The 227,731-nt window shown below is 34.0% G+C and overlaps 4 protein-coding genes across 10 annotated transcripts; 2 read left to right on the top strand and 2 right to left on the bottom strand.

The window, feature by feature from the left end:
- The first annotated feature begins 818 nt into the window (after positions 1 to 818).
- On the top strand, positions 819 to 60,469 carry ena (enabled). The gene is made up of 15 exons (XM_068768265.1): positions 819 to 1,028; positions 37,626 to 38,694; positions 47,318 to 47,483; positions 48,501 to 48,656; positions 49,165 to 49,280; positions 50,402 to 50,606; positions 51,010 to 51,134; positions 51,847 to 51,934; positions 52,009 to 52,071; positions 52,505 to 52,708; positions 53,053 to 53,232; positions 54,034 to 54,136; positions 55,570 to 55,658; positions 56,298 to 56,418; positions 56,994 to 60,469. Exons 2-15 carry the CDS (start codon positions 38,174 to 38,176, stop codon positions 57,020 to 57,022), a joined length of 2,166 nt encoding a protein of 721 aa, XP_068624366.1. The 5' UTR covers positions 819 to 1,028; positions 37,626 to 38,173; the 3' UTR covers positions 57,023 to 60,469.
- A 2,744-nt stretch (positions 60,470 to 63,213) lies between these two features.
- LOC137924833 (uncharacterized) lies at positions 63,214 to 153,157 on the bottom strand. Of its 7 annotated transcripts, none has more exons than XR_011107613.1 (21): positions 152,932 to 153,157; positions 118,917 to 119,822; positions 87,951 to 88,043; positions 86,197 to 86,300; positions 84,238 to 84,387; positions 83,304 to 83,433; positions 81,950 to 82,064; positions 80,688 to 80,805; positions 79,977 to 80,066; positions 78,727 to 78,850; positions 78,247 to 78,376; positions 77,699 to 77,802; positions 77,005 to 77,025; positions 76,289 to 76,489; positions 74,826 to 74,917; positions 74,255 to 74,352; positions 73,440 to 73,527; positions 70,813 to 71,025; positions 69,138 to 69,290; positions 64,660 to 64,771; positions 63,214 to 63,663 (listed from the first exon to the last, which is right to left on the bottom strand). XR_011107613.1 is itself a non-coding variant. In XM_068768205.1 (20 exons), exons 2-20 carry the CDS (start codon positions 119,532 to 119,534, stop codon positions 63,615 to 63,617), a joined length of 2,691 nt encoding a protein of 896 aa, XP_068624306.1. In that variant the 5' UTR covers positions 119,535 to 119,822; positions 152,932 to 153,157; the 3' UTR covers positions 63,214 to 63,614. The 7 variants fall into 7 exon arrangements, 5 of the variants coding, with proteins under 5 accessions (XP_068624306.1, XP_068624307.1, XP_068624310.1 ...); XR_011107614.1 differs by having other exon boundaries at positions 64,679 to 64,771; XM_068768205.1 differs by lacking the exon at positions 64,660 to 64,771.
- Positions 153,158 to 156,604: 3,447 nt separating this feature from the next.
- On the top strand, positions 156,605 to 157,126 carry Chrac-14 (DNA polymerase epsilon subunit 3 Chrac-14). The gene has a single exon (XM_068768424.1). It carries the CDS (start codon positions 156,695 to 156,697, stop codon positions 157,052 to 157,054), a length of 360 nt encoding a protein of 119 aa, XP_068624525.1. The 5' UTR covers positions 156,605 to 156,694; the 3' UTR covers positions 157,055 to 157,126.
- A 7,419-nt stretch (positions 157,127 to 164,545) lies between these two features.
- Positions 164,546 to 227,328, bottom strand: hppy (MAP4K3-like protein hppy). Its single transcript, XM_068768200.1, has 21 exons — positions 227,095 to 227,328; positions 185,093 to 185,296; positions 184,514 to 184,620; positions 182,958 to 183,096; positions 182,301 to 182,373; positions 181,212 to 181,402; positions 180,407 to 180,514; positions 179,349 to 179,709; positions 178,665 to 178,788; positions 176,554 to 176,592; positions 173,482 to 174,350; positions 172,843 to 172,973; positions 172,192 to 172,273; positions 171,176 to 171,298; positions 169,799 to 169,936; positions 169,069 to 169,193; positions 168,657 to 168,789; positions 168,114 to 168,232; positions 167,388 to 167,523; positions 166,666 to 166,792; positions 164,546 to 165,290 (listed from the first exon to the last, which is right to left on the bottom strand). Exons 1-21 carry the CDS (start codon positions 227,203 to 227,205, stop codon positions 165,194 to 165,196), a joined length of 3,537 nt encoding a protein of 1,178 aa, XP_068624301.1. The 5' UTR covers positions 227,206 to 227,328; the 3' UTR covers positions 164,546 to 165,193.
- Between the last annotated feature and the right edge of the window lie 403 nt (positions 227,329 to 227,731).

Genomic DNA, 227,731 nt, shown 5'->3' with positions numbered 1-227,731 from the left:
GCTCTTTTGTAACATACAAGTGTAACCTAATGGGTTTTCTATGTATTTATTTTCCTTTTGTAACAATAAAAAGACTAGGGAGCCCCCAAGAAAAAAGCATTCTTGTAGGAGTCCCTTATGTGCCTCTTTAAAGTAATCGTACAAATAGTTTACCATATTCAATGAAACTAATATATAATTATGGTAGAATATGAATTTTGTTACTAAACACTTATGTATGACATTTTTTTTGAATTACGTTTCGGACAAAGACCGGCTGATAGCTTTGTATAGCGTTGTCCTTATCGCACAGCTGGCTATGTATACAGAGTAGATACAACCGTTGGTGTTTATCATGAGCCTAGTGATCATTTTAGCCTTAGTACGTCCACTGATGGATATAGGTATCTCCTCATAGATTTCATATAGTACAGGATGCCAGGGTCTTCTGACAACCTTAACGAGGTGATCTATCCACCTGCGGCAGCGCTGCGTTTGTTTTCATAAATTATTAATATTTCTAACGCGTCAAATCAATTGCCGGATACTTTACTTTTCTAACATTACTTTGGTGGAATTATATCACGTTTGATTTATTACAGTATCAGCGATATTGTAATATATAAGGTATTGTTATTCATCTTAAATGATTTTATTGATTCTCCGAGAAAATAATATATAAGCAGAAAATGGATGAGACCTTCTGCGTACTTTAATCTTCTAGATCCCGAATGCAGTGTAGTATAAACAAACATAAAACTATCTCTGTCATCGCAATACCTCGCTCTCTTTCGTTGTGATTACGGTTTCCCGTACGAAACACTAGTAGTTCGGATGATTTGCGCGAGCGCAGACGTGCGCTGACAGCCCGTAGATCGTCGATCGATGTGTAGTGATATATACTGTGTGTGTGTCACAAGCCCTTTGTGGTTTTAGTGGAGTGTGTAACGTGTGTTTAATATTAATTCACTGTTAATTGTTTCGTTATCAGGCTGATGGGTTCTTTGCCAAACTGTTTTTAGGACATGTTTATTATTTGTTTATAGTTTGTATGTAAACTTTAGTGTTTGTATTTGGATATCGTTTAGTTATCAGCGGCTTTTACTGTCTTTTATTTATTTAGACTATTTGTATCACTACTGAATACATATTTAGGCTGTTGGGCCTTTTAGATATTACCAGGATTTATACACAATTTTACCAAAGGAAATTTCGTAAATATCGGGAAACAGTCATGAAAAAAAAGAAATTGCATAAATAAAAATTTGGTAACCTTTGCCAATTTTAAGATATTTTTTTTAAGATGTAAGAATTATTTATCTTAATTTACCTCTGTATTTTCCGCTTAATACAGTGGCAAGAGGTGGAGAGGAGGTAGGAAAATATATATCTAGAACTATCCAGAATGACTAAAAAAGGCTTGGTTATTACTATTATAAATCTTCGCGAGTTTAATTCCCAAGATATAATATATAATTCACTCTCTGTGCATTGTTTATATAAAATTGACACTGATCACAAATAAGTTTCCAGTAGATGGGCGGCAGCGTCCTCTGTACACCATAATACCACACCGCGATCGCCAAAGAGCTTGACAAACGTGGAGTTTATGGTATATTTCTCAACAGATATCTTAGGAGTCCATGCCGTGCATTGGGCGTTTATGGGCTGAAACGACAATTACGAATAGATCTTGGAAATTAATTGCTTAGCTACTGTATTATGAATACTGCAAAATGACCACAGAAAAACACCCTTTATTTAAAGAATGTCTTATAGGGGAGTTTAATCTGATTCTTATTTCTATAAAATGGCAACTTCTGGCTTTCTCATGATGTATAGAAGTGGTGACTTTAAACCTTTCTCTTGGTTACTCTGAATGAGGCTTAAGCCGTGCAAACGGGCGTCATCTATGGGCTTTAAAAGTAATCTAATACCTCTGTTAAAATATGCAACAAGGCGAAAGTAGAAATAAACATATGTCAGGAGTTACGATGTTTTCATAACAATGAAATTCTTTTCAAGGTTTTTACATTGAATATTTTACTCTATAAGCTGGTATTCCACAATATGACAGTGTTTATATTCCAATATTAATGCACAAACAGACGCTGTACCAACTTTATAGGGGATCTAAATGAGGTTCCCACTATAGGGAGACAGTACGATCATTGTAGGATACGCGAAACCTGTAGTAAGCAGTGAGACGGATAAGGCAGCGATTAAAAAGTGTTACTGAAAAATCTAAGCCATTGATGCACAGACCGTGGCCCGCCGACAGCAAAAATAATATTCTCGTACATTCGAAAAATATTGAATTCTATTCCAGAATAAAACCAAAAAAAAAATTAATTACCTATACTTCTGGCGGCTGGCCCGCCATCAGTTCATGATTTTCCCAAGTGGCCCCTAGTCTTAATAAGTCTGTGCAACCATGATCTAAACTAATATTACAGTGTAAATGTTAACCCGTCTGCCAAGCGTAGCAATTGTAGTATATCCCTCCATAGATACCTTGAGGGGCCTAATCCTAATATCGGAACTAGAACACTTCGACAGATTTAATAACATCTGCTGATTATACTGTAAAGTAATCATACTGGAATATGTTACTTTTATTTTGTCTCCATTAGAATGCGACGGGACAACAATAACTTCTGGCAACCAAGTGTGTCGATACTGCATGCATCTTATAGAAAATAGTTTTAAAGTGTTTGTTGATACTAATTCTTTTGTTAATTAGTAAATTTCGTATATACTTAAAACATGGTTGCACAGACTTATTAAAACTAGGGGCCACTCGGGCAAATCATGAACTGATGACGGGCCGGCCATCAAAAGTATAGGTAATTAATTTTTTTGGTTTTATTCTGGAATAGAATTCAATATATTTCGAATGTACGAGAGTATTATTTTTGCTGTCGACGGGCCACTAGTATTTGTCCGGCGGGCCGCGGTCTGTGCATTCATGACTTAAAACACATCCAGTAGTGGTAGCCCAACGGTAAGGACTAAGACTTGCGATCGTAGGTCGCGGATTTGATTCCCGAGATACAGTCTTATATGATTTACACTTTGTGCGTTAATTATATACAAATTGCCACTGCGCCTGCCAAGCGTGGCGATTATGGTATATCCCCTCATAGATATCTTTGAGGAAAACCTATTCCTTACAGTGGACGTCTAAAGCAAGCTGTTGCTTCACCGCTAATGAACAGTTTTGCCGCGTATTAGCGTTGTTTAGAAATGTAACTTTAATCTTAGTTTGGTTGTGGTTTGGAAAGCGACCAAAACAGGGCTAGTTAGTGCATTTTAATCTATATATAACTTAAATGCCAACTAGACCATACATGGACGCCATAACAGGTGGAAACGACAAACGCATTCCTATGCGTGCTCTACAGCTGTTGATTGCAATAAGCGATGGTTGGCAGCTACGAGTTTAGTTTGATAAACAAGTTTGTCGGTATGTTGTGTGTTGATGAATTGATATTTAATGTGTTTGTGACTACAGTAATTCCCCATACTCTAACGTCATGTTATCTCTTATAACATTTATTTCAACAAAGGTCACCGACGTAACTAAAGGAATTGCTCGTACAACTGATAGCTGGCAACCATGAGCCGGTTGATGCGGCATGGATCCTCAGGAGGTGGGCCAATAGCATAGTCAAGATCGTGTAAAATCCCTGGAGGTAACCGTAAGGGTGTTTCCAGAAGCGATCTTTGAGTGAGGCCTAGGCCTTGCAGTTGAGAGTCTATTAACTGATATGAATGATTTGATGAATCCACGCGTTATGTTATAGCAGCGTATGCATTAAAGACTTACAAATGCACTTGCAAGATAACATCTGCCGGACTCCGTGACCTGCATCTGAATGTGACGCGCATATGTCGCATCTTTTTTTCACAAAAGCAACCCGTACAGATGGACATCTGGTGTAGAACGATGCAATAGATACTTTACAATGCATTTATGATGAATGCCTTTTTATTATTATTTCCAATGTGCAAAAACACCTACACCTAAAGCCATTACTCAAACATATTCGCATGTTACATTAATTTATTTTTTTTTCTATTGCAAAGTGCCACGCCAAAAAAATTTATGGCAGTATCATGTCTGCAGGAACAGATAACAAACAACTTTTTATTATATTATAATTACGTTTTCTATTACTTGTGTAACCATTGAGGTTTAAATAGGGTGTACCATACATTAATTGACAGGAAATCAGCTATATATTCACTACTTCCTAATTATTACACCTATATCCAATTATTCTGTATAATGAGTATAGTAAGGTAACCTGTTAATAACTTATAGAATTTTGATTTTCAACAATAAACTAATAAAAAATGGTATTATTTACTTTTTAAAATAAAATCGGTTTCAGTTAAAAATTAACAGTAGTTTTAGATAAAAATGAAGTAACACTGTAAATTCAATATAATGAAGCATAATTTATATTTAAATATACATACGTATTAAAATTAATTATATTTTTATATCTATCCCTGCAGAGGTTATTGGTCCTTCGCATATTCCACTACACATTCCAATAAACAAAAATTAATGTCACATACTTCAAAGGGATGTATATCACTTTATACAGAATTATAAGTCATAGATGTAAAGGCTTTTGCTGACAAATTAGTTATCCATTCACATGTCTTGAGCTTATATACAATCATCCTGTATATTGCCGTTTGTGCTACAAGACATTGGTAATGTCTTCAAGTAGTGTTTACAGTGTTACTACGTCGAATTAAAAATATATATTTGCCATCTGGAAAACAATATAACAAGAGTCACGTAACGTTACCAACAAACACTACTTTTGTGACTCAGAAAATACATTTTATCGTGGCAGTTAATTTAAAAACATTGCTATCGATTTTTCCTTTAATTATATCATAATAACCTTGGTAGTCGAGGCGTGAATACATTACCAGTAACATATATTAATTTAAACACTATGGCATGTTGTTTATAAAGTTATTATTTCAAGTATTTTAAAATGTTATTATCATTCCCATAATAGTAATTTTAATGTATTAGGTTAAGACAAAACGCGAATAGTGTGTATAAACTTGTAAAACTTCTTGTTTTAAATAAGTGAGGTAAAAAAACGCTGTATTCCTCATGAGGATCGGTTGAAAGCGGGACTGCATCTAGTCCTCTAATAAACCTTATAAGGCCTGTCGTGTTTACCAAGTCATGGTCGCCACTCGGCCCCAACGGTCGCTGGTTGCACGAGCGATGTCCCTTATCCATTGCCACTTCAGATTTGCAATTCTTCAAGCAACATCGGTGACAGTTCCACGAATCTTCTCATTTCATTTTGTCTTTAGTTGCGGATCTTCTCATTTTATTTCACAGCGAAGCTTCGTGCATAGCCCTCTTCATTGCTCTGTATTATTGTAACTATTAACTATTCCTACCGAATCGGACATGGTGTTTTAATCTTAAAACTTTGTTTTAATGTGAAGTCCAAGGGATATCGATAGGTTTTTCCGAAGCGCAGGTATAAGTTTATCAAGCAATTCTGGTACATGAATGTAAATCTGAAATCAGTCGAATAGGTCCTCAGAGAACTCTAATGGGGCGGTCGCTTTATACGCGCTTAGTTTATTATGATTTTATGATGATCCAAAAGCCTACAAGATTTGATTGATATGAGATGAGATTACTCATCTCATATCAGCCACAGGACTGCAATTGCTGATCATAGTCCTCCGTCATAGATTTATAAAGAGACCTGTAGTTGAAGTGGTCTGCATCCAGCTTCTTCCGACGACCTAACTAGGATGTCTGTTCGTCTTGAGGGTGGAGGTTCTGCCCTGCACTTGCCCAGGTCCGTGGTCTCCACTCCAGAACCTTATAGCCTGATCGGCCTTCTGTTATGCACGCTATGTGGCCTGCCCATTGCAGTTTTAACTTGTTATTCCGCCGGGATAGGTTAGCTTCTTTCATTCGTCTAAGGATCAATTCCTTCCAAATTCGATCTCTTTGGGAGACAGATGAAAAGAGAGAAAGAAAATGTAATGCATGAAAGGGGAATTAAACAAAAGTTATAACTAAAAAAAGTTCCTGTCTCTCCCAAGATAGGTTTGAACGAGAGGTCCCCAATAACGGCAGCCATTAAAAATCTTATCCTGTGGATAAATCCCGATCATGTCTCCTTGAGAGACTGTAAGCTTGTCAATGGGGTCAGAAGTGAAATACCGATGTTTCTGTACCGTAGGTGAACATTGTGAATAAAATATAGACAAGAGAGGTCATTCCTTGAGCATTTCAATGTAGGGCAGAGGCCGGTGCAGTACCAAGGTAATAAATCATCCACGCTAGGTGGACCGGGAAGTTTCTGGATGCGAACAGCGCCAGACCGGTCATCATGGCGATCATTGAGGGTGGCTTTTGCCTTACAGTGGGTGTCTATCTCTAACGACTAATTTGATGATAATGAATAAAATGTCTTCATTGATATAATACATTGCTAAAGGTATAATTCATTTTTCTATATTGTGTCTTCCATCTATATTTTTCATATGTTAATATATCATATTATATACACAGTATTGATGTTATGCGGAGTATCTTATAGCGTTTAATATGCAGGTGATGACAGTAACTCGATGCGTCTTACCTCGCGTAATTGAATGATCGTTAGGTTGGCCCTATCTTCAGCGGTTTCAGGATAGTCTTAATTTTTTTTTAATGTTTATATTCTTAGCATGATGCCAACATGAACTAACTGGATGTTTGCAAGTTGTTGTTAAAGCCTTAAAGAGCTCATTGTTCATTATTTGCTATTAATTAATTTATGATGCACCCTGACCAAAAATATTTTTTTAAGGTAATAAATTACGTAATGATAATATAGTAAGAAAAAGCGTGTTCAAAGTTCGGATTACTATTCTTAAAATTTAGACTTTGTACAGCTATAAGTTTTTTGTCTGTTGCATTGCATTGAAAAAATGAATTTATGTAGCATATTGCAAAGTGATCATTTTTCACAGTGTGATTGGAAATAGGTGTAAAAGCTGGAAAACTGTCAAATGAGCTATACATTCACATCTCCTAAGCTATTACCACGTATATTGACATATGTGCCACTACGCATTTGTAACATCTTCTATGAGGTTTTACAATGTTTTTATTCTGTTCTCGTTTATGGCTTATCGCTAAGCCTTCCTGGGATTTTTTTAATTCGTGTACAACCTGTATATCTTTTATTTCATATATATTAGGTCACCCGATCATCACTTAGCGTTTCAAAGGCTCACGTTTCCACTCGATCGGAACAGATTTATTTTTATGTATATATATTTATGAGTGCCCATGATTAATAGTTGATATACAATTATAATTGTGTATTAAATATTTGGTACCAAATTTACGGCAAATAAGAAATTTAATATATGAATACATATACATATGTCATGACTTTTCGGAAGTGGTTAGCGAAGGTTATTCGAGAGAATAATATTTATTATATTGTTTTAATTAAGAACTATATTTTACTTTAAATTAGCTATTAGAGTGTGTAAGAAATAGTAATTAATATGATAAAGTACACGCAATTATGTGTAATGAAAGTTTTAATAAAATAGCACATGAAGAGGTTTTCGCAGGTCTGATGGTGTGTCACAAGTAAATATACTTTGTTCCAGTTTACAAGTGTTACTGGTTTAATGAGCTGTGTCATCTTGAGTCGTATGGCATACACTATTAATTTTTTAAACTCCCGGATAACGTAGAACGCTGGTATCATAAACTATTGAAAGAACATAATGATAAAGAATTTATATCATAAAAACTAGAACATGGGATCATCACATTACATCGCTCGAGCAACTGATGGCCAGTGGGACCGAAAGGTTATCGAGTGGCGACCACGAGCAGGTAGATGGGCTGTGGGTAGATCGCCCACCACGGGTACTGACGTCATAGTTACGGACATTGGATGCGGGAGTAATATCGGTGATCGTGGTGAATTTTCGTGGAGGCCTATGCCTAGCAGTGGACGTCTACCAGCTGAAAAAAAAGGAGAACAATACTAAATTTTTCTTTATTTATAGTATTATCCACATAATTTCATTTATAGTGTCAGCATACGCAATGAGAAGAATATCATAAGAACAATTTGACCTCTTTGAACTATTGAAACTCTGCTATAATGGCATCCTTCATCTTAAAGCTTGTAGGTTCTAAGCACACTCTGATCTGAGAAGACGAACAAATTCAGAAAAGTAATTTTTTTACACTTCTTCAAGCACTTTCGAATCGTCAAGCTACCACCGGCTCAGAAGTCAGTTCTGCTGAGAAGAAGCCAGCTAGAAACTCGACAGTTACTACAAAGATTTTTTTAAAATATATCCACAACAATAATTAGCTTCCTGAGTGAGCAACTACAATATTTAATTTCACACATTAATATCAGCATAGTACTCTCAAATAGAATAATATAGCTTTTTCAATAACATGTTTTTATTATTGGTTTTAAATCTTTTCAGTTACTGGAATTATAATAATGCGAAACTAAGAAAAAATAAGTATTTGTATTGATTCTAAATAATATTAATTAAGGACATTTATTTTACTTCTCTTCATAATTTTTTTGTTAATAATTGGTCACGGCAATTCTTCGTAATTCTTCGACATTCTAGTGACTAGATACTGAACGGTGTTTAGATTTTATTAATTTTAAAATTATAATATAATTCCACATTAGTACGTTTTTATATTAAAAGGATATCGAGATTTGCACGTTGACGCCTCCCTATTATAGATTAAAAAAAGACGTAAGTTGTTAAAACTGCAAGACAAAACGTTCCATTTTTAAATACAGCATCGACTGCATTAAATCAATACCGTTGCCTTTTTAAAGCGATGACAGACGAGAGAACATAAATAGAGCCTCACTGCGCCGCCAACTCGAAACGACTCTTACATCCTCAGCCGTATTTTGACCCAATTACAAGTTTTTAACCTTTTTTAACCTCGTTTTTAATTAACCACTTCCGTTTTACATGTGACGATGTGTTTTTTGGTTATTTCAAGTTAATTTTTTAGCAATATTTACTCTCGTCATCAACGGTACACGTCCACTGTTGAAAATAGGCCTCCCACCTTGATTTAGAATAGAACCGGTAGGGAGTACCCTGCAGCCAAATTCTTCCATCGACTATAACAAGATCATCCGTATCCTACGCAACGTTTGCGGGTCCGTTGTGTCTACAGGACCACCAAGGCCCTTGCAACCATGTGTTCTGCGAGCTATGTAATCTGCACACTTCTACTTCGTCGTTCTAAACTAATGTGATTATTGATAATCTTAAGAAAGTGTTACCATGTTTCCTTTCAAAGCATTTATCTTAGATTGTGAAAAACTTTCTGTAGTAAATAACCATTTTTATTTATTAAGAAAAAAATCATACACGTGAATGTAGTAAATATGTCTGTATGGAGCTATTAGTGGTTTTTTTTTTTAATTTAAATCGTAGTGAAGATGTTTTTTTATTAGAAATTGATATATTGAGTTAACCTTCTCAATACGTGTGTGAAAATGTAAAGTATGTTTACAAAAACATAACCGATTTTCCCAGAAACTGTGATATAATATTTGAAGTAAATGCAAAAACCAATTAGTTATACATAATACTCGACTTCATTGAGTTAGTATATCTTTCTATACACTTTTACAATAGGATCCCAGTGAAAGTTCTGAAAGCTTGTATTACTATATAAAGATATATTTTTAAAGTAAGTAAAGGACTTAACACAAGACCTTGGGAAGATATGTTCGTCTCCTCTCTATTTCAATGATTATTAAATATGTTACTGGGGACGTCAACTCTCGATTATACTAGTTAGATGCGTTGCTGAAGTTTCTTCCGCCATTTCTCTTAGCGCTAATTCTTTCTAAAGTGGTAGTAGTGATTTTAGCCAGGCAACAGAAATTGGCCTAGCCAAGGTTCGGTCCTATTGGGTGCCTTTGTGTCGGTATGCTAAGTAGGCATTTCCGACGAGTGACAGCTCAAGTCTAGGTCTCCTCATGGGGAACCTTTGAACTTATTCACTCGATGTAGTGTTCATAGATAGGATCTGAGAACTCGGCAGCCTCCCAATCCGTGAAATAGTAATATTGGCCCGAGCCGAGGCTCCCTCGGGAGTCGATGAACTTGTCTACTTTAAAAAAGGCCTAAAGCTAGGCGCACCACCCCCGCCACCTTATTTCTGCGGAATCTGCGAAAGCCATTTAGGCAGCAATGAGAATCCATTAAAAAGAGACCACATTATCCTGCCGAGTTTCTTTTGCGTTTTCTTTTCATTTCTGAGGCATTTTATTAGAACGGTTGTTAAGTTCAACTTGACGTCAACAAGAGATGTTGTGAATTTGATCAACAGCTGTGAGAGTCCATTAAAAAGAATTAAATATGTTAACCAATATTATTTAAAAAAATATATACTGCTGAATTTGGTCGCCTTTTTTCAGTCCTGAGGCATTTTATTCGAACGGGTGGTAGACGTAACTTGACATCAACCTGATATATTGTAAATTTGACCAATTACTTAGACAATACGAAATCTGTGTTTTCCTTCCTTGATAAATCGCAGTGGCTTACTAAAACTAAATTCACACGGTTTTGACATGTAAATTATTGTTATCAACATTCCATTCGATTGATTATTCTTCCGGAGCCGTGGATCTCGTTTTGGTTTCAATCCTTTGTTGTGGGAAGGTTTTCACGCTCCGGTTTCGAAGCCCGGTGTCCACGGTCACGCGCCGTCGCCCGCACGGCTCTCGCGTACCGTTAGACGGTTCAAGTTCACTCTTGTAGGAAAAAAGTTGCCGGCGCTGTGAATAATTTTATGTACGTAGACTGTACGGAATGAGCGCTAAGGACATATATATGCCTAGCATTTAAATAGCTACAACGAAGGATTATTATATTTAAAACAATTTCTAGTTTTATATAGGCGTAGGAGATCCTATAAGTCAAGTAATTGCTCCAGTTGTTAGTTTCTTATTAATCAATAAAATATTAAAATTTATCATCCGTTTATCATCATCATTTCAGACATAGGAAGTCCAGTGATGGATAGACGCCTTTCCCAAGATGCCCAATAGGACCAGTTAACAGCAGCATGGGTCCGGCATCTTCCAATCAATAAAATTAGATGCATACGGGATGATTAGCTACAAATGTAAAAGCTTTAAAGGTGTATTAAATGTGTAGCTTATTTTCTGTAAAATTATGTATGGTACACCCTATATAAAAATTAATGGTTCTAGAAATATTAAATAACATAATGATATAGTATTAAAAAGAGTTGCCAATTTTCGGATTGTGTATTGCCACAGGTTATTGATCCGTCGCATTGTAATAGTAAAAAATATGTAATATATTTTATGTTTATCACTTTACACAGGATGAAAAAGGTGTAAAAATCTTTACAGATTTTTGTTGACTGAAATGAGATATACGGGCATCCTTTTATAGCCTTTATACTTATAAAGAAATAAGATCACCTGTATAATTTTATCACCTCCGTATAATAATTTGTGACCTAATTGTATCACGATAAAAATGTTAAAATAAACAGTAGCGACTGGCGACATGGAATTGTGACGTGAATTTTTACGTGCGTCTCTTTACGACGCCGTAACGCTTGTGGCTCGTTATTTTGCATCCTACCCGCATTTCGGGATCCATACCGCCGGGGTACGAAAACTTTATAGCACAAGAATTTGCCTATAAAAAGGTTTGTACTCTCTTTAATAAGGGTAGACGTGTGACAGTATATTCTAGCTTTGATATATTTGAGTTTTTTACCGTGTTCTACTTTTGTTCCTAAATAAATTTATCATTTATGAAAAGAGTTTAACGCTGTAGGCGAAAGCGAGTGGATATGATTTTTTCTTTTGATCTTTCCCAGACAAACATTTTGCTTATTTTTTACATTTTAAAAGTTAGTTGCGTTAGTGTCTTTACCTTATTTATAGCATTAATATTGTTAGTATGTTTTGCGATACGAATTTTGGTCCACAATCCGTTCCCCTTCCGGCCGAACCCTTTGCGCACAGCTGGAGTGATCAGAAACAGGAACCGCATCCCACCTTTGGTTACCGATTATACCTCGCTTTCATCACACATACCCCCATACGAATAAAGTCTACCTTTGTGCGAACGTTCAGTTGATGAAATCTGCATAGTTTCATTTTGTAAAGTTTGCGAAGCCTTCAGTTATGGGAATTTAGTTCCAATAAAGCTGCAAAAGTCGCCGGGCTAGCAGCATTAACATCAATAAACACAACATACATTATTTTCTTATTTAATATCGTTATTATAAAGGAGCTCAAATTAAAAAGACATGTTCCCAAGTCTCTTTTAATTTGAGCTACCTATAGTAGCGGTCCCCGTTTCTTTTGGACAAGTAGGAAGTGGGCCCACTACTTCTCTTACACTGTAGAGTTTCTTGGGAGACCTACCAAGCATGACATCGTAATCCTGATCTGGCTTCCATATTTGCCGAAATTTATAACCCAGGTCTCTTCAAGGTCAGAGTGAATAGATACTTACAGAGTCTTCATACTTCATCTTCGTCATCATCGAACAGGTGATCCAATGCGGTCAAGTAAGCGTTAAAAAAAACCTATGTCGTTCACCTTCTGGCACATCTAACGTACCTTGTCAAAGATAAATAAGATGAACAATATTATTGATTCTACGTGTAACATAAGTGAATAAATGATTATTGTTCATATATACGTACTGTATATATTTGCTAGCTATATATGTTTACAAACCACAGATTAACTGTAACTTGCAATGTGTACGTATCGAAACATCAACAATTGCGCCGTATGTTCTATGTTCAGGCGACTAGTGAGGGGAATTTTATCGATTTTTTAGATAGCATAATCATAATATAAAATATTGATTCGTGTACAACGCGATAATTCATTTCGTACAATACGGTAAAAAAATTACGTATTCTACAATTTTGTAAACTTTATTGAATGCACGTATTTTTAAAATAATTGGCCAATTCAGGTTGTCACGGATTTTTTCTTTTTACAAAAAGCCGTTTTTTTTAAAAAAAAAAAGACGATACGTACTTACACAATTTCCTGCATTTATATTAGGAACGTTTGTGATTAATAAGATAGCATCAAAGATGTAACACGGCCATGGTGTATTTGAAAGTACAGTAAGGTCAATAAAAACGTGTTTTTATCAGAAACTTCATATTTTGGGCGCCGATAGAATTTTTTTTTAGTACTATTAGACAATCCAAGATTATATACGTTAAAGCTTAATATAACTTATTTCAAAACCCTTCAACCCACACTAAGCGTTGTGTTACTTACTACTTTTATAGTCCTAATACTCGAGGAATGGAATAATCTACTGGCGTCGATGTTTCCAGCTAGTTACTGAGGAGAGTCTTAAAGTTACAAGTAAATAGGTATCATCTAGGTAAGTATGTGGCATCGTAGATCTCGTCGCTTTAAATCAGGCGAGACAGAGGTCAAATGTTTTGCATGCGATCAATAATAAAAAAAAACTTTATTACTTGCGTACTTATAAAATATTATACCAATCTTTGTTTGCTCTCTTTACTGCTAATTAAATTTTGTGAATCTGTGTTATTTACTTTTAAATATGTTTATGTTTCTCAATCTTTCCTTTTCCTCATATACAGCTTAACTAGCTTGTATATCGCACACTATGTAATATTGATTAAAAATTTACTATATCTTTATCGATTGAAAAGTCACGTCACTATTCAAGCTAATTAAACCGCTGTGTTCTCCGAGCTGATAATGGAGGGGTTGATAAGGACGGCAGACGTTTGGTAAACAAGCAGAGTTTCCCTGTGTACGCGCTCGGTTGTTATTGGGCTTTGTATATACGCTAGTTATTACGGCTTTATTGTATACTAGCTGTCCCGATATTTTTTTTATACTGCAAGAGGTCACATTCCAATAGAAAAAATTGGAATTGATAAATACAGACCGATGTAGCTGTTGAATGCCTTGTTATATTTGCAGCGCGTGAACTGTCAAACGCACGAAGTTCATGACGAACTGTCAAATGCGAAAATATTCGTAACTTTTTAATTTTACACCCATAGGAACTTTTTACACAGTTTTAGGCAAAGAAAACTCATGAAATCGATTAAGGTGTTCTAAAGTTTTGGCGTTACTAAAAGAAATATAGATTAATGTTTATATTATGGGGAACGGAAAGTAATGTCGTTTATGTCGACACATTTTTACAGAAAAACCGATTGATTTTTACCGCTCTGGCATTGAACATTTGTATACTAGATGGCAAAAGGTTGTTGATAACGAAGTTGAATATAATGTTGATTAGAAATAATAACTTGTTAAAATGTAGTCGTGTGAATTCAACTTAAGCAAAACGACATTGTTTTACGGTCTTCCTAATACAAGATGATTATTCATAGTTTTATAAGCTTTGAAGGGTGTATTTTGTTTATTGACAGAAAAAAAACGCTTTTGTACATATTATTTATACCCTGTATAAAGTGATCGCTTTGAAATGTTACATTATTTTTTTTTTCTACTGGAACGCTACAGGGCAATAACCTTGTTGTTTTCCAGTCTGCAATGACGGAGAGTAAAGATTAATTAATTTTAATATGTCATTGGAATTTTGTCAACGCTTTTTTTTGCTATATTATCATTAAGTTATTATTTAAGACACTGTTGGTTTTTAGATGGGGTGTAACATACGTTAATTGACAGCAAATGGGTTATACATCCCTTTAAAACTTTCACGTATATAACTAATCCGCAAATATAAGATATTTGTCGGTAATGTAATTATCGGAAAAATATAATCTTAATTGGAACTTAATAGTAACATGAAAAACTAAGCCATGTAACCGTGTCACCAGTTCAGAATTTAATTTTTTTTTTAAAACAGCGGCGCAAATTAAAAAAAAATAATTAAGAAGAAAGCGCACGCCGGCGCTTTCAATATCATTACGAAACTGGAACGGCCCTCCATCAAATTAAAAGGGAGCGTCGTTTGCTACGGCGAAACACCCTTTAATTTTTATACAGATTAAAAATTTACCGCGAAAACTATTTCAATTAAATAAAAAGTAGGAGTGTCATAAAGACTGTTTTGTAAAAATTAATGAATTGCTAATGTATTACTTACGCTTTTATTTCTATATGAAACACTATTTATATAATATTTTCATGTCAGCCGCTAGACGCCAACTACAAGGCTGCCTCCCTAATTATCGCCACGATGACCATTCTTACGGGTATTGCCTGATCTTGATTATGTTGCCTGTTCACATAGGAGAGACTTGCCTCGCTAACAATTATCATTTAACTAATTCGTCGCTAAAAACCCGTAACAGATACATTACCATCACAGAATAACTGTTATATTGTTCTTAAATATACCAAAAATTTTACGACCAGCTTCTTAGGACTGGAACATGGTATTTTTTTTTATTTAATTTCTTTACTTTCAGTACGGTATAACACTGCGTGACGATCCATAGTGTATTTTCAAAAATAATTCACTCTACGAGACTTTGTGTTTTGAACAATCCTGACCATACTAGATAGAAGCGTTAGTGAAGTTTTTCAGTGCTAACGCTTTCAGTAGTGGCAGTAGTATTATTAGCAAGGTAATAGCGACCGACCAAGTCGAGATTTAGCAACGTCATTAGCATTCTAAACGGTTATTATTGACGAGTAACAGCCAAAGTTGAGATTTCCTCGTGTGAGGCCTTAAGCCTGGTCATTTCATTGAGCGTCCGCCGACACGAACTAAGATCTGGGTGGCCTTCCAATCCAGTGAAATAGTAGTGTGTAGTGCGAGCCGACCCTTCCCGGGAGGGGTCGAGCTTCGCTATCTTACAAGAGATATTAGACTCTGTACCCTCGGCTCCCTGCCACCTCTAATACGTGAAATCTGCAAATGCCACTTGGAAACCTTTAAAATCCAAGAAAGGGTAGTGTTTTCATAAACTGTGGATTTATTGTAATTTTGGATGTTAAGAAAATAAAAATTCTTAACTTAATCATGTTAGACCAGTAGCGAATAATCTAGAGATAAGAATAGGCGAGTGAGACCAACAACAATACCTGATGTGCAAGTGAGATGACAAACTACACCTCCTTGTACGATAGTAGACTTCTACTAGTAGTAGTAGACTTAGACTAGTTAATTTATCTTTTTATGGTTCTTTAAAGATCTATGATTGTTATTAGTTTCATCTTAGTTAAATTACATAATAATCAGTATCATTTTAGCCGGCTTGCCGTACAGCTTGACAATATAAACCTCTCTATAGTTTTCTGATAGGAGCGGTAGAAAGTAGCCTGTGTTCAACGTCTTCCGGTGATCCAAAAAAGTGGTCTTACTTATGTTGCGCTTTTCATTCCGTCTAGAACCTTAAGGCTACATCGTACACCATTTAGATTCTCAATTTTAGTAAATTTACTACGCTTTAGTATTTGATATTATTTTGCTAATTTGTATCGCATTTAAATATTACTAAAATACTACAAATACAATTTTTTGTTATTGATTATTTACTTTTAGCGCATACCAACATACTAACTGGTCTTGTTATTTGTATAAATAGTTGTGGAATAAGGTTTGAAACTTTGTGTTATATAGTCATCGTTTATTCCTGTCTCCAAGATGGGGCAGAGGGCGTCCACAGTACGTTACCATCCCGAACATGATCGATCCGGTTATGTACTGCTTCAGTTTCTTTAATCGTTTAATTTCGGGTAATCGAGTGATTAGCCCACTATACCCTAGCCTGCAGGTGGGGCTGCCACCTTGGAGCCTGCGGGCATGCTCGGTTTTATATGGGGTTGTCTCTCTAGTGAGCTACTTCTGTTTTGAGGCGCAGAAGATTCGCCTTCTGCCCTGCACTCTCAGCTCAGCTGCACCTCGAGTTGGCAGCCGCGCGGTTGCAGCAGTTCCCATGAAGGACGACGAGGACGTGAGGTGACTCGGACTGGCCAGGGCTATGCTTTAAACTTGTGTTCCGCCACTAACGCAGCAGATTATTTCTTGGCATTTTATAGGTAATGCTATTCTCACATATAGCGATTCCCACCAAGATCGTACCCTGACCCTCCCCCCCCCCCAATTATATAGGAATGCCGCTGAAAACTAAGACATTGAGAATTTTTTGAGTTGAGTTTCTAGAAACAGAAATCGTAAATATTTTAAAAGTAAACAATTTTTATCGTCTTCTATACCATCGGCACACCACTACAAATGTCTAATAATATATATTATTTTCTCATTACTGTCCGCGTGATTCCAATCAAGTGTGTCACGGCATTAACATTCAGAAGAACGTACTCTAATAAGCTCGTATCGGAGCCCCGCGGCGGGGGAATTGACGCAAATTGCTGCACACCCAATATTACGTAGGCACTCATAGTTGTTATATAGTCTTTAGTAGGTTAAAAAGTTTCTCTTGGATCAACGTCTTCGATAGAAAACGATTTATTGAGGTTTTTTAGAATAACGTAGCTATGCCTGTCGTAGAATGCAAGTTATATAGATTGGCGTTATGGGCAGTGGCCCTTATTTTCCCCTAAAATGAACGAGGGCACTACAAAAGGTGACTCCAATTGAAGTTGTCCCATATGCCATGAGGGATAACAATATGTTGAAATTGATCCCAAAATATTTAATATGTCTGCATCCAGCGACTTTATGTCGTCAGTGTACCAGATGGCAGTCGGTTCCACTAGCTATGTGCCCCGCCCACTGCCACTTTAGATGAGCAATTCTTCGAGCTACGTCGGCAACCTTGTTGAGGCAGTGGCAGCGCAAGATCGGTCACTGTAGCGATCTTTAGGAGTTGTGTGCGTCTTGCAACACTTGTCTATCGGCCGACATTATGATGAATTAAAGTGGGGATTTGGGGGGGGGGGGGGGTACTAGTTATTTAGTACAACACTATTCTGTAGAGTAGCGCGTTAGCGATGCGCCACAGATATTATTCATTAAAGTAAAATCCTACCTAAATACCGTTACAGCATTGTCGGGTCTGAAGATATAGAGGTCAAACAGCAAACTTTTTGAGTGATATCTTCTTTTATTATTTCTGTGTATTTAGTGTCGCCAACAACGGTCGTCGCTCTACTAGATGGGATGGCCGGCGGGCAGCGCAAGATCGCTATTTGAGGCGATCTCTTTTGGAGGCTTCTATTCGTTGCAGTGGGTTTCTATCGGCTGACATGATGAAGATGAATGTCGCCAACATTAGAGGTAGTTTATGTGACGGCCTCTTTCACTGAACCCGAGGGTCGCTTGTAACCCATGTTAAAAATAAGCTGCTTTCATACTACGGTTAAATTTATTCAAATACAATGATACTGCGACCATGAACCACTGGATTATATGCACGTGAAGGTAAACTTAACCGGAAGGTTATCGGTCGCGGCACATCAAGTGGGTCAAAGGCGATGCGTCCGCGCAGAGATTGATTGAAATGTACTGACACAAACGGGAAAGATAAACGCATGTGTACTACCGACACACCATTTCACACGCATCACACGCACGTGCTCTGGGAAGTCAGTGTGTGTGTGTGTGTATATATATATATATATATATATATATATATATATATATATATAATAAAAAAGAGAATGTTGTGTTCGTTAAGTCGACGACTTGATGAACGTATTAGTGAACCAGCTACAGAAAGGGCTATGCTTAGAATTTATCAACATCCGAATCAGATATAATTGGTTGAAGTGGCAGTGGGCAGCTGTAGAACAGATGACCATTGGTGTCTTAATTGTCCACTTAGACCACGGACTGCCAAGTGAAGCGTAGAACGTCCGCCTGAAGGAGACCTGACAGAAGATCGTTGCGGTCGATGGAAGTCGGTGGATACAAGATGTTTGGTCAGACCAACTGGTCCTAATAGAAATATATAGAGAAGGCTTCCGTCCAGCTATGGACTTCCTGCGGCTGAAATGATGATAGACATTTATAACTTTATTTGGTTTGAGATATATGTAGACATAGCTCTAAAGTATAGCCTAAACATATTTTTGTATCTAAACTCAAGGACTCTCTCAGTAACCACGACCGTAATGCAATCTAGCTCTTTATATCGCTTCGAACGCTTCATGAAGTAACTTAGGCACAAGAGTCTCCAAGAAGTGACCATGTTAGCATTCGCATTGTAAAGCCAAAGATTTCACTTTTGTCTTATTTATATGATTATAGTCCGTCCGGAACAGTTGCATCGCGTGTTAGAAAGAAGCGCATACCTTTCAGGGTACTGAGGTTCCGATCGATAGTTTATCTTAAAAAAGTAGCTTAAAGCTTTTAAATCATGTCAAGTAACCAAAAATATACTTTATGGATATATTGTTTCACAATAACATGGCAATAATATCTCAATTTCTAAACAGACAAACTCGAGTGTAATATAATAGTTAAATTATATCTGTGAGTAGTTATACACTGGTTGCATTGCCAGGGTCGGTGCCGCGCGCCCCCTTGCGGTCGCGACCACGAATACGATCCGTCCGTCTGTGTGTCTGTACGTGCTATGGTACGTAATTATTGATAAATTTACCTGTGTATAAAACGGTCAAGGTTTTAGTGCTACTATGTTGAGAAATTTAAATTTTAAGTTCGCTTATGCTTCGGTTGTGTTATTTACAGTGGCCTTGTGCACATTTTGAGAGAAATGCCAGAAGAGCACAATTCAAAAGAAACAAGAATCAGAATTAGGTCCCCTATATTGCAATAATTTAACCAAAATTTAGGACGATTGTAAACGCATCCTTATCTGCAAGTAGCTTCAGAAAAATTTAAAATTTTTTCGAAACTTAATTATTTTCAAAAGAAATTAAAAAAGTTTTTGTTAAATAAACTTCCTTAGTTTATTACATCATTTAGAGACATTTACGTAGGAGTTTTTCGTAATGCCTTACACAGTTGTAATAATTATGAAGCCAAGAAAAAAAATGTACAAAAAGTATGAAAAATATAAATATAATAGATTATCTTTAGTTCTAGTGACCTATCGAATTTGGATTTTTATTTATTTAATATTATTCATGGTTATAGATTGAAACTTATAAATCGCGGATTCGATAAACGAAATAATTTCGAAATAAAACATGTAATATGCTTCGCTAAAGCCTTATTGTAAAGATTGTGATGACAGAACACCTAATTTCCATACACCCACAAATAAACAAAAGGCTTACTAAAACAAATAATACCTTTCATAATTCATGACGACTTTCGCGCCAACGCATTTCTGTATTTGTAATAGGTGGGTAGTTGATAATCGACGCCTAATTTCAAAGACTAATCCACCTATGGTCATTATTGCGTCGGCGGCGGAACGGTACGGACGTCCTTTTATGGAGCTGAGAGCTAATTAAACTTTATTTATACCACATTAGAGTTTTATTAGTCTTTTATTTCAGAAAATTTAAATATAGAAACATAAAGTATTTTTGGTTTTCTTATTAGGTCATATTGTTAATTAATCAATTACAGTGTTATAGAAACTGCCTAGTTTGGTTTATGAATTTCTTTACAGCTTTCGACTGAATTAGTGATATTAAAACAAAACATGTATTTTTCTTGTTCTAAAATAAAAATGTTCAATGACTTTTTGTTATCCCGAGTAAAGTTTTTCGTCATTTTTTTCTATAAGGTGTGGAAAAGCTTTATTGGAGCATTTATTAGAAAAAAGATCTAACGCCCAATACAGTTCGCAGAAAAAATAATTACTTTAAAGTTTTATTTTATTTTACTTTGAAATAAACAGTAACAAAAGGCAATAAAAAATTACTAACTTAGAAATATAAAATTAGTTAAATTCTTACATTAAAACTATCTCACTAAGAACATTTAATGAATCAAAGTGAAACAATAATAAAACATTGCCAAACAGGGATCAATAATGCAGCGCAATCTGCAGAACAGACAATAATAATTACGAGTCACAGCAAGCAGCCACATTCCGATGAGTTTTAAATTGAAAAATGCAGTTATCAGTACCATACATGCTTTTACACCTATGACCAATGACTGTGTATAATCACATTATTACTAAAGCGTTGAATTATATGAAAAAGTTATGAGAGTAAAAAAACATGTAAAAGACATTAAATCAACAAATAAGTTGACCGCTCTGTGATACATTATATTTATTTACTTTTTATGTTGGACTGGTACATGCCTGTAACTTTTGTTAGTACTATCTATCTGCAACTAATTCTATTAGATTTATCTTACGCACTTCCGTATACCATACGAGTCGAAGAATTCTCCGTGAGCCGGTCTTAGTCAGTCATGGCGGAATGTGAGAATTCCTTATAAAAACCTGTGAAAGGAGCGACGGATATTAGCGCTGGTCTGTCCTCGGTGCGGACGTGACGGAGCGCTTTATATGAATGCGTTGCGAATGGGTGGCCCGATGCCTATCAGTTGGTTTATGTTTGCCGCTGCGAGCTCGGAATACTTGAGAGCTGAAGCTACTTGTACAGGACACGTGGGCACAGATTATTAGAAGTACTCTAACGTTACGAAAAACTATTATAATTAGTAAAAAATTTGAAGGGGTGTGACTCATCTGCTATCAATTAATATATGGTGCACCCTATCATTCCTGAATAATGGAAAAAAAAATGAAAAAGAGAAAGAAGACCAGGTTGTTGCATAACGTCTAGGGTCTGTAGTGGTAGGTAGTGGGAGTTAAGCTCATGGTGGATACTGTTTGGTCTTTTTACAATTTTTTGTATGTCTCTTTCCCACGCGCCAAGATATCATGTTTGGTTATTTCATCATCATAGTTTGAATATTTTATCTCACTAAAGTTTAAACAAAGCAGAGGTGATTGTAGTATGTAGAAGTCATCACCGCCATTCTCTATATAGTTTTGTGTAATATATAACTATTTATTTATTTTACTGTATTGAAAAATCATATGAAGGTGTTAAATTTTTATTTTTTCTATAACACAAGTCTACATCTAGCACAGAAGTCAGTGTACTAAACAAAATTAATGTTATCAAATATTTGCTGACACCATATCACATATGTGAACATTAAAAAGTTTGGCGATAACCCTGGATTTGTATAAACCAGATGGATTCTAACCGTGAACATAGAATAAAGTAAAAGGAGGTGAAGTAAGTGTGCCCCCCGTGCCAATAGCAAGGATTAAATTGTGTTATGGGTATTGGAGGCACTTTAAATAAATACTACACAGTTTACAATTCACTATTAGTGACAAAACATTGAGACGTGGTCGCTTGCGATGGCCCTTATAAAAATACGCAAGATCACTCATAGAGCAACGGAGAGTCCTGTGCTCGGAACTTTTCTGTGAAATTCCAAGGTCACTGACCTAACTCGAAGAATTGCTTTGGGCACATCGCTCGTGCGACCTGAGATCGTTAAGGTTGAAAGGATCTAGACTTGAGACCAAAAGTCGGTGGACGCGGCGTTAGGCACCATCTTTGGGGGAAGCCTACGCCTTGCAGTAGGCGTCTATAGGCCGACATGATGATGATGATAGTGATTTGTCACAGTTCTAAAGGATTTTGATGAGTGTTTCCGTGTTTTAGTGATCTTGATCAAAAAGCAAATATTTTTTTCTTTTACACTTATATGCCGAGAAACTCTTTCACGGTTATTCCAAGCTGCTTTATCAACAGACTATTCTCTTCGGCTACCCCAAGATAATAAAACTTATAAAAAAACTGAGGAAGCTTAAAGGAAAATCCATCTCCATTTGTACGCCCACTCGTTGCACCGCAGAATTGCAGTTACGCTCCGTCGACTGAAAAGTTACGATGCATTCGCTATACTCCTTATAGTCTACGGCATAGAGTAGTTTTTCCCCAAACTGACGGTAGAGTTTTATAAAAATTGTCTATATGCAGAGATGGTGCTTATTGTAAGGACAAAAGGTTTGATTTACGCTAGCAGATTGGAAGTATGCGGTTGTGTGGATAAGCTATTGTTAATGCATCGAGCCGCGTTTCCTATGGGTCACATCTAATTGCAGAGAACCTGCGATTCTAGTCTAGATGATGCAGCGATTCGAAGGTACATAAGCTTTCAGAGATAGTATGTAATTAATTTCATGTATGGTGTCATATTTGTGCTGCAATGGCGATTTCTTCGTATTTAGTATAATGTGCAATGTAAATGGGTAAATTATACGAGAAAAAGAAACGCATGTGTAACTCCTTAAAAATGATGAACACGTCACGCATGTAAGGTGAAATTATGATTCGTAATTTTTATCTGTATTAAATATTTTAATTATAAAAAATAAATCAGAGACCTGAGATATCAAGATTAAAATTTAATTAATTAAACCCATTAGTTAAGGCTCGCTCTAGTGTACCTTTTTTGCGATATATATCTTTGTATCAAGTCTTGAAGTTCTGTTTGCGTTGTTTAGTTTATGACAGTACACATTACCAAGTTACAGGTTTTATGGCGTTCATTTCAATTTCGTTTTCTTTACATTGTGAAATTTCTAACAGGAAAACTTGTAGTACATTGTAACATGGAATTAGTTACTTGAGTATGAAGTAGTTAAATGCAAGTCTTCATAGTTATGACGAAACTTTTAAAATACATCGTTGTTTATTTCCTGCGCAGAATGATATGACTTATTCCAGTAAGTTCTGCGGGGTTAATAAATAGTGTTCACAATATAAGATTTAATCACTAATCAGATGAGCCGCGTCTCAAAATGGTCATGTTCATTTACGTTATGCGCAGGATGTTTTAAATTTTTAAATAAATACGAGCGGTATATATATCTTAAATCATCGCTTCCCAACCTGAAGTAAGCATAGTTCTGAGATTTAAGAATTATTTATTTCTCGAAAGATTACTTTGAGGAAAAGTTTTAATATACATAAATATTTCTTTTGGACGGGTATATAAAAAATGAAAGGAATTATATATAACGATAACATTATTAATTATAAAAATATAGTTATATAAATATTATTTTTTTATTAATTTTACAGAAAATAATTTATAAAACTTAAGAGCTAGTGATTCCCTGAAAGGTGTTTTTAAAGTAAAGAAATTTAAAATCTTATCTGAAAATTAGTGACAAACACATAAAATAGGAGAAATAGATATAAACCCGTAACGCCTTAATTTCGTCTTAAAAAAGTTAACAAAGTATTCACGGGTCTAGGTTTACACGTATTTAATAAAGTTACACATGATATCTCAGACTTTCCCATTTCCTTAGCCTCGTTATAGCATTCAAGAGTTTTTAGCGGATCGAAATGTGTGAAACTTAGGTCATTTAATGTGCACTTTAAAAATGATAAATTACACTTAAAAATAAACTGTCGTGTTTCTGGATGGCTCTTAATAGATCGGCGTTCCGAACCGTTGGTAGCTTCCTACTTATGAAGTGATATTAATCGTCGATTCAAAAGGACATGTAAATGCCTCCGTACATGTGCTTTTTGCTAATATGAATTTGACTTTCAAACTACATGGTTTAAAAGGAACCTTTTAGTCTAAAACCTTATTAATTTGTCATAGTTTTTAGCTCGTAGATTGAAGATCTCTGTGACCGATCTAACTGTAACAGCCTCACATTATTAACAGCGTCGACATCTAACAGAAACAAGGGAGTTATTGTTGTATTAATTATTAATAATGTGCTTCGACCAAATACGCACTAAAAAGCTATGAAAACAGTGCATTTGCTTGTGTTACAATACGTTTCTTTGTTTGTTTTTGCAATTACGTTTTTTGCTTTTACGTTTACAGAAATTGTCAGAAGTCTTGAAAAAAGTGTAGTAGGGAACATCTAATATATAAAATTCTCGTGTCACGGTGTTCGAACTTGAACTCCTCCGAAATGGCTTGACCGATTTTTACCAAATTTTACATGCGTATTCAGTATGTCTGAGAATCGGCTACTATCTATTTTCCAAACCCCTAAGTGATAAGGGTGGTCCACCCCTAAATTTTATTTTTAATTTTTTTTGGTTTTTATTTTATTATGATACAGCATACAAAAATACATATAAACCTAAATTTTCACCCCTTTACGATCAACCCTTATCTTACATTTGTTAATTAAAAACTTTAATTTTTTTTGCAAAACAACGTTTGCGGGATCAGCTAGTGGCTTATAAAATGCAAAGGTTAACACTATATACAGGTATATTGAGTCAAATAGTTTCATACAATATGAAGTTATCAGGAGTTATGAGGGGTTAAAAGTGTCAAGTATAGTGTTAAATTTTTAATTGATAAATAGGTACACATTATATAAGAGACATAATTTCAATGTTAATTCCGACAAGCAGTGGATCCAGTCGTCAGCATTTAATTGCCGTCCAATGGCGGCCGGGCACATTATTGGCCGCTTCCTGCGCCGTGTCCGGCGTCCGGTGCGATTGTACAGTTACAACTTATTGCCCGGCTTAGCTGAGGTTAAGAAGATCGCTTAATTCCTGTCCGTAATGCGGTTAAAATAACATACTATTTGGCATAATACGTGGGAATTACAATGTTAAATATATCTGTGTGTACAGGGTGACACACGACTGGTGGATCAAACTTGGCTCAGGTTCCAGGACTAATTTTCAATGACTCGGCTAATTTAAATTTATGAATTATTTAAAAAAATATGTACAATTTGTTCAGAGGACTAGTACAATGTAATTGTTAGGTCTAGGTTCGTGATTTTTTGTCTCTAACTAGCTGTATGCTAGGCCAGGGGTCGACAACCTTTTGAGCCGGAAGAGCCAAAAATTACAAATTTACAATATTTTAAAGTTTTTTAAGAACCACAAAAATTTTTCTTGTTAATAATAAAAATATTAGAGCAATAAATTTTTTTTATTAAAAAAATATTAATTCATAAGAAAAATATCTATTTATTCTTATGTAAGTGGTGTTTTTTTGTACAACAAATTAGATAATATGTATGATATTAAATTAGAATTAGAATAGAATTAAATTAGATAATATGTATGGTACATTTGCGTATGAAACTAAAGAGCAGTTGATTCATATCCAAGCCGTAGCTTGCCGACTGTGCTACGCGATAATCTATCCGTATGAGTAAAAGATTTCCACATACCCATCACAATATATTTGAAACCAAAAGGCTAAGAGACTTATTTAAAATTTGATAGGGATATTCTTTTCACCGAGTCGAGGTGATCGCATTTTTTATACTATAGCTCAAGGTTGACCAAGCTTAATTAATGATAGTACGGGTCGTTTCCAAAATTTTTAATTTTTGCAATCCGTTATTAAATATGTAAGGTATGCAAAAAACGTATTTAAAATTTACCGAAATTATATTTATTGGAAACACAACAAGTGGTACAATATAAGTGTATTGAATTTAAATATTAAACACATTTTTTAATTTTTATGATAATTCTCTAAAATTCGTTGAATAATTGGTTACAGCACTTTACAGTAATTTTTTTTCTACAGTTAATACTGGCCAGTGGTTAGTTTTCACGACAATGTTTTTTTTTTTTAAATTATATTGAAATAAAAATAAAAACAGAGCTCCGGTAGATGTAACGAGAGCCATAAATAATCAGAGTAGCATTTGGCTTCCAAACCGCAGGTATAGGTATAAAACTTTTAAAATCATATAATAAAAGCGATAAGCCAAATAAAATGGATTGTTCGTTGATGGAACAGAGGGTAAATAACCTCAAGGCACAATAAGCCAATCCGTACTTCATGATTTACCAATATCTGGAAAGAAAAAAAAACTTTTTAACAACAGCTATATACGCTGCAAAAGTATCCAACTCGGTAATATCAACTGCCTAGCCAAGCTATTTAGGATTGGGGAACACCCGGAGCTCTGGAAATAGTTAAAACTCACCTATATACTAGTGTATCGTAGGAATAATAAAATGTAATTGCAAAAACAAACAAACAAACGTATTGTAACACAAGCAAATGCGCTGTTTTCATGTAAAATTTTATGATTGCGTTTTGAATTATCATCCAAAATAGTTTGTAATTTTGAATGAAATCTTTGTTATTTATTAAAGATTGTGTCTCTCTCGATTGTTCAGACACTTGATACGTGTCGTCTTGTGTGGATATAAAATATCAATTTAAAACTTCTCATCGGTCTAATTACCACGGTCGTTATAAAGGTTTTTTTTTTCTAAGTACATGTTTGTGATGATCTTGTATGGAAAGTAATGCCCAAGATTTGAAATTTTGTATACTAGATGTCAAAAGGTTGTTGATTACAAAGGTGAATATATTGTTAATTAGAAATAAGAACTTGTTAAAAATATAGTCGTTTGAATTTAACTTAAGAAAGCGACAATACTTTCCGGTCCTCCTAATTTATAGAGGTAATCTTTTACGTGAGTATTTGAAATGATTATGGTAGAAATCCTTCAAGTGTATGCATAAGTATTTGTCGGTTAGTAAATGTGTATTTTTGAAGGCAATTTAATGTTTTCGCATTCAATATCTTGACTATAGGTTTCTACATGTTTTGCTTGTTTTTCAGATAATTAAAGTATACAATGCCAGAAAAACAGCTTTTCCAATTTTATTAAAATTGCTGTAATAATTTTTTGCGTGCGCGTGTGTCAATGCTGCAGCATGTGTCGCAATAGCATCGACTCGCGCTGTTTATGCTGGTAACCGAGTCGTCAGTTCTGTTATCGTAACGGAACACTCGGCTTGACCGGAAGTCATGGCGTAACGGATGATAAGGGCGCTGCGCAAACGCATTGCCGGTTTTTTTTTTACATTCCTTTGTTCTGTTCTAGGTATACCTATTTTTTAGTACTATGGGACTTAGGATATTCCCTTAAACAAGATTATTGAAAAAAGGTATCATAGGCCTCTAAGGGGGTGGTAGCTTATTTGTCAGCACAAAATTTTAAATATTATGTATGTTCTAATCTCAATTTTTTAAAACACTTTATTATATTTTCGTTCGTTACGTTATTAACAACAAATGAGCTATATATAGCACTTTAAGGGAAAAGAGATAATCCAATTTTTTATAAAAAGAAACGATAATGATGATGATGAAATTAGATCATCACGATAAAGCTTGGTGACTAGTGATATGTCAACATGAATCGATGAACGTCGATAAGTGTTCGAAAACTACAAATAAATAAATCTATAAAAAATAATCTATAGGACGGATTGAAACATACGTAATGATTGGTTATAGGTTTAAGAGGTTTACTTGGGTGAAAGTATAGTTCAGGAGATCAATGGTTTCAGAAATAATAGATAACGTAATGATAATATAATAAGATTGTGCGTTTTCAAAATTCGGCAATAATGCAAATTAAATTTATTTATTTATTATATGTGAACACTTTATATTGACAGAAGTTATTGACTTGTCGCATTACAATTAAAAATAAATAAATATAATATATTTAAAGTGATCTTTGTATAGATAATTGGAAATAGATAAATAAATAATAAATAAAGCAGCTCTATATATTCACAACTTTAAGTATACTTTGCACAGATAATTTGTTATAGGTGTCAAGACCTATAATAAATTATCTGTGAATTATAATTATTCGTAAATATTTAATGACGTAGCAAAAAAATTATTTAATTCCTTGTATATCCATTTAAAACAATGAACAAAAAACATTCAATGCGCATTATACCGCTGCGGTCATTTATTGTTATATCTACTATTAATATCACTCGATATAAATTTTTTGATACATTTGTCTGGCATTGCCCTTGTCGCTCGGTCGACCCAACACAATCCAGGTGAGCTTTATTACAATTGCTTGCAGTGAAAATGTTAATTTACAATTATTATTTAATAACTGTTTCCGTGTATATGTTATAACTCATATTTATCTGTGAAAAAGGCGTCATGTTATTTTTCTTTTACATTGTAGTTTTTATATGCAGGATGTACAGTTACCTACATTGTGTTCTTTTAATTAATATATATAAAAATATTTAAATTGTATATATAATGATCCTTTTCTGACAAATGCACGCGACTGTACTTTGGTATTATAAGACAGAAAGTAAAGAACAGTTGCAATACACGATTTGACAGTTTTTCAAACTTTTTTTGCAAAAGTGTATTCTAGTTTAGAAGATAGTTACATATTCTTGTTAGTCTTAAGTACTGATCCCTTTGATATATCATAGTAAATTAGAAAGATGTGTTCTCATTTAATAGAATCAGGCGTTACCTTGCGGAAGTCCATCCTAAGTAAGAAAAGGACCAATATTTATCCCCGTGGAGGGGTGAAACACGTGTAGAGTAATTTGGCGGTGGCGGTTGTGTGATTCGCATTGTTTGCCGCATACGCATTTATATTTATCAGCGGGCTGGCGGGCGGTGCACTTTGTTGCACGACTACCACTGCATGTGCTGAAGTGGCTAAATATTGGTCCTTTTCTTACTTAAGATGTGTTTATATTCACGCGTATTTAGTCAATTTAAAAAATAACAAACACAACTATGGTCAAGACAGATTAAAGTTAAGAAATCTGCTAAAAACTTCTCGGTAAATGTCCAACTAGACCAACAGTCAAGTTTTGGCACCAGGGACATAAATAACATATTTTTATTGCTCTTTACATATGCTAATATGTTGTATATTTAACAATTCGGTAATACATTGCGTTTTTCCTAAATGTACTGTGATGTTTAAGGAAACTGTTATCGCAATGGAACGCGACTTGTTGATATAAATTGGCATGTACATTGTAGCTGGAAATTATTAATGTGACTTGAATAAGAAAGTACGGTTAGAATTTGATTGTCGAATAACAATTATTCTAAATTTTAAAGGACGATGCCTTTAAGGGGCACACCTAGTGTGACAGCCAGAAAAAAAGGCGATTTTTGGGAATTAATAAAAACAAAACTAGTGGATCAATCGTTTTAAAACTTTAAAGGTATATTTATACATGTTTTGAGAATACACAGTATAATTTTTGGAATAATATATTGAATATTTTTGAAATAACACGCGATCTCCGGCGGCGCCAAGAAAAAAGGCCCTCCACTGCTGGAGTGATTACAGCCTTCTCCGTTGATAAGACCTAAAAAAAAAATTCTCGTTAAACAAAAACATATTGTCTGTACGATGACCCTCGGACGAATCAAAAATTCAAAAATTGACAAAATGGCGGCATGTTGAAAAAAAAAGTTAAATTTTACCCAAAATTTTGGTGGTTTTTGGCCTACCAAAATCCGATTTTTGATCAGATCAAAAAACTGGAGGGTCATCGTATGGAAAACTATATAGAGAAGATGTGAAAAAAATTTGATAGCGATCGGATCATTTGTCTCCGAGTAATCACTCCAGCAAGTTCGAAAACACTTTTTTTATATTATGCATAATTAATTATATTGTGCATGTTTATTAAAAAAAAAACTTGCTTCAGCTACAGACCGCAAAGCACGTAAAAATACGTTGCCCACATACCAAGTTAACTAAAAATGAGTAATAGGGGGGGGGGGGGACCGGAAAGTAATGTCGCTTTCTGAAGTTAAATTCACACGACTACATTTTTAACAAGTGTTCATTTCTAATTAACAATATATTTACCTTCGTTATCAACAACCTTTTGCCATCTATTATACAAACTTTCAATGCGGGAGCGGTAAAAATGAATGGGATTTCTGTAAAATATGTCGACAGAAACGACATTACTTTTCGGTCCTCCAATAGTTATTTTTCTTTTCATATAAAATTTATTAGTTTATTTGTATTTGTATATAAGCATATATATACATGTACTATTTCCATATCGTCTATTAGCTATTTTTTTTCTTTTAATATACTTATTTTGATTTTTTTTGGATCGAATTTTATCTGGTTTATCAGGATCTCGTGGGCTGTTTGTTAAAAAATTTATGAATACAAGCGTGTAAGTTCATCTTTAATCATTTAATCGCTTGTGTACATAATAAAAAGAATACTGGTGAAGCTCAATTTGCAAGCAGTGTGTAGCACAGAGACAGGATTAATTCTTGCGATCATAGGTCACGGGTTTCATTCCCAAAATAGTAGTAATTATATGGGATTACCATTGCTTATAAACAATTTCCCAGATGAAGGGCAACAGCGTCCTCTGCATACGATAATACCACACTGAGATCGCCAACCCTTACAAGCGTGGTGATTATGGTATATTTCCCTATATATATTTGAGGGAGGCCCATGCCTTGCAGTAGGCGTCTATGGGCTGAAACAACGAGGACTGATATCACTTAAATCCTTTATACTGTTAAAGAATTTTTATATGAATTCTAGGTTGATAAACCTTTTTAAACACGAAAATTTAAAAACATTAGATGGGGGCGTATTATGAAAACCGTGTACTATCGCCCACAAAAATAGTTACTTATTTTATTATGCTTAAAGAAAAGTATAATATGCTTTCCTTTAGAGAAGTTATTTAATTTAAAACAAAAAGATTAAAAAGTTTTTTTTTGACAGTGTCTGAGAATGTGAAGGCGTATGATTGTACGAAATAAAATGTTAAATTGTTTGATTGTTGAGAACATCAATTGGCCAGTGATATTACACGCCAGACGCCGTTTAGGTGCGTGCCCCGGTCGTCGAGAAGTCATGCAGATATTACTGAATTGATTTGAAGGGCGCCGTAGCAATTGGCGGGCTAATGAGACACTGTCCGTTTTGTTGTGACGTTCCTAAATACGTTAGCGCAATGTTTTATACGAGCATCCCGTTCGTGGATTTATCATTATAAACTTTCTCAGAGGGAATTATTGACAGCTCAAGCCGAGATACTTTCTTAGGTACCCTTAAGCTAGTTATTTCATGGAGCATCCGCAGAAGCGGTCTTAGAGCTCAGCGGCCTCCTAATCCTCCCCTTCCACTGGGAGTACTTGAATAACGTATCCTCAAAAAAAGGTTTTAAGCTAACCGCCTTCTGCGCTCTACCACCTTGGAATCTCAAGCTGTCCTGTATTACAAGAGAGAGATGGGAGTGTGAGGTGAAGCTGGAGGAAAGAGAGGAAAGTGGAAAATAAAGAACGCCGGCACAATATCCCTAAATACAGTAAAAGAATTATAAAGGCCGTAATAAATAAAATTTAAATTTAAGGTACAGGGACGGGAATAATGAAAAGAAATGTAAAATGAGAAATAAAAACATAAAATAGATATAAGACAGGAATTTGAAATTGTAACTAAATGTAATACTGTAAAATGTGAATGAAAGGAAGAGAACAAAAGAAAATATGATGAATGAAAGAAGATGTAGTAATAGAAATTGTGAAGGACGAGAAAATGCAAATAAAAATAATTGTAAAGTCCGTGTCCTAAAACATGATAGGACAGGGATGCCCCCAAAAACGGAGGTGATAGCAAAAAACCAGTGGAATTTACAAATACCATTAGGGCAGCAGTGAGAGTCCGGTAAAAAAAATACCACGCGAGAAAGAGAAGAAGTTAACTATAGACATTCTTAAATATTAGATCGAACTCAATGCACACTCACTTGCGTGTCCACGTCTATTTATTACAGAGATTACTTAAGGCGTCAAGAAAAGAAGACCAAAAGAGCATAATTTTATAAGAACTAGAATAAAATTGAGCTTCCTTTTAAGGACATTTCTCGAGTCAAAATAAAGTTATGATGGTTGTCAATAGATCCTTATTTAATATTGTCCCATAACAAAAATAATTGGGTTTCTTTTGCACCGAATTTCGCAATAAATGTCACAAAGATCCATTTCCTAGGTGCATTATTACTTATAATAGTATATATAGCGATCACGGTCCGTACAACTGGCCAGTACGGTCACAATACTTTTAAGCGAGATTGAAATGCAATTTCAAATTTCAATGTGCGAATTCAAATTCGAACGCGGATTCAAATTAGGACACTCAGTGATGTCGCTACGGTACCTTTTGGGTAGAAATTATATATTGTGAACAGACTTTTTATATATACGAGTACATATACAGTAATACCCCGCTTTTCGCGACCCCGTTATACGCGGTTTCACTATAACGCGAATTGCAAATTTCGCGCTCAAATGCCTCGAATTACGCGAAAGAGGGCATATAAATATAATGTAGTCATCAACTTCTCTATGGTGTCTTACCATCTGTCAAACAATTAAAAACAATGTGGGGTGTTATGAACGTATTTTACAAGAACGTTAACAAAACGTTACCCAAAAGACAATAGATGTATTTTTCCGTAAATAATAACAGTATGTGTCGCATAAAGTGTTTCTAGAATTAAAGTGATTGATTAAAATGATTTGTATTTTTTTGTAATAATTTTTGAATATGTTTAATCATAAACCTCGTTATACGCGAATTTCAGTTAACGCGATTTTTTTTGGAACGTATCCCTCGCGTAAAGCGGGGTATTACTGTACACACATATATATATATATATATAATGGAAAAGTAACTTCTAGAATGGGCTTAGATATCAAAGGCACGGATAAGATTTGTACAGTCTACGCCCTCGGTAGGTGCAGCGAACGGAGAAATCGATCCGTTCTCGGGTCACTAGAAAGTCTATCGTTCGAGTTTTAATTGAATCTCTTCGTGCAATGATCAAGATAGTAACTTTCAAGTATTCTTTATTAACCTACGTACACGGTAGTAGTAGTACCAACGAGACGGTATCGGTGAAGAATCTTCAGGGTGCACGATTTGAAATAAGTTTTCTTTCTACCTACAATCTAACTCTACAATAAAGAAACCATTGAACTTGTGATAAAATACATTTAATACAAAATACAATATTAAAAAATAGGCAAAAATTTAAAAGCAGCTAAATAAAATAACGAAAGAATTAAAACACATTAATGTTATGTTGTTTTAAAGCTAACGACACTACAAATAAAAAAAGAAATTAACATTCATTTTTCAACTCCAATTTAGATGTTGCCACACCAAAGAGGTGAAAACATTTTCTTCAAGGAGGTTGCTGATGTTGCTGAATGAAAATACTTTTTTAATTTTAAAACATGATTTGAATTTAGAAACATAAACATAATCAGAGCATGCTGTTAAATAGGCTATGCATAACGACTCCTATGTTATCTGGCCAAGACGAGTAAACGTCTATAAAAAAATTGTTTTGTTGTATGTAAAACTACACGAAACCGATATTCTTATATAATTTTTTAATTTTATTAAGGAACCTCTTTGCACGTAGTACTAACTTAAGCTATTAGAATAACTAAATTTTCACTAATATCAAATTTTATTCCGGAATTTGAATTTCAAAATATGGAATTCTAGCGGCATTTCCATATTAAAATATTGTAATTATAATATATACTTGCTTTTATATTACCCAAATATGTAGAAAACTTTTTCTGTATAATTTTAATTAGATAAGAGAATACTACTCCGTTGTTTCAGTCGCATACAACTAAGACATAAATAGAATTTCCATTAATATTTTGAATCAAACCTGTTGGTTTTTAACTATTGCTTGTACCAACTAATATTTTTGATTTTCTTGCGGTCACCACAAGATTCACATAAATAACGCGTTATTAAAATAATTTAAACAAATGTTGTGTAGTCCTAAGAATTACAATTCTTCCAATTTTAAAAGAGTTTAAGGAATGAACGAATCATACTTTTATGTTTATTAACATCAATGTACAAGGTTATTGATGTAAAAGCTATAAAGGTGAAGGTACAGGTTAATTAATGTACGGTAGACCCTATCCAAAAACCAAGGGTTTCAGAAATGATAAACAGCGTCATGATAAAAAGTTAGTTAAAATTTGTATATATTACTATCTGTTTCTGGAATACACAATGCCAGAAGTAATTAGCCTGTAACATTTCTATGGTAATGACTAATTAATGTAACTGAAAAATTTCCGAGAGAACATTTCATACAAAAGCCCTTTAAAGCTTTTAATATCCATTTCTAATCCCCCTGTATGTTTGACATAATGTTCCGTAAACTCTAACTATACCGATCAATGCTAATTACACAACATGATAATTAGATAATCAAATTCCAAACTAGTTTCATATTATAGTAATTAATGTAAATTATATCTCTTTCGCGTATTTGTATAGTCGGCCAGTGTTTGCCAATTAAATCAGACCTGCGCAAATTAAGGACGCGTAACAATTAGATAACTCTTGAGTTGACTGCTCGTGATGTCACTCAATCGAGAGCAGAGTACATGCGCGTACGCATCTAGTGATGATCGTAAAATTTTTATCGATTGTCGATCACCATTTTACATACTGTTGTATTCACTTAAATCTGTATGTGTATTGATATATCGCATAAAAGCCACACGAGTTGGTATAAAAATAGTTTTCATAATACAATTAAAATGTATTTTTATATGAAAAGTCTCACATAGAAAATAACTCAACCATGTGCAGTAACTGTAAATTTATAGCATGATAATACGTGAACTTTCTTGTGAACCAGTTAAAAATCGCTTGAAATACGCACTCGTTTATGGTTGCATTTTTTTAAGTTACCTTCTAGTCGGTGATAAGTTTTTGCGACGACTTTTGTACATGTCTCGGAGGTCAGGAGTAGAAGATCCTATCTACCATTTTTTATTGTAAATTCGTCAATAATGTTCGAATTTTAAGTTAGAAGCTTTCATAGATCAAACAAAAAAGCGTTCCTCGTAGACTCTTGTTTTTTACAGGGTCTTTTTATGCGACTACCTGTATGAAACGATGAGATACAATCAACTACTAGCGCCATCTATCGATTACCTATGAAGTTGAGGATTTTTGATAACTATATGTATTATGGTCAGCCAATATAATTACTTTCTCCATTAATGTTTTATCCCTTAAATGCATGACTTTTATTTATACTTATGTAGCTGACATACAACACTATGCATTTACTGAACTAGATTCAAAGTGGTATGTTGCAGTTTTACATCATTATGCATTTAAGGGTTAAATGTATGAGACAAAAATATCAGAAATACAAAGTTTATTATTTAATTTAATATACTCTCATACAGATTTTTTGTATTAATCGGAATTACATACATAGATATTGAAAATTCGCGACGATTTCCATTGAAGGTTAACACAAGGAAAATCGATTTTTAACGCAATTTTTATAATGTATTGTGCAATCGACGGTCGTTGGGGCCGAAAGCCTATCTTCGTCCAAGACCTTCGACAAGGTCATGGACGAAGGTTGGCGCTGGATGCGGGTAGCGTAAGACTAATCATATTGCAGCGATTATTGTAGGAGGGCTATGTCTTGCAATCGGCGACTACCGGCTGACATGATGATAATATTTAAGTTTTTATTTTTAAATATTTTTATTGACGATAGATGTTGATAATTGTATTTAAGAGCATGAAACATTTAATAAAATATTAATTAATATCGATATCAATAATATAACGCACCGGTAACATCACTATTCGCAATCATTCGCTATTGTTCCGCGCTGTTTTGGTTCATCAACCGAGCCGATTGTCTCCGCGCAGATGGCTTTTCATTTCAGTATTCACTAACTACCTACACCGAGTTTGATCATAAATCACGTTTACGGATTTCAGATCTGTTTCGAATGCACTCAACAATAGTTTTAGGTTACTTTAAAAATTAACACGTGTTTAGTATTCGTTATATTGCTATGAATATATATTTATATACAAATGAAATAATGTGTAAACATTTCAAATGTATTTACACCGCTATAGTTATTTATCATCACATTGACCAACATACAGGATGATTAGATGTTAAAGCTTTAGGGCTTCTACACTTAATTCTATCACATGTATATAATCTACTTTATATTGTATGCCAATAATTTTTGGCAGTGTAAAGTATATGCAGGGACAGAGGATTAGATGAATTTTAATATTTAGTACGATTTTTCTTGCTACCTTATCATTACTGTATTTATTATTTTTGAAAAAAAATAGAACCAAATTTTTCTGGATAGTGTGTACCATAGTTGATTGACAACAAATGAACTACACAATTACTCATTAATTGCATTTATGCCTGTAACCAATCACTCTGTATAGGGTGTTATATAAATAAATCTAAGCTTAAACCGTTTAATAGGGTAGTGGCCAGGTCAATGAATTATTTAAAAATAAGATTACTTATTTGTAAAATGATCAATCAATAAGATTGTAGTAAAGATCCGTATTAAATAGCGGCAATCCCTCTCCCAACTGTCAGCGCTCAGTAAATGTTAAAAAAAAATATTGTAAACAAAACACCCTAGTGATAAAAACTAGAATTAATAAAAAATAAGGTAAGGTAGTAGTAGTGGGTAAATATAATCTTAAGATCTGCATTATCAAAGCTAGATTCAACTTTAAGACTTGCTCGTAATGCAATGACGAAACTCGTTATTAAAAAAGTTACTCTCCGGCCCTGCGCCTTTGAAACATGAAACTTCAACTTACCCCCTCGTTATTGTTTAGTAAATACACTAAGACCTTTATTATTACTCAAAAAAGATCCATTGTACTTCAGTTATAATAAAAAGGACTCTAAGGCACTCGATAATAAAGCTTAATCTGTATTAAAAGATATCTCGGAACACTTTCGTATAATAATACAAGTTTTTGCAGCTTGAACTAGTGCAGACCTCTCTAATTTGTCCCATTAATACTCGTATATCGGTCCGCGAGCAATGAAGGAAATAACTACTTTCCTTTTAAAATACCAACCTACTTGGTAACGAAAAAGTTTACAACATTCGAAACTCGACCGTGTGCTTCTCGGAATATGAGTCATTCGAATTTATAGAAATGATTCGACAATCGATCGGTCATGTAACAATGTCATTCGATTATTTCTTTCCTTAACACCGTTATGTTAAAGTTTATAATTGTACAAGTGTCGGACAAGTTATCGTGCGCCTTGATAACGGGTGACAGACGTTGAGGCAACCTGACAGATTTGCGATTACCAGCCCATTCTCGCGCCCGCCGTCGACGCAGGCGCACGCGTTTCCGTCGCCGTAGTACATGTGCTATTTTATTGGAATTCGGGTCGCATTGTTTACTCATTGTTTACTCCTTTTTTGTTCGACAAACAATAGGCAATATACCCATCGGTTAACTAATTGTTATGTGTTAAACAATAGTGTTAAGTTATTGTGATACGCCTTCCGAGAATGCGTCGTGTTAAAATGAATCTGGACCCGGATTTGGGAGACCTGGAGGAGATGCTAGCACACGTGCAGACGCAGCTGGAGCAGGAAATTGACCTCGAGAAGGAGTCCAAGATGACATCGGTAACAAATATACAAGAGTCTCCGAAAGCAGTCAAAAGAAGCCCGTCTTTCAAAGCAGACAGCTTCGAATACAGACGACAAGCGCCTCGACCACCTCTTGTGAGAATGAATAGTGATGTTAACTCTGGAAATCAAACCTACAACGGAGACAGGAACCATTACGCGGATTTGAACCCGAATGAAAAACTCCGTGGGTCCCAAACCAGCCTTAAATCAGACGACGCTGTGTCACAGATCTCGTTTCAATCTTTTCGTTCGGAACCCGTTCAGAGGCTGTCTGTACTCAGCCTCCCTGATAAGAGGGGCTCTTCATCCTCACTCAACGGCAAAGGGAGGACGGCGACTCTTCCTAGGGGCTACGGATCGACCAGGGATAAGAATTGGGAGGAATACTGGGCATTGTAAGTTTCTTTTATTAATTATTAATTTATATTCAACTAAATGGCGGCGTATGACCGGTCATTCTGGTGATTATTGGAAAAGACCAAAGCCTTCAGTGGGCGTCTATTAGTTGACATAATGATGATGATGATAAAGTATGATATTATTTATTTTAAACAGAAAATGTAAACAGTGATTTCAGTAATGTTTCCTCATTGATACAATTAAGTTGTGATTAAAAAAATTTTAGTTTCGAAACACAACCTTCATATTTTAGATGAGTTTAGGATTCAAGCTGAAAAAAATGTTTTTAAAATTATTTATGTATTTATCAAGCTTATTCATTTTATTATCCGCATGGGATCACTTATAGTGACCATTTGCTTACGTTATGGGAAGAATGTCAAATGGGCTAAATTTCGGAAACTAGAATCGGATTAAATTCTCCTATTGATGCCAAAGCATCTACCAGGTTGTTTTTTGGTCACTTTTACGACTTGATATTATAATAGAGCAATTCACCCTTAAGTAATTGTTACACTGAATGAAACAATGTAATAATCAATGAATGTACAATGTAATAATCGTTTGTATGTAATTAGTAAAATCCTTAAGAGGGATTAGTGGTCATAAAATATAACGAGAATTGCCTGATTCATAATTTCTCAGAATTCCGTAATGCCGGACGGTTATGGAGTGTTCCTAGGTTCGATTATGAACCGTCATTATTTCGGAATGTTATTCTTAATATATATAAAAATATTAAATTATATAGCACATAATATACACATATATATATAGCATATCCAAATATCTCATCAAAATATAAGGACTGCAAAGAAATCTGTAAGACATCTGGCTGGGATAGAGCGTTTTGGGGGAAACTTGTACTTTCACCTATACGTAAAGATATCCCTGGGGTACAAACTATAATCGCTACCATTGGCAGACGGATCAGCGATCGCAGTGTAGTATTTTGGTACGCAGAAGACGCTGCTGCCCATCGTTTGTAATTTTGTTTGTGAGCAGTGGCAATCGTGTATAAATAAAGCAAAAAGTGTGAATTATTTAAGTGATCCCGGGATTAGAACTTACGACCTACGACCGCAATCCTCGCTGGGCTACCATTGCTTATTAATTATGAAGAATAAGATATTAAAGTCTATTCATGAAGTATGTATTGAGACATTTATGCAGTAAAACAGTTTTATTCAGTCTTGTTTTCTCTCTCCATTACTCTACTTCTAGATGATAATGAATTAAACTAAATCTAGAAACATCTAGAAATAGATTTGTTTCTGTTGAGTATATTTGTCAACGCAAAACTAGTGCGTAACTATTACCGTGTATTGTAATGGTGTTCAATGCGATTATTATGCTGATTCAGATCAGCTTTCAGTTATTCATTTATTTTGGAAATTTTAGGATATGCAAAAGATTTTTCAAAATAACTATGTCGATTACAAGCTTACACATATAAGACAAAAATCGCCAATTCATAGGTGAATTTAAAAATGTATTGTACAGTAACGGTCCTATAAAAATATTTATCAGAGGTCTGTAAAAAAAAATTAAACACATTATGGTTTAAAAGCGATGGAATAAAAATAGTAAAATTAGAAATTTCATGAAGAAAAACATTTGATATCGCATTTTATAATTCTGGCAGTGTCTAGAATGTTTAAAGTAAGCAAAAGCCTTACTTAAAAAGCGAATGCACTTCCACTGACGTTACTACATTTTATTAAAGGCTTAATGTTTTTTGAATCTACGTCTTTTATAATTATCTGTATACGCAATTCAGTGATTGTTTGCAAGAGTAAAAGATTTAAGAACAGAAATATTCAAAGGTTTTACGCCTATATCTAATCACCCTGTATAAAGCGAAAATTCTGAAATTCTAACGGAAAGCGACATGCCAATAACTTCTGGCGGTGCAGTCTGCAAGGACAGATAGTAAACCATTATCAATTTTAATATGTAGTAATTTGAACTTTGAATTAACTTTTTCTTACTCTATTACCATTACATTATTTATTATTTCTATAACCATTGCTTTTTGGATAATGTGTACCATATATAAATTGACAGCAAATGAGCTATATTTTTACCCGTCCGAAACATATACATATATAAACAGCATGGTATGCAAAACTCCTAGTCATTAATTTCACATGGAAACATTTTGTTTGTTATACTGTAGTTTAATACCAGATTGGTAAACATCTAAGCAAACATGTATTTCTATCTACCCGAACTCGATTGTGTGCGGCCCACACGTGGTATTCGTCTTTCACTGACATACAGAGTAGAAAAACGAGACTACTTCGCGTATATTATTTTCAAGTATAAACAAAATTATTACCTTTTTTAAAAATAAATTATCATTTTTGGGTTATTCTCCTATTTAAAAACGAATGTATTTCTGAAAAATTTTCATATAAATGTTATTGTAATAAATCATCATCAAAATTATGTAAATCTGACCAGTGTGTGTTGCCGGTGATACGGATCCGAGACGTAGTGCTTTAGGGTGGGCCTTATTAGAAGGGTCTAGGTCACTCAGAGAGCTATGTTTGGAGTTTCGCAAAAATCATGGTCATCAACGTACGAAATTGAAGCTCTTCTGAAGTGACAATGCCGAAAGGTCCTCGAGTGGCGACCACGTGTGAGCGGCAGCCTCGGTGTGGTTGTGTTCACTTAATGTAGAACCGACGACATAGTTAGGCCGCGGGAAGTCGCTTGATGCGGGCGACATAAGACCTTTGGAAAAATCTTTGATGGAGGCCTATGCCTTGCAAATTTACTCCAATTATGTGTCGATTAGTGATTCCATGTGGAGATAAATATCATAGAAAGATCTGAAATTATGTAATTATGAGGTCAAATTTATCCGAAAATAATTTTAAGGTAAAAAAATTCTTAACACGTTTTTCTTTATTTTTTATTTGTAGCCCACAAATTTGACAATATTCCCAGAAATAACATTCTTGACCGTTGCCATATTACCATCACAAAAGAACTGTTAATTGTTCTTATTTACAATCCGATTTTTTTTAAGAAAAGCTCAAATAAATATATTATTGTAACCATAATAATTTTTTTTTCGTACATTTATAACTTTGCACGCCTGCTAGTGTTATTTCAAATGTAATTCACTCTTAAAGACAGACTGTGCCTAGTGTTTTGTTAAGCAAGTGGTTTTATTTTAAAATAATATTTCGTATAATTTTTAAAATTAAGTTTCGAAAATAATATGTTAAGTTTTCGTACTACAAGTTTATTTTTTTTAAATATAGATAATTGAAACTTTCTCTAACGTTCTGTGCAATCATTACTCTATGATACTGCCTAAAGTTTACGCGAAATCGGCTCGGTACGTAGGCGGTGGATTTTAACCAAAGTTAAGTTAGATTTACAATGTTTACAGCCAAAGGAAATTGTCCAGGCCAATTACAGCGCGCCATTGTCTGTGCAGTAACTGTGATTTTGTTCGCTTTAGAAAGTTTTGCTTTTTAACATTGTAACAATACCTTTCTACGCTTATTGTTTGGAGCTGTTGTTTCGAAATAAATACTTCATAGGGCTGGCTACCTGGTCATTGTGAAAGGATCTGCGTAAACCTTTATGAACTGACTGACAGTGATGTTATTAAGAATTCTTACTCTTGTTAATTTTGGTTGACGTGTTCTGACTATCCTGGATGCAGTCTGCTTTCAAACGGCGTTATTAGAATTTTGTGGGGAAGATCTATGTCCAGCTGTGGACATCCTATGGCTGAAATGATGATGACATTAGTCTGGTTATATTTAATTATGAATGAAAACTCAAATTTTTTTCTATAGTTTTGTCAAGGAAAAAGGTACGTATGGAGAGAGGTTAAAGGAAAGATTGTGAAGAATGTTGTACAAAAAACGCTTTTGTTTTTTCATATAAATCACGAAGTAAATTAAATCAATTATTAACTATCAAACATCTATTTTTTTATTATAAATATTACTAATCAATGTACAAGCTTATTATACTCTATACATATTTTACATATTTATTTTTTCTATTGTGCTGAATCAGGCCAATAACTTTTGGCAGTATGAAGCTAATTTCACACACACGATTGTTTAATTTAGTTCGTAAAAAGAAGAGTAATGCAAGAAGGGGGAGGGAACATCTGTTTATTTCTCGGCTCTTACCTCGACGCAGTTGCGGTAGCACAATATGCCAATCGCTCGAGTGGCAATAAATATAACCAACTCTTAGAAACCCTTAAAAGAGAGTAAAAAAAAGTCGTTTAAAAATACACGAGACCTGTGTAAACCGTGGTAAATTTGGAGATATGTTGGGCAACTAAAAAATCGTGTAAGATGAAAAAAGTAAATTTTTATTTTACAAAAAACTACAAAATATGTAATAATGTGAAATCCATATTAATCAAATGTTTATAAATGGAAATTAATATAATTACATTACAAAAAAATAGTGCACAGTGAACATTCAATTCATAAAAACAAAACATAAAAATACAAATAAAAATTAAATTTTGCAACCTATCCTAACCTATTTTGCAAATTATCAAGTAACGATGAAGGTTACTTGATAACAAGCGTGCAGTTTATTACGGACTGTACCAAAACCGGGAGTTATGGTATTCTAAGAATTGTATTTGGTGGCCGTACAGAAAAGTTTCTGTAAGCATTGTCAAAAAACAAAAAAAAAACGTAAAAAAAGTTTATTTATATTGGTGAACCGCGTTATTTCAAAATCGTGTTAGTATGTAGAAGTGTATTTATTTATATTGGTGGTCTTTTTCTCACGATTTTGAAATAAGACTGTATGTCAGAATTGGTCACAAAAGACCGTGTAAGCCGTGTGTAAAAGTTTTTCCACTAGATTTGATCTCATCGGATTTGAGAGGCTAATAGCAATACGATACCTGTGACCAATGTAGCTCTGCAATGATAAAGACGTATATTGCACAGCTTGAAGAACAATTAGCTGCCGAATCTTTCGACACCGGTGCCCCGCGTCGAAAGTGACAGTGAGTTACGTCCGACGATTTGCATACGAACAATCGAGGGATCGATTTCATAACGCGCTGGCGGGAAACAGGTATCGCGAGATACCGCGCGGGTAGAGCTGTCACAATTGGACGTTGTTATGCAAACATGAGCAAATCCACAATATTTGTGAAAATAAGATAAAAAAGACTCCTTGTTATGTTGTGATCATTAATTGTGGACGGAAGACACGGCTTGGGTAAGCCATAGAATAAGTGGAGCAAGGAAACAGTCAAGGTTGTTGAAAATTGTTGAATGCGGGCAACACAGGACCAGTCATCGTGGCGATCTTTAAGGAAGGCTTATACCTTGCAGATGACGTCAGTCGGCTGACAGGTGATGATGATCAATTGATAATAAACTGAATTACATTTAACGATACGAACTTGATAGTAAGCGTTAGGAAGTTTAAACAAAGATCCATGTATGTCAGTTGCAACCTTTTAAAATAGTCATCTGTCATAAGCTTTGTAATCATTGTCAACATTTCAGCAGTAGGACGTCCAATGCTGGACGTACGCCTTTCCCATAGATTTTCAAAAGGACCTATTGAAAGCTACTTGCTTCCATTTTGTTGACTTTACCAAAACGTTGCCCTTTCCAGTCAGTGGTCTGTAGTCTAAAACCTTAAAGCCTAAGTGGCTATCTATTCTGCGCAACAAGTGTTCAGTGGCTGCCTGGTTTAGTGAAATAAAAAAATTAAACAGCCCGATAACAGACTTGGAATTCTCCACTTGATTTCTTAAAGAAGTCTGGACTTAAACGCCCTTTTATTAATATTATTATCTATTAAGGATTAATTCTATAGTGAACAAGAAGAAGTTCTTGTTTACATCATGTGAAGAATACTAGAAGAGCACATTTTGATAGAAAGCCCAAGTTTATAACCGACCAAGTCGAGGTTCGACAATGTCGCGGCCCATTATGTCGGAATGCTAGCCGGAGGCCGGAATGACAGCCCAATTTCTTCTCGTGGGGCCTCTTGAGCCTATAGTGGGTAAATTGAAGCATTGATAGACCTCTGCGTCCTCTCATTCCGTTGAAATAGTAATGAATAGCAGTCTAAGCCGAGGTTCCTCCGGGAGGCCACAAGCTTCATTACCTTAAAAGAGATCTTAGGCGTAGGCCTCTTCTGCGACCTGACATCTTGAGACCGCCGAATCTGCAAATGCCATTTGGGTAGCAGTAATAGTCCAATCCAAAAAGTATAAACATAATAGTCGTAGTATAAATTCAGCTGTTGAAATGAGTCCCGAGCAATATGCTTAAATCAAAACTAGACCAGTGGCTTTGTTATGCAAATATTCGCACAGATTGTTTTACAAGGTCGTTCGCAGGTAGATTGATGGATTGTGAAATGTGAAGCCGTTGCGATTGATTGATCGATATTTCTTTAATACCATCCTGATAAGAACGGTGTTTAAGACGAGAAGATACAAGCTATACTGTTGCTATGAAGATAGTATAGTAAAATAATTCTAAGTAATAAAAGTGTATTAGATATACTAAGGCCCAAAACTAAAGACCGTTTCAGAACACAGTAAATCATCTTTATTCGCTGACCTAATAGGAGCTAATTTCATCATCGTCGTCCAGTTGGAAGCAGTCTGAATTCAGCATCTTTCGACAACTTTAAGATTTTCTGTCCACTTTCCGGATCGACCTTGTAAGAAGTTGCTTTTGTCAGTCCGTAGTTAGTCCTTTCTGTGGAACCTTGAGGCTACTAGGAGACAAAAAGTGTCGCCACATATTTTTGAGGTATTTACGAAAGTATATATGCAACGTAGGTCAGGTAAAAATAAATAAAAAATAATGTTTAACATAAGTGTAAGAGTCTTGAAATAAAACTCAAAATTAAAACTGAAGAATTGAAGAAGAAAAGTAATAGAAATTATGAAGAACGGAGGAGGAGAGTGATAAAAAAAAACACAAACTGAAAAAAAAATATTTAAAAAAAGGTCCTGTCCTCAATCTGATAAGAGGTACGAGAGGCTCCAAAAACGAAGCCATTGATAGCAAAAAAAAAAAGAAATACTTTAAGACCCCAGCGGCCATCTGTTCTGTGCGCCATGCGCTCTGTCCACAGCCAGTTTAACTTGCCACTTTGCTGAACTGTCATTTACATTCGTTCGTCTGCATTTATTTAGCGATTCGTTATTTATTACAAAAAGGTAAAAAAATGTGTAGAGAAAATAATAAAAATAATATAATTATTAGAAGTAAAAACAGTAAGTTAAAGTTTCACTACTTGTCGCTAATTTTTACCTCTATACTTTTTAAGATTTAAACACTGTAATTCTTGATTACAGTATGTAGTTATTGTTATGATATATAGTTTAAAAGTACTCCATTTTAATAATTATGTACGTAGGATTGGTAATCGTTCTTACATCCAATGGTTTTCTGGAAGAAATAACCATTTGATTGTCTATTTTGTGTGATTTATTTCATTGTTAAATAACTGTTCACCGGGTGATTACGTAGTTTTATAATATTAAGAAATATAATAGACTCGATACTGAGTATCTTACGTATACTCGTTACGCAACCGTTGACATTTGAAGACCGCCCCCGCTTTACTGACCTTTAGGGCCAGTTTAACTTGATTCATAATTAAGTACATCCGTTTTATGTAAAAATTTTGACCATCCATCATGTTATTTTTATACTTTCTGCCAGTAACGTTCTGATGTAACTTAGTTTGGTTAAATCTTTATAAGAAAAGCTCCTCCCTACAAACTTTTTTGCAGATGACTGTGTTGACACCTTATTCTAGTCAACCTTTATAAGATGATCACTCTGAAATATGTTACATTAACTTTTTTATTCCATTGAAATGTGACAAGCCAATAGCTTCTGACTGTACAGTTTTCCTGAAACAGATAATAAACATTATCTACAATTAATGTGTGATGTTCCGAATTTTGAAAACGCTTTTAACTTATTACGTTCTTTGTTATTTCTGGAAGCATTGATTTTATATAGACTACATTTCTTCTTCTTCTTCTTCTTGAAGTGCCTCTCCAACTAGTGGAGGTTGGCTATCAGCTTCCTGCTCTCTTCCTTATTTTTGGTTCTGCGTAATAGCTCAGCAGCGCTGGCGATTCCGGTCCACTCTCTAATGTTACGTTAATAATGTTACACTCTCTACATTAATCAACAGCAAAAGACATATACATACGTTTTTAAAACTTTTACACCTTTAACCAAACATCTTGTATATTTATTACTGTATTTAACTATTGTCACGTGGTGTACAACGTACACACCATATCTTATACTTTCTTTCTAATTTTTAAGTATTTTATTAAATAAATCTTATTTTATCCTACATAAGTTTTTATTTGATTTAAATGTTGAACTTGGTTTGTTGATGTTATAGTGTACACATAAAAGATTGTTTAATTTCATTTAAAAGAGCAACTGTTGAGTTTCTGGCCGGCTCTTCTCAGCAGCTCAGCATTCCGAGCTGGTGGAAATTTATCAGATATAATATTAAAATAATCGACGATTCAAAAGTGCGTGTAAATGCCTACTTGAATTAAGATATTTTGAATTTGAATTAATGTATGTTTTCGTTTATTCGCAGCGAGCAATCGATAAGCAGCGCCCGCGCGTCCGTGATGGTGTACGATGACCACGCGAAGCGGTGGATCCCCTCGGGCTCCAGCTCGGGGCTGTCCAAAGTTCACATCTATCACCACACGCAGCACAACACCTTCCGCGTGGTCGGCAGGAAACTTAACGATCATGAGGTAAGTTAAATTAATTATTATCATCATCATCATGATATCAGCCGATAGAAGCCCACTGCAAAGCGTAGGCCTATAAAATTCACCGCGATACCCGATCTTGCGTTACCCGTATACAGCGACTTTTCGCGACCTTAACTATTTGTTCGATCCACCTCGTGGGCGTGGGTGCGTGGGTACCCACACAGCATCTACCGGCTTGTGGTCGCCACTCTGAACCCTTTTGGCCCCAAGGGTTGTTGGTTACAAGAGCGATGTGTCTCACCCACTAACACTTCTGGCGAGCAATTCTCCGAGCTACGTCGGTGACCTTGGTTCTTTTGCGAATCTCCATATTTCTGGGTCGCAGAGCAAAGCTTCTAGCACAGTGATTCCCAAAGCGGTCTTTATCGACCCCTAGGGGTCTATGACAACCTGCAAGGGGTCTACGTCAACGAAAAAAAATTGGGGGTCCATAAAATGAAAATGGGGTCCACGATAGTGGATCTCAACACATACACTGATAGTATCTATTTACTTACATCATACTATTTTATATAACAGATACAAAATTTTATTTTGAGTAGTTTTAATTTAAATTCAATTAATAAACGTATAAATTAACATGTGTTTTTACTTTAAGTTTTTAACACTAAACTTCACTACAGTTAGAAATTTACAGGAAATCAATATCAGGTAAGTAGGGGGTCTACCCAACGCGGAAAAACACGGCAAGGGGTCTACGACAAAAAAGTTTGGGGAACTCTGTTCTAGCATAACTTTTTTAAATACTCTCTTAGTGACCTAGAGCTTTCTTATAAGGTCCATCGTAAACGACCTCGGATTTATAGGTCATTACCGGCAACACGTACTTGTCAAAGACTTTTGTCTTGTTTCGGAGCTTAACGCTTAACGCTGTCTATATATGTTGATTCGGATTCGAATAGTCTAAGTTAATTTTAAAGTAAATAATCTTAGTTAATTTTAAAGTACATTTAAAATATAAGGGTAAAAATGAAATGTGCGGTTATGATGTTCCAGGTTGTGATCAACTGCGGCATCGTCCGCGGCCTGAAGTACAACCAGGCCACGGCCACCTTTCACCAGTGGCGCGACGCCCGTCAGGTGTACGGCCTCAACTTCTCGTGCCGCGAGGATGCTGATAGCTTTGCCAGGGCCATGATGCACACGCTGGAGGTATGTATGTTAGATAAGTAATGCTTCTACTGTTAGTGTGCATATACCTTGCCTACCTGGTGCAGTTGCGTCGACGACCAAGAGCTATCATATTCGGGAGATTTGTTATTGGTTTAAAAGATTTAAAGAAATGAATGTATAACTCATTTGCTGTCAATTATTGTATGGTACACCCAGTCCAAAAATTAAAGGTTCGATACCTAAAATAAAAATTACGCAATGATAATTAAGCAAGTAAAATCGTTTTCTAATTTCGTATTACTACATACTAAATTATTGATTGTTTACTATCTGCACATTTTGTACTGCCATAAGTTATAAGATTGCCGCATGCCTATAGAAAAAAATATGTAATACAACATATTTCAAAGTGATCAAAGATACTATAAATAGTAAAGATGTAACTCATGATTAAGATTCTTCACCGTTAGCCAATTTAGATCATCTTGGCTGTACTGATTAACCTCTAAACGCTAGAACTGTACTATAGAAATATTCCTCACTCCAGATTCTGGCGAATAAGACGAGTGCAAACCCAGCGCCGCCTCCGCCACAGCCGCCAAACCCGCCAGTGCCGTACAACGGGCACAACAACACGCACTACGACGAGGACATGGGGTACAGGTGGGAATAGCGGGGCGTAGTACTGCTTGCGCGGGTGTACTCCCTACTCCACTACTACACTATTCCATTAGATGCTTAACTGCTTCATTATATATAACCGCTGCGAACTTATCTGATGTACTGATGCAGAACTATGTCGGCCTGATCGCGTGAAATAAATAATAACAATTATTACATTAACAGTTCACATAGATTATTTCAGATGTTTTCAATGTTATGTCTTATGATATGATAGTGTGGCGTTAATGCCGCTACAATAAACACAATTTTTGTACTGCAGAAAGGTGCTATTTTTACTATTTACAATATTAATTATTGTCTTCAAGAGAAAAATTTTAAAAATGAAAACTCTTGAAAGTTGGGCTTCAAGAAATGGAATATTAACTTTGGAATTAGGTAGTTTTGCTTATAAAAAATTTCTTAAGATCTGTATTAAAATACAAATATTTTAATACTCGCATTTCTCAAAGATACTAATACATTTCTCAATACTTTATTTTGATATATTCCCTCTCAAACAATAATAACTAAAAGGTCATCTTGACAACATTGCTCTACTTTTAAATTTAATTTTCTGTACAGACAGTATGGTTTATCTAGATAATCAAACTTCAGTATTAACTGTTGCTTCTCAATATTTATAGGAAAATATATATTCACAAAAACATTACAGATTTTGCAGGAACTGTTTATAAATAACATAAAAACCAGAAGCTTAAACTGATTGTATACATTAGATTTAATTTCATCAAGTTAGCAAATATTTTAACGGAAATGTGTACACTTTTAAACTAGGATCTAAGACAATATTAGAAAAGCTCAGAAAGCTAAATACAAAAATAAATCGTCAAAGAATGTTAGTGTGCTAACGGTTATACTACACCGTAAATTACTTCATAGAAGATGGTGAAACTTTGAAGATGTGTTTACATTTAGGCCATTTCAATGTCTATTAAATTATGTCATTATATATAATTTAAAAAAGTAGCCCTGCTGAGTTTGTTTCGTCCGTTGTTCGTTAGTTAGATCCTATGAATTCATCATATGTAAAGGATACTTAAACTTTATTATTTTTTAATAGCAAATATTCAACATGCTTAACAGCTAAATGATGTTTGCAGGACAATGACACGCGAGGATGCGGCCATGCTGCAGCAGCCGCAGTACCACGCGCCGCACAACCAGATACAGCAGATCCAGCAGCATCCGCAACACCCACAGCACCCTCAACATCCTCAGCACCCCCAACACCCGCCAGTGCAACAGCACCCGTACCATCAGCAGCCGGTGCCGAGCCAGTACCATGCGCCACATCAGCATCATCAGGTACACACCCCAAAACAATACATCATAAGTTTTGATTCTGTTTTGTGTCGGCTACACCTCCAAGATGGTGACTTTGGTTCTTTTACAGATTTGTTCATTTTTGATGCATTCTCTCATTGATAATTCTCGCAGCAAAGCTCCAAGCACAACCGTCTCCTTTGCTGAGATTATAGATGAACAAAAGTAACCAACATAGATCAGCAGACTGATAAATTCAAGTTGCAGGGGGCAGACCAGGTAGCGTGCGAAACAGATGACTGCTGGGAACTAAAGGAATTTAGACCGCGGACCGCCAAGCGTAGGATGTTGACCCTTAAGACCTGACCATGTTAGGGTCCTCGCAAAACACTGGATGCAGGCCGCTTCCAACCAACCCTGATGATGATGTAAAATTTGTTTGCAGCAAGCAGCAGTGCAGTTGACGAGCGCGCCGGTGAATGCACCGCCCGCACCGCCGCCACATGCTCCGGCCGCACACACACTGCCACATGCACCACACGCGCCGCCCGGACACCACCGCACCAGCAGGTACCCCCTCACCACCGTCATAAACCACTCCTGAAAGTCTCCCAGACATTCAAATATAATCTTTGAGTAGCTTAAAAATTATCTGATTGCCATATTAGAAAAGCCGGTTATATATATGTGGTATTAACACATTAAAGGCGGGGGATCTTGACGAAAGTACGCTTGGTAACGCTGCGACCGCACCGCCTCGTTTTCGTCCCAGAGCGAGCGATATTTTGAATAATCATCAAAAAATTTACACTTAAGTTTATTTAAATTTGAAAAAAAAATGTTTTTTAAAGTACATATTTAAAAGAAGAATTTAGTATATTTTATGAGCGTGATAATGTTGTTAACAACAAATGCATTGCAAAACTCCCATTTAAAGCAAATCTACTTTTTTATGAGCTGCACTATGCAGTGTGTTGGATATATAGCTTTTTGCCTTTATTATCTATTCAAATTAATATAATATAACGATAGACGTCGAGGCGGATCAGTTTTATATCGTGGAGTTTATGGTGACGAGTTCGATGAACCAATATGAGATAAATCGTAGTACTACGACTCCCGTCTTTTATGTGTTAAGTAGCAGCGCCATCTATAGTAATATATATGTAATATTGATAAAATTAGAATCGATTTTGAAATACGAACATACCTGTAGTTCAATACATTACGTAACGTACGTAGTACATTACGTAATGAATATAATGAATTAATTTATCAACAGCGCTCCGATGCCGCCTAACATGTCACTGTCAACTGCCAGCGCCCCGCCGCCTGTACCGCCGCACCAGAACCTACCGGCGCCGGCAAATGTAAGCCCGCTCACCTTTCATTTACATTTAAATAATAACTATTTTATTTCAACTAACACTTTTTTTATTTGTAGGGTCCGCTACAAGGTCCGATTGCGCCTCCGACACCACCGGCTGCCCCACAACCACCACCGATGGTATGTTATACCTTTCCCTAGGCTTCATAAATTAGTAACTTTATTGCCACATCTATGTACTGTTTCGAAATTATCATATATAAAATTTAAGTAAACATAAACTTAAGAATATTAAACGAGAATAAATTTCTCGTGTAGCTTTAAAGTTATTGTGTAAGTGCTTACAAAAAAACCCGTCTTAAGTTTATGGTGTAGTCTTGTCAGATCAGGGTGCGTATGAAACCCTTTATAAACCCCTTATGAAAGTAGTTTTAATTGGAAGAATGCTCTATAGGGGAGTATAATTTGATTCTAGTTTCTATTTAGTTGGGCTCTTCCATGACTTAAAATGTTTCAGTGAGAGATGGCCTATGTGAAAATACACCATTTTTTTTACATATTATTCAATGTGATTAATTTACTTTATTATTCTTTAACAATGTACCCTCAGCAACAACAGCCCCAACAGCCGCAGCCGCCGCCGGCACCAGCTGCACCGCCAGTGACTACGCCGGCGCCTCCACCGCCGCCTCCACCACCGGGACCAGCGCCAGGTGCTTCGCCGCCACCTCCGCCCCCGCCGCCAGCGCCACCAGCCGCAGATCCCACAGGCTTCGCCGCACAGCTGCAGCAGGCCAGGCTTAAACGACAGGCAAAGGTTAGAAACTATTTCATTATTATATATGATTTAATTGCAATAATTTCCTTATATTGCCACTTACTGTGTCAAGAAATGATACAAGGGGGTACCGGGTAAAAAGATGTGATCATCATCCTAAGAATACGAGTACTTCAATGCCGTTCATAGATCATTATCTTGTTAGCTGATATAAATATTTACGGGGGAGCTCGTACGAGTGTAACGTAGTGTGACGAGGGGGAAGAAAATTGAATTACAGGTGTCGTATTTTATGAACGGCACCTGGTATTTTCATCATATCATTCGACGTCAATATATCTACTTACTATCTTTGTACTAATAGACAATTATATGATGTTTAGCAGCAAGCAAACGCGAGCAACGAAGCGGCATCCCCACCTGGTGGGGCTGGTGCAGAGCACTCAGGCTCCTCGTCGTCGTCGGGCGGGTCTTCACGCGCGGCTGGAGGCACCCTGCACTGCATGATGCACGAGATGGCGCGCACACTCGCTAGGCGGCGCGCGCATCTCGACCGCGCTGAGGTAATTTGGGCTTTATTAGTACAAGCCTAGAGTGCATTTTTCCTCGGAGTTCACGATTGTAGTCTATGCTAAACACACTGGCATCAGTATGCAATATAAACTTTATTAATATAAATCATAGGTGCAGTTTAGCTTGAAAAAATACCTTCTTTTTGTCAGCTCTCAATATCCAACTGTCTTTGAAAATAAATAGTTTAGATAAGCACGATGTTTAGGAATATATTGATAATAAATAGTTAATTAAAAATAATAACGATGTACTAAGTTTAAAAAATAATATTTAGTTATGTAAGTTATGTATACTGTTGTGATTTATGTTTTCAAAAATACAAAAAAGTATTTCACTTTACTATATTGTGGTTGCTTGTCAATAAAATTACAATCGGCATAGTATTTTTTTACTTTGTATTTTTATGTAGTATAGTTAATAAGGATTGCATTCCATAATAAATAAAATAATAAGAGTAAAGAAATAAAAAAGTATGTGAGAAGAATTATTAAAAATTGTAAATGCTTTGGGTCTGATCCAGACCTTATCTCTATAGCGTTAAGGTGCAATTTTTCTCGAAGCTAATCCGTTTTAAAATATGGTCTTATGTCCATTATGAAGGCGACGTTAATGATTCAAGAATGAAGCTGCAAAGTCCTCTCATCCTCATGTTTAGAAATGCCAGAACCTTTAACTAGCTTTAGCCAGAATATTAATTGATGACGTCACAGTGATACAATCTATATATCTATCCACTTTTATAGTCTGCTATTGTGTGATACGAAGGTATATAGGTTATTTGATGGTTACAGGAATCCTCCGCCGACAACTCTGCGAACTCTACCCCACTGAAGACGTGGGAACGGTCGGCCACGCTCCCGCACCGGATGCCGGCCGCTTGTAATGGCAACACTCGTGAGTCAAGCTTCGTATATTTCATTTGGCATCGCTTTATATATATTAAAAACAGTTGTTACTTTAATATCGCATATTACGTTGTAAAGACAGCCAATCAATCAATTTTCATATACATGCTGATTCCGAATAGGTGTAAAAGCTTTATTTAGGTAAGAAAGAAAAGGACCAATATAGCCAGCCCGCTGATAAATGTGTATGCGGCAAACAATGCGAAGCACACAACCGCCACCGCCAAATTACTCAACACGTGTTTCACCCCTCCACGGGGCATCTTCAGGAGTTATGTTACACCGATTAGTGCCAAACACAGAGTGAGCTCAGTCCGTCGACGACGGGCGGTGCACTTTGTTGCACGACTACCACTGCATGTGCGGAGGTCGCTAAATATTGGTCCTTTTCTTACTTAAGATGGACTTCCGCAAGGTAACGCCCGATTCCATTAAATCTTTATTTAGGTGCATGTAATTTAAGGAAAATGTGCACAATTATTTAATTTAAAAATTTATTATCTGTGTAAATGTTTACTGCACCTGCCACAGCTTTTCATATTACGTTGGATCAATGTCCTATAGTAACAGTAATTTTCTTTTATTTAATTTTGCCACAATTATTTTTATTCTTTTTATGTGGAAGATTTGTAATTGTTACTACAAATTTAGAGTTAATTAGTCGAACGTGTACTTACGGAAAGAAAGCCGATTAAATGTCTGTAAATCATATTACCAAGCGGGACGGAAAGCGGATTAAATTTCTGTAAATAATATTATCAAGCGGGTTCTCTGTAGACAACATCTAGGAGTCATTTCATTCACTATTTAAAAAATCACTTATAAAAATATTCACATATAAAAACACAAATAAATGAATATAATGAAAATATTTATTTGTGTTTTTGTATGTGTCATCATCATTTTCATTTCTGATATAAAACGGGTTGCAAACGGCCTGCATCTAGGATTTGTTCACTTTATCTTTGGACATTTTACACTGCACTTGTCAGTTATTGGTCTTCACCCCAAAAGTTTAAGGCCTCACAGTAACTCTTCAACGTTTTTGTTTGTTTACGCATCTTCTCATTGCTGATTCGACTTTGTAAAGAAATTCCGAGTGTAGCCCTCTGTTATAAGAAAGAATTTATAAAATTGTACACAACGCTAGGGTTGCTGGTGGTACTGGTGCCACCGTCCAGTAGATTACACATCTCATCTTAAAATAATTATTTCATTCACTTATTTCGAATAACGAATTATTAAAATATACATGTATAGTTGTAATATTATAGTTTTTATTTTTTTAAGTTTTGGGCATATACATTATGACAGTATTGCAGATAGGACGGACATAGGACAATAACTCTTTCGACTATTTTTCTTTAGGTTTAAATTTACCAAGGATGTTAAATAATAAAAATTTGTTACTTTTAATTGCAGCGAACTCAGAGTCAGCCCAGCAGCCTCCGCAGTCTCCACGTTCCGTGCGAAAGCGCTTTGGCTCCGCCAGCGAAGAGACAATACTCAAGGTACAACGTTCATCTGTTATATAATTATCCATTTCACTTCATTATTAGTTAGTAACGGTCAGAGTCGAGGCTCCTCCGGCAACCCTCGTGCTTCGCTTCCTTTAAAGAGGTCTTAAGGCCCTCAATGCTCTCCCACCTCGATACTGAGGAATGTTCAAATACCATTTGGGCAACAGTGTAAGTCAGATAAAAAAGGTTTTCAATAGGAACTATGATGATCTTGACAAATTGATGTACGCTATATGACGCTATTCAAATATCATTGGCTACAACAATAAGATAGAAAAACCGTTTTTAAAGCTCTCATAACTATAGGTTATATTATTCAGCTGTCACCCTGTTCTAATAAAACAAACTCAATTAGCGCCATATTTTTAATAGTGGTCACATTATATAGAATGAAATATAAAGAGAAGTAAAAGCTTTAAAGCTTTTTGTTGATAGTTGCATAGGTCATATTAGGGTTTTTACATCTTTAACCAATGATCCAGTATATTACATTGACAACATTGTTAGTTACTGTGCCTTAACTAGAGGTGTTACTAATTAGCTTGTGACGTCAATAGCCGATTCATTAAACGCAACATTCTTTGTTATTACACTAATCGATAGATTTATAAGATTTGTGTGTTTGTACAGCAGGTGAACGGTGGCGGCGAAGGTGGTTGCGTGTCGGCGGCTGAGTGGGATGCCTTCAAACAGGACGTACTGCGCGAGATGCGCCAACAGCTCAACCTGATCAAGAGGGAGATCATCGACGGTATGACCTTCTCTAATACTCTCTCTCTCTCTCCACTTCTCTGAATTTTTATGTATCTTTCTCTATAGTTTCAATAGATAAATGGAAAAAAAAATTCAAATAATGTTTGTGTTGTGAGAGTTGCTATACTGTAAATTTCATGTTGGATATAGGTTGCTTCCAATGGTGTTATTGAAAATCTATGGGGGAGGCCTGTCTTCAACAGTGAAAGTCCTGCTGCTGAAATGATGATGAAATGAAATAAATCTTCATGTCAGTCAACAGACGCCCACTGCAAGGCTTAACTTCCACAAAGATTGCCAGGTTGACACCTGTCTTACGCTGCCTTCATCATATATGGACGTGTTCATGGTCTATGGATAACTTTGAGCCTTTTTATACAGCTTATTGTAAACAACCACTTCACATATCTGGTACAGTCTTCAGACGTGGCAGTATTTTGGATGAATATATTTTGGAACTAGTTTTTAAGTTGTCTAATTTATTAAGAAAATTACTATTGATTATTTTTATTAAATTCTTTAATTCATAGATGAGACAAAATGGCCGTAAATAATTATAACGTTTGGTTGCAGCGATGAAGGCGGAGTTCGCGCGTAGGTAAGGCCCTCGCGCCGCCCCGAGTGAAGCTAGTCTGCCGTTGGTGAACATTTATTTTAACTCGAAACAGAGATGTCTTGATGTTTAAGTTACGAATGTAACAATCGATTCTTCGAAGCCGATGTAATCGATAATATCGATTTGTTGTCGATTAACGATAATTCAGTGTCTGTCACTGGGTGTTAGCATGTTAAACTTTGACAAGCTAATTATTGTGTAGAAGTGTACATGAAACTGTTATTTTTACACATGTAACGTTGAATTATATTCACACCCAACTCTTTTTTAACTCGTTCCTGGGAAATATATATATATTATAAATAAAAAATAATTTTATATCTGTTCATCGTTATTTGATAAAAAGCAAACAAAATACAAAATTTGTAACAAAGTATTTATCACAAACCGGACCAAAAATGCTAAATAGATTAGGGATAAAATCTGTTTCATTTTTGACTCTACTCTGCTTCACAAGATGTTATGGTTGTGTAGAAGCAGCAGGAAATATCGGTTTATGCACACACATTTTATCGGATATAGCCTGAATGAAAACAAAATAAGCAACATCACTGCCAAGAATTTTTAATATTCATTTGTTGAATAATATGCCTTCTCCGTTACTTTACCTTTAAGCACTTAAAATCAGCGGTAGATACGTCAGATAAAAACTATACTGTTGGCTTAGAACATCATTCTGGACCGTTTGTTCTTTTTTAGTTATTATAATGTCCGCCATTAAAGCATGTTTTTTTTTTGGTTTCTCAAAGTGACTATATAATTCTTTATATCCAGCTACACAAAACTTACGATGACGTTGAAATTTTTATGCACGTTCCGGGTAGAATTAAAAAAATATTTTCAATTAAAAATCGTGTAAAAAAAGAGTTGGGTGGATTTAAATATCTTTAAACAAACACCACATAGAATCACTTTCACATTGAAAAGTAATGACATTCGTTAACTGTTTGTGAAGAAAAAAATTAAAATGATTACTGATGTGTTGTTCAATTTATAAAGTACATTGCAATTAATATGGAAATAATCATTTAAAATATCTGTTCATCCTTATCTACACGGTATAATATGGTAACACCCGTTGGGTTGCCAGCGTGAACACGGCGCAACAGGCGGCAACACCTGTCATCTAAAAAAATTGAAAAAACGCTCCGGTTTTTCTTACACAGAGTTTTTATAATATATACTGATTATAATTTGTGATAAGTTACATATGTAATTTGAATTCGACACCCGAGGGTGGGGTTGCCAACGTGGACACGGAGCTACTGGCAACACCCGTCATCTAAAAATAAACAAAAATAAAAACGCCTTAGGTCTTCTTACACAGAGTTTTAATAATATATATTAATCATAATTTGTGATAAGTGATTTGTAATTTGAATTTGACTTTTAGATTGACATTTTGATTCCGTGATATCCTCTGTGTAAGGAAGATATTTCCAAAAGGCGGTCAAAACAATATCCAAGCATAAACGAAAGTTGTGTTTTTTTAATTTTATACTTAAAATATATTTATTCGAATGCGTATTACATGAATAGTCTATAAGTGTACGAATTTTTATCGATATTTTTCACTGTTTAGATTTTATTATCTGTATTTTTTTTTATTATTATGCCAATATGTGTGTTATCGTAATTTCGTGCAAATGTATTATCGATTTGGAAGTCCACTGGTGACATTGAGTTTTTGGTAAAATTTGAACAGTGAAAATGGAAGTATGTGTAACTCGTCTAGCGTCAAGGTATTTTAAAATTAGTATTAATTGATATTTATTGAGTCGATCCGCGTCGGCGACAAAGGTCGTGCACACGTGCGTTGCGTATTCTAACGTGAACAGCCGATACTTGTGTTGCCGTACGTACGCGGTTGTAGTGTAAGGTGTACTTTAATGTGTTAATACTATAATCTCGTGTCGGGTTGGTTTTTAATTCGATTCCATAAACCCCCTTTATTGTTCAGTCTTCCAAATTTCATAAGTTCAATAATACATTTGTAACCTGTTTTTGTGTGGCGTATTAAAATTTTAATTTGGAACATAATTCACAAAATTATCATTAATAAAAATGATACGTGATTATTTTGTATATCTTGACTACCATGCCATACAAGCGCGTATTGAAACAACAGTCATCTTTTTTATGCTCTCCTTATTCACTCATACAAATATATAATTTATATATGTGTGTATGTATTTTCTATCCACCGCACATAGACAGGGCGTATTATACTCTTTTATACATATTAAGTAACTTAAAAGACTTTACTTGCGCCTAATTTTATATTTAAAAAAATTACTGAACCGAAGCATTTGTAACTTGAAGTTTTTAAAAGTACAAAATACATTAATTTTTTCATATTATCCACAACGGATCATTTATCAATTTAAAAGAAATTAGTTCAGATTGAATTCCAATCATTAGTGTCTTTCATCTTAAAGCTAAGATTGTTTCTAACGCGCCCAAATCTGAGAAGAACTTACAACAACCTCAGGTGCGTTTTTTGGTGGCCATTTTTGTTAATATTCTTAACACAATTGTAAAGCAATTATTTACCAAAATACCACTTAATAAATCCTTTACGCTATTATAGGATTTTTACAAGTTTTTATGTAATGAACTAAAGGTTATAAGAAGGTTATTTAGAGACTGCATTTCAATAAACACAAAAGAGTTACTAATTGTATGGAGAATGGTTTAAGATTGCGGTTTAATTTTCGATAAATTTAATTTTAAAAAGCGTAATAGGCCAAACTAGTTACTAAGCGCTTAAATAACATACCCGTCACGAGATATATATATACATAAATATATATATAAATATGTATGTATCACAATAAAGTGGGAGGCTTAGAAGTACACAAGGGCGGCAATAGACCGTCTAAAGATCACATATATAGATGTAAGTTAGCGAACTGATACCATACGGGGTGGCTTCCGATCGGCCTACATCGAGTGGCGATTTAAAAAAAAAAACATTTTCGAAGTATTTATTTTCAATTTGTAAATCATTTTTTTTTTAATTACAAATCCTCTGTTGAGGTCGGCTGGTGCTTGGCTATTCCATTACGCTCAGAACTGAGTTCGCATTTATCGAAGAATTCCAATATGAATAAGGAAAACAAAAGTTTTTCCTCCCAAAATAAATTTACTCCAATTTAGTGATATTTATACAACTATGTATAGACGTGTATAGTATTAAAGTTGATCCAACTTAAATCGTAGTTGCTCCAAACTTTTATATACATTCTTATTTTGTATTGGTCTCAGTATTATCAAAGATTGTATTTATTGACATTTATATTTATCAGTGTGAATACTTTTGCTATGTATATCGTCATATTTTTTTAGTATAATATCATTTTGAATTCAAATTCTAATTTTTCATCTGTTTGGCGTTTGATGTGCGTCCTCCATTTGCCGCCAAAACTGACAGATGACATTTTTTTTCGTTTATTTGGATTCGATTTTTTTGCCACATTTATTTTTAATAAATACATATATGTATGAAGCTATTTTTTTAGTATTCGATATATAATTGCAATGATGCAGTTAAATCTGTTTCGATGCTAGAGTACGTTACCAAATTATGTTGTATTGACGTATTGATTTGATTGGGCGATTATTGTAGTCAGTTGTATTATTGTAAATAAATTTTGTATCCAGTTGTATTATTGGTGATCACAATATTACGCTTTGGTTTGCTTGCAAGTTTGATTTATTTCGTTGCAAATATAAGTGTGGTACGTATGCGAAGAGCAGAGTGTTAATTTGATTTTGCATTTTCCTCACTGTAGATTGTAAAGCTTATATCAATTTTCATTTATTTTGAAGTGTTTGTATTGATGGCATATTCTATATGACCCACATGATGTTTACTGATTTCACTATGGTCTAATTATTTCTTTAAAGTCTTTTACTGTGATCTTTAATTTCTCTCTCTTACGCCATTTAGATTTTAATTCATAAAGAATGCCACTGGACATGTTTTGTTTAAGTAATCGACTTATACATTTTTATACGCTCACCTTGCAATTGCAAGTCGGAACTCCTAGATTCCTTAAAATGACTTATATCTCTTAGAGTTTATAATTTCGTTACACTATACCACAGATTATACAGCATTGTTTGTGTTATCTACGTTTCGTTTTAATTAAAATGGCACGAGGTTGTCCAAATATAATTCATGCAGTAAAATTCAGCGCATAACGTAAATTAATTTGGACCTAATTTTAAAAAAAGCTTTTGTTTTATTAAGTATATGTTTTAAGCTGTCTGTGCCGCGCGCCATTTTGATTACAGCGAGCGATATGATTGTACTGCCACAGATTAAAAACGTACACGTAATGATCTCGGACGTTACAGACGATGCGGCGAGAGCATTGTCTGTGTACATACGCTGGAGTCAATAAACTGTACCTAAGTAAAATGTATTTGGTGTTTTATTTCATTACCTAATTGTTATCGTAAATTAAATCAATAGATATTCGTCGAAATTTTACCAAAGTCACCTAATGCAATCATCTATCCAAAATTCCGGCTGTTATTCCAAGTTGACACTACCCACATGCCAATATATTATACACGGCTTCGAACAGAATTGGCCATTTAGCTGCCGCTACAGTACGTATATTTTAAGATCTTGACGATCACTAAATGATTGGATATCATACAACCAAATAGTTTTTTTTTAGTTAAAAAGTTGATTTAATAAATTCGGGTATCACTTTTCTGATCGACCTTGCTCTATTATTATAACTATCGGATCACGTCATGAACGTTAATAAATGTTTTCAATAAGAAAAAGATAATGAATGATACAGATGACTTCCGAGTGGTGATTAAATCTATTGGAGGAAGTCCATGTCCAGCAGTATCTTATGGTCGAAAGCTATATAAATTATATAAAAAATTCTACATAGGAAGGAACACAATGCTTGTTTTTTAATATAGCAGGCCAGAGGATTGACCTGAATAATTTAAAACTATCTCTAGGATCGTCTGGTGAGGATATAATAAAACCAATATGTAAAAAAAGGCTTTTTATTAAATAAAGAAAAAGAAAATAAAATTATATAGAAAACACAATGCCAACATTTATAAATAAGTGTAAACTTTCGACGGACAATAACCACATAGTCGAATATGCGTTAACAACCATATATGTAGATTATAAATGTTTTGATTTAAATATAAAGAGCAATTATTCTTCAACGTAAAATATAAAATCAATACATCAAGATGGCGCTGTAACAGTTTGTACTAATAAATAATGACAATTCATTTTTTTGTTAACAAATGACAGTAACAATACAGTGTTGCCAGATAGAAAACTATTACGTAATGGTACGTTTTAATATAAAATGTAATTTAAAACATAAATAACTTCTCAATCACTCTACGAAATAAATCTCATACGTTTATGAGAAGTTCAAAATAAATCATCAACGGTTAAATATGGCCGCGCACTAACTCTAAATGTTTTAAACGTCAAAGCTTCAAGCGCATGTGTTCTTAACTGGTACAGTTAAACCTATTGCACTCCATAACAACAGGTCACTTGTGTGAAGCACTTATGCTAATTTATATTCGAGCTATATAATCTATGGTCGTAGTGTTGCCATCTTTTACGTCCAAAATTGTTGTCCAAAATTTAAGTTCTTTTGAAAATTACTCACATGCTCATAAATTTATGAATATTGTTGCAAGCTATCTGTGTTTTTTACACAGTTAAGTGACGTAAAGGATGGAAAACGACGACCTAAAGAATTTATTAATAAATTTGTGCAATCGACAACAACGTAAACAACAGAAACCGTAAACAAATATATTGGTAACTATATTTAATATATATTGAATATTGTCGTAACTTTTAGATGTGAGGTAGCGGTATATCAGTGAAAATATTTCTCGCTGGAGACTTTGGCGGTCTGGTAATCGGGCGAAGGCTGGCTCTAGCGATTTCTAATCTATCTAACATCGCGTCGAGGCGAAGGGAAGCGGATTGAAGCCGAACGTAGTAATGGATTTAAATTTGGATACCTCTACTTTTAACTCTTACATCTAAATATATAAATCAATTGTTTAAATCGTTGGATGCTTGCACTGTCAACTTTAATTCTGTGGCGTCGAATGTTGCCAGATGCCCTTTCGAATGTTATAGTTGTCATAAATGATAGAATATTTTATTCATGGCATCAAAATTGGTAATTTTATTACAGAACACATAGTAAAGTGTTCTTAAAAATTTTATGAATTTAACCGTTATATAGGAAATCAAAACAGAATGCAATCAGATGGAATATTATCTGTACACTTCATTAGTTCATATATCAATAATAAACGAGGCTCTGGGTAACGGTTTCAAAGAGATAACATTTAAATCAAGCGGCCAACGATTTGAACCATTGACATTATCAAATAAATAGAGAGATTTGTAAAAAAGCCTATACAAGTGTATACCTGGTAGCACGTACTCATTGTACTTGTACATGTTTATGTAACAATAATTAAATAGTTTAAGTAGACATCTCGTAAGTAGATTACACCAATAATTGTGCGAGCAAGCGATCTCCGGCCGTTCACAGCATCCTTAGATTCTTGTCCGTGTACGGGGACGAGATATAAGCCCTGTGAAGAAAATAACATTTCAATTTACAATTTTAACATTAATTTTAACACAAGTTACTTAAGCAACATAACAAAAATAAATTTAAAAAATTAATCATTACATACAGATACATTGAAATAAGTGTAACAATTGACGATCGGAATAGATGCAGCGATTTACGAAGTGTTGCCATAGTCAATATAAGTCTGCTGTCTGTTCTGACAAATGACTCATACCTGAAAAGGGCGCGAAAGCTATATACGTATACCTTTAGCATATATATTTAAGAATATTAATTAATATCTTTAATTAACGTTGAAATAACCCGAAGTTGTACATGCCATTCCCAAAACGTATGAAGTAATTTATAGTAACCCAAATGTTTTTTGGATTTTTTTATTTTAGTAAAAGAAACCTAAACATTGCCTCGGAGATCTTGTAAAAGCAAAAACTTTACCAAAAGAACGTATTGACGAATTTGGTAGATATAGATAAAACAGGTATATTAATCTCTAAATCGATACCAAAATTTCAGTTCTTAAAGTGACAGATTACAGCTAACATTACTGTCTATATATTAATTGCAAGTCGGGATAAAAAAATTAATTATATTAAAATAAATTCATAGTAATTTCTTTTTAAACTGTATTCTTTACTTTTATTTCGATTGGACAGCATTTACAAAAATGTTTTAATTAAATATCATCTTAGACTATTTTTTCTGTGTTTTCAAATATTTCAAGATTTAGGGTTTCAAAGTAATATTAAATATCATTTTAGTTATCTTTACAATGCAAGTACTAAAAATCGATGCATGTATTCCGATCATAGGTGAGTCTTAAAAAAATATAACAGCAAACGATTAGTTCGTCGTGCATAACCAACAACTAAAACTTTTTTCAGTTATAAAAGGTTCAGGACCTCAATGTCAAAGGTTTGTACGAACGCAACGTAACTTGCATGCAGTCAAACAGAACAAGCGCAAGCCAAACGAGGATAACGTGACTGCTACAAACTTTAATTCTTTTAAAGGACCTGAACGAAGCTTGTTTTTTTTTAATTTTTTTATATTTTTCTTGCAGTCTTCTCACTTATCTTGATTATTCGCTCAGCACGGGGAGCATCGATCTAAAAGAATTTCATAAATAAATACATTAAATATAGTATTTGTTGAAGTTCATTAAACTGACTATTTAAGAAAAAAAACTACAGTATGTGACATTTATGATCTATTTTTCATGTTTATGGTATTCAAAATGAAGGGTATTCCCGCCAAATGACAGATGCGAATAAATGTGTATTTCCTGCGTGCGTACAATGAATTAGCTTTCTTCGCGTTTTGTAAAAAGCTTTCAAATGTACCCAAGTTACTCTACGATTGTTGTATGATTTATTATTCATTCAACAATAATGTATAAGCTTTTAAGCATTAGCCAAAAATATTTCTTTCATAAAAATTGTGTGCACATATTTTTAAAACAAATAATCCCAATTTTTTAAAATAAACAGCAAGTTGCCCATTGAATAAAAAATAATTACAATATAGTGACTTGTAAAATTTATGGCAACACATTTTTCTGACAACAGGCCCGGTAGACGACACAAATATCGAAAAGTATTAAAAACTAATAAGTACCTTCCATTTCCAAAGCTATGGGAATGGGACCTTGGCAGCGTTAAAAATAAAAATACGGATAAGCAGAGGCCGAATACGAAATATATAATGGTAACATGTACGCCATTAGTTTAGCCTACTACTGAAAGTGTATATAACAACTGGCGACATTAAACATTTAAAATTTTTAAAATAATTATGACAGCAACATTGCCGACACAATCAAAAAATTTTAAATGTACCCTCCGGAAACGAAGCAAAAGAAAGGAAGCTAGATTTTAAGCTGTGAAAAGACGTGTTTTTGTTAGTGTCAAAAGGAAATGTCACAAAATTATACGTAATGATAGTATATATGTTAAAACATTAATTTTTGCAGCTGGAAAATCTTTTACTTTAAATTCACGAGAAGAATAAGAGAGAGAGAGTTCAAGACGTAAGGCAATAGTATAATTCAATAAAAAGATATTACTAAATATCTATAGATTTAGAATACAATTTTTAATTTGATGTCTTAATATTGAGATATGTGTTAGAAGCCAGGGTGGTAAGTAAATATCATAAAGTATTATGATTAAAGAAACATTTAATTTTAAACAATATTACGCTAAGTTCTGAAATAATAATTTATAAATACATTTAATATTCATAGATACAATATAGTTAATATGACTAAAGAATTAAAAGTCATTCATAACGTGCTAAATATGACACCAAAGTGACAGCTGTCATCGTGACAGTTTTATGTGACGTCACTCGTCTAAACTTCTACGCTACATCCTTTTCAACTAGTTTTAAGTATATGTGTATCATAACAATAAACATAGTTGAACAAACTACGTAGTATTATATGACAGTGAAGTAAATAACATCTACATACATAAAATATTTTAAGTGTAATACGTAACTAAGCAAAAAACTGAAGTCTTGTTTACTCTCAAACTGTTAAAGTAACACTGATATATTCATTGACATAAACGTATTATGAATAGTGTTGCCAGTATCAGTTGGAAAATTTTGCACAGACTTTTAAACAAGATTTTTATAATAAAAAATCCAAAGATGTGACCGTGTCACTTTGATCTGTTCAAAAGTAGAAACAATAATACAGATACTACAAATTAGCCATGCAGAAGAATTTCTACAATAGCTTCTAAAATTCTACTTAGCTCAAACCAAAAACCGTTTTAATATTCGAATACACGTTTAGCTAAAGTGTTGGCTTGTTATAGAGTGCGTTTTCATATTTGTAACATCCTAGGTTGTATGTGAAACGTCAAACTACACCTGCCTGCTGAATTCTTTTGTTAATTTGTCTATTACCACTAATTGAAGCAACTTAAATGATTTCGTAGCAAATTACTTGATTTAAACATGTATTCGAATATCTTCTCACGAGTAGAAAATTTACTTAAACTCTACAACGATGTAAGAACAAAAAAATGAAAACGAATAATAATCTACAGCTTTCTACATTGTTCTAGTGATACATGTAGCTGGAAATTACGTACGGTTAATTATACCCGGTGCTTTAGACAAATATATCAATTAAAAAATAAAACTAGAAATTCACAAAAAACCTAAAATAAATGATTGCCCTTGATCATATTATTTAGGACAGGAATGTTGAATCACTTTTAACAATTTAATAACTATGTCTTCTTGATAAAAAAATAGGTTTTTACTGGACAGAGTTAATATAGCGCTCTTTCAACTGCACTTTATGCAAATGAAAGGGACAGATACAATTATCATACATGCAAATGAAAGGGACAGATACAATTATTGGGCGCTAATAATTGAAAAGAAATTTAAAATGTGTTTTCATGCGGTTACTTTTATAAAAAGTGTGCAAGTAACAATCTATTTTTACATTGTTGGAAGTGAACCTAGAAGATAGGTATATCAAATTTGAGGAAATTTGTAGACGAGCTAAGGTCACCCATGTAGCTCAAGGAATTGCTCGTCTAAAGTGTTAGTGGACAGGGGCATCGCTTATGCAACAGATGGTTGTTGGGGCCAAAAGTTTCTCGAGTGGCGACCACAAGCCGATTGATGGCAACGTGAACCCAGTTCACATGGCAATCTTAGGGATAAGCTTATGCCTAGTAGAGGGCGTTTATCGGGATAAAGCCTAAATTTAACAGGAAGCAAGGACACGCGAATCACAAGTTAAGAAGAAATCAGTCCAGAAACAAGCTAAATCGTAAGGTAAAAAGAAAAAGAAAAAGTAGAGCAAGAGTATATGTCCGCCTCATGCAAAAGACTGTTGATGATTTGGTAATCTTTTTTGTCCCCGTGTAAACACATCCTCAGCTCGTATGAGTAACCAATAAAATCAGTTATTATTTTTAGATATTAACTCTGTCCAACGAACTGTAATATAGATTAAATAAATTGTTCAAATCTATATTTTTCTTAATATTTATTATTTTATTTATAGGGGTATTTATTATAATTTTAAATAAAATTTATCTTCTCTGTAGCAATTATAAATGGCTGTCATTCAGTCTGTCGTTCAGTCAGTCACAAGTCTGACATATAGTCATTATATATGTATGATATACATAACAAAAAGTATATTTAGTAAACAATTTTTAATTAAAGTAGTTACAAATATATAAAGTGTAAAAAAATGAGGTAAAAGATTTGATACTTGAGAAAAATCGAAAATTTTCAAAGAGAGATACTGCTGTACAGTCAGAAAAATACACTAAATAGCTGTAAGGAGTCGATATACCTATAATTTTAGAACTAATTTATAAAAATAAAGAGGGGAGCAAAATTGTTCCTTTCAAATCTATTAATCATGCATAAATATATTTAGTTGGTACGAAGAGAAAATTAAATAAGACACAGGAGAAGTCATATTCTAGAAAGGTATGTTTCAATCTATATTTATTTTTTATGTATCAAACTTATGATTGGATGGTCATTGATTTACTTAGGGTCATAGGATCTAGCTATACTATTTGATTGGTAGAAAGCCAAGTTCTTGCGTCACATAGGCAGATGCTTTATGGAGCTGGTCACATAACCTGGACTTTTTTACAGTAGAAAAGCTTAACTGATCCATCTAGCTTCGGCTTAAGTTTCAAGCAGCGATGACATAAGATTTTCTGTTTAAGGATATTTCATTGGACTATTATATGAGTGCGATGCGATCAGATTTTTAGTGCATAGATAAGAGCCTTAAGGTTCTGTATATCACAGACATCGACATAGTGTAACGTAAGACGTCCACACACAGAAGGATAGAGAAACTTGTTTAAGATCGTTTGTCTACATTGGAAGGAATCCTCCACCATGTAAATTTTAACTTATATGTTAGTATGGACGAAAGTAATAGAAATATCAAAGACAAGTTGAATTGACATTGGGCAGGCCACGTGGCACACAGAACAGATCGCCCCTGGGGCATTACGCTGTTGGAATCGTGACCTTGGATTCGCAAAGGCTGTAATAGGACGCTCCGCAAGGTGACCAGACTACCTTGATAAAGTCAGAAGACGCTGAAATACCTACAACTGGTCTTCTTCTTCTTGAAGTGCCTCTCCAACTAGTGGAGGTTGGCTATCAGCTTCCTGCTCTCTTCCTTATTTTTGGTTCTGCGTAATAGCTCAGCAGCGCTGGCGATTCCGGTCCACTCTCTAATGTTACAAAGCCACGACTTTTTTCTCCTACCAACCTTCCTTTTACCAGCGACCTTTCCCATCATGATAAGTTGAAGGAGATTGTATCGTTGGTGTCGAAACTAACGACTACAACAGGTACTATTTGAAAATTATAAGGGAGGCCTACGTCAAGCAGAGGACGTCATGTCTGAAGTCATGATAGGTATAACATGAGGGTAGGGTAGGGTAGGTAAAGAAAGTTACTCACAGCTCCATGTTGTGCACGGTGGAGTTGGGGCAGGTGGATGGCACCTTGACGTGGCAGTGTTTGTGACAGCGAAGCTGGCAGTCGCGGCATTCGTAGCCCTGCTTACCCAGCCGCCGAGCTACCGTCTTGCCGCACACCTCGCACACGGTGCCGCTGCAACCATCCGGTGTTACATTTATAATAACATATTAATCATAATAAACACGAAATTAGAATATAAGATGTGTATATATATATATACACATCTTATATATATATATATATATATGTATATATATATATATATATATATATATATATATATATAGGTAATAACACCTATTTTATAAATATTTACTATATCTATGATTATCGTTCAATTCATTTCTTTTTTTTTTGTTTCTATATTCTTTCCGAGGCAAGTGTGATCCAAGTCGGTTGGTTTGATGTTTTTATTTGTAATTGTATTATATTTATAAAACGTGTTTTAGCTAATTTATTATAAGTATGTATGTTTATGTATATATGTATGATTTGTACATGTTAACTACCCATTATTTATACTTCCACTGTTTCCATCCTATGGTTGTCTGTAAGAGATTGCCCCGTGTGATAAGACCGGGCGGTCTTTGTTCTTTTTGGGCTATAATTATGAAACTATTTAAGTTTTCTAGCGGGTACAGAAAAATAATATTCAATTAAAAATTGCTATAAAAGTTCAAGAAAAAAACCTACCCTAATAATAATCTATGCGAGTTATAAAATTGGCGTGTCTGTTTTTAAATATTAAATAATCGCATTTTACTACATGCATGTGAAAATATATACGGTACATATACCAAAACAACATTTATTTATTTTATCTGTCTGTGTGTTTGCTCCGGCTAATCACTTTATAAGCTGGACCGATTTTGACGAGACTAATACTGGACTTATGTAACAAGTAAGTAACTTATGTAATAAGAAGTAACTTAGGTTACTTTTACTTTGTGAAAATTCTTATACAGAAAAAAATAACTTATTAATTATCTTGTTGAATTCCAAGCGGACGAAGTCGCGGACACAGCTAGTAATATAATAAAACTAAATTATATGCATATATTTATAATAATAAATACAAAAAGTATAATTAAATAAAACGAAAGTCATAAATACACATACTATTTAATAAAGGGGGGGGGGGGTTTGGTTATAAGAACCTTAAAGTGGTAAATGTCTGTCAATTAATTTATGATACACCCGTTTAAAAATCAATCGTCAAAAAAAACCTTAAGGATAATGTAGTAAGAACAGTACAGTATGTATTATTACATAGTTTAATAATTATTGCTATCTTTTCACACTTTATACACGGTCATTGGGAATAGTAGTATGAATTTTAAATGTTTTTGCTGACAAGTGAGCTATACATTCGCCTCTTTGAAGCTTTTACACCAATAACCACTCACCCTGTATAATTTCAACTTTGATCAATTATAGCAAACTGCGTCAAAATCATTAATTGAATTGTAAACACTATTTTTAGTATTTTACTAGTAAGGAATCTTAAAGTGTCTTAAATATAACTATGAAGTGAATTATAAGATTTTGATTTTAAGGCTACTAGTTCTGTTATACAAGAGGGTGTTGAAGAACCTTTTTAAGGTAATTACATCTATTACTAAACACTCAGTAATAAGATGAAAATATCGCTTACCCGCTGAGATGTTTGGCGATGAAGGTGTGCTCGTTAAAAATGTGTAGCTTGACTCCCTTCCTCCGCCACCTGGAGCGCTGTGCTATGGTCAGCGGCACAAGGTAGTGTTTCTTGATGCCCGCCTCGATCGTCTCCAGGACCAAGGTAGACGCCTCGTGGATGAACGTCCTGGCAGAGGCCGAGCTAAACCCGGACACTTCGCTAAGAGAGGACCTTCACGATTATTCGCATAACCAAACATATGTAACGAAAGTGTCACAACAAAAATTAAAAATAAAACATTCAGAAGTTTGTACAAAATCAATACAAAAAATTTTGTTGTGGAAAAACAATAACAAGGATTTACCATAAACCAAAATGAATGATATTTATCGCAATGAAAAATGAGTTCAAGCAAAAAAAAAAAAGAAATCATTACGAAGGTAAACAAATAAGTATATGAAGCATTTTCATTCACGCGTAAATACAGTATATAGAATACAATTAGTATGAAAAACCAGTGTTACCAGGTTGCAGAGTGCGATTACCCGCCCGCGTGTGAATGTTGACAGATGAAAAAAAAGAAAGAAATTCACAATTAGTGCCGGTGTTACCGCTTCACTTCACAGACGATACATTTGCTTACACTGGCAAGACTGCATTACAAAACAGTTAAAAAGCGCAATTATTGTTTTATAAAGAGTTATTAAGATGCACTACTCTATGAACTAAAAAATATTTTCAAAGTGAAAATATTTTACCATCAAAATATTTTTGAAACAGATTTGAAAATTCACAATGAAAGTTACTTTATCCACTAAATGTATATAATTTTAAATTATTCTTAAGTGTATCGTAAAATTAAAATAATTTGAATTTTATTAAGGACGTCTTTTGATTATTTTTTAATATTTATTATGCTCATACTACGTTTAAACGATAACTATATTTGTTTAATATACAATTTATCATAAGAATAGATCAAAAATATTTATCTATGAGGGAGGTCTAAGACCAGTGGATATCCCGATTTGGTAAGATGCGCTAGTGATCACAAAATATTTTTTTAGTCTTTAATGTATTTTTTCAACACAATAATCCACCAATTATTTACTTAAAAGCGTCTTTATAAAAGCAACATATTTTCTCATATTTCATTCTTTTGACGACCCTTGTTTTAAAAGTAGTTGTTTTAAATGAACATTTGATAATTTTCATACATTTAATACACTTGCAGTAGTGCATGGCGTTGTAACCACTCTATGAAATTTTTAACTATTGTTAGGATATTTTCAAAGTTAACAGTGTAATGCGGTCTTACCATGCTATAGCCGAGATTAATTTTGTGCAAATAGCCAATTAATTTTTTATTATTACTATATATAAGTTTTACACTCACATTTAATGATTGTAATAGGTAACAATCTCATTTTCTAATGTAACATATAAATTCGTATACGTAAAATATATAAACACAGTTATTATAATATACATTAAATATACACGTTTTTGAAATATTATGATTTATATATATCATAATCATGATTTCAGCCGTAGGATGTCCACAGCTGGACATAAGCCTCTACCAAATATTTCCGATTCGCATTCATTGTTCTTTTATGGAAGTCCTACGTTACCAATCCCGGTTCATCATCACTACTCCACCACCTTAAAGCCCCTGCGGCCTGTTCTTCACGCTATGTGTCTGCCCACTGCCAGTTGAAATTGACAATCCACTAGGCTACATAGTTATATTTTTTTGCAATACAAAGTCATAACCAAAGCCAATTGTAAAGCCAAGAAATAAAGAAATATTACTTCAGTTAGTTCGCATTAAGAAATGTTTCTATTTGGAAAGAAGTGACATAAAGACCAGTTAAAGTCATACTCTCTAGCGTAACATTTGGGTCCGACGACTTGATTAGATATGGCGTGAATCGGCCAGCGGATAATGATAATACAGTATATATATCCATTTTTATGCGGTGGAGAGGAACCGCAAAAAGAAAATTACACGTAAAAGTAACTCAATATCTTCCAACGTAAATTTAATAAAAATAAAATAATTGCACAACAATAATCTTGGTTAATCTGGCAATACAGCACCCGGCGATAAATATTGCACATCGACTGTTGGGAAGAGACAATCGGATATTTTCTGCTTCGTAGAGCACTATCTCTGTCCCACACTACCTATGTGATGTTTTGTCAGCCGTTGTATTTCGTGCGACAGAGATAACGCTCTACGAAGCCGAAATTGGCAGATTGTCGCTTTCCAAAGGTCAATGTTCAATATTTATCACTGGGTACTACTGGGAACTATCTTTTTCAACTTGTAGAATGTTATATAATATTATACCTCTACCTTATTTATAACGCAAGAAGCAAATGTTATTAAAAAACCTTGTGTTATTATCTTATTGTACAATGTATATATCTAAAACGTTTTTATTAAATCTTAATTTAAATTTAAATATTAATTCGTTTTTAGGCGTTAGACTGCTGGTTAAATTAAAACAACTTGTTTTTTTTGTTGTGTATAGTTATATATGTAAATAAATACTTTTGTTAAACGTTCCCTATTTATTCTTTCGGTAAGTAACTGAGGGTATTCGACGATGGCGATGTTTACAGAAGCAGTTACATACCTTCGCGAAGTTCGGGATTCGTCACCGGACTGTGCGGGCGAAGCGCCCGCCGAATACACGTTCCTGTTTGGCAGTGCCAGCACCTTGTCTGAAACATATTTCATCACCATTATCATCATTTAGCCTTAAAGCTTTCCAATAGAACCAATTGGAAGCTAATTGTATCCATCATCTTCTAATGACCATAACAAGGCCGCCTATACACTTTAAGGGCGGATGTTCTACGCTGCACTTAGAGTCTATCTATCCGTGGTCTCTAGTCCAGTACCTTACACTTTGTGATCTGACCACTGCTACTTCATCTTGCCAATCCGCTTGGCTTTAACCGATATATTTTCATCCATCCACACACCTTAGGGAAGTTCCGAGCTCTCCTCAAAGCACGTTGAGACACTGTGAGCTAGCCAATAAGGCGAGTAGTAAGCCATGTTTCTATACCACGGATCTTTAGTAACACATATTGGTTGTAGACTTTCGTCTTAAGACATTCCCATCAGAGACCCGAACGCTTCCCATCAAAGTTGGGTTTAGCTAATGAACACTTTCTCGAAGTTCGACTGTTCGAGAATGTTCCCTCGACCTCGACAACTTCAAGAACTCACTGATGTATCATAAGTGTTGTAAGGTGATGATCGAGTTTAGCTAATGAACAACTTTCTCGAAGTTCGACTGTTCGAGAATGTTCCCTCGACCTCGACAACTTCAAGAACTCACTGGCGTATCATAATTGTTGTAAGGTATATTGGTGATATAGTAGTCAAGAGAACTTGTATATATTTTGTTATCTCTTTTAAGTCACATTGTCTACAACTCACCGTGTGTGTTCCTCTCCGCGCTGACGCTGCGAAGTCTTTGATCCACGTCGGAATCCTGAAGGTCCAGCGACTGGCCACGAGTACGTGAACGTCCCAGTCTAAGGATATTAAGCTGTTTTAATTGCTTCATTACATTTTAACTCTGAAACGCTATTGCTAACACATCACACTCCAGGTGCAGTAACATCATCATCATAATTCCACTTGTAGCACGTCTATTTGGACCCATTGACCGGTCTGCTTAAAACCATGTTCATCTGTTACTATGGCAACTGCCGCTGCCAGGAATAGCAGAACTCCTGAGGATAGAGGTTTGGGATTTGTGGTGCCGTGTAAGGAGTATGTTCTTACTCTCTCTACGCTTGGTAAGTGTGTTGACGAGTGTAGTTTTTTATTCATAATATGTTCGAGAGATGCCGCTGTTCACCATTAGTGAAAATTTTCTTTTTATGCCTTACGGCAATCATGGGGGAAGATGGTGGGGACTATTATATGTGTATGTACCACCACGGCAACATGTGAATACAGTTACAAAATTGATTCAGTTTTTACCATGAAATAAATATTTTACCTTCTCTTTATGGTGCCAAAGAAGTCTCTCCTACGTTTCCTGGGCGCTGGTTCTGGTGGACTGTTCTCTTGGTTGTTCACGTAGTCGCCTTGCTGCAATAGAACGCATTTCATCAGTACTCACAATTAGATCTAATAGATTTAAAACAAAAAAACACTTTCGACAATAAAAGTGTAAAGAGAGAATTTTAAAAAGTACTACTTTATAAGAATCTAATTAATTTAAAGTACTGTCAGAAATATTATAAAGTATTATGTATAGTACTCGGCACTTGATTTGGTACATCGGCCAAGAGAGTAATATTTACGGATAAATCGGTTAGGTTCGTTTTGTAGAGCGTTGTCTTTATCGCACAGTGCTCCGATATCTCAGTAAGTATAATTAAAACTCTTTATACTAGAGTCTTTATAAAAGATTAAATAAACTTTTGTAATCAATTGAAATTGTTATAAAATTTCTCTGTTTGTTTTTATTGATTTTAAGAATTCCATAAAACATATTTCATAATTATTCTATAAAAATATTGGATTTACCATATATTAATTAATATCTATATAATCTTTCCAAAAATCAAAAACTGTATTTCTTCTTCTCTACCTTGAAAACATAGAAATTACGTAGAAATAGATATTACAACTTTTATAGAAAATATTTAATTAATGTAGGAAGCTAAAGAAAATAAAAACACCTATTAACGCGGTATGCAAAATCAGTTTTATATATCGGATATTCAAAATTTACTAACACTGTTCATTATAAATAGCGTGCACTTGTAGAAGAAATGTAATTCAAAAGTAAATCTGTTATGAAATATGACTTTTATAATTGTTTTTGTAATTGAATAAGAAAACGAATATTTTGGATAACTCTGTTCATTGTGAACGATGTTATAATAAAATCCCTAAATTGTATTTTTTAAATAATTATATTTATTTAACAACGATATTATTGACCACAAATTCAAAAATAAGGGCGCGTTTGGAATCTTCGTAACTTTATGTCGGAGTAAGAGTAATAAGGAAGATATAAATTCTATTAAATTGGGTTCTTTAGGCATTATCCTCATGACGTATACAAGTGTTTTTTTTTTTATTTAAGCAACTTGTAATCCTGTAAATGGCTGAGGTCTTATATTTTGTTTACATATATTATCTTTTTTTACATTTTTCCCTAACACTAATTATTAATTCTATATTATTTACCGTTATAAATGTACACAACAATTGCAAGTCCTCACTTTAAATGATCATTTGTACAAAATAATATGTAAAAATAATTAATACAGAATCTATATAGCGGTAATAAGTGCTTTTATCTTAGTAATAAATAGTTTGTAAAATTTATTTTAATTTAGGTATATCTTGTACAGGCAAAAGGTGAAAAATGAAGGCACGAAATATCAAACAGCAAAACAACGATTAGCGTTATTGAGTGAGAAGCGAAAAATCAAGCTGGAACTCAACCTTCGTGTCGATGGTGTCTCCGTTGGCTTTGGCTCCGTTTTCCTTGATCCTGACGCTTTTCCCGGGCGACTGGCTAGGACTGGGCGTGTCGGTTTTCCGCACAACACCAGCGACCAACTTTTCCGGCTTATCCTCCTGACCCGAAGGTATAGACGCTTCTCTTTCAACTTCGATGAATTTCCCCGAGTCGGTTAGTTCCACCTTTTTCGGGCATTTTTTGTTAGTACACAACACTCGGGATTTTGGAAGTTATTTTGACTTTCCTTTCTATCCTCTTCGAACTCATGGCAGCTTTTTTTTATTTATATGAATAAAAAGCAAGCCTTCGTAAAATGTTTTAAAAAGTTATATTTATGTCAATGTACTAAACGAGTACAGCGATGCAAGTTTAATGATAAATAAATAATGTTGTATGTGAATTGTATGGATGCGTTCAAAATAACTCCCAAAAATATTTTTCACACACAAAAAAAAAATATCACTAAATTTAGTTATAACAGGTAACATGGATTCATGCATGACTATGCATGTTTTATACAACAACAGTATTTACAAGTTTCGACAGATGAAAGATTATCTGTTGCAAAAAAAAAGTTTGACAGATGACAATGACGTTTTACGGCAATGTCAATTAGTTCGATTTCAGCTTGAATGTCTTCGCTAATAGACGCAGCGATGGTATATTATTTTTAACGGAACGTTCATGCGATTCTCACCTTTATCGACTTCATCGGCTCCTGCGATGTTTTCGTTCGAACCAAACGCATGCGTCGGGTAAAGGGCAGGCAGGATGGAACAAAACCAGATTGGATGTGAATTCACTATTTCTACGTAGCGTATTAGTATAATGGTGTAATTGGTTTCAATTTTGTATGGAGCTTCGTGTAGGATATAAAACATATTATCCATAAGTACAATTTTGTATGACAATATTACAACAACTATTAATATATATGACCTAATACCATACAAGATTATTTCTCCGTCTACGTGTTTTTCTGGCGAATAAAAACAAGAAACTACTCACGGTAAATTATTTAAAACCGGTTTTAAATGGAACCATGGTTAGCAAAATAAAAATACATAGGTTAAGGTTACATTTTCCAACCAAAATATTTAGTTGTTGTTTTTGAAAAAATATTAAAAAAATGATATTGTGCATTATTTACCATTACTATTTTTTTAATTTATGCAAATATTGGTTTGAACGTGGTAAAACCCAATATTCGGTGTAAAACGATTGCTTGAGCTGACATTTAAAGTTCAATTTATTTTATTTGATCATTAATTAACCCTACAATGTAGATACATACAACTCCATACAAAACTATTTTTATCTGTAAAGTTTTAAAGAGGGACAGCACAAATGTCGGTAAAAGTAAGAGAGACAGATATATTGTTGTAGTTTACCCGTTGGACGGAGTGTATGATGAGCGTGGACTTGTTGGCTGCATTGGTGGGACTCAACTCCAACTCCCTCAGAGCTGATTCTGTCAGAGGTTTGTTATCTTGACCTGAAATGAGGGAATGTGAAATCAATAGGGGAATCCCAGATGTTCGCATAATGATGTCTCGAAGGCCATGACAATGGTGCCGAATAAAATGTATGTCAGATGTTATTGTATGGAGAATAGATGTACGAGGTATTTATATGAGTAATTAGTTATAGAGGTAAAAGCTTTACACGGGCGAATGTATAGTTTTATTTGCTATCAATGAATGTATGGTGCACTCTATCCAAAAATAAATGGTTTCTGAATTTATAACGTCCGTAATATAGATAATACAGTAAAAGCGTTTTTAAAATTGATTATTGTTTATTATCAGACATTGTTCTGCCTGAAGTTATTGGCCTATGGCATTCAATTAAAATTTAAATTAATATAACATATTTCAGAGTGATCATTTTATACAGGGTAAAGCTTCAAAGTTTTATTAATGATATTAGTTCAACTCACCATTCTGTTGAAAGATTGTTTTGGTGGTGGTAGTCAGTTGTCCTTGAGGTGACAGGGTACGTAGACTTTCCTTGATTTTCAGCGGCTTTGAACCCAAATCTGGGATGTCAGCGCCTTCTATGAACAGGAACTGAAAACGGTGATAATTTTAATAGTTGTCTAATTTATTGTTCAAGTGTCGAACGGTATTCACAATTAAGATACTAAGCCTTATTACTTAACATTCAAAAAGACCTCTAGTTTACCGTAGCATACAGGACGTAAGACCTTTTACATATCTTAAAGGACCGCCTGGGACTGGGCATTCAGCTTCTTTCTAAGATCATAATAACGTCGTCTGTCTACCTAGTGGGTGGTAAGCATACGCTGCCGGTTCGTGATCTTTACTCAATAATTTTACGGCCATATATTCTACGCGCTGTATATACTACTAAAACAGAACAGCTCTATATAATCTTCGGGATTGGGTGGTATCCTTACCTCCACAGTAAGGGTGCCGCTGATATCATGCTCCTCCATAGGTCTGGTCTGCAGAGCGATCTGCTGTCGCTGTGACGGCGCCGCCAGCAGTTCGTCGATGCCCACCAAACCAAGACCTAAGAACCTGGACGGGACGATTTAGTTTCTGATTTGAGGTACTTTTAAAAAAATGAAAAACTGTTGACTATTACTACAATCATAAAAATATTTTTTCTCCTGATTGGATGATTCTTGTGATATCATATAATGGATATTCGTAGAAATAAAATAATTAAATCATTGTAAGTAATATAAACCGTGCCGACTTCGTTATGTCGAAGGTGAAGAAGTAATTACTTTATTTATTTTATTAATATTTTTATAAGAAACTTTAATTATTTTTTACTTTTTTTATTAGTATTTTTTTAACTGTAAAGCTTTATTTTAAAAATATCATGTATTTTATTTTTATTATACTCTAGGATGGTATTTTTAGTTTTAATAGACGTCAGGTGTTTAACAGATAGAGGAATCAGATGTTTTAGTCATCGTTTCCAAAGATAGACGACTTATGCAAGGCATAGGTCTCCCCTAAGCATATCCATGGGAGATATACCATAATCGCCACACTTGGCAAGATGGGTTGGCGATCGCAGTGTGGTATTATGGTACGCAGAGGATGCTGCCGCCATTCTTTTGAAAACTTGTTTGTGTGCTGTAGCAATTCCATATAATTAATACACAAAGTGTAATTTACAATCGCAAGTCTCAGTCCTTCGGCGTCTTTGGTATATCTTTGAAAATTTCAAATGACGATGTTATAATATAAACAAAAATAGTTCATACTAATCGCACTTTAAAATCATACTGTTTATCATAAAATCTTAAATTAACTCTAATGAATTATCACAGAAGATTATTTTTTTAATTAAAAAATAGTTGTAAGTAAAATCCCACAATAATTTTAGGAATATTTAAATGTTTAAGTGCAGTTTACGAATGAATTGCTCAACTTCTGTATAAAGGGCTTTTATTCACAAAAACCAAACTGAGTCTGTAGTAAGCTTTACCAAGATCACGGTGTTTTTGGAATTATAATAGCTTCATTTTAAGTTAAACAAGCTAAGACTGTTTGAGACGATGATGACATGGATGTTCGCTATGAATGTTCTAAATTGGATACTAATAATATATAAATAAATGTGAATTTTCATTATACATTTTACATTTTTTAGAATTATATTAGATACTTAGGTCAGCGATGAACAAACCTGTGCTGCGATGTGGCACCACCTGGCGATGGCGGACCCGTGCGATCATACACCTCGAACAGAAGCTCTGCTGTTTGTGGAGACAGGTCACTGGAACACATCGGTTATTTGAAATACTTATAGATGTCGAAGTCTGGGCAACCAGCCTTGATTTATTACTGTATTCTTAAATTAATTGCCTCTAACGTGTGTATGTCATATAGATAGTAAGCAAATAAGAACTAAATATATAAATTGTCAAACGAATGATTAAAATAATAAACGTAAAACTGAAGAACTTGTAGGGGGAAAGCGAAGAAAGTAAGCTGATGTATGGAAGAAAAGTATGAAAAAGAATGAAAGAAATTAAAGAAAAGAATGAACGACATTGAGAACGACTAAGGATGAGTATGGAAATTAATTAGAATTATGTGAATAATTATAATGTTTGAATAAGAGGCTCCAAAAACGGAGCCTTAAAAAACGTTTTTCTCCTACACTTTTCTGCAATCACCTCTTTTATACTTTCTAATGAAAGTCAAAGTAATAATTATGTTACTTTTTATATAACTTCTTCTTATTATTTTCAGCCAACACGACCATTACAAGGCATAGGTCTCATCCAAAGATCGCCACAATAACTGGTCTAGCGTTGCCCGCATCATGAGGTCCGAGTCATGAGGAAACCACTATGATGAGAAGCATTAGTTGAATGTAAAAAGGTAAACTTACAAAAGGAAGTGTTCTTCCCATTGTGGCGAGGTGGTATCCTTTTTGAAGGCCGTCTGGTTCTTCTGCGGAGGTTCGTCCATCTCCACCACGCAGTACGGCGCGACGCATCCAGATTTGCCTGTGATGATATACATGTATATATACAGGATGATTTGTTATGGTTGTAAAAGCTTTATACAGGCGAACGTAGAGTTTATTTGCTGTCAATTAATGTCTCCTATCTCCATCCAAGGGTTATCTGGTAGTTGCTTCGAGCGACAAGACCGCCTCTTGTACTTCTATATCAATTATTGTTTTTTTGTTTATTCTTTTTGGTGTACAAAAAGTGTAAATAAATACCACTTGTCCAAAAACTTAAATAAACTTTCGACTAAATATGCGACAAGTAGTTTTGACAGTCCTCCCTTAATATTAACCTGACTCTGCTAATGAATTCTGAAGATATTGAAACAACAAAAAAAAAACAATTATCCCCCTCCTATTATATACATATGTACTACTGTGATAAAAAAGTAAGGTGAAATTGTCTTTTAAAACTTCCGAGCATTACAAAGGCAGGTACTTTTTTCCCTGGGTTGGCAGGACTATGTATAACATTTGCCAAGCGTCTGTTTGTCAATAGTTGGAATAAGTTGGAATATCATTTGGCTCAGTCCAAACCATTTTGAAGTATGCTTTATGTTTCAAACGTGTCAAGTCTCGATTGGTGTTAATATTGCTCTTTTTTTTTTTTGGAAAAAACTTGTCTTATAATTGATCCGCAACCACTGTATTCACCTGATTTAACTTCGTACGACTTTTGGCTAGTCAGCGAACTTAAAAGGCCAATGCGGGAGGTCATTTTGACAGGATTGTGTAGATAAAAACCGAATCGTAGTAGGTCTTGAAGGCTATGTTGAAAAATATCATTTTGACTGTTAAGGAGACTGAAAAAGTGTGATGAAACTGCATTTTATTACATGGCGATTACTATGAGCGAGTTGATATTTATTTGAAAAAAAAATGTCATAAACAAATTCACCGTAATTTTTATCACAGTATTATATATGTAATGAAAAATCGTTTTAAATAAAATTACATATTTAAAAACATTGAGAACCTGGAAGTGAACACACCATTCCCAAGGCGTGCTATGAATTCGTTTTCAGTGCTCTAGGCCAGCGTAATGTCAGGCAAGCCATATACTTGTTAGGCTGGTCTGTAGTGTTAAATTTCAAAGAATCGATTAAAGTTACTGTGATATGGATATAATATAGAATTACCTCCCAAGTCCTTGGCTGCAACCACCTTTACTAGTAGTCTCTTGTCTCCCAGAAGTCTGACGGGTCCAACGCTAGTGTTTGGTGTGGAGGTATACATATGTCTGTCTTGTTGTAACTGTGAATGTTAAAATTTATAACATTACGATCATTGGTTGCAAAAGTCGTCCAGGTGGACTCCCAAGGGCCTGAAGACGCGGATATATGTTGGCGTGAAATAAAAATGGGGTTTACATTTCGTAGGCGGGTACTTACAATAATTTATCTGCTTTCGATAACAAAAAACTAAAATGTAAACTTGACAACACCTTTTAATGTTGGTAGATAATATTACAAGAAGCTCAGCTACTGTTACTTGGGATGATAGATCAAAGATCCACATTTTAACGGATTTTGGTAGTTTGGTAGAAATGTTGCTGCAGGGTGTCAACTGGCCAGCTAAAAAGTCTGGGAACTTTTAGTTTAGATGAACAATAGTCTAACTGTTTATGAGTATTGTATTCTTCATTAATTGATGAAATTGAAGTAATTAGTTATGATTTTTGTAGGTATCAGTATACGTAAAAGTAACCCGATTTCAGCTAAGCGTTACGGGGATTATACTGTGTATGTAAGAGCTAACATTGTTAGTAGCTAACATTGTGGAATTATGCCAGTGTCCTGAATTAAGGCACAGATCTTCCTTAAAGTTCACCATGATGACCATTTTACGCTGCTCGCAACCAGCGACATCTCGCGACCTAGACTCTGTCGTCGGTCTATTTATCTGGAGGTCCACGCCGTATGTAATGTAATATTTCCATATTATTTATTATAGAATAAGTGACACCGGTGAATTAACTAATGCAATTAACTTCTCGGAAATCAACCTTCATCAATAAAAATTATAGTTTTATCCCATTTTGATATCTAAACTCTTTTGTTTAGTATAGATGACTCAATCGTTGTATTATTAACAAAAAAAGAAAACTAAATTTGAAAACTTCCGGAAATTTTTGGGTTAGTTTTTCTTTAGTATTATTTTAGCATAGTTATTCTAAAAAAATTACATAAAAACTAACAGTTTAGTAAATGTTCGAGCTATTCAAAATGCATAGAATCGCTTTCAATATACCGGAAGTCTTGCAAGTAGATCTGGCTCAAGTAGGATTCGTGCTAAGACAGCTTCAGTGGCTTTAAGATTGTTTAGTAGAGAACATGGTTGGGCAAGCGCAGTAAGACCCACTAGATGGACAGAGAACAGAGGATGCTGAATATAGGTCCCTTCCAACCAGTACCATAAGAAATCTATGCAGAGGTCTACGTCCAGTAGTGGACTTCCTTTGGCTGTAAGGACTATGATGTTTTTCTTTATTACCATAGCGTCGTAGTGAAGGGGCAGCCGTGGCGTAGGCTCCGCCACGTGTCTTCGCAGACGAGGGCATGTCGGATAGGGCGCCAGGTTGAACAGCAGGTGTGTGCTTCTCAGTGCATTAACAACTATGTCACTGGAACACAGTGATAAAAACTTTATGTTAATATTATAAATATTATTGGTATTTTGCAAATAAAAATAGTAAATTATAATAAGGTTTAAATATTACTTTAACAGTTGTCTCCCGCAAAGCCCCCAATATAAAAGACTTAACCGATCATCCTTTACATAAAAGTATAATTAAAAATCGTTTGTATCTATGGTTTGTCGTTGACTTTACATCTCTTTATTTTGTTACAAAACATTCATGGATTAACTATATCATTAAAGCCTTAGTAATAGATGTTTTTGTACAGGTTGGTTAATTTAACCATTTGTAACTCATGAATACAGGATAATTCGATTGACTTACACGAATGGCATATAAAGGAAAAACAACATTCGTTGAAAACGGTGTACAGTGGCAAATTTACTAAAAAATTAATTATGTCAACAATGAGCAGTGGCATTCCTGTATAATAAATTCAAGAAGTGTGAGTTAGATTGTATCCTGGAAATCGAATCCACGACCTACGTTCGTAAGTCTTAGTCCTATACCGCTGGACTGCAAATGCTCGAATATAGCTTCATCATCTCTAAAAAAATCAATTTACGAATTGAAGATATCATACATTAAATTATGATATACCATACATTCACCCCTTAACACTTATTTACAATCATCCTGTTTTTCAAAAATGTTTATTAGTTAATTAATGTATACGATCTTGGGATTAATGTAAAATAATATTAACTTTCGCGTTTGGACCTTATTTTAAGAGACTTCGACTGTTAGAAGTGTCGAGGGCTGGAATTGAAGGCATACATGGATACATACCTGACGATCTGCTGAAGGTTACTCTCCGTTGCGTTGGGTCGCAACGGACCGACCGGAGCCAGCGCCACCTTCACGTCAGGCCAGCCGTCGCATTTCAACTCGCCGGTCAGTTTATCCGTGACACACACGACATTAAGACGTGCCCGGAATCTGTAAACAAGACCACCTTTTTACTTATCTTTAATCACGATAAGACCAGGTTTCAAGAATTATCATGATTTTAGCCATGGACGTCCACTTCTTTTTTTTTCGTACCCCTATTTATGGTGGGACAGGGAGTTTATTTGCAATTTAATTTTTCACATGATTTTTTATTTTCTCTTTCGGTCTATTATCTATCTTTCATGCTACATTTCTACTTTCTAACCCTTTTGCTCTTTTCATCTATCGTTCTTTCCTCTTTTCTTATTACATTTTTCATTTTACATTTTTACTTATTTTCTATAATACATTATATATCACATTTGAGTTTTAATTTATCACATTTCTTATTGTATATATGGATTTTTATTTTTTTGTATAACGTTTTTAACTATTTTCTTGCAACAAGCGAGGAATTCTTTCCTAGTTTCTTTTTCGCCTATCAGGGAGGCTATTGTCTCCTCCCTGATTTCAACGCCAGACCGGCACTCGAAGCCGTGCCGGAGTCCCCCGAATGCGGGACACCGGGCCACAAGGTGGATCACGGTCTGGTCCACGCCCGGTTCACATAAGCACGAGGGATCCTCCTTGAGCTTGAACCTGTGGAGGCCATGGACGTCCACAGTTGGTCCTGGGCTTACCACAAAGTTTTCACCCGAGATTTGGTTAGAAGCTACCTGCATCCCGTATATTCCTACAACCTAAAAAGGTCGGTTGAAGATATGGGGTATGTCCACCTTACGTGGTTACCAATTCAGAACCTAAAAGCCCCAGCGGCAATATCTTTTTAGCACTATGTGGTCTGCCCACTACCAATTCAAATTGCAGTACTACTTCAATTGCGTGGGTAAGATATATTCAATTAGCCTCTAAATTCTACTTTGTGATATAGCGCTAAAACAACCCCAATATGATAGGGCTAAACGAATTGATCAAGCTGTAGCTTGAAACTCTCGTAACGAAATGTTTATCCGTTGAAAAATCTAAGAGAGGTTCCTTATTCTAAATGAAATAAGACTCTTTTGTGAACTAAACCACAGGAATGATTCTTGCCGAAGTTATTTATAAATCTTAAAGTGTCCAGTGGACAGTGTCGTGGCGCATAAGTTAGTCTTGTTGTACTTTATGCATTACTTGAAGTTTGTCGTCTGTGAACAACATGATTATTGTCTCTTTGCTTGAAGCGTGACGTCGTATGGGACTCGCATGTTAGGAATAGGGTGATAAATTATGAAGGCTCAAGTGTATCAGCTACACAAGCCAACATATCTTGAAGACTATAGAAATGCTTGACGTGTTTAGGATTTTTGGTCCAAATACCTGCAGATTTTGAACAGTGTTGTTCTTTATCATTAATAAAAAGATAAGTTGTAATAGCATTCACAAATGTTCTCGTGTTGGGAATAGAACCTACTACCTATGTTCGTAAAAGCAGGATAGTCTTGCTAAGGACCATGCTTTTGGATCCGTATAAGATTCCCTTTCATTTGGGAGAAGGATGAAGTCGTTTACGTTAGAGATTTATACGTGACGACATATATACGTGTAGACGTATATACGTTAGAGAGGTGCCAGGATCTTCTACATTAGGTACTAATGTTGCTCAGTAATGTAACGTACACCCCGAGAAAGCTATATCTTCAACGACATCTTCGACTTGCGGCTTTAGTGAAAAATGAGGGCTCTTTCCCTCTAAACCGATGTTATGTCAATTCCACACCCAGCATGGAAATCAGCCACTGTTATACCTATTCTATTTCTCTTACCCTGATAGAAAATTTTTATACTTCGAATGTAAAAGAATTTTAAAGAAATTACCTGTTTACATTGACGCGGTAGTGCGACACTTCTACTTTCTCTCCTCGCTGACTGAACGCCTTCAGCTGAAACGCTGGCGTCGCCTCGCAATCGCAGGTTATGGTCTGAAATATTCAGAAAAGATTTATAAGAAATAGAATGTCGTACATCATGGAACATTTGTTCAATATATTTGTTCACGAATTTCCGTGGAATGATGCCAAATATGTTCTTCATAAGGTAGATTTTAGAAAACTTTTCAATTTAAACCGTATAATAGTTAAAAATTCGTGGGTAGGTGGAAGTTCAGTAAAGCCTCCAGACTAATAGGCCTTTGTCTATGTTGTGCCTACCGAAGTTATCGGAGGTGCTACGTTCTATGTTGTATACGAATATCTCTATGATATTGAAGAAACCGTCCAACTAGGTAAATCCAAATTCTAGAAAGATTACTTGCCGCATCCAATTCGAATAGGCAGCGTCCGAGAGGCATCAAAATATCTCGTCCAAAATATACCAATGTCTGAAGACGAAGGTCGACTTATGGGTCAGAGACGTGGTGCTTTACCATGAGCCTTATAAGAAGGCTCAAAATCACCCAGAGAGCAATGGAGAGGGCTATGCTCGGAGCCTTGCTGCGAAATAGAATCAAAAATGAAGAAATACGAAGAAGAACCAAGTTCACTGACATAATTCCAAGAATTACACGTCAAAAGTGACAGTGGGAAAGGTAAGTTTGGTTCAACTACATTTTAGTTATCTGTTGTTAATATTGTCGGCTTACAGAAATAAATGTTTATATATGTTATCTGCATACTCTCACGCAATAGCAACATAGCTGGGTTAATTAACCTTCCAAATCGCAACAGCGACTGCCCCGGCGGAACATTCAATTGACTCACGGGAAATTGTCGCACACATTACTACTCATAAATTGTAATAAAAAATATGAATCTACGTTTTATTTACTATTTTTATAAATAGAATACCAGTTGAGACAAAAGCGTGGTGGTAAATACGGCCATGGTTTTGATGCTTCCAAAAATAACCTAAAATATACAGGTTGATTTGTTATATGTGAAAAATCTTTGATAAAGTCAATGTGTAGATGCTTTATCAGCAAGAAAGCTTTAAAACTTTTACACCTTTCTCTAATCAAATGTTTTTTTTTTAAGCAATACGATGTCTACAGGGACAATAATTACTTTTAAAATGTAGCAATACGTACTTTTTAACTAAACAATCATCGTTGTATATTTCTGAAACCATTAATTTTTAGACACAGTGGACTTTAATAGACGGGAAATAAGCTGTAAATGCAATAAATTTAAGGCCAATAACTTCTAGCAGTAGAAAAACAACAGAGACATATAGTAAACAATCATTAATTTTAATATGTAGTAATACAAACTTATAAAACGCTTTTTAATACTATATTTTATGTGTAGCGCTTAGTTTTTGATGTTAGGTTAGCTCTCAAACAAAATAACTATAATGATTACCTCTTACAAATCGAGACATATTTGGAGGTAGATTGTCTCTGAATTGTATCCATATGGAGGGGGTATATCTACCTATACATTCCACTAATTAAAATTGTAATCAAGTTTCAGCTAGCAATGAAAAACATTCATTTCAATGTTGATACTTCGCTAGCATTTTGATAAACGAATTGCACAATATAAACTAGTTGAACTACAGTAGTATTTGATTTTTGTTAACTGGAAATTCGAAATTTTTTCGTAAATACATATTGTACGCAGCAATGTACTCACCACATCATCTTTGGAGTCGCATTCACAGAACACGTTGGAGATGGTAGGTGGGTGGCTGTCCAGAGCACGCACCAATTCCACGCCGATGCCGTGCTGTAACAAAAGATAAATCATCTTTAACGCACTTGGATCTTTTTAAAAAAATAAAAATTCGTGAGATCTCAAATCTCCCACATTAAGGGTGATCGCTTAGTGTAATAAGAGGTCACAAAACGTGAGAACTATTAAAATATTTTATTGCCGCTTATAGACATCTCAGCATATTTCAGAAACCCTTGCAAATCAAAACAATTTGAGAATTGAATTTTGAAACATATGATAAGCAAATTGAAACCATTTTTCTTGTTTTCTTATGATCTGTAATCTATCTAGATATAAATAAAAATTATTTGCTAATTTAGCAAAAAAGCGCAAAACTAGAGAACGGCTTCGATTTGTTCGATTAATTTTAAATATGGAATAAAGTATCAGGAATGATCAAAAAATGGAAAAATAATACAAAAAGAAAAGTAAAACTAACACTATTTTCGATTAAAACACCTATGTTTAGATGTAAAACATTTCACGGCAATCAAAACAAAAAAGACGTTAAGATTTAATCAAACAAAAAGTATCATACATAAATAGTATTTAAAAATATAATTATATTATTACTTAAGTCATACAGCGCACAAATATCAATCAAAATAATCAATCTACAGGACGTCTTATCACAGAAATGATGATTATAATATTCAATCACCCTAAAATACGTTCGATTTTTAAAAATTTTTATTACACTGTGACAGACCAATAAATTTGGACTATAGAAAATCTAACAGGGCAGTTCGTTACCATATTACAGACATAATAACTGGCATATTCTTGTGGCAAAAAATGGCAATGGGCAGATCACATAGAGCGCAGAACAGATAGGCGATAGGGCCCTAAATTGGAGACATACAGACACAGACCCGCAAGCGGAGCGTGGGACGTCCACCTATAAGGTGGCCAGGTAGCCGTGTCGGAAGACGCTGGATATAGCCGACTTCCGATAAATCCTTTTGAAAAAATTTGAGGGTAGTCGATGTCCAATAGTGGACCTTATGGCTGAAATGATGATGATATAGAACGTAGAACCAAAATATGAATAGTAAATGAGACACTACCTACTACCATATACTCTGTTATCTAAAAGTGATTTGAAATTGTCTATTAAAACTTCTAGGAATTAGGGAGGTGGGTATTTTTTATTAGGTAGGTAAGACTGTTTATAACATTTTCAAAGCGTCTATTAGTCAAAATGTTCAATTATAATCGAGTTACATGTGTTTTTATCAAATGTTTCAACTTTGTAAAACGAGTCAAGTCTATATTCATATCAATCCGTAACCACCGTATTCATCTGACTTGGCTCTGTGTGACTTCTGACTATTAAGCAAAATTAAAAGGCCAATGCGGACACGCCGTTTTCACACGACTGAGGAGATAAAACCGAATCGAAGAATATCTTGAAGGCTATACCGGAAAAAGACTGCCGACTGATTCGAGGCATGGAAAAATCGTTGACAAAAGTGCGTTTTATAGGACAGAGATTACTTCGTAAATATGAATTGATATATTGATTTGGGAGAATAAATAATGGATTTATATTTCATAAACAAATTCTACTTACTTTTTGATGAAAGTATTATATCAGTGTTTATTTTGCTACATTTTGTTATAGTGTAGTGTTTTTTTGTTTAATTTTATTTCATTAAAGTTAAATCTGTGTGTCATATTATTGTGAAATAAATGTTTATCTTATGTTATCTAAAAGCATGAATTGAACACTGTACTCAGTGTACGTAATAACCTTCACCAATTTGCATATCCGTATTGATTTTTCGGCAACATGTAAGGGTGAATGAATTATTATTTGAACGCTAGTTGTCGTCGAGCAGATTATTTATTTTGTTTTAGTTACGAAACCTGACGCTGAGCCAAAACTGCAACGACAATACCACGGCGAAAACAAATAAAGAAGCAAATAGGAAAATGCGCTGTACTGCCATTTACAAAAGATTTAAAGTGATGAATGTTGTCAGTTATTGTATGGTGCATCCTATCCAAAAGACTTTGTTTGAAAAATAACAAATAACCTAAGTAAGAATAAGTATTTTTAAAATTCCGATTACCATATATTCAAATTAATTATTATTATCTGTACTATCTTATACTATCTGTACTTCAAGACTTTGTTCTGCCAGAAGTTCTTGGCTTATTGCATTTCAGTAGAAAAAAAATACTACATATTTCATAGTGAGACACACCTTTTTACACCAATCATCTTGTTAATGGGTTATAACAGATAAATCCTTTATGAATATAGTATATATGGATTTATTATTCATATAAATATCTCAAATTTTTACTGACCAATAAATGTGACTTTTTTGCTAAAATGTGGCGAAATTTCTTTTTATCATTATCATCATGATTACACCCTTTCACTGGTGGTATAGGCCTTCCCACAAAGATTTCAGAAGCGGCCTGCATCCACCGTCTTCCGAGGATCCTAACATGATAATCTGTCCATATTGTGGATGGACATTCTACGGTGTGTCAGGCTTTTTATTATATCTAAGTTTAATTTCTAAAATCTTTGAATTACAAACCAAATTTGATGATTTTGTTAATTTACATAAACCAGTAATTACAACTTCTGTATTTTTATCACGAAATTATACACTAGTAATAATGAAATACAGTAACGAAACAAACTAGGAATAAACGAAAGAAATGTAACCTAACTTTGGCAGCTCCCGTAATTTAGGTTAGTTACATAGAGTGGCAACAATTTCATGTAACTGTCTCACTCACACTTACAAAGCGATTACACACGCAGCCTTAACACAGGCGGCAGACTGGCAGACGCCATTTCAGAAACACGCTCGATGTCTTTGAACGTTGTCCCTCTCACACTTAGTGTAAGAATGTATTGAGGTTCTTTTCTGTCTTTCACTTACAGATAAGTAATCATTTTAATATTTAATAAAATAAAAAATTGAAACGAACGAAACGCTAGCTTAAGAATTAATTTAAAAATCTCAGTCAATTGACTGTAAGGCAGTGGTAGCCCAGTGGTAGAGTACTTACAATCATAGGTCGCGGGTTTGATTCCCGCGATGCAGTCTTATACAATTCACACTTTGTAGACTAATTATTTAGGATTGCCACGGCACACAAACAATTTTCGGGAGGATGGAGAGTAGCGAGTAGCGTACCATAGTACCACAATCGCCAACCAGGCAGCCAGGATTATGGTATATTCCCGCATAGATACCTTAGGGGAGGTGGCCTATGACTTGAAGTTAGTGTCTATGGACTAAAATGATAACGAGTTCATTGTCATATTTAGTATATTTTATTTTCGCAGCATTTTGTTCCGCGGATTACTTTTACGAAGTATTCTTGCTGATATCGATAGTTTTAAAAAAATACCGTCCAAGAGAAATATTTAGTCAAGAAAAAATGATGACAATACATATTTGAAAGGTTCCTGATAATTATGTAAATAAAAATATCTAGATGAGAATAAGCAAAAAAAAACAATTCCCTGGACTCGTTCAAATAATTAACTATTTCATAGCTTACGATACACTTCCGTATAATTTTTGGGAACTATCATGAAATAACTTGAATATGTTCATAAATTTAGCAAACATAAATTAGAAAATTATAACCAAAAGGAGCGTAAAGTATTTTTGAAGTTATGTTCAAACTTCGGAATAAATTGCTCGAACTACTGGAATAAATATTTTTATGAATAATCACAAAAAAACCCATCCAAGATTGATATGAACCCGTCTCCGATGAGGCCTCGTTTAAAACGCTTGTAGCCACTATATTATTTTTCATCTTTTCATCCGATGGATGACCACTGCAGGGTATGGTCTTCCCCCAAAAATCGCCACATCCTGCGCTGCCTTTGTCCAGCGACATTCCGAGACCTTAATAATGTTTCAGACGAGCAGTTCTTTCGAACTACCTCGGTGTTTATTCTAGTTTCTATAAAAATATGGGCTTCAGGCTTCCTCATGACAGACATGAGTAAATAATAACATGATATATAAGTAATATACTCACTGGACACATTAAAACATGGAATCATTGTAACTATTAATACAAGTAAGTATATTTTTTTTACTGGCAAATATTTATGTACGAGTGAAGTATCTGATAATATCTCTGCTCATAAATATGCGGTAAAAACACTATTTTATATTTAAATTCACTACAGTTTGAGGTAAGATATGCAGTGATACCTCATTTTCCGCCTAGACACGCCCGTAACCATATTGTTTCATACAAGCGTTGAGTTGGAAAGTGCGCATTTAAATGTTCATTGTAAACTTGACTTTCTTATAAATTACCAAATAATGATGCAATACATTCTTAATGCTTACGAACTATTATATTATATTGTGTTGTCTCCAATTGTTTTGTATAATTTGGACCCAAGCCTCTTTTTAACGAGACGTAACTCTCTAGGAGGGGCCTGTGTAAACTGATAATTTTATTTTTGGTATTAACAAGCGCCATATTTTATATCTTCACCCAACGATAGTTTTTTTGCTATTGATCTAAACTTTTTCTTTATGTATGATTCCGCGACTCGATAGGCCAGCGTGCAGAAAACGCTTACCCTAAACCTAGTTTACGTACCCTATTACGAGGGTTTCTTTAGGAACTCCGGCTCAGGCCTTTACACATGCAATATGACCGGATTGCGTCAGTGATTTCATTAATTACAAGAACAGTTCAAACTGGAAAACAGGAATGTGAGTATTTTTATTTTTTATTTCATTTAAGTTTTTACAAATTTAAATAATAATTATAAACAATTATACAGTCGGTAACCTAATTCAATTCTGTTTAAATATGCAAAACCGTCTTAATATTTATTTAAAAATCCCATCAATGCTAACTAATACATCTATCTATGATATATATACAGCTTTTGCCTTATGGGATTCTTTCTTTCTAGGGCCGGTAGGTTTTGAGGTAATAATAACATGAAGTCTGAAGTATATATAATCAAGCCTAGCTTATGTTAATGCCAATTTAAAAATTTAATTTAAAAATAACATAATTATTGATTTAAAAAAATAAATAAATGTGGGATTCCCCTTTCCAATGCGCCGCTGATGAAGACGTAATGTAAATACTACAATGTAATAATTTTCAAGTAAGAGTACGAAACATTTTTTTTATCGTGTGAGAGCTCGTTGAAAATTCCGCACGCTTGTAAGGAAACTATTTTGCCGATATATGCTTACAGTAAGAACATGTAAAAACGTGGGCGGACTAAATTTCACTGTAGTAGTTCGTAATTTCAATGCTACCCAAGAATCCGACGCAATCAAGCGCTGGTAATAATTTTTAACAGTAAAGTTACATCCGCAATGCGTCGACGCTCATATAGCAAAAGATGAACGAGCTGTGTGTTTTAAACTGTTAAAATTGTTGAAAATGTTTTTATTTACCTTCGCCTATTCTGACAATATACACACTATATGTAGGGTACCATACTTGAGAAGCATATACAAGGTGGCAACGTAAAATCACATAAAATTTTAAGGGTCTTAATATTTCTTTTCCTGTTGCTCATTTTAAAAACAAGCTGTTTGCCATATTAATAACCTTTTCAAGGAGTGTGTGGAAAAAATAGAAGTCAAAAATAACACGCTAATCCTTGTTGTTGCTAGTTAGATTTAAGACAGTATAATAAATTTTGTATTTAACATGTGGTTGCGTGCGAGTAAATGAACAAACATTTAGACATATTTAGTTCAAGCTGTTGAAGGTAACAACAGGTTGAATGAGTGATGGGTTACAATATTTCATATAATCCGCATATAAAATTATTTTAGAGTGAGAGATACGTGAATTGATTTTAATAATAAAAATAACAGTGGACCCAAAAGCGACCCTTGAGTTCCACCGGAATATATGCGAACTGTTACTGATTTATAATCGTTTGGAAATACTACCTGTGTACGGGTTTATATGGTGTATATGTATATATATATATATATATATATATACATAGCCGCCTGAACAAGCCACCCATAATACCAGCTTAGGGAAGCTTACAAAATAATATACAAGGTTCCATCATGTCAAAAGTTTTACGGTAATCAGTTTAGATTCATTTACACCCACTTGTGATGGTTCAGTTCATACATATAACATAGTATAGTCGTAACATGTAACAGGGTTGGATTTTGTGGGTCTACTTCCCAGGAAAACCATATTGATTGACACTAGATGATTGAACGAGCTCAAGGTAAGCCTGACCATAGACCATAAAGTACCAAATAATGTAAAGTACAATTGAAATGTAACGAATATGAAATGTCAAATGTAATGAAAAATAACGAAATGTAAAATTGAGGAACGAGGTGAGAAATAAAGGTATCGAATAAAAAGGAAAAGGTAAGGTAAGAAAGAAAAAATACGAAAGAACATAAGATGAATGAAAAAAGAGCGCGTAAATAAAATTATTAAATGAAAAAATTATTGAAAGAAACAAAACGTCGCTGTTCTAAAAATATTGGGGTACTAAGAAAAAACGATAGCAAACAGACAAAGATTGGATGTTGGATGATGCATGGTAGATCGCGACAGCCCTCCGGTGAATGGTGCTCCCCTACCATAAACGGGGCCTCCGGAGTCGCGGGAATCCAGGGTGGGGGCCCTAAACTCTCACTAGCTTCGGCGACTCTGAGGCGGACGATGGTTCGGCGCGGTCTCAAACCATCGTGATAGCACCACGAGGATTTCGGGAGTAGCGTATACACGCATACCCCGGGACGGGCTATCGAAAAAATAGCACGGCGCGAGGGAAGACCGCGTAGCGATCCCTGACCGATACCGCGTTATACGAGGGGTATAGCGCAGAGGGCGACTATCGGGGGAGGGGGGGTAGTGTGTAGTGGGACATCTTGAACGCCCGGAAGATTCCCCCCTCTCGAAACCAAAAAAAATACACAGTAGAGTCTGACCATAATAAGGTCTTTTCAATGATCATTATATAAGCTACGCTGCCCATAAGCTTAGTTACTAACATATTATCCAAAAAAATAATAAAAACAATGTCATTTTGAGAATATATGTATTAAACAAATAAATAAAAGCTCGTCAACAATGACAACACAGTGGCAAGTTATTTTTCGATTTGTTTTCTTGCCGGTCGACAAATCTAGTTATATATAAATGTAATTATCCCTGTTAGTCGCCAGCCAATAACCTCCCGTCGGCAACAGCGCACGATCCATCGCTGGCCGGGTGCCAGACGCTCAGTCCCCCCTAAAGTCAACCGAGCAGTCGATACATAAATTTCCAAATTGTATATTTTCTTTTATTCCCGATAATACGCTGGTATGGATAAGAGGGGGATATAAATTTTCTTTGTTTTACTCTTACATTGTTACGTGAACAGACGCACGAATTAAGAAATGTAATATATCTTTTTTTTGTAATATATCTCGAAAAACTTTTTTGAATTTAATAAACAGAATCTTTTAGTGTAATTTGCTAATAAATAATTGTAAGTGCTAATAATAAATTGTAAGTTAAGTAAAGACAGATACATTAATAACTGTATACGAAGCGTTTTGAATATTTTAACATGAAATGTTTTTAAATAGTTTATTAAATAAAAATTTGTATATTTCTAACAAGTCCTATTATTGTAAGAAGGACGTTTTAAGTGTTAAGAAAGCTTTTGAATAAATTGCTCTAATCTAATGAAAGTTTTTAATGGAATCGGGCGTTATTTTGCGGAAGTCCATCCTAAGTAAGAAAATGTAAAGGCAATGCATGCGCATTTATCAGCGGCAACCAATGCGAATTACACAACTACCACTGTTAAATCTCTCAACACGTGTTTTACCCCTCCACGGGGCATCTTCAGGAGTTATGTTACGCCGATTAGTGCCAAACACAGAGTCTGAGTGACTCTGTGTTTGCCGCATGCGCAATTATCAGCGGGCTGGCGGGCGGTGCACTTTGTTGCACGACTACCACTGCATGTGCGGAAGTGGCTAAATGTTCGTCCTTTTCTTACTAATGAAAGTGATCACAATAAAGGACCCGTCCGAGGTTATTGCTAGTTATTCTTTCATCAAGAAGACCAAACCCACGATACAGTTAAAGGAAAGTCCAATTTAATTATAATTAAACTTATAAAGTTTACCACTGTGGGACAAGACAAATCTCTTTTTAAAGAAATCGTTCTTAATTCACTACGAGTACCGACAAAGGATTTGCGGAGGTCAAGCTCTCTTGTATTACTAGTAATGTAAAAATGTCTTAAAATACTATGATATTTATTGAAAATTATCAAGTGACTGAAAATAAACAGTTAGTGTTTTAAAACAGCCCTTGTAGTATTAGGGGTAATGGAAAGTAATGTAGCATTCTTAAGTTAAATTCACACGACTACGTTCTTAACAAGATTTTATTTATATTCAACAATATATTCACCTTCGTTATCAATAACCTTTTGACGTCTAGTATGCAAATTTTAACGCCGGATCGGTAAAAATCAATCGAAATTACTTTCCGGTCCCCTAATAGAAAAAAGATAAAAATAAACATTTATTTTTAAATGCAGTCGATGAATATAACCAGACAGCATTCAAGAGGACCTCAATATAAACATTGCATCATGTGAGAACATTTGAGTCACAACTCTGCAAGCTCACACAATTGTAAGCGAATACAATGCTACAAGCAAATGCGGATATTGTGTTGGACGTTTTTCATTTACAAACAACTAATGTAAAATTTATGTAATTTGTTAATTAATAGATTGAATCTGACACGGCATGGGTTAACGGATTGACAAGTAGAGATGGCAGTGGGCGGCCCACATACTGCGCGGTGCAAATGGCCGCTTGTTTAAGATTATGGAGTGGAGACCACCATCCCAAAGCACAGCTGAAACTGGATGCAGGACGCTTTCAGTCCTTTATAAAACTATACAGTATGACTGTTTTTAGCAGCCCTAGAGTTGAAATGATTGTTTAATCAAAAACAATAAAACGACCCGTATCTCCGTCCACCAAATCAAAGGTTAAGAACCATTTACTAGACCTATAATTATCTATCTCCTAGTTCATTTCTTTTTCTTCTTGCTTCTTTCTGAGGCGAGTGCGATCGAAACAATACTGATCGAAGTCAGTTAGATGTTTTTATTTATTATTGTATTATGTTTATGATATGTATTAAACCTTTTTTATTATAAGTATATATGTTATATACGTATGTATGTATGTCTATGTATGTTTATGTATATTTATGTTCATTTATTTGTGAATAAGTATTTTTTTTGTACACGTGAACTACCCTTTATATATACATACATATATATATATATATATATATATATATATATATATATATATGGTTATCGGTAAGGGATTGACTTGTGTGATAAGACCGCCCATTGTACTTTTCTGTATATTATGTATCTTATCGTGTACAATAAAGAATATTAAATAAATAAATAAATAAATAATAAACAATTCAAACACACGAAATAAAAATAAATTAATTCTCTAGAAGATTCGGTGTCGATAAATTTAATTATCTTTATAATCTAATTTTTAAATATATTTGCCATATATTGATTGGGTAAATAAAGCAGTGGTATTCCTGTAGCCTTCATATCATTTTTAAAACAGCTATTTATGTCTCAAGGATAGTAAGTTCTTCCAACTGGTTTGTCCAGATGGTAAAGCCATGAAAATGCCCTAATAGAGAGAACGTAAACAGTTCGATGCCTTAAAAAGGTACCACTGAGGAAAAATGTCGCAAATATCTCTAGGGATTCGACATAAAGAAATGCATCTCGAATACAATCAATTTTGAATTTTTTAATAATTTGACAATTCTTTTTAGCTGAAAGACGCCCACTGCAAGGCATAGGCCTCCGTCTAAGATCGCCACGATGACTTGTCTTGCACTGCACGCATCTAGCGACTTTCCCTGACTTTACTTATGCTGTCGGTCCATCTAGTGGGGGGTCTAGCCGCGAGCCCCTACCAGCTCGAGGTCACCTTTCGACCCCATCGACTATATAGGGTGATTGATTTTAGGTATAAAAGCTTTAAAGATATGAATGCTCATTAGATGTCAATGAATGTAAGATAATTATACTAAAGTAAAAAAAATTCGTTTTCTATTATACAATGACTATATTAAAATTAATTATTGTTTACTATTTGTCCTTGCAGACTTATACTACCAAAAGCTATTTGCCATCGCATTCTAAAACAAAAGATAATGTAACATATTTCAAAATGGAAAATTTATACAGGTTGAAAAATATACTATTTTAATAAATTTCTAAGTATTTTTTTCCTCATACACGGAGTTTTTCAATAAAAAAAATAAACATACTAGGTGAATCAAAAAGTTCTTAGAAGTGCATATATATGAAACCTTTTTGGATCAAGTTCGATATTCAAATTAAAGAGTGTCTATCACACTATATTTATGCAGACTGTCACTTGTTTTTGTCAGTTCGTTCGCATGTAATAATTTTTTTTGTGCAACGAGTTGCTAAAAGTCAAAATTATGGATAAAAGTGAGTTACGTGCGGTGATAAAATATCTCAGTTTGAAAAAAATGTCTACGAAGGAAATTTTTTTGGACATTCAGCAGACATTAGGGGGTGATGCTGTACCCTATTCTACGGTTGCGTACTGGGTGGCTGAATTTAAAAGAGGTAGATCAAGCTGTAAAGATGATCCGCGTTCTGGGCGGCCTTCAACCTCCGTTACAGAAGAAAATGTCAAAAAGGTTGAGAATCTGGTTTTGGAAGACAGAAGAATGACTATAAAACATATAGCTGAGATCTTAAAGATATCTTTTGGTAGCGTTCAATCCATTTTAATTGATTCACTGGGGTTCAAAAAAGTGTCTGCAAGATGGGTGCCACGAATGTTAACCGACGAAAACAAAAAGCGACGTTTGGAAATTTCCAAGCGTAATCTCGAAATGTTCCAGCGTGATTCGGATAATTTTTGCCGTCGTCTTGTTACCATGGATGAAACGTGGGTCCACCATTTTGATCCTGAAACTGAAAGACAATGCATGTCTTGGAAACGACCATCCTCTCCATCCATTAAGAAATTTCGAGTTGCTCCTACCGCTGGCAAAGTTATGGCCTCTGTGTTCTGGGATAGTGAAGGAATCCTTTTTATTGATTACATGCCAAAAGGCCAGATGATTACTGGACCCTATTATGCAAATTTAATCCCGAAAGTGCGTGAAGCGATTAAAGAAAAACGTCGTGGAAAACTGTCGTTGGGCGTGTTGTTCCTTCAAGATAACGCTCCTGCTCATCGATCGGAAGTTGCGCTCAACGCAATCCGCTGTGCTGGCTTCAATCTCCTTGACCACCCACCATATTCTCCGGACTTAGCCCCAAGTGATTTTCACTTATTTCCAAAATTAAAAGAGGAAATTCGTGGAACAAAATTTCACGATAATGACGCGGTTATAGCTGCCGTAGAGGAGTTTTTCGAGAGTTAAGAAAATAATTTTTTTTCACAAGGAATAAGGAAGTTGGAAACGCGTTATTCTAAATGCATTGCATTGGAGGGAGATTATGTAGAAAAATAAAATATTATTATTTAAGTCTTTGCATTTTTTAATATTGATTCCAAGAATTTTTTGATTCGCCCTCGTAGATCAATGATTGTAGATTTATAGGTTTTACCAAGTATTTTCAATTACAGTGTATTTTGATAACTACAGATATTATAATAAATATGTCACCTAAGGATAGGTAACCTGTACAGGCCTGTTGCATCGCTAAGAGAATATTAAACGCAGACGTAGTGAGATATTGTATTTCAAAATCTTGTGTACCACCGCAACGTAGGCAGGCCGTATCAGTTACAACAGGTGAACGCACTATTCATCTAGACATTTCCTTGTACAAGATATTTATTGCAATTCACAAACACGCGAGTCATTAATTGCCATGTGACACAATTCGGGCAACGCGGAGGTGGAGTTTCATTATGTGCATAATTGGTGACCTCATAGCAAGGGACAAGGTCAAATCAATTTAAGTCTGATTGGAGAACATTTTCAAAAGATTTATCTGAATAAAGAAATGTAAAATTTCATTATATTTGGATAATTTAATAGTTTATTAATGAATTTTATACTTACTAAACATTGACAGCTATTTATTTGGTTTATTACGCATTATACTATATACAGGATTATTAACTTTATGTATTTGTAAAAGCGTTAAAAGAAAAAGTGAATTTATAACTCATTTTTCAGCAATAATATTCTAACATATTTAAAATTGCCGTATACTTTGTCTGGCTATAAATACTGTGCCATAATTAAAAATAAATTATTACTTTTGAATTTGGAATCTGTCACTTTCTTTGTGTTTTCTATTTATGCACCAAAACATTGTAAAATATTTTCTGATATTGAAATGAAGTGGGTATGGTTCCAAATTAAATTTTAAGAATCTTCAATATGTTTAGTATTAATTTTTGTTACCGAACTTTTGAGAAGTTGAGTGAAACCTCTTTTGTCTGTGATAAAAAATTATAATGAATTATGATTATGAAACGTATAAAAAGGCGATAATAGGAAAAAAATCGAAAAAATTCTATCCGTAGCTCGGAAGATGAAGATAGCAATTAGAATCATGTCACGTATTTTAAAAGATGATTTAGGACTTGCAGCCTATAAGAGACGCGCTGATCATTTCTTAAGTCATATTATAAAAATTAATAAAGTGGTAAAATCAAAACAACTACCTAACCAGTACGCAAAGGGAGGTCACAGAAAAATTTGGATACAATTTTTTAATTTTACAATATTAATGCTAAAAGCACTAAAGAAGCTTCCCAATTAGTCAACAGAGTACAATGTGAGTATTATCCGAATTCAGCGATGATTTGGTGCTAGCTGTGAGAGAATTATGGAGACATATTTTGGTGAAATATATATCAAAACATATTGCCCAAGTCTTGATACAAGATACCACTCCTGAGAAAGTAGTAAGGCCTCTTGACAACACAATGTTCAATAACCAAGAATGGTCCTTTCAGTAAGACTAGGCGTAGGGTCCTCGATCCATCCAATTTTGGTTACAAACGAACATTCCAGACCTCTTCAGAACTGAAAAGTAAAACACAGACAGAAAAAAAAAAACACGTATCCAATTCTGATCTTAACCCACTGGATTACAATATATGGCCAGTTTTAGAGAATAAGGCTTGCTCTAAACGTCATTATCAGTTGGAGTATCTGAAGCAACCCATAAGATTGGCAATAAAGAATTTTCCTATAAAAAGAGAGCGTGCTGCTGTAGTATATTACTATATTTTTATTGGTTTTATATTAATGTATAATACTATCACTCTGTAATAGTAATAAATGTAACTTACAATAAAAATTTAGTTTTTCTCTACACCAATATTTAAGGCTACAATGTCTAAAGCGCTCACTCTGATATACGTTACATTATTTTTTTCTATTGGAATGCAACATTCTAATAATTGACAGCAAACTTGCTATACATTTATCCTTTTACACTTGTAATCAATCTCTCCGTATAAGATACTAAATTGTAGTTTAATTTTCGATAATTTAACACGTTATGAAAACAAAATATATTAAAGAACATTTAAAATTTGCTCTTGTAAAAACATTCAAACAACCTGAACATAATCATTTTATAGGAATATGCTAATAAAAACAAATTTATACTGGCGTAGAGTAAATACACGGTGTTCTATTTTTAAAATTCCCGCCATTCGACCTACATTCCCGCTGAGGGTTGCGCTGTGATACAGTTCTTTTGAGTCGATGGCTCGAGACACTCTCAAGGCCACTTCCGCTTGTCCCTTTTTTACTTTCCGCTCTATTTGTTTTGTTATAGGACTTTGTCGGATAACTCTCTGTAATGGAATGGCCCCAAAATATCTTTACAAATTTATTGGCGTACATTTTTCCAACAAGACTACTACCACTAAATATCCGGTGAGAATATACAGGATTATTGGTTCTATAAGGATTGTTTGGTTTGTTATTATCCACAAAACGGTGTTTTGTTTTTGAACTTAATCTTATTTTAGAACAATACATTTCCTGCATCGTTTTTTTTCTATTTTTTAAATCCTTCAAATTGTTAGGTTTTTTCAAAGCCCTCAAATAATGCGTTTGTTTGGGTTATGGTCCGATTGGACCCAAATCTCTCACCATATACAATTTATTCAGGTTTAAAAAAAAAGAAAATGGTCGCAGGAAGCTGAATCTAGAGAATATTCTAGAAAGGGTGACAGTTCGTACCCTAGTTTATGAATTTTTACCATAGTGACTCCGATCGTTCATTATTATTCCATGAATTTTAACCTCGATTAGTAAAGTTATGACCTCTTTCAAGCGACTTGACCTTACAACGTCACGTGGGAATAAAACCATAACGTAATTCATTAATATTTATTTATTTTCAACCATTGATTTTAATAGTGCAGATTTCCCATAGAATTTATCAAGCCTTTCCTGAATTTCAATGATGCTTTTTAAAGCAAAAAATAATGTAATAAAAACCTTAACACACGATTTTTTTTCATTTATTAAACCTTACGAGTTTGTCTTGTTTTTATGGCTGTCAAACACACGCTAACCTCTATTTTAGCAATGGTTTTCCAGTGGTAAAAGACAAAAACTCGCGATAATAGGTTGTACAATTCACACTTTGTGTATTAATTATATAGGATTTGTACTACCCACAAACAAGTTTCCAGAGGATGAGCAGCAGTACCATAATACAACATTGTGATCGTCAATTCGCCTGCCAAGAGTGGCGATTATGGTATGTCCCTCCGAAGGGGAGGAGCTAGCCTTGCAGTCTATGGTCGGAAACGACAACAACAAAACACACTACTATGACTCAGTTAGCTTAAAATATAACAGAAAGCCTATTAATGCCTGAAAGTTGACGGCAGCGGTGTTGTATTTAAAACTACTGCGAGGAAATTTCAGAAAAAAACATGGAGTTGTCAAACAGCCTTCTTTAAACTTTTACTCCTATAACCAATTACCCTTTAAAACACTCACTTGCCTCACCACTGTATTCGAAAGATGTAAATTTAAATTACATATTACATAAAATTGGTGACAATACGAAGTAGCTACGGACTAGATATAATATAACAATATGTTGTCATTGATTCGTGATAAGGAAGTACGCGCCGGTAATTCAACGGTTTGACAGTTGTATTTAGTGATGTACCATTTACTGTAAATTTCAACATTTTGAACAATAATTCGAGATTATTATCAAACTTTACAATGTTCCATGAACACAAAACGTATAACTTTAAAGGCTCTTTAGCCAATTTACTGTTTTTAGTTCTATCGTTTAACGGGCAAGGAATAATCGTGCGCTGCCGTTAATATGACACTCTGGGTAACAGCGCTTGATTATTTATAATTGTTATACTTATATTATATAGAGCAGTGGAATGGAGAACTTGCGATCGTAGGTCGCGGATTCAAGTCTAAGTATACAACCTCATATAATTGACACTTTGTGCATTAATCAAAAATTAAAACTGCTACAAATATGTTTGCGTACCATATTACCATACTATTATCGCCAACCCCCCTCCCAGCCTGGCGATATGTTATACCAAACGGTAAATGGCAAACGGTTGTTGACTACGAAAGTGAATATGATGTTGATTAGAAATTAAAACTTGTTAAAAATATAGCCGTGTGAATTTAACTTTAAAAAGCGACATTACTTTCCGGTTCCCCTAATATATTTATTACTAATAGTCAAAATAAATATATTTGTTCATATAGACATTGATTTTTTTTGGTTCTCCTAAAATTAAACATTGTTTAGTTGGCCCAAATTAGCTTTGAAAGCCCTGCATTTGATTTTTGAATTCAGGAATGGATGGATAATTTTTTGGTCCCATTCTAGAAACGTTTTAAATAATTTATCGATACTTTTAGTACAGCAACATCACTACTGATTCAGTTATTCGTTTCACAGTGAGAACACGTGCATTGAGAATTCTAATACCGATACGTTGTAAAATGTCGAATGCCAATGAAGCAGGAAATAATTACCCTTTAGTGATAAGCAAAAGCATCGCAGTGCATAGAGCGCGGACCGTCTATTAATAGTGCCACGGAGCTGTGAATAACATGGCATCAATTAGAGGTTGCATTGCAGGTGATTTGTTATAAATGAAAAGTCTATAAGGAGGTTATTATACATCTCATTTGCTGTACATTAATGTATTGCATGCCCAATACATAAACAAAAAAGGCATTTTCAAAATTCGAATAACTAAATATTAAATTTTATTTATTGTTTACTATCTGTCCATGACTCTAGACTCTATTACTATAATAACAGGCATTCAAAAAGAAAAAAAAATAGTGTAAAAACATTAAAGCATTTTGCTGATAAATGAGCTATATATTCACTTATAACTAATCATCCTGTATATTGCACTTTTAATAAAATTTTATGACAGTTTAGCAACGGAATGATGATGATATATCTAGAAAGGTACATACAGAAATGACATTCATGTATCAAATTTGATCCAAACGCGTGCCAAGTCGCCAAACGAAACTAATATCAAAACATTAAATGAAATAAAAGTTCGTAAACGTTTAACTGTAAATAAATTTTAATTAATAGTAAGATATGGGTCAATTATTAACAAATATTAATGAAATGTTAACAAAACAGTTATAACCTTGAGAATTTTCATACTTTATTCCTACATTCTTTGCCTATGAACCATACTTAATAAAAGAGACCGTATCTGTTTTAGTCATGGCCAAATAAACACATTTTTTTATAAAAAATAAAACTTGCTTTTATGAATAAATAATTAATTAATAGTAAAATACAGGTCAGTTATTAACAAATATTAATGAAATGTTAACAAAACAGTTATAACCTTGAGAATTTTCATACTTTATTCCTACATTGTTTGCCAATGAACCATACTTAATAAAAGAGACCGTATCTGTTTTCGTCATGGCCAAATAAACACATTTTTTTTATAAAAATAAGACTTGCTTTTTTAAATAAATAGGTTTATTATTGTATGCAAGTAATTAAGACAAATAGGAGAGGCATAAGTAAGCGTTCCACTGAGTGAACTGACAGCATAATCAAAGTTACAGGAAGTCGCTGGATGTTGGCAACGCAAAACAGGTCATTGGTGTAAACTTAGAAAGAGGCTTTACTTAAAATATACCTTGCAGAGAGCGTCTATGATGGTTGACGTGAATTAACAAATGTGTTATATTCGAAATTTCACAGTATTCTGCATTATTTGGCGATAGTCTCTTTACGCCTGTCTAATAGACAAATACTTATTATTTATTAGTAACTTGATTTAAGAACAATCAACTTAACTTTATATAAAGTTATTTTTTTCCTATCTAAAACAGCCGTGTGAACATACCCTTATTTACGAAGGCATTTCAGATAAGACGGTGCAGGACAACACTATCTCTACGAGGAATCCACATAACTACACTAGTTAAAACATCTTTTATTTCTTTAATGTGTAATGTTTAATGTTTTAATGATTTTGACAATTTAACATGTTTTTATGTTAATAAATCAAAATCGTCGTTATGAAACCGGTAAATTCAATATTTTTAAATTAACATTTGACTTATATGATATTTTTGCTTGTAGCATCGAGATGACATGAGGTTCGGAAGTGCAAGCATTCATCATCAATATCTGGACATAGGCCTGCCGCATAGATTTCCGATAGGACCGGTTGGAAACGGTCTGCATCCAGGGATCCAGCTTAAACACGGCTTGCCTACTGCAACTTCAAGTTACAAATTTAATTTTGCTATGTCGATTAGTTTTATTCCTCTACGTATCTCCTCATTCTTCAAGCGTAGAGTATATTTTGGCCCCGTTTTTGAAAGCTCAGTTTCAACCCATTTCATGCGAGTCTTCACATAATTTTGTTTTTATTTTCATACCTCACATTTTTTCCTCTAATTTACTTTACTATATCTCTCGTTCCTTGCCATACTTTTCTTCAATACATCGCCTCACTTCCTTCGACTTCCTTTCAGGGTTTATTTTCGTTTCATTTACTATTTTTTAATTTATTTTTTAGCTTTTACACATTTGCCTAAAATTTATTTTTTCTTATTTCTTATTTATCTTCTTACTATCTATATCGCACTTAATTTACATTTCTAATACCACAGCTATTTACAATCTTAGGTTATAATCAGCGGTTACGGTGCTGGTTTTTGTAATTAAAACGTTTTTTTTTTTTAATTTACAATCCTGACACGTTGTCGGCAGTACAAGTAAATTATTTACAGACTGTAAATATAAATCTGTAAATATTTTATTATTTAATGTGAATTCTTACACAGTATATGCAAATAAAGTTTACATCGCATATGCAATTAAAAGTGCTGAAAGGTTCCAGCGAGTTCGTTAGACCATTGACTGCAGACAAAGAAGTCACTTCGTGTTATGACGTCATGACTGACGTAATCAGTGATGGCATCGCTACAACGTTCGAAATAGCAGCTGTGTCGCAGTCGATACACGGAATAGGACAAAGCGCATATATACCAATTAGATTTTTATTCAAGTTACTTTATTGTTTCATGTTAATGTAGAAATTGAGGGTAATTAAAATTCTGTAGTACTCAAAACGTGTGGAATAGAGACTTTGTGTGACTGTTCTAGAGCTACGAAAGTTATTTTAATGCGTCACATTAAAATATTTATAATTATTTATATATTTGTATATTATTGTGCAGTTCATTTATGCAAAAAGCTTTAAAGTTTTTAAACCAATTGTGCTTAGAACACACTTTAAACGTGATCACTCTGAAATATGTTACTTTTAATTTATTTTTTCTATTACAATGCGGGAGTCTAATAACTAATGAAAGTACAACGTCTACAAGTAATGTATGATGAATTTTAAAATATAGTAATTTTAATTTTGAAAACGCATTTTTAACAATATTATCGTTAAGTGTTATTATTTCTGAAACCATTTTTGAATAGAACCAATAGACGCCCATTGTAAACCATAGGCCTCCTTCAGATATTTATGTCGGGTATATTTCACTAATCCCTGTAATGTAATTACTATAACCAGAGAATATCTTTGGAGAAGGTCTCTGGAAATCTGTTTATGAGCAGTGTCAATTCTATATATTTAATGCATATCTTTGGAATCGAACCCGCGTCGAAGGATATTTTTTATTTACTTTATTGAAGATAGACAGTAACAAAAGACAGTAAGAAAGTACAAACTTAGAAGCTTAGAAATATAAAATTAGTTACATTTGTTACCTTATAACTATCTCACTGAGAACATATAATGATTTGTAGTCAAACAATGAAAAAACAAATTAAAACATTACTATTTAGGGATCAAAGACTATGGTTTATATATTTATATTATGTTTGCTTATATAATTATATTATGGTTTAAATTGCATTGTATGTACTCAATAATTTCGAACGAAATTGTTTTTTAAAAGATACGAGAGAGCACGAGAATATATCAATATCACTAACATATCAATTGTGGAGGTCACACATTCTGTATAAGGGTGCACGTTTACCGATATTTGTCTTAGCCGTTGATAAAAAAGAGAGATCTAGAACGCGTTCTTGCTGCAGGAATTCGAAAGTTTACCTCGGACAACAGTTCCGAACAGTTAACATTGCCACCACAAATATTTTTAAGTGTAGTGGCGTCCATTAGAGAACGTCGATCCTTCAATGATAACATTCGGTATCTGTTTAAAAACATTTTATAAGAATCCCGGGGGCAATGCATTCGGTAGTTCAAAATACGAAGGAATTTTTTTTTGTACTCTTACTTTGATAGCGTCTAACATGTGTAACATGTGTATATATAACACAAAAAAACTACTTGTATTTAAACAACACTTACTAGTATGTACATATACACGCATTGCCATTATAGTCAGTCCTAGTGATAATCAGTAAATAATTTACATTTCTGTCAACATACAATGGCGCCATTAAACATATAGCGTGATTAAAATCATTAAGGACTTTTCGCTAAAATACCTATTTGCCAGAGCGACTGCGACACTATAAATACGACAGTCAGTCAAACCGATGCCAGAGGGACGGGCGAGGTCGTGATTCACGCCGTGATGTAATCAATGTGGCACAGACAGACGAAAATTATTTGCGAACATCTAACACAAAATGCAATTAAATTTTATCATTTTGCTTAACCTACTTAAGTGTAAATTGGTGTAGCTATCGTGTATATATATGTGTATATATATACATCGCGTTGTAAAATCATTAGATTGTGTAAAAAAATTATTATTCAGGGATAAACAGAAGTAAACCAGATGGACCGACGACAACCAAGATCGCGAGAAGTCGCTGTATGCCATTGGCGATCTTTGTGTGGCCTCTGCCCAGCAGTGGGCGACTATCGAGTAACATCTATAAATGAAACATAGAGAACTATGTATGGCTCTTCTCTAAGAAATCGAATCAAACGAAAGTAACCACGGGTTCAACAACCAAGATTTTTTTCCCGGACGCCGAGACTGCGTACAGAATACTCCGCCAAATTCAGATGGACACAGACCTGGTTCAGATGTTCACAGGGCACGGGAGATTCTCGGAGTCCACAGGTTCAAACTCAAGGGGAGTCCCTCGTGCACCTGTCACCCTGCGGTGTATCAGACTGTGGTGAACCTTCTTACCAGCTGTCCCGTGTATGGAAGGCAGAGGTATGAGTGCGAGATATAACTGTGTGAGAGCATAAAGAGGGAAAGCATCTCTGCAAATATGTCATATAATAAAAAAAAAAACGAAAGTAACCGACATAGTCCGGTGAAATGGCGCATAGAAGATAATTCATAACCCACCTGTTTTTTATAAATTAATTTTATATGAATATCTAAGTCTCTTTGTGGTGTTATCGCTTCAACCGCCAGAGGGTTCGATTCTTTTAAATTGTTGTAACAGAAATTTGTTGGTAACATCGACAAAAATGACATTACCCTCTCTTTTAATAAACACTACCGAAGTTATTTCTTCCACATATACAGGATGATTGCTTATAAACATAAAGCTATTATACCTATAAATAGTCACCTGTATAACATTATTCTGTTACCATGCCAACAAATATAAAAATATAGATAATAAATTTGCTCTTTAAACAAATAAACAACATTTAATGTTTACCTTTTAAAAAGCTATTTCCATCATTATAAACAATTTGCGTAAATTTTATATTCTTATTTAAGTATATGTTTCTAAGTAATTACATAATAAGTATGGTATACGAGTAATTATACGTATCTACCTACTTGTTGCCTGTTAGCATTAAATCCACTATCCACGTGCGTTGTTTGAAATAAAATAAAAAGTAAATAATTTTTTTGATAGAATAAATAAATAAATGACATGTGTATAGTGATGTTAATGTAAATTATTTGTAACCGAAAAAAAAATTATTTAAAAAGATAATAATAATAGGAAATAAACATCGTGAAGGAGTCATGAAGAATGTATATGTGACCATGGCCTTTGTAACAATAATATTTAACTCGTTTACTCGTTATGAGCTGTGGTAGCGTAGCGGCAGAGGACTAAGATTAGCGATCATAGGTCGCGAGTTCGATTTTCGCGATACAATCTTATATAATTTACACTTTGTGCATTAATTGAAAGTTTCCAGAGGAAGGAAAGTAGCGTTCTCTGCATATGATAATACTGCAATCGCCAACCCGCTTACCATGCGTGGCGATTATGGTATATCTGCCATTGATATCTTTAGGGTCACATGCCGCTATGAATAGGCCTCCTATACCTTGCAATGGATATCCATAGACTGAAACGACGACTCTACACTTTGTATATACATAAATCACAAAAATTTCACCTGTAAGATGTCCACCGCTGGACGTTGGGCTCCCCAGTGATTTACAATACGACTGGTTGGAAGCAGCCAGCATCTAACGTCTTCCGACGACCTTCACAAGGTCACGTGTTCATTTTGTAGGTTTTTTTTTAGATATAATTCGTAAATCGATTGCATTTTATTTATCTACCAAAGTTGAAACTACGATATTTACCGTATATATTGAGAGGATCAGATAACATATCTAGTACTTGAATATACTTTTAAATATGTCTGTGATATCTCATCCAATCAAATTTGGTAACACACCGCCTATACTGTCCATATGTTAGTATCAATACCAGTAACCATTCATGCTATTTATAATTTGATTCAAAAAATATTTTTAAGAGAAAAAAAAAGTAATAAAATGAGAATATTGGCTATTGCTTGTAGGAATATGTCTAGTTAACATTACCAATGTATACAATATAAACAACAGAAGCAAAAAAAAATGTTATGTATTTAAGACTAAGAGTTTCTATTGGAATGCGATAGGCAAATAACTTGAGCCAGTAAAAATTCTTCAGGGATAGTGAACAATGATTAATTTTAATATATAATGATTCGAATTTCAAATGCTACAATCACGTTATTTATTATTACAAAAAACCATTGATTTTTATAATAGGGTGCGTTACATATTAATTGACAGCAAATGAAGAATATATTCAAGGTCACCCAGAGCGCTATGCTAGGAACTTCGCTGCGAGATCGAATCATGAATGAGAGAATGACGTAGCTCGAATAATTACTCGTCTAAAGTGGTACATTGTCGTGCAACCGGTTGCCGTTGGGTGCGATAGGTTCTCGAGAAGACTCCCTTTTAGGTGGACCAACGACATAGAAGTCGCTGGAAGCGGGCAGTGGAAGTCACCCTGGTGATCTATAAGGGAAGGCCTATGCCTTCCAGTGGGCGTCTATCAGCAGACAAGAAAAAATAAAAGAGCCATACATTCACCGCGTTAGTGCATTTTCAATCATCCCATATATAACAAGTTTTACACGTTAGAGAAATGTAGAAGTATGCCACTAGTTATCTTGTACATTGTTTTTAAATTACATTACTTTTTCAACGATAAAATATACATAATGTACCAGTTTAAAATCTTCTAAATTTAAATAAAAACAAATGAAGACGTTAACGTTACATATTTTCATAATACAAAAGCGTTAAGATTTATTATAAAGTTGTAATGGAATAGACGTTTGTCTTCCATCTGATGGAAAGTATAGATGAAGACAAGGGTGGTACACGCCCATCCAAAAGAAACCTGTTCACTCTACTTTTAAAGGCTCCAGAGTTCAACTTATCAGGAAAAATAGATCCTGGTAGTTCCAAATCTTGGCGACTCTCACCAAAAACGAGCTGTCAAACCGTTGAGTTCGACTTTTGAGTATGTTAACAATGTATGGATGAAACTTTTGCCTGCCCCTAGTAGTAGATAAAGGAATGGAGATGGCTCAGTCAGTTCGGAAAGAGCCTTCGAGCACTCTCCAAAGTGCATCCTATAAAAAACCGATAAGCTGTCAACTCGACGACGATGCTCATGTGTGTGTAGTCTGCTAAAATTACAGTCTAAAACATTATTTCAAACATACATTGTACGATTTGACTCACGACGCGTATAAAATGACAATAACATTTTTAAGGGCGATCTTTTATTGCGAGAATAACCTTTAGAGTCCGCAGACTATAAAGGCTTCGCCTATAAACTAGCGAAATTATTTTTTATCTGCGTCACAATATTCTGAAACTTCTTTTGACATGGCAAAAATACTTGAATCACTAACGACAGACATTTTTGAACGCTAGTATATGTTTATATAATTTATAGGGCAATAAACAGGAGTATATGTACATATTGTCGGAGTATTGGGAATTCAAAAAATCATATGCCAAGTTATGTTACTATTATAATAATAATGCTTAAGTTTTTATGATTTTACCCAGGCTTTTATATTACAGTGGTGATGAACTGGATACTTCGTGAAAAGTTATAAAAAGTTCAGACCCTACTGTCAAAGAAACAGAGAGGATCCGCCATGAAAAGAAAACTCTGCCGGCCTTACAAACTAGTCGCTAATAGAATAAAGTGGATTAGTTCTACACTCAAAGAAGGTCCAAATCAAAGAAAAAATACGCAAAACGTAAATCATTACATTAATTAGATTTTACTATATAAACACATAGTAAATTACATTTAAATAAACTTTATATATACATATATACCTGGGGTAATAAGGAATTGATTTTAAATACTTCAGATATGCAAAAAAGCATTAAAAAATCATAAAAATTATATTTATTGAAAGCGTATAACAAGTGTAACAAAATAAGTATATTTAATTTAAATATTAAAACTAATTTATTTAATTTTCATGACAATTCTTTAAAATTAACTAAACAAGCGGTGACAGCAATTTGTATTAATTCTTTCAGATTGTTAACACTAGCCAGTGCTTAATTTTCACAATATATTTTTTTTAATACAATGACACAATAATGAAAAATTACCTTGGGTACCTTTATCCGAGCCACAAATAATCTTTCAAAGCTGCTTGTGCCTCGTGAGCCAAATGTTGGCTACCCCTGATATTTATGTATATTAATATGCGTTATATTATATTTTGTCTTTGTTTCAGCGGGCGACCAAGCGACCACCAAGCGACTCTACAATCATTTCGCTTGTAATAACTTTATTCGAGTTTAATGTTATTTGAAGCATGTTACGTGTTTCAAAGTTTTAGTTAATTTTATCTCTACCGCTTATTACTACTAGAGCTGTTAGTCTGCAGATCCATATGATCACGGGAAGCGCATGCGCAGATAGAATTTCCGACTCACGATCCATACGTTACAAACCTAAATACTTATCCATCACATATCATCTTATATTTTTCTCTTCTATAATTCCTACATGAAACCTATAGGTCTATAATTATGATATTATATTATAGTTAAATAATTTTTGACACTTAAATGGATAATTATTATTCATTTTAATTGAGAAACTTCATCATCGTCTATTTAACCTATAGATGCCCACTGCAAAACTTAGACTTCCTGGTGGAGATGGTGGGACCATAGACATCTTTGAGGGAAGTCCATGTCATAATTGCCACGCTTGGCAGGCGAGTTGGCTATCGCAGTATGGTGTTATGGTACGCAGAGGACGCTGCTACCGATCCTCTGGAATTTGCTTGTAAGCAGTGGTAATCTTATGTAATTATTACACTAAATTGAATCATATAAAAAGCATCCCGGCAATCGAAACCACGACCTGCGATCTCAAGCCCTAGTCTTTACCGCTGTGCTACCACTGCCCAATATTACTTAAGAATAACACGCAGAAACAATCAAAAAAATATTGGTGATTTTTTTTTATACCTAAGGTCGTCGAAAGACGTTTCCTATTGGTATTATTGGAAATCTATAGGGAAGGCTTATGTCCAGTTGTGAACATCCAACCGGTGAAATGATGATGATGGTATATTTATATTTTATTTGAATATAAAGAAACTTATGTTTTTAAACGAAAGGTAGTAGAACTGTATTTGTAACTGTCAGTTGACAATAATATACTAACAGCTTCGAACTTATCTTGAGAACACATAACGTCTGCCTCTCTTTCTTCGTAACGCGAATCATACAAGATATATTCGGAGACGGAATTTCGTCATCTATTCGCAACCGTCCGGTATTTCCAGTGAACTGTAAAATTATCTAGGACACGCGTTTTATGATGCTGCCTAAATATGTCGTTTGTGGGTTATCGATCGGACATCGCGGTATACTTTTGTATTAATTAAAGGTTTATGGTCGCTTGCCGGTCCGTGGTCTACTCTAGAACCTTAAGGCTCCAGCGGACATCTGTGACATGCCCACGGGTACTTCAACTGGTGCTGGTCAACTAAACTATATCAGTTACTTTAGGTCGTTTAAACCAGAGTTTGTCTGTCTGATAGTGGGAGGCTATGTGTAAATAAAATATAAATAAATGCTGTGAGAATACGAGGAAATGTGGTGAATAAAAGAAGTTATAAAGAGAGAATTTGTGAAAGATGAAAGAGAGAGCGTGAAAATTAAAATGAAAAATGAAAAAAAATTGATAATAATAGTACTGTCCCTAAAATAAGAACAAGGAACGAAAAGTTCTATAGCAGGGCCATATGGAAAACCAAAGGACCTCTGACAGTTTCTTTCATAAGCTACTTTCAAAATTCAGCCGGTTCCGGTGGACCTCATGCAACATTTCTATCATACCCCTAAAACTCAAAAAGGTGAAGATTAGATCTAACTACGAAAATTTGAGTTGTGCCTGAATTCCAACTAATTAATAGTTTACAAACACACACAAGATGAATTTAGTCCGTTTGCGCGTCTGAACATGCGTTTCGAACGGCAGCGCGATAAATTGTATTGAATATAAAATATAATATGAAAGTTATTACAAATAATAATCGCTGAGCTTTTCATGAAGATCTTATATTGATTTCCTATATTGATAGGTGAAGTCTACATTTAGTTCTTCACTAACGAAACCAGATAAATATTCGTGGACTCCCGCCTACGAATAAAAAGCTCCCATTTTCTGTCAAGTCAACGTAGACCCTTGTCAAGTCTCTCGTGGACCTCTGGGGGTTAACCTGGGCCACTATGGGAACTACTAGTTTAAATAATTGAGGACAATATTTAGTTGATTTCCTGATTTACATAAAAAATTATGTAGCATGTACGTATCAAAAAGCATTTGATCGTTTGACTAAGAAGACATATAACACAAAGGTATGAACAGTCCTGGCAACGATACAGTGAGTTTGTTGCACAATTGATTTGACATGTTCGTTTTGGCTTCGACGTACGTGATATAGCCTGTACCTACTAGACAACGTTTTAAATTGTATTTTTTGATAATTGTACCTTATCAAAATATGGAAAATTGCCTTCTAGCGTTCAGCTATTACATAATAAAACTAAAAAAATGTAAATTTACAGGTCCGCGTCAAACAAATTTAAAAAAATTAACGTTTCGTATTTTTGTTAAGCCAGGGATTCTTATGCTAATTTGGACTAGAAAACTGATACCTCAAACACCTCAATTACTTTAAATATCTCTCGATTTTTTATATATATATAAATGTTTAAACTATGCTGATGGTGAATTGAATAAACTTAACATAATTTTCTAATTAAAGTAAAACACAATATATATAAGGCTATAAGCAAATATGTTTTTTTTCCCATGACCACATTTTAGTCGCTCCTGAGCAGGAGATATCTCATGCTTCTTTATTTCAAAGTTAATCTTATTTATTTCAAACTGATACATGTGTTGCAACTCATTCAGTAATTGTATAATGTCAAATAAAAACTTATTAACCTAAAAACCGATTCCAACAACAAGGCATATCGACCACTAAGAAACTATACTCGTACTAACATCTTTCTTCACCGTGTTGTCATCGGTTTATTTTAAGCTCGGCTTTTGAATAATTGTCATTATTTCAACATTAGTCCAAAGCTAGATATAATCCTCCTTTGGAAGAGGTAGCACCCAGAGTTTTTGGGATGATCTTATCAAAGTTGCCTTTCCGCCATGTATGTTATTTAAAAATTAATTCACTAGTATACGTACAAAAACCTAGAATTAACATATTTAATTTTTAATTTAAAATGAAGTATTCGTGTACGGTCTGTATTAGTGATTATCTGTTTGTTCGTCTTATCACTTGGTAGTATTAAAACCACTACGTTACTATATAAATAAATCGAACATTGAACGTCTTTATAAACCTAGCATAGATTGCATTGCAATGATTAGACAAGCAGTGTGTAGTGTATATAGTACTAATAATAAATTAATAGGTTGTGTCATCCATTTATAATCCTTGATGGTAAACAAAGCGAACACTGGAGCCAACTCGGGCAATAACATTTTGAAGGTCGGAGATTTTGAATCAATTTTACACCATCAGTAGAAACTGTACTAATAGAAAATACATTTCTAAAATATTTTTAAAGATATATCTATAAGACAATAGTTATTATCATAAATCTTAATTAAATCAGTCGACAGACGTTTACTACAAGAGATAGGCCCCCAAATATCGTCACGTTGCGCTTGCGCATCCCGCATCAAGTAACTTTCTGCTAACCAGTTTATATTAACTAACCGTAGCGAGTCACGGAGAAGGCTTTCCTAGTTGTTTATCTACAAGATCAAAGGGAATAAGGAGGTGGAAAGATAATAAAGATAATAAGAAATAATCGTCATAAACCAGCGGATTGGCAAATAGAACTGGACATAGGTAGATCACATACCACGTAAAACTGTTGACTGTTGGGATCTTATGTTCGTGGAGAGAGACCACGGACTAGGAGCATGAGTCGTTCACAAGTGAACAAAACCTTAAAGTCATCCAAAGAGGCTGAATACAAGTTTCTTCTCTACGTTTATTAGTGGACGTCTTAAGGCGGAAGAGAAAATAATGCAAACTCACTTGATGAATCGCATTTTTAGTAGGTATTTTGAATCGAAAGTAGAGATAGGAATATTAAAATATTTTTTCAATGAGAATACCTATGTACAGTTCATTTTAGAAAAGTAGTGTGTTGCCAAAAACTGTTTGGGAATCCCCGATTTACTGTAAATACGTAGTTCATCCAAGACGCGCTAATAGCAGTAGGTGATCAACAACTGTCACTGAAATCTCGTCTATTGTCTTAGAAAAATTCGCTTCGCCACAGGTTAGTATAAACAATAAACTATTTACCACATATAACAAAAAAAAAAAAGAATTATTCATAACAGATATCCATAATAACACTTTTCAGCCAGTATTTTGTTAACAATGTACACGTCTGGTGTAACATCAATAAACTAGGTTTAAAAAAATCTTAATTACTCATATGCATTTCTCGTGACGTCACTACCTTTACGGTCTTCAAGCACGCTTCGCGGCCGTGTAAATTGAACTAATCGGCTCAAGAAATTCTTGAACTGAATTTTTTAATCTGACCTATTAATCCCAGAGCGGGAATATTTACGGCCAAGATAAACTATAATACGGTTTATTTTCACGTAACTTTACGTAAACAGAGAACGTAATGTTGAATATATTGTGCGATAAATTATATTGTACATTATAATGATAGCTCGCGAGGCTAAATATACCTCGTAATAGCTTCACGTAAATTTAAATAAATAAAAATTAATATACTGCCTTATCACCATTAGCCCAAAGAGAAAAGTAGGGACCTCAACTTGTACTAGCCTGGTTTTCAGCCTCTCCTACTTCCTAAGGTGTTATCTGTCTCTAGCGTATGCTTGTTGTGTGTATAACACTAAGCTATACAATAATATTAATTAGTGTCAAAGACAGAGTTTTTGACTCTGTGTTTGGCATTAATCGGTGTAACATAACTCCTGAAGATGCCTCGTGGAGGGGTGAAACACGTGTTGAGTAATTTGGCGGTGGCGGTTGTGTGATTCGCATTGCTTGCCGCATACGCATTTACCAGCGGGCTGGCGGGCGGTGCACTTTGTTGCACGACTACCACTGCATGTGCGGAAGTGGCTAAATATTGGTCCTTTTCTTACTTATTATGGACTTACGCAAGGTAACGCCTGATTCCATTAAAAATAATATTAATGTTATACACAATGTTATTGTCACATCATCGAACGGCGTCATCATATCAGCCGATCAATGAATGAAAGGTGATACAGAGCAAAAGGGAAAGACAGTAGAATTGTGGAATGAAAGAATAGACCGAAAGACAATGTGAAGTATGAAAGAAGAGAAAGAAAATAATAAAAAATTCTGTGAAAAATTAAATAAATTTGCCCAAAAAGTCCCTGTCTCACAAAAGATAGGGGGTACGAGAGGCCCCCAATAGCGGGGGCCATAAAAAAAAGACGATACACGCCTACTATAAGGCATTGGTTTTCCCAAAGACTTGTCTTACGATGCCCGCATCTACCAACTTCCCGCGACCATGACTGCATCATTTGGTAGCCGGGTCTACCACCTTGTGGTCGCCACTTGAGAACCATGTCCTGCCTACCACGTGTAATTATTCGAGATATCTGTGACTTCGGTTCGGACGATATACTGCTTAAAACTGTTATAAATAATTTAAATGTGACTGTGCTTCTATAAATAAATATATTAATAACTCTGTCAAAACCGAAAAAACAGCTTCTAATTACAACAGATCGTAACTTACAATGTTGATTTAGATACCTAATACTTGAGTTCTATGAAATCTTTATATGAAAAAAGTATACGTTTTACAATAGGGTCCCAGATAATTTTCAGAAGGGTCCATTCGCTAGATTACAAAAAAGACCTCAAAGAATATTTATGTGCAATAATGTAATAGTGTCTTACATTGTTAATTACTTCATAGAAGATAACACATTGTGTTCGCTTTTATTTTTTCAAAAGGAATACAGTCTCGCTGAGTGAGTTTCTTTTACTTGTTGGTAGAGTCAGTCGAGAAAACCGATAATAGAACCAACTCATCAATAAGATCTATTCTATTATTGTTATTTGTTGACTGTTATTACAAATACAATTGTGAAAATTTAACTTTCATTTTGATATAATTTTTATAAATATTAAAACATAATTGTTAATTTAAAATGATTCCTAATTTCGATGATAATTGGACTATAAAAAAACGAACAAAAATATAAAAATGAACAGCTTATATTTACAAATATGTAGTAATCAATTGTCATTAAACATTTTTCGTTTTCGCATGCAATTGTTGAGTAAAACAATAGTTGAATATATGGCGCGACGGGAAAAAATGTAGAAAGATTGATAGGTATCATTCATCGTGTAATTAGTTGAAGAACATTTTTAAATTTGCATTTTAATGGAGGTCGAAGCTAAGGATTTTTAATCAAATAGTACAGATAATATATCTTACCTCCTCGACGGATTTCTTGGAGAACTCGTTCATAGAGAAAATCCATTGTTGCACTAGGTCGTTCACAATAACAAGATCGTTATATAACCAGGTGAGGAGGTCATTGACCCAAGTGACGCTGATGGGGTCAGATCCTGTACAAGTGGGAACGATTACGCTCTGATGCTTCTTGAGGGTGAGTTGCTCGGGCCCAGGGGACATGCGCCCCAGGCGTTTCTTGTTTGGAGGCGTCGCTGGCACGAAGCTGGTCTTAGCTGGCTTGAAGGAGCCGCTTTTGACCTTGGCGCTGGTGGCCAGAACCGTGTCGGAACTGGTGATTATTTCGTTCGCTGTCGACTTCTTGGGTTCGTCAATCGGTTTTGTGGGTTTCTCTACCTCCGCCGCCTTGGGGCCGAATTTCCCGTATGCCCACTTGGCCACGCCGAGAAGAATGATGGAGAACACTATCCATATAAATATTAACATGACTAGATTGTCCATAGCTGTGTCCATGTAATCGAAACTGCATATGAGATCGTCAACGGCTTCCGCGAGGTCCGCCATAGTTTTCCATGGTTCCCACCACCATGAGGAGGCGTTCGTCCCCACCGCCTCGCCCTCCGTTACTGAGCTCGACATTTTTTATCTATTTCCGAACGCACTATTTTGGGACGCAGCTCTCCGTCTCGCTCTACGCCTCTCTTTCTATTTAATGTTGCCTTCTAAAATAACATACTCAAGTTCGTTTCATTAAATATTATTCCTTTACTTTAATGAATCAATAACAATATACAATGAACACATTTTATTTATTAGGGTATTTCAGTATTCGTTCGTTCGTATTTAGTCGTGGTTTCTATCGCTGTGCGATGTACTCTCCCGGTGCAGTGCCTTGCTTTAAATCTTCAAATTCATTGCTTCGAAGCTCTGTAACAAATTCATAATATTAATAAAATTCATGAAAATAGTTCATATACAGAGTGAGAGATGTAAATATTTTAAAGGTTTTACACCTATTTCCAATTACCCTGTATATAGTGATCACTTCGAAATATGGTACATTATTTCATTTATATTTCAATGCGACAGGCCAATAATTTCTGGCAGTACGAAAGTCTGCAAGGACAGATAGTAGACAATAATTAATTTTAATATGTAGAAATCCTAATTTCTTAATTTTACTAACGATTACGTTATTTATTAATTCTGAATTAATGATAATTTTATATATATGTATATATATATATGTATATATATATACATATATACATATACATATATATACACATACATAAATACATATATATAATACAGGAAGAAATAACGTTAAGTAAAAATTAGCAGGCACATACAAGAAAAATCAAATGAAAATTGTGAAAGAAAATTTAAAGGAGGGTATAAAACAAAAAGTATGAAAAAGAAGGATTGTAAAAATGTGGTGAATGGTGTGGTGAATGCCAGATATACTAACGGACGAAAGAAGAAAAATAAACAAAACTTTACTGAAAAACTAAGTGAAATCAAAGTCCCTGTCCCAAAAATAATAGGTGAACGGAAGGTCACCGAGGATTTCCAAAAGGACTAGTTGGAACCAGTCTGCATCTTGTCTTTTCCAACTTTTACACATAGTTTTTAAAATATTTTATACAAATATTAACCATAATAATTTACACTTATTTTTAATTGACAATATTAAAGTCGATATTGACGCAAGGAGTTAAAGATCCTTGACCTTTCTGAACGTATAAGCTTTTAACCATATGGCGTATGGACACATTAATTACTTAGCCAGTGTCAAGAACGAAAGAATCGATGCCTATTTAAACGATACACATGTATAGCTAATGTTTAACTGCTTTTAACTAGGTGATGAATTTAAAACAGGACTATAAGAACTGATGAGAGTTTTACAGACTGTGATCTATGACGTCAAGTCATCATTACCAGCATATTTGCTGATAGACGCCCACTGCAAGACCCAGAACTTTCATAATGGTCGCCGCCAATGGCCATTAGAGGTCCCGCGCTACCACCAGCATCCTATGAGTTCCCGCAACCTGAACTATGTCATTGGTCCACCTATTGGAAGACACCCACGCCATAACTGCCAGTTCGTGGTCTCCACTCGAGAACCTTTCGTCATCAGTCGACACTATTGATGATGATTGGTTACAGGCATAAAAACCTTAAAGGTGTGCATGTTCATTTGCTGTCAATGAATGTACGGTACTCCCTATCAAAAAGACACATCGCCCTCCGACCCACGAATCGCCTACCGAAATGTGTTCGCCTCTCGAAATCCTTTGGAACTTAACAGAAAGGACTCAGATAAAAATAATAATAGGTGTGAAAAGGACGAACGGAGGAAATTAACTAAGTCCCACTAATGAGAAGTTGTGGAAGTAATAGGCAGACTACAGCACCAGAACAGATGGCTAAAGGCCTTAACCCTTAAAAGCATGACTTTTATCTATACTTTAAAAAAATATATATCTTGCAGATAAGAACACTACAATGCAGAGAAAAATAGAAAAAAAAACTTGTACAATATTTTAAATACTTATTTATTAAATAAACCTTATATTGTAGATATACAACAATATGTATTTACTTGTAAGCATTCATTCAATCAACTCAACTCATCAATTCAACTCATTTTACATTCAAGTGGTATGTCGTAGTTTTTCAACATTATGCATTTAAGGATTGAGGATCTAAAAGGGAGACCACAGGTAAGCAAGCAAAACACAGGACACCTTGCGGGTGGATGTTAAAAGACCTTGTTAAAGTCTTCGGAATCGTCTATGTTGCCTATGTCCAAGATGTCGTTTTACGTTTAAAATTATGACGATGACATGACATATAAATGTTCGGATCATATATCGTTATGTATACGGGTTTAAAAATTATAGATTAACGTATGTACTATAACCATTAACTTTAAGAAACCATATAAGGGTAATTAGTTTCAATGCAAGTATAAGAGACTAATTTAACTATATCGGATGTATACTTCGTCATTATCATAATTTTAGCTATAAAACCTCTACTCCTGGACATAGGCCACCTCAAAAGATTTCTTATAGGACCAACTGTAAGCGGCCTGCATTGAACGTCTTTCAATAACTTTTATAATGAGTTGCTAATAGAAAAATAAACAAGAGTACCGATTTTCAGACTACCTACGCACAAGCAGGTGTAGTCTGTGGTTTTACACTTGCAATCATTTTATTAATTTGTTTATATTATCATCCACTTTGTATCATTTATATTGTTCACTTGTATACATCTTGGGAAAAATGTATTAGCAGAGAAAAATGTAGTTTTATTCTTTTATTTAAGATTCTTATTGCTTTTTCTAGACGTTAATGCTATTCTTGTCTCAAGCTTTATTAAATTCTTACAATGAACGTTTTGCGAGAGGGAACTAGAACATCGATAAACGCTTTACTTTAAAAAAATCGTCTCAATTTTTTTTTCTTATATGTAGGTTATGTTTTTTGTCAACAATAAACTTTTCAAAATGGCATTGTTTTGAGTACGAAAATAATATCACTAATTCTTTTCAATAAATACTACGTAGCGAATTGATAACTCGGCCGCTGTAGGAAAATTCAATTTGCCATAAAACTGTACAGCAAAACCAATTTACAGTTGGTGATAAAAATAAAAAAAACTACATCGTAAAAATTTTCCCGCTCTTGGAGACAGATTAAAAATCAACGTTACCCTCCAATTTTTATATTTCAACAGAGCGTGTGGAACGTGATGGAATTTTTTACATTTCGATACGTCTATCCAGCGCGTTGAGTAATTAAATTTACAATTATCTTCATGTAATATTGATTAATGTTTTATAGTAATTAATCTGTGAAAATACAATCCGTCAAAACGTACATACCTGACATAGGTAAATTAAGATAGAGCCAAATAGTAACAAATTATATAAGCACCGAAATATTAATACATTTTAAAAAGTTGTCAAAAAAATGTATTGTCACTTGTTTGAGATATGTCATTAGCTCTATGTATAATCATACTATATAGAAGATTTCCTAGAGTTACTTTCAACACTTTTCCTACATTTAATGCTTTCCAAAGTGGCAGTAATGTTAGCCAGGCAACAATAATCTCGAGATCAACCAAGTCGAGTTTCGGCCCTTTCGGGCGCCCTTGTTTTGGAGTGCTAAGCGAATTCTACCGACGAGTGACAGCCCTAGCAGAGGTCTCCTTAAGATGGCACCTAAGCCTAGTAATTCCATGGAGCGTCCGCCTGACGACAAAAGCAACCTCCTAATCCGATAAAACAGTAATATGTAACTGCCCGTTTTGAAGGTCACCGGAAAGCCTTCGATCTTACTACCTTGAAAGAGGTCTTAAGGTAGTCGCTTTTCACCCTAAAACTTCGAACCTGCGAAATCTAACATGCCTCTTGGGTAGCAGACCGGTCCAAAAAAGAAATATGAATTAGCAATAATTTACCAAGAAGATATTTTCTTATTTAGTTTCCATGTAGGGATTTTTAATAAATACGTCGTTAGTGCAGTCGAAAACACGCATCGAAACTTTAACATTGATCTTGGCAACCTTCCGATGGCAAGTTTCGTTGTCGTGTTCAAAAACGGTCAAGGGCGTCCGGTGCGAGTGAAGTATCTTTCCAAGCCAGATCAGTTAGTTCACTTTACACTCATATTACAAAGGGTACACTTATATACACAGAGAAATGATAAAATATTGTTTTTATTAATAAAAACCATTTCAAAAAATTATGTTTTTTTTTTGGAACTAACTTACACTGCTGATCTTGTGCTATTTACTGAATCCGCGGGTTCAAGGCGGCAGAGCGCAGTGGGCACTAAGCCTTAGACTTCTTATAAGGTAGCAAAGCTTAAAGTAAGGGTAAGCCTCAACACGGGCGATTTCATATTAATATTTGGGAGGGTGCTAAGGTCCTTAATGGTTTCGGCAGATGATAGACTCTAGGACCACGAGGAGATCTCGGTTTGAACTGTCACTCATCGGTAGAATCCTTTCAAGGACTCTCGAAAGGGCAACTGTATCTTATTATATTATTACTAGCTGTTCCCGTAAACGTTGTTTTGCAAAAAAAATAGGGTTTTTATTAACAAAAAAATAAGGGTTGATCGTAGAGGGGTGAAAATTTAAGGTTGTATGTATTTTTGTATGCTGTATCATAATAAAATAAAAACCAAAAAAATTGTTTAAAAAATAAAAAAATAATTTAGGGGTGGACCACCCTTATCACTTAGGGGTATGAAAAATAGATAGTAGCAGATTCTCAGATCTACTGAATACGCATATAAAATTTAGTAAAAGTCGGTCAAGCCGTTTAGGAGGAGTTCAAGTTCGAACACCGTGAAACGAGAATTTTATATATTAGATTTATATTGCCTTGCTAACATTACTACCACTAAATTTTAGAAAAAGTGTAGCATCGCTGCTATACACCAGAATGAGAAAATATTTATGTATATGTATTATTTTCAACACAATTTTTAGTAAATATTTAAATTTTTATTCTTATATAATGCGAACAATTAATTGCTTGCCTTATTAATTCAGTTGCAACATTATTAAATGCATATTACGAGTACTACATGTCATTGCATGTTCTTGTAAGATTCAATTAAACATATATAATGCTTTATTATATTTGTGGAGTCATAAACAATTATTGTTTCTGGAAAGTATATTTTGTTTATGTAAATATTTAAAAAAATTATTGTATTGAGTACAATAATACTTTTTTTTTCGAGATTACTCTTAAATTCAAATCCATTAGTGGGACCGGAAAGTAATGTCGCTTTCTTAAGTTAAATTCACACGACTACATTCATATCAAGTTTTCACTTTTAATCAACAATATATTCACCTTCGTCATCAACAACCTTTTGCCATCTAATATACAACGAACAAATGACAATCAACTACCGACATGCTCAAAAACAACATTATTTTCCGGTTCCCCTAATATTTTGTGTAACATCGTTCATAGGTAAGTCCGCTATGTTCTGTATAATATTAAAATTACATAAACACAGCATTTTAGTGACTAAAACTAACCACATTATTTATCGACTATTACAATGTCTCTAGGACTAAAGAACGTTAGGAGTAAAGAGAACTGTAATAAAATATTATTGTGTGAGGTAAATTGAATGGCTGTTGCTGGTGGTAAATTTTTACAGCATGCTTTATTGTTAAAGTTACATGGTTATTTACACACTTGCTAGAATAATATCATGGGATCTCCCACATGCGCATGAGTTAGTCTTGTTGCACATTCGACATCCTTCGTCAACGAAGATTTATTTCTCTTTGCTTGAAGTGTGACGTCGATCAGGACTTATCATACCAGCAGATAGACACAAGCAAGGCATAGAACTCCCCCAAATATAGCCCCGATTACCAGTGGTTTAGTCACACCAAGTATGACAGCTAAATGCTTTTATACGTACTTTTGGTGTTTAAAACTAATATAAAAAATTGTCATAACAAAAGTGACATAGTAGTATATCTAAACACAACAAATTAGTTTGTAAATATTGATGCGATGACTAAGTGATAAACAATGTGAAGTTCTAAGATATGATGAATGGAGTAAGCACTAAAAGTATTGCATAAACATGCGACCATCTAGGAACTTTTGTTTCAGAATAAAAAGTAAGCGATATTAAATACTAAGGTGACATCAATTTTGATGTAGACTCTCCTGAAATCACTCCGTTTCTCTTAAAGTTCCAAGTAAGACCCAAAAGTGATATCAAAGAATGTGGCGAAGAAAGAGAGACGATGGGTGTTAAGATTGTGAACGAAAGAAAAAAGAATGGATGATTGAAAGATGATATAGTGGTAGAGATTTACAAAGTCGAGAAAATGCGAATAAAAGTGTGTGAATAAAACTCAATCATATAAAAAACCCTGTCATAGCTTTAAGATAGGGGAGAGCCCCTAATAAATACTAGAACTTCGGAAAATGGCTCCTTAATTTTTTTCCTAGTATTTAATCATCAAATGAACTTTATTATAGCATTCAACAGTTTATAGTTTATATAATTGTTTGGAGCTTGTTAGCTAACTTATTTGAATGGTTCATATAACGTACACATAAACAATGTTAAATTTCATTTCAAAAGAGTAACTGTTTAGTGTTTTGGCCGGCTATTCTCGGCAGCTCAGCATTCCGAGCTGGTGGAAGCTTAATAGATATAATATTAATATAATTGAATCCAAATTGCGTGTAAAAGCGTACTTGATTAAAGATATTTTGAATTTTAGTACAAGAGTGCACATAAATCGACTCTCTATGTATCGAAGTGCAATTTATTTTAGTACTTCAATCATCGTCATCTAAGCCGTAAGATTTCCTCTGTTAGATACAGGCCTCCCTCAGAGATTTCGTAAAGGACCAATCGAAAGGGATCTCCATCCAGCTTCATCAGACCTTAATATGGTCTGTGCACATTGTGGGAGCACGTCCGGTGCAGAAGCACTTATGCGGAACTCAAATAAAGTTCTTTTTAAAAATGGAATCTGTATGTTGTTAATTTTAATTTACATTTATTATTATATGGATATCGTTGAGGGGAGTAAAATATTATACTAATATATTAACTAGTTAATAAACATCACGCACTGTTGTAACAATTTATCGTGGATGAAGCAACGGTCATGGGCTCACAATTGACAGTCCTGACTCAACGCGTGCTCGAATTACATGTCGCTAAAAGCTATTAACATTTTCAAGGCAATAGAGATTGTTAACATAAATTAACAATAACTATTATTGATATTTTGCAGGTAATAAAAATCATTTAAAAATAAATAAAAACCGATAATTGAAGAACAGGGATATAGATGAATGTTATTTATTTTTATACAAACTATTATTTTACTTCCTTACAGAAATAGGTTACAGAACCCATCTATATTATCTTAAGCTTGTAACATATAAACATAGTTTACACCTGACATTAAATCACTGTTTATTTTAATTAAGAACTATATTTGCTGTGTATTTAAAATACGCCAAAAGTTTATCTTTACTGCTAATTATTTTTTTGCTTAATCTGTAATCATTTTAACAAATGAAAATAACTTCTAAAAATGTTGTATTAACATGTTAAGAAGTTCACAAAAAGGATTGCTTCAGTGTGTGTATAGAAATTGGATAACAATCTTGCGATAACTGATTCATTACATATCTAATTCTTATTGTATTCTGATGTGTATCAGATAGATATTAATTTAATTACCTTTATTCTTAATTCTCATATAAAAATAATAATCGGTATAAAATTATAATTACATATTTAAATGTTTTAAGAACTATCCATTTTGTTATTAACATAAAAACAAACGGTGAGGTCGGATGTATATTTGTTTAAAATACATATTTTGATTTTGGTATAAAACACCTACTGATGCCCAGAATTAAAAAAATATTTTAAATATTCACGTTCCCTAAATTTTGAGCAGTGATAGCCCAACTGTGAACGTAAGACGCAGGTTTGGTTGGCGGGATGCAGTCTTATATAATTATATTAGTTATTATTTAAATAGAATTGCCACTGCACGTAAATAAGTTTCCAGAGGATGGACAACAGCGTTCACTGTGTACCATAATAGCATACTGCGACTGCCAACCCGCCTACCACACGTGGAAATTATGGTATATCCCTCTGTACATATCTTTGGGGAAGGCCTATGACGGTAACGACGATAGCTATTAACTTTATATTATTATATATAACCTATTCCGTATCAGACATTGATAAACCTATGATTATTATATAGTCGTTGCTAAACCAGTATTTAGTTAATGCAAACATTCAGTATGAGCTTGTAAAAATTTTATTTTAAACCTTTCTTTTTTAGCAAGTTGCACCTAAAATATTATTAGCCATCGTGGATAACCGCATAATATATTGATTTGATTACATTTTTTTTGTTAAAGGAAAATAGTCCTAATGGATACAAGTTCGGATTATCGAGGTCGCTGACTAAATTTTTTTTAATTATTAGCAATGTCCATCACACGTAATAGGTCCCAATGGCCGTCTGATAACTGGCGACCTTGCCGCCATGACATCACCGCGAGGTCGACGGAGTCCACCGGAATTTTAAATTAAATTAAAAACTTAATTGCACTGGGATTTAGTGGCACATTTATATGGCGTAGACTGTATTGTATTTATGGCAATTGTTCGTTAATATTGTGACTTAAACCCACCACTGGATTACACGCAATCATTGTACTTTTTATTCTTAATCAACGACAAATTAAGTAAGCGAAAAAGGCGGGAGACGGATAAACATATCTTAAAATATTTTTAAATATAATCACTTATGTCTATATAGTAAATATTACAATATATAAATAAGATTTGAGTTTACATACGTTATTTCGGTAACGTATATAATTCTATCAAAATTCGAAAAAAATTATATTTTTAATAATAAAATATATTTCATATTTCTACTTTATTTAAAAAGCCTTAGAAAATGATTACAGATAAAAAATAATTAAACAAAACCTTATCCACAACAATTTTCATAGATAACAATATACACTGGTATTGGTTTAAAAAAGTAAAAGCTTTAAGGGGAGATGTATAGTTAATTTGTTGTCAATTAATATATAAACAATTAATAATAAAACAATTAATATATGGAACGATGTATAATTGACCCTGTCCAAAAATCAATGGTTTTAGATTTAACAAATAACGTTATGATACGAAAAATCGTTTCAAAATCTTAAAATTGTATCCTATCTGTCCATGCGCAAAGTTATTGGCCAGCTGCGGTGATCTTTTTATATAGGATGATATATGTAACATTAAAAAAAGCTTTAAATTTTTATGCAGACAAACAGTTGGCTATGGTATATACATATATATATATATATATACATATATATATATATATATATATATATATATATATATATATATAACGGATACTTCATAAAACTATTAGAACACCACTGGCTACTTATATCACATACCAAGATCAGTGTTTCCCAACTTCGGCCCCCGACCCACAGGGGGGCAATTCGAAAGTGGTCTCGACACGAGTTTTACTTTTGAGCCTACAAAGGTTATATAGATGGCACATAAGTTTAAAAATACTTCCGTAGACAGATATTTGTGAGACATTTGTTTTGTTTTTTATATTGACAGGAAATAAATATGGCGTAATATGTTTACGAAACGTCGCCTTGAATTTAAAATTTAAGGGCCGGGTCATATCGCTAAGTGCTCACGCCATCTGCATACAAAGAGTTATTTGTCTTGTGTTCTTAAGGAATTTGTATAATGAGTTGAAAATTGAATTTATTAAACCAATGGATTATTCCAAAGGATTTTCAAATTTATGTCATTAATAATTTTATTTTCTTATCTTACGGACACAGATTTCATTAAACGAGCAAATCGAGTCGTAACGCAATCCGATATAACAAATTAACCCTTTCGTTACCAGCGCCGGAGTTAGTCGGCATCCATCTTGTAATGTTGGCTTATGTGTAGATCTCTGTTTTAAGATTTATCACAGCCAAATAGATTACTAAGAATTATCCTAACTATAATTTAAATTAATATATCCAGTAAAATCTTTAAATATATAACACTTTAATGAGAAAATTCAAACATCAGCTTACCACCATACAGTGTGCACACTTCGCGGCGCACGTGCCCGGTTCAGTATCGTCACTTCGGCGGAACGGACTGCGGTAAGGAAAGGGTTAATTATTAAATGATGATGATGACGATGAATCACCGTCACCGTCATCGCTCACCTATAAGATGTCCACTGCTGGATATTGGACTTCCCGGTAGATATCCAACAGGATAGGTTGAAAGTGGCTATTGTTGTTGAAACAAAACATCTTGTTTAAAATCAATCACAGCCTTAAAACGATAGTCAATGTGTTACCATTGATTACTCAAAGCAAAAAAACGTGGTCTCTCACTCTAGGCTTCTTTGATCACCGTCGCTCAAAGGCCTATAGCTATATTAAATTATATGATATTAACAGCATATTAAAGTGTAAAAAATATTATTATATTTATTAGTCTGTAAAATTTCAATAGAAAAACTAAATTAATGCAACACATTTTAATAATTACTTTATTCATTGATTAAATGTGAAATAAATTTATTCATATATTATAAATATAGATGAATCCGAAATATAAAGACGCTTTATCTTTCTATGGTATCATTACGTAATTATTTCTTCAATCATTATAGTATCACATACATAAATTGAATGCAAATGAGACATATTTTTGTCACTTTAAACCTTTTATACATATAAACAATCACCGCATATATATATTGTTGAATCTTCTGTTTTACATAAATCTTAATCCATTGCTGCATTATAAATCTATGTACGGCAGAATCTAACGTAATTACTGGATAATGGGATCAAAGTATTAATGCAATAAATTAGTAACATAGAGTATATATATATATATATATATATATATATATATATATATATATATATATATATATATACTGTCAATGCGGTTTATATAAATTAGTACATAGCTCCATTGTTCATATTTTAATTTAAAATATACTGTCTTTTTCACAACTTTTGTCATTGGTATAACAATAATGTTAGGATGCATTTACACGGGAGAGAATTTCAGACGGTGCGCACGCGTCTATTTGAGAACGCTTCGTAATGCTGGCGGCTAATGTCATCAGAATACTTTTTAAATTATTATCGCAAGTTCAAATTCAAAATCGAACGCCGATTTGAATACGGATGCAGTCGGTGATGTGATCGTTGTCATTGCGTAAAGCAATTGTCACTGCATATATCACTTCCACCCGCCTGGTGCGTATATTGGTGATCTAGCTATTTAAAGGAATAAATAAAAAATAAAATAGTCTGTGAAAAATTAATCGAAAATATTGTCCCTGCATACCTAACACAGGTTGTAAGAAAGGTTCCCGATAGCGGGGGCCAATAGTAAAAATAAAAACATGCAAAAAAAACATATAATTGCCTATATTAGTTAGGCAGCATGTAATAAAGCTAATTTTTTTAACCTGTTACTTATGTTACATAAATAATGGTGGCAAGTACATTTAGCAACGAAGATTTGGTGAACTATTGCGAAGATGATAAAAAATAAATATAATATTAATTACCATCACCATCATCACTATCACTTCAGCCGTAAGATGTAGTGGACATAGCTGGACAGGGGTTTTAGGTTTTCATAAGAATCGGTTGGATATTACCCGCTTCCAGAATCTTCTACCAACATTAATAAGGTATCGCATCTGTCTGCAATATTACTCATAGACCTACAAGAAAAACTAATCACGTTTAAATACATCTTTATTTATTTACAACCGTTGAAGGTTTCTACTAACAATCTATTCTTTTATTAGCACTTAACGGCTAATTATAGGCAATTTTATACATTCATATCATTTAAAAATCGTTACTAGTAGATTTATGCTCGCAAAAACATAGTATTTTCATTAACAAAACATTGACAATATTAGATGAAATAACAAAGTACAATGTGATACAATAGATGTGTGATTTAGTATCTTTATAACAATAGACGAGGTAAACGATAAATAACAAATGATTGTCATCTTAATATCTCACTAAATAACTCATAAATGTACATTAGTGTCTTATAACATGTTGCTAAGAACAGAACAAAGAGGACACACGCATGCAATATTTATCTATTTATTTATAACTTTTTATTGCATAAGCTAGAAAACATAAATAATTGGGCGGTCTTATCACACGAGTGATATGTTAAATCATTATTAGCAGTGATAGCCTAGCGATAGAGGACTTGCGATCGTCGGTCGCACGTTCGATTCCCGGGATAAAACGTTAATTTAACTTTGTAGACCTCATAGCCAATTTACTTTAAAAGATCCCATATTTATTTTTTATACTAGTGATACAAAATATTTACAAAATTAAAAACTATGTATCGCTTGAGCTACTAAGCCAAATATGACAATTATCTATCAAGTATAAAATAAACTATATCAGAATATACACATCGATTTTGTTTATCTACCTCACAGCGACGGCAAGCATACAGATTTCATCCAAACTATACTATATGAATGTTTATGGTTGTAAATGTTTTAAAGGGGTAAATATCTAGCTTATTTACTGTCAATTAATGTACGGTACACACGATATAAAAATAAATAGTTTCAGAAATAATTTAATGATAATATAGTAACAAAAATCGTTATAAATATTCGAATTATAACAAATTAAAATTAATTATATTTTACTATCTCGACACACTGGCCTATCAGAAGTAATTAGCCTGTTGCAATCAAATAGAAAAAATAATGCAATAGTTGGAAAAGCTTTATAGCTTTTTGCTGACAAATGAGCTATGTATTCTCATCCTTTTAAAGTTTTTACAACTAAATACAATCAAACTGTATACATCCTAACTAGAGTTAAAAAAAGTATTTTTTCTTTATTATTTATTCAGTAACAAATATGACCAATTAAAGGAAACTTCGCGGTAAAAACCATAACCAAAATATGAATTCTATTTTTAGTCTTCGTTTAAGAAGGCGTAGACCCTGGAGGTACCTTTATGACATCACCTATGAAGTCATTTATAAATATGACGTCATTGCGTGTACTGTAAATAAGTCATACCTTTTTTGTCTTTTTCTCGCGTTTGTCACTCTATTTTCTACGTTGTATTGCGTGATTAAAGGCTTTTATCTGCTTATTAAATAATATAGACTGGGTCTTTTTTTGTTAATTCTAATTTGTATCGCTAGTGTTTTGCTTATGATATATTCTTTGCATTTACTAAGGGTAGACAGAAGAGGGCTAGCCGCTAATTGCTACAGCCCTTTCTCCCAGCTGCGAGTCACGTGACAAGATTTCACTGTATATAATTTTTGTTATTGATATCCTATTTTACTTAACTTACCAAATTGTCACTTTGTATCACTGATCGTAAATCTTAATCTTATCACTCGAAAAACAACACTAAACGGGACTGTCTCGGGGAGTACACCTATTTATACTACGGATAAGGTTCTAGTAAGAGTTCGAGATAGCACTCGGTTTTAATTTCCAAGAACCGTACACAAAAATTTATAAATAACTTCAAGGTTACGTGTGTTTACGGCACTTGTTGATCATAGGGTTCCGTATTTATTGTTTAGAGCAGTGATTCCCAAAGTCGTCTATATCGACCCCGAGGGGTCTATGACAACCTGCAAGGGGTCTATATCCGCGAAAAAAAAATTGGTGGTCCATGAAATGAAAATGGGGGTCCACGATAGTGGATCTCAACACATACACTGATAGTACCTATTTACTTACATCATAGTACCATATAATATCAAAACATTTATTATATTATTTATAAAAGTACCTATGAAGTAAAAAAAAATTTATATATGTTTATAAAATTGTGTAAGTTGAAGGATATTGGTATTCGCTTTGTGGTTTGTTACGTATATTATAGGTTACAGATACAAAATTTTATTTTGAGTAGTTTTAATTTAAATTAAATTAATAAATGTGTTTTTACATTAAGGTTTTAACACTAAACTTCACAACAGTTAGAAATTTATAGGAAATCAATATCAAGTAAGTAGGGGTCTACCCAACACGGCAAAACATGGCAAGGGGTCTACGACACAAAAAAGTTTGGGGAACTCTGGTTTAGGGGGTTCTGTAACTCGTGCTTTGTACCAATATGTAGAAGTCAAATTTTCGACAACGCTTTTTCTTACTATTTTACTGTTATGTTATATATAGTTTATAAAACCGTTGATTTATAAATAAGGTGTACAATATATTAATTGACAGTAAATCAGCCATTACATCTGTAGCCACACAGTCTATACGATATGCAATAAAACCTTTTTGGTAATTTAAATAAAATTAAAATAAATACATTTAAAAAACTTTTAAGTTAAACGGTTTTTTGATACCCATATTGTGGTGGTTGTGGAAAAATATGTACCTAGTCCGCCATATTGGAACGGCGTCCATCTTGAATTTTAAATTTTGACATAATCATCGTGACTAGCCCTTTCATTTGATACCTATATTGAGGGGGTTAAGGAAAAATATGTAATCCGCTATTTTGTATCCGCGGCCATCTTAGATTTATAATGTTATTGGTTTTATTATATTGTATTGTCATCTAAATTAAATGTGTGTACCAAATTTCAGATCAATCTGACAACGGTGCTTAAATTTCAATTTCTAAGTTTGACCCCAATAAATAAACAAATAAATTCCGTACGGGTCGAACTAAATAAAACCGTTTAAAAAGATACGTTAAATGTCGTAACAAAACATAGAGAAATATTCATTATCAACATTCTGTATAGATAACAGTTTAAACAAAGTGTATCCTATTGATGCACGTCGTTAGTGCAAGCTGAATAGGCTCTATATGTATCAACTACGTCAATTTACGGTGTACGCGCCCGTAGTTACGTTATTATACAATGCTCAATGAACTGTTAAATTACAACCAAGATCGGCTTCGATATACGATACACTCATAAATCTTATACGCGTCGTTATCAGAAAACAGAATAAGGATGCTAACTATTTGTTATAAATAGAATAAAAAAAAAACATTTTACTTATTAATAAATATAATGATAACTTAAGACCAATAGAAAATAGGAAATGAGTGTTATAAATAAGGCAGTAATAAAATCGATCTTTATTGAGTCAACTCTTTATTATGATTTTCTCCAAACGTCTAATGAACTATTGTCTCCATTCGTGATCATCATCACCTCTTCATACGAAGAAAATCTGGACATATGACTCCATTAAAAGTATCCAATAAAACTGGTTGAAAGCAACCTGCATACAGCTTCTTCCTGCCACTTTAAAAGATCGTCTGTCCATCTTTTGGGTGGACGTCTTATCATGCGCTTGCCGATTCATGATCTTCACTCTAGAACCGCAAAGACGCTTCTACTTGCCGAGGTTCTTACAGTATTTTATTATGGTTCAACACCGCCGATTTTAATTCTATATTTATTTATTTTAAAGAGAAGTACAGACTATTATTGAATAAAAAGCTAGAGATTCCCTGACAGACGTTTCTAAAGTAGTTGGTACTGTAACAATGTTTTGGATTCTTCTGTAAACGAATTGCAATCAACGTTCACACAAATACTAAAATTTAAAACAAGGCTAAATGTAACGAGCCGGAAAGATTACTAAACAGGTATGTGTTATCTATTTCCCATGAGGAAAGACAAGAGTCGGTTAAAAAAGCAAAACAAGTCATAAATTCAATCCCTTGCAATAGTAATAAAAAACTTTGTAGAGTTTGGCAAATTTATATGTATATATTTCTTATGCCTTCAATAGTGCTTCTTATATAATGTAATAATATTATTAAGAATTCTTCGCTTGTCTTCTGACACTTGAAATGACCGACTTTTCCTAATTAATGCCTATATAACTTTTCTTTATTTTGTGTTTAAGAAATTTATTCTAATAAAATTTATACATATACTTAAAATTTGACAATGTTTTATTTCATTATATTAACTATTTTTATGACCAGATGGATACTCTATGTATTATAGTGTATTAAGCCGTATACTTATTTTGTCAGTCATCGTCATTATCATTTCCACCACTGGATGTCCACTGTTGGACAGGCTTCTTCCATAGATTTCCAATAGGACTGGTTATAGGCAAATGCATCCAAGGTCCTTTAACAAACCTAACAAAGTCTGCCTTGTTAGCCGAAGACCATGATTTTGTCTGTCAATCTAGTTTTTATGACACAAAATCAATTATATTTAAAAAAAATTAATTATATTACCTTTGTAAAAGACTTTTTATTTTTTTTATCAGTTCGCGACTGGCCAGTAACATTTGAAAAAAGTAAGTCTATCGGATATGCTAGTTATTACGAAAACTTAGAAGAAAAAAAATATAAAAGCCTGACATAATATATTTACCTCACTCCGAATGAAAACTACAAATATACACCATCCATGTATTTTTTTACCAAAAAAAATAACACCTCACACAACCTCCTCGCACGACGCACGCGGGATAACTGACTCTGAACTATCTCGATTGCCTATATATAAATATTCAAGCCAAATTAAGCGTTAACTTTAAGTGCAACGGAGCATAATCGCTTGCGTGGGCGACACATTTGTCGTAATGATTAAGCAAAAACATGAACACGTGGGACACGGTTCTACTAAGACATGCGAGAGTAATTCGCAAATATATTTGATGCGAACTTTATATTATCACTAGCTGATCCCGCAAACGTTGTTTTGCAAAAAAAATATTTTTAATTTTCAATTTAAAAATAAGGGTTGATCGTAGAAGGGTGAAAATTTAGGGTTGTATGTATTTATGTATGTTGTATCATAAAAAAATAAAAACAAAAAATTTCGTCAAAAAAATAAAAAAATTTTTTTAAGGGTGAACAACCCTTATCACTTAGGGATAAGAAAAATAGATAGTAGCCGATTCTCAGACTTACTAAATACGCATATAAAATTTGGTAAAAATCGGTCAAGCCGTTTCAGAGGAGTTCAAGTTCGAAAACCGTGACACGAGAATTTTATATATTAGATTGTTATTTAAATCAAAGAAGTCCACTGTTGGGCATAGGCCTCTAACAAGAACCACGGATTTATGACTTTCGTACACGGTTGAAATTCCTTCCACTCTTCCTGAGCATTTTGCTAATATTATAATGTAAAGAGTCAAAGATTGAAACAACCTACCGGCTTCATTGTTTTCAGATAACTTTAACTTAGAAGTCTTGAAGATAAAAGTGAATAAGTTTCTTCTACGCAAGTACCATTGTAGACCTCGTCGTCGCTTAACTTCAGACGAAACGGAGGTTAAATACTTCGCCTATAAAGAATAAAAAAAATTGTCTGTCCGTGGCTTTGGTTACAGAACGAAGGCTCTTGAAGTCATTTGTTGTATGCTGTATAAACTGTTCACTGTCAATTCAATTTCCTTTGGGTTGTCGGTAACTTTAGTTCGTTTACGGAACTTTTTATTCCAGATTCAATCTCGTAGAAAAATCTCGAATATAGCCTCTCCATGTTGAGAATATGTATTTTATTGAGAATAGGTGTCTTTAAAGATTTTTGCATACAAATAAGCTGTACATTCAATCCTTAAAAGACTTTACTCCTAAAACTAATAATCCTGTATAAGTACTTTAATGCGCAATCGAATATTATTTAAAATTTAGAGATAAACAGTCTCAAATTAAGAAATACTTTATTTGTACTGTAGTGTAAACATCGATAAAGTTTGATATAAAAGTAGAAGTTCAATTTCAACACCCTTTAATGAATATAACTATTATTCAACAAAGGATGAATTACATTTATTATTATGAATCGATGATTTTTTTTGGTGATAAATACCTGGGACCCGAGAAGAACCTAGGCGAAAGAAATATAATAGTATTTATTAAAAATAATTTTAAATTCTATGTTCTATTTTATTGTTTAAAATAGCCTAGTTTATAACCACCAGAGGTTTAAATGATCATCGTTATGGGACAGTCCAAAACCAACACACTTTTCATACATACATACATTCTTTGACATTTTATTTAAATTTAACAATCATTTCTCCAAGAAAAAAGAAACTAAAAATAAGGATAGTAGATTTAAAGTTATGACACAATGCCTTATTTATTGACGATGACGAAAGAACAAACAAAACAACGTTGCCTTTAATTAAGTAAATTGATCATCGTAATTGATCGCGTCCTTACAAAGTACTCCCGAAAAGGCGCGAAAACTCCACAGATTTAAACACGCTAAAAATCGGCCCATTGTGTTTCATTCATGGGAATTCGCTCCACTCAATGTTATTTTATTTAGCGCTAACGTTATCGATGGCGAAATCTATGAAACAATACATGAATCATGTACATTTTTAAAACGTGTTACGCTTTTTCCGACATGTTTTTAGCTCTATTCATCTATACCAGAGTTCCCAAAACTTTTTTGTGTCGTAGACCCTTTGCCATGTTTTTCCGTGTTGGGTAGACCCCCTACTTACTTGATATTGATTTCCTGTAAATTTCAGGAAACGAATAAACGTATTTGTCCTACATTCGTATTTATAGAGTGACGAATTAAACAAGTCAGTGCAAGGTAGCAAAGCTCTGTTACTGCGACTCTCAAGTTTTTACAAATTCAAAATGTATTGGGACCACAAAGCAACTTACATAATTTTATAAACACATATAATTTTTTTTTTTTACTTCATAGGTACTTTTATAATTAATGTAAATGTTTTGATATTATAAGATAGTATGATGTAAGTAAATAGGTACTATCAGTGTATGTGTTGAGATCCACTACCGTGGACCCCCATTTTCCTTTCATGGACCCCAAATTTTTTTTCGCTGACGTAGACCCCTTGCAGGTTGTCATAGACCCCTAGGGGTCGATAGGAATCACTGATCTATACCATCATTTCAGTCGCACGATGTTCACTGCTTGGCATAGGCCTCCCTGATATATTACCCATATGACCGGTTGGAGTCAACAGCCTACACCTCAAGTTCTGGAGTGGAGACCATGGAGCAGCAAACGAAGCGTAAGACCTGCACCCAGATTAACAATGTGGACAGACCTCAAATGACTCGACTTTATGTTTCCTGCTTGAATGTATGAAATACGGTTGTTAGGAAGGAATTTTTAATTTTATTATAATTAAACAAAATATAATATTTACCATTTCTATTACAAACGCAAAAACTAACATCTTTGATCTATTCGTCATAGCATTTTTTATATTTTCAATGCAAGAATTCATCATTTGAACCGTTATGGTATGTTTAGTTTCGTCGGAAGATACTGGATGTAAGGATGTAACTGGATGTAACTGCTTGCAACTGGTTCTATTAGAAATTATTGATGAAGACTTATGTCTAGATATTCTATATTCATATCCTACGGCTGGAGTAGTGGTGATGATCATAGAGGGGCCAATAGTTCATAAAACGAATTATATGATGTATATATTGACTTGAAAATCATAATGAAGAGTTAACTTAATAACGATCCTTTAAAAAAAAAACATTGGCATTAAATATTTAAAATGAAACTAAAACAATTAATTTTTAAATTTTAGAATTTATATGTTCTATAACAATTTTTTTTTATTTTCATAACGGCAGAAATACACTCAACACTAGGCATAGCCTGATTCGTAGAATTAATACTCGTGACTGGCGTGCAGTATTAGACAGTAATGAAATAAGATTAGAATAGATAAAGATCAAGGTTGTAGAAAACAGTAAGTTTCAAAAGTACATTTAAACGACTACGATGTTTTTGTATATTAGCTAATTGTAACATAAGTAATTGCCAAAGACGACGGAATACGGGCAACCCGCTTTCAAGTGGCCCTATTGTAAATCTATGGGGGAGGCTTTTGTCTAGGCAGTTAACGTCCTATTGATCAAATTTTGACGATGATGACCACCGTTCAAAATAAATCTCGTATTGTCATTATCAACCTCTCAGAAAGACTTACAACAAAGAAGTTGTTATATGAAGAAATAGTTTCTGCAAATGTTAAATGCGTGGACTTAATTTATAGAAACATTTTAAAAGCGCTACAATTATGTTAAATGCCCGTAAACACGTCCAAAAATTTTTGTCATAGCCTACTTTTAATTTTCTATCTAAGTTTTAATAGCAATCACTGATATTTATGTTCTGAAGTGATAATACAATATGTTTAATAGATGATGATTAATATAGTATGTTGTAGATTATTAAATCATATACACAGGATGATTGTTATAAATATAAAAGTTTAAGTTGGTAAACGTATGATTTAAATTTGGAATCATTTGCCAGCAAAAAGTTTTTATAGCTTTTACGCCTAGATCCAATCACTATGTATAAAGTTATCAATTTGAAACTCAACTGGAAAGCGACAGGCCAATATCTTCCGACAGTACAGTCTGCATGGCCGGTACAGACAGGATGTATTTGTTTAATAGTATTCTCCAACATTTTTAATACACGGTAAGTTTTAATTTTGTTATCAGTAATTACTATTTGCCCGATGACATTTACACATTCACCTAACTTAAAATGGCTAATAAGTAAGACCTCTTTAGATTAACTAAAAAGCTCGAAGGCTTCAATGAAGTAACTTGGCGCAAGGCCCTACGAAGATGCCCGATAGAAGAACAGGTCGATGACCTGCTATCAGACGTAAATCTTGAGTATACATTGAATTATATGCAAGTAAACAGCTTTAACAAATAACTACCTTGATAAAACATGTTTAATATTATTTTAATTCATTTAAAACCTCTTTATTGTGTACGTTAGAAAATATAAATATAAAACATAATTGCATAATAGTAAAAACAAAAGTCATTTTTTAATCTATAACAATTAATTATTCATCGATATTATCCAGAGATCATATCTTAATAGAGCGATCACTTCAGTTAAAGTAATTACCCGTGACGAACAGGCAGAAAACAAAGAGCTTGCCTTCATCAGAATACTCACTGCATACCTACCGTCATAGTGACTAGCCACGTTGTATTAGATGTGGATCGCAGAAGTTATGCTTTCTAGACAAAGAGCCCAGTTAACGCCCTTAGATAAAAAAAAACAAACTGGCATTATGATTGTGTAACCACGAATAAAAAAGTAAAAAAAGTCAAACATCAATGTCAAAAAATGGCGGGAAGGTTCTTAACCTCGCCGAGCGTGTCTATTATGGTGTTTTTTTAACATTGTAAAGGGGCCACGAATATTTCGCCGTGGCATGGTGCAGAGACTATAAATTAGTGGACTTTTTGCACGATATATCACACGACAGTTCCTGTGATGCTCTAACCAGTTTTTAAGTCATGGCAGATTGGATTCGAGTCATTGGCCTTATTTTATACGATCTATAGAATGTTTAGGTCGTGTTTCTTTCGTAGCAAATTCAAATTGTTAGAAGTATACATCGTACCGCCTTACAGTGCCATAATCTACCTCCTAATAACAAAGGTCATTCAAATTATATAAAAATTAAAAAAAAATGTTTAAGTGCCTTATAGGTCTGCTCTTGAAAGTTGTCACTGGCACAAATTTATTTTTCATGCATTAAATTTTTAAATATATTTTAACATTACGTCACAAAATTAGGTAATTTTGTGAATTTTTTATGCGATGAAGTTGATCCTTAAAAAGGATCGAGTAGTAATCCTTTCTTTACACCGTTGTGATCGCCAACTACGATTGTTCAAAAATCAACCATCAGGCAAAGATTTGTTTATTGCAATATTAAGAGATACAAGGCCCGCTTCGTTTCATTAGGCCATCAGCAAGTATCAAAGCGCTTAACGCGAATTGGAAAAAATCTTGTCTTCAAGCAGAAATGATTATCTCTTCAGATGGGGTTGAGTAGGAAACCGTGAAAACGGTATATAAAAGGGACCTGAAATTGTAGAAAAAAAAAACACATCACTTCTTCACTTAGCGATTTTTATTTATTGCCATCAGTGATAATTACCTATGGAGTCTTGTACTATAGGGATAGTAAAGTACATTACTGTGGGAAAGAGACAAAAACCAGTACCAAAGTTCATCAAAACATGGTATTGTATTGTTTGTATTGTAAAAGACCTGTCTCATCCTGTCTTTCCAGAGCGGCTGCAGACGGCTGCTTATGATAAGTAGCACTTGGCATTGGAGCAGCGCACTTGAGGTGAAGTGCGATGTGATGTAACCAGAGTAGCTACGATGGTGTCTGCGCGAGCAGTGACCTGAACGTCTGAGGTGGAAACGGAATAGGTCAGCAAGAGCTTTTAGAGTTTAGAACACCTGTTGGTCTTAAAGGGAGAATGGTGAATGTAGCAAGATGCTTTTGATAAATCGGGAGAAACTACGTCATTGTTTATAGATTCAGCTGGCACCCATTGCAAGTTGGACATACCCCAAAGATCGCCACGATGACCTATCTTGCACTTCTATCGACCTTGACTATGTCGGCGGTCCGTCTGGTGAAGGACTTTGTAAATAATAATCAGGATCTACGGAGTAGTTTTTAAAAAAAATATATTAACGAAAGCGCCAATAAAAAATATTGTGCACGATCCGTGGCTCTCTTAATGAACTTTCACAGTCTTTCGCTTTTTCATTCGTTCGTATCGCAATGAAATCAGGTCACTTCCAAGAATTCGACTTGTTTTGAACATACCTTGTTAAATAATAATATCCGAACAGCGTTTAAAATGGCAACACTAAAATAATTATAGGTCATTTGTTGCCAACAACTATACTGTAATTACCGTAATAACAGCCAATGGATATACACCAATGCCTTTTCGAGGACAAAGTCCGAATGCTTTGCTGACAGATAATAAATAGAAAAATGTTTCAAAATACACGATTTGTATGATTAGTCTACTTACTAAAAATCAGTTTATATAGGTTTTATATAAGGGTAATGATAGCAAGGTATTTATCTAATAAACGAAAGGGCATGGCAAAGGCGTATATGTCAAGGATTTTTTTTCTCTAGTACATTTTTCTGTCTTGGGTACACAGGTACAATTTTTCAAATAATTTAGTCACTACTCTCGTCCTTCTCAATTTCTCTCACTCGTCCTCTTTTATCCCTACAACTCTAGGGTATCAAATGAAAGATTTCCCCACAATACCAAGGAAAAGGCCTGAAGTAACCCTCAATGTACAGGTCTTAGACTGCGAAGGAGCAGCTTTTTAATTTACATTTTGCAATAACAATGCCAGTGCAGTCAAACGTATTCCGCACATATAGAATCGTGCGTTCCATATAATCGCATTCCTTATCAAGAAACTTTAGTGTAATCTTTACGACTTTACGGTTCAGTTCATAACACTTGACTACAAGTTATTATAAACAATAAAAATATAAAATAATGCATTTTTTTAATATATTTCTTGTAATTGAATCATTAAGCGAAAGTCACTGAAGACCCTGATTTGCTGTTAATAATTTAACATAAGTCAATAATCTCGTATTGCTGCATAGCAAGGATACCTGAGAAGATACAGCTTCTCCGGGATGTGTCTTAGCATAGTACGGCAGCCCCTCTAAAATTACGGTGGACGACCACTGAATGGATTTTAATGTGTAAGAATCTCATATAACCATGTCCTTCCCTCAGAAGTCAGTATCTTGTACATCTTTGTAATTTTATATAGTAACTAGAAAGATTCTTGTGTCAATATTATATAAGTGTTGTTATGGATAAATGGTGAAATAATTTTTAGATACAATTGTATCATCATCACCATTTCGGTCTTAAGACATCAGTCCACTGATGTGTAAAGACCTTACAAGTAGATTTCAAATATGACCCGCTGAAGGCGACATACGTGCCTCTTCCAACAACCTGAACAAGATCGTCTCTTCACCTTGTTGTCTTTTCCAGAACCTTAAGACACAAACTGACATCTGTTCTGGTTGCTATGTGGGCAACTGACTACCTCTCCAACGCTGGGCTGTGCCGGTTACTTTCGTTCTTCTGCGGATCTCTTCAGCCATGATTTGATCTAAAGATATCACTTGCATAGCCGACTTCATGGCTTGTTAAGCGATTGTTTAACTTGCGAATAAGGCTAGAATAAGAGACCACGTATCAACACCGAAAGTTTCATTGTTACTGTCTGTCATTAAGATAGAGTTATATCTTATTTTGATAAATACATGTCCAACATCAACATAGCTTTTTATATAACTAAAAAGAGCTTCAATATACAGGTTGATTGGTAATAGATTTAAAAGCTTCAAAGGGTCGAATGTATAGCTTATATGTCAGCAAATGATTTAATTTTTTTATCGCTGAGGAATATACATTATAATATTTTTTTCTATTGGTTTGTGATCGGCCAAGAAATTTTGGTAAAATAAAGTCTGCCGAAACACAGAGTTAACAATAATTAATTTTAATATATAGTTATTTGAATTTTTAAAACGCTACTCCTTACTGTTATGATTACATTATTAATTATTTCTAAAATCATTGATTTTTGGGTAGGGTTTACCTTACATTAATTTACAGCAAGTGCCTTATATATATATATTCAATTAAAGCTTTTACACCAATAACCAATCACCCTGTATAAAAGCCTGTGCAAAGCACTATGCTCTAACTTATATCATTCCCGGTTGTGACGTATAAATAAAACATTAAAAGCGAATATAAGTGAAAGGATATCGCATCGAATTAGTTATAGTAACTGATGGCGCAATATATTACTCCAGTGTTTCTCAAACTGCTGCCCAACTGCATTATTTATACGTATTTAATGCGTGTATATATAAACCTTTATTACAAACTGTAAGTACACAGATTTATACGAAACGATGGCGGTAAAAAGACCTGTAGAATAGAAAAATTAAATAAATTTTGTGATCAATAAAAATTAACCGACGTTTTTATTTAAAAAATGTAAAAACGCTTGCAGTTGGTAGCAAACTGTCAAATATTTTCATTGTTCACTTTATTTAAAAAAAAAGTTTCAGTGCAATTTTCTTTTTTTATGGTTTTTAATAGATAAATAGATGAAAATATTAAAATAACGCATGTGATCTAAGAATTTTTGTTTGTTGTATTAATATTTTTTTGTTAAATAAAAAATAAAAATATGATTTACTTGCAAAGGAAAAAAGGTGTATTTCTGTCAATATCAATGTAATGTATGGGGAGGTGTAAGGCTCCCTCATAAATTATCAATAAGACAGGTTGAATGCAGCCTTCATCCACCGTTATCCGACGATCTTAACATCATTTTTCCACCTTATGGATGGACGTTCTACACTGCTTTTCCAGTCCGTGACTTCACTCCAGAAACTTAAAGCCCCAGTAAACATCTTTTCTGCGCAATATCTAGCGTACCTACTTTTCCGCCGTTATCACGGCTGCTACTTCCGCCAAGAACAGCGAAGATGTCGGGGACTCGAGGCCTGATCTCTTTTCATTTTTATCCATATAAGGGGTATATGCCATTTTTAGCCATTGCATGCGAGTTGCCAAGGACAGATGCTTTATATTAAATTAGTTTGTGGACTATTCTATGCGCTTTTACCACTACGGAAAGATTATTCGTATTATAGTTAGACTTGTTAATAAATAGAATAATATATTGTAGTATTCACGCTCCATATTACTGGCCACATCGACAAACACTTTTAAGTTACATCATTACTATAGGAATTGAAATTCGAACGGCAATTTGAATTCGGACTCCAGTAGTAATGTAACCGCTGTCATTGCATTCGGGTCGAAATTGTAAATAGTCTAAGTAAATACGTGGACACATTTGGCCAGTCACGAAGAAGAAATGACTTTGTTCTTAGGTGGTATCTCACCTCCGCCCTTTAACATGTTTACACTTAAAGGAGGCAAGCAGTTTCCATACAATATGGACGGTAATAGTAAAGTCGCGACGTAGGAGGAAATTCATTTTCTCTTATTAAGCATATATATTGGTGACCCAAAGTAATCTGTGACCGAAGAGGAATAAGTACATGTTCGAGTCGTAACATATCTCCCGCTAAACGCATATAAAATTTTTAAAAAAATTCCTTCGTATTCTCAGACACATAATTTTTATTTTAATACATGTATGTATTGCGTGTGCATTATAAGTATCTATAGTAATAAAATAGCACAACTATTTATACATATTTTATCGTCCGATATTACACCACCATAGCATTACATTCGCTTATCTTTTGTTAAAACGATCCACATTGGACAAAACACGATGTAATGAGATTTTTTAATTTAGACTTCACTAACGCTAAAAATGCAAAAAAGGCCAACACACATAGTCTCATTTAACATAACATACATTCACACATTATTTTACACTTAGTATAATTTTTAGAAGAGATTACGATATTATCTAGAGCAACAGACCTTTTCAAAATTATCTGAAACCTCAGAAACTAAGGCGATTCCATTTACCATCAACATTAATATATTTTATTGCCCTATCAATACAAAAGAACAGTGGTAGAGCACTGAGACATGATCGTAGGTCGCAGATTCGATTCTCTTAATACAATCTTATAATATACACATTTTGTACATTAATTATAAAGGATTATCACTGCTCACAAATAAGTATCCAGAGGATTGGTAGCTCTCTGCGCACCATAATACCACACGCAACCGCCAACCCGCCCGTCTGGCGTGGCGATTATGGTTTATACCCCATTAAATATATTTAAGGAGGCCTATGCCATGTAGTGGGCGTCTATGGGCCGTAACGAGGACGACAAAGATAATACAAAATATTTACCAAGTTAAAACCTTTTTGGTGGTCTACTGAGTAAAATTTACATAACTTTATTTAAAAAAAAAACTGTAGTTTTATACTACGAACATTTACTTATTTTACTATCAAGTTGGTATATATAATACAACTTACACAGGTATCCTAAAAGTTTAAAAAAAGAACTCAACTAAAAACCTGACTTATCAGGCACATAACTTCCGACAATACTAGACTTTATACGGTGACAAATATTAGACAATAATTAAATTTAATATGTAGAAATCGGAATTTTAGAAACGGTTTTTCTCACTATATTATCACTATATTATTTTTTTTTCGCTGTATCGGACTTTGAAAGAGTGCGGCTGAGTAATTAAGCATAAGCACTGTGGACTGACAGAACGGTGCGGCCGATCCTTCACCCCTCCGTCTCACTCGAACGCGCCTATGGTGTGGCACAATGAATTTTAGGAATCTGTACGCTAAAACTTTTTCAAACCAATTTAAGCGGATGAGCAAATAATTACAAATACACAGTTCAAGAAGGTTGAGAACCACTGTATCTACAAGTCATAAAGAGAGCAATCACAGAACAGAGAGCGTGTACAAGTCTCTCAATTCGAGACGGCGTTAGTCTATATTATGGAAACATTGCCAAGTATTATGTATATGATATTATGCATACAATTGTATTGAAATAAATGTTCTAATACAATGTTATTACAATAACATCTTATTCATTTATTTATATTATCATCCACTTAGGATTGACAGCATGGTTCAGTTACCTTTAATAAAAGAATCATGAATATTTAAAATTGTATTTCAATTAAACATAAGATTAAAAAAACATTACATTAGCAGGATAAATGAAATGTAAAATTACCGTCAGCTGACAGCATAAAATTTTAAAGGGAGCCGAGGGTTGCTTACTCCTGACGTACAGTGATCAATAGTGTATATCAAGAGAATGCCAAAAGAGCAACCAATTTGATTGAAACTTATCAAATTGAGGTTTTCTATAATAATATCTTTCAGTTTAGAACCTTAAATGATGATTGGTCGGTGTGATAACATAATAAATGAATCATTTTTTTTTTGTTTAATCCGCTCTCGCATGCTAACTACTAGTGTTGCATAATTTCTTACAAGTCAACGTACGAACGGGAGGCGTGCGAAGTAAAAACAAAAAAGTTTGAAGTAGCAAGCATGCCAGTAGCTGACCCATTCGCGCGGTGCGAGTAACTGGAGGCGAGTGTCTCGCCTCCTGTAACTCGCAGGTTTACTCGCCCTGTGTAAATGGGCCTTTATAACTGACTAGTCACATTGATGTACCTCAAGTTGTAATCTTGTAATTCTCAGATATGACGTCTGTTTATACGATCATTAAAACAGCTTACACGATAAACTAAACATCTAATAAATGCACTTTATCTATCATATAGTTTCTAGTAACCCATCTGCTGCATCATAGCCGTCTGAAAAATCTTAAGTATAAACAATACAAAAATATCTCAGAGATATCTCTACCTATTGGCGGTCTAGTTTTTTTTTTATGACTGAACTCTCACTGCTGTCCATCTGCATTTGCAGATTCCGCGGGTATGAAATGGCAGCGCCCAGACTGCGCCTAGCCTAAGGCCTCTTTTAAGGTAACGAAGCTCGTAAACTCCCGGAGGAGCCTCGGCTCGGGCCGCTGCATACTGCTGCTTTACCGGATTGGGAGGGCGCCGACCTCTTAGATTACTTTAGTGAACGCTCCACAAAATAGCCCCCACTAGGGGACCTTAGTTTGGGACTCGTCGGTAATAAGCAGTCATGTATACCGCGATCTCTCAAAGACATCCTAACAGATTAAGATTTTATAACCCAACAAAAATAAAAGGTCATAACGTACACCATACATTATTATAACAAATTCAAAAACCACTTTTATGATATATTACGATATATGTTAACTAAAATGCACAAACAAAGAGTTTAAATATAATTTAGCTCCAGTCATAAACGAGCCAAGAAATTATAATAGTAATGGAAAGAAAAAGGCAAGCCAATATATTTATGACGTAATAAAGCGTTCATAATCTCAAATAGACGAAAGTCTACGACTAGAGTATGTGAGCAGTCTTGATTTGCGGCCTTGAAACGTGGTGATACTCATACTTCGACCTTCAATGGCGTTCTCAAACTCGCTCAAGAAGCCATGGAGAGGGCGATACTTGGGATTTCTCTACGAGATCAAACTAAGAACTAGGAGATCTCTAGACGAACGAAGGTAACCAGCATACTCTAACGGATTGGTTGCTTGTATTTTTTAGGCAGCATTCAGCGCCTTACGACAAATAAATAGGTATATAAAAATAACTGCAATGTAGAAAGAAGATATATTCAAAATTTAGATATTTCAAATAAATGCTTTTAAAAAAAATCAAATGATAATTTTAAAAAAAATATGGAAGAACATAAAATAAAATGTTTAAAAAATGTAGCCAATAATAAAGGCATAAAAGGCTGTAGACAAGCCACATAGCGAGCAGAACTAATAGCAGCCAGGACCTTAAAGCCCTGAAGTGGATACTATGTACCAGTAAGCACAGTTTTGATTATAGTATTCAAATGCTATAAATTTTATTTGTTTCGGAATTTAACACTTGTGTTAAAGCCAAACGCCTTGTCTCTGATATATAATATTTTAATTTTACATTTACAAGCACAAAGTATTATATCCTATTGGAAAACAATAAAGGGGGGATACTCTAGCAGTGGACGTCATATGGCTGAAATGATAATTATGATGATGAAATGAAATAGAATTTCACATCATATATTAACAGCTCAGTAGCCATCACCGATGAAGGCTTCGACCTCCCTCAAACATCGCCACGATGACCTGTCTTGTGCTGTCTGCATTTTGTGAATTCTCAAAACCTTGATTATATTATAGGTCTATATAGATGTGGGCTTAACCACGCCGAGACTACAGAGTCTTGGTTGCCAATACCTGTCCTATCTATATTGATTGGAAAATAAATTCTTGTAAAAAGCAAAGTCCATCAAACGCTCGTGGATCAACAGATGCTGGAAACCTTTCGATTTTTTAGTCCTAATTCATGTCAATGTTTTCATGATGTCTTACACGGTGGCGAGTAATACGATCCATATAAAATAATCGTCGACCCTAAATCGAATCAGCGACTTACAATTTACTGTGTCTACAACTTAAGTCACGCATCCAGCTTGCTCGCAATGCCTTTTGATATAAAGGCTAATCGGTTATATATGTAAAAGGTTTATAGGGGTGAATATGTAACTCATTTGTAAGCATAAAGACTTAAACTTTGTACACCTATTTCCAATCATCCTGTATAGAAACCACTTTGAAATATGTTACATTATTTTATTTTTTCAAGTCAAAATTTCTGATAATACAAAGTCTGCAAGGTTATATAGTAAATAATAATTAATTTTAATAAGTAGTACTGCGAATTTAGATATTAGCATTATGTGATTTATTTATTCAAAAACCTAGGTTTTTGGATAGGGTTAATAAAACACAAGCCTTAAAAAGTTTTACACTTATAACCAATCACCCTGTATATCAAAAAATTCTTCGCGACAAAGTTAATTGACAACTTAAAGACATGCTTATTCGGACGCTGAAATCGACAAGTACTTTTTGCGTGAGGAGGATAAGACTCCTTTTGTTCTCTCTGAAATCTCCCCCTTCAGTCTTCAAATAATTCTTTACACGCTATAATTTTTTTGTATTTTTTTCCTCCACAAAGAACCGTTAATTCTTCACTGTAGTACCAGGCATTTGATTTGACACATCGGATATTAATATAAACCAAGCTTAATAAAAACCAATGATTTCTGATAGGTTGTAACATATATTAATTGACAGCAAATGGAATACGTAACGTAATTAAATACAGCAATACAGTTAAAAACAAATCGAGACGAAAAATGTAAAAAAAAGGGTGATTAAAATATTGGAATAATTTGCAAGGCTTCCTCAAGTTTTCGATGTGCACATTATAATATCAATCATGTCAATGAGTCAACAAATCCAATTACAATATTGATTAAACAAAAACTCTTGAACACTATAATAAAATTTAAGACATAGGTATCTCGTGGAACTTTCTTATACCTAATCTAGCCATAAATTCTGTTACTGGCTGTTTACATACATTTACAAAAAACTTTAATTTGAATTTCGAACATTAGCTTCTACTATAAAAAATACTTCTTTCCCGCCATTTTGTGTGTTTTTTGTACAGAAATGATTTATTTTTAAAATGGATGAGCCACTAAAGAGAATAGAATTTCTGTAATTGCACTGTACAAAGTAGGTAAGGAGCCAGCCGACATTTTTGATACATTGAAAAAGCTATAAATGCACCGATTTAAATATTTTATACCGATAGTCGATCTTAGGAGGGACTATCACAGCCCAAGTGTTGAATCCGAAGGCTTTCTCAAAGTTCACAAACGCCAAACACAGTGGCTAATTATACTGTTCAGTCTTGTTATTTCAGTATAACTTGTGATATATTTTGTTACTTAATCTGTGGCCTGTATATGTAATTAAAATAAAAAAAAAATCAATTCAACCGAACCTCTTTTTAGTTGTATTGGATATTTATGTTATAATATCAACTTCCAGTCATTAACTATGTCGTACCGGCTCTAGTGTAAAAGTAACATATATGTTATATGTAAAATACACAGTTAAGCCACCGCATACACACTCGTTAGCTGTACCTGCGTTCTGGTACGTTGAATGTTGTGACGTAACATTGTACACAACACCACGAGAGCCGGTCCCTTTTTAAGATAAAATAACATATCTTAACGCTGTCGATAATAATTCTAAGTAATAACACACAACAGCATTTTATTTCGTACGAGTTATATAAAAAGCCTGGTAAAAAACAAAAGAGTTTTCAATTGACACACATAAATTCCTTGACACCTACAAAATATTACATCGATTACTCTCGATGGATTATGTAAAACTAGGATTGTTTTAAATAATAATAAAGCTTGTGAATTATTTGTTCTTACTACTGTGTTAGGGATGTGATAGTCATAAAAAAAACTCAACGATCGCCCATTTCTTAAATCTATAACTGATTCTGGTGCTCAATAGACAAAGTCTTGATTGTAGGTGTCTCCATCAACAATACAATCACACCTGGTACATTCAAACATCACGCTGCCACAGTCGTTCTACAACCTATAGGCCATATGAAAACCAAAATCGGTGCGTGTATCACAGAGGTCGTCAACCCTCGTTTATTCTGGACAGAAGCGTTGCTGGAGATTCTTCCGTCACTTCTTCTCCCAGCGCTAATGCTTTCTGAATTAGTAATGTTAGCCAGATAATAGCAATTAACCATTAAGTTCATAGAACGTCAGTCTTGGTGATCTAAAAACTCGGCAGCCCCTCAATCCGGTGAAACAGTTCTTTTCAAGAGCTGAGGATTTCCAGGGAGCCTCCGAACTTCACTACCTTAAAAGAGCTTTTAGGATAAGCGACTCTTATGTGTTGAAAGTTGACTTTCGTCACTTCTTCTTAACAGGCATTTACGACGCACGCCTGTTTAGATGGATGACATTATAGGGCACTTCAATTTGATTATAGTTTCTGTCAAGTTGGAACACCACGTGTACGAATAATCATTATAAATGATCCTAGAAGGATATAAATATAAATAAATAAATAAATATCACATCTTTCTCGAAGATTTGTTTAGTATCAACTCAGAATCACACACGAGATATTGGCCATGGCGATCGAATATTTTTTTTAAAAGTCGATACTGATTTCGACAGTGCTCTATTGTTTTATTAGCTTATACAATTCTAGAATAATTTCTAAACGAACACAAAGTACTTGGACGAAAACGAATGTCATCCAACTATTCCTTTATCATACGCATACAAGTTTTCATAACAAAGATCAATATAGACCTATCTACGCGACACCAAAATTATTTAAAAAAAGTTTTCCGTCATTTTCTGCTGAAATAAATGTTTTTTATAGTATGTAGAAAGAAATATATACAATTTGAAACCGAATTATTTATGAAACACAACCTTATACTTTGATTATTAATAAAAGTAAGGCTATAAATATAAATTGGACAACCATTTATGATAAGATCATATTGAGTTTAGCAAAGCATAGTGTAGCCGCATTCCCAGTATGTCATACATATAAAAACCAATATATAATAATCAAATAAGCAATAAATAAAAAATACATAATAATAGATAACAAACTTTCTATCGATCGATGATGTATGATGATGATGAATAAAATGAAGTTGAATAAAATTAATATTCCATTATAGCATTTGGTTAGGTTTGACAATGACACCTTTTGTAAAAGTTAAATAGGAAAAATCAATACAACAAATTATTTAAAACTACTGCTAAGTTAGGATTATTATATATATTATAAACAATGAAAAAGTAGCAAATTAAACACCTCCGAATTGAGCGTTAAAAGCCATTTATAAAATACGTTTTAATATTTAAAAACAACAAGCATTTACATAATTATATAGTTTGATTCAATGTAAAAGAATAAAATAATTTTACAGTTCACAAACATTGAACAATAGCTCGTAATGATTTTCAAAATATTTACAATTTAAATGGTCATTCTCACCTTTATTTACGTCCAAAATATTAATTCAGCTTTTGCCCGGTGGAACACAGCAGTTTTTAAAAGTTTAATTACGAAATGTATTGAAACCTGACTAATACGTGAACGATATTCTTATCTAGTAAGAGAACTTTGTACTATTGGTCATGTTTTAAGATCAAAACATCACAATAACACTTGGTATAGCCGCAACGATCGATAGACAAACGAGAAACATGTCACACCGCCACCAACTCCTGTACTGCACTAAGCCAACGAATGACGTTAAGTTACAAAATGGCGTGCTTACTGGAGTTTGCGCAATATAAGGCTGCTTCCACAGTAGCAGCTGCGCTCATTCCTGTGTAAGTTTTAATGATGAAATATTATTTTGTACTGATAGAATGTATGTGTATGTAATAAGAACATGTAGCGTTCTCGCTATATATTGTGAACCAGTACATTCACAATACTTTTATGTTAAATTATTCATACACTTTTAATTTCAAAAACACCGATTTGAATTGAAACTCCAGCAGTTGTGTCGCTGCGATCGCGTTCGGGTCGAAATTGTAAATATTCTGTATATATGTGAATACAACAACTTGGATCATCCTTTGTATATAATCTCGGTATAATTATAAATATAATAAATATATTGTATACATATCCTCTTAGGACACCGGTGGTCATTTACCTCCACTTGCTAATCGCGTATAAACATTATAAGACGACATGATGCCTAAAAATATACTTGCTTTTACTTATAAAACAATCCTTTTTCATAAAACTCTATTTTTGTTTATAAAAAGAACTATTGTTATTATTCAAAACAATTGAAATATAAATATAAAATACCAATGTATAACCCATCATGAAAACACAAAAGAGCAAATAAATCACAGCTTTTATATCGAGAAATTTACATACTGGCAGTTATCGTTAAATGATATTGCCGGGGTATAAAATTAAAAATAAAATGCCTTTTTACTATATGTAACTAGCAATTGTCAAAGTCATTTTTTAAATTTCATTTCATTAAAACGTAATACTATAGTTGTTATATGTTTCATTACGATGATGTATGCGCATAGACAACAACATTTCGTTTAATTAAAACACATTTCACATTTAGCTTTGAGGCAATCATAAATACAGCCTAACCAAACTCAAAAGCTCCAAAATCGAACGAATCAAATGATTGATTTGCCGTATGGGGGATTGGTCAGGCGAGGCGTTAAGTGTCCTAAAGCCTTACGGCCACCGATGATAACCGATTAGGAGGCCAAAATCCCCCTGACGAACCAAAGTCAAGGCCATGCCCTTTCAGAAGCGCAACCACTCTCATCTGCCAACTTCGATGTTATCTAGATGTTCCCTGGTTCATCGCTACCGTAAAAGACGTCTTAGATTAGACGCTTTCGGCGCCCTGCTACCACGAACTCGCGGTATCTGAAAATTTTATATGGACTGCACTGTGACTAACATTCGGTAGGCATATAATATATGTATAGGAGACCATAAGAGAGTAAGTGATGCTTTAAGATAGTATTAATATCATAAATAATTTGTATACTACCAAGAACATTAAAATACCATAACATATGACGTGTTTAAATATTATAATTAAATTTTTCATTTGACCTAAAACTACCTTTGATAGGGAATTTAGTAAAATTAAAAAGTTAAATTTTAATTTTATTAACATTTTTTAGTTCAATTGTTATGATGAATTTTACTTATATTGATTGATAAACTTTATCGATTTTAAGAACTAGTTTATGTCTTTATAACACCATAACTAATAGTTTTACATGGTTATCAAAACTTATTTCATGTTATATATTTTGTGATAATCGTTTAAGCGTAACTACAATAATCGACGTGTTAATTATATTAACATACAGACTCCATACTAAAAAGTACACTGTATAAGTTATATTTATGTCAATAATTATGTTAAGTAGTTAAAAGGGATTTATATTATTTCTCTTGTATCGTCTAATATTCAGTACATATTGAGTGCAAATGTGGAAAGGAGATAGAAGCATACTCGTCTTTGTTTATAAATGTCATCTCACAACTTATGTATAATACAACCAATTACGGAAATAATCTATTAATTTAATTTTGCTTAAAAAGGGCGCAAAAATGTTTTATCCGTGTGTTAACTGCGTAGGATAAATAATTTCCACAATGTTACTTAAATATTTACATAAAACATCATGTTTCGATCGATAGTGACAAAAATGGCAAAAAATTAATCAATGTAGTACATTGTCTTACTAAGTTAAAATATTGTTTAATAACATCGAAGTTACTATTGGCAGTAATACTATAAAATAATTTAACGTTTTAATTAGTCGTTAACATTAAAGATAAACGTATATATAGACGTCGCTTATGATATAGGAGATCATAGACAATAAAAAGTTAATTTTTGACCCAGTTCTGATTTTTAGTGACGTGTCACAAACGTAAAAATGTAAATGAAAAATATTTTATAATTTATGATAAAGTACGTTGCACTTTCATAAAAAAACCGGTTAATTTAATAAACGAAGAAACAATTTCTGCTGCACCTAAACAGGGTTTAGTGCCGGTTCAAAAATACATCACTATAATAATGTATATATTTTTAAATGCCTCACCTTTTGTAAATATAATGTACACATTTTTAATTAAGATTAGTAACCCAACTAGCAAGACGTTCATGGTAAGTGATATGATTACCCCATAAGGGTGTCGTGCTATACAGAATTTTGTAATACAATATCACATGAAACACCACATCTGTGTTCGTTACCTTGTCATAAATGTAATGTAGCTTTGTAATATATTAATACTAAGTACGATTCATTTCACCTAGTCTCAATTCCGATGAAGCTGAAAAAACTCCTCAGCTTAGCAACAGCTAATTCAGCGGAAACGTTGCAATAATCAAATCGGAGCAAAGTAAAAAACATTACTAGGTTTGGTCAAAAATAGGCATCCCAATCATATCTACAATCTAATAAGAAAAAACTATAATAAATAAACAAAAATGTGATAATGTTTATTTTTAATAAAGTTTATGCGTCGATACAAAGTACTTACAAAGAAATTATTATAAAACGAACTGAATACAAATAGAAGCGGACGTAAGAACATATAGAAGCTCCTGCATCATAAGAGACTTTATCCCAATCACTAAAACGTTACAAATCTAAAAATTTCGCTACGCCCTATGAGGAATTTTGGCATCCTTTAACTTTACTTCAGTTAATGGCTGACTCGATCTACAGATGAGTTTTGCCATCTTCTAAGTTTTCTTTCAGATGTATTAAATATAAATTAAAAACATTTATATATCAACGTTTAAGTTTGGTAAACTATGATGAATCCATCTTTTGAAATAATGTATTTAATTCTTACTATGCTATATTTAGTAAATATATTATCTAGTGACAAAACACATAACAAATAAAAGTTAAAGACTGTTGTTAAAGATTGTTGATATTACTTGAAACGCAAAAAAAATGTTGATCTTTTAGCTTTATTTACATATGTTCTTAATATTAATTATCGTGCCCTTATAAATATTTTTATAAGTATATCCGTAAGTGTAAATTTTGACTTAAATTTTAGTGACAACATTTATTCGTCTTAAGACAAAATTGACATTGACAATTAAATCAATTTTGACATATTTGAAAGTATTCTTGGCGGTTAAATTTCATACCTAAGTGTACATTATTACCTGGTAATTTGCTATGATTAAGAGAATTGTCCTTTATATTATACAATAATGGCCGAGAAACTCGAAGATTTAAACTTGCCTTTAACAGTGGTCACTAGAATAGTAAAAGAAGCTCTCCCGGAAGGCGTATCAATCTCCAAAGAAGCCCGCACCGGCTTGGCGAAAGCGGCGTCAGTTTTTGTTTTATACGTTACCTCAGCAGCGACCAATATCGTTAAAAACAATAAAAGGAAGGCATTGACTGGCCAAGATGTGCTGGAGGCTATGAAAGATATCGAATTCGATAGGTTTGTTGAGCCTTTGAGTGATGCTTTGGAAAACTACAAACAAGCGTTATCCGCGAAGAAATCTGGCGCTGGAAAAAAGAAAGAAGATACGGAAGACACGGAAATGATTGAAGAAGATTGATGTGATATTTTAAGTAAATAAGTAGGATAAAATATTTTTTTTAATAAATGTTATTTCGACACTTTCTATTTATTACCTATGATTAACTAAAATGCTAGAGAAATTATAACCCAGGTCTCTTATGGGTCATAGCGTATAGGTACCTAATAAGTCTTTGTGCTTCGTTCATCTTCAACCATTGCTTTCCATCAGGCGAGTTAGTCGTCAAATGTGGACAAGAAAGTGTTAGTAAAAAAGGTAGTATTATCAAAATTTAGATTTTATGACAAATCAATCAAGGCAGTTTTATATTTAATTTAAAAATATATTAACAATTAATCAGTGTATAGAGCCTAAAAGGAAAAGCAATCCATTTTTATTAAAAAGAAGCAGTATTAATTTGATAAAAAAGGTTTTCAGCTCAAAATAATAATATGCCGGAGAAAAAAGTTTTTATGGTCTATAAAATGAGTAAATATTCTTTTTCATATCATTTATTTCAACATTAAAGTTCTATTATATTTGATATCACAGTATTTCAAAAAAGTAAATAAACTGATATGTCATTTAAACATACTTACAACCATGTAGTACAATTTTCTTAGTAGAGTAATTTATGTCCAAATTACTTCAGTATCTGCAAATGCTACTACAGGCAGCTGTCTTAGTCAAGAAAAAAAAATCAATACCAAGTTTTACATGTATAATGTTATAGAATATAATAGTATTTTTTACAGAGTATTTTGTTTGATTAACATAAATTTAATACTTGAGATATCAAAGATATCACATGGGTATTTATTGCAATACCCTACAGTTTCCCACAAAAAAGTTAATAATCTTACAAGTTTATTTAAGTGATAATACACATATGTTAGTAAGTCTTGGGTACATAAATAAAACACCATTTTTGTAATATTATCATTTTATTTGGGAATAAAATTTGTTGAGATACAACCTCGAATCTTAACATTGAAACTGATGTCTCATCCCGAACTACGCCTAGCTACATCCCATCACTGCAAATCTATTTACATTCCTCTTGAGTCCGAATTTACTCTCCATAACGAAAATAAATATCATATCTCTAATATAATCTGCTGACGCTAGTTTACTATCTGATTAAATTCAATTGTTATTGTTAGTTATTACTAATTTAATATAGAGAAAAATGGAAAGACTTAATTCTATGAAAAGTAGACATATTTGTACGAATCTCCACGACGTGCTTAACATGCAATTCACCATATTATTGTAGAGCCGTTATTTAAAGTTACCCTTGTAGAACATGTTTCATTCAATGATTTTAAATAAAAAAAATTGGGTAGGGTATCAAAATTAACTTAATGAACATCATCCATGTATGTGATTACAATTCTCTTGTAGACCTTAAAAATCCGTTCAGATTTAGTAATGTCTGCATATTAGAATTAATTAATATAAATTAAAGGCCTTTATCACATGTGATGTGTTCTAATCAAGACAAAAATATAACAAAGAATTTTCTAATACATAGCCTAAGATCTCTTAAAATAGCAAACCTCAAGGGCTCTCGGGGCATCCACGGTTTGGGTCGCTACATACTACTACCGTTCTTCGGAGTGACTAGGTTCAAGGATCCCCATGAGGACACCTCGGCTGGGAGTGTCACTCTTTGATAATAACCGGTTAGTATTTCGGCAGAAGGGAACCAGAGAGGGCCATCTTTGGCCTAGTTCGTTGCTATTGCCTGGCTTATATCACTACTACTTCAGAAAGGGTTAACACTGAGAAATGTGGTGGAAGACTTCAGCACTTATTCCATCAATATGATTGGGATAAATTATTATTACATGTACTTAAAATCAATAATAATATTTAATGTTAGTAAATTAACAGGAAAGTCTATTATAAACAAGATTTCTAGGTGTAAACGCATTTCTTTACAGTTGTTGGCGACTACAATCTTCTGCCCCTTTCTCTTGGCTTAAAAAGTAAAAGAGGGCTATACTATGTATCGAATACAGTTTAGATATAGGGCCTATAAACTTGAACAAGACAGTCATTTATTTGGTGGCATGTACAGGCATTGCCACGGTATTTATTCAAAGTTAGAAAATATTTATAAATTTAAAATGTATTATCAGAACACATAAAAAAGAATGTGTCTCAAAATAACGGCTCTACGTTACAAAAATTTGAAAAACAAAAATAGACGAAGTAGCATTGAATGCCGAAATTTGTTTTACTTTTAATAGACTTTATACCAGACTTATATTTTGGATTTTTTTTAAACTACGCAATACAATACTTCGCATATAATTAGACGCGAATATTTGTTAGTTGATTTAATTTCCGTTATAAAAATAAACGGCACGTTATCACCGATCCATCCACAAATTAAACGAACTAACAGATATTCCTACAAAATACTTAACTACGAGTAACTACTGGTGTTCACGTTTTCGCTTGACGAAATACTTACATAATAATAATTTTTAAATTGTTTATTTCTAAATAATTACGCGACTTGCCATCATTCTTGTTTTTATCGCTATAAAGTCAGAACAGGCATTGATGAGGTAAATGTTGACGAAAAGAAAAGAAAAACAACGGTTACTATCTGAAATACAGTGATTGGTTGTGTGTAAGGTTTAAAATGGTAAATGTTTAGTTAATTTGATATAAATTAATATATGGTACACCCAATGTAAAAATTAATGGTAAGTAACATAATAAGAAAAGCGTTTATAAAATTCACATCACGATATATTTAAATGAGTTTTCATTCGCTCTCTGTCCCTGCAGACTATAACGAATCGCCTTTTGTTATGGATACATTTAAACAAACTACAATCATTATTAGCAAGCAAATGTTAAATAAAACGGTAAATAATGGAAGCTTAATTGTTATTATATCACGAGTATTACGTAATTATAGAAAGCCTAAATTTTGATTTTTATAACAGCGACTCTAGTTATAAAGTTAAAAATATCCTTCTCTCATTTTGCAAAAACAAATCAACTAAAATTATTTGATAACATATAATGGTTTCTATAATGTTTTCGTATTCCGGACAGGATTATTCCTTTAATTCCTGTTTAATATGTATCAGTTTGAATTGAAGGAGCTTTTTAAAACTACCGCGCAAGAGAAAATTACAAAATACTTTCGAACCACTGTTTAAGCCTTAAGGTAATTAATCAAAACGTTCAAAAACTTCAATGAAATAGATTTTTTACATATTTTTTTTGTCACTTCTCCTATAATCCCATATAAATTACCATTCTGTATTCATGAATTCTGTGTTTATGGAAGATATACTACGCGAATAAAGAGCTTTCACTGTATTGCAAACTTAAAGTCACTTTATAATAAAAAAGACAATTTACTTAGAAAAATTATTATAAGTTTTTCAATGTTTAATTTAATTTTTAGTTCTAGACGCATTTAATAAATGCCAAGTATTATTTAAGCTCTTTCCTGATCACATCTTTATACTTTTTAATTTGGCGCGCTATCACGTAAATGACGTCATCAAAACGTTCCTGCTATCGCTAGTCTGCTATATGCTATTAACACAAAAAAACTGTTTTCGTTATAACTATAATACATTATTTTAGGCGGTATAGCCTTGTTCAATCTAGCCTCTAAATCGGCTTGGCAATTTCTTCGAAACGTTATCCTTTTATAGCAAGGAAACGAAATAATTTAATAATTGTAGCAATTTATAAATTGAAGGAAGGTTGGAATATTAATTCTACCTTGAACATGGAACTGACGCATCTTTAAACCTGATAGATTAAAAAAAAATCAGTTAAAAAAAACTCATTTATGAAATACAAAAACACTAACTAAATGTGGGTAAAACAATAATAATAATAATAAAAAACAAAATTAGAAAATAAATGTTTATTAGAGGAGATTTAAGTAAAAGGAATTACTCAAAACTGCATTCAATTTTTTTTACAAAGGTACAGGCTGAAATAAAATTGAAAACGTTAAAAAATCCTGACATAAAATCATATAAAACAAATATATATGTATTTAAAATTCAATTGTGTATTTGTGGTAGTAAGGCATTGAATCAAAAACATGTACCAAATAAAATATAATTTGAAATATTGAAAAAATAAAAAAAAAGGTTGCAATGTATAGTGGTTAGTGAAAACATGATGTAATTTACTTTCAATGGGTTAATTTCTCGTTTTTTGCCCACAGGCTGTTCATTTGGCAAGGTACAACTATTTTATTGTCCGTGTAATAATGATATATATGTATTATAAATATAGATAATATATTCTTACCGCTGCTTGTGGGCCGCGATGACTATTTGAGCGATAAACTAAAAATTTTTTTTTAATTTAATTGATATACTAATACGTAATGTAATAGCGGCTAAAATAATAATTACATGATAATCAGAGATATTTCAATGCATATTCACCTAAAGTAGAAGTGTTCGCCTATTAGCACTAGAAATAAAGAGAGCCCTGTTTTACCGTTTAATTAGTTACTGTTTTGTGGGCATTACGATATACTACCATTTTAAGTTTATAAATTAATTTGCAATAAATTTAGGTTCATTATTTTTTTTTTCAAATCCTCTTATGCTCACTACCGTATTAAAGCATAGAATTTTGTTTGTTCTCAGATTAGGGCGCCATTGGGACCCTTTTCGCTTATTGAAGTACGCCATTTTAGTAAAGTTAAATCTGATTCTAGTTTATATCAAATTGGACTCTTCTGGAATTATTTTTTATAATTGGTCACTGTAAATGATCCAATATGGATAACAATTTCAAAGAATAAAAAAAGCATTGGGCGAAACAAATATCTAAAACATGTCGTGCGCATTAACACTTCGAAAACAGTTACCCTGCCTACATTCCTTTTTATTCAAAAGATAACTTTAGGTGAATATGCAGACATATTATTAGATCTCTGATTATAATCGGTAGCGTTAAATCTATGCAACGATACAATTGCATTTTAATTACAAATCACAAGACCCGGGAAGATATAAATTACAGATAAGCACAGAAATAATTTTGTCGAAGAAACTAAGATAATTCATATTTTACCACTGTTATAATCAAAAATTAAATACATTATTAGAATAACTAATCTATTTATATAATACAATTAACTAATACTAGTTGGAATATTTGTTATATTTACAAATAAAATACAAACAAGCCAGGTTCATTGTTTCAAATCTAACTATCACTTATATAACACATCGAGAAAGAAATTGTCTTTTCCATAATATATATTTTTAATGTTAATTACCCATTATATTTGGCCTCGACCAAACGATTACAATTAATAATCACAATTATTTGGTTGTTTATATAACAGCTATTAAATAAATAGGTTTTAATTAAATACAAAAAAAAAATGCAGACCTTTGAAATGACTCGAATATATATTCGAAGTGGTCGATTTCAAATGTAGATAATTGCGTTATTAGTTAATAAAACATTTTATATCATCATTAAGTTGTCACCGAGAAGTTAAAATTTTCGGTGTTAGAACCTACTACTACACGGTACTTGAGGTAATTTCTTAGTCCCAACGTACCCATATTGCTATACCAAAAACCGACTCTAAATAGCCGGTATTTTTTTACAAGCTCTCTAATATTCATAAAACACTTTAGAAATTTAAACTACAAAGATCGATAATGTAATTTACGATTCCCATATATAATTTAAAATGGTATAAATAATATAATTGTGGCAGTACGGTTGTAAAACCTTTGCCATTCGCCGCTATACAGTGGCAACGGACTTTTGGCGGGAATTAAAATTTTTTAATCTGTTATTTGTGCATGTTGAGTTCTGTTGTGCTTTATCGTCATTTTATATTTAAACCTGTTTCTTAGATATTCAATGTATTTTCATTTAGTTTCTTTATTATAAAACATTATCGATCTTAAAAGTTTTAATTTAATATAATTATTATAATAGAAATGTCACCGACGCATCTTATGTATCTTTCAACTACATTTAAATATTGCTTTGTTCCAAGGAATGAAATAATGGCAGTGCTGTGAGGATTTGATGATTGTTCCATTTGTTATCTTAATGAATACAGATACAACAAGATTCAATTAATATGGCGTCGGTTTTAATTCATGAAATAATTTTACTTAATTTGTTTTGTCATATGTAAACTGTGTGTACAAGATCACAAATGAGTTTTAATTATATAATTTATATTATTAAATATCCCGTAAGTGAACAGATTTCCAAATAAAGTTTAGATTAAAACTTTAACAGATGTATCTGTCATCATATTAAAATTTTCTTTAATACTTAAATTAAAAATATTGTTCCTAAATGATAAAACTGGTAAAATACAATGTTATGAAAAAAAAAATTGATATTTAAATATAATTTTCCTTATAAATTCAGCAATAAGAGAATTATTCTTTACTCTCTCAAGCTTCCCCCACATACTTTTAATAAGTCCACTTAGAAGCAGGCATGCTTTAAGTTTTTACGAGGATATCTGTCCACCTTGTGGATATTCTTCTTATGTTTGTTTTATAATAGCCTTTAAATGATGCCATTTTAATTGAACCTAGTGTTACATACAGTATTACTCATTGTAACTCTACAATTGACGCTCGTAGAGCTAGCACTTGCTCTTTGCATGTTTTTATACTGCGATGAACAAAATACATACAAACAAAAACACGAACAAATATAATAAAGATAATTTTGTTTAGAATACCGGTCCACCCTCGCATTTTGACCAAATTAAACTAATATAAGGTAAAATTGGTGCAATGACATGTGTTCACATACTTTATGAACCATGAATTTTAGAAACATTTCGACAATATATGTGGTAAAATTTAAGAAATACATAATATAACTAATATGCTACTTTGTCTATTGTCATAACGAGCCAGTGATTACAAACCTCTACCAAACAGTATAGAACAATTTCGAGGATTTTAATTCAATAGTTATTATTTTAGCAATGTGTAATTTGTAGAATGAAATATTAAATTAGACAACAAAAGTATTATATAAATACATATGAACCTTAAAGGCCTATGTTTACTAATCAATTCTGTACTACACAGGTTTAGGTATCATAACCAGTTTCAAATGTAAAATTTGATATATTATCATTTATATCCAGACATAGGCCTCCCCTATTATTGCAAAGGATAAGACCTATAATGAATAATATGAGAATGAGATGTCCTGAGCTGTGTATAAGTCGGAACAGTTCATGGCTTTCTTTTCCAACACCAAAAAAATTACAGACCTTTGAGTTCCTTAGAGAAGCAAACATTAATGAACATATTTAATTATGGACCATAAAGAAACAAGGAGGCTTTTACGGACAATGTAGTTATATCTTATGTATCATATTTTGATTACAGATTTAAATGTTTAGTACACCTTAAAATATCAAGTTTTATATTTGAATCTTATTAACGTATAGTTAACTACCTAAAGGGCATAAAGGCATCTTTACGGTGACTTTTTATTGACATATTGCCTTGGCAAAGGCATATGGTGATCACATATAAACATCGCAATTTAATAGCAAGTGCTAACCCCACAAGTAATACAACACACATCTAATACACTGGGATATACCTACCAGGCTACCATTATCTCTAAATATATGTACTCAAAGAACATTTTTATACCAACGGCATAAATCTATTGACAACTTATACCGGTTAGTTGTTAAAATAAAGAAAACACACTTTTTAAAGCGTACATTTTTTATAACTGGCAATGCACTGAACAAAATGTACTCTGCAATTTTGGCTCTAAATCTTATTACATTTATAAAAAATAAGTTTTTTTTAATAATGAGCATATTTGAAATGAATGATGTGTTTATTTGATAAATCTATATGTCATGCCGCTAGAGGTAGCATTATAAATAATAAAACTTAATTACACTTCTAGTATAAAAACAAATCGACGTCATCATTTATTAATGTGGCTATATGACAAAAAATTCATCTTTATTTGTGGGTAGTAATATTTCTACATAATTAATAATATACATAAAATATACACATGCTACCTCCAGTAGTGTTTGAAACTACAGGGTTGAAAATTACATGTATTTGTTTGAGCACATTTGTGCATTTCGAACTGTGACATCGGAACGGGGGTTTCCCCATACTTCCGACCGCTTCAGTAGGAAGCCTCGTGGCCGGCCAGGATGTACAGGTCGTTGCCGTCGTCGCTCGACAGCGTGTTGTGCAGTGTGTGCGACTCCAGAACTACGACCCTGGAACCATTTCACGTGAAGTTATTTAATATAAATTCTTTAAAAAGAGGAAATATATCACAAAATTATGATAGCGTGTATCAACAGCCTGGTAGTATTTGGACATGGGCTTCTCTTTGTGAAACTTAGTCAAGGAATCTTGTTTTGTCTCTACAGGCAGGTTTGAAACACCAAGCGGCACTGCGCTCATTAGGTTAGCTTTAATCAAACCAACTCAACTCCTCGAGAAATCCCAGCAGATTAGTCAATGAATACAGCAGGAGTCACCATGATGGAACAACGACAAGACATTTAATGGAATCAGGCGTTATTTTGCGGAAGTCGATCCTAAGTAAGAAAAGGACCAATATTTAGCCACTTCCGCACATGCAGTGGTAGTCGTGCAACAAAGTGCACCGCCCGCCAGCCCGCCGATAAATGCGTATGCGGCAAACAATGCGAATCACACAACCGCTACCACCAAATTACTCAACACGTGTTTTACCCCTCCGCGGGGCATCTTCAGGAGTTATGTTACACCGATTAGTGCCTCTGATTGACTCTGTGTTTGGCACTAATCGGTGAGTAAATAAGTTAGATCTTAATTCTGGATAACATAGTTATAATTATGTTTGACTGGATTGTAAAATTGGTAGATTTTTTTAAAGTAATTATTGTGGGTAGACAAACATTATAGCAGCAAACATACGAGCAGTGGTAGTCCAGCGATAGAAGACGTTGCTGGTTCGATTGCCGCGATACACTCTTATATAATTCACATTTTTTGCAAGAATGGCCAATGGTCACAAACCAGTTTCCAGAGGTATGTGTCTGTGTACCATAATACCATGTATATGTGTATACCTTTTGGGGACACCACCCGTGTATACCTTTTGGGGACGCCTATGCCTTGCAATAGGCGTCTATAGGCTAAAACAACAAATTTTAAGTCTTTTTGGGGGTAATATCGAAGTACCGCAGGCACAAACAATTGTTGGTTGAAACGTTGGTGTTCAGATTTCTCTAGAAATTTACGCTGTTAGTTAATTATAAGATTATCCGACTGTTGTATTAGAAGTGGAACTATTTTATTGATGTGGGAAAAGTAGACATAGCTCTTTTAAACACACAGTACCGAAGGATATTTCTTCTACATATATATTTAAAATGTATAAACATTTAATTTATCTTTACTAATAACATAGCTAATATATTGCTATATTAGGTCGCTATGTTGAAAATTAAAACAACATGAAACATTTATCACAAGTACGGTGCATTTGATCAACGCCATCTATTGACAATTTTCGACAAAGTTATTTTTATTCATTAATATTAGATACTTAATTTTAAAGCATAAGTAGGGTCGGTTAATTTAGAGAGGTAGTTAACTCACTTGTCGTGTCCGAGGAGTCTGTATGCGCGCGACAGGTCAGTGATCTCCTGCGTGACGTCAGCATTACGCAGCGACCGACCCTGCACGCCGTGCCGGTGGAAGGCCAGCACCGAGTCCGCCAAACACACTGTTTACATTCAAATAAATTTAAACCACTATAATTATTAATACAACTAAGTCAAAATATATTAAAATAGCGTTTCTACTGCGGGATTTGTAAGTTTTAGTATTGCATTGTAAAATAAATCTTATCATTGTTAAATAAAGCTCTCTTTCGACTTTACTATGGTACAATAGGTACGCGCGGGGCGAGATGTGGAGGAAGTATCTTTCTATAACAAGGTGCAGTGGTTTCGGTAGCACAATAATTAAATAAAAAAAACCAATGTATTCGATATTCGTGTAATTTTTCTGCTATTGTATGATACAGTAAGTTAAATTTGTGTAAACTCTCTGCGGACTCAGATCCTGGACTGTCAACTTTGGAACAATATCTTCAATATAAAGTCTTAAAGGATAACGGTACTGTGTAGAATAATGTCCTCTAATACCGCTTTACATATATGTAATGCCAAGATTAGTAGGAACCTTGGTATCTTTTACGAAACATAACAGAGCCTCTCGATACATTGCCTGGAGTAGAGTAGGGTGGAGAAAGAGTTCTACAAATATAGTAAGAGAATGAGTATGCATTGCGTTTGTGTAGCCTGCGCTTTACTCACGTATGCTCTCGATGTGGAAGTCGAACTGTATGCGGGAGACGAGCTTAGCGCGTCGCTTGTCGTCGTCCAGCCGCCGTCGCTCCAACGCCGGCAGCACGGGGATTATATCCACCATATTCTCGTGGCATACCAGCACCTTCATAGCAAATACAATTTTCACATAATATAGTGTGATTGGCAATAGGTATAAAAGCTTTAAAAGTGTGAATATATAGCTCATTTGTCAGCAAAAAGCTTTTACATCTATTTCCAATCACTCTGTATAAGGTGATCACTCTAAAAAATGTTACATTAATTTGCTGCGAATCAATATTTTCAGACAGCACAAAGTCTGCAAAGACAGTCAGTAAACAATTATTAATTTTAATATGCAGCAATTAAAATTTTTAAAAGACTTTTTCTTACTGCATTATCATTAACCACAACCTTATTTATTATATCTGAAACCATTACACCATAGTCCAATAGGGTGTAATTTGATATTATATATTTAGGAGAGAAGTTTTCTTCGTAGCGAATCCTCCCCCAAACTCTTTTTGGGCACCTTCCTTTATGCGCTTGACCGCGAACGTGGCCGGTCGTCAGCCGTGGTGGTTTGTGTGTGTACATAATATATATTATTTATACATATACATAGTGTCCGAAACATGCTAGATATGTATATATCTAGCATGTGTCGGACGGGTCATTGGGATGCAGGTGTAAAAGACCTGCATCGTTTCTCACCGCATCCTTGCTGAGCTGGTGCACGGCACGCAGCGTGTGCAGGCGCTCGGGCCGCGGTATCACCGTGTTGGACCCACCCACGCACACCTCCAGCTCGTCCGAATGGAACCACGTCGCACCTGCAACAGATACTCACCGTCACTTACGAATCCAATAAGTTAGAAAGAGACGCGGACTTATATCAGACAAGTTAAGACGTGGTATTTGATTTTTCCTAATGGCAAAGAAGGTATATCTTGGTGGTTTTAGTAGGTGCAAATGCAACAATCTGTTTTAAAACGAAATATTTTCTAACTGCTGTTATGGTTTATTTTAAATTTAGAACGAGGTTAGCTATAAAATAGGAAACATTTATATATTAATTTATTATATCCCCATGCTTTATGGATTATATTTAGTACCTTTGCACTCGATATTAAAGATGTTGTTGAAGCTTTAGGTTAAAGTTTCAATCAAAGAAGGTTCTTTTAGAATTCTATTATTAACGTACATAGATGAATTATTTAATAAACTTTTACGGAAATGATGATAGACTAAACTGACCAGAGTTGATGTTGACGAGGTTTAGTCGCAACGGCTTCCTGGTGGCTCCCACGCACAACAGCGGGTACTCCAGCTCCGGTGTGATTATCAGCTCGAACGCCGACAGAGGCGTTGGTAATACGCATTCGATGTTCTATTAAAAACAACCATATTTGTAAAAAGAGTCTGACAAAAAAGGAGAAGAGAAAGAGAGAGATCGGTAGACATTAAAAGAGAATAAGACATATTTTTAGTTAAGTCGCCTATGAAATATATGATATACAAACAAAAATCATGATCATTTCAGCTCTAGTTAGTCAACTATCTTTGAATAGGCTTCACCCATAGATTTCCAACGGGAACTTTTGGAAGCAGCGTGATGGATGCATCATCTGACGACCTTAACAAAATCGTCTCTCCCCCTTTTCCTTACCTTGAGCAGCATGAACTTTCGCAGCGGGTCGTACCACTGCATGAGGAAGAGTCCGGCGGGCGTGGCGCCGCACAGGTACTTGTACCCGTTGTACGGGTTGCGTGCCACCGCACACCGCATGCACCCTGGCAAACATCAACTTTATTAATATTTCAAGATCTAAACTAGTATATATATATTAAAAATGAACAGAACATTCTTTGCTGCACATACATGAACTTTTAAACTAAATGCTTATAAAAAGAAAATAGGGGAGTTATGAGTTATTCACATAAGAACCAAGGTCACCGACGAAGCTCATCTGAAGTGGGCAGTGGTTGGGACCGAAAGGTTTCCGAGTGGCAACCACGAACCGGTGGACACGGCGTGGGTAGACTCCCCACTAGATGAAAGAAAGTCATTAGATGCGAGCAGCGCATTAAAATCTTTGTGGGAAACATATGCCTTGCAGTTGGCGTAAGACGGATAAAACTTGACCAAATTATCATCATTTTAGTCTTAGGATGTGATGATGTGTGATAATGCCCACAACTGGACATACATGCCCCACCCGTAAATTTTTAAAATACCTGCATCAGCTGTTTTTCAACAACGTTAACAAGGTGATCTGTCCACGTGTGGGTGAATGTCCTACCCTGCGCTTGCCGATCCGTGGTCTTCCTGTCTCTTAAGGCCAAGGTCTTGACGTTTACAAAGCCTATTAGAAAGATATCGTAGTGATGATACGTACCCCTGGTGTCAGGCACGCGCGTGGTGAGTGCGAAGCGGCGAGGTAGTAGGCGCGGAGGCAGTACACGTAATGAACGCCCTCCACGCGCGCTTCCAATCAGCGCTAGCAATTCATGCCGGTACAACGAAGGCGTTTTACCTAATACACCAAATTGAACCTTATTACAAATATTTACAATGACTTAAGAAATTACGAATTTGTTTAATCTTCAAAGTTTTCCAGACTTCTTTACTTCCCTTAGACCACTTTCAACATTTAACTGATTCAGGTAGAGCTGCTAAATTTGTACCTTATTCTCAAAACCCAACAAATAGTGTGAAGATAAGATCTAACTACGGGAATTTGCTTTGTGACGTTCCAAACACGAATTTATAGTTTGAGCATACCCAGCACAAGTCGTGTTTTGACCCTTTGCACGTCTTTGTATGTAATTTATTAGAGGACCGGGAAGTAATGTCGCTTTCTTAAGTTAAATTCACACGACTACATTTTTAACAAGTTTTTATTTCTTATCAAGAATTCACCTTCGTTATCAACAACCTTTTGCCATCTAATATACAACGTCTTCCAAGTACGAGCTATCAAATATCGACATGTGCAGAAACGACATTAATTTCCGGTCCCCCAAATATAATACAAGTTTATTCAAGTAACATTGAGTTTACTTTCAGCCTACATTAATAAGAGAAATCAAGCTATCTAAAGTAGATAAACTCATGGACCCACGCTTTGTAATTTAAACCCTCAATTTTTTGTCACGCCCTCGAGCTCCATGGACTCCCGGTAGCCTGAACCACTTTGAGAAATGTTGGTCACCAAAAAAAACCACATTAGTCCAAAGTATTACCACAGCGTAACTGATTCTACAATACAGACCAACAGAAGCGTAGTATTTTGAGCAGCAAGTTTAATGTAATTATATATCTAAGGTTTTGGACACATACATTTATCAGTATATATAGTTTCATAATATTATGAAACTATATATACTGATAAATATGTATTATTTTTTGTGATTTATATATATATATAAATATAATACATTTAGTTTATATTTATTAATATTTAAATATATGTATTGCAGAGGGTGTTATGATTTTAAATACGATTATTTAATCTTTAAATGTTTTCATCAGTATGTGGCAAAATTACTTTTCTATTTAAGATTAGAAATCATAAACCTGCCACCAGACACCCTGGATCATATTTATATAGTATTAAAATTATTAGTAGTCAATAGTATATTATTTTTTTTCTTTTATGATTTTTACTTATTTCATCTATTTTCTTCTTTAATTTCAATTAATGTCTGCATTGTTATAAATTCAAGTTCATATTTATAAATTCAATCCCTGAAAGATTGCAAAATTTACTAACCAGAAAGCGACATTAGAACGTCTTTGATGACGTGCATCCAAATAGTTCTTCGGGGACAAAGCTGGTCCATAGCCGTCTCGTGTAATTCGTTCAGGTTCAGCGTGTAGATGCCTTCCTCAGCACCTGATGGAATTACGTAAAGATTAAAATAGATTTCATTCGAAGATCTAGTCCAGCTTTGATCAACAACATGCCTGTTGGAAAGCGACAATATGCTAGAAGGCATGTAGGCTCAGTAAGTACCTGTTCACTCTGACCTTGAAGAGACCCAGGTTATATTCTAAGTAAATAAGGTAACCGGCAGATTGTTCCACACTGGGGCTGTATAGGTCAGGAATGTAGAATCGAAACGTTTATTACACTTCCAAAGGAACTCGTTACTGGAATATTCCAGCGGACTGGCAAATTGGAATTGCAGTCGCATGGCTATATAGTAGTGCAGAGCTGATAGCCGCTGAAGCCTTAAGGTTCTGAGTGAAGACCATTGACCACGAAGCGCAGCGAGGAATGATGAACAGATCACCTTATTAAGATCACTGAGACCAGATGCATGCCACTACCTATTGGTCCTATTGGAAAGATAAAGGGAAGGAGTATGTCCAACAGTGGCGTCTTTCGTCTGAAATTATGATGAATATTCTACCTGCTCGAAATATAGAAATAAAATATTAGCGATAAATAGTAAATCTTTAAAATTGACAACTGGTAAACTGCTATATAGTACTAGGTGTATAAAAACTACATTAATATTACTGCAAAGTATTTTCTATTTGTGAACGTCCTTATCTAAAATCCATTTCTAAAGGTGAAAATTACTTTAAACCTTTACTTGTGTATGTATTTATCTATTATTTTGAAACTATCTTTAAGTATCCTTTAATAAAATGTTTCTAAGTAATACTAAGTAAGAACAGAGAAAGAGGTAACGCCTGATTCCATTAAATATCTAAGTAATACAGCGTGAACTAGTCGCTTCAAACAGTACAAGATAATTATACAAATTGTTAAGTAATTACCAATCAATATATGTTGATCTCTTGTGTCCGGATGTATCCAGGACGCTGTGCAGTTTATCCTCAAAGGACATCCGTTAAACACCTGAAAATAAGATTATTGATAAGCATATTATTTATTATACTATTAGAAACAGTACACATTAAGGTAAAACATAAAATTTATACATTTATTTGTTTTTACGGTATGTAAAAATAATATATTTTTTTAATTTGAATAGCCTAGCACTTTATTACCAGTTAGTTGTGGTTACCGTCTACACACGTGTTCTTAGACTGCATACTTATTACGAACTTTTTTTTTTTGAAAAGTTAAACGCGGTTTTATTTCAATGACAAGGAGAGAGACTGAATAACTAAAAATCGTGACGTTCACCGTTAATATAATGCCGGGTACAGACGTCTTACAATATTTAAGAAATCCTTGGAAATCTTAACGGTAGAGAAATTATTTATTTATTTCTTATTTCAGATACGTTATTTCAATTTTCTTATAAATAATAAATCAAATTTATTAGCAATAAGTGAAATTTTATGAACGGCCACGGAGCAATATTCAAATAAATTTTATGAACATATATGTACAAAAGTAAAATAAGTTGTAAAACAACTGTAATGTTTGTAAAATAAATTGTTCATGTGATGTGAAAGTACCTTGGAGAAACAGGCCCCCATGTGAACTTTTGGCGTGGGCGGCAGGCCGTTGGGCGCGGGGCGCGGCGGCGTGTGCGTTCGTCGAGAGCGTGCACGTCGCGGAGGGACGGGCGGAACTGGCCCAGCGCCGGCTGTCGCAACAGTCACTTTTAACAAAAAAAACTTATTCTAACCTTAAAAATTAGGACAATTTGGACTTAGTACTAGTTGTCCAAGTAGATTGCAAGAGATTGTGAGCAGGGCTCCATGAACAAATAAATTCTTTTAGCGTTTTGGTTGAAAATGTCTCACTTGCTTCATCATTATCATCATTTCAGTCACGGAGCCCCACTGCTGGACATGGGCCTCCCCCGTAAATTTTCAATTGGACTGGCCTGCATCCAAAATCTTCTAATCTCTATATGGTTTCCACACCAGAATCTTAAGGTCCCAGCCGCTATCGTTCGCGACACCATGTGGCCTGCTCATTGCCAGTCCGCGACTTGCTTATGAATTATTAAATGCCAATAGATGGGCTACCACGATGCACATCTTGATTGTTTTAGCATTAGAACCACAAAACCAAAAAAAAAGAATTAAATGGTAATATTTTACTTACCATAAAGAGAAATGAATGTTTACAATATCGGAAAAACTTACATTCGCTGTCCACTTTCGCTTTGTCCCTTTGACTGTCAGACAGACTCCGCTGCCGCTGACTGACCTTCGTCTCCTCGTCCGTCAACTCCTTCCCTTCTCTCACCTCGTCCACCATCTTGAATATCTCATCTACGGAAGAAGTCTTCCTCTTCTCCAGCTCGCACTGACAGAACTGACTTAAGTCTATCCCCGCCGTGACAGTGTCAGAGTTGTGCCTGTTGTGTCTCTTCCTGTGCTCGTAGCTCTTGTCCTCCATATTTAGACTCATGTCTATCTTCCTGCAAAGGTCCTCGTCGGATGTTCCTCCGTTCTCCAGTTTATCCGTATCCGATATCCTCAATCGATTCGTGATCTGCAGAGCCCTAAAGTTGGACACCGATATTTTTTGCTTTTTACAGTTATCACAGTAAACGATACCCGACTCTTGGTTCTGATTGGAACAGTTCCTGTAGTAGCTTAGGATATCACCGTTGGAGCTGCACGCGTCGCAGGAGCATTTGGAGGCGACAGACCTCTGCAAGTCGCTCAACGTGTTGTCGTCTCTAGGCTCCGGTTTGGGGCACAAACCACACTCACAATTAGCATTTCTGATTTGCGGAGACTCCAACGCGACTTCGTTTCCAGGTTGATCTGCATACATTATCTCGGTCTCCCCCATTTTCCTACAAAGCGGATCGTCTATGGACACCCGCGAAGCTCCAATCGGACTTTGGAAATTGGACGCGAGACTCTGATATATGTTCGTCGTGGAACTATTCAGATAGTTCTGCTTTAACTGTATACACTGGGAGAGATGTTGGTCGTGTATTGACAGCGCAGAGTTGCCCTGCGTCATGTTCGCAGTTTCGGCTGTCAACGGTAGTGTTGCCCTGCGGAAAAAATAAAGTTACCAATTTGGTAGAATTCACGTCGTGTTAGTAAGCTGCTCGGAATGCAGTGCAGTTAGGTTTTCGAAGCTCCGGGGGTGCTGTTAGACACAATAATTTTAATGTGGTTATTTTATATATTTAACTTTTATTTAGTTAATTGTTTAAATAACAAGTGGTGCTGGTGGGATATATTTTTTCTCAGTTGTGGGAGACAAAAAAATCGAAAAACATTTATAACTAATTTAATTTAAAGTTTATTTTAATAAAACTCATTACTTATGATTAGATTATGATTTAAAAATAAATTATCTACTGCTCATAAGCAGAGAACTTTTATGTCACATGCTTTAAATAATATATTAATTATATACATCGGTTTGACTGATAACTTTTTTAACAACAAGCAAATACTAATTAAGCGGTTTAAAGCAAACCGTATTTATGACTCCTAATTATACCCAGAACTCATCTTGTACCATTGTTTACGCTTTTATGTACATTGTGTAATATTAATAATTCGATTTTATGATAAAGAGAAGTTTTAATTAATTTTATTACAGTATTTAGTTATAATTAAGAGCCATAATGGTAATAAATACAAATTGATAATAATTATTATACTGTCCGAAATATAATTCAAGATCGCAATACAGTTGATATTGGATTAAAATATACACTCAATTTCCTTTTCTCATTTAAATAGATGTAAATTTGACTGGAATAAACACAAAATATCCAAATTTATATATACTCGGAATTATTTACTATTGAATTTATTATTTACTAATTTTATAAACAACTCTAAATATTTCTCTATCGATTTATAAACTACACCCAACTCTTTTTATACACCATTTTGAAATAACGAAATAATTTACCAATACACACTAATCCCTAATTTTTTTGACAGTGCTTACAGAAACTGATTTATTTGTTGTTTTACACAAAAATACCAAATAAATTCCTGGATGTATTTTAATTTGTATTTTGGTAAAGGAAAGGTAAAAATTGGCAATAATTAAAAATTAAAGAACTTATGCCAAGGTGGTACAACCGGCAATATTATCGCTCGAGGCGATCTCTACCACAACCTTTGGTAGGAGATGAGAGACGTGAAGGAAAGGGCGATTTAGGATGTACAAGATAATTGAAAACATACTACACATTTCAGAGTAATATACTTAGTACATATAAATACATTTTATATATATAAGGTATACATAAAGTCCGTATCTATACGGCAGGCTATATTCTAATGTTGATAGGCGCTGTTAGCCGTTTTGGCTTTTACAGCTTCATCGGACTCAGACTATACGGCAACAAAATAATGATGGAGAAATACGTAGTTTTTCAAACCCAACAGTTGTGATGGACATATTTGACGTATAAACTAAATATATCTTTTCTGATCCATTCCGTATTAAATGTTCACGCCTGTTATAAAATACCGATTAACCTCTCGTATGCCATGTATAAAGGTTTATCAGACGTACACCCAATGCCACCACTTTACGATGAGCGAGTGACGCGTTGGAGTTTGGATACACTGAATTTTTCGTTCGGAAACAAGTCCTTTTAATTTTTTAACGCTAAGTTGTTGTATATCTGCAGTATATCCAGATTGAAAAAGTATTTTGAACTGTATTTGAAGTGATATTCGATAAAATATAGCTTGTATCGTTTCCGGACATATCTGTCTTAAAGGCAGCCTGGACAGATCTAGGCTAAGGCAAACAAAGGTAACAATTGTTATTCCTAAATTCAATTAGTATTTTTATGGATTGAATTTTAGCAGTACCTTAATTTTTTTAATTTCTTTTAGTAAATATTTATGTAGTATGAATATAGTTATTATATATGTATGAATATAGTTATTTTTTATTTTTTGTATTTTGTAAAAATATATACGAGTTCTTTTTCTTACGCATTTCTTAAGGTTTTAAATTAAAACATGTTCTTTAAACACGGTATGTCACATATATTTTTAAGACTATCTTTTTGGCACTTTTTTAAGGAACGGACCTACTGTATAAAAAAAAGTTGGGTGTAATAGTAGATTCTAAAGAGTTTTATGATTTACATTATGTTATTGAGGTATAACCCTGTCTTACGATACGTGAAGTTATTTCGAACAGCGAACACTACCTACTATCTACACAAACAATGAACTCTGATGCATGCGGTGTAAGGGCAGTCCGTTTACCTGAGCATTAACTCTTCGTCAATATATTGCAAGAGGCTCCTAAAACAAGAGAGACATCTTACAGAAATGTGCCGGCTGTACGCCGTTTTGTTCTTTACGGGTATGGTGCGTATGGTCTAAAGTTGTTCGACAAGTGAAACGCACGTATCGAATCGGAATATCGATTGAAAAAATTAAATTTATAAAAACTGTATACACAGATGGAAATAAAGAAAAAAGAAATGTACATAACATTTTATGAACATCCTGGTTGTGTCTTTTGTCACTGCACTTCTCACGTCACCAATTATAGTGCATATTATGACTGCATAAATGCATATAGACACATAGATTTTTAAAGAATAAAAGAAAATGTGAAGAGTATTAGAAAGAGAAGGGCGGAAATGAGAAAGGGAAAGCAACATACAAAAGAAAAAGAATTAAAAGCCCAACATATTTTTGGAAAAGAATTGTTTTACACAAAAAAAATTGAAAAAAATTTCGAATTTATACTGTTATTAATTATATAAATCGTACCCATAGTTAATTCCAAACAAAAAATTTGCGCATGCGATCTTTAAAAGTTCCCCATTTTTGTTATTCCAACCACCACCAAGAAAAATTATGAAGCAAAAACAAACATGACAAGCGTTTTAAAAAAAGAATCTCAGACGACAAAATTTTTTTTCATTTATTTATAAATGTTATATAATTTAAAATTTTTATTTCAGCTATTTTATAGCTGCATATGTCTACAACTTTAGGCCACACTGACAGTGCAATGAGAATGATAGACAGACAAAAAAAATTAACAAAGCTTACAATTAATTCCCGCCATTTTGAAATCTTACCTGACATTGACATTTAGCGGGAAAATATGTGTCTGTCACTCTGACATAAACGTGTCAAAACGTCTGTCTTTTATCTGTGCCGGATTTTTTAAACATTCAAATATGGGTAGCTAGTTAAACTAAAAACGTAAATAATAGATTATTATATAAAATTTAAAATATATTGAAATCTGAATCTATATTAATGCATAATTTATTAAAAATATTGAACAGTATGTCCGTATATAGTCTTATTTAAATGGGGAAGAAGTTTTATTGTTTATTGTAAAAGTTCCGTTAACTAAACTTTTGTTGTTATAAACTAAATTAAATGGTATTTACAAATGTTGAACAGTAAATGATTTATAAATTATTTTTCTATCGTAGCTGACGTTTGACCACCTTCATATCTATATTAAAATATACTCAACTTTTTGATTGTTTCTGTATATGTAATAAAGTGGATGTTTATTTTTTATTTAAAGCCTTAATGTCTATGCCATTATCAACGAGTTAATTTTCGTGTGGTTCACAAAAGAGGTCGATTTTAAATTTTTAGATACGTTTAATCCTATAGATTGTACAAGATCGATAATTATTAGAACCATTCTACCATCTTATGCCCCATGACCTCAAATTGTCTTTTATTGCCATACATATTGCCTAACCTTGTTTGTAGTTGAGTGTGTAGTTTTTATCTAGCAAGCCAACGCGGCCACGTAAAGCCATATCCATGCAAGTAACAGAAACATCAGTGTCGTCTATGCTAAGTTCCATAGTGCAATCTCTTCACACTCAATAAAATCGCCTGTAAATCACCTTCAGAACTATCGCAAGTCAAAATATCCTTTATATTTATGCTAATAAACGCTTTTTACCCTTTAAACTAGAAAGGTTTTTTTCTGTTGTCCTTAAAATATTTATGACTATGTTTTTCAATTGACTTGCAATAATTTAAAGGACGAATGAAAATCGTAAATATACAATATTCAAAAACTCAACGCCGCCTTGCCACACGTAACGAACATATAGACAGACAAATACCACTTAACATGTTAGAAATCAAAGTAAAACCGCAAAACCATAGACAATTAGACAGAGGACAACGAAAGTTAAAACTGAAGGACAAGTTAAATTGTTTTTGTGAAATAAAATACCTTAAACTCATTCGCATAATATCATCACCAGTGATCACCCGACACCACTTGCTATAAAATAATAAATAGTTTACAGAATAACTCAAATAAATAAATATGATACAGATAATATAAAGCGATAGGTTAAATGTTGAGCTGAACTTACTTCTCGCTCGACGGCATGGTGTCCGTGGAGAGATCCTGCAGGTCCTGGGACATGGGGTTATGTTTCGGGCAGCTCATGAGCGAAGCTACACTCCAGTCCTCGCTCGTTTGTCTGTGGAATTCGGCTGTAAAATTAAATATGACATTATAAGCTTTGTACAAGAAGTTGTTTTTTCTCATATAAGAGCCTTTTAGACTTTTGTTCTAGAACATTTTAGTTCACTTATAAGCAGTGTCAACATTCTACAATGTCATTGGTTATAGATATAAAAGTTTTAGAGTGGTGAATGTATAGCAAACTTGTCAGGAAAAAGCTGTAAAACTTTTACGCTTTTTTAAACATCCTGTATAAAGTGATAACTGAAATATGTTACATTAATTTATTTTTCTATAGGATTGCGACATTCCAAGATCTTCTGACAGCACAAAGTCTGCAGAGAGATAGTAAACAATAATTAATTTTAATATGTAATGTGTAATTCGAATTTTAAAAACACATTTTCTTACTATATTATCATCACGTAATTTATTATTTCTATAACCTCTCACCTGTTTGTGTTGCATTAAATTATATCAATTTATTGTATTAGTACAAGATAAATTTTGTATTTAATAGAGCGGAGAAACATTTATATAAATATATAAAAACAGGACACAATCTAGAAGATGAAATGATATCACTAACCATTACGTTTAATAGTATCACCGTCACAACTCCGACTGACTTCGGCGCTGAAATTGATAACCTGCGGCATGGACCGAAGACCTAACTCATCATCTTCATCTAGGTCCACCACCGGAGAGTCGTCGTACACACGTCGCTCAGCCGGGACTTCGCCCAGAAGCCGCGAGTTGGTTGGTATCTCATCCAACAGCGACGTCGGCCGGGATACCCTATTAACAGGCTTCATCGCTCTGGAAGGTCCCCGGTCCGCGAGACTACGAGGTCGTGAAGGCGGAGCCCCGGGGATGTCGGGCTCGCCCAAAACCCGTCTGCCACGGCCGGTATGCTTCGAAGCGATGCGTTGCGGCACGTTTGATATTGCCTGTTCAGAAAAACTCTAAAATTAATAAAGTGATCTACATAATGAAACCTGTTAAAAATTAATATTAAAATTTTTATGCCCGTGAAGTGTGCAATATTTGGAGACTTTTGAGTGTGGAAGATAATAAAATCGAGAAGAGGAGAGGTGATGGAAGATAGAAATGAAAAGCAAAAAAGAGAGAGGGAGATATTATTTCTCATCATTCTTACATGCATCTCTTTATCATTCAAAATTGCACAACATACAAAAGAACCATTTTTTGAAAATGACGGATGGATAAACCGAAAAACAAATAATGTTATAGATATGGATTTATTTCGTACTGTAAACATGTTAATGAATAATAAAGTTTATAATAAATAAATGTAAACATGTTCACAGTTATTTGGGACATAAAAAATACTATTTATCCATTACTTTATTTAATACAGTTTCTGACATGGATATGATAAACAATCTGTTCTTAAACATCGCATGCGCATCTAATCACAGCCGCCTGCCTCTCAAATACCTCAGGCGGTAACTATAGTGCTATTTCGATAGTACTATATCACTTATGCGCAAACTATAGACTGTCGCATATTTCGTTTTTAAAAAATATTTAAAACAATAGTTTATTATTAAAAATATAGTTCGTTATGTATCTGGGAACTTAAGGGAAATTTTGATGTTTAATTTGTTAAAAATGTGAACTCACCCCATCCTCGTCCAACTCTTGGCTGTTGCAGTGGCTGGGCGGGTTGGAGTACTTCTGTAGAAGCTCGATGGCAAGACGCTTGCTCATGTCTTGTTGGAAGAACGCGTGCTGTGGAAAAAGTAATTACAATTTGTAATTTCAAACATTTCAATCGGTTTCATTGATTCGATTAGTATTGTTATATATGAAGAAAACGATTAAACTATGCCATTACATTGATAGCAAAATTTAAATCAAATAAAATTTCATCCTTGCAAAATTAAAAAAATACAGGTGATTCGTTATAGGCGTAAAGGTGGGGACCATACAGCTTGTTTTTTGTCAATTAATATATGGCACATCCTATCCAAATATTACAATTGCTTCACATATAATAAATAAAGCAAAGACTACAGTAAGTAAAAGTGTTTTCAAAATTCAGATTAGTTGATTTAAAATTAATTATTATATATTACCTGTAGAATTTATAATGCCAGATGTTATTAATCTGTCGTATTTCATTTGGAAACATAAATTAATGTAACATATGTCAGAGTTATCATTTTATACAGGTGATTATAAATAATTGTAAAACCTTTTTGTTGATAAATGAGGTATTCATACTGCTTTAAGGCTTGTACAGCTGGTTATACACAAATTAAGGCTAATAAAAGGTTATGTACAAGTCTAAAAGCGATATAAATCACTCAGTATAATTGGATCATTGGTACTATGACGCCTTGGATAATATACTCAAGGATTAACAGCTCCAGAGTATGAGATAATTAGTACAGTGGAAACATTAGAACATAGTTTAATAACCCACCTGTAACAATTTATCAGCTGTTGGCCGTTTCTTGGGGTTCTTAGTGAGCGCCAACTTTAGGAAGGCGTGGAAGACTTGGGACCAGCGCTCCCTGTCCTTGAGCTGGGGAGGCTTGAAGCCTGACTTGGACATCAGGAACAGCACCCTCATGGGATGTAGCTCGAACATAGGCGGTTGCAGTTCCGCTAGCTCTGAAAATTATAAAATTAAAAAATCTTTTTATAAGTAGCACATTAACACGCATTTTTAAAACGTCTATTATTTTAATGTGATAAGTAGTAAGCTATCAATGTTTAGAAATGCTGATCTGCTGAGAAGAGCCGGCCAGACACTCAACAATTGCTCTTTTAAAAAGAAATTTAACTATTATGTGTATAATGTAATATCAATCATGTAAATCAGTCAACAAACTAAGTTCCACACATTTAGATCAACTACAAAATCTTGAACGCTATAATAAGATTTACTTAATAATATACTTTTATTTCAGACCTAAAACTATGAAAAGGAATGATTACGATGTCTTGTGAAGCTTTATTATATAGGCGTACACTCAGACTCATGAAGTAGAACTTATATGAATAGGCCTATTATTTTAACAAGATCTTTTTTTCTTAAATTAGAGTTAAAAGGATATTTATATGAAAGTCCTTTATTATTTTATCGCCTTACAAAGAGCAAGGACTGACATTTACGGAAATTGGTATTGTACAGATGTCATAAATAAGCGTACCATTTTTTTTTTAATTTTCGGTCTTATTGCTATAATTTTTTTTGCAAAATGATGGATGTTTCGTCAAACATTTGAAATTATAAAGCAAAAATCCATACGATTAGCTCTGGGTAGACTTTATCTTTATCATAAAACAATTTTACAAAAATAAAGAAAAGTAAGTACTCGGTACTAAAAGTATACAGTGCTCGGTGATAAATATTGTACATCGACCTTTTGGAAAGAGACAATCGGCTAATTTCGGTTTCGTAGAGCACTATTTCTGTTCCATACTACCTATGTGACGTTTTGTCACATATGTGCCAACTAGCTGCCGTGCTGAACTGAAAACCTGTGTGAGGAAAAGGTATTATTACCGATAGCGGTGATGCCGCAAGCCCAAATATCGCACAGCTGATTGTAGCCACCTTTTCTCTCCACCGCCGCCACCTGGAAAATACAAGGTCATAATATAAAACATTTCAATTCAGATATGTACTAAAATAACAGCAAAAAGGCATTTTTTCTAGCTCGTGTGTTATTATAAACCATTCGGTCAATATTCATCATTATTACAGCCATAGGACGTCCACAGCTAGACATAGGCCTCTCTGATAGATTCCCAATATGGCAGGTTGGAAGCGGCCTACTTCTAACGTCTGAAAACCTTAAGACCGCGAATTATTTTTAAAACCAGAATTAAAATTCAATTTATCATAAAACCATTTATTGTTATGCAACGATAAATATCAGTTATTTTTTTATGGTAATGTCCGTCGTGACTTATTTATACTGCGTTTAATAAAGTCATATAAAGTATATTCTATGACATACGACGCATTTTTTTCCTGTTTGAAGGAAAAATCGATTTTTTACCTTATATAAAAATGGTGGGAAACCGCATTTATTTCATTTTTTTTTCAGTTATAACCAGACACATGATTTTTATACTAAAATAAGAAGAATTTTCGGTGAATTTATGTAAAAAGATAAAATAAATGATGTATATAAAAAAAAACAATAGAAGATGTAACCTCGGGCGCCATCCAATACGGTGTGCCAATGAAAGATTTTCTCTTATTGATGGTAGCGGTGATTTGTGCGGACACGCCAAAGTCAGCCAGTTTCACGTCTCCGCACTCCGTTAGAAGTATGTTAGCACCTTTTATATCCCTGTAATCACACAAAGATAGAATTAAATATAAAAAATACATATCGCCAAGATTAGGCTTAAAGATTCTGAAGTAAAGAGAGCGGGTATTCAACCACAAGATGCATCCACTTTGTTAAAGTCATGGGACACTGGATTCAGGCCGCTTTGAACCGGTCTTATTAAAAAACTACAGGGGAAGTCTATGTAAGTTCAGCCGTGGACATCATACTGCTAAAATGGTGAAAAAGATTAAGATCGAAAATAAGGCTTCATCATCAACTACTGGATATATAAATTAACCATTTATACAAAATAATAAATATTCATGCATTATATTTTTTGGAAAAATTTAGAAAATATTCGTAGTAATTAAATAAATAGGAAAATTACACCCTAAACATTTGCTACCTGCTGCATAATAATAATAGAAAAACCTAATGGTTAATACTTAATATTGTATTGTAAAAATTTTCTTTAAAAAATGTTGTCGACATTTCAGCCCATAAATTCCCACTGCAAAGTATAGGACCACCTCAAAGATATATAGGGGGATATACCATGATCGCCACGCTTGGAAGGCGACGCGGAGGGCACTGCTGTTCATCCTCTGGAAACTTGTATGTAAGCAGTGATAATCCTATATAATAAATTATCAGTCCTTACAGCTGGACTACCACTGTTCACGTACAAATGTATGTAACCAGACTAAAAACCTGACCTAATTTTAACATACATATGATAATAAAGTATTAAGAAATACAAATCATATATATTATTAAAATATGGGCACGTGGATCATCATAGGCCTTCCATATACATTTTTAATAGGACGAGTTGGAAGCCGCCTACACCCTGCTGACTTTGACAATGTCGTCTGACCACCTTATCAGCGGACTAACTACGAACAACGGTAACCGGTCCGTCTTCTCCATTCTAGAACTTAAAGACCCCAGCGGCCATCTTTTCTGCGCGCTATTGTTCTGCCCAATGTCACTTCAACTTTACAATTTGTTGAACGATGTAACCGACATTCATTGGGCTACGAATCTTCATGGATTTACATGTCATAATCGTTATCGTTTTAGCCGTAAGACGTCAACTGCTCGACAACAGCCTCAAATAGGACCGTCGCTTCTTACCGAAGCCTTAAAGCCTCAACAGCTATCTATTCTACGCGCTATATGCCTTGCCCACTGCCATTTCTACTTGGTAATCCGTGGACAACTAGCTGGAATACTCATATCAACTCTTTAAAATGATTACGAAAAATTTACAGGGATTAAAGAATTAGTGGAGAATAAAATATGAATGAATAAGTGACATTGAGAAGGACAAAAGTGAGAACGCAAATATGATAAAGTACGAGAGGTCCCCTAAATCGGAGGCCTTAAAAAATCCTTTAAACCCGCCAGAGGTGTCACTGTGCATGCAGCTTACCTGTGCATCTTGCCCATGCTGTGCAGGTATGAGAGGCCGGTGAGCGTCTCCCGGCACATGTACGCGATCTGCAGCTCCGACAGCGGGCCCGTCACGTGGTATATGTCCTGCAACGCACAGACTAACGTACATACAGATATATCAGTATTTATACATATACATATAGTTGTTAGTTTCTTACCAGAATGTAACGAAATTTACAGGAATTTTAAATACAAGATGATTTAAGTAAAAAAGCTTTTAAGGAATGAACGTAAAGCTCATTTGCTGTAAATTAATGGAAAATACACTCTATCCAAAAATCAATCATTTCAGAAATGCAAAACAACGTAATAATATAGGAAGAATAAGTGTTCTGGAGGTTCAAATTACTATATATTTAAATTAATTATAGTTAACTAACTGTCCCTGCAGAATTTATACAGCCAGAAATCATTAGCTTCTGGCATTCCAATATAAAAAATTAAAATAGTGTAACATATTGAGTTGAGTGAGAGATAAAGAAGAAGGCTTTTGCGTTGTTTACGCAGTTATTTCAAGAATAGGTTAAAGAAAATATGAGTCAGTTGACCGGCATACCTGCAAACTACCACCGCCACAGTACTCCATGCTGATCCACAACTTGTCCCGCCTCAGGTATGAGCCGTAATAAGCGACGATGTTCGGGTGCCGGCAGTCCTTCATCATCAGTATCTCCTGCTGGATGATGGCGAAGTCATCACCCGGCTCCAGCTTTATCACCTTGATGGCAGCAAGTTCACCGTTGCCATTGAGACGTTTGGCCTGGAGAAAAAAAAATAGTACGTTACAATTTTTTTAATTGTTCTCTTACAAAATAAATAATTGAAGAATCATATTGTGGTAACCATTAAGATAAAACAACAATCATATTTTTTTTCTATAATTAATAACCATGGAGCAATTTTTATAGGTTTACCCCGTTTTTTAAGCGTCTCGTTCAACCTCTATCGTGGATGGACAGGGTCTTTTTTACATCATATTTTTCTAATAATATTAATTAATTTCCATACTCATTTTTCATCATTCTCTGTGTCTTTCATTCTTTCCCCTGATTTTCTATAAAATATTTTTCAATCCTTTCCATACTCACTTTTTATTTCTCACAATTCCTGCTTATTTTCTTACTATCTATATCGCACTTAGTTTTCATTTTTTATGCCACAGAGTAATTTAAATTATAAGGAAATAACTGAGCGTTCACTGGTGGACTGATGGAACAAAGCAATTAACTTGCTCCTGCTTGATCATGGTAAGCTTTTCAGCCTTCAAGCCCAGCCATAATCTAGTCACCAAGGACTTTACTTAGATACTTATTAAGTCGATCCGAGGATATATGTACCAAGGTATGTTACAGTTATAATTAAAAACTGAACACAGACCTAAATACATACAACCACGGGTAAACAAAAAAACAGAACTTAGATGACCCAATTAAGGTTACTAAAATAATATATATCATCAACAGATAAAAAGGATATGCATGGATGCCCAAAACTTCTTCCTCTGAAGCAAGAAGTCCTTGACAGCATTTTAGTATCGGTCACCTATTAACCTCTTGGCCCGTCATTCAAGCAATTTGAAAGCACGTTGCCACGCACACAAGCGTGTCGACACCACGTATATGACGCACACACGGTCAGATCGCTTTACGTAACTGCGACGTAAGGTACGGGAAGCGCGGGTCGCGTCCGCGACATTGCTCGAGTCGTTCCAGTAGAGCGGGCATCGCGGCGCGTACTTGTATATCGTCTTTGTCAGACAAATATGTACTATGCGTGTCTTTTCGAGATTACAACCTTTTTACTATTACATATATAGCATTCAAGAACCGTATTGCTGGCCACTACGACCATAATACTTTTGGTGTTGAATTATTCTTGCGCATTTGAATTCAAATTCTAAAGTCGATTTGAATTCGAACGCCGTCAGTGATGTAGCGGCTGCCATCACGTTCGGCTCAAAACTGTAAATATTCTCTGTAAATACGCCCAAACACCATCTTAATCAATCTTGGCTATTATTTTCCTCGCTTTTAAGAAGAAACAACTCGAATGGTAACTCACCTTCACTCGCTAATCACGTATATATACGCTATAAAGGTGAGAACATTCCACTCCTTTTTTTTGGTTTAAATATATGGGGGTTGAGCCCATATTCGCTACGCTTCGTTCACGGGTTTTTTTTTTATTAATTCTAATTTGTATCGCCAGTGTTTTTTTTTTTTACAATATTTTTTTTCGCTTTAACTAAACGCAGACAGATGCGAGGGAGTTGCCGCTATTTAATACGGATCTTTCTTCTCCCAGCTGCGAGGCACGACAGCGTTTTATAATTTTTTACAATTTTTCTTACACAATTTTCTCTTATGGGTAACAGTGTTTTCATTTCAAGTGTTCGAGAGATACTGCTACTGATCGTCCTTGGACATTTTTCCTTTAGCAAGCTCTTACGACAACCACGGGAAGACGAAGGGAGCTATTCTATGAACCGGTACCACCTCGGCAAGGTGGACAGACTACCTTGATATGGTCGTTGGAAGACACTGGATGCAGGCCGCTTATAACCCGGTCCTATTGGAAATCTACGAAGGCAACCTATACCTATTAGTGGACGTCCTACATGGATAATGAACTGAATTTTTTTGTATAAAGATTGCTATGTAATTCTAAGTACATACATGGACTGAGGTTTCTAAAAATGCTACTCATATAACACAATTAGTACCTTTCTTTCAATATCTTAATATTTATAGTAATTCAAAAAATTATTTAAAAACGACGTAATCATCATTATTCCAGTCGTACCCATTGCAGGATCTATGTACAGAGAGGACCATGCCTCTCCGAATAATTTCCAAGATAATCTGTCCACCTGTGGACGTCCTGCAAATCTATTCCACTATTTAATGGTGTAATCTCTGTTAAAATTTTATTTTTGCATGTATAAAATGTAGTCATTTTGAAAGTAAAAAGGTACATTTAATATTAATCTTAGATTATATTACACTAACAGGAAAGAAGTATTGTTGTTTACAGTTGAGAAGGCACGTGTGCATTTGATGTTCTTATATATTCTTTCGTATTAGAGATTTTTATTTACGAAATCTCCGGCCTCTCTTACCCAGGATACTCCAGAATGACTCATTCATACGCCGCGTGTGTGATGTAAATTATGCAACATTATACTTTTCGATCGGAGAAGGTTATTGACCGTACGGCGATGTTTGAAAGAATTTGGTAAATAAACAAACATCGTTATTTCTCACACTTGCCTTATGTCGACCACGTTTTTCGTCGACTGTCGAAAAATATCTTTATACATATATCTATCTATGTAACAAACTTCTTATAAAATGGATGTACAGTAGATTCATAATACAGATGATAAGAGGTCTCCGTTTTTTGAAAATTTATTACGGGTAGTTGACCATACAATATAAACTTTAATAGTTTCACTTTGTAATTATTATTAAAATGTAATAGAATAATTATTTGTTTTTGTAATGAATTGACGCTCCAGTGATTACATACAATCAGTAGTAGCGATTTCATGTTTTAGTTTCCATACATTTAGTACTACTAGGAAAATGTGATATTATAGAGTCAAGAATTATGAAGCATCGGAATGAATTGCTCTTCTATATTAAGGGGTATAAAAATAACCATAAAAAAGAGTTAGCTGTGTTTTTGAAAACCTTATACCTTCAAATTTATGTCTACCACTATAGGGCAGCTCAATTTTATTCTATTTATCCAACTGGGATTTTCTCGCATTTTTGTCATAACGTACACAAGCGATAGATAGCTTTAAAAATTACATAAACGTTTAGCTAATGGTAGGGACACGCTGTGATTAAATCAACGTGCTTGAGGCATTCCGGAATTTTAATTTAAAAACTAAAAGCTGAGACCACAAAGTACATAAACATAATTTGGAAAGTAAAACGTATTCGTTATTCCGGCAAAAGATTTCTCATTCAATTTAACAATAGATTTCCTTTGACCTGGCTTACACTGCTGTCCAATTGCAAATGCTGCAGAATTTGCAGATTTCGCAGGTTCGAGGAGGCAGATTACAGAGGATTTTTAAGCCTCAAATTTCTTTTAGGGTAGGGGACTTCTCGTGGAGCCTGGGCTCAGGCAGCTTTATATTAAAGTTTCACCGGGTTCGGAGGACGCTGAACTCTCATATCGGTCCATGGAATGATTAGGATCAAGGGCCCCTACGAGATTTCGGCTTGTATGCCACTCGTCGAAGTTTTGTCTATTAAAATATTAATATTATCTACCACCACTCTTCACAGATCCTTTTTATTAAAAAGAAAATTAATAAAGTTTATTAACAGGCAAGTAAAGAACAACCATGAATATTATATTATGAAATGAAATTATAATACGTTCTCTAAAAGTGCATCTGCGGCACTGTAATTAATTGGCTCAGGAAGCACGGCCCACTATCTATCATGTTCGACAGTGGTTCTCAACCTTCTACAACGGGCCCTTCGATAAACGATGCGTCAAATGATTTTTAGTACATACTTTACATAATAGATGACTCTGATCTTTTGTTTATTTATTTACATAACAGAATTGTTATTTTGTTTACGGGTTTATACAAATAAATTAATCAATACTGATATTCGTCTGCTTGAAGCAGCGGTTATCAAAAGTAAATAGATAAACAGGTCCAAATGGATATTGTTTGATATTTACACGTACGTATTTACACAGATTTGTCAATAAGAATGTATATTTTAAGAAATGTAAATATGTATTAATATGGGTAAATTAATTATTCAGACTGACCAACGACATAGTCACGAGAAGTCACTGGGCAGCGCGTGTCCGAATGTGGTGGCGATGTTTGGGGGAGGCTTGATGATGGTGATGATGATGTTGAATTAATTATTTTCGTCGTCACTATTATATCGCAGTGATATCAACTATATATAACAGAAATATTGAAAACGTGCATGTGCAAAAAGTACATTTATTTATTTATGGTGAATATACAACAGGATCCGACCATACAATATAGATTGGGTCTTTTTAAAATTAAAATGTATAATCTTGGACGCGTTCTTTACTATGTAAACAAAGCATGACGGAAGAAAAAATATATGTATTATTTTGTACACTAGTATTTTTTTTCATTACAGAGCACGAAAAAAAAAATAATAAGTGCTCTATACAATAAAAACAATTATTAGAAACCCAAAATACGATCCTCTGCAACCTATCGTGCAGGGTAAGGTTCACGGAAAACGAAATGTTGGTAAAAGACGAATATCCTATTTGAAAAACTCACGCCAGTGGTTTGGAAAGAGCAACCGTTCGATCTTCAGAGGCGCAATGTTAAAATTAAAAAAATGACACTTTAAGAAGAATAATAGTATTTTATTCGTAAGCAATGGTAGCCCAGCGATAGAGAAATGACATTGCGATCGTAGGTCGCAAGTTTGAGTTTTATATAACATACACCTTTTGCATTAATTATAAAGGGATTGCCACTACGCACAAACAACTATTCAGAGAATGAGTAGCAGCGTCGTCTGCGTACCATATAAACCAAGCATGGCGATTTCGGTATATCCCCCATAGATATCTTTGAGATCTATGGCTTGCAGTGGTCGTCTAGCTGAAACGACAACCACGACTATTTTATAGGGTTTCACGATTAAAATCTTATTAATTTGTTTTTTTTTCTCTTCTTATAACTTAGATTTGCGTCATTAGGAATATTTATTTTATTAAACACTATTAAAAAGCTTTATTAAAAAACATGTTTTTTTAGTAATGCTTGCAGTCACGAAACAATTTTTTATTTGATAATCTCCGAACACAACACTAACTATTAATTTTTAATTATAATTTAACTTATGAAAATTTTGTGTTGTACTAACAGCTTTGACAACATCTAAGTTTTGAAATTAAATCTAAGAAAGAGAAGAAGACAAAATAAAAACTCCATTTAGATTGTTGTTAGCTGCTCTCAGTTGGTGTCGCTTTACGAACAAACCTAAACTTAATTTTAAAATAACGATTATAACTATTATTGACTTTGAAAAACAAATGTCTATTTTTTATAGTCAATAAAGTTTCCTTTAGTAATTTTCGGTAACATGTGTGTTGCGAAGCACACAAATGAAACAAATGAATTCATTATGCAAGGTTGGGAACCACTGGATTGATAGCTATTATATAACGCTATGCGGTAATTAGGACGGCCCACAGCGATTTTACTGGCCCAACTAGGACGCCGGAGCGCGCCTTGTGCACCACATTTGTAGTTGCAATCACAAATTGATATCTTCCCGTCGGCTCCAATGTGTCCATAATATTGCGCAACCTGCAACTTGTGCCTACTGTGTTTAAACTTTGTATATATCACGAAATCTTTTTTTGAAAAATGTATAAAATATGATTGACGGAAATAAGCTTTGAAAAGTATAAATGTATATCTCATACTTCAACAAAAAATATTAGTTTTTATATCTATTTCCAACGATCCCTGTATAAAGTGATCACTCTGAAATATGTTACATTAACTTAATTTTTCTTTAGGGATATTACAGGCCAATAACTTCAAGCAATACAAAGTCTTCTAGAATAGATAATAAGCACTAATTTATTTCAATATGTTTACTTATCTAAATTTTGAAAACACTGTTAATATGTTATCATTACGTTAATTATCTTTACTAAAAACTTTGGTTTTTGGTTAAGATATATCTACCATACTTTAATTGACAGCCACCGCATTGTACATTTTCTCCATTAAAGCTTTTACACCTATAACAAACCGCTCTATACAATGTAACGAAATATTTGTTGACTTTTACAACTTTATTTAAAGAACGCTTATCATACAGCAATTGGTATGCTGTAGCCATAAAAATCGGTGAACTAAGATATTGCGCAGTAGTATGTCACACGTTACCTTGAGAAAGAATCCCGTAGATATATCACGTCTTAGGTGTTGATTATAAGAATATAGAAGTGACCGATCGCCTTCAGCACTCGGCCATCTCAAACTCAATGGATTTAAAAATATTAAAAAGCATTTTTTCATATTTTAATCCACTTAGAACAGTGTTACCCAACGTTTTTTGTGCCGTGCCCCACCTAAGCCTTTCTAAAAATTTTACGTCCCCTATGTAGCAAACATTTTTTTTTATATTAAAGCGAAAGTGTCTCGTGTCTGTATTGCAATTAACAGGTCCCCTGGAGGGCGTAGGCCCCACGTTCGCTTAGAATCATTTACGGTTATCACTAGTATACGTCATTAGAAGAATGCCAGAGGAGTCCAATTTAATATAAACTAGGATTAAAATGAACTCGACTATAATTGAATTTTTCACATAAAATCTACGAAGATTCCTAACGCGTCCTGACCTGATAAGAAGCCCCACTTCAAAACTCAGTCCGGTTTTTTCTAATGGCTCGAGCCGAGGTTTTCCCTGAGAACCATCGAGCTTTCCTACCTTAAAAGAAGTCCGATCCGTGGCCTCCCCGGGAGCCTCGAATATCACCACCGCCTCTAAAGATGTCTAGGCTAGACGACTTCTGCGCCCTGCTACCACAAACCATTTAAATTCACCCTTTCGCTCCGTGAACTCAGCTCCGATGAAGCTGTAAAAGTACCCGGGCTAACAGCATGAATTTCAACCCAAACCAAGCACCACCACCAGCGGAATCCTCAAATTCCAATTGGGGAGCATTGAGAGAAAGTTCCCAAAAAAAAGATTTTAATTATTTATCGTCACTTTCACAATACAGTATGTATATTTATGTATATAGTGGAGCAAATCATTCCCAATTTATTATCGTTATCAGATTTTTTTTCATAATTTTTTTACATTGAATTTCAGAAACAGATTTGTATTTTAAAACCATACACAGTCGTCAACAAAAGAGTTACTTATTTTATATAGCCTAGACAAAACTGTCCTTATCATCATTTAATCCGGACGACGTCCACGGCAAGAAAGAGAGGGCAGATATCTAGTGTTTACCGATGATCTTAACAAAGTCCTCTGTCCACTTAGAAAGGTAAAACAAACAAACTGTATTTGTACTGCGAAATTACGTGATGTACATTGTACCAACATATTATGTAATGTAATAAATAATTAAGTACAAAAAACGATTATAATATTTATTTTTGGCTTCGATTTTATTTATACTCGAGTCCCTTACTGCTAACAATTTAAACATAACAGAATATACACATTAATAGATAAATACATTCATGTTAGCCGATAGACGCCCACAGCTGGGCCTAGGCCTCCTCCGAAGATCACAATACAGTGATAGGTCTTCCGCTGCCCGCAAGCGATTTACTTCGACCTTAACTATGCTATCGATTATTAAACCAAAATTACCGACGTAGTGTAAAGAACTGCTGGTGTAGCCGAAAGGCATTGGGGCCGAATAATTGCCGAATGGCGGGCAAGAGTAGATGCAAAGACGACATTAATATATACACTATGCCAATTACGAAATATACATTACAAATTTTAATTAAATTACGATAGTAGGCTTTACCTAATTTTATTTATATTATTAGTAATTTATTTCTCAATTCACGCAATATATTTAAATTAATTCTAAAGATATAAATTACTATTATTACTGCGGCTACTGTATATGAATTTAAAATTTATGGTTAATACAATGTAATGAGACGTGGTTGAACCTGTGATCAAAAAGTAAGGCGATTGTCATTTAAAACTCCCAGGCAACACGAAGGCTGGTAATTTTTTTCTTAGCTTAGTAGGACAGTCTATAACATTTGCCAAGCGTATGTTTGTTAAAAGGTTATTTCCAAGTTACAACACTACTTTTTTGTAAAATGTTTCAATCTTGTAAAGCGCGTCAAAAGTTTAACTAATATGGTTTCACGAACACTGTTTTCGCCGGATATCGCTTCGTGCGACGTTTGGCTATTCAATAAACATATCCAATGCGGGGAAGTCGTTTAGACACGAACGAGATAGAAACCAAATAAAAGAAGGTCTTGAAGGCTATACCGGAAAGACTATACTGACTGTTTCGACGGCTGGAAAAAAAATTGGCAAAAGTGCGTTTTATCAGACGGCAATTATTTTAAAGGCGATGAAAATGATTTGGAAGAATGATAATTTACATTTTTTACACAAATTCATCTTATTTTTTGACCACGATATCATTTCAAAGTGATTTCTCAAGAGTATCTCATGGCTTTGCCGGTAATTTCAGGAGCGATCCGGTGCACACGTGTATAAATAAATTAGGTTCTAACTACACGTAGTCGATGCACAAGGGTAGTGTCGTTAAAACTACGGCGGTGTACGAAAACGTTTCCGTAGTTTTGACAAAACACATCAAAAGAAATACAAAAATGCTTATTACTAGGAGCCTTATTAAGAGTCGCTGTAGTATCGGTTAAGATTTACAGCGATACGTAGCAGAATAAGGGTTCCCATTATTGGTACACTTATGTCTCGCTTGAATTAACTTTAAGCTAAGCCAACAATAAAAATCTTTCTTTATTTCTTTTATTTATCGTAGTGGTTTAGTCGTTAGGTGCAAAGGTGTCCTTTTAACATTAGAAAAATAATAAAAAATATTAGGATTCGTCATTCAAGTTATTCTAACTAAGTGTACTATAGTGGACGGAGGTCGGCGTCATGCCAAAGGAATCCACGGCCTACTTCAAGCAAACTGCAATCTGCTATAAAAGAAGTTAATTCGCCACAGTCAAGACCGACGGGTCAACGATTCATGTACAACTAGATGTACGAACGTGGGCCAAATTAATCGCTCCCACACACCGAGCTCCGTGGTGACGTCACTTTACTTGAAATTAATACTTGAGTTCGATTTCTTGGAAGACGCCATGATGTCTTCTGTTAAATGTACTTAATATCTTCAAGTTCATCATGCTCAATAATCAGCAAAAACAATATCTGTAACTGATTACAGATATTTTAATTCTCTGGGAATCTGTGTCTGGTGATAATTTATTTCAGCTATATTATTATAAGAAAATTTATTACTCTTTGTGGGCAACTGTGTACATAGTTACAACATACTCCCATACATGTTAAGTCTGAATTATTATGTAATAAATTTTAAGTCATTTAAAAATAAGACATTCCTTTTACAATTTTTTAACGGAAGTCATCCTTGTCATATATTGAAACAGCAGTGGTGTTACAATACGAATTAGCGAACATTTTAAACATACTTTAATTCGATAATCTCAATAAAGATAGTGAGGAGATTCGCCATTGTTTGTCCGCGGAAACATTATCAGCGCGATGGCGATGCGATATGTTTTGCGATACGGCCGCAGTACCAGCGCGGCGATAAGGCATTGTCTTGAATTCGGCGTCGCATTGCGAACTCCATTGTTTCTTTTGCTGGCCTTGTGCCCCGCGAGATGCAAAACCGACATACTTAAATGTCACAAATAAAGTCACTCTCCAACTTCAGGTTTTCAAATTAAGAAAATGATTTTTAACAACATTCCTTTTTTTATTAATTTTTATTTAAAACTTTTTGCCCCACTGAGCATGTGCTGTCAAAACTTACTAGGCCATCGACTGATAGAACTCTCATACAGATTTCCAATAGACCGCACTCGCAGTGCAATAGAAAACAATAAAATATTTAATATCTATAAACAACAATTACCAACAAAAAATTCTTTATCGTATGCTTTATAATAACAATTATGCGATAAAATTTTTGATTCATTACAACAATTCACGTCTTTTATTTACTTTAAATTTGAGAGGTTTTTTTATCTTTAACCTGTCGAATGCATATCTGTGTCCGAACTCCCCGGGTGCGTACGGGTCAGATCTGCCTGAAATAAAGTAGGCTACAATATATCTAATCACTTTAAAAATACAGTTTAAAATCGCTTGCTCTGAATGTCCTAAAGACCACAGGATTATAAACAATAGTATTTCATTTATCATTTTAAAAAGTTCGTTTCTGACACTGACAGGCGTCATGTTGCGGCACAAGGGTAAGAAACATGCCAATTCCATAGAAACATAAACTTCTCTTCTTGAGAATTACAAGGTGCCTGGAGACCATGTCATTATCCAGCTTAGAGGTATCAGTGTAATGTTTTGATAATATAGCTTGAAACAATCCAACATTCAGTCCACTTATTTTATTACATATAGTTAGATTAGTACAGTAATATATGGCTACATATTGCTTTAAACCTAAAGTTAATAATAGTTGACACTAGATTTACAAAAATGCATATAAATTAGCTTAACCTATCACAGCCAAGAGAACAGAATAAACTTTAAAACATTTAATTAATCCATGGAATGCAACCTACTAACACAGGCTTGGCTAAGCCGACTGCCGGCTGAGCCAAGTGGGACGCCCGGCTGATGGTGACACACTTACGATCAGTTCCCGGCAGGCGACGTCTTATATCACCAGTTAATATTCAATTAAGTTTAATTTATAAAGGATTTATTTAAATAGAGTTTGTTATGTTATAAGCAAAAGCTTTTGGGTGGTGAAAGTATATATATAATATATTTCCAATTATCTTGTATAACGTTGATGACTTTGAAACTTCATTTGAAAGCATGTAGTATTCCAAATTTCGTAAACGGTTTTTCCTACTATGTTACGAACATGTTATTTTTTATTTTTGAAACTGCTTATAAGCTATACATTCACTCGATGCTTTTGCACCTTTGATCAAACACCTGTATATTATATCATAAAATGATCAATAATGGCTATAAACTGTTAAGTCAGTTGAGCGATACATTAACAGCAACAAATATTTTTATATAATACCCTACCCGGGGTGCAGGGTCGTACAATTAAACTTTTAAAAAAGTTTCAATTTTGAAAAATTGAATTAAGACGCCATTTTCTTCTTTAATACAGTTAGCACTATTTTATAAGCCACGGTCACATAAAGTTTGTACTGGAATTAATAAAAACAAAGACAATTTGATTACTAATTAATTCAGAATAATAAAAAAAATAAGGAATGCGGCATGAACCCTTCCTATGAGCGAAACATTCTAGGTCACAGATTTTGGATCCGTGAATTTTAAGTATAACGAAGGTCTGAGAAACAAGGTTTATATGTTTAATTTTTGATCATTTGTCATTGTAATTACATATGTGAGTGATAATAGATGCGAATATTCCACATTTGCACATTGTAAACTCAAGTCACAGTACATTTACAGTTGAATACATTTGAAGTTAGCCGGTATGAATTCCGAGGCGGGCGGAACATTATGCAAACACGTACACGTAAACAATAGGCTTTAAAACGCTCACGTTTCAAAAGCGTAATCAATTTAGCGCGGGCGGCCGCAAAGGGCCGGGGGGCGGTTGCGGCCTTCCAATTTAGTTCTTGCTCCAACCCCCCAGCCCCTTGTGCAGGCGCGTTTTTGTGGAAACTGGGGCGCCGCTGCGAGCCCTGTTCGAGGCACAAAGCTAGCTCTGTGTTATGCCTGTTTATGAACGCTAAACGAACGCTTGTTCTACTCACGCTACTCTAGTGGAAAACACTTTGTTCTAAATCATTTAAATAGACACGAAAGTGTCACACAAATTGTATCTATATCTATATGTACATATATATACTAAATAATTTTTGTCTGTATGTCTTTTATAGAATCGTTTGATCATATGATGATCTTTAGCAAAATTGCTGTGCATGTACTCACGAAGGTTTCTAAGTAGATTTGCTTTTTTTTTAAATTAATAAAATTACTTAAAATAAATTGAATATTTATGTAATGTTTTTCCTTCAAGTTTATTATTAGTTTATATATTTAATTGGTGGCTTGGCAACCCGCGCTAGGTACAACTAACTAGCAATTAAAATATCATTAAAATCACGATAGCAATATATCACTATTTAGGAACTATCGCTTCTAATCTGTATATACTTGATGCTACTTCACTTTAAGATAATTGTTTACGCTACACGTTCTGACCGTGGAAGAATTAAGACATGTTGGATAAACTGCTTGAGAAGTATTTTTGAGCAGGACATCTATCTGAGCAATCTATGTGGAACTGATAAATAAATCAGATTATGTATGCCAGTGTGGTAGGTTAATAACGTCTTTACCGGTGTTCGTATAGTTTTTTTTCTTGAAATTGCCCCGCTATTGAAGGCCTCTCGCATCCCTAACTTATTTATGGGATAGAGACTTTTATTTCTTTTTAATAACTTTATTACTTATATTTTTATTTTTGCGCTATTATTCCATGCATCTTAAGATCTTTCATTCTATCCTTATATTCTACATTTCATCTGTCTTGCCTTTTCATTCCATTTTCCCTCTTTTCCGATGCCTTTCATCCATCACCTCGTTTCTCAGTTTTATTGCATTTTTTTTTTAATTTTTTTAAATAATTTATTTATATACTTATTGTTTTGCTTACATTAGTTTTATTTTATTTACGTTTTTCTTATTGATTTCTTTTTATTACGTATATCATAATTTTTCTACACAGCCTAAGAAACTTTGATCGCATCTCATCATTCTCGATAAGCGAGGCTACTGCGTCCTCGCAGATCTTAGTGCCTAACTGGCATTCGGAGCCGACTCGGAGTCCTCCGAACGCAGAACAGTTGGCCACAAGGTGGACCATGGTCTGGCCCACGCCCGATTCACAGAAGCACGAAGGGTCCTCCTTGATCTTAAACCAGTGAAGGTACTCAGCGAAACCCCCGCGCCCTTGTTCGTATATTAGCTAATCTTTGTACTCATCATCCTTCAGTTGTCCCTGAACTTATTATGATGAAAGACACAAAGGCCTGTTATTCTTTCGGTATCCAGTTTTAAGTACTAACTTGGTATCATCTTTGGAAATTTAGCAGCAACATTTCGATTAAAACGGTAAACAGTTGTATATTTCCGTTTGAAAGATGCCACTTTTATCCTGATGATGTATATCTACGCAATAACATAGTGCGTATTGTTGTTTCAGCCCAAAGACGCCCACAGCAAGCCATGGGCCTCAACAAAAGATAGCCACGGTAGCCGGTCCTGTGCTGCACGCATCTAGCGACTACCCGCTACCTTTTGCTATGTCGTGAGAGACCTACATTATGACGCAAAATAGTTACATGCAAAGGACTTTGAAAGGAAAGAGGCTGGGTTCATGCTTCTTCTAATCAGTTCCAATGGAAATCTATGGGGGAATCCTATGTCCAGTCGTAGACCTCCTACCGCAGTAATGATGATGATGCTGATAATAGGTATTTAAAAAAGGTTAAGAGTGATAATTTTGTTTCTTAAACTTTCGAAAGCTATGACAAACTTGTATGTAATTATCTTTCCTATCGCTACATCATTATAATCATAATTTCAGCCGAAATACTTCCACTACACATGTTACTCTCTATCCGTAACACGTTAACGTCTATGCTCTATAGTTTCAATCCGCAAGGGTGCTGTCTTTTTTTTTTTAAATAAAGTCAGCGGCAATATACTGTTTCCAATGTGACTTCGGGAGACACCAACATTATAAAAATATAACACTATATACGTAGAATATGCGGTACATCATTATTACCAAGGCTGTATTTTGGAGGCACATGGAAGCACCAAAGGTAATTACTAAAATTTTGAAAAATTGTAATAAAACTAAAAAAAATCAAGGGTTTAAAAAACAGATTTTTTTTAAAACGATTTAAAACTCTTTTAATTTTATTTCCGAAGAATATTTATTTCTATTTCTACTTTGCCCTCTAAACACAGTTGTAAAGGAGGAGTTGGTGTACAAAAAATTATATATGTACCTTTATAATTGCCACGAATTAGCGTGTCCCCAAAATAAGCGACAATAAAACCTGATTATCACAATAAACTATAAATGCTAGTTTTCAGATCGTAGTGCTGTTCGATTTGATACCGTACCAAAACACGAGGTCGTCGACCCCGCTGACAGTCGCTGACAGTTACGTTGGACGCACGTGTCGGGTGCCGGCGTTGCATATTCATGGACGCGACGAATACGATACAGGTCAACAATCGGACCATTGGCTGCGTAGACAAAATATTAATCTGACCTTTATATTATATTACGTGATAGTTAGATACTATAGATATTACTAGATAGATTAGTTGATACCTTCGTTTCACTATTAGCTATAATCTCCTTACTGTTTGAATATCAATTTTTCAGAGAATTCAAAGCCACGCGAAGCTCTAAGTGCACATGATGATTGGTTATTGATGTAAAACCTTTAACCCTTAAAGGCATAATGATGTAAAACTGCAACATACTACTTAAACGTAAAATGAGTACTACACTTAAGAGTAAAAATAATGCATAGTGTTGTATATCTGCAACATAAGATTTTTTAAAAAGTAAATATAAAATACATTATATACATATTTCTTTTCTATTTTTCCCTGCATTTTAGTGTACTTATTTGCAAGATAAATATTTTTTTAAAAGTATAAATAAAAGTCATGCATTCAAGGCGTGAATGTATACCTTAATTATCAGCAAAAAGTTTTAAAAGTGATCATACTGTAATATCTTACATTCATTTTTTTTTCAGATTGAATGTGACAGGCCTACAGCTTCTGGCATCAAGTCTGCCGGGACCGGTTGTAAACAATAATTAATTTTAATATGTGGTAATCCGAAATTTGAAAACACTTTTTCTCGCTACATTATCATTACATTGTTTATTATTCCTAAAATAATTAAAGTGTTATAAATTAAAAGCTATGTGAATGAGAAATATTTACAATTATATGGTTAACAAATATAATATTACATAGGCATTCATCCTAATCTTTCAAAATCTAACATTTCTCGAGCCTAAAAACTTAAACTCAAATCTGTTCTAACCTATAATTTATTCCTTACTTATTTTTGTAAGTCTGCCAGCCGGCAAAACCTCCTGAAACCGCTTCATCGTCCTGTTTTGAGCCACTCTGTTCCAGGTCAATCTCGCCACTTGCTTGACGTCATAATATCACCGTTTTTGTGGCCTGCCTCTCATCCTTTTATCTTTGCTCCATTTATCATATGACCCGCCCATCTCATACCAGTTTCCTTATTTTAAATATAAAGATTCTGGTCATTAACAAAAAAAAAAAACGGAAAATTTTACTGGAGAAGATTGTCGATACGCCACTCTATTTACCTCCTTCGACAGAATCTTTTTTTAGGAGGAAAAGAGGAGATTTATATCTCTTTCAGATTGGACGTAAATTAAAATCGCTGGTCAGGCTGCGGAAATATGCGAAAGTATCATGGAGTAGTCGATGTCTGACATAGTATGTTTTCAGTCTAAACAATGGCGCGTATTCGCGGGCATTTACTATGTAAAAAATAAATTGCAAGGGAAAACACATTATTCCTTAAGAACCAATGTTTGAAGACATAAATAAAGACCGCGGTACGGATTCTTTTTTTTAAAAAAAAAACGCCGAAAATAAAGCTAACATAGATGCTGTTTATATAATCAATTCGTGTGTTATGGAAACATCTGCTATGCGTGTGTGTTATGGAAACGTGCAAAGTTTGTGTCTCATTGATATTCTATCAAATCTTATATGTTATACTACCGTATACATGTATTTTGCCAAATATTTATTAAAAAGTAGATTAGCGTGACATCAACATTTCGCAAGACAGTTTTTCATTATATCTTCTCCCATTAGAATGTTACTAAATGTCATCAAGTACTTGTTTAAAGAACTGTGTCAATTGATTATATTTTACATTTATGCCTGTCAAAGTTATGGTGTTTTCCTCGTTTGCTACTGTTGCTATGTATTAATTGTATTGAATTCCCTGTAATGTAATGTAGCATTAAAAAAACTAATTGACAATAACCTTTATTATTTTATAATCGAGTACTTAGTTCTTGGAACTTAAAACATCTGGCTTTGTCACCTTTGAGGGTAAACAAGAGTTTTACTTCCTTTTATAAAAAGAGCCAAACAATTTTTATTGCATCAATAACATTTGCGTAGGAATGATGATATGTGCAGACACACACACGAATCTAGCAGACATAACCGACGGATTAGTAAGTTGAAGATGGAGAAGGCAGGCCACATAGTGCAGAACAGGTGGTTGTTGGTTCCTTAGAATTTTAGAGTAAAGAGTCCAACAAGCGCAGCGAAAGAGTAGGTAGATATGACCTTAAAATCGGACACTTGAACGGAACTAATGAGTATATGCGATCGATGTTAAAGTTTAAAATCTTTTGAATATATTTACAAAAGCCAGAAAGAAAAAATGCGTCAAATACAATTATTTATTTGCCTGTTCATCATCGTAACATGACACGCGAAATTTCTCGATTCAAACCCGGCACCGCACGAGTCACGCGACCGGTTTGGGAAACGGTTTTTAATATTAGAAAGTAGGAATAAAAAATTGGATGTAACCTATGCAGGTAGTGCGTCGTTAGTAATATACTGATGTTCACACGTACCTCAAACTTTAGAGGTCACGGTAGTCAAAGAAAGTCAGTGACTACCACTATTTTTTTAAGGACCCTGGATTTCCTTTTATACCCTTCGTAACAACAAATCAGTCTATGTAAGCAATATAGAAAGAAGTGAAATTTTATAATTATTATTTTAATTTACTTACTTTTTCATAATACTGGTGAATTTTAATATTTAATCACATAAGAGAAATTATTATAATAAAACCAACAAACATATACAGAACTACCGATTTCATTCATCTTAAGTTTCCAAATACTTGTAGGAGGTTGTAATGGAAACTAATAACATATAATTTCCAGTGGGCTTACAATTTTAACATCGATATAAATAACAAAAAATGTCTTAGTGTGGTATCAATCTTGAAATTCGATATTTTTCAGATGGTCAATTGTATGTACGCCTGTTTTCATGTTGAATAGTATAAACATATATTGGCACAAAAGCATTATAATAAACATTATCTTGTTTAAATTTATTTTTGAATTAGTATGTTCCAAATTGATTATCAATAAAGCTAAGGCAAGACATCTGTCGGATCAGCTGGTAAAGTCAAATTTGACTTCGGTAATGTTTTTATTGAGCGGCGGTAGCCCAACGGTAAGGACTCATACTTGCTATATTAGGTCGAGGGTTCGATTCCTGAGATAGAATCTCATATAACTCACACTTTGTCAATTAATTATATAGGAGAGAGACGAGTTTCTAAAGGATAGGCAGCAGCGTCTTCTGCGTACCATAATATCATACTGCATTCGATTATTGTATATCTTTGAAGAAGGTCCGTGCTTTGCAGCGAGCGATATCGCGATATGTCATATAAAAAAGTTATCGTATTTTAAAAAGGATTACCGTATATAAAATAATCTATTAGGTTGTTAATTATGCTAAGCATACAAAAAAAATTCTATTGTACTAAATCGCCTATATGCTTATAACATTTTCTGTTGGATAAGTACAAAAATAAAATGTTCATATTCAATAGTTTCACAACGAAAAGCAAAATTTTTGCGATATTAAAATATATCAGGCCGCAGTCATCCACGGTCGTTCGGCGCGGAGGTCCGACTTAAATGAATTTCGCGAGATTTTCGACAATTTAATAAGTTCGCGATGGAATAAAAAATATACATAAATGTTTTCATCTCTTAGCTGTACGCCGCATTGCGGGAATTCAATTTTGGAGTTATGTGGTTAAAATATAAAGCTCATTTCTTTTATGTTGTCACTATAACTACAGGATGATTATCTGTAGGTGTAAAAACTTTTCAGGGCTATGTTAAAGTCATTTGCGATCTTTTAAAAAACTATACACCCTAATAAAAAATCAATGGTTTCAGAAATAACAAATAACGTAATGATAATATAGTAAATAAAGTAAGTAAGTTTTCAATATTCGTATTACATAAACTTATGATTATTTATTATATGTCTCTGCAGACTATACTGATAGAAGTTATTGGCGCGACGAATCCAAATTGAATATATACATATACACACACACACACACATATATATATACATATATACATATATTATATTATGAAAATAATAATATTACTGAAAATACGTTGCAAGCAACTAACTTGGCCACTTAAAACCTCTTTATATTTTTATCTGTTGTTTTATACTTTTATACTGACATTTAGTGTTGCTTTGCGTTCTACATGTTTCGTTTGTTCTTTCAACCTATTGTTACGTATTATTTTACTGTTTTGTAAAATTGAATTACCACCACCGCCACACGCTACATCCACACGCTCGCTAGTGTAGGTGTGAACGCTTAAAAGCAATATGTCGACAAATGAGCTGTACATTCAAATCTTTAAAACTTTTTCTTACCTATGACCAATCAACTTGTAAATGGCCAACGTTACGTAAATTTATTTACCTTTCTTTTAAATTCAATCATATTTAATCATTATCATTTCAGACATTGAACATCCACAGCTGAACACGAAGACCGGTTGAAAGCGACCTGCTTCCAGTGTCTTCCGACAATTTTATCAAACTCGTGTCTTCACCATGTGACGCTCTACACTGCTCTTATCTATATGAGCTTTGCATATTTCTGTCCATCTTATCTATGCTTTTTTCATATTATTCATCTTATCAGGCTAATTCCATTGCACTCTAGAGAACACTCATTATATGATGACGTAATGACCAAAATTAAGGTGAGATCTGAATTTTAAGTAAGAAAAGGACCAATATTTAGCCACTTCCGCACATGCAGTGGTAGTCGTGCAATGAAATGCACCGCCCGCCAGCCCGCTGATAAATGCGTATGCGGCAAACAATGCGAATCACACAACCGCCACCACCAAATTGGGGCATCCCATCCAAAATGGGACTCCACGGGGCATCTTCTGGAGTTATGTTACACCGATTAGGGACTCTGTGTTTGGCATTTATCAGCGGGCTGGCGGGCTGGCGGGCGGTGCATTTCATTGCACGACTACCGCTGCATGTGCGGAAGTGGCTAAATATTGGTCCTTTTCTTACTTAGGATGGACTTCCGCGAGGTAACGCCTGATTCCATTAAATATTTAAGATCTGAATTTGATATAAAATACAATAAACATGATTTATTATAACTAAAGCATTAAAATTTTATCACAATCGCATGTATAAATGATTTCCTAAATGTAAATTTTCCCTCTGTTAATCCATTTGCATCATATGAAATAGGCTCACACGTCCCACGATTTCGTTTTATTTTACTAACACATTTCAACAAATTAAAAATATGCATATATACATTTTAGGATTAAGTAAGGAAAACCTTTATGGTAAATGTATTACAATATTTTTTAAAAGTAATTGTTCAGTACATAACATAAAACAAATGATTCAGGTTTTAATTGTAATTATTTGATTATAATATTATGTAATTCTGGCAACATAGAAATTAGTAGCAACACGTACAACTGTTACTTCTTCTCTAATTTTGCTTTGTAACGCAGTCCGTGTCCTATTTTAATAAATCTTTAATTATAATTACAGGTTAACACCAGTTTTATTAAACAGTAATTATATTTAGGATTTCCAAAATGTTGTTGAAACTGGACCCACCGGAATAGTAATCGGTTTCCCAGAGTTCGACATAAATGAAAATTAGTTATGAGGGTTTAATATGTCTAAATATTGAGTCCTGTTAAATAAAAGGATATACTTGTAGTCTGTTTTGAAGTTTTACATTTACAAACTAATACTTTAAAAAAAAAAAACAAAATGTCGATAAATGTGCATAAGTTGACTTTTAAGATGGACGTTCTACGCAACGCCTGCCAGTCCAGGATCTTCACTCCAAAACCTTAAGGCCCCAGCAGCTATCTGTGTACCTCTCGTTAACGGTTCCATCCACGTCTTATCGGTAGGTGATTTTAAGGTAACTTGTTTCAGAACGTCGAACCTGTGTTATATTACCTGTTTCATAGCAATACGTAAAATCCTATTTTGAAGTTATATATTCGTGTAAGTATAAAGAAATGTCAAACGCATGTGAACTATGCAAGTTCGGGCGTCGAGTAAGCGATCTAAGTCAGGGCTTCTTAAACTTTTGTCATTCACGACTTATGATTGAGAGTTTCTTGACGACCCCATACAAATTTAAAAGAAAAATAAATCAATATTTTTTAATGATTTAGTTGTCAGGTAACAATATACATATGAAATTATAGTTGCAGAATTCATTTTGAAACATTTAAAAAACTAAAATTAAAAATTGCTCAAAAAATATTTAAAGTTGTATTTATATTACTTCAAAGTAGAAGTACTAGACGCTGCAAGTCCACTGTATTCCGCCAACTCTAGTAATGTTATAAAATTATATATATATATATATATATATATATATATATATATATATATATATATATATATATATATATATATATATATATATAATATATGTATATGTATATATATAATATTTGACATTGACCCATTTGGGGTCGCGACCCATAGTTTAAGAAGCCCTGATCTAAGTAATCAAAACTGAGACAAACGCACGGACACAAAGGCGTGACGTCTCTGCGTGCAGCGCACTCTACGCGAGCCCAGATCCGCCCCTCTTAATCAAGGGGGGAGGTGGAGACTAATAGAGGGGCTATGAGATACTTGCACGACAGGCGTTCGTCGCATGCGGAATTATTATTCAAAAGAAAATACTCCACGTAAATAATTTTCGCTTTTTTTAGCTATTATACTGTCATTTTTGATGAGAGGACTGTACACATTGTACGTGTATATACCGTAGAAGGGAATTGTATAGTGTAGTATATACAGATATCAACTCACCTTGTTTAGGTGAGTATTATCCTTGTATCTATTTCTACTGCAAAGAAGAATTTTTTACCTAGCGGATTTCGTTTCACAAATGTTGAAAGAATTTCAGGATACTCATTCTAATATTTTTAGCGGACGAAGGTGCAATTCCGCGGCCCTGTTTCGAATACTCCACACGAAATATTTTGATTAAAAAAACTTTCCCCGTTTTTATATATTTTTTTCATGACCCACAGTGCTATCAAAAATGTATTAACGAAATGACTAAGGATAGGTGTAGGTGTAGTTTATAATTGTCGTTATTTCATAAAATATATAAAAGACTTAAAATAAGGATTCCTAATACAAATTTCATTTTAGTTAAATGAGTATTAAGTAATGACAATTAAATAAAGTACAATTAGAAGGAACATATCGTAATTTTTTTACCGAAAACAAACAGTATTTGAACACATTTTGAATTTTTGCATAAGTAACCTGTGTATAGATATATAATGGTTACTTCATAATGACCTAGCACTTATTACATTGTGAGCATTTTTGGTAGAGCGAAATTTGCGCCATTTCAACGTCAGGACGTCCAGTACCGACAGTATGTTTTGCCATAGATTTTAAATACTGCCTACGACAACCTTCTCAAGGTCATCTGTCAATCTTGCGAACAGACGTCGTAAGCTCCGTCTGCCGTTCCATGATCACCACTCCAATAGATTAGAGGTGATATTGAAAGGAACAAGAATTAGTTAAAGGGGTGTAAGACTGTAGTGATGTAATAACAGAACTGAATTTAAGGTAAACCATTAACAAGTCAAATATCAACAAAATTAAGAGATAAAAAACAAAATATGTAAAGTAGGATATGTAAAGATAAATAAATGTACTGATAAAACATTAATATTTTGAGAAAGGAGTAGTGGGGTGAAATGAAGACAAGAATGACAAAGGCGTGGAAGACTTTATGACGAAAAAGGAAAGAAAAATAAACGAAAGATACTGAGAAATAAGAAAGGAGAAAACTGTATATAAAAAAATAATATTAAAAAAAATATACACGAAAACGTAAAGTCCCTATCTCTACAATATAAATAAGAGGCCCTTAAAAGGTGGTCCATTAAGAAAATGAACCTTGTCCACTGCCACTTCGAACAATTCTCTGAGGTAGGTCGGAAACTTTCGTTAGTTTACAGATCTTCTCCTTCCTGATTCGATTCCATAGAGCTCCCAACCCTTCTACACGGTAACCGTGTCACACATTGGTCATAAATCTATCCTAAGCCACTAAATAATATTATTATAATATATTAGTGTAAAAAGAATATTACACCCTACAATGCACAATCCTATTAAGATATCAATCCGTCTTAAAAATAAAAAACACTTTTTGTTATACTGCTTACTTTGAAGCCTTACAAAAAAAATAACTTAATGTTTCTAGTAGAGAAAAGAAGCAGTTATTTTTAAATGTTATCAAGACATAAGTTTTATATAACAGTAGGTTTTGTAAGGTTTTATAAAACGTATTAAAGTGAAAATCAGCGCTAAGCTGTCTAGATCGACGTAATGAAGGGCTCTCGAAGTCAAGTTTTAGTTTTGAATAGATTTTCGCTAGGCTGACGCTCTCCAAGTCTTTCGATATAGCTATAGCTAGGTTTTAGATACGCTTGCAGATTTTCACATAGATTTTCTTAATACATTTTAGTATCAACAATACACGCTTTTGTGAAAATTGTCAGAGCCTTAATTTCCTTGACAACATCATCATACTAGTCAAAGAAGAGTGGCAAAGATTTTCCAGAAAATAATATCATTATGTAAGTATTATTATAGATACGCTTGCAGATTTTCACATAGATTCCTTGACAACATCATTACTAGTCAAAGAAGAATGGCAAAGAATTTCCAGAAAATAATATCAATATGTAAATATTATTATAGATACGCTTCTGAGATATAAACATTACATATAGAATTCAGAAAACATGAAATGATTGGGGTATAAGGTGACAGCTGTTCTTGTTAACATATCGTTTAGTTCAAAATAGCGAAGACATCAGCTAAAGACTTAATAATAGGTTGATTACTTGAATTCAACTTCTAAATATTCGAGATATTTTTCATTTTGATTAAAACTTTTCGTTCTCTGTTGGTGATTTCAATTCGTCTACGAATCTCCTCATTCCCGATTCGATTTTGTAGAGAAATCCTTTTTCAAATCATCATCATGTCAACCGATAGAGATCACGATGATTATTCTTGTGCTGCCCATATCCGGCGGGCAACTGGTCCACGTAATAGAGGGCCTATCCTCGCGGTATCTACTGGCTCGAACAGCCGTCAGATGCTCGAGCGATGAATCTTTAAGTATAATCGTTATAAGGTGAATTAATCTAATGATCCTTGAAAGTAATTTGACAGGCTAATTTCATAGGATATCGACTGGGAATTGAAGATTAAAGTCGATAGGTAGTCTAAGCAGGATATTAACAAAGTAACGGGCTATTGACCCGTCTCGCCGAATAACCGATTCACTTGTCGGCGGGGTTCCGTCCCGCCGTCTGCAGCGACCCGTCTCCGATGAAAACGGATAAGTGCAGACGCGAGGGGCCCGTATATGAAATGCAGGAGTCGAGTTTCATTGTTAGAATTCTCTAAAGGTACATCCCCGAAGCGACGGCATTGTGATTTCAGTTCACGATAATGAAGCGATGCGAAACCTTTTATATTTAGTGCAATCGACTGCAGCACTACAAGATAATAATCGTCTAGACCGAAATTCATAAATTTACTTATTGTCGTATAATTTCATAAAACTGCCAGATCGTAGACGAAAATTTCAATTCCGGACACAAACAATGCTATTTTCTGATGTTTATTATTAATTGTCTACTAACTAAAGTTTTATATAAAAAGACTAATACCTAAATTCCCCATGTCCCCTGGTCGCATAATTTTTTAATAATGGCTGTATCAATTTCATTCGTTTCGAAGTCTTCTAATGCTACGTAGATAGATCTAATGGAAATAAATTAAAAATTTGACATAAATTCGTAAATTTAACTAAAAAAACTTCGCACTTATGACAGTTCGCTATGAACTTCACGCGTGTGACGATTCGCTTTCAACTTCACGCGTTTGACAATTCACGCGATACAAATTTACATTGTCATTGAACAGCGGTATCGACAACTATTTATCAATCACAATATTAATTCACTTACATTCTATTTAATTTATATTTTAAGTTATGTATTATTTTAATTGAAACACGGCAGACTAATAACTTCCTGCAGTGCAGTCTAAGAGATAGTTAGTTTAAAATTAAAAATCGCACATCAATAATTTTAAGTGTCACGAATTCAATTTTAAAAACCCGAACCTTTTTCAGTTGCTAACATTTTAATTAAGCACGCTAAACACAAAATTATCTAAATATTCTTTTAATAAAACTAGAATACTAGTTTCATTTTCGCTGCTCACGCAACCCTAAAACAGTCACTCCGTACCCCCATCATAACTACAAGTGGGGGATTAATATTTGTCGCGACTTGCCAACCGATGTCATTAAAATTGTTCCCGGCCTTTCCCCATCTTCCTGTTTATAGTTCATTGCTCTCTAAGTGCACACAGCGAGATGCAGTTTAAAAGAAATAATTCAATGAAAATAGTATTATTAATTACGTCGTAATACAACAAAATCTTAAACTATATCGGTATCGGTTGACAAAAAGTCCTTCTAGAATAATTGAACACATAGAATTGATTGATTGATTCTAGAATAATATTTGAACACATAGAATTTTTATTTTAACCATATTTATTATTTATCAAGCCATTGATTTTTGGATAGAGTGCACTAAATATTGACAGTAAATGAGCTTGCAACCAATCACCCAGCATTTCACGTAATAGGTTTTTAAAAAGCGTGATGTTAAAAATAATATATAAAGAAAAAAAGTGTTAAAAATTCTAATCATTGCTACATATTAAAATTAATAATTGTTAACTATCTACCCCTGCAGAATCTATACTGCCTTGTCGTATTTTAATAGAAAAATAAATTAATATCTTTTATTTCAGAGTGCAGTGAACGTCTATGGGCTGTAATTGGAAATAGGTGAAGAAACTTTAAAGCTTTTTTCTCACTAATGAGCTACACATTAATTTCTTCAAAGCTTTTATACCTAAAATCAATCAGCCTGTATATATAGATAATTATGTTATGACATCAAAAGTATTACAAATTGATATATGAGAGGCAATGATCCGAGGAGCGCAGTCAGTTTGACGGTAAGCCGATATGTCCGCACAGCGGAATCCGGTTCCCGGCGGCTGCATTGTCAATGGTACTCAGGTTCGATGCCCAGCCAAGGTCGATGCGTGGTCGGCGCGAAAGTGAGCGAACGCTCGATATGGGCGAGACGAGATGTCTCTCCCACTATACGTAGCTTTATTAGCTTTGCTCTTAACCACTCAATACATTGGAACCAAAAATTAAATTCATTACTCTTACTTATAATTATTCTTTATACAAAAAATCAAATAAAGAAACAGATAATTATAATTTCAATAAGGCTTTGCTTTACTTTCGAAAAGTCAAGACATTGATATAATGTACACCTATCCTCCGATTTACACGGTTCTTCTTTTCCACGTTTTCGCTTTTACACGATTTTCCAAATAAGTTATTTTTTTGTTTTAATAACCGATTTTATTACCATCTCTCATAATGTAGATATTTCTGCTTCAAACATCGAATTGGCACAAATAACTTCGAGTGATGAAAGTGAATTCAAACCTTCGATTCCGAAAAAAACAGGAGTGTAATTTCTGTCAGCGATAAAGGATAATAAAACACCTTTGGTTTTATTTTTTGCTCTTCCGTTTAATGTATTGTAATTAAATAAAAAAACAGTGTTTCCGTAATATATTAAATATCTTAACTTGTCAAAGCCTTTTATTTTTATTTCTGTGTACACCAAAAATATTGAAAAAAATCATAACTGTTAAATAGGAAAATTTGCATTTTCTGCAAGTTTTTCGATTTACACGATTTTGACTTGAAAATTTTAAATTTTCGATTTACACGTTTTTCTCAGGAACGTATCTACCGTGTCAATCGGGGGATAACTGTACTTTTAAATACGTATTTATGGTCCCTCGATCTCTTGTACTGTACTACTGGCAGCTTGGAATGTCGATTCTTTTAAGAAACTGGCAATAAACTTTATTATATATATAGTATTATTCTCTTCTCGTCTAAACATCAATTTTTCAAAATCTCTTGTAATTAATCTTCTATTTGTCACTTGAAAACCAGCATGTTACTAATGCTTTATTGATCAATCTTACCTTAACATAAGATTTAAACTTAAAGTACAATCCTGTCTCTCTCACTCTGTTAAATGACATCAGTTTCAAGTATTACACGTCATCCGCGCAGTATTTATTGTTTTATATGGCCCCCGTTTTGGGGGCCTCTCGTACTTCCACTGTCTTGGGTACACGGGGATATTGTAACAATAAAAATTCCTTCACTCAATTCTATCATCCTCATCTTTCTTCCATCGTAATGTCAATTATTCTTTCTTCTCTTTCTCATTCTCTTCATTTCTCACATATTCTTTTATTACATTTTATTCTTTGTTCCGTTCATACTTCACCTCACTTTTGTCGCCTTCCTTCGCCTAATTTTACCGGTTTTCATTTTCATTCATTATTTTATTTTTGTCTTTTTACTTTCATATACATTATGCATTTATTTAAATCTTTTGTTTTTATTTATTTTTACTTTTTTATTTTCTTAATATTATTGGTACCATATTACAGTTCTATACAGATTTAATAGTATGGGGTCATACTATTACTGCGTCATAAGATTACATTGCTAATGACGTAGATAATGTCAATTTATAATGTATCAGATCAATAATTAAATCATTCTGTACCAATTTATCGCAAAAATCTGTACCTCCAACTGTTACAAAAATGTCATAAAAAATAACAAAAATATAAAAAATTAAAACATTTATTAAATAATTAAATAATTACATGTGTCTCTTACAGGAACTCATTACATATCACGTCAATAGAGTAACATTAACATATAACAAAGTTAAAATTCACAATTTCAAACCTTACGAGAAACGAGATACGTTTTTAGATGTAGATATGGAGTTATCAGGGTCAACGTACACGTAAATAAAGTTATATAAAAGAAAAACAACAACTTAGATGATAAGCATACACCTATTTGTTAGTACCTCTTGAAAACGCCTACATTAAAACTTGACATAGATACAGCTTAGCAAATGTACAATACAGGATGATTGATTATAGATGTAATAGGGGTGAATGTAGGTATGCATTCACTCTTTTAAACCTTTTACATAATCATCATCATTCGCCAATTTGTTTCAATTAATTTTAATAGCGTTTATCAAAAACACAATGGTTTCAGAAGTAATAAATAACTTAATGATAATATAATAAGGAATATCGTTTTGGAAATTAAAATTACTACATATCCACCAGAAGTTATTGCCCTGTCGCATTCCAATAGAAAAAATATTTTTTAATGTCATTTCTTTGGACAGTGGTAATGGGAATAGGTGTTAAAGCCATAAATCTTTGATGAGAAACGAATACCCTTTTAAAGCTTGAACCAATCATACTGTATAAAGTTGTCTTCATTACTAAAGACTATAGTGTGTTTGATTTTTTTTCTTGTTGCAGCAGAGACCTCCCGCACATTTCGGAGTCCGACAGCGCCACAAATAGAAGGATAAAGGACATGCGCATGTGACGATCAATTATGCTCGAAATAAAGCCGCTGACGTCATCGGATCTTGTTATTATACGAAGTCTGCACAGCACATGTTTCCAGAAGTTCCCTTGTAAACGGAACATTAGGGTAGGCCTACACTAGAGCTACTAACAGCAAAAGATAATTTTTAGCAGCATAAATTTAGAAATCTAGGTACCAATTGAAACTATAAAAGCGCAATAGCAATGAACAACAATCAAGTATTTTATACTAACGTAAGATTTTTCCAGTTTCGATGAGTAAAATCTTGTGTACGTGGGATAGAACCAAGTCCAAAACATTCACTGCTCGATCTAGGCCTCTCCCAGATTTCCAATAGGACTGGATGGATGCAGCCTGCATCAAGCGTCTTCCAACTACTTTAAAATTACAGATTTTATAGCACTAAAATCAACCAAAACTAGTAAATCTACATTGCTTTGGAATGGCAGGGATTCCCTACGATACACACCGTGTTGAGTTCCGGCAGAGGTTGAACCACCTCAATCAGACATAAAGTAATAATCGCCTTGAAAGATTTTTGGGGCTTTCGGTGTTAACGGCGTAGAAAAGTAGATGGTAATGCGGTGCTGGAGAAGAATGTTGTTGTGGACATATACATACTTCTAGATCAAACAACTGCTGGCAATTGTTCACTTTCAAATTTTAAACATTTCAAATTAAAGTAGCTTTATGCGAAGGAAAGACTACGTTTTTTATTATTATTTCGTTCCCTTATCTTAAACTTATGACAAGACTTTTATTACAAATAATTTTAAGTACATTTTCTATTAGCGTTCTCTTCTGTCATCCTTCACAACTTCCTTTGTCATATTTCCTTTCGTTCTTTAAATCAATACACTCTTTTCTTTCATTCACAACCTTCTACGCATCGTCGATTTTTCTACGCTGCATTCTTTCACTATCACTATTTAGTTATCAATTTTATGTTTTTGCCTTGTTTCTTTTATTATAGTTTGTTTTACAATTTTTTTGTTATTCAGCCTCATTTTAATTTTTTGTACTTATTTATTTAGTTTTACTTTTATCTGTTACTTTCTGTATTATTTCGTGACAATATTGTTAAAATTTGTAGCGGCGTTCTTTATTTTCCATTATGGAGGTGATGGTGCCACTTTCTATCATTACCTCCAGCACCACTCCGCACCCCCATCTTTCCCTTGCGAACATGACAGCTCGTAATTGCGTGCACCACAATCTGGCCTACCGCTTGATCCCAGGTGCACAGGGAATTCTACCTGAGCTCAAACCTATACAGGTACTCAGCGAATCCCTCGTGCCCCAGAAAGACTACGTTATGCAATATTATTATACACGGAAGAGTGAAAGGATTCATTTAAAGTCGCTCAGCTGCACGATAGAAGGATCAGACAAGCGCCCTCGTGTAGTCATTTGTAATTTGATGGACTTAATAATGAAGGACTTCTCCGTATCATTGCCTGCCCTGGTTAACTAACGAAAAGTGTTTCCTCTTAAAATGACTGCAAACAAGGACCTTGTAAGATCCACGTCGCTTCCCTTGTTACTTAACGGCGCAGAAACGAATTATAGATTTGACTCAGTCTCGTCTTCTCTCATTGTCTAATTATTGTTAGTTCCTTTTTAAGTATATATTAAGAGTAACGTGGAGGGTAGAAGAGAGAGAACGAATGAGCATTAAAATCTTGATAATGTGGTATTGGAGAATAAAACTACGAATATACAGTGGGGGACTGTGGGAGGAGGTATGCAACTACGCTATGATAATCTTGACTCGATGAATTAAACAATTGATGTTAGTGATAAATGTTGATGATATGGCGGATTCATTCGTGAGCTTAAGATCAAGCTACACTAGATGGCAAATGTTCACAAAGTTTTTTGACTCGAATTGTCGAAGAAAGACGATGCTATGAAGAGATTTGTACAAGGTAGAGTTAGGACAGTGATTCCCAAAGTGGTCTATATCGACCCCTCAGGGTCTATGACAACCAGCAAGGGGTCTACGTCAGCGAAAAAAATTTGGGGGTCCATGAAATGATAATGGGGGTCCACGATAGTGGATCTCAATAAATAATATCAAAACATTTACATTATTTATAAAAGTACCTATGAAGTAAAAAAAATATTATTAATGTTTATAAAATTGTGTTTGTGGTTATAAAGTTGTTGGATGTTGGTATTCGCTTTTTGGTCGCAATACATTTTGAACTTGCAAAAACCTGAGAGTCGCAGTCTCAGAGCTTAGATAAGTAGGGGGTCTACCCAACACGGAAAAACATGGCAAGGGGTCTACGACACAAAAAAGTTTTGGGAACTCTGAGTTAGGATATGATTAGTGCAGGTCGTCCAGCTTTACTGCAGAAGACCAGGTGAAAGCCTTCTAATAGTCCTTGACTTGCGAGGTACCTCAGTGACTGACAAGATGCCAGGAGACGATAATAAACGATAAAAATAATCCAACGTTCGACTGCTCTACCAAGAAAATGCAATCAAAAAGAAACATTATGCTACACAGAATCTGACAGTGGTAAAGAACTGAGACTTGTGATCGAAGATCGCGGGTTCAATTCCCGGAATACAATCTCATATGTAATACACTTTGTACATTAATTACACAGGATTGCAATTGTTCACAAACAAGTTTTCAGATGATGAGCAACAGCGTCCTCTACGTACCATAATACCACAACACTGCGATCGCTAATCCGGCTGCCAGGCATTGCAATTATGGTATATACCCCAGTTGATATCTTTGAAGGAGGCTTATTCCTTGCAATGGGCGTCTATGCGCTGAAACGATGACATTACAAGATTTAATATCATCTTTCTGCCGAGATCAGTGTTAAAGCTATCTGAACTTTTTTGTAACTTCATTACATTAATATTTTTAATTTCATTCGCGGTAGAGTTTTGTGTAACGCAAGAAACACTCAACTTTAGTCTGCGTGGTCGTTATTGTACAGAATGCTATTGTGAACTGGTGTGGATGTATTGTTTAATACGACCATGATAAACATGAATCACAGCAGTTAGTATATTGACATAGACAATATTCGGTAACTATTATTATTTATAATTTTTAAGACATTCACCTTTTAATTAAAATATAAATATATATTATATACATAAATTCACTCCTCAAATAGATCAAAGCGTAAGGATAATGTTTAGTTATATTATCGTAGTAATGTTTACAGTTAAGCTAAGTCCCACTCTGAGAGTGTACGAAGGAAAACCCACCACATGGAGCAAGTATAAATTGATATCTTCCGTATTATTCAATATTAGATTATGTCGTTTCATAAAGCTACCGAAACCTCTGTACCGCGCCTTATATTTGCGCGTAGCGAGACGGGTGGGGGGTCTTGGCAGCTCCGTTGCGTCAGCCCGTCAGCGCCGGCACTAATGCTATATTCGGCGCCCACTTTTCCCAAGGCGCGGTATAGCAGTTTCTGTAGCATTATAATTCAGATGTTTTTTCTCAGTTTCTAAGCATTAGCATATACGTAAGTGTGTAAAATCTCTCATTTATTACGCTCATTTGCACTTAATTAATTTAAGGTACATCCCTATTCAGAAATCAAGAGTTTCACAAATTTAAAATACCATAATGATAATAGAGTAAGAAAATGCGTTATCAAAATTCGGAATACTGCACATTGAAATTAATTATTGTTTGCGTCTCCATTCACGAGTTGGTAGACGTGGCGAGGGACCCTCACTAGATGGACAGACGACTTAAACTAGGACGCAGGAAGTCGGTAGACGCGGGCAGCGGATTGTGGTACTAGTGGCGATGGATTTGGTAGAGACCTAGGTCTTGCTCTGGGCGTCTATCGGCTAACATGAATGAACAAATAAAACCTCTGACTTTGTACTGCCAGGTGTTATTAGACTGTCGCATTTCAATAGAAACAAAATAACACAATGTAACAAAGAATAATCACTTAAAAAGATTGTAATCTAATGAGCAATACATTCGCTCATTTAAAGTCATAATTAACACAAAATGTTTATTTATCGTATCCTGCCACTACACAGCAATTTAATTATGAATTATTTAAAAAAAATATATAAATTCCCAACGATAAAGATCATAGTAAACATTTATCTGAGTCGTCATAAATTAAGTTAGCGAAATTTGAAATAAGTATTTGTATCAGGCGAGAGGTTGATCACGCCATTCCTCACCCGGTCATCGAACCGCCCGCGAGTACTTACCGATCGCGCCCGCTAAACGGCGCATGTTAACTTCGATGTTAAATGGACTAACCAGTTTTTGTTACACTCAAATTGGGACGCATAACTGTAAGAAAAATTGTGTCGTTGATTGTAGTGAAGAAACTACGAATGTGCATATTAATCTAATTTATTTAATATAAATATATCTATTGCACACAAAACACACAAAAAGAGATAAGAAAAGCATAAAAGTAAAATGAAACAGAACGAACTAAGTACTGATTACATAACTAAAGTATACTGTGTATATTTATAATTATTCCATTAACAACGAAAGAGTATATTAATACATGACATCATATATATATATTTATATATATATATATATATAGTTTCAGGCTCTCCGTTTCATAAAGAAATGTACCAGAATCGCCACGATTAGTTGACGATAGCAATATCATAAACATCTTGAAACTTGTTTTATGACAAGTAGCTATCCTATATAATGAAATGCACAAAGTGCGTAATATATAACTATGTATACCGGGAATCGTACCCACGACCTACAGTGACATGTCTCTATATATTTGTATATATACACACTCTCACACACACACACGCATATATATATATATATATATATATATATATATAGTGTGTGTGTATATATATACGGGTGGACGGCTTACGGCTGTATTTATTGTGGATACTAATATAGGTAGTAGCACAGCTTTAAAATTTACAAAAACCTTATAAAAAAAACAATAGTTTATAAAAAACTAATAATTTACTTTCGAAAGGAATTATTCATAGCTTGTTATTTTTATTTACTCATAATAATCTAAATGTACTGCGTTTGAGTGTATTGTATAACACAAGCGTGAAGGATGTACAAAAAAATAGTTATTCATATGTTAATCTATAATTACTAGGTTTTCATAAGGAGTTATGCTTCAACAGTGTAGTTCAGTTGGACAAAAACCTCGTGAAAATGCGACGAGCTGCGACCGTCGTCCGCGACGCGCTGACGTGCCCACTTGACTGAATAATTGCTGAGCAAATTGGTGGCCGACTAAGTGCGGCGCAAACGTCCGAGGAGGTTATTGTCTAGACCTTTCTAGAACAAATTCTTCTGCAGCTAATGCATCTAAAAGTTTAATGAGAAATGATTCTCTGTCTATCCACGATATGCTATCAATGAGTCGTATGTTATTATGGCCACATCGCCCACAGACAACTTCTACAAACTATTGTTTGTGAGAAAAGTAAAGGATAGAAGACCACGAACTGTGGTAGCCTCGCGATAGAGCACCGAGACTTGCGATCGTGGGTCGCTAGTTGGATTCCCGGGATACAGTCTTATACCATAATTCAATTTATCTGCATAAAAATATAGAATCGCCACTACACAAACAAGTTTTCAGAGGATGAGCAGCAGCGCCCTCTACGTACCACAATACCACACTGCGATCGCCAACTTGCCCCATAGATATATTTGAGGGAGGTCTATGTCTTGAAGAGCGTGTCTGATGGTGGCGATCACCTACCTACTGGTCTGATCAATTCATATAACCGGAGTCTTCGTTATTACCGTCGTGAGGAAAATAGACAATAGGTAATTATGGAAACAGCTCGTTATCGATTCCATCAAGGCGTTTCAAGACGAACATGACCTTCAGAAATGTATAGACGGATGAAAAGCGGATGTGATGCTCTCTCGTCCAGTCACTCATTGGATCATGCCAACTTACATTAAACAAGCTAAGTAACACATTGCTCTGACACCTCAAATCTAGTGAAGCGGTAAACTCCAGTAGACATGTGTCAACGACACAAAAAATATATAACATATAAGAATACGTACTACTATTCTAAACAGTCTAGTGATATTAATATATATACAAGGTATAATAGTCTTAGAATAGTCGTAAAAGGCAGAATCAACTCTCAACTATTGAATATTTTAAGTCAATTATGATATTATAACTATTTCTTAACACTGGTTGATACGTAGACTAACAAAGGTAAATAACATCACTATACCATGTAAGTATAATAAGATATATACGAGACATTAAAAAAACCACAAAGAGCCGAGCGGTAGGTTTAAACCTATAGAATATCGTTCACAATTTAAGTCAACATCCACTATCCTAGTTTCATTGCACCAGAAGACAATGTGACATATCGGTGACTCGTGAAGGATTGACATCAGGAACGTTTAGGTTTGTTTTTGGGAACGTTGAATGTTTAGCAGGCGAGAGAGTTGCCACAAACCTTTTTCAACAGTGGAATTTATTACCAAATTATATTTATTTCTTACAATAGAATAACTTAATAAAATCACCTTGACAATAGATTCAGGGTCACAACCCATCATCCAGTGATCTTATTCAACAATAGGTAAAGGAAAATGGTTAATATAATACTGTGAGAATCTATTTATTGACTACGCTATTTCTCTTGCATGTGACTTCAATTGTTTATCGGTTCCTAAGAAATTTCATGACAGTTGTATTAAACTGGTTATACAACTTATGTCAGGTTAGTATATAAAACTTCTTCACTTGTCTGAATGTACACACACCTATCAAAGTTTCGCAAGATATCTTAGTTTCCTTTTTTTAGTTTTAAATCTAAAATTAAAAGTATATTATTAAATAAATCTTGTTTGTTTTGTTATTTACTCTTTATTATACACCACAGATAATAACAAACAAAAAAAATACAATTTACATAGAGATACAAGAGGCGGTCTTATCGCTCGAGGCGATCTCTGTATCTTGTAGCATTCAAGAGGTTTTTAGGTAATCAAAATGTGGGGTTTGGCTTGCTAACTCAATTGCATGGTTGATGTGTGATGTACACATAAATATCGGCTCTTTTCAACAAATCAGTATTCCAAGTCGGTGGTAACTAGCTTATAATGTAAAAATAGTTGACAATACAAAAATATTTTGAATTGAATAAGAGTTTGAATCCATATCAGGTTCGTATTTAAAATGATGTATGTATTGCTCATTTGCTGTCAATTAATGCACATAATAAACAACGAAATGATAACGCAGTAAGAAAAGCTATTTTAAAACACAGATTACTATATATTAAAATTAATTATTGTTTACCATCCGTCCCTGCAGACTTTGTGTTGCCAGAACTTATTGATCTGTCGTATTTTAATAATCTCTGGACTCGGGTCATTACTTTTGATATATATTTAATATCTGTGCTATCAAATAGACGCAGTAGAACGAATAGTTGAATGAAATAACTGTTGAATTTGAACATGACACAACTTGCGCCGAAAGGGCTAACATTACAGTTAGATGGCCATTAGCTCGCATGACGAAGCTGCCCCAAAACCCCGAGTGTTGACTAATGAAACAAACGCGAAAAAAAAAATAAACACTAGTATTGTACTCGACGGCGTTCAACAGAGCGAGACGGCTCTATTTCTGTGAGCGCTGAATCATACTACTGTGACTATGGCTTCAGATAATAGTGGACTCAATTCAGATTTTTAAAAACATGCGAATGATAAATGAAAAATAAAATTCAATATTTACAATTTCATTTGTGTCATTTAATGAAAAGTCGAACTTTTCGGACGAAAGGTTCTTAAGTGATGACCAAGAGCCGTTAGATGCGGAGTGAGTAGTTCCCCCAAAAGTTCACGGACCGTGGCAGCGTGGACGAATCGTGATTGGATCCGAATCCATCCTTTACTCGCCTGTGGTCCACGCTGCCGTCCCAAGTCGTCTACACGAGTAGAGCGGTTTACTACGTGCAAACGTCATCATAAAACTGGAATGCGTCTGTCCAGCTTGTTTTATTTTTAAGCACACGAACCCTTCCGCTCCGTGAACTCAGTTCAATTGAAGCTGTAAAAGCCTTCAGGCTAACAGCACTCACATCAACAGAGAATAAGTAAGTCCCCTAAAAAGTGAAGCGTGGATATAGTCAAGGTCGCGGGATGTCGCTGCATACGAGCAGCAAAAATCATCATTGCAATCTCTGATGCCTATGCTTTGCAATGTGTGTCTATCGGCTGATATTATGATGATGAATATAAAATCCTACACCTATTAATTATATTTTATTAATTTATAGTATTTTCATACAAAAGCCTAGAAAATTAAAAATATTCAAAATAGAATTTTTATCATACGCAATTTTGGGTTGACTATCACATTAACCATTAACTTAACTATAACATATAAGCAAACAGAAGATTGTTTAGTACTCGTACTTAAGTTTTTAAATATGTATACGTCATCACCATCATTTCAGCAGGAAGCCCACAGATGAACAGAGACCTCTTCCATTGATTTCCTATAGAACCGGTTGTAAACTTCCTGCATACAGCTCCTTCTTGTCCTTGTCACAAATTTATCTGTGCACTTTGTGGGTGTATGACCTGCACCTACGCTTGCCGGTCCGTGGTCTCCACTCCAAGACCTTAAGACCAGGGCAGCTATATGTTTTGCGCGCGATGTGGTCTACACTAAATTCTTGGCTAAAATATTACTTTATGTTCCGTAAGTGTTTATGCCGCGTGGTTGCCCTACATGCAAATAATTCATTTATAATTTAAACCACCTGATCGTGCCGAGCTGGTCGACACTCGTCGCTAATGACTGTGACCACACTACATTGATATTGTTAGGAAAATTTCAGGATAATTAATATTACTGTTACTTCTAATTAAAACTATTTGCGTATTGAATAATTGATTTAATTAAAAACATGCTTACACCTGTTATTCATATCTATATACATTTTATGCAATATATTCTACTCAGACATAAGCAAAATATATTTAATTTTATAGTTTTGATAAAAAAAATCCTTCGTTATATAGTTTATTATACATATGTGCCATTTTAAGTTAAATTAATCTATCATTTATAGCATTTTTGAAATTTTCATTAAAATTCAAAAACATGTTAATAAATTATTTCAAAGCATTACGTTACACGTAAAAAGATTATTTGTAGAAACTTAAACTTAAAAAAGGTTGGGAGCCTTTACATAAATAAGAGTTATTTACGAGTCTCTCTTGATATATGTTGTGGTACAATTTATTATGTTCGCACTATTGGAACATTTAATTTGTATCCAAGAAGTATCTAGTCATATCGACCGGACAAGATTGATTTAGCATAAGTTTCGGATTTTTGTCTTTCAAAGTACAATAATCGTAAAGATGATTTCCTTTAATGTTTTATAGTCATGTCAGCAGATTGACGCCAAACGCAAGGCTTGGGCCTAAACCAAAGATCGCCAAGATGACCGGTGCAGCGCTGCCCGTATCCGGCGCCTTACCGCCACCCTGACCGCGTCCACCTTCATTGTTTATGTAATAACAAATAATTCCCAAAACTCGAACATATTGCACTCGTAATCATTAGGCTAATACTTCCAAGTTTTAAATAGAATAATATAACATGCAACTATAATTAATTAGAAAAGATGAATATATTAAAAAGGTATGTATAAACTTTTAATGAAAGACATTCTTAATAACCCCAGACTATGTGGAGTCACGTAGTGTTGTCTGCCCTTGAAGGCTTTCCCTACGTCACACGCATGGGCTCGCTTCGTATAGGTCCTTCGCGAGTTTTAAGTACCGCCTATTTAATATACAAAAAGCATGGCAGACTGTATTATTTTTACAAAAATTAAAATTTTTCTACCATTATTTGTGGTCACCATTATTAGTCACAAGTTTTTAAATTTTTAAAGTTAAATTCGCCTTTGTAATTTTTTGTACACCTTTAATTTCAATTTATATTAAAATTCAAAATATCCTTATTCAAGTAGGCATTGACATGCACTTTTCAATTGTCAAATATTTTAACATTATTAATAATAAGCTCCAAAGTAGCTTTCTATTTATCTGCTCTGAATAATTTGCACTATATCTAATTTATATTATATAGGACATACGAAAATTTAGATATAAACTTAAATTAATTGTGGTTTTTCTAAAGAAAATTCATGGTATATAAAATTTCTAAAACTAGCTACTTTAACATAGTGAAATATAGACAAAAAAATTGTCTTATTCACTAGACAATGAAGAATTACCAGACTTCTTTAACAGAGAAAACTAAGGAGAAAATAACATAATTTATCACATGCATGATTCAACAATCTTGCTGATGCAATCACATTGCGCTAGTCCGCTCAATAAAGCTAATTTGCATGCAATGAGTGTAAATTTGGTTCAGTAGGTCTATAGGTAAGTTGGCACAAATACAAAGGATATACAATAATTTTAACTAAAGCGGTCTAATTCAAAAATTTTATAATAGAGAATTATATTTATGTTAAATGGTGAACACACAATACATCAACAAATATAGAATGATCACACATGTTGAGAAATGATAGTTTTAAAATGATAAATAGCTACTAATGCTTTGCCTTTACTATTTACAATTAAAAAAATTGATTGTAAATTGAAATAGTATTTTTAAAATCTAATAACTATAAATATAGTTATTAATTGATAAATACTCAGATATCATTTAATCATCATCATAATCATTTCAGCTGTAGGGTGTCATATGTTGGACTTAAGCCTCCTCATATATTTACAAAAAAATCGGACAGATACCTTTAAACATTTCAAACCACTACCTGCCAGTGTTTTCAGATGACTTTAACATTCAATAATTATGTATAAATTGGTAACTTGGTTGTCAAGAACTATAAATAACACTATTCCTTTATAATACTACTTCCTCTTTCATGACTTTACAGCTTCATTAAACTGAAATTTTGCAGATCCACAACTTAGGTAAATTAAAAAATTGGTCACATTTTAAATCTTTGGCATGTAATTTGTGCATGAACAGCTAAGCCAATATGAATTGTGTGAGACTGCAATTAACAATAAAATAAATCATTATTAGCTAATTAACTACTGTATAACATGTCTTTGATAAAATGCAAAAATATTCCAAACAGTTAACATCATTAATAAAGAAAGAATGATGTCAACAAACTCCTTTCATCATTATTTCTGTTGACAAACATCCACCGGAGGCCACTATGTATTTCCAACAAGACAAGAAAAATCAGACAGTTAATTCCTTTTTTCTTTAATTTCTGGCAACTTTAAGAAAGATGTGTCTACCTTGTGAATTAATGTCTAATTCTATGCTTGCTGCTCTTTGGTGTAACCTTCAAAACTATTTTACTGTTGTTTTTAATAGGTATAGAATTGTTTTTTATTATGGTAATATTGAAAATTTTTTAGTGTGTATTTTTTTGTATACAACTATGTAGTAAGTTTACATGGTTAATTTATATACTTACATACATATTTAATTTGAATATATTCAGGTACCGAGTAGACAAGTCAGAGAGATAACAATATCAACCTATGCATAGCTAGAGTTGGAGGTAAATAGTTTCTAGTTTATTACTTCATTAATTAAAAGTTAATTTAAGTCATTGTGCTTAATTCTTACTGCCTTCATGGTCTCTACTTATGAACTGAAGCAGCTATCTCTTTAGTCAGAAGTTGCTGGATGAATGCTGCCTCCAACAGGTCTTATTGGAAATATTGCTAAATTGATAATGATTATGGTGCATGTGATTATTTAATCTCTGATTATGTAAATATACCAAAAGTTAATCAAATAACTCCAATTAAAGTAACAAAATTGTTTAATGGTCATCATTATTTCAGTCATATTATATTCACTGTTGGACATATACCTCCTCAATACAATTTCAATAAAACCGGCTGGAAGCGACTTGTTTACATTATGCTAATAATGGAAACATGTTAAAATTGTTAATTTGAAGTTGAGCCAAGGGCAAGGTCTCATTGTTTCAATAATGATGTAATGTATTGTTTGAACTATCATTGCAATTACTACAGTGTTAGCTGCAGTTTACATTACATGGTATTGTTGATGCTAAACAAACATATTCACACGAGGAAGTAAAAAATTTACTAATGTACAATGATGAAACATGGGTTACTGTATTTGAAGAGAATATTTATAGTAGAAATATTAAGAGAGGAACATGCTATATTTAAAACACATTATCTGTCACAGTTTTAGTGTTAAAGATATTTTCAATTATTTTCTCAAACTAAATATAACAACTAACAGTACAAATAATATATATTATAAAGTTCTACAACCTATCTCAAATATTTTTTTCATAGTTTTGAATCTGAAATTAAAAATCACTCTTAAAGATGTATGGAACTTTGTTTGATGACTAACTTACATGGTTGGTATATTGTGTACATAGCCATTGTTAAATTAAAAAATCAACTGTTAAATTTCTGGCTGGCTCAACAGAATAGCATTCCGAACCTGTGGTAGCTTACTACAATGTTAAAATAATTGATAATATATCTAAAGGCTTACATGAAATTGAGTTTTATAATTAAAAATAATACTATTCACACAATTCTGTTAATATAGAGTTATAAAAATGTATTACTTTGGTGTGACCATAAAATACCACTTCAATTAAATAAATCATTTGGAATATATACAATTCTCTTTGTCATATTTTACCTTGAAGCAGTAATAAGAGACATAACAGGAGCTATATTTACCTGATACAGAAATATATTTTACTTTACTTTACTTGAATGTACAAGTTGAAGTGGCATTGGGCAGGTCATATAGACAACCTTATGGTTCCAGAGTGAAAACTAAAAACTAGCAAATTCAGCACAGGATATACATCCAGAAGGTTGATAAATTATGTTGTTAAGGTAGTTGAAAGTTGTGGGATTCAGGAAGCTTCATATTACTCCTTTTGAAAATCTGATGGGAAAGTCTAGCAGTAAAGGGCTTAAGGCTTAATTTATGATATGCCTAATTAATATATAATAAGAACATGCAATAGTAGACCCTGCTACTTAACAATTGTCACCAAAAAAAAACTCAACTATTGTAAACAAAGAGAGAATATAGAGAGAAAGAATGCTTTTACTCATGACTACTCTCTATAAGGTAAAAGAAGATAATTTATTTAAATAATGATGGAATTTAAAATAAAAGTAACTTTACATTTCAGGCAATGAAACAATGTCAACAGCATGTTTTTCATTAACAAATATAGTTTGGCAATTTGCCACACATGTAAATACATCCTTACATTGTTGACTCTAACCAATGATATAAGTGTATTTTCTGATATAAACTGTCTTGGGCATGTACAATTTAGAAATATAATCTGGTCTCTATCCTATTAAATGACTGCTACTATAAATTGCATGATTTCTTGTGTATGAATCATTATAGCTTTACCGTGTAGACAAACACAAAATGATATCATATTTTCAACTGAGATCTTATATAGAGTTCTCTTAAAAATAATTCTGATATTAGTTCCAAAACTCATAAGTTAGGGATATTTAAATTTTCTAGTAAATATAATTTGTTAATATGAATAACTATCAAGTCTTATAGATAAATAATGTCAAAACAGTTCGAAATAAGACGTTTGCTTTGTCTTAAACTTGTAAGTATAAACACATGGGTGTGCCGTGTCAAAATATTATGCGAATATGCGTATCAAGGCCGGCATGTATCGTTTCGCTAATTAAAAACACCCGCGACAATATCGTCCCGTTTTACGGCTTAAAAATCGCTATATTTATTCAGCTGAATTGGAAGGTTTCACTAGATTATTAAATCACTATGCACAAATTAAACTTCACAACTGTTAGTCATCTACTCCATGAATCAAGTCCAAAAAATAGACCAATAAACAGCTCGGTAAAAAGTAAAAAAATAGTTTAGAAAGGTCTCCTACCTTATATACATCGCCATAAGTGCCCGAACCAATTCGTTGCACCAGCTCGTACTCATCTTGTGGATTCCTTCGCGATATATCTGAACTTAAAACACCACCACTATGCGCCATAATCACTAGCGAGCACTAAATTAACATTTATTTACACTTTCATCTCATTATTCACATAATTGTTGCACAGAACTTCGTGAATTTAATTATTTTTTACAACACAAACTCAACATCTCCACCTGACGTCTGTCGCCATAGAATAAATAATTTGTCACGTCTTTATACGCCCGTCTCATGAAAGGGTTGCGACTACACAAAAATACAGCCACAAATTTTTCAGAGTCCACAAGTTAAGTATTTGTAGTTTTAAAACCTTTTTCTTATTTAAAATTATAAGAAATATCTTATTTAATTTATAATATTTATATAAACAGCAGCTTGCATTCACAGTTTAACTTAAGTCGTCCTTTACGATCAGTAACAAATATTACTACATATTTATGTAGGATTATGTTATTAACTAACAATTATTAAATTCAAATAAGAATTAAAACAATAAATAGACAGAAAATGTCATATTCGATAAATGTCAATCTTGATTTTTTAGTTACTACAAAGTATTGCAGTTATCTAATAGATGGAGCTA

The sequence above is a fragment of the Battus philenor genome, unplaced genomic scaffold, assembly GCF_028537555.1.
Source record: "Battus philenor isolate CCGP_79_NKW_IND1 unplaced genomic scaffold, ilBatPhil1.0.hap1 SCAF_25, whole genome shotgun sequence".
NCBI lineage: Eukaryota > Metazoa > Arthropoda > Insecta > Lepidoptera > Papilionidae > Battus > Battus philenor.
This window is presented reverse-complemented; position numbering and strand designations above follow the sequence as displayed.

Coding starts and splice junctions, on each gene's coding strand:
- ena (XM_068768265.1), top strand. CDS start 38,174: ATGCGTCGTGTTAAAATGAATCTGGACCCGGATTTGGGAGACCTGGAG. Junction 52,072..52,504: donor CCCCACAACCACCACCGATG/GTATGTTATACC, acceptor TACCCTCAGCAA/CAACAGCCCCAACAGCCGCA. Junction 53,233..54,033: donor CGCATCTCGACCGCGCTGAG/GTAATTTGGGCT, acceptor TGATGGTTACAG/GAATCCTCCGCCGACAACTC.
- LOC137924833 (XM_068768205.1), bottom strand. CDS start 119,534: ATGTCGAGCTCAGTAACGGAGGGCGAGGCGGTGGGGACGAACGCCTCC. Junction 71,026..73,439: donor GAATCCCGAACTTCGCGAAG/GTATGTAACTGC, acceptor ATAATCGTGAAG/GTCCTCTCTTAGCGAAGTGT. Junction 69,291..70,812: donor ATCGCCAAACATCTCAGCGG/GTAAGCGATATT, acceptor GGATGGTTGCAG/CGGCACCGTGTGCGAGGTGT.
- Chrac-14 (XM_068768424.1), top strand. CDS start 156,695: ATGGCCGAGAAACTCGAAGATTTAAACTTGCCTTTAACAGTGGTCACT.
- hppy (XM_068768200.1), bottom strand. CDS start 227,205: ATGGCGCATAGTGGTGGTGTTTTAAGTTCAGATATATCGCGAAGGAAT. Junction 183,097..184,513: donor AGCATGGGCAAGATGCACAG/GTAAGCTGCATG, acceptor GTGTGATTACAG/GGATATAAAAGGTGCTAACA. Junction 176,593..178,664: donor ACCATGCCGTCGAGCGAGAA/GTAAGTTCAGCT, acceptor CTCTTGTTTTAG/GAGCCTCTTGCAATATATTG.